The sequence below is a fragment of the Balaenoptera physalus genome (assembly GCF_965194825.1).
Source record: "Balaenoptera physalus genome assembly, chromosome: 20".
NCBI lineage: Eukaryota > Metazoa > Chordata > Mammalia > Artiodactyla > Balaenopteridae > Balaenoptera > Balaenoptera physalus.
Genome location: NC_138901.1, coordinates 51,273,551 through 51,549,667, shown reverse-complemented (window position 1 = coordinate 51,549,667; position 276,117 = coordinate 51,273,551). Strand labels below are relative to the sequence as shown.

The 276,117-nt window shown below is 50.8% G+C and overlaps 11 protein-coding genes, 2 long non-coding RNA genes and 1 pseudogene across 53 annotated transcripts; 10 read left to right on the top strand and 4 right to left on the bottom strand.

Annotated features, from left to right (window-relative positions):
- Positions 1-413: 413 nt before the first annotated feature.
- On the bottom strand, positions 414-7,569 carry SERPINF2 (serpin family F member 2). Of its 2 annotated transcripts, none has more exons than XM_082443520.1 (10): positions 7,461-7,569; positions 6,240-6,306; positions 6,058-6,096; positions 5,875-5,937; positions 5,394-5,595; positions 4,794-4,937; positions 4,444-4,647; positions 3,860-4,002; positions 2,160-2,364; positions 414-1,532 (listed from the first exon to the last, which is right to left on the bottom strand). In XM_082443520.1, exons 2-10 carry the CDS (start codon positions 6,300-6,302, stop codon positions 1,120-1,122), a joined length of 1,476 nt encoding a protein of 491 aa, XP_082299646.1. In that variant the 5' UTR covers positions 6,303-6,306; positions 7,461-7,569; the 3' UTR covers positions 414-1,119. The 2 variants fall into 2 exon arrangements, with proteins under 2 accessions (XP_082299646.1, XP_082299647.1); XM_082443521.1 differs by lacking the exon at positions 7,461-7,569 and adding an exon at positions 6,924-7,447.
- Positions 7,570-8,436: 867 nt separating this feature from the next.
- On the bottom strand, positions 8,437-19,590 carry WDR81 (WD repeat domain 81). 4 transcript variants are annotated; one of them, XM_082443391.1, is made up of 10 exons: positions 15,596-19,580; positions 14,744-14,851; positions 14,300-14,490; positions 13,987-14,177; positions 13,572-13,737; positions 13,328-13,493; positions 11,953-12,642; positions 11,182-11,327; positions 10,718-10,897; positions 8,437-9,674 (listed from the first exon to the last, which is right to left on the bottom strand). In XM_082443391.1, the coding sequence occupies exons 1-10, from the start codon at positions 19,281-19,283 to the stop codon at positions 9,354-9,356; spliced, it is 5,847 nt and encodes a 1,948-aa protein (XP_082299517.1). In that variant the 5' UTR covers positions 19,284-19,580; the 3' UTR covers positions 8,437-9,353. The 4 variants fall into 4 exon arrangements, 3 of the variants coding, with proteins under 3 accessions (XP_082299517.1, XP_082299518.1, XP_082299516.1); XM_082443392.1 differs by lacking the exon at positions 15,596-19,580 and adding an exon at positions 15,446-15,578; XM_082443390.1 differs by having other exon boundaries at positions 13,328-13,737; positions 15,596-19,583.
- Positions 19,591-25,360: 5,770 nt separating this feature from the next.
- On the top strand, positions 25,361-38,613 carry TLCD2 (TLC domain containing 2). 10 transcript variants are annotated; one of them, XM_082443619.1, is made up of 6 exons: positions 25,361-25,641; positions 27,622-27,794; positions 29,099-31,709; positions 31,936-32,018; positions 32,242-32,324; positions 32,878-36,242. In XM_082443619.1, the coding sequence occupies exons 3-6, from the start codon at positions 31,534-31,536 to the stop codon at positions 33,328-33,330; spliced, it is 795 nt and encodes a 264-aa protein (XP_082299745.1). In that variant the 5' UTR covers positions 25,361-25,641; positions 27,622-27,794; positions 29,099-31,533; the 3' UTR covers positions 33,331-36,242. The 10 variants fall into 10 exon arrangements, with proteins under 10 accessions (XP_082299745.1, XP_082299744.1, XP_082299742.1 ...); XM_082443618.1 differs by having other exon boundaries at positions 29,086-31,709; XM_082443616.1 differs by having other exon boundaries at positions 25,374-25,641; positions 27,622-27,965; positions 29,086-31,709.
- Positions 38,614-48,894: 10,281 nt separating this feature from the next.
- PRPF8 (pre-mRNA processing factor 8) lies at positions 48,895-84,347 on the top strand. The gene is made up of 43 exons (XM_082443389.1): positions 48,895-49,010; positions 49,206-49,316; positions 49,825-49,993; positions 52,716-52,880; positions 52,967-53,185; positions 53,317-53,529; positions 54,041-54,166; positions 54,262-54,367; positions 55,325-55,515; positions 55,655-55,774; positions 55,861-56,050; positions 56,184-56,303; positions 56,414-56,548; positions 56,896-57,025; positions 57,403-57,599; positions 57,728-57,934; positions 58,063-58,226; positions 58,367-58,493; positions 58,612-58,804; positions 59,079-59,266; positions 59,415-59,653; positions 59,870-60,016; positions 60,205-60,415; positions 60,612-60,728; positions 74,851-75,098; positions 75,200-75,379; positions 75,582-75,717; positions 75,833-76,002; positions 76,178-76,307; positions 76,422-76,568; positions 76,767-76,927; positions 77,232-77,423; positions 78,422-78,659; positions 78,797-78,925; positions 79,825-79,938; positions 80,023-80,196; positions 80,482-80,675; positions 81,407-81,646; positions 81,745-81,886; positions 83,121-83,261; positions 83,396-83,535; positions 83,641-83,843; positions 84,017-84,347. Exons 2-43 carry the CDS (start codon positions 49,217-49,219, stop codon positions 84,169-84,171), a joined length of 7,008 nt encoding a protein of 2,335 aa, XP_082299515.1. The 5' UTR covers positions 48,895-49,010; positions 49,206-49,216; the 3' UTR covers positions 84,172-84,347.
- Positions 60,736-64,991, top strand: LOC309651161 (small ribosomal subunit protein uS8 pseudogene; annotated as a pseudogene). Its single transcript has one exon. The product of its transcript is annotated as a small ribosomal subunit protein uS8 pseudogene (transcript).
- Positions 84,348-84,904: 557 nt separating the features above from the next.
- On the top strand, positions 84,905-88,434 carry RILP (Rab interacting lysosomal protein). Of its 5 annotated transcripts, XM_082443555.1 has the most exons (8): positions 84,913-85,321; positions 85,394-85,487; positions 85,573-85,679; positions 85,768-86,013; positions 86,266-86,411; positions 86,778-86,900; positions 87,580-87,669; positions 87,932-88,434. In XM_082443555.1, exons 1-8 carry the CDS (start codon positions 85,094-85,096, stop codon positions 88,074-88,076), a joined length of 1,179 nt encoding a protein of 392 aa, XP_082299681.1. In that variant the 5' UTR covers positions 84,913-85,093; the 3' UTR covers positions 88,077-88,434. The 5 variants fall into 5 exon arrangements, with proteins under 5 accessions (XP_082299680.1, XP_082299684.1, XP_082299682.1 ...); XM_082443554.1 differs by lacking the exon at positions 87,932-88,434 and having other exon boundaries at positions 84,905-85,321; positions 87,580-87,925; XM_082443558.1 differs by lacking the exons at positions 87,580-87,669; positions 87,932-88,434 and adding an exon at positions 87,012-87,435 and having other exon boundaries at positions 84,907-85,321.
- A 213-nt stretch (positions 88,435-88,647) lies between these two features.
- SCARF1 (scavenger receptor class F member 1) lies at positions 88,648-102,486 on the top strand. 3 transcript variants are annotated; one of them, XM_082443435.1, is made up of 11 exons: positions 88,648-88,964; positions 89,205-89,266; positions 89,514-89,615; positions 90,443-90,968; positions 92,261-92,479; positions 92,892-93,020; positions 93,815-93,918; positions 94,414-94,534; positions 95,818-95,942; positions 96,071-96,180; positions 96,850-97,110. In XM_082443435.1, exons 1-11 carry the CDS (start codon positions 88,747-88,749, stop codon positions 96,961-96,963), a joined length of 1,830 nt encoding a protein of 609 aa, XP_082299561.1. In that variant the 5' UTR covers positions 88,648-88,746; the 3' UTR covers positions 96,964-97,110. The 3 variants fall into 3 exon arrangements, with proteins under 3 accessions (XP_082299561.1, XP_082299560.1, XP_082299559.1); XM_082443434.1 differs by having other exon boundaries at positions 88,653-88,964; positions 93,791-93,918; positions 96,034-96,180; positions 96,850-102,486; XM_082443433.1 differs by having other exon boundaries at positions 88,809-88,964; positions 96,034-96,180; positions 96,850-102,486.
- A 2,299-nt stretch (positions 102,487-104,785) lies between these two features.
- Positions 104,786-146,861, top strand: SLC43A2 (solute carrier family 43 member 2). Of its 5 annotated transcripts, none has more exons than XM_082443496.1 (14): positions 104,786-104,884; positions 105,763-105,977; positions 114,387-114,594; positions 116,157-116,212; positions 117,012-117,088; positions 130,403-130,495; positions 132,071-132,204; positions 132,288-132,490; positions 132,926-133,072; positions 135,573-135,711; positions 137,087-137,216; positions 139,548-139,621; positions 140,863-140,986; positions 141,555-146,861. In XM_082443496.1, exons 2-14 carry the CDS (start codon positions 105,818-105,820, stop codon positions 141,714-141,716), a joined length of 1,707 nt encoding a protein of 568 aa, XP_082299622.1. In that variant the 5' UTR covers positions 104,786-104,884; positions 105,763-105,817; the 3' UTR covers positions 141,717-146,861. The 5 variants fall into 5 exon arrangements, with proteins under 5 accessions (XP_082299622.1, XP_082299623.1, XP_082299621.1 ...); XM_082443497.1 differs by having other exon boundaries at positions 104,817-104,873; XM_082443495.1 differs by lacking the exon at positions 104,786-104,884 and adding an exon at positions 105,229-105,375 and having other exon boundaries at positions 140,863-140,933; positions 141,571-146,861.
- Positions 146,862-152,478: 5,617 nt separating this feature from the next.
- Positions 152,479-189,730, top strand: PITPNA (phosphatidylinositol transfer protein alpha). Its single transcript, XM_082443633.1, has 12 exons — positions 152,479-152,638; positions 156,699-156,729; positions 161,429-161,574; positions 165,561-165,652; positions 169,244-169,251; positions 170,350-170,424; positions 172,768-172,851; positions 174,956-175,033; positions 175,190-175,300; positions 176,424-176,546; positions 186,034-186,102; positions 187,155-189,730. The coding sequence occupies exons 1-11, from the start codon at positions 152,619-152,621 to the stop codon at positions 186,076-186,078; spliced, it is 813 nt and encodes a 270-aa protein (XP_082299759.1). The 5' UTR covers positions 152,479-152,618; the 3' UTR covers positions 186,079-186,102; positions 187,155-189,730.
- A 498-nt stretch (positions 189,731-190,228) lies between these two features.
- Positions 190,229-190,616, bottom strand: LOC309651171. The gene is made up of 2 exons (XR_014257957.1): positions 190,525-190,616; positions 190,229-190,434 (listed from the first exon to the last, which is right to left on the bottom strand). It is a non-coding gene; the product is annotated as an uncharacterized lncRNA (long non-coding RNA).
- Positions 190,617-190,895: 279 nt separating this feature from the next.
- INPP5K (inositol polyphosphate-5-phosphatase K) lies at positions 190,896-209,964 on the top strand. Of its 9 annotated transcripts, none has more exons than XM_082443538.1 (12): positions 190,896-191,074; positions 192,887-192,994; positions 193,327-193,435; positions 196,578-196,694; positions 197,028-197,203; positions 197,775-197,886; positions 198,602-198,711; positions 206,617-206,803; positions 207,672-207,809; positions 208,082-208,165; positions 208,335-208,439; positions 208,631-209,964. In XM_082443538.1, exons 1-12 carry the CDS (start codon positions 191,028-191,030, stop codon positions 208,688-208,690), a joined length of 1,353 nt encoding a protein of 450 aa, XP_082299664.1. In that variant the 5' UTR covers positions 190,896-191,027; the 3' UTR covers positions 208,691-209,964. The 9 variants fall into 9 exon arrangements, with proteins under 9 accessions (XP_082299664.1, XP_082299662.1, XP_082299665.1 ...); XM_082443536.1 differs by having other exon boundaries at positions 198,566-198,711; XM_082443537.1 differs by having other exon boundaries at positions 190,940-191,074; positions 192,796-192,994; positions 198,566-198,711.
- A 2,037-nt stretch (positions 209,965-212,001) lies between these two features.
- On the top strand, positions 212,002-235,813 carry MYO1C (myosin IC). 4 transcript variants are annotated; one of them, XM_082443428.1, is made up of 32 exons: positions 212,002-212,273; positions 219,259-219,414; positions 219,530-219,645; positions 220,196-220,394; positions 220,476-220,556; positions 221,824-222,003; positions 222,084-222,182; positions 222,898-223,011; positions 223,097-223,168; positions 223,603-223,722; positions 223,835-223,917; positions 224,130-224,235; positions 224,353-224,433; positions 224,713-224,804; positions 226,607-226,701; positions 226,782-226,828; positions 226,943-227,023; positions 229,588-229,693; positions 229,799-229,916; positions 230,529-230,642; positions 230,718-230,794; positions 231,136-231,204; positions 231,292-231,376; positions 231,461-231,620; positions 232,215-232,298; positions 233,143-233,236; positions 233,331-233,386; positions 233,507-233,642; positions 233,721-233,791; positions 233,876-233,973; positions 234,051-234,150; positions 234,547-235,813. In XM_082443428.1, exons 1-32 carry the CDS (start codon positions 212,199-212,201, stop codon positions 234,571-234,573), a joined length of 3,192 nt encoding a protein of 1,063 aa, XP_082299554.1. In that variant the 5' UTR covers positions 212,002-212,198; the 3' UTR covers positions 234,574-235,813. The 4 variants fall into 4 exon arrangements, with proteins under 4 accessions (XP_082299554.1, XP_082299556.1, XP_082299555.1 ...); XM_082443430.1 differs by lacking the exon at positions 212,002-212,273 and adding an exon at positions 213,060-213,198; XM_082443429.1 differs by lacking the exon at positions 212,002-212,273 and adding an exon at positions 217,658-217,884.
- LOC309651170 lies at positions 235,532-242,568 on the bottom strand. The gene is made up of 2 exons (XR_014257956.1): positions 238,358-242,568; positions 235,532-236,728 (listed from the first exon to the last, which is right to left on the bottom strand). It is a non-coding gene; the product is annotated as an uncharacterized lncRNA (long non-coding RNA).
- Positions 242,569-242,668: 100 nt separating this feature from the next.
- On the top strand, positions 242,669-275,640 carry CRK (CRK proto-oncogene, adaptor protein). Of its 6 annotated transcripts, XR_014257944.1 has the most exons (5): positions 242,670-243,070; positions 253,936-254,471; positions 266,496-270,147; positions 270,739-270,800; positions 270,977-275,640. XR_014257944.1 is itself a non-coding variant. In XM_082443576.1 (3 exons), the coding sequence occupies exons 1-3, from the start codon at positions 242,830-242,832 to the stop codon at positions 266,501-266,503; spliced, it is 615 nt and encodes a 204-aa protein (XP_082299702.1). In that variant the 5' UTR covers positions 242,669-242,829; the 3' UTR covers positions 266,504-266,635. The 6 variants fall into 6 exon arrangements, 2 of the variants coding, with proteins under 2 accessions (XP_082299702.1, XP_082299701.1); XR_014257943.1 differs by lacking the exon at positions 270,739-270,800; XR_014257945.1 differs by having other exon boundaries at positions 270,739-275,640.
- Positions 275,641-276,117: the final 477 nt, after the last annotated feature.

The following is a 276,117-nucleotide window of genomic DNA, read 5'->3' as shown; positions in this document are numbered from 1 at the left end:
TGACAGCCTCCAGCTGGAGCCGGTGCTCCCGGCAGCCTGCCCGCCCCCGTCTGGCAGGCGCCAGCTACAGGCAGAAGGGCTGGCATGTAATTAGAAACTCCTCAAGCTCCCTAATTGCCAGTTCTTCTCCCAAACCGGGAGGCTGGTGCTATTCTGAGTCGCCTTTGTTGCCGGCTGCCTGAGGTCTGTAGAGAGGAACAGGCTGAGAGCAGATCCAGGCTGGCAAGGGGGTGGCCCTGGACAGGGCTGGTGAAGTCAGAGGGACGGCACGGTTCAGAAGGGCTGGCGAGTGGCCAGAGGCCAAACGTGGCACAGAGAGGGCTGCTGCTCCTCGGGGCCCAGCCTGTGGCCTCCTCCCGCCTTCCTCCAGCGCCCCTGCTCCCACCCACGCCCCAAACAGTGACATCAAAGCAGACAGGCCCATTCATTCTTTATTCAGGTGGCATAAAAATCACTACAAAAACTTTACAAAAGAGCCTTCGGGAGCTAATGCCCCCCGTCCCCTCAGCCACTGAGACACCAGGCAGAGGGGACAGAGGGAAGAGGAAAGAAGGGGAGTCCTGGCAGTGTTGGCACCTCCGAGGACCAGCGGGGAGACTGAGGCGACGGGGGGGCTGGAGGCTGGTGGGCAGCTCAGGGCAGAGGCAGTCGCACAGGGTGCTCGACCTCCACCCACGTGTTTAACCCCACGACAGTGCTCGGCACCCCCGGGCCACCCCGTCTCCCCAGCCAGGGTGTCCACTTCTCCCTGTCCCTCCCTCTCTGGTAAACAGGCGTGGAGGCGACCCAGCCAACTTCGGGAATAACCTACCTACCTTCCTGACAAAAATGAACCCACAGCTGCCCTTCCGCCCAAGCCCCAGACAAGGACACCCTCTGAGCCCCTTTGGAAGAAATGATGCGGGATCAAGGCCCATGGTTCCCTGATGCCTGCCCTCCTCCCAGCGCCACCCCACCCCAAACTCCCCAAGAGGAGAGGAGAGAATGGCTCCCCTCCTCCCCTCTCCCAGACTGCCCCCCAGGCCCCCGCCCGCAATCCCACAAAGCTGTTTGGAAAGAGTCACATGAGTTGAGAGGCTGGTCCAAGCAGGGACTCGGGATGCTGGCGGCCACAGCCCCTCACTTGGGGCTGCTAGACTGGGGGTTATCCTCCTCCGAGGGGGGCGCAAGTTTTAAGTCAGGGCCGAAGGGCTTGTCTCCGCGGGGGAAGACCTTCTGGTGCTGCAAAAAGTCCCTGTTGTCAGGGGAATCCTGCTGCTCCTTGGGCTCCGGCTTCCCGCCGGGATTGGGGTTCCTCACGCTGCCCACAAAGAGGGGCAGGCTCGTGCTGTCCTCGAGGATGAAGAAGAGGAAGGGGCGGTTCACGCTGAAGGAGGAGAGGGACATGCGGGACATGGCCGTGCTGGTTGTCGCGGCCGCCTCCACGCCGGCCTCTCTGAGCTCCAGTGTGGACTGGTGCTGCACGCTGGACACCACCAGGCTCTGGTCTGAGATCCCACGCAGGTCCGGGGCCTGGAACAGTTCCTGCAGGCCTGCCCAGGCCAGGAGATGGTTGGTCAGAGCTGCCTTCTGCCCCATACGCTGCATGGACCTGCCTGGGAGGGTGTCTGGCATCCCGGCCAGGGAACGCCTTGAACCCACAGACTGCCGGTTAACTCCTATTTAACCTTCATGTATCAGCTTAAAGGTTCCTTCCTCCGGGAAGCCTTCCCTGAGCCCCTGCCCCGAAGTCCAGACAGATGCCTTTTCGATATTTCCCTGGGTGGACTAGAGAGAAGCCCTCTGTCTTATCACTTACGCTGAATTGTAAGTACCTGATTCCTCCTCTGCCGACCCCGTGAGACTGAGCTCTTTGTACCTGGTGGGCTCCTTGTGCCTCTTGCAGGAGAGCCAGAGAGGCTCACCTGCCACCCCTGGCTCTCCACCCAGGATTCTTTGCGATGCTCAGTCTTGGGCAGAGCAGGTCCTCATTCCCTTGCCCCACCCCCTGCCCAGGACAGAGAGTCCGAGGGTGCATATCAAACCCTCTCACCTCCCTAAGCCCCAGAAAAGGCCAGGACACAAGTCTAGCTCTGACTCAGACCTGCCGGCTGGGGGCTTCCTCCTTACCCACCCCCTCAAGCCTGAGCCGGGAGCTGTCGCATGCCCGGCCTCCTTACCCAGCTGGCTGAGGATGGCCACCAGGTCCATTTGGTATTTCAGATGCAGCTTAGGCAGCTGGACCTTGGTGGGCCTCTCCCGCAGCAAGGGCTGGTGCAGGATGCCCCAGCTCAGGTTAGCCAGCACCTGAGACACGTTCCACTCAAAATGGGTTGGCATGATGACCACAAAGCTCATGTTGTTCTTAAAGGGGAAATGAGCCACCTACAGACAAGGCAAGGAGACAGCATGAGGACCAGAAAGCACCCAGGCCGAGGTGGGGACCGGGCCAGCATCGCTTATGAGACAGTCCACCCTTCACAGGTGTATGTGGGGTCTCCCTGTGCCTCCACTTCCTCACCTGTGGAGTAACCTACCTGCACACACTGCAGGCTGGCATGTGACGGAAAGAGATGAGCTTTTAAAGCTTCTGGCCGAGTGTCTGCACGTAGGTGGCGCTCACTCAGTAACTGGTAGTTTTCTCTCTCCTCCTCTGTTGCCAGCTAGCCCGTGACTCAGGGTGAGGAACCCCCTGTGTCCACCTCTCACTTCCATGGGTACAATGGACCAGGTTGCCCTAGCGGAGGAGCCGCTGCCAAGTGTGGTACCCTATCCACTCCTCTCTCCTCCAACAGTGACTTTGCCTGGCTGTGTATTTATACTGTGATTTGGGGTAAGATCTCATGTGAACAGAGTTTCCGCAGCTAAAGAAGTGTGAAAACCACTGGGCTCCATGGGCCCTGGTGGCTGTGACTCCTCGGGCTCCAGGCAGAGCACCCAGGGGGCAGGACCCCTGTGGCGGGAGGGGAGTGCCAGTGTCTGGCTACCCGGGCCAGCCCGCAGAGGGCGGGCGAGACAAGAGGAAGACCAAGGAGGGCCAAGGATGGAGACGGAAGGGTGAAGGAAGTATGGGCAGGATACAGCCTGGCGGGAAAGAGAAGCAGGAATAGGACTGGTGGGGAGGTGAACAAGATGGACCACGTGTCAGGGGGAACCGGAGAGAAGCTGGGACACTGCTCCAAGGGCCTGCCTCGCCCACAGCCCCTCTCAGAAGCGGCCTTGTGAAACTAACCAACACTGCCGTCTCAGCCACAGCCGACTGGCCCAGGGATCAGCCACTTAGGCCAAGGGGACCATGTTTAGGCTGGAAGCAAGGGAGGCTGCACCTGAGATAGCTTGACATAGCACTCTCTCTAATCAGAATGTTCCATCAGGATGCTGACAAATCCATCCCAATCAGATCCTCCCTTCCAAGGAGCACCGTGTGAGAGCTCAGGTCGCATCTCCCAGGCTTCAGGGTGCTGAGGCCCTGTGCTGCCCCACGACCCATGGGTCCTTGTAATAAACCCCCATAACCAAAGATCACCTGGGGCTCAACTCAGTGTCCCTTCCTCAAAGAAGGCTCCCGGACCACTCTAGCTAAAATAACTTTCCCCCCACTATCTGAAATTATCCTGTTGATTTATGTTTGCTCGTGCACTGTGTGTCTTCCCTCCCCAGAACAGGGATCTGGTTTCCTTGTACTCCACTAAACCCGCAGTGCCTGGAGCCTCAGTTTCCCCGGATGGGGGCACAGCGAGACCTTTCAGAGCCACCTGCCCCAGCGACGTGACTGCAAGGAAGGTGGGGCACACCCCTGACCCCTGTGCCTGTTCCACAGGTGCCCACTCCCTTCTCCACCTCCCAGCACCCAAGCCCAGGCTGGGGAGTCAAGGGTGACCTGGATCTCAGGCTGCTCCAGCAGAAACCAGCGCAGCGGGTACGTGTGGGCTTGCATCATGTCCACCGGCACCGTGAACTGCTCGTCCAGGTGGAAAGTGTCTCTCTGCGTGAGATCCGGATCGAACTTCCTCCTCCAGAAGCCTGAATCCAGCAGAGGGCAGGGGCCATATAGACTGGGACCAAGGTAGATTCTACCCCACCAGTCTCTTCCCCATCCCACCCAGAACCCATTTAAGGGATGAAAGGTGGAGGCTGAGGTGCCAGGGGGTGCTGTGCCAGGTGATACCCAGGTAATCTGAGGTCTGTTCCCTGGAGCAATTGCAGAACCTGGGCTTGCGTTCTCCCCTGCCCTGCCATGTTCCCAGGAACCTCCCCTAGGACTTTTAAGACTCGGTTTCCTCCTAGGGAACTCTCTCCACAACAGCCCCATCCAGTTCCTGGGCCTCCGCCCTGCCACACCATTACCCGTCTCCTACCCTCCCGGCCCAGGCCTGGGGAGGAAGAGGGACCCTCAGAAAAAAGCGTGCCTACGGGGCAGGGGTAGGGTCTGCGGGCAGGGACCCGAGAAGGGGAGGAGCGCACCCTGGAAGTGGATGGCATTGAGGAGAAGCAACACTGTGTCATCTGGCAGATCTGAGAGGAAATCCTCAATCTTCCCCTCTGTGGCCTCCTTCACCCATTGGTTGATGTTTGCCAGGTCATCCCTCTTCCTTCCCGTCAGGCTCATGGGCTTTGCACCAAAGAGCTGTTCTGATTGTTCCACGAAGTCCTCTTTGATGGGAAATCCTACACAGAAGGGCCCACAGGCTGTTGCCCGGACTTGGGCCCCACAACCACCTGTGCTCCGACTGGCTGCCTGAGCCCACACCCGTCTCCCTCACCCCTGTCCACCCCAGGGCACAGCCTAGGGAGTGTCTGCCACCAGCACCTACCTTTCTGCAGGTACATTCTGGCAGCCAATCGGAAAGCCCCAGGGCCCAGGTCCTGGCAGAGGCGGCTGAGCAGGTGGGGGAGGCAGGGCCCTGAGTCCACATGCAGCACCTGCTGCAGCCTCTGCAGCGTTTGGTTCTGAGCACCTGGAGGGGACACAGCAGCTGTGGTTCTTCCCGCCTCCACTGCCCTCTCCCAACCCTCTTGAATACCTACAGTGAACATGCCCACGAGACCGCACTTTCTCCTCCCATATCCTGAACTGGTCTGAGGGACAGGACTCCCAAGTTTACTTTCATCTCTGCTGCTGCCAATCTGGGCAACCTCATCCTATTGCCTTCCCTCTCTGGGGAAGGTCCCACAGTGAGACCCTCCAGTCAAATGGAGACATTGTACCTATCATATTCTTGCACAAAAATCACCAGAAGCACATCCTGGGCCCAATCCCTGGGATTCTCATTCACAGAGACTGGAGTCTGCATTTTTACCAAACATCCAAGTGACCCTGATGGAGGAAGCACCTGCTCGTAAACTCTGGGGTAGGTAATGAGTTCCTACTGGCCTCCCAGCTCCGCTGGTCTGGACAGGTGCTCCCACAGTACCTAGTGCCAGGTGAGACAGTGCCAGGGCCACACTCAGAGGCGACAGGATCAGGTTGGGCCTGGTGGAGCTTTGGGCCACCAGGGAGAAGAGGTCTGTGGTGAAGGCCATCATGGCCTGGGCCAGCCTGCGGGTCTGCTCCGGGTTTGGGGACCCCTTGCAGTCTCCTGGGGCCTTCTTTGGGGCAGTCTGGCCACCAGGCTCCTGCAGGGACAGATTAGGGGTCAGTGGGGTCAAGGGGTCAGCTCCAGGTTCTGTGTTGAAGATCTCCTTCAAAGCCCCCGTGCTGGGGACAGCAGGGCCTTGTCCCAGTCCAGACATGCGCAATGGCATTCAGGGGACTAGGTCCCTTCCTCTGGTCCCTCCCACCCTCTCCCTTCAGGCCTCAGCCTCACTGCCACCCTCCCCCCATTTCCTTGCCCCTGCTGATGGCCCTCCTCCCTCAGGCCCCACCCACTCTTCCCCAGCCCCACCTGGTTGTACCTGGTTGCCCAACTTGAGGAGGGAAAGTAGGGGTAGCTTCTGCTGGGTCTGCCCGCTCATCAGCTGAAGAAAGGAGGAAGCAGATGGAGAGCAACCCTTCCCGCAGGTCTCCCCACCCTGCACCAGCCACAGGCGAGGCCCCCTGGGGCCTTCCTCCCTGCCGTGCCTCTCTCTCCCCAGTACCTGCAGGCCCAAGGGCTCCATGGTGCTCACAGGAGAGAACTGTTGAGAAAGGGACGAGGAGAGGCGAGGGAACCCCTAAAGCCAAGACCTCCCTCGACCCTGCCCCCCTCCTCTTTCCCCGAGACCCCTGGTCTCTCCCGCAGCCGCCTCCCCGCCCCACCCAGACCGCGGCCCAGGCTCACCGCTGAGCAGGGGCTTCGCAGGCAGGACAAGCTGAGCACCAGGAGCCCCCAGAGCAGCGCCATGTTCCTGTGCGGGATGGGAAGCCTCCGTTCCTTCCTGGCGCCCACACCCGCCCCGCCGTGGAATCCCACCCTCACGCTCACGGGCAGCCAAAGTCCTGAGCCATCACCAAGAAGGGGACAGCGACAGCGACAGCACACACGCCCAAAGCACAGCACTCTGAGCAGTGAATTGCTTGAACTACTCCCTGAATTGCTTTTTCCCCTTTGTGTTTTCTGGTTGTTCACTTTTCATGCACTGAAAATGTTTTTGTTCATAGGGGGAAAATATTACCCAAACAAAAAAAAAAGTCCCCATTCTTCAAGGCCTGGTGTTGTGAGTCAGACCTGGGTTTGAATCCAGGCTGTGCCTCTTGGCAGAGGACGTAGGACATCTCCCTTAACCCCTCTGGGCTTTGCCTCATCTTGTAAAATGGTGGCAAAAGTCCCTACCTGTACCCATGTGTATTGCGGGGACCAACCTAAGTCAGTCTTCGTGAGCCCTGACTACACAGCCTGGCGCTCAGCAATGGCTGTTTTCAGTCTAGCCCAAGGGCCCTCTTCTGGGAGGCCTGCCCTGAAGCCTCCTCCGTACTGGGGCTCCCACCCCGGAGCTCCTATCCAACCGGCTGTCCATCGGCCCACCTTTTCTGGCTGGTCTGCTCTCGCCCACAAGGCTGGACAGGACTGTGGTCTCAGCAGGGGTGGTGGGCTGGGCCAGAGACTGGCCTTGTTGACCCAACAGCAGAGCCCAATGAATGACTCTGGCCAGAGCCACCTTTGGACTTACGGAAAACACAGGACCTGGCCCCCTCTCTGCCCCAGGCTGGCTCCGGGAAGCCAGGCTGGCGGGTGGGGATGGGCAGGTCTTGGTCCGGCCTCGGAGCAGGTCTCACACACACCCACCCTGCCCCCATCTCAAGCATCCTTCTATCACCCCTGGCCCCATCCCCATCCCACACAAGGACCCTTGGCCAGGGCCCTGATCTCCAACCTGGGCTTTTGAATCTTCCTGTCAAGAAAACGCTTCCAGTCTTTCACTTCCCAGAGGGACTCCCCCCAGAACCTTCACCCTGGCTCCTCATCACCCCAGGAGGCGGGGAAGGGACAGGCCTCCTGAATAAACTCAGCCCAGACCCCCTCGGCAAGGTGGGCAGCTCCAGGCCAAGCCACCCATCTTACCTCGGCAGGCTCCTCGCTGCTGCACACGATGTCCCTCTGGCCCCACTTGGATGCTCCCCACGCTCTGCCCGGGTTCCAGCCAGCCCAGCTGAGCCCTCCCCTCCCACCAGGACCTTTGCTCTCAGCCAATCCCTGTTCCAATTGCTTTCTCTTCTGGTAAATATTGACCTGCACATCCGGTTAAACATTGATATTGGGACCAAAAACCCCTTTCCCACCAAGGCATCTAATACTGGGACAGCTACCTGGAACCCCCGTAGATGTGGGTCCCACTTGAGTCTAGAGAAAGGAGGTTCAGGAGACGGTCGATGAGGCTGTCCTCAGCCGGAGGGCAGATCCAGGAAGGACAGGGGCCTTTCAGTGACTCTGTGAAGTGAGAGGTTATCCCTGTTTTAGTCAGGCTCAGAGAAGCTGTGTGACCTGCCTAAGGACACAGAGCTGGGCTCAGAGTTACATCCAGGTTCCTACTTCCAATGTCCTTTCCTCTCCCCCATAACCGCCTCCCCCTCCCAAGAGGAGGGAAGCGGAAGCTGCAAGAGACGACGCAGGGAACCCAGGATAGGATGCCCATCCTCAACCCTCACGTGCCCAGGCTCCTGGTTGGATGCCTCCAGCCTGGATCCAGAAGGCAGGGGTGGGGAGAGAAAAGATGCGGAGGGACACAGCCTCTCCCAGCACCCTACTTCATCGGGAGCAATACGTCCTTACACTCCTCGAGGGTGAGCGTTCTGGAAACTGGCCTGGGGCTGCACGAACCAGAAGCCCTGTACCCTGTACCGTCTGAAGAACAGAGATCAGGCTGCCTCCCCACCTCCTCACCCTCTCCTCACTGTCCCGGAAGCTGCAGGGTTTCAACTTTTCCCCACCCTAGCACCGTCGTCAAGAAAAGCCTCACTCAGGGACCTCCCTGGTGGTCCAGGGGTTGGGGCTCCGTGCTTCCACTGCATGGCCGAAAAAAAAGAGAAGCCTCACTCGGTTCCATGGCTCTTCCAAAGAATTTATTGATCATATTTACAACTATTGCAAATAGTGAGGAGGCAGCAGAGGCCCAGCCTCAGACCTCATCTCTGCTCCAGAATGTGAGGACCCGGGGATGCCTAGGTCTCCCTGTCCCCTGGAGGAGGGAGACCTGAGATGCAGAGATGATCCTTCTTGCCCCTTCTTTCAGGGTCTTGGACCCGCTCCCCCAGGGGCTCTGGACCCAGGGGCTGTCTCATCAGCTCAAGGCACAAACACTGTGGTGACGGGTGGGCAGGCAAGGCATGGGGTCGCTCCTGGCAGGCACCACCGGGCCCAGTCCATCTTCTCTCCTTTGGTCCTGCCCTCTTTCTTCCCCTACTGGTCCCACACTGGGCGGGGCCTGGCTGGGAGGACACTTCAACCCCCGCCCAAGGCCCCTAACTCCTGGACCATGGCCAGCCCTTAGAGGCTGAAGTCCAAGCACCATCAGTGTCCTGGACTGGGGCGGCGGCCCGGTCCTTGCAGGACAGGGGCAGAGAGAGCCCAGCAAGGGGTGCTGTGGCTGGAGGCTGGCTAGGCAGGGAGAGTCTCCCTTCCCCTTCCCAGAGCCTCCTGTCCCCATGTGGATGCAGAGGGTGGAGCTGGGGAGAAGAGAGGGCAGCGATGCTTTCCCCAGGCTCTCCCTCTTGCTTCCTGCTGGCTTGGTGGGGCAGCGTCGCCCCGAGCCATGAACGAGATCCCTTCTGGCAGCCTCAGTGGCTCTGGGGGTTCAGGAGCCCAGACCTCCACGCCACCTTAGCTGGCAGGCCATGTGGGCACCCAGGGCATGGGGCCTGAGGCTTGCCAGGAGGGATGTTGCTGGGGAAACAAAGGTGAGGGATGGACTCCCGGAGGACGTGTGCCCACCTCCGCCTGGCCAGCTCTTGCCTCGGACTATGCCAGGAGGCGGATGACCCCGTTGTCTGAGCCCAGCAGGAGGTGGCGTTTGGTGGGCAGCAAGGCCAGGCTGGTGAGCGTGCCACGGAAGTTCTCGGAGCTGAGCTTGGTCGTGGCCTGGGAAGGCGGCTCAAGCAGGGAGCAGACGCCGATCTTGTTGGCCACGGTGCCGGTTACCACCTCGCTGCCGTACAAGTCGAAGGTGTGGATAGGGTCGGATGTTGACTTGTAGTGATGTGTGGGCTTCTGCTCCAGCTCCTTCCAGACAGTCAAGGAGTGGTCAGAGGAAGAGCTGACCAGGACACTGCCCTCCACCGCCTGCCCGGGGAGAGCAGAGCCTCAGCAGGGCCCAGGGTCTTCCTGTTTCCTCCCACAGTATCTCCCAGGAAGACAGGGCATCCTGAGCCGGGGACAGGCTGCCACCCTCCCACGTTATATTAGCGTTAGTTAAAAGGAATATACTAAGTGTCATCATTATAATTTGGGCACTTACTACGTCAAGCATTGTATTAGGTATATTAAACGTCTTACCATGGTTAATCTTCGTAACAACTCTATGAGGAAGCTGTTGTCATTGTTCCCATTTTACAGAGGAAAACACTAAGGCTCAGGAAAGTTAAGTAATCATACAAGGTCACAGAACCAATAAGTGGCAGAGCCAGGATTAACACCCAGGCTGACCCCAGAGACCTCCTGATGCTTTCTTGGAAAGTCAGAATTTAGAGGCATCCAGAACCCAGGATCCCCTGGGGGGCCCTGGAGGGAACCAGGGGCTGCCTGCCCCCAGCAGTGGCAGTGCATGTCCCCTGGCTGCCACTTAGGATGGGGAGGGAGTCCCAGTTGCCTGGAAAAACCCTCCCACAAAGAGCCCTGTTCCTCCCCTCCTGCACCTCCCTGAGCAGTTCCCTGAGGTCTGTGATTGAAAATGGGCTGGGGGTGGAGGTGGGGGCAGGATTCCCATGCCCGATCCGCCCCTGCCCGCACCGGGACAGCCCAGCCGGGGGCATGGACTCTGCTCAGTGGTCTGGGGGCAGTAAACAGCCTCCCAGCTGAGCTTTATTTAACCTGACTGGGTCACGGACAGGGCCCGACCCCTGATCCTCCAAGCAAGACAAATATGGACAAGGGTTACTCATTAGAACATCACCAGGAAGCAGCAGGGTCAGCTCGGCCCCCCGGTTCCACCCAGAGGCCAGCCTCCTGCCGAGGCCCCCGTGGCGCAGCTGGCTCCTGACCCTCTCTGCCCATCAGTCCTCGGGCAGGTATAAGGGAGGTCAGCTGGAGCCTGTCCTGGGTGGGCTCTAAGCAGAGGTGAGGGCTGGAGCAGTCAGCCAGGAGGGGAGGGGGACCAGGTCCATCACCTTGATCTGCAGGATGTCCCCTTCATGGGCAGGCCAGCCACGCAGAACCAGGCCCGTACGGGTGTCCAGGAGCACCATGAAGCCCGAGGAGAAGCCGGCCACCACACTCCGGCCGCTGGGGCTGACAGCCAGGGAGCGGACGAGTCCAGGGTTCAGCCCGCTGCTCAGGCGGAACTCATGCTGCGGGCAGAGGAAGACAAGCTGAGGCGCCACCGCCTGCTCCCACCCGCATCTCCCCGAGGTCCAGCTCATCCCCCAACCCACACAGCTGGAAGGCCTGAGCCTCGTCCCCCATCCAGGGGGGGCTCCCCAAATCCCGGGCCAGAGTCCCCCCCCACCCCAGGGTTTGCTGCTGCGTGTGATCCGTCACCAAAGAGAAACTCTGCCCTGGCCTCCTCTCTTCAGGGGTCTCTCCTCCCTGCCAGGCACCAAGGCCAGGGCTCAGGGAACAGGATGCCCCTGACCTGCAGGCCAGGCTTCCGGCAGTCTACAAAGCGCAGGGTCGAGTCAGAGCTGGCCATGGTGATGCTGGTGTGGGGGGCGGGCATGACAGCCACAGCGGTCAGGGGCACCCGGCTGTCCGACGGCTCCACCATGCGAAGGGTCTTCCCTGGGAAGTAAAGGCACGGTGGATCTGGGTCCCAGCCACTGATGGAAGAGCCCCGACTCCTCCTATCCCCCCAACCCACCCCGTACCTGCCTCCCACATCCCAGGAAACCTCAGTAAATGCTGCTAAAGATGTTTCTTGACCCTCCCACCTTCCTACTTCCATGGCCAAGCCAGGCCGCTCTCTTCACACAGCACCCCCGCCGAAAGCTACCTCCCCACCACCTACCTCAATGCTACTCTACCTCCTCACCCCCTGCTTTTTAACCTTATTTCTGCGTACAATGATGACAAAAAATAAGTGAGCAACTGTTTACCAACCAGGTACTACGTGCTCCACGTTAAGCCAAACCCCTATGCGTTTCCTTCTAAAGTAGCTGTTCTGATTCCCATTTTGCAGATAGGAAAACTGATACTTCCAGCAGCAGAGTGACTTGCTCAAGGTCACTCGGCAAGTAAGTTGGCAGAGCCGATTCAAACTTGGGTATGACAGATCCCGAGTCTTAGATGCCCCTCTCTGTGGCCTCACTGGGTCACCCTCAACCACGTACCATTACACCCCAACCCACCACCCTTGGTGGAGTACCAGACAGCAGCAACAGAACAGGCCTCACCTGGGCCCGCTCACCTGTGAAGGGGTCCCAGACGTGCACAGCCCCGTCACAGCTCACCACACACTGCGGGGCCTCAAGCTGGCCCACAAAGAAGACACTCTTGCGGTGCTGGGCATAGACGAGGCGTGAGGCTGTCTCACTGGTGCCGTCCCCAGAGTTGTAGAGGGGCCAGAGGCGCACGGTGCGGTCCTTGCTGCCACTCAGGAAGAAGTCCTCGCTGCTCAGGGGCACCACACACTTGACGGCCCCTGAGTGGCCGGGGAAGCTCTGCAGGCGGATCTGGTGGAAGTGAAAGTGGGCGTCCTGCTGGTTCACGCCGATCTCGTACTGCCAGTACGCCAGCCAGTTCCCACTCAGCCCGTGCGCGCTCCGCGGCAGCTCCCGCTTCAGCGCGTTGTCCTCGCTCTGGCTGCCGAGGTCCCCGCCACCCACCCCGGAGATGGGGCCCAGCGGGCCGGGGCTCTCAGGCTGGGAGTCATCGGGGATCTGGATGCGGTTGCCGACCAGGACGCTCCCAAAGGTCCCCGAGTGGCCGTCGTCCTGGGGGCAGCCCCCACCCTGGGGGTCCCACTCAGGGCCGGTGCTGGGTGCGGTGGGCTCCACGCTGGCAGGGCTGCGATTGCTTGGGCTGATGCTCTCCAGATACAGTCCCGCCAGCTCCCCCACCAGCTCGTGGTTGGGGATGATTTTCCGGATGATGTCACCTGGATGGGAGTGGGAGAGGTCCTGAGATTAGGGGAGATGGCAAGCGACTGCCACCACCCACCCAAGGGCTTGGGAACCACAGAAGGCAGGGTAGGTACTGTCTGTGCAACTCTAAGCAAGTAACTCTTCATCTCTGAGCCTGTTTCCTCCCCAGGAAAACGTGGATTCATTCCTTCAGTATGGACACGTGAGCATCTTACACATGTGCTGCGTGCCATGCTGGACATCAGAAACAGAACGGTGAACAAGACAGGTCATGCTCTCCCTCCCACAGCCTAGATTTCAGTGGTGGGATGACAACATATCTGACCAGGGCTGTTCGTCCTATTCAGGGCAATGACACACGTAGACGCTTGGCACAGGGCCCGGCCTATACGGGAAGCTACGTGAACAGTGGGCTGCTCATTCCTCTCAGACAGCTGCTAAGACGTCAGTCCGGCAGCCTGACTCCCCTGCCTGCCCCAGGGACAGGCCAGGCTGCTCCCGTGCCTCCTTGCCGGCCAAAGCTCAATCCCTGTTTATACGTCACTGGGACTCAGGGGCCTAAAGCCAAATCCCTTTGCTCTGACCCAGAGAACTGTGCTTAACACCCACTCCTGACTCTAGGGGCTGGGGGAGCATGGGGCCCTCCCAGGGGAAGAGCTGTAGCCACAGAGGCTGGGAGGGGACGTGATGGGCCAGTACCCAACAGGCAGGAGAAGGGCACGTAGATTGTATACGCCATCTCCAAGGTGAACACCTTCTGCAGCTCATCCAGCAGGGTGGGGTCCACCGGCCGCAGCTGCCCATCGGAGAAGGCCACCTTTGGCAGCTGGCCCTCACTGCGGCCCACGGACTCCAGCTTCAGATCCTGTGGGCAGGAAGCCTGGGGAGTCAGCGGAGGCCACGGCCCCTGGCCTGCCCACCCCAGCCAGGTAGGTCTGCCCACCTGGTGCTGAAGCTCATGCAGCTGAGAGAAGATTTGAAAGAAGGTGGCCACGGGCTCGCTCAGGTGCTGCTGGACCATCTCCTGTCCGATGCGCAGGCAGATGAGGGCGATGAGGCTAATGGTTTTCATACACAGGACAGTCCGGGCCTGGGCTCCACTTGGGAACCTGGAAATAGAGCTTATAAGCTCCAGCCCCCACTGACTCTGCAGGGCTTCCCCAGATCTATCCAAAGCTGTAAACGAAAGGAGCTATAAGACCAACTGGTCCAGACCAGATGAGGAAGCGAAGGCACAGGACAGGTGTGGCTTGCTCAGGGTCACCCAGCTGGGATGAGAACCAGGACTCCTGACGCCCCGCACCCCAGCTCACCCCCTCAGCTGGGCTGCTCCCCTGTGGGGTGGTGCAGGGCCCTACCCCGTGACGAGGGAAGTGAGGAAGCTGAGCACGGGCAGCAAGACCTCGTGGCTGATACGGGGCAGGATGTCCATGAGGGTGGTGTCTGAGAGGTACACGATGATCTTCTGGGTCAGAGTCACCGCTGCCAGCAGCCCCGCCTCCTTGCGGCTGTTCAGTCGACTGGGGCCTGAGGTACTACCCGGGGCCACCTAGGGCCACAGAGCAGATGAGGGCCAGGTTGCCTCACAGACCACCGGGAACCCAAAGAGGTCCTGGGTCGGCCCTCAGGCTCCTCAGCCGCCCAGACCCCGGCTGCCAAACGGTGACTGACCAGGTAGCTGATGTAGGGCAGGTACTGGTAGGTGAGGACGGGCTCCCCGTACAGGTGGGCGACGTGGAGGAGGCAGCTGAGCACGGGTCCCGATACTATATCGCCCAGTATTGGTCTCTTCTGGTAGATGTTGCCCACACTCAGCGGGGGGCTCTCACCACTGCTCACGGTGAACTGCTGCCGGGTGGGCCCTGCCAAGGAAGGGCCAGCAGCCTTGAGCAGCTAGTGGAGGGCAGGAGGGAGGTGGGCCTTCAGGGACTGCGGTGGCCACTCCTGCTCACTCTAGCTTGGGGTCTCCCCGTGCCTCACCCAAGGAAGGAAGGAGCTTACAGACTGGGACCCAGGACCGGGCCAGGAGGTGGTCCGACGTGAAAGTGGGAAGGATCTGCTACAGGGGGCCGAAGATGGGCAAAGGGCTGGAGGAAGCCCCATCCCCGGCCTTACCAACATAACACGACGTCAGCAGGCGGAGCAGGTTCCGGGCCACGTGGCGAGAGGCCACGGTGGGGCCGAGCTTGGCGGACAGCCAGCGGACCATCTTGCAGGCCGTATCTGCAGGGCGGGAGCAGGCCCTGAGCTCATCAGATAACGGCGGCTCACTACTCCCCCACCCCACCCCACGGACCCCGCCTAGCCGACGCGGACACCAACTCTGCCCAGGAGCCCAGCCAGCGCCTGGCCACCCCACGCCACCACCCTCCCTTTAGCAGCGGCAGAGCTGGCCTGTGGGAGTCTGGCTTTGGGGTTGCTCCAGGCACCTCTACTCGGGCATACCCTGCAGGAAGGTGACCCTTTCAGTGAATCTCCCCCAGCTCTGAAATCAGGCCCTGGCTACCACCCACTCTGGCCTCTTCCCCTTCCGCTTCTCTTCACTCTCTCAGTCTAACCACACTGGCCTTTCACAGATTCTTTAATGGAACCGTGACAGCCTCAGAGCCTCGCACATGCTGTTCCCTCTGCCTGGAATGCTCTTCCCACCGCAGAGCCTGCCATTTTTGCCCAGCTACCTCCTCCTCGTTGAACCTCAGCAGGCCCTACTTCCAAGGAAACCTTCTCTGACCCCTGAAAATGAGATCTAAGCCCATGTTATATTCCCTTGTGGTAGCCAGCCACGTTGTTTGTAGCACTAACAGAACTCGTGCTTACGGAAGACTGCCTACAGCATGGACGTGAGCTCCAGGAGGGCAGGCCCATGGCTCTGCTGCGTGTGGATCTGCTCGACCCGCTGCTTGGCACAGGGCAGGGGCTCCGCACACGGTGACTCTCAGACCGACATCTCCAGGCCTGAGGACTCACCAAGAAGGATCTCCTGCTCCTTGCCCTCTGACCGCTCGGTCAGCGGCTCCTCTTCTTCCTCCCCGTCGGCCCCGCCGTCACCGGCCACAACCGTATCCATGGACAGCACCGTGTTGGACAGCGTGAGCTCAGACGCCTCGGGGACCTCATCTTGCTCCCCCTCCCCCTCCTCCAACACCACACAGCCTTCCTCCTCCTCCTCTTCCTCCTCGGAGCCCTCGCTTTGCTTCAAGTCCTGGCTGCTGTCACCTGACCTGAGGCTGCTCTTGTCCGCCGGGGCGCCCCCCTCGTCTGCCACGCGCTCCTCGCCCAGGGAGGCCTCGCTGGGGCTGCTCTTGTCACTCAGCCGGCCCAGGCTCACAGCCTCAGCCTCCTGGGGCTGAGGGGACTCGGCCACGTAGAGCCCGGCCTGGAAGTCCTCCGTCTCAGGCAGGTCGGCCTGATCATGGAAGCTGACGCCAGACGTGTAGTCCAGGAGCCCCAGGCCCGAGGAGGCAGCAGGCTGCTCATCCATCTGGACCTCCTCCCCAAAGGCACAGGAGCCAGGCCTGGCCTCCGGGAGCCCACTTGCCTCATCCTCTGCAGCCCCCGCCAGGCCCTTGCTTTCCTCCTGGGAGGCCTCCACACCCGCCAGCACCTGCAGGACGTGGGGCAGCAGGTGGACGAGAAAGGCCTGCAGGCCCAGCCGCACCATTAGCTGGGCCACAAAGCAGTCGGTGTACAGGTAGAAGCGCCCGTGGAGCCGGCAGGGGCTCTCGTAGGCACCAATGAGAGGCTTCAGTAGGTACTTGTTAGCATTTTTGGGGCCCAGTGCCTTGGCGACAGGTTCAAATAGGTACCAGGCCGTATACACGGCTGTGTGCTCCTCAGACATGAGTGACAGCACAAAAGGCAGCAAGATCTCCAGGCCCTCGGGGGTGATGTCACCCAAAACTGCACCCAGTTGCTGCCACAGAGCAAAGACCAGCTCCCGCCCCTGGGCCTCGTCCTCCACGCACCTTGCCTGGTACAAGAGGATGAACTTGTGCAGCGCGGGGAAGTACGGAGGGAAGGGAACCACGGAGCTGAAGGGGCTGAGGAGCTGGGCCGGGCCGGGCGGGGGCAATCCCCGGGAGACGGGCCTGTACTCAAACAGCGGGTCCAGCTTGCCCCTCCCTGCAACCACGGGGCCTTGACGGCCACTGAGCTGCAGGAGCGTGTCCAGCACGGGCTGCAGAGACACAGGGACCTCCTTGGGATGGCGTGTGCAGAGCCCCCGAACAGCCTCGAAGCGTACCCACAAAGGCGCATCAGGCTGCAGTGTCCGGACCCTGGTGGCAAACACCATCTCAGCCAACAGGACACCCAGCGCCTGCATGTCCCGATGGAAGAGGTCCCGCAGCTGCACGGCTCGCTGGACCTGGGGCTGCTGAGGCACCTCCAAGCGGCCCCCCAGGCCTTTGGTCAAGAAGTTGCCCAGTTTCTCCAACTCTTCCAGAGCCTGCAGAGGACTGAAGCCCTCCGGAAGAAGAATCTTGCCCTCCTCACCTTCCCCGGGGTCTACCCCAGCAGCTTTGTTCCGGCGGCCTGGTCGAGAGGCTGAGGCCCCTGAGAAAGGCAGGAGGCCTGGAGGGGCTTGACTAGAAGAGGAGGAGGAGGAGGAGGAGGAGGAGGAAGAGGGGCCCAGCTGGTCACCTGCCTTCCCAGTGAGGGAGATGGAATCCAGAGCTTCTGTGGCCTGCTCCAAGTCATCTTCCCCCACCACGGGCCTGTCCCTGGTCCAGGCAGCCTCATGGGGAGTGGCCTCCAAAACCGGCCTGCCCGTTCCGTTCGTAAGCTGTGCTGGGAAGTCCTCCCGGCCCGTGCTCTCCTGGATGGTCTGGAACAACAGCCTGGGGATGAGTGGAGGTTCAGGGGCAAGGGCAGGGGCCCCGGCCAGGCGCCGAGGGTGCGGCTGATCGAAGAGCTGCACCACGCCGTAGCTGGTCAGGTGCGTGTGGGCGTCCACCAGGTGCAGACACACATTCTTCTCCTTCACGGCCTCCTTGCCCTGGAGTTTGTAGCCGAAGGTGAGGTCAATCCAGTGGTGTAGGTCCTGGGACACCTCTCGGCTCTCCAGCAGTGCCCGGTGGGCAGCCACGAACTCCTGGCTGGAGCTGCACCAGGCCGGCACGTCCAGGTCGGGCATGTCAGGGTGGATGGAGCAGAAGATGGAGGGATCGGTGTAGAACTCGGGGATGCACTCATCAGGTGTCCAGCTCTGCATACGCTCCATGCTTGCGGGATACTCATGGGGCTCCCACTGCGCCCGCACGTGTCCACAGAGCACCGACCGGGGTGTGCGCCGAGCCTTGTACACATAGTATGTGATGTCAGAAAGCACGTCAGAGATGTGGTGAGGAACGTGCGGTGGCTCCCCGCCCCCCGCGCCACCTGCCACAAACGCCTGCCGCGTCATCTCATACGTGAAGTCCAGCTGTTTATCCCCCTTGTTGAGGCGGAACTTGGACTTGCGCAGGTCTCGGAAGCGCCCCCGGGGCGTGGTGAAGTCCACCACCCAGGGCAGCACTGGGTGGTAGTTGGGGTCCCCCTGCCGCCGACCTGCCAACCGATTCAGCTGCATGAGGTAGTGGAAGTTGCTGATGCGGCCATGGACCCAGTCTAGCACGAGGTCCCTAAGTTCCTCCTGGCAGGTGGGACACCCAGGTCCCCCTCCTCCCTCCTCTCCAGGCTCAATGCCTGCCCCATTTCTTGCTACAGAGATCTCCTCCTTCTCATCCTCTTTGAGCTTCTCGTAAGCACTCAGGTCCAGCCGTAGCTCACTGCAAAGCTTCTCATCCACAGCGATGTGGTGCAAAGATAGGGCCCCACAGGCCAGTCCCTGGCGGTGACAGGCATCCATGGCCCTCAGCACGCGGAAGAGAATGAAGAGCACCTTGGCTTGGCTGTTGGTCAGCTTGGCAGGGCTGAAGGTGACCACATCATGCAGGGAGAACTGCACATAGGGGTGCACCACATACAACATCTCTGGTGACTCCAACAGAGCCTCAGCTCTCAGAAGACTGGGAGAGGCAGGGTTGCCCCGAGGAGGACAGGGGCTATCTCTGGCATGTGATGGGCACTGGGTAGCTTCGCCCACTGGCAGGAAGGGGCAACCATAGACCCTCTGCAGAGCTTGTCGTACTGAGTCCAGGGCAGGGACACCTGCAGGGGCAGGGCTATGACTGTAGGGCTGCCCATAAGTGTGATACGCGTGGCGCCACAGGTTGCGATAATTCTGGGCAGCCACATCCTGCATGAAGCGAGTGAGGGTCTCCGGGCTGCCGGACCCCTCCTCAAAAGGCAGGGAGCCCAGCGGGTAAGAGAGCCTCTGTTTCCGCAGCCCGTGGACCTCCACACGCGTCCAACCGGGGGGCAGCCTCTGCACGGAGCGTTGCAGGAGAGTTCTGACTTCCGCTTCGCCCAGGCCTTCAGCGCGGGGACACGGTCCCGGGGGCAGCCGGCGCTCGCGGAGGCTGGCCAGCCAGCGCGCAGGCACTAGGGCCACCACGTGGGTGCCCCCCGGGGCTGGAGCCAGCTGCCGGGCATCGATGTTCAGGTCTCTCTCCACGCTCCGGAGCAGCTCCTCCATGTCGGGGCTCGGGGGCGGCGACCAGCCCTCGGCCTCGGTGGTAAGAGCGACTTCCCGCCCCCTGCTCCCCTGGGCCATCCCCTCCTGGCCGCCTGGGGGCGGCGCGGGGCTGAGCCCGGCCACGGCCCTCCTCGCCACAGCTTCCGGGGTGCCAAGCCGGGTGGGTGGGGATGGGCGAGGGACAGGGGCTGGGACGGAGGAGGCGGGGGTGGGCCGGGGACAGAGGGGGCGCTGGGGCGCACTTACCCCTCAGCAAGGTCCTGCACTCCGGGAGCGGCAGGGCGGGGGATGCGAGACGCCAGCGCCGCGCTCCACTGTGACGGGTCAGCTGACGCTGCTCACGTGATCGCCCCGGCACGGAAACAACCGCACGTGGCTCGACTGGTCCGGGGAACCCCGCCTCCCGCCCGCGCCACCGCCCGGCCGGCCTCGGCGCCCTCCCTCCCAGCGCTCTGCTGGGCCCGGTGGCGGATTCGCTTCCTCGGGGTGAAAGGGGCAGGGGAGGGGGATACTGAGCGACCCACGGGATTTCCCCTCCCCTCCCTACTCCCTCCTTCATGTGCTGGGTCGCGGACCTAGGGAGGCTTTCCCTAGAGATGGCACACTTTAAGTAGCTGATCATCCCTGCCACCACCCCACCTCCCTCTGGTTTTACAGAGAAGAAACCCGGAGCCGAGATGGGACTTTTGACGTAAGTCCCTTCACCGCCTCCATGCTGCCTACCAAAAAAAAGAGCTTTTAGTTTTCCAAAATATTTCATCAGTAACATTCCATTTGGCCCTCACAACACTCAGTGAAGTAGGAGGGACGGTTACTATTTATATTTTACAGGTGAAAACCAAGAGCCTCCAAAGAGGCTTGTCCAAGGGGCAGAATGGAGACTTAGAAGGTGGTGCACAGATCCTTTTCCCTGGAGTCCTCCCCACTGACAGACCTCTTAACACCTTTTTTTTTTTTTTTTTTTTTTTTTAATTCTGGGCAGTCTTGGGGAGAGAAGAGGCCCAGGCTCAAAGGCCTGGAGTTCGTGGGAGGAAATGTTTCCCCAAGACTTCCTGTTGAAGATCTGCCTCTGCTTTGCTACAGAGCCTGCCTGCTGTGGTCAGAGCCTTGCAGATGCCACGGTGGCTGGGGGGAGGGTGCAGCACGGACAGGGAGCGGAAACCAGTGAGCTGGCACCAAAACTACAGGACTCCTTCAAGGGGTCTCGGTTCTGACTCATTTGCAGGATAGATAGGCTGATGTCTGCGGCGAACCCACTGTCTGTTTTTTGAGTCCCACTCCTAGAAGGAGAGTTTGCCTCATGTAGGAGTCTGGCGTGGAGATGTGGGAGCTCCATAAAGGCACTTAAGAAAAAAATAAAGTCCTAATTAGAGAGGAGACAGGAATGGCTCAGCCATGATCTAGTTCCATCTATCTTTCTTGAAGGGGCAGCTGGAGCCCCTGATGTGCTTGGTCACATGACCTTGGGCAGTAATAACTTACAACCACCGGTTTTTTTTTAAATTTATTTACTTTTCATTTTTGGCTGCATTGGGTCTTCCTTGCTGCACATGCGCTTTTTTCTAGTTGCGGCGAGTGGGGGCTACTCTTCGTTGCGGTGTGTGGGCTTCTCATTGCTGTGGCTTCTCTTGTTACGGAGCACGGGGCTCTAGGCGCACGGGCTTCAGTAGTTGTGACACACAGGCTCTAGAGCACAGGCTCAGTAGTTGTGGTGCACAGGCTCAGTAGTTGTGGCGCACGGGCTTAGTTGCTCCGCAACACATGGGATCTTCCCGGACCAGGAATCAAACCCGTGTCCCCTGCATTGGCAGGCAGATTCCCAACCACTGAGCCACCAGGGAAGTCCCACAACCACCACTTATGAGCGCTGATTAGGAGCCAGGCATCGTGCTAAGCACTTTGCATACTTTGATTTGTTTAGCTCTCACCACAACCCCTTTTACGAAGATAGCTTTAGATCCCTTTTAGGATGAGGAAGCTGACTACCTTAGGTAACTTGCTTAGGTCACATAGCTAAGAAGTGGTAGACCAGGATTCAAACCCAGGCCTATCTCATTCTAAAACCAATGTTCTTCGTACTCCTTGGCCATGCAGTATTTGTTTTGTTTTTAAAATTTTATTGCAGTACAGTTGATTTACAATGTTGTTTTAGTTTCAGGTGTACAGCAAAGTGGTTCAGTTATACACATACATATATTCATTCTCTTTCAGATTCTTTTCCATATAGGTGATTACAGAATACTGAGTAGAGTTCCATGTGCTATACAGTAGGTCTTTGTTGATTATCTATTTTATATATATAATATATATATATAATCCCAAGCTCCTAATTTATCCCTCCCCTCCCTGACATTTCCCCTTTGGTAACCATCATGCACTATTGTTTTTTCACCAGGGAAATTAGGTGTTCCTTGACAATCTTGTATCCCCAACATTGGTCTGAGTACCTGAGACCAAAGGATGGTCTGGAGGTAGCGCCTGCTTCTTTTTTTTTTTTTTTTTTTTAATACTTATTTATTTATTTGGCTGTGCCGGGTCTTAGTTGCAGCATGTAGGATCTTCGTTTTGGCATGTGGAATTTTTTTTTTTTTTTTTTAGTTGTGGCATGCAGGATCTTTAGTTGTGGCATGCAGGATCTTTAGTTGCGGCATGCGGGATCTTTTAGTTGCGGCATGTGGATGTAGTTCCCTGAGCAGGGATCGAACCTGGGCCCCCTGAATTGGGAGCACGGAGTCTTAACCACTGGACCACCAGGGAAGTTCCTTTGTGCGTGCTTCTTAGTACCAATAAAATTTTGGTCTGCATGATCTTTGCTCTTCTCTCAGTTTACCTAGACTGAACAGGAGTTACTTTTTTTTTCTGCAAGTTTGTGCGTGCCCTGCCCTCTAGTGGTTTTGACTTGCAATGCAGCAATGACCTTGAGTGTAACTAACCTTATCTCTTACAGTTCTTTCCATCCCTTAAACAGGGATGTTCTTGCAATACTGGGCACTGGTGCCCTAAGATTTCTGGGGTACTGACACCTTCCCCAGTCTGAGCCCTAAAACCATGGTTTTTCAAACTTTATTTGTACTTCTGATTGAGACGCTGGAATCTGAATTTTTTTTTTTTGGAATCTGAATTTTTAACAAGCACTAGATAATTCTGATGCAGGCAATCTGCAGTCTACATCTTGAGATATAATGTTCTGTAACAGCTCTATTCCCAAGTGCTCCCTGAATTCCAACCCAAGCACACTTGGGCTTTAGGGAATCGGGTACCAAATTAGTCACTCTCCTTCGCCAAACTCAGTATTGTATTTCTGGGAAGTCATGGCTTGGAGGGTCAGGGAGGGAAGCTGCAGCAGCCCCAGTAGTCAGCGCATGCTGAGTGAGGTTAGCTCTTGCTGATCTGGCAAGGAGAAAAGTGAAGGAAGGTAGTGTTTAGTGCACCAACCGTAGGCCAGGTACTGTGCTAGGTGTTTTCAAACATATTCCTTTCTAAAACCCTACAATAAGCCATGAGTTTATTATTCATTCAATTTTGTAGATGAGGAAATTGAGGCTCAGAGATGTTAAGTATCTTCATCAAGCTCGCAGCAGGTAAGAGTTGGAATTTGAATCCAAGTTTGTCTAACTCAGTGGTTCTCAATTAGGGGCGATTTTGGCCCCCAGGGGACATTTGGTCATGTCTGGTGACAATTTTGGTTGTCGTGGGGGGGTGCTAAAGGCATCTAGTGGCCCGGGGATACCGCTAAACAAGCTACTATGTACAGGACAGCCGCCACAAGAAATTAGCCAGCCCAAAATGTCAATAGTGCTGTGATTGAGAAACCCTGGACTCAAAGCCTGTGCTTTTGCCCTATAGGGTGGGAGGGTGGGGACATGGAAAGTTAGAACAAAATGGGAAAGGGCCTACCCCAAGGGCCTTGGGTGAGAAGGGAATGGGACTTTTATGCTAAGGATAATGGAGAATGGGGGCAGCTGGTGAGATTTCTCTTTCTTCCAAGCTTGGCCAAGACCCTGCTCAGTTTCTCCCAACCTTGCCAAGTCAGTCCTGGGACTTCACACTAAGCTTGTCCTGGAGTGACCCCGACTCCCAGCTCAGGGCTGGGGCAAAATATTTACCTGGGTCTTCTGGCACAGGACTTCCCAGCCAAAGCCCCTGGTTCCTGGGGCCCTTGTGCTCCACCTGTAGCCCCTGGGAGGCTCCACATTAGCACCTTTGCAGTGGGGGGTGAAAGTGTAAAACATGGAGCCGTGAAGGGCCAGGTGGTGTCTATGAACAGTTAGAAGTGGAGTAATGGGCAAAGCCAGGAGGATTCCCTTAGCAGGACCCTCCCTGGGGAGGGACTTGAGCAGGAAGTAGGGGGCAGCTGGCCTGGGGAGCAGGGTTCTGACCCCGAGGAGGCTTGTTTCCACAGCCATTCCTCTTCTCTAGGTTTGGTCCTCAGCTTCACTGGACCTTCCCCAGTACCCATTCCTAGAGCACCCACACAGCCAGGCAGCCACCATTCTGGGCCTCCCCAGTACTGGCCTCCCAACTAGACCAGGGGAGGGCGGGTCTGAGCAGACAGTGCCGACAGGAAATACCTCTCGTTCCAGGCTCAGAGCCTCTGAAGAACTAACCAGCAGATTGGGGGAGGGAAAGGGGGGAGAGAAGAGGGAGGGAGGAGAAGGGGGGGGGGCAGGGGAGGGAGACAGTCTTGGAGTGAGAGGGAAGAGGAAAGAACACTCAAGCAGGTCCCCCATATTTGGGGTTTCATCTCCTTCCTTCCCTCACCACCCATAGGGGGGTGGGGATAAAGGGATAAAGGGAGGGCAGAACTGGAGGAGGATGTGGTAACAGCTGATTCGTCCCCTGAGGTCACACTTCCCAACAATCAGCTGTTACTGGGGTGGAAGGCAGGAAGTTTCCTTAAAGGCACAATGTTCTGAACACAGGTTCGGCATTCTGGAGCTCCTAGGAGCCATAGCAATCACTTGGTGGAGCCCCTCTTTAATACGGAAGGAACTATCTCACACTCCAGGCTGTTATCTTCACCCCGCCAATTGGGAGCTTATGGAAAAGTCATGGATCCCTCTCCACACATTCCTCTTTGGTGGTGGTGGTGGAGAGATGCGAGTGATTGAGGTGGGGTGGGTCTCAGACTTGCCCCTTTAACTAAGCGGTTCTGCAGCTTTTGCCAAGTCATTGGGTTCCTTTCCGTTTTCTGGTTTTTTTTTTTTCCCCCTTTGGCCCATCCTCCCGCCCCTCTATGCTCTGATTGGCCTCTGGGGAAGGAGCAGCCTCCTCATTGGTCTCCACCTTTGAAATCTCTTCCCGAAGTAGGCCTGAGTCGGTGAAAAGCTTCTGGGGGGCGGGACAGAATGGGGGTAGTGGGCAGAGGACGGGGTTGCTGGCCAGTTGCACTTTGGCCCGGCCCGTCCCCTAGTTGCTGACCACAAGTCTTCCTTCTACCCTCAGGTGAAGACTCTGCTATAAATCTTTCGTTAGGAAGCTGCTGCTTGAGAGGCTTTGTCTCTCTGTGACTGGGGCGAGACATCTACCAGAAGTCTCCTCTGATTAGGAAGGCTCCAGGAGAGGTGGAGTAGATCTCTCCATTGAAAGCTGGGGCCAGCCGAGGTGGGCAGTCCTCCCTCCCCCAAAAGCCCCCAGGAGTTCTCATTCCAAAGGAAGAGTCTGGCTGCCCTGGGGGCTGATTTCCACCTTCAGTTGTCCTCACTCCTGCTGCCTCTCCTCCTCCACCTTTCCTGAGAGATCTATCGCCTCCTGCAAGAGTTCAGTGAATCCGTTTGGGGGCTGTCTAAAAGAACCACTCTCGGCTCCAAAAAGGAGGGGCTGTAGCCCTTTAAGGACTTCGCCGGGATGGATTCAGAGATGAGTTTAAAAATGCCAACTCACAGAGCGCGCTGGATTCTGGGAACGAGGTGTCAGACCGAGAACTACATTGACCAGTATGCACTGCAAACACACACGCCTTTACTTCCTTCTTCTTTTTAGGACTCGGGTTTGACGTAGCGCCCCTCTAAGCATGTTAGCCTAGGCAGAGGGCTAAGCCACACCTTTTCACCTATTGGCCAGCTCGCGACTTGGTGGGCGCGGCCTAGCGCTACTCCACTAGGCAAAGGGGTGGCTTCCTTGCCAGTCAGAGCTAAGACGGTCGGGGAGGCGGGACCAGGGCTAAGCGCTGGCGCCCTCGAGTGGGTGTGGTCACGCTGCCCAGCAGTGGGCGGTGATTGGCCCTGGGCGGTGCAATCGCAGCTTGTGCGTCACGACGCCGCCAGCTGATCGCAGACTGTAGCCGGTGTGTGCTGGGCGCTGGGAAGAGACAGCGCCGCCGGCCGTGGGGATCGGACGCACTGATTTGCTCCCCTACCCTCAGCACCCCCCCACCCAGCACCAGGTGGGTGTGAGATGGGGTTCCGGCCGCACAGGAGGGAACCATGCTAACGGGGTAATGGGGGAAAGTAGGGTCCTGACGGCCACACCCTGCCCTTCCGGGGGAGGGGAGAGGGGGCGGCGGAGGCTCGGGCGCTCCGGGGGAGAGGGGCCTGGACTGGCTGGAGTAGTGTGTCAGGAGGTTTAAAGAAGGAGTCCGGGACTGTAGTCGTGCGGAGGGTTTTGCGTAGTAGCTGGGAGAAAGACGAGGGGCCGGAGGGCTGGGGGCGGCTAACCTCGGCGCCCTCTGGTCGGGATACGGGAGCCGGCCTCCCAGCTTGGGGAGGATTTGGACTGGGCGGGTAGCGGGGAGGTGCTTTGCCTCTACCGGCACTCATTGGGTCAGGGCCAGTTGAGCGCCCTGGCAGGGAAGGGGTCTCTGGGCGGGCTGGCCCCTCCTCTCGTTCCCTCCAGGGGATGTTATGTAAGGGGGGAGGGGAGAGGAGTAGGGGGCGGCGGTGCGGGGGCCTTATGCAACCCAAAGGTTAGGGTTTCACCGCGGGTTGGTGGGGGGAGAAGGCAGGAGGAGAGCCTGGAAACTCTAACCCCCCCCTCCCCAGCCTAACTGGCCGTCTTGGGCCGAGAGAAGGTCACCTCTGCACCTCCCCCCAGCCTGTCCGGTTGTGGGGCCCCTAGCCCAGGCCTGGCCCTGACCGCCTGGGAAGCCGGCTGGCTGGGTGGGGCGCCTGGGTTAGTCATCACTGGGCTCCCTCTCTCCCCACCTCTCGGCCAACTCTTGGCCCCTCCCCGTGGCCTCTGGCTAGGCTATTGCCCCCACCTCCCTTCGGCTGTAGTTCCAGCCTCCAACTCATTTGGCCTGTCATCCTGGCTGTCAGACTGGGCTAGGAGCTGTCAGGGTGCCAAAGGGCTGATGGAGCAGCTGGTCAGAGGGTCAGTGCCCTGGGCCCACCCCGCCCTGCAGCCAAGGGCACCTGCTTGGCACAGACTCTCAGCAGCAGCTGAGTCCTATGGGCTGAACAGAGCCTGCTCAGACCGGAGTGGGAAGGAGTTGGACTGGTCACCTGGGAGAAGGAAGATACCACAAAGTTCATGCCTCCCAAGAGGGTTTTGTAATTTGAAAACCTCCCACCCTAATCTTTCTTACCCTCGGAGTATAGAAATCTCAAGGCAGGACCGCCTTGGCTCCTTAAACTGGCATGGGCCATGCCCTTGGACTAAGTGTCAGCACAGACCCACCCTCCCCAGCTCACAGCCCTCAAGCCTGCCACACCCCCAGCCCCCTCCCTGGGCCATGCTGCAGGGCCCGGCTTTTCCTGCTGATTCATGCATTGGAACTGTGGGGGCGGGGCTTGGAACTTGGAACAAAGTTCAGACATGGAGGGGACGGCAGACAGCCTGGAATTCATACCAGATGTACCCGGAATGTGCAAGCGGAATGCCTGGCATTTAAGAGTCCTGGGGAAGCTGCCCAACCACCGTGCCCTACCTCCCTCCCCTCCAGCCTCTGGTCCCCTGTCCTCTCCTCACAGTCCCAGGAGCCTCTGCTGACCTTCTTCCAAACTCTAGACCTCCTCCCTTCCTCACTCTTCCCCAGATGTAAGCCCCCCAAAACTCTTCTTCCAGCTGAACTCCCTGGGACCAAGTCAGTTGGGCTGATCCCTGAACTCGCATTTCTGGATCTGAGGTACAACTTCTCACCTAATACCTGGGTGACTGGTGAGGTGTGTCCAGGCTCCCAAGTCCTGCCCTCTCAGTGCTGAGGAGGCTGGGGGCCCCTGTGGGTAGCTAGGGCAAAGGGGGGGCGGGCGGTGAGAGCAGATTTGGGTTTCTACAGCCTTCAGTTCTGGAAAGAGGAGCAAGGAAATAGGTTTAGAGCTGCCTCTTGTCTCTCACTGAGGGGCTCAGGTCAGAGCCAAGAATCCTTCATTAGAAGGTTGACCATCTTCTGGGGCTGCACTTTGATGGCCAGGGCGACAGTGTCCCTGTGACATGGCCCTACTCAGATCTTTCCCATTTTTCTTTCCTTTCCCTTTAGGAACCTGTACCTCCCACATCCTCACCTGGCTGAGCCGCAGTAGTTCTTCAGTGGCAAGCTTTATGTCCTGACCCAGCTAAAGCTGCCAGTTGAAGAACTGTTGCCCTCTGCCCCTGGCTTCGAGGAGGAGGAGGAAGAAGAGGAGAAGGAGCTGCCTTCCCCTCATCTGGAAGGTGACAGAACTGGGTCTGGGAAGGTCTGAACAGCGAGCGTGATGATACCTTTGGGAAAGGGAACCCTGTTCAGCTGGAGAAACTTCACCCAGATTGAGCCAGCAGGAGAGAAAATTTCAGATTAGAGACCTTGGCTGAATTGGGGAATAGATGGCTCTGACTACACCCAAGGTTAGTTGGTCTCTGTGTGACAATGGGAAGAAGTGGAGCAAAGAAAACCCTGCCTACCCCTTTACCTAGATGTCTTTTCCTGACCCTCCTTCCTTCCTCATCCCCCCTTCTTTCCTATTGGCCTTTCCAAGTTCAAAAGTAAGTTTCCTCTTCAGGGAAAAGGTCATACTGAGACTCCCATCTGAGTAGTCATCCCCCTGCTCTTAATTTTTCCCCGTATTTCCTTAGTCTGGCCCAGACTCTAGATTCAGGGATACTTACCTCTGTGTGAGACCCTTAGACCTCCTGTCTCATCTTCTCCACCTGTGAGGTGGGGAATCGCACAGTTGAGCATGCGTGAGGGAATCAGAAGCCCACTTGTGTGGACTCAGAGCCTGGGCTCTCCTCCGCAGTGGGTGGGAACAAAACAGCTTTTCACATAAGCTATTGCCCTTCCCCCATCCCTGACCAGAACCCCAGGAGCTGGGGGTGGAGGTTGGAGGGAGGGACTAGGGTTAGACCAATGCAAGGGGCTGCTGGGAAATCAGTCTCTGCATTGACTTCCCACCAAGCAAAGGTGGCCCAGGCTTCCCCTGCCTCCCAAAGCAGGGCTGCAGCCCCTGATGGGGTTCCAGCTGCCACTGCTCTCTTCCCCCACTCACTTTTCCAGGATAGTGTGTGAGATTTAGCTCAGGCCTGTGCAGGCTGGAAATTCTCCCCTCCAGCAACCAGAAGAGATAGGTTATGGGATGTAATCCCTTTAGGGGCATCAGGCAGAGTAAACCTACCACCCCCAGCTCCTGATCTAATGTCACTCTCGGGCTCAGGCTCTGGTGTGGTTCAGCCTTGGCCCAGTCTCCCTGTCTGAAGGTGACCAAGTTCAGGGGTTACAGGAAGCTGTTTGTTCCATTTGGAGGCAGAAGTTGTGCAGGGAGCTGGGTCCTATTCTCCATTTATGAGAAACAGATTTAGGGCAGAGTAGATCACTGAACCCACCCTTCTGCAGCCTAAGCTGGATGTGTGTGGGACTGCGGTAGAGGGGGGTGGGTAGACTGAGTCCACTCATAGGCTGCCACAAGGGTCGCTCTGTCCCTGGACATTGCCTCCGTCCTTTCTTCCCCTCCCGCTTCACTGGGCACAGTGTCTCCCTCCAGCCTTGGGTATGTGGCTCTGCCATCCTCACCCATCATGGAGCAGAAATGAGGAAGAGCAGCCTGGGAACACAGAGGCAGGCAGAAGACTAGTGAAGGACCAGGCCTGGAGAGCACAGGGCCCTGTCTGGACATCTGCAGAGGGGGGCCCATAGAGGCCAGGAGAGCCCCTGGAGGAGGGAGGACAGCCAGCCTCCATCGAGGACAAGCTTCCAGCCATCTACTTCATTCTCCGTTGCTCTCCAGTCGTTCTGCCTCCCTCAGCGATGTGGGACCATGTTAAAGCGTCCTTGGCTTCATCCTGCTGCTTCCACCTCTCCCCACCATGTCATTTAGCTGTGAAAGGACATATGCAGAAAATTCTTAAAAGAAATTCAAATGGATTTGAATGTGTGGGAAAAAATGTGTGCTTCATTAGTAATTAAAGAGAGGCAAATATAGCTGAAAGCATTTTTCCCGTAGCAAACTATAACAGAAAAAAATAAGACCCAGTTATTGGCAAAGGAGTACTAAAATAACACTCTCTACATTGCATATGGGCGTACAAATTGGTACAGCCTTACTGATGTCAGTTTGGTAATATGTATCAAACATCCTAAAAGTTTCCATGGCCTTTGACCTAGTAATTCTACATTTGGGAATTTATCCTAAGGAAATAATTAAAGATTAGTTTAAATGATGTTCATCCCAGCATTGCAGTAGAGAAAAATGAGAAGCAACTATCTGGTTGGGAATTGATTTCTTTTCTGCTATAATTGAAATTTGCAAGAGGGGGTTGCTTAAGTAAATTACTGTATATCCATCCGGATGGTGGGGTGAAGTGCTGCGCAGACATTAAAAATCACGTAGAAGAACATTTGACTGGAAAGAAAAGTGCTCCTTGAACATTAAAAAGGTTATAAAAATGGTGTATATTATGTGATCTCAATTTTGTTTTTATACATAAAACAGTTTGAAAAAGACTGAAGACATACTCCAAATTGTTAATAATAGTAGTTATCTTTGAATGATGGAATAAAGTAGTTGTAATTTTCCTGTTTGGTTTTCTGTAGTTGCCAAATTTTCTACATTAATTGTGTATGACTTTCATATAATAAAATTTAAAAGAATCAGTGTAATGTTTAAAACTTTTGGAGAGGTGGGTGTGGAAGAAATGAAGGGATGCCCCCAGCCCCATTGGTTTAATGGGGTTTTGGTGGAGGAGGAGGGTTGTGAGAACGTTTGGGGGAGCACCTATTAGTTTATGAATTTTATTCTTTGGGAGTGGCTGGAATCCACCCTCTCCTGTACAGGGAACAGCTCTCTGAATTGGTGACAGCCATCTAAAGAGGTGTGGAGTGGAGTAAGACAGAAGGAAAACAAGTAAAAACCTGTCACTCTGCAGGAGAGGGAAATCTCCCCGCCCCCAAGGCCGAAAGGTTCTAGAATCCTAACAGTCCTATCTCCAAAAGCAACATGGGTCTTTGTTTTTCTCTTTCTTTGATTCAGCCCCAATCTTGAGGTGACCCTGTGTGACCTCTCCTTGCCTCCTCAGATTGGAAGAGATACTCACTTTCCCCCTAACAGGTACCAAGCCCTGGGGGAGGGGTACTTTTCAAGGCTATAGGGCTGAGTGGTTCCCTTTTGCCTCCCCTTCCTAATAATAAGGCTCCTCTGGAGGGCCCCCAAAAGAGCTTAGGGGAGGAGCCCCGGTGGGTCGCTTCTCCAAAATGGGAGCTGTTGTTCCCTATGAGAGGTACTATGTAAGGGGGCAGGACTCCTGGAGTTACGGGGTTGCTGGGATGTGTTAAAGGTCTGGAAACCTCGGGAAATGGTGGCTCTAAGGAAGTGAGCTGCCCCCTTCCCCACAACCAAGACCGGGGTGGGGCGCGGGGCAGGTTGGTGGCGAGGTTTAAGCACGTGGGAGTGGGTTTGCTCTGGCCTCTAACTTCAGGGCTGCGTGGGTGGGGTGGGCAGGAGGAGCAGCAGGTGAGAGGTTCGAGAGGGGAAAGGAGGTGAAAGTTAATGGGGCTGGGCCTCTGGGAGTGTCAGGTGAGATTAGTCACCCATTTCTGGATTTGCGAGGACGTCGGGACACATGGGGCTTGGGAAGACCCCTATCGACATCCCGGAAAGCCTCCCTGAGCTCCATTTCAGGGTTTGGTCCCAGGAAGCCCCCTACCAGACATCCCCCGCTAGGGAGGGACACGATCGGTTGCTGTGGCTCCAGGGGCGGTGGCCCCACGGCTGCTCCAATCACCACCCAGCCGGGGGTTGGGGGCGTGGACGAGCCCTGGAAAAGTTAAGGCGGATTCCGTAGGCGGGGCGGGCGGGGGAGTCCAGGGGCGCAGCCTTGCCGGGAAGCTGGTTCGCCGTCCCCGCAGGGGGCGTTGGATGTGTCGGGGCTGAGAGCTCAGGAGCCCAAGGGACGGATCCGGAGCTAGCCGGCCCGCCAGGCCATGGCGCCCTCTGGGCTCCTCGTGACCGGCGCCTCCTTTGCCGCCTTCCGGGGGCTGCACTGGGGGCTGCAGCTTCTGCCCACGCCGGGATCTGCTGCCCAGGACCGCTGGAAGTGGCGGAACATCTGTGTCTCCCTGGTTCACAGCCTGCTTACGGGGGCCGGGGCGCTGCTCGGGTGCGGGGCTTAGAGGTTTGGGAGGCACCGTGGTGAGGGTGAGAGAGAGGGGTGGAAGGCTGAGATTAGAAGACCCGGCGGCACCTTTAGAATCAATGTGAGAGACCTCGAGAGTCTGAGACTGGGGTGGGGATGTGGATGGGTGGGCGGTGTGCATACGTCCACGGCGGGAGAATAAGATCTGGGTCTGCACAGACGCTGACCATGGCTCCCCCGTCTCCTCCAGGCTGTCGCTGTACCCTCAGATGGCCGCCGACCCGATTCATGGCCACCCGCCCTGGGCCCTGGTGCTGGTGGCTATATCTGTGGGTGAGTCTGCAGGGAAGGCTGGACCAGTTTGGGGTGAGGGACAACCTTCCAAAGGTAATTTCGGGTCTCCTTCCCCGGCCCGGCCCGCGATGGGGTTAAATGTTTCTGGCGGCTTTACTGAGAGAAACTCAAGAGCTGGGAAAAGGAGGGAGTGGAGATTCCTCTCCAGACTGTACACTGGCTTGTGGGAAGCCTAACACCACCCTCCCCTCCTTGCCCCCAGGTTATTTCCTGGCCGATGGAGCTGACATGCTGTGGAACCAGACCTTGGGCCAGGCCTGGGAACTTCTTTGTCACCACTTGGTGGTGAGACTTGGGGAGAGGCAAGACAGGAAAGGAGGGATGCCTAGCCTGGGGTCCCCAATCTCTCACCAATTTTCTGTCCTATGACTTCCCAGAGTCTGAGCCCTGCTGGTGCTTGATCCTCCCAACCTTAGGCTGAATTGGGGGGGAGGGGATTGACTGCTGGCCACTGCTGGGAGTCTGAGCACTGTCTATGGAGATTGTATTCCCACAGGTGTGGGAAACGTTGACTATGGAGCTTTTCTGAGAAGAGGGAGCCCCAGTATAGGGCGTGGGGATAAGTTGTGAAAGCACAGGAATGCAAATGAAGGGGGGTGGGGCTCCGTGCAGATGCTGCAGATTCAGGGCAGACAGCCTAGGTGCCAAAGCTGCTTCAATTCTATGGAAGGGTTGTTTCAAGCCCATTCAGGCCCCTACCATAAGGGTAAGCATAAGGTTGGGTTTGGGGGAGGGGTGCCACAAAATGCTTGGGAGCCCCTCTCAAGGACTGGGATATTGGAACATGATGGGTGGTAGGTCATGGAAGGTCCTCTGACCTCTGGTCTTGGCTCCCCAGGTAGTGAGCTGCCTCAGCACCGCCATTCTCTCTGGCCACTATGTGGGCTTCTCTGTGGTGTCTCTGCTCCTGGAGCTGAACTCCACCTGCCTGCACCTACGAAAGCTGCTGCTGCTTTCTCGCCAGGCCCCATCCCTGGCCTTCAGTGTGACCAGCTGGGCCACCCTGGCTACCCTGGCCCTCTTCCGCCTGGTTCCGCTGGGATGGATGAGTCTGTGGCTGATCCGGCAACACCACCAGGTACCTATTGCTCTGGTCATCCTTGGTGGAACTGGACTGGTCACTGTGGGTGCTACGAGCATCACACTGGGTGTCCGCATTTTGGTCAGTGATGTCCTGCGGTCTCGGCCCCGCCCACCCATCCCTGAGCACAAGGAATCCAGGGGCACCAGGACATGTTGCGATGGTGAGCCTGTCACCAGGGATGATTCTACTCTCAGCCTGAAAGACTGAAGAGAAGCCTCGGGCTCCTCCTCTGCCAGTCCTGGGGGAGGTAGGACCAGGACAAGGAGATGGTGGTCTTCAACGCACTGTCCCCCAGGGGTAAGGCCTGGACTGGGTCTTCAGTATCTCAGTTCCTCTTCCAGCTAACTTCTGCATTCCTAGGATCTGAGAAGAAATGCTAATATTCATGGGTGGGTGGGAACCTGGGCTATTGTTCACGGAATCCCATCATCAGATGACCACCCTTTCCAGCAAACTAACTCCAGAAGTATAGCCTGTGTTACCAATAAAGGGTGGCAGGAGGCATGAACCTGGATGAAACTGCCAATGGGAACAGAGCCCCTTCGCTTTAGCACAGGAACGGATGAGGAAAGATGAAGTCCTACTAGGATCAGAGAGCGATCTAGTACCAAAGGGGTGGGATTGGAGAGAAGAGAGACCTCACCTATGACCAAATTATGGCAGAGGGAGGAGGGCACAACAGGTGAACAGGTGCTATGCGTAGCCAGTAGGGATGGACATAACGGTTGCCAAGAGACAGAAGAAATTGGACCACAACAATTGCTGGTGGTATTTCTGGTTCTCAAAGTCACACTATTCTGTTTGTACTTCACCCTAGTCCTACTGTGTCCAGCATGTTCCTTTTGCTTTTTTTTAGTGTCTTCTGACCTTTTCAAAGAAAATGCAGATTCTTAGAGGAATGAGCATGGGGCTAGGTCTGTCTTCGCAGGACTGTACTGAAGTCCAGAGCCATAGCAGGAACTCAACCACCCATTCTGGGTGCCCAGTGTAGGGTCTTCCCAGGGCCAGGCTTTCATAGAAGAACGAGGGCAGAGGCAGAAGCAGATGAGGTATGGCTTCCACTCGGCTGCAGAGGAATTAAGGAATATCTGACTCTCTTCTGGGATTCATTTGCAAGCTCCCCTTTCTCCCCTGCTGCTTCTACTGCATTTTTTTCTGTTGCACAAGACCCCTCCCTTCTTCAGGCAGAACATCCAGGTTATGGGAAGTGTAAGCAGATTAAAGTTGCTATTCTACTAAACAATGGACAGAAATAGATAACCCTTAATTATCCACAGAAAAGATATATGAGCAAAAGCAAGAGACAGGAAGATGAACGCATAAAGCGGAGCTCGAGAGAGACAAAGGGAATGAAAGAAACAGACATATACAGATTGAAGGACTGATAGAAAGAAAAAGATTTGCTGCAGAGAAGACACAGAGACGAAGAGAGATGGAGGGCAAGACAGAATCCTTGGCAGAAATAGAGAAAGTCTGTTATAGATGCGGAGAAGAACGAAAATCATAGAATTGGTTAAATGGTCATAAACAAAGAGGACAAGCAAAATGGAAATAAAGGCTGACAGGAAGGGATCCCAAAGGTGGAAGATACAGATAGTCTAGACAGTGAAACAGGGAGAGTGAGTGACAAGGAGGAACCACCAGACTCCCGGGAGACAGAGGTAATAGTGGCTGGTAGATTAGCAGAGGGAGACGAGAGAGAGGTGGAAATAGAGATGAGGGGGATGATTCAGGGGAGCTGAGAAGCAGAAGAACAGAAGGTGGAGGAGGCAGTCAATGGAAAGATTCATTGACAGAAAAAGCAGGCAATATGTTGAGTTGGAGACGGGCAGAAAGACAAAGGACAAACAGCTACGGCGCACAACACAGAGACACGGGTTGACAGGAACTGAGAGGCAGAGACTGGTAGGACGATGAGAAGTAAGAATCGGGGATGTGAAATGACAGAAGAATAAGCAAAGGGACTGAAGAGAAGCACAGAAAATGGGGGTGGGGGAGGGCAGGATGATGAAATAAACATCCAGAGGAAGGAACAAGGAAAAGGAGGGAGCACAGAGATGGAGAGAGGAAAAACCATCGTAGAGACGGGATAAAAGAGAGGGATTGTGAGATATCCCCATCAGAGAGTCATTAAAACCAAAGCACAAAGGGGGAAAATGATGAACAGAGACTGAGGAGAAACTGCAACAGTTGGAAGTAAACGCAGGCAGAAAACAAGAGCAGAGGGTTTGAATGTAATCGGACTGAAACCAGAGATGCAAAGGTGTGGAAGTTGAGGTAGAGAAACAGCAGAATTCTGTCAGAGTTTGTCCTTAACAGAAGTAGTATCTTCAAACCTCAATTTGCTATTTTAACCAAATGCCTTGATTAACGAAAACATTGTTTTCAGCTTTCAAAGAAAAAGAAATGTGACAGACCCGCGGGAGGAATCTCTTCCCTATGTGTTCATGTCAATATTGATTCATTCCCAGCCCTACACCCTTTCTTTTGCCACTGCCATGAATTCATGGTCCAAGTGAGTTCCCTTCTTGGGAAAACTTGGTAGTATCTATGAAGGGTGCCCAAGAACTTGACCATTAGGGACATATGGCTATTTCTATGGGTGAACTAGTAAAACCCATACAAGAAGGGATTAGCTACCTGTGCAGGTAGGACATAAGTGGACACTTGAAGAATTTGGGATCACACACAAATTTCCATCATGGAGACCCAGTGAAACTTCAGGAAGGCAGAACTGGGATCGTGATTATAATTAAGTGGACATCTCGTCAACTGGACCAGTTATAGATGGTGGACCAGATAGAGATGAGATGATGGGAATCAAAGAGCAATAGTCAACTGGGAGCCTGGAAAAGAGAAGCTCAAAACTGCAGAGGTTGGCAGATGCTGTACTTGGTACAATGACTTGGGTCACCATGGTGGTGCTCTGTCAGACCTCACCATGGCCCAGTGAAGTGGTCCTCAAGACTGATTCCATCCATGCCTACTGAGCTCCTGGCTAATGAATTCTGTCTTCTGGTACAGGGGAGGGGCTTTCCTGGATGGGAAACATTGGTATTTTATGGTCTCAGAACACTATGCTGATCAAAAATTAATAAATTGCTATACAAATAATAGCATCAGTCGTTTGTGAGTATGGTTACTTTGAGTCACTTTTCTTGGCTCCAGTTGTACCCTAGTTTATAATGCATGCTGGATCATGGAAGATCCAGCATTTGCTGTGAGAAGATCTCTTGGCACTAACTCTTTGACCTACAAAGCCCTAAAGTGGGGACTCCCCTCGTGGCACAGTGGTTAAGAATCTGCCTGCCAATGCAGGAGACAGGGGTTCGAGCCCTGGTCTACGGGAAGATCCCACATGCCGCGGAGCAACTAAGCCCGTGCACCACAACTACTGAGCCTGCCCTCTAGAGCCCACGAACTACAACTATTGAGCCCGTGCGCCACAACTACTGAGCCTGCGCTCTAGAGCCCATGAGCCACAACTACTGAGCCCACGCACCACAGCTACTGAAGCCCGTGCGCCTAGAGTCCATGCTCTGCAACAAAGAGAAGCCACCTCAGTGAGAAGCCCGTGCACCACAACAAAGAGTGGCCCCCGCTCGCCGCAACTAGAGAGAAAGGCCGCACGCAGCAACTAAGACCCAATGCAGCAATAAATAAATAAATAAATAAATGTATTAAAAAAAAAGAAAGCCCTAAAGTGTTCTAAGATCCTCTACTATGAAAAAACAAATCAAATGTATTCAGTAGCATGGATTTAGAGCAAGAGAATGGATTCAGACAATTTAGAGTGATTCTCAAATGCCAAGAGTTGAACCCAAAAGAAGCTTTTAGCTAAATTTATCTTGAGTTAACAAGAAAATTAGGGAATTCCCTGGCGGTCCAGCGGTTAGGACTCCACGCTTTCAATGCAGAGGGCGAGGGCTGGATCCCTGGTCAGGGAACTAAGATTCCCGGAAGCCACGCGGTGTGGCCAGGAAAATAAGAAAATCTTTTTTCTTTTCTAAACAGAAATCTCCATAACTGAATTGTCAAAGCATTGTTGTATATCAAATCTGTGTTTGTTCGGCTGAAGATTAGGAGCCCTCACTCTACAGGAGATTACACAAGGAAAATTATTCTTTAAAGAACTGTTCCTTTATTGAAGTAAAGTATTTGTTTAGAATCTTCAACTTAAAGTCATAGCATCCTAGGCTGAACATGTGTTGTGCTCCTACCTCATGAGGTACCTTTGGATACCTTCTCTCATTTAATCCCACACAATAGAGACGCATCCTGTTTTTCAGATGAGGAAACCAAGGTAATTTCCTCAGGATTACCTAGCTAGTTAGTGACAGGGCCTGGACTTGAGCCCATATGTGTGTTTATTTTGTATGATAGCACCTGTGTCCAACATCTGCTATTTTTACCTGCCTAGCTCCTCTATCACTCCCCCTTCATAGGGCATGTGACTCAGGCGTAGCCAATCAGAACACCATATCCTCTTTCCCTGAGATGAGCTCATGACTTAAGCAAAGCTATGAGTTTCAGCACCTTGCCGTCAGCTACAACTTTTGGCTGAGATGCACTGTGTGCTAACATCGCTAAGCCAGTAGGTTGATGTAAGACAGCTTCCCTGAGCATGAAGCCAAGACAGAAAAAGAGGATTCAAACATGGAGAGAGATTTCTAGCATCATTTAAATATCTGGATCAAACTCTGCCTGAAGCAAGAACTTCCCCTGGACCATTCAGTTACACAATTCAAAAAACTCCCAGATTTGGACTTCCCTGGTGGTGCAGTGGTTAAGAATCCACCTGCCAATGCAGAGGACACAGGTTCCAGCCGTGGTCCGGGAAGATCCCACATGCTGCGGAGCAACTAAGCCCGTGTGCCACGACTAAGCTCTAGCCTGCGCTCTGGAGCCCAAGAGCCACAACTACTGAAGCCCGTGCGCCTAGAGCCTGTGCTCCACAACAAGAGAAGCCACTGCAATGAGAAGCCCACGCACCACAACGAAGAGTAGCTCCCACTCGCCACAACTAGAGAAAAACCCGCACGCAGCAACGAAGACCCGATGCAGGCAAAAATAAATAAATAAATAAATAAATAAATAAATAAATAAATAAATAACTCCCAGATTTGCTTGAGTATGAGTTAATTTTTTTCGCTTGTAACAGTGAGTCTTTATTAATACATCACCTTCAAGATTATCTTACCATTTCATTTTTTTAAATTTTTTTTTTGGTGGGGGTTGTGCTGCTCGGCTTGCGGTATCTTAGTTCCCTGACCAGGAATGGAACCCAGGCCCCAGCAGTGAAAGCGCCGAGTCCTAACCACTGCACCGCCACGGAATTCCCTTACAGAAAATTAAAGCCTAGAAAAGTTAAGTGACTTATCCAAGTACACCCAGCTAGTTTGTGGCACATCCAGAAGTAGAATCCAGGGATCCTTCTTATACACTATTTTGCCCCTTTCTTTATAGGAAGGCTGAGGAATGGAGAAACTTCAAGGTAGAAAGTTGACAACTGAAGATCAATCAAATCAGATAAATTGCGTCTGAGGTGGTATTTATAAGTCAGGATGCTTGTTCGGTTGGAAAGCCAGACTTCTATTCACCAAGAATCGTATCGGTTTCTGCACTTTTCAGGAATGCGGTAACTGTGCAGGGCAGAGGTTCCTTTCGGCATTCCCCTGCAGACGTGAACAAACAGTGTTAACTCAGTGTTGAGAGCACATTCATTCCCTGCCTCTAACCAGGTGGGAGACAAAACTTCCCTGGCCACACCTTCCACAGGAAGTAGACAAGGAAGTGATTCTCAGACTGAGTGAGCTCTTTCAACTGAGATAAGAATGCAGGCCACATGGGCTGCATTTAGAAGTAGAAGAAAGGGAGTTCATTCTTATAGTGGAAATGATGGGCCCTGCAGGGGTTCTTCCCCACCTACCACCACCCAACCCCCCCAAAACAGGCTCTGGGGTAGTAACTGACATTCCAGGGATGCTAAATGATTCCTTTGGGTTAAACTTTGCCCCCTCACTCTGGCCTGCCTGCCTGTGCCTTTGGAAGGATTCCTTCACCTCCTTGAACTTCACCGGTTGGCACTGCTAATCCCAGAGGCTGAGAGACTGGCACAGAGGCTCTCTCTGTCCCGGATCCCAGGTCAGGGCACTGCTAGAGGACAGAGAAGCCCAGGAACAGGGATGCCACAAATTACTGCTGCTGCACTGGCCCAGAGCAGCACTGCCAGTCAGCCCTTCTCTCCCTCTCCTCGGCAGCTTGTCCAACCATCATTTTCCTCAAGCTCCTGCCCTTCCTTCCCTAACCCCGGCTCTTCCTAGAATCCAAATATTTCCACCCTGGCAGTAAGCAAGGGTGGGGGGCTGGGGGGATGGAGGAAATGGAGGGGGGAGCCTAGCCTAGGGCAGCTGCAGCAGAATTTCCTTGACATATATTGAATTTTAAAAATTCATGTGAACTTTGCATTCTGCTTCAAAATCTTTTCCTAGCTATCTCTTTTAATATAAAATAACATTTGAAATAACTTAAAAGTATAATACTTGAATTTTATTTTTAATTTTACAAAATGTCAAGTGAAACTGTCAGTTTTACGATCCAGGAAGATGTGCCATTTTATTTTGTGGCTCTAACGGTTACTGGCACACTCCACTTTATTTCTCTTTTCAACAAGTATTTATGAACATCCTACTACGTGCTCGAACATAGGAGATATAATAGTGAGTAAACAAGTCAGAGACCAGGCTACAGGGAGACCTCAATGAGGATTTTGTTAAAGTGGAAAACTGGAAAAATTGGAGTTATCCAAAGGAGGGAAACCAGAGGTAAGGGATGTAGAAATGGGTCAGCCAATGACCCACAGATTAAGAATGAACTGACAACCTGGAGAGGAGGGGATTGTTGCATCCTGACATCCAAGGGATGTCCAGCATTATTTCCTCCCAGACCTGCACCCTTTCCTGTATGCCCCTGGTCTGTGCACAGCACTGCCCTAAACTCACTGTATAAAACAGGAACTTAAGAATCATCCTCAAGCCATGCCACTCCACCTCCCCCACCCCCCAACAAGTCCAATTAATCACCGAGTTCAGAATGGCTTTCACATTCATTCATTCCTTTCCATTTCTTTTATCCCACCCTGGTTGGAGTCACCATCATCTCTACCCTGGGTGACATGATGATAGCCTCATGACTATTTTCCACTTAGTGGTCAGTCTGTGATTTTTTTTTTTTTATAAATTTATTTATTTATTTTTGGCTGCGTTGGGTCTTCGTTGCTGCGTGCGGGCTTTCTCTAGTTGCGGCGAGCGGGGGCTACTCTTCGTTGTGGTGCGCAGCCTTCTCATTGCGGTGGCTTCTCTTGTTGCAGAGCACTGGCTCTAGACGCGCGGGCTTCAGTAGCTGTGGCACGCGGGCTCAGTAGTTGTGGCTCGTGGGTTCTAGAGCGCAGGCTCAGTTGTTGTGGCGCACGGGCTTAGTTGCTCCACGACACGTGGCATCTTCCCGGACCAGGGCTCAAACCCATGTCCCCTGCACTGGCAGGTGGATTCTTAACCACTGCGCCACCAGGGAAGCCCCTGTGATTGTTAAAATACAAATTGGATCATGTCATTCCCCTGCTTAATACCATCCAGTGGCTCCTCCTTTATTAGGTAGGGGCATAATTCACGATATGACCTGTAGGCCTCTTCATGGTCTCCCCTTGTCTACTCTCCAGATTCATTTCATGGTACTTTCTGTTTCACTCTTTTCTTTTTTTCTTTTTTTTGTGCTATGCCACGTGGCTTGCAGGATCTTAGTTCCCCGACCAGGGTTTGAACCCCTGCCATGGCAGTGAAAGCGCTGAGTCCTAACCACAGGACTGCCAGGGAATTCCCTGTTTCACTCTTTGTGTGACTTTATTCAGTTTATAAAATATGCCATGGGGGCTTCCCTGGTGGCGTAGTGGTTAAGAATCCTCCTGCCAATGCAGGGGACACGGGTTCGAGCCCTGGTCTGGGAGGATCCCACATGCCACGGAGCAACTAAGCCCATGTGCCACAACTACTGAGACTGCGCTCTAGAGCCCGTGAGCCACAACTACTGAGCCCATGTGCCACAACTACTGAAGCCCGCGCGCCTAGAGCCTGTGCTCTGCACCCAACAAGAGAAGCCACTGCAATGAGAAGCCCACACACCGCAACGAAGAATAGCCCCCGCTCGCCACAACTAGAGAAAGCCCTGCGCACAGCAACGAAGACCCAATGCAGCCAAAATAAATAAATTAATTAATTAAATAAAATATGCCATGCTCCTTCCTTTCTCAGGACCTTGCACAGACAATGCCCAATGCCTGGTAGGCTATCCATTCTCCACTGTTTCCATCTTCCTGGCTCCCCTCCTCCTATTCCACCCACTTTATCTTATACATTCTCACTTCTCAGTGCTCATTTCCAACACTTCTTTTCCTAAAGACATTTCCATGACCCTCCCCCTACAATTAGGTCAAATCTTTCTGTCTTTTCATTGGAAGTATTTATTACGAGTTTAATTGAAGGACCAATTATGAGCACTTGAGGAGAGCCTCTAACATGAAATATGTAGAATATGAAAAATGGGAAAACACAGAGAAAGCAAAGACTATTCATGGAGAATAAAACTTCAGAAAAACTCATTATTTTCCTCAGAGAGATAAGGGAATATATCGTAAGCATGAAATAATATACTAGCAAAATTAAAAAAAGAATTCAGACAGAACTAAACAGAGTATATGAAATTTAAAAGTGTGATATTGGAAATGAAAAATTCATGAAAGAGTTGGAAGATAAAGTTGAGAAAATCTCCCAGAAAGAAGATATTAGGGACAAAAATGAGACAATCATGGTACCAGTCCAAGAAACCCAACATCAAAATAATGGGAGTCCCAGAAAGAGAAAACTGGGGAAAAAAAAAAGAAAAAAGAGGACTTCCCTGGTGGTGCAGTGGTTAAGAATCTGCCTGCCAATGCAGGGGACACGGGTTCAAGTCCTGGTCTGGGAAGATCCCACATGCCTTGGAGCAACTAAGCCCGTGCACCACAACTACTGAGTCTGCGCTCTAGAGCCCGCGAGCCACAACTACTGAGCCCACGTGCCACAGCTGCTGAAGCCCACGCGCCTAGAGCCCGTGCTTCACAACAAGAGAAGCCACCACAATGAGAAGCCCGCGCACCGCAACGAAGAGTAGCCCCCGCTCACCACAACTAGAGAAAGCTGGCACGCAGCAACGAAGACCCAACACAGCCAAAAATAAATGAATAAATAAATAAATTTATAAATAAATAGATAAAGTTGTTTCCTGAAGATGGAAATTCCTTCTTAAAAATAAAATAAAATAAAGATAAAAAGGAAATCATCAGTGAAATCATGAAAGAAAAAGTTCAAAACCAAAGAACACGCGTTGCCATATTGATGGATCCATGGAATTCCCAGAATAGTGAAAGAAAGTAGATTCACATCAAGCAACAACAGAATTAAGTTTCAGAACATTGAGATTAATGCTTCAGAGGGGAGGGAAAAGTTATATATAAACACCAGGAATCAAAATGACATCGAACTTCTAAACATCACACCAGAAGCTAAAAGGCAATGGAGCAATTTCACCAAAAATTGGAAAGAAAATTATTTAAAACTAGAGTTTGGTACCCAGCCAAACCATCAATCAAGTATGAGGGCAGAATAAAGGTATTTTCAGACATGCAAAGTCCAAAAAACTTTATCTTCCATATACCCTTCTCAGAAAAGTGCTAGAAAAATACACTCCATCAAAATGAGAGAGACAATCAAGAAAAAGGAAGAGGGAACCCTCTTGTACTGTTGGTGGGAAGTAAATTGATACAGTCACTATGGAGAACAGTATGGAGGTTCCTTAAAAAACTAAAAATAGAACTACCATATGAGCCAGTAATCCCACTACTGGGCATATACCCTGAGAAAACCATAATTCAAAAAGAGACGTGTACCACAATGTTCATTGCAGCACTATTTACAATAGCCAGAACATGGAAGCAACCTAAGTGTCCATTGACAGATGAATGGATAATGAAGACGTGGCACATATATACAATGGAATATTACTCAGCCATAAAAAGAAACGAAAATGAGTTATTTGTAGTGAGGTGAATGGACCTAGAGTCTGTCATACAGAATGAAGTAAGTCAGAAAGAGGAAAACAAATACCATATGCTAACACATATACATGGAATCTAAAAAAAAATGGTTCTGAAGAACCTAGGGGCAGTACAGGAATAAAGACGCAGACGTAGAGAATGGACTTGAGGACACGGGGGGGCAGGGAAGGGTAAGCTGGGACGAAGTAAGAGAGTAGCATTGATATACATATGCTACCAAATGTAAAATAGATATCTAGTGGGAAGCAGCTGCATAGCACAGGGAGATCAGCTTGATGTTTTATGACAACCTAGAGGGGTGGGATAGGGAGGGTGAGAGGGAGATGCAAGAGGGAGGGGATATGGGGATATATGTATACATAAAGCTGAATCACTTTGTTGTACAGCAGAAACTAACACAACATTGTAAAGCAATTATACTCCAATAAAGATGTAAAAAAAGAAGAAGGAAGACCCAGATATAGAAAACAGGAGATCCAACACAGAAGAGAAGAACTTCACAGTTCAATTGGTGAAGGCGGATCCTAGGAAGAGAGCTGTACAACCAGCAGAGAGGGAAAATGATATATACTACAGCAGGTCACAAAGCTCTGGGAAAGACTTTTTTTGAGGGGGAAGGTGAAATTGATAGACTACCTTATATGTCTGAACATTTTAAAAGAGATTTAAAAACTAATGAAGAGCCAGAGGAGAAGTTGGCAGAGTCCATAGAAAACTAAGCAAATGCAGCTATTAACTATGGGCAAAACAAACAGTTGCATAGGAAAATAAATGTAATCATAGCTTACTGCTTGAATAAGCTGCAAATCTGTGGGTACCATCTGTATAGACAGGCATAATAAAGTTTTTTGCATGATTGATTTTTTTTTTACATTTTAACTTCATGTAAATTACTGAGGACAGATAGAAGGCAGTGAGGGTGAGTGCACTCGACAGAGGGGTGGGACAGATAATAATTTAAGGGGGGTGGGGACTTCCCTGGTGGGTCCAGTGGTTAAGACTCCGCGCTCCCGGTGCAGGGGGCCCGGGTTCGAACCCTGGTCAGGGAACTAAGATCCTGCAGGCCACAACCAAGACCCGGAGCAGCCAAATATATAAATAAATAAATAAAAATTAAAAAAAAAAAACTTAAGGGGAAGGGTGAGGGGAGGTGCAGGTTTCCTCCCTGTAGGCTGGATCCTTAGCAAGGGGTAGGGCTGTATCTGAAGACCTGGGAAATAAATGATCATCTCAGAGGCTGGGCATGCACTCCAATACTGTGTCTTCCACAGAAAGCTGGGGAGGGTACACTAGGTCATAGCTTTTAGAGCCAGACTACTTGGATTTAAATCGCAGATTTTCCACTTATTAGCTATGTGGTCTTAGGCAAGTTACTTGACTTCTCTGTGCCCCAGTACCCTCACCTGTATAATGGAATGATAGTAATAGGATTATCATGAGAAGTAAGTGAATTAATGTTAATGTGCTTAGAAAAGTGCCTGGGGGGGGGGTCTTCCCTGGTGGCGCAGTGGTTAAGAATCTGCCTGCCAGTGCAGGGGACACGGGTTCGAGCCCTGGTCTGGGAAGATCCTACATGCCGTGGAGCAACTAAGCCTGTGCACCACAACTACTGAGCCTGAGCTCTAGAGCCCATGAGCCACAACTACTGAGCCCGCATGCCACAACTACTGAAGCCTGCGCACCTAGAGCCTGTGCTCTGCAACAACAGAAGCCACCACAGTGAGAAGCATGTGCACCGCAATGAAGAGTAGCTCCCACTCACCACAACTAGAGAAAGCCCGCGCGCAGCAACGAAGACCCAACACAGCCAAAAAAGAAAAGAATCCGCCTGCCAGTGCAGGGGACACATGTTCAATCCCTGGTCCGGGAAGATCCCACATGCTGTGGAGCAACTAAGCCCATGCACCACAACTACTGAGCCGGCGTGCCACAACTACCAAAGCCCGCATGCCTAGAGACTGTGTTCCACAACAAGAGAAGCTACCGCAATGAGCAGCCCGCGTACCTCCGCAAGGAAGTGTAGCCCCTGCTTGCGGCAACTAGAGAAAGCCCACGTGAAGCAACGAAGACCCAAGGCAGCCAAAAATAAATATATTAATTAATTAATTAATTTTAAAACCACAACACTGTAAATCAACTATAATTCAGTAAAATAATAAAAATAAAAATAAACATAGGGGCTTCCCTGGTGGTGCAGTGGTTGAGAATCTGCCTGCTAATGCAGGGGACACGGGTTTGAGCCCTGGTCTGGGAAGATCCCACATGCCGCGGAGCGACTAGGCCCGTGAGCCACAATTGCTGAGCCTGCGCGTCTGGAGCCTGTGCTCCGCAACAAGAGAGGCCGCGATAATGAGAGGCCGGCGCGCCGCGATGAAGAGTGGCCCCCACTCGCCACAACTAGAGAAAGCCCTCGCACAGAAACGAAGACTCAACACAGCCATAAATAAATAAATAAATAAATAAATAAAATTAAAAAAACAAAATCAAAACCCATAAAAAGCGTTTAAAAAAATAGTGCCTAATACAGAGTAAATGCTATATAAGGGCTAGCTATTATTACTGCATGCACAGTTATGTAAATATTGAGTATTAGTCTCACCAAAATAATGTAATCATATTGAGAGGGTGGGGTAATGGAAGGGTGTACATGTGTACGAGAGGCCAAGGGGAGAGTTGGACTTCCACTTTTTTTTTTTTTTTTCTTGTCTCTCCACGCCGCTTGCAGGATCTTAGTTCCCCAACCAAGGATCGAACCCACTTCCCCTGCATTAGAAGGCGGATTCTTAACCACTGGACCACCAGGGAAGTCCCTACTCAAACTTTCTGAGTCTGGATTTCTCATAAGTAAAATGAAGATAGTAATACCTATTTTGTAAGGTTGTTTTGAGGGTTAAATTAGCTGATTTATTTATTAACTTTTTATTTTGAAATACCTTTTAGGCTCACATGGAAGTTGCAAAAATAGCACAGAGTGCATAAAGATAAACATATAGATCGATGGGATAGAACTGAGAGTCCAGAAACAAACAAATGGTCAGTTGATTTTTGACAGAGAGGAAAGAGTACTTTTTTTTTTTTTTTTTTGAACATTGAGGGAATAGCCTTTTCTTTTTTTTTTTAAATTGTTTATTTATTTTTTTTATTTATTTAATTTATTTATGGCTGTGTTGGGTCTTCGTTTCTGTGCGAGGGCTTTCTCTAGTTGTGGCAAGTGGGGACCACTCTTCATCGCGGTGCGCAGGCCTCTCATTATCGCGGCCTCTCTTGTTGTGGAGCACAGGCTCCAGACGCGCAGGCTCAGTAATTGTGGCTCACGGGCCTAGTTGCTCTGCGGCATGTGGGATCTTCCCAGACCAGGGCTCGAACCCGTGTCCCCTGCATTGGCAGGCAGATTCTCAACCACTGCGCCACCAGGGAAGCCCCAAGAGTACCTTTTTAACAAATAGTGCTGGGACAACTGAATATCCACATGCAAAAGGATGAATTTGGACCCCTATCTCACACCACACACAAAAATGAACTCAAAGGGAATCATAGACCTACAGGTAAGAACTAAAACTATAAAACTCTTAGAAGAAAACATAGGATTACATCTTTGTGACTTGGGTTAGGCAATGATTTCTAAGATTTGACACTGAAATCATAAGCAATAGAAGAGAAGATTTGATGAGTCAGACTTTATGCAAATTAAAAACTTTTTTGCTTCAAAGAATACCATCCAGAAAGTGAAAAGATAATTCAAAAAACAGGAGAAAATTTTTGCATATCATATATATGACAGGGAACTTGTATCTAAAATATGTAAAGACAACTCAATTTTTAAATGGGCAAAGGATCTGAAAAGACATTTCTACAAAGAAAATATATATGTGTTACAACAGGGATGAACCTCAAAAACATGCTAAGTAAAAGAAGCCAGTCACAAAGTGACAAGAGTCACTATTCTATGATACCCTTTATATGAAATATCCAGATCAAGGAAATCTGTAGAGACACAAAGTAGATTAGTAGTTGCCAAGGGCTGAGGAGTAGGAGGTGGGAGGATGTGGGGCGTGAGTGCTAAGGAGTACAAGGTTTCTTTTGGGAATGATGAGAATGTTCTGGAACTAGGTAGAGATAATTGCACAATTCTGTAAATATACTAAAAAACATTGGATTGTATACTTTAAACAGGTGAACTTTATGGAATGCAAATTATTTCTCAATAATGCTGTTTAGAAAATAGTACAGAGAGTTCCTGTGTACTCTTCACACACTTGAGAACTTCTTACATAACAATAGTAGGACAATCAAAACTAGGAAATTGACATTAGTACAATACTATTAATGAAAACAGACAATATTAGAATTTTACCAGGTTTTAGAATAATGCCTGGCACATAGTGGACCTTATACAAGTGGTAAGGACTTCACTACAATGACAATGATGATCATAAAGATGATGCTGCACTTTCTATTGCAGCCAGGTTGATTGGCTGGCTGTTTTCCTAACATGCCATGCTTGTTTCTCTTTCTAAACTCTAACCCTAGTAGTTACCACCACCTGGGATTCCTCTTTCCTTCCTCTTTCTCTACCTCCTCAAATCCTTCATATCCCCCACCTCCATCACATCTTTAATAATACTCCTCTCTCTTCTTTGAACTATATGAACCTCCACACCAGCCGATATTTGCCTGGACTCTCCTTTGCATATTTCTCATTTTCTCTTTTGAGTCCCAAATTCCCAACTAGATGAAGAACCTGTATGGGTTACAAGTCCTCTGCATCCTCCACAATAAACTTGGTGTGAGTTCAAACAAACTTATCTGTTAAGTCAGATTCAAAGTTGTTATCAGAAAATAGAGCAAGAGGCATGAAAATTAAAACAAGGAAGGCAGGAGATGGAGGGCAATTCAAGCAGCAAGACATAGACAGAGCCTGAGGGAGTCAAGAAGCATTTATAGGGTATTCATTATACACTTCATAGGGTAGTCGTTGCCAGAGAGAGAAAATAGGAATGAAGATGGAGGGGGAGAAACACCCAGCAATGTTGTTCCCCAAGGCCTCTTTTACTTTTGTAGGTTCATTGACTAACTCCTCCTTGACATGATAGGCAGGGTTGTATACCCTGGCCCCGAATTCTCATCACAGGGCATTGTGAGAGCCTGGGTTCTCGTCTACCACCCAGTTTCCTGGGAAGCTCCTTGAGGTTGGCTTCCCCCTCCCACCCCCCCCGCTCCCGGCGCCCCCCCCTTCCCCTCTTCACTCCCCCCCACCCAACGCTTGATACAATAGTAGGCATTCAGTAAATGGTTGTTGAATGAATGAATGAATGTATGAACAAAAAACTGATTGACTCGTAGTACTGCACCTCAAGTCTACACATATGAGACTAGACACAGAATAATGTGCAAACTTCGACAAATTTAGTAAAACTCTGGAGGCTTGGGCTTCCGTCGGACACACGCGAGTCGCTGCTGAGGCCCCAGGGACAGCTCCAGAAACGCGGAAGGCGGGGCTTGCGCCTATTCCGACCACACCCCCTCGCGTCCAAATAGTCCCGCCCGTGGATCCGCCCCCTCCGGCACGAATTGCAATTCTAATTGGTGAGCTCTCTAATCCGTCTGAGCATACCGGTGCCTATTGGGTCAACTGCTGAAACCAGGTTGCGCACTTCCTGGCTTTGGCAACGCGGAGCGGACGTCGGCTTGCCGCCATTGCCCTGCAGGGAAGCGGCTGTTTGTGTGAGGGGCTGTAGGGGTACGTGGCGGGCTTTAAGGGCCGGGCTGCGGGAGGCGCGCCGTTGGGGTCGGGCTGAACGGCCGGAGGGATCGGGCCGGGCTGGACGCACTCTGAGCGAGGCGGGACCGCAGGCCGTGGGTTTCGACGTGTTCCTGCTGCCCCTCTTGCGGGCCCGGGCCCTGTCGTTAATTTTTTTCTTCCGCTGCTCCCCAGATTCTCCGGGTATGGCCGGAGTATTTCCTTACCGAGGGCCGGGTAACCCGGTGCCTGGCCCTCTAGCCCCGCTGCCAGACTACATGTCGGAGGAGAAGCTTCAGGAGAAAGGTGAAGAAAGCGTGCGGGAGCGGCGCCTGGGGGCGGGTGTGCGCGTGCGCGCAGCGGGTTTGGCCCCTTTCCCCGTTTTGGCAAGTGTCAAAACATTAGGTGTTAGCGCGCTTATTGGCCCCCATTTATTTTTTACATCTAATCAAGTCTCTAAAACCACCTATTTAAAAAAAGTAAAAGCGTCTATCATTTGCAGGCACTGATCCAGACGATGAGGATACAATAGCGATACAGACAAAACCCCTTCCCTTACAGGGTTTAAGTTGCAATGAGGGAGATGGACAGTAAAAAAAAACTTTAATTATGTTATGACAGAAATGCTAGGCAATGATAAATGTGATGAAGAAAAAAAATAAAGCAGAGCGAGTAAACAAGAGAATTGTCAGGGAGGGCTTCTGCCGGGTGCCTGCCCTCTGTCGTACATCCTGACAGGAGATTACCCTAGGGCAAGAGGCGGCGGTGGTTAGGCTAAGGGTGTGCAGTTCTTTAAACTGAGGTGTCCTTGTAGCCCGAAAATGGCAGCAATTGCAGGCCAAGCGCTATGCGGAAAAGCGGAAGTTTGGATTTGTGGATGCTCAAAAGGAAGACATGCCTCCAGAACATGTCAGGAAGATCATTCGAGACCATGGAGACATGACCAACAGGAAGTTTCGCCATGACAAAAGGGTGTACTTGGGGTAAGGAACATGCTGGAAGTCTTTCATTTGGGGTTTGGCCCCTTTCCCTTCTCCCTGTCTCTTACGTTTCAGTCCTAGATAGCTGCTCTGTCATTTTGGGACTTTAATGTTCTGTGACAGCTCATCTGAGTGGTTATCAAAGAAGGGAGAACATCACTTGAATTTTGTCATAATTTCCAGATCTTCCAGTTTTGCTTTTTTTTTTTTTTTTGGTAAATTAATCTTTATTGGAGTGTAGTTGATTGACAACGTTGTGTTAGTTCCTCCTGTACAGCAAAGTGTATCAGTTATATGTATATATATATATATATATCCACTCTTTTTTAGATTCTTTTCCCTTATAGGTCATTACAGAGTATTATGTAGAGTTCCTTGTGCTGTACAGTAGGTTCTTTTTTTTTTTTTTTTTTTAATTTTTTAAAATTTATTTTGGTTGCGCCGGGTCTTAGTTGCGGCACGCGGGATCTTTAGTTGCAGCATGTGGACTTCTTCTTAGTTGTGGCATGCGAACTCTTAGTTGCGGCATGCCTGTGGGATCTGTTTCCCTGACCAGGGATCGAACCTGAGCCCCTGCGTTGGGAGCATGGTGTCTTACATACTGGACCACCAGGGAAGTCCCAACAGTAGGTTCTTATTAGTTATCTGTTTTATATATAGTAGTGTGTGTTTGTCAATCCCAGTCTCCCAATTTATCCCTCCCCCACTTCCTCTTTGGTAAGCATAAGTTTGTTTTCTACATCTGTGACTCTGTTTCTGTTTTGTAAATGAGTTCACTTGTACCACTATTTTTTAAGATTCTACATATAAGCGATATCATATGATATTTGTCTTTGTCTGACTTACTTCACTCAGTATGACAATCTCTAGGTCCATCCATGTTGCTGCAAATGGCATTATTTCATTCTTTTTTATGGCTGAGTAATATTCCATTGTATAGATGTATCACATCTTCTTTATCCATTCATCTGCCGATGGACATTTACGTTGTTTCCATGTCCTGGCTATTGTAAATAGTGCAGCAGTGAGGATCAGGGTGCATGTATCTTCGAATTATGTTTTTCTCTGGATATATGCCCAGGAGTGGGATTGCTGGATTATATGGTAGCTCTATTTTTAGTTTTTTTTTTTTTAAATGTTATTTATTTATGTATATATGTATGTATGTATGTATTGGCTGCGTCGGGTCTTCCTTGCTGCGTGCGGGCTTTCTCTAGTTGCGGCGAGCGGGGGCTACTCTTTGTTGTGGTGCGCAGGCTTCTCATTGCGGTGGCTTATTTTGTTGCGGAGCATGCGCTCTAGGCGTGCAGGCTTCAGCAGTTTTGGTGCTCGGGCTCAGTAGTTGTGGCTCGTGGGCTCTAGAGCACAGCCTCAGTAGTTGTGGCGCACGGGCTTAGTTGCTCCGCGGCATGTGGGATCTTCCCGGACCAGGGCTCGAACCCGTGTCCCCTGCATTGGCAGGCGGATTCTTAACCACTGCGCCATCAGGGAAGCCCTATTTTTAGTTTTTTAAGGAACCTCCATACTGTTTTCTATAGTGGCTGTACCAATTTACATTACCACCAACAGTGTAGGAGAGTTCTCAGTTGTGTTCTTTATTGCCCTGATTTTTTTTCCTGATCTGGGACTGGAGCTTTTAATTTGTCCTGTTGATGCTTTGATAAGATGTCTCTATCTTTGAGTGGGTTAAAGCCCAGAGCAGGACACCTGTACATTCCTGTTTCTTGTAATTCCTAAGTGACCAGAATCTTCAGGTTCGGGGGTAGTTAACTCTTGAGGTCTGTGTACTCTTGTTTTTCTGTGTCCCCAAGGTGGGTGAGTACAGCTACAAATACCTTAGCAGATCCCTTTTCCATTTTTACACAAAAATGTTAGCCACTTGGGCTTCCCTGGTGGCGCAGTGGTTAAGAATCTGCCTGCCAGTTCAGGGGACAAGGGTTCGATCCGTCATCCGGGACGATCCCACATGCCGCGGAGCAGCTAAACCTGTGCACCACAACTACTGAGCCTGTGCTCTAGAGCCCGCGAGCTGCAACTACTGAAGCCTGCGTGCCTAGAACCTGTGCTCTGCAACAAGAGAAGCCACCACAATGAGAAGCCCGCGCACCTCAACGAAGAGTAGCCCCCGCTCGCCGCAACTAGAGAAAGCCCCCATGCGGCAGCGAAGACCCAACGCAGCCAAGAATAAAATAATAAAATAAATAAATAAATAAATTTATTAAAAAAAAATGTTAGCCACTTAATGAACTGGTCTAAGACAGCTGTGGAAGTTTTGTTTATTTCAAAAATATTTTTGAGATCTGTGCTGTATGCCAGGGATATAGCGGTGAACGGGAAGTAATGGCCTTTCTGGAGCTTATAGCCTAGTGACATAATAGACAATGGTTAAAGTGTGGGGAACATTTTATTATTTTTTATGGAAAGCTATGGAGAGAATAGACTGTGAGGTAGCCTAAAAGCTGTCTGTTAAGGGAACAGTTGTTGATTTAGAGGGACTGAAACCCAGTATTGTGGGACAGTGATGTTTAAGAAGAAAAGTGGCACAGCTGGAGGTGGGGAGGCAGAGTTCCTGGTCACGGAGGGCCTGTGTACTAACTTTGGGGGTTTGGACTGTAAGACCGGTTTTCTGTGGAATGTGATACTGTGCTACCTTGTGCCTTCTCTGCATGGCACAGGTAGCAGAACACCTTGTCACTTCTAATCATCTGTCTTCCTGTTGTTGCAGTGCCCTAAAGTACATGCCCCATGCAGTCCTCAAACTCCTGGAGAACATGCCTATGCCTTGGGAGCAGATTCGGGATGTGCCTGTGCTGTACCACATCACTGGAGCCATTTCCTTTGTCAATGAGATTCCCTGGGTCATTGAACCTGTCTACATCTCCCAGTGGGGGTGAGAAGGGCTGGAACATGGTGTGTGGTGGTGGTGGGTGCGGAGGCAGTGGGTAGAAACCGTTATGTGCCATTGTCGACTTCCAGGTCAATGTGGATTATGATGCGTCGAGAAAAAAGAGACAGGAGGCATTTCAAGAGGATGCGTTTCCCCCCTTTTGATGATGAGGAGCCGCCTTTGGACTATGCTGACAACATCCTAGATGTTGAGCCACTGGAGGCCATTCAGCTAGAGCTGGACCCTGAGGAAGATGCCCCTGTGTTGGACTGGTTCTATGACCACCAGCCATTGAGGGACAGCCGGAAGTGAGTGATGGTCGGAGTTACCACTCCTGTGAGGGTTTTGGAACTCCAGAAGGGGTCCTGGGAGAGCAATGGGTAGTATGGCTTGGCTAGCTAGTATATCTACGTGACACGGGCCTCTGTTTTTTCCCTAGGTATGTGAATGGTTCCACTTACCAACGCTGGCAGTTCACACTGCCTATGATGTCCACTCTCTACCGCCTGGCCAATCAGCTCCTGACAGACTTGGTAGATGACAATTACTTCTATCTGTTTGATCTGAAGGCCTTTTTTACCTCCAAGGCACTCAATATGGCCATTCCTGGAGGCCCCAAATTTGAGCCTCTTGTCCGAGACATCAACCTACAGTAAGTTGGAGAGAGTAGAGATTTTAGGTACCTTGGGTTAAATAAAATCTAATCTTTTTAAAAAAAATTTACTTATTCATTCATTCATTCGTTCATTCATTGATTGGCTACGTTGGGTCTTTGTTGCTGCACCGGGCTTTTTCTAGTTGCGGTGAGCGGGGGCTACTCTTTGTTGCAGTGCAAGGGCTTCTCACTGCGGTGGCTTCTCTTGTTGCAGAGCGCGGGCTCTAGGCTCACAGGCTTCAGTAGTTGCAGCCCGTAGGCTCAGTAGTTGTGGCTCGTGGGCTCTAGAGCACAGGCTCAGTAGTTGTGGCGCACGGGCTTAGTTGCTCCGCGGCATGTGGGATTTTCCCGGACCAGGGCTCGAACCCGTGCCCCCTGCATTGGCAGGCGGATTCTTAACCACTGCGCCACCAGGGAAGTCCCATGAAATCTCACCTTGATCCTTAAGATCCCATTGTAGTTTCCAAACTGCCCAACTAGTCTGCTCATCTTTGATTTTGCACCCTAGGGATGAAGACTGGAATGAATTCAATGATATTAACAAGATCATCATCCGGCAGCCCATCCGCACTGAGTACAAGATTGCTTTTCCTTACTTGTACAACAACCTTCCACACCATGTCCACCTCACCTGGTGAGAGAGCTAGAACCTAGCTGGGGGAAAGGAGAGGTGGGCATTTAGGTTGGGCCAGGGCAGGAGTACCTTGGCTGACTCTTCTTTCGTTTTAGGTACCACACTCCTAATGTTGTGTTCATCAAAACTGAGGATCCTGATTTGCCAGCTTTCTACTTTGATCCTTTGATCAACCCAATTTCCCATAGGCACTCTGTCAAGGTGAGAGGAAGGGACGTTTGACCTCAGCTCTTCAAGAGAGACTTCCTGTCCGGGCAGAAGCATTACTAGATAAAAATTCAGCTAGAGGGAGACATGTTTTCCATCCTTAAGTGTTCCCCTCTAGCTGTAAGCTAACGTGAGAGTTTGGCACTTGGCTCAGACCAAGTTATTGGTATTATCTTGTTTCTGTGATTATCCATTTGGGTTTTATCATTTCTCCTCTGGGACTCTACGTGGTCTTATTCTGGTCTGTTTCCAGTGTGTTCTTTTTTTTTTAATCCTCTGTTGAGCTGTAATTCACTACCACACAATTCACCCATTTAAAGTGGATAATTCGGTGGTTTTTCGTTTATTCACAGACTTGTGCAACCATCACCACAGTTAATTTTAGAACATTTTCATTTCCTCAAAGAGAAACCCTGCACCCATTAGTAGTCACTGTATTTCCCTTGAATCTTCCTTGCCTAGGTAACTGCTAATCTGCTTTCTGTCACTGTAGATTTGCCTATTTTGGACATTTCATATAAATGAAATCATCCAGTATGTGGTCTTTTGCGGCTGTGTCTTAACACTTAGCATAATGTTTTTGATGTTGATCCACGTTCCATTATGTTCTTAACATGAACAGATCTCCTTCCCCAAGCCCAGTTTTTGGAGCTTGGACAGGAGGTGATTGCAGTGTTCACCTCTTCCTGGTATTGGAGGGTCCTCTGGGAAAGCTTTTGCTGGTGAGCCAGTTGGGATGTGAGGAGTGCTGCTTGCTTTCCTGGTTGGCCCTGCCTTGTTCTCTGCTCCCTTGGCCCCCTTTGCCCTGGCCCTTCAGGGTTTCTCTTGTCAGGCAGCTCAGTTTCCATGGCAGATGTAGCCACTGCACTTGGCCCCAGAGAGTTTCCCTGATCCCAAGTGTCTGCCCAGTTCAGTGGGAGCTAAATACACCCTCGGGGGTTCTTCTTTCAGAGTCAGGAACCATTGCCAGATGACGATGAGGAGTTTGAGCTCCCAGAGTTTGTGGAGCCCTTCTTGAAAGACACACCCCTCTACACAGACAATACAGCCAATGGCATTGCCCTGCTTTGGGCCCCACGGCCCTTCAACCTACGCTCTGGTCGCACCCGCCGGGCCCTAGACATTCCTCTTGTCAAGAACTGGTAAGGCTTCTACCTGGGGGGGAGTGGGGGATGGTAGTGGACGTACAGGAGGAAAGACTCCAGCTGGGTGGGCGTACAGCCTTTAGCAGAGCAGCTGGAAGGAGAGATGGGCCAGGCTCTGGTTGGCTTGTTTTTTCAGGTATCGGGAGCATTGTCCTGCTGGGCAGCCTGTGAAAGTGAGGGTCTCCTACCAGAAGCTGCTTAAGTACTATGTGCTGAATGCCCTGAAGCACCGGCCCCCTAAAGCGCAAAAGAAGAGGTGAGGTGCCCTAGGGCCCCTACTCAGACTTTTTCCGTTCCAGAGATAATCAGGAGTCTAACTCTCACTCCTTATTCCCACCCCAGGTATCTGTTCCGTTCCTTCAAAGCCACCAAATTCTTTCAGTCTACAAAGCTGGACTGGGTGGAGGTGGGGCTGCAGGTTTGCCGCCAGGGCTACAACATGCTCAACCTTCTCATTCACCGTAAAAACCTCAACTATCTGCACCTGGACTATAACTTCAACCTCAAGCCCGTCAAGACGCTCACCACCAAGGTACCTGCCTTGAACCTTAGGGGTCTCCTGGGCTGAGGGGTAGACTGGCTTTGCCCTGGCCGCTAAGGAGGGCATACATCCAGTCCAGACTACTGCTGACTAACGTTGTTTCTGTCCTTGGCCTCTTTTCCAGGAACGAAAGAAATCTCGTTTTGGGAATGCTTTCCATCTGTGTCGAGAGGTTCTGCGCTTAACTAAGCTGGTGGTGGACAGTCATGTGCAGTATCGGTTGGGCAATGTGGATGCCTTCCAGGTGAGGCTAGGAATTCCCAGTCCCGGCTCCAGGTGGGGAAGCTGGGTGAAGCCTGGGCTGATCGTGGATCTGGCTCTAGCTTAACGCCTGATGGGGCAATTGTGTTGCAGCTGGCAGATGGGTTGCAGTATATCTTTGCACACGTGGGGCAGCTGACGGGCATGTACCGGTACAAATATAAGCTGATGCGGCAGATTCGCATGTGCAAGGACCTGAAGCATCTCATCTATTACCGCTTCAACACGGTAGGACCCTGCCCTCGTATATTCATGTTCTCAGATCCATCTTAATTTTTACATCTAGTCAGGACTCTTTCCAGGCACCTGTTCGGAGAGAGGCTCTGAGTGTTTCATTACTGCCCTCATCTTGTGAATCTCAACACTTCTGCTCAAAGCCCACTTTTAGGTCTAAATAGAGAATCTCAGTGACTGGTTTCTTCATTTACTCCATTTTAGATATGGAGGTCTCAGAGTTTTCCCATTTTTTCCCTTAACTGCCATATATGTGCTCTTTGCCCCACCTCTGCCCAATTTTCTGTTGTTGTCTGAATGAATTGCTAACTTGTATTCTTGACTTCTGCTTGGAATCCTAGGGCCCGGTAGGGAAGGGCCCTGGCTGCGGTTTCTGGGCTGCTGGCTGGCGGGTCTGGCTGTTTTTCATGCGTGGCATCACCCCTTTGCTGGAACGATGGCTGGGTAACCTCCTGGCCCGGCAGTTTGAAGGTAAGTGGTTTTCTCCGTGTCCAGCTTCTCCCATTATCACTTCAAGGGTAGATCATGTGTGTTCCTGTTCTGTCCCTTGTCCTTGTTCGAGACTGAGAATCCCTTCCTGTTGGATTGCCTCTAAGACCCAGTCTCCAATGAGTCTGACCTCGTATTCTGGGTCTTGGGCTTCGCTTTGGGGCCTTGAGGCTATCGAGCATTTACAGGATGGAAATTCCTCAGAAGCGTAGTTCTGAATATCTGACGTATCTTGTCTTGCATGTGCTGGGCTTTGTTTATACTTACTGATTTCATTATAACCATGGTAAACAGCAGCATGAAGGTAGAGACGCTTATCAGGAGCAACAAATCTTGCTTTTACTCACTTACACTTCTAGGCCGACACTCAAAGGGGGTGGCGAAGACTGTCACAAAGCAGCGAGTGGAGTCACATTTTGACCTTGAGCTTCGGGCAGCTGTGATGCATGACATTCTGGACATGATGCCTGAGGGGATCAAACAGAACAAGGCCCGGACAATCCTGCAGCACCTCAGTGAAGCCTGGCGCTGCTGGAAGGCCAATATTCCCTGGAAGGTGCGTGTCTCCCCAACTCCGAGGAGGCATAGACATCATCTTCCTGGGCTCAGGATGACCACTTCTGGAATGTCTTAGGGGGCCATGTGGCTCCCATCACTTTCTCATTGGGCCTTTTGCACTTTTAGGTCCCTGGTTTGCCAACACCTATAGAGAATATGATTCTTCGATACGTGAAGGCCAAGGCTGACTGGTGGACCAACACTGCGCACTACAACCGAGAACGGATCCGCCGTGGGGCCACTGTAGACAAGACTGTTTGCAAAAAGAACCTGGGACGCCTCACTCGGCTCTACCTGAAGGCAGAACAAGAACGGCAGCACAACTACCTAAAGGTTGGGCAGAGTAGGCTGGGCTTGGTGTGCGGGGGTGGGCAGGAGGGTGGACTGCAAAGTTGGGACTGTACCTTGCCCTGGTGGGACTGGGCTGTGGTGGGAAGCTAATTCTCATGTCCACGTTGCAGGACGGGCCTTACATCACAGCAGAAGAAGCGGTGGCAGTGTATACCACCACTGTGCATTGGCTGGAAAGCCGTAGGTTCTCACCCATCCCATTCCCCCCACTCTCCTACAAGCACGACACCAAGTTGCTCATCTTGGCCTTGGAGCGGCTCAAGGAAGCTTACAGGTGAGAAGTAGAGTAGACAGGCTCCTGTGGGGAGGTGACGGGGGGAGAATGGCATCATCGTCAGAGTCCAAAGAAAGAAGGCCTTTCTGGGGATGGCTTCTTCTTGGTTTTCCCTTTCACCTTTACTCTTGCCTTGTCAGTGTGAAGTCTCGGTTAAACCAGTCGCAGAGGGAGGAGCTAGGTCTGATAGAGCAAGCCTATGACAACCCCCACGAGGCATTGTCCCGCATCAAGCGTCACCTCCTCACACAGAGAGCCTTTAAAGAAGTGAGTCAGATACCCGCCACGTTTTCCTTTGGCTTTGTGATTCATTCATGGCACCCAGGGTGGCAGGTTGCCTCAGATGATTGGTGGGTTGGTGTGAGCCAGCTTCCTTGTCCCACAGGTGGGCATTGAGTTCATGGATCTCTATAGCCACCTGGTGCCAGTGTATGATGTGGAGCCACTGGAGAAGATAACTGATGCCTACCTGGACCAGTACCTGTGGTATGAAGCTGACAAGCGCCGCCTTTTCCCACCCTGGATCAAGCCTGCTGACACAGAACCACCTCCTCTGCTTGTTTACAAGTGGTGCCAAGGTAAAACTTTTCTGGGATTGCCCTTGAGGAAGGGAGATGAATTAAGTTCTGTGTGAAAAATCTCATCCAGTCAGCATAATTAGTTTACTTTCTTGGTGCATGGTACCAAGGAAACGGTGTTGATGTTACATTGAGCACAGCTGACTCTCCTAGCAGTACAGATGAATGAATGGAGTGGTTGTGTGATCGGGTTATGAATGTGATCGCTCCTGTAGGCACTAGTTCTGAAAGAGAATGTCTAACCTGCTGGAGACGTGTGTTTCCTACTCCTCAGGCATCAATAACCTGCAGGACGTGTGGGAGACAAGTGAGGGCGAGTGCAACGTCATGCTGGAGTCACGATTTGAGAAGATGTATGAGAAGATAGATTTGACCCTGCTTAATCGGCTGCTGCGTCTCATCGTAGACCACAACATAGCCGACTACATGACAGCCAAGAACAACGTTGTCATCAACTACAAGGTGTGTCTTGGGGGCAGGGTGGCAAGGAATTGGGGGAGGGGTGGTTGTCTGGCCCACTGAGTTGGGATTTGCTGGGGGGAGGGCAAAAGAGGATGGGCCCCGAGAAGCCTGGGACTTGGCCATGGATAAGAGTTGTCTTTCTTTCTAGGACATGAACCATACGAATTCATATGGGATCATTAGAGGCCTGCAGTTTGCCTCATTCATCGTACAGTACTATGGCTTGGTTATGGATTTGCTTGTGTTGGGATTGCACCGGGCCAGTGAGATGGCTGGGCCCCCTCAGATGCCAAACGATTTTCTCAGTTTCCAAGACATAGCCACCGAGGCTGCCCACCCCATCCGTCTCTTCTGCAGATACATCGATCGCATCCATATTTTTTTCAGGTGACGGCTTGCCTGGATTCTTATCCTTGCAGGGTGTTGAGGTATATGCCCAGCTTCTGGAAGCAGCTCTTGTACTTGCTGCTGGGTTGGGGCTCTAAAATGGGATGAAGTCCTGTGAGTAGGGTGCAGGTTGGGGGTGGCCCCCGTCTGTGGAGCTGTAGACCTCATGAGATCCCAGTGTACTTGGCCCTCAGCAACGCACCTTGTCTGGTGTAGGTTCACAGCAGATGAGGCTCGGGACCTGATCCAGCGTTACCTGACAGAGCACCCTGACCCCAACAATGAAAACATCGTTGGCTATAATAACAAGAAATGCTGGCCCCGAGATGCCCGCATGCGCCTCATGAAGCATGATGTCAACTTGTGAGTCTAAGTTGGGGCCGTGGGAGCTGGAAGGATGTCAACCTGAGGGACCCAGAGGACAATTAGAGGGAATTTATAAGGTGCTGTCCTGGGTGGGAGGGTGTACTCTGTCAGGATATCATCAGTCTGGCCTTTGAAGGGAAGTTCCTTCTCGGAGACTGATGTGACCCTATGTTCTCTGTGGGCAGGGGTCGGGCAGTGTTCTGGGACATCAAGAACCGTCTGCCACGCTCAGTGACTACAGTTCAGTGGGAGAACAGCTTCGTGTCCGTGTACAGTAAGGACAACCCCAACCTGCTGTTCAACATGTGTGGATTTGAGTGCCGCATCCTGCCTAAATGCCGCACCAGCTATGAGGAGTTCACCCACAAGGATGGGGTCTGGAACCTACAGAATGAGGTACAGCCTGGAGCGGGACCAGGGGATAGTAGGAGTAGCATTACCATGCCTGTACATCCTGTGTAGGTGGGGGTGAGGTATACTGCACACCTTTTCATTGTCAGTCGGTTGAGCTCTGTTGGGAGGGTAGGGCTAAGTGGTGGTTCTTGTTCCTGTGGCAGTTCCAGAGATAGTTAACCTTGACCTTATGGTTTAGGTTACTAAGGAGCGAACAGCTCAGTGTTTCCTGCGTGTGGATGATGAGTCAATGCAGCGCTTCCACAACCGTGTGCGTCAAATTCTGATGGCCTCTGGCTCCACCACCTTCACCAAGGTACATACAGCAGTAGTGTCCTTTGTCCGTCTCACATCCCTTTCAGCTCTTTCCTCCTTTGCTCTCCTTTCTTCCCAACTGTGTCCAGTGTACTAGTCTCCATGCTTCATGGTACAGCAGCTTAGAGTGTCAAATCACCTCACAGTTGTTTCCTGAGAATTCCCTGTAGGAAATCTACAGCCTACTTCTGTGTAGTTGTGATGATTCTAAGTTAAGGTAAGGGTAGAAATTGGATTTTTAAATTTGAACAAAAATCACCATTTTTGCATTGTCCCCAGACTTGTTATCCAGATCATACAGTTTATCTTTTGACCAGTAACATAACGTACATGTTAAAAAGCAAGTATAATGAGCTATATCTCAGTGTTTATTTCCCCTTCAGTTGTTTCCAAAGGCCCAGCCAAAGGCAGCTGGAATTGAAAAAGAGTAATCTGAGGATTTGTTAACTGTGTGTGCTTAAGTTTCTGCAAGGTTTAAAAAGTCGCCTTGCTCTTTTCTGCTGTCTTCCCGTTCCACTAATGGTGCACGTGAATGTCCTGGCTGGTACTCTCTAGAGCATCAGTAATGCCAAAAAGAGAGGGAAGTGCTAGGTTGTTACTAGGTTGTGTTCCAAAGTCACTGTCCGGTTTCTAACTCTAATAATGAGGCAGGGTTACACTGGTGAATTTGAAATCATTGATGATCACAGAACGGGCAAAACTGTGAATTTCACAGGCAAGTTAAACAAGTGTAGTGATGTGATCAGCCCCAGATTTGCTGTGCAACTCAAAGATCTAGAAAAATGGCAGAATATTCTGCTCTTGCCCCATCAGTTTGGTTTCATTGTACTGACAGCTCAGCTGGCATTGTGGTCCACAAAGAAGCAAGACATAAAAACACACAGGGGAAGAAAACAAACAAACAAAAAACACGGGGAATTCTTTTTCTAGGAACGTAATGCATACATAGAAATAAAATGCCTCAGCGGATTAAAAACAAAATCACATCATCCTGGTTTCTCTTAGAATAACTCTTAGCTGTAGCATTTTCTTTTCTTCTGGCCTTCATATACCTTTAAATATGCAGCATATAAAGAAGGTTTCCAATTTTTTAGTAATAGTTCTGTTAAGGATACATTTTTTTTATCTTAATATTCCTTACCTCAAGTCTCTCATGATACATTTTCTTTTTTGAGTATAGTGCAGGGAAAAAGTGTTTGTCTTTTTAGGTTGGTTTGTATCGTCCAAGAGTCAGATAACAGGAATTGTGTAACTCATTCATTCCATTTGTGTTTGTTGATAGCCACTGTGTTCAAGGCATTACACACACACTATATGTGACATACAGTCTCTGCCTTCCAAGAGCTCACTACCTAGTTGGAGAGACAAATGCATAGTCGAGAACTACAGTACAGTGTGTTTATAGAGCTCTTGTGTTACTTGGGAATCTGTGAGAATCCTCAAGTTCATGACTGTAGCCCAGTCTGGGAGAGGAAGAGAGAAAGACTTCCTGAAAAAAATAGCACGTGAGAGGCAGGTGAGGGAGAGCATTCTTTCAGCCAGAGGTATGAAGAGGTAGCCAGCGTGGTACATGTGAGGCCATAAAAAGTTTGGGTTTACGGCAGTAAAACTGTGGAGGAGATGGAGGCTGGATAGGTAAGCAAGAGCTAGATCATGGAGGGCATCACGTGCCTTGTTAAGAATCCCATAAGGGGGGACTTCCCTGGCAGTCCAGTGGTTAAGACTCTGCGCTCCCAATTCAGGGGGCACAGGTTCGATCCCTGGTTGGGGAACTAAGATCCCGCGTGCTGTATGGCGTGGCCAAAAAAAAAAAAAAAATCCCATAAGGGTCTTGAGCGTGGGAGTGACTTTTTCAGGTTTCCGTTCCGTGTTAGGTGGTTCACTCGTGCAGCTGTGGGGAAGATGGATTCAGAAGAGGAGGAAAGATGAGGTCTGGGGACTACTGCTGAAGTCCCAGATAGAAATGATGAGAACCGTGAATGTACGCAGAGGGGAACAGATTTGATAAATAGTAGGTACAGTCAGCAGAGCTTCATTTTGGTGACATGCCAGAGGGAAAGGTAATCAAAATAACATTCAGTTTTTGGCATGGGTGACTAGGTGAATGTTGGTGCCATCAACTGGAAGACTACAGGAAGAAGAGCAGGTTTAAGAGAGAAGATAAATGGATTTAGTTTGGGATATAAAAAGTTTGACATTCCTGAGAACATCCAGATAGAGGTTCCAGCAGGCACTTATTTATATCGCATTTCTTCAATTCCAAAATAAATATATGTGTGTGTGTGTGTATTTAGTGGTACCTCTTAGATTTGATGAAAAGCATTATGAGTTTGAAGCTCCAGGGAGAGAAATGAGGTGAGAAAGTAAGAGTGACCAGGGGGAACTTAGAGGTTCCTATAGGATGTCCAAGTGGAGATAACTTTGGAATCTGAAGCTTGGGGAAGATGTCTGGGTTGCAAATATAGATTTAGGAGTCTGTCAATATAAAGGAGATGGTTGAAAACTCAAGAGTGAGCAAGATTATCTGGGGAAAGTGTCAGGAGCGAGAAGAGCAGAGGGATGAGTTTGGAACCGTAGGGAACACTGAGCAGCGTGGCCAGACAGGGAGAGTGCCAGGCCATGGATGCCAAGCCTGTCAGGAATTGGGATGGGCACTTAACAGTGTCAGTTGCCTAAGAGTGTTTCAGTCAGATAAGGCCTGACAAGTATCCATTGGATTTGGCAGTCAGGACGTCATGGATGACCTTAGCAAGAGCTGTTTCAGAAACATGGGGATAAATGCCAGATTGCAGTGAGTGAGGCTTTATGGGAAGTGAGGGAGTGGAGACGGCAAGGACTGTCAGTTTGCCAGAGCAGGAGGAGGAGGAGGAGGGACATTAGACGCCACCTAGAGGGAGATAGACGTCAAGGCAGGTATTTTTAAATGGGAGTGATAGGAGTATGTGTACAGTAAGGAGCCAGTAGCGGTTCAGAGTGCAGCAGAGAAGTGTGGTAGGTGACGGAACGGTGTCTGCTCAGCAGGCATAGAGTAAAGGGAAAACAGAGGGAAGCATCCTCTGAACCTAGTAGAAAGAGGTCTGCATAGTTGTGAACGTAGATAAGTTTAGTGGGAAGTTATAACAAACCTTGCATTTTTCAGCTTCACCTGGAGTGAGGGGCAGGGGGTGCTGGACTTGAGCACAGTGGTGAGGGTGTGATTTGATTGTTGAAGAAACTGCACTGAGGGTTTTAAGAGAGTGAAGACAACTGTGAGTGAGTGTGGGCTCTTCCCAGAACTACTCAGCTTCTCAAGCTCTCAGCAACGGGCTGGAGAAGGTGGATAGATTGTAGTGCTGATTTAGGATTAGGGTTTTGCCAGAGGGCTGTTGTGGAGTGGTAAGGGGTTGGATGCAGGGGAATCAAGGGTGCTGGCCCCTATTGGAATCCTGGATATTGGGAGGGAGAGAAGGAAGAGACCAGAAGAGGCCAGTGGCCTTGGGAAAAAGTACAGGGATCAAAGGAATATATGTGTGAGAGGTAAGCGCCTGAGTAAAGGAGGAATGTCAGAGGTCAGGGAGGCAGTTTAATATAGTCCTTAGAATAATGGGTTCTGGAGTCAAACTGGGTTTAGTCATAGTTCTACCACATTACTCTTGGGATCTGGGTTAAGTCACCCACCCACTCTGGGCCTTAGTTACCTCATCCATAAAATGGGGGTACTGATATGCTAGCTAGCTCAGAGGGCTTTTGCGACAAATGCTTATAATAAGCTATATTACTCAACAGATTTTGTAATAAATGTTTGCTGTCATTGATTAGAGGGATCTCAGAGATTATGATCAGATAGTACAGTATTGGAATTTGTTTCCTGAGGTGTGTTAAGGTAAAGCAGTTCTTGTAATAAAATTTCTTGGTCCTCCAAGGTTGATAATAGAAGGGAAATCTCCAGTAGGGCTAGAGGTGACTGGACCTTATGGCGCTATTCTTGTCCTTCCCCCCAGACTCACTTGTAATTATTACTGATGGGGGCACTTTAGGTGCTACCCCCATTCTTGCTTTATGTACCTGCAGTGCAGTAGCCCAGGCTTGGAGCCAAGACTCCTTCAGACCTAGTAGTAGCTATGAAATAAGACTGGAACATTTAAACAAGACTTCGATATGGGCCAGGAATAACAGAAGGAAAATAGAAATGCACCACATTAGATCATCTGACTTACAAGGTGCAGCCTACTTAGCTTTAGCTTATGAAGGACCGTAAGGCCACCTTGCTGCTGAGTTCCCTGTCTTCCCACAAACAGCATTCTCTCTGTCCTTCACCAGGGAATCCCTTTAAGCATGTGTAGATGACTTAAAAGTCTAAAGCCAAGAGGAAAAGAGCATCTTTGCCTGGCAGTAGATGTATTTCTCTGTTCTTGTTTTGTTTTGACTTTTATTTTACATTATTTATTTTTTGAAAACTTTGTGTTTTTAGAGCACCTTTAGATTTATAATAAAATTGAGAGGAAGGCACAGAGATTTCCCATTAACCCCTGCCCCAACATGTGCAGAGCCTCCTCCATTATCAACATTACTCACCAGAGTGGTACATTTTTTTTACCAAGGATGAGCCTACGTCGACACATCATAACCACCCAAAGTCCTTAGTTTACCTTAGGGTTCACTCTTGGTGGTATATATTCTGTGGGTTTGGGCAAATGTATAAGAACACATATCCATCATTAAAATATCATAGTATTTTTACTGCCCTAAAAATCCTCTGTTCTCTGCCTGTTCATCTCCCCTGCTCCAGCTATATGTTTAGTTTTAGATGGAAAAAATTTGTTGTCTAATGTACCATGGTTCAAAAGGACACAGTAAAAGTTCCCATTAATTTTTCTACCAGTTATGTTTTCATTTACAGTAAAAAGAAATTAAATACTAACAGAACCCAGAAAACACCCAGAATCCCATCATCGTAACATCAGTTTTATTTTCCACATTCCCGTCCAAGTTGGTCATGTGCCATGATGGGCAGGTTATGTGAATTGAATTTGTTTTTTTTATGAAGACTTAATATGTGTCAAGTTCTTACCATGGTACCTAGTACATGGAATCACTCAGTGTTATTCTCTTTCTTGCCTCCCCTCATCCCCAGGAACTTCTGCTATTCTTAAAGGAATGTGATACTCCTTGGGAATTCATACTTACTCCCTTCTGGGAATAAAGCACTTGTAACTGCAGCAGAACTGGAGTGTTCTGTGATACAAACCATGCAGCTTGTGATTCTAAGGACCAAATACAGTCAGAGAACTTACTAAGACTCGGAGTTGTCTTACTGAAGTCTATTTGCTTTATTCCCAGATCTAGCCCATTCTGGTCCCCAGCTCTCTGCTCTCGTTGCTATAGGTCTGTTGCCTTGGTTGTCTCATCCTGAGCACAAGCTAGATGCTCAGTTTTGCTTTTGTGATTTGATTCAGGCTGTTAACCTCATCCAGGAGTCACTTCATCCTGCCTGTCTGAATACTATTTGCTCAAGGCTAATTCCTGTGATAACTCCAGCCAATGTGATCTTTCACTTCAACAATTGCCTAGCAAACGTATTCCTTACCTTAAAGTGTTGATTATATCGTTTGGTATTTTGTGGTTGCTCTCTTTTTCAAAGATTGATCTTTTGGTTTCATTGATTTTCTTTTTTAAATTTAATTTATTTATTTTTGGCTGCGTTGGGTCTTTGTTGCTGCGCGTGGGCTTTCTCTAGTTGCGGTTATCGGGGGCTACTCTTCGTTTCGGTGCTCGGGCTTCTCATTGCTGTGGCTTCTCTTGTTGTGGACCACGGGCTCTAGGTGCATGGGCCTCAGTAGTTGTGACGCATGGGCTTAGTTGCTCCGCGGCATGTGAGATCTTCCCGGACCAGGGCTTGAACCCTTGTCCCCTCCATTGGCAGGTGGATTCTTAACCACTGCACCACCAGGGAAGCCCTGTATCCCTCAAATTTTGATAGGTTTTCATTTTCATTCACTTAAAAATGTTTTCTAATTTCCCTTGTGAGTTCCTTTTTTGTCGTTTTTTGGTTTTTTTTTTTTTTACTCGAATTATATATGTATTTTTAAATTTTATTTTATTTTATTTATTTGGCTGCATCGGGTCTTAGTTGCAGCACGCAGGGTCTTCAGTCATGGCATGCAGGATCTTTCAGTTGCGGCATGCGAACTCTTAGTTGCGGCATGCATGTGAGATCTAGTTCCCTGACCAGGGATCAAACCTGGGCCCCCTGCACTGGGACTATGGAGTCCTAACCACTGGACCACCAGGGAAGTCCCTCCCTTGTGAGTTCTTATTTTACCCATAGGTTACTTAGAAGTATGTTGTTCAATTTTCAAATATTATTTGAGGGGTTTTCCAGGTATTTTTCTTTTATTAGTATCTAGTTTAATTCCATTATGGTCAGAAAACACTCTTTTTGATCCTAGTTTTCTCAAATGTATTTAGACTTGTTTTATGGTTTAGCATATATGGTGACTGTCTTCGTGTGTACTTGAGAAAGAATCTGTATTCTGCTTTGTTGGGTTTTACAAATGTCATTTAAGTTTAGTCAAGTGATTGTGTTGTTCAAGTCCTATGTCTTTTTTTTTTCTTTTGTCTATTTCTATCAATTACTGAGAGAAGATTGTCATAAGTCGTGGATTTATTTCCCTTTTCAGGTTCCTCTTTTTATTTTTGGCTTTAGAGACACCATTCACTTTGTTAAAGACATCCAAGCTTATAACATAAAGACACATGACATTTTTCCAGAAATTTATATCTTTTTTGAGCACAGAAGAATGTCTGAAGTTCAGACTGCTCTGGTATCTTTTAAATATTTAGTCAAAGTTGGGCAAAGCATAATTGGCTTGGCTTACAGGTGGAAGACCAAGAAGGGAGTCATCAGGAGACTAGCAGGCTTAGGGGAGGAGGGAGCCATCTCATTGAGACCAAAATGCAAACTGACAAACTTTTTGTCCAAGAACCTGCATATGGGTGATGACCAAGGAGTGTGCCAGGTGGAATGCTGTATCATGTACCTGAAGATACAGCTAGAATTAGAAATGAACTTTACAACTGGTGCACACATAGACATGTCAATAGATAGAAGCAACTCTGTTGACACCCCAGCAAGGAATATGTATTGTTCATACTGTTGGGCATAAATATATAATTTTTTTTTGAATCTTATGCTTCAACAGTTCCATGATTTTTTGCTTCATATCTTTTGAAGCTCTGTTATTAGGTATGTAATATATTTATTATTTTTTTAAAGATTTAATTTTATTTATTTTTTGCTGCGTTGGTCTTCGTTGCTGTGCGCGGGCTTTCTCTGGTTGCGGTGAGCGGGGTTGCTCTTCGTTGCTGTGCACGGGCTTCTCCTCGCAGTGCCTTTTCTTGTTGTGGAGCACGGGCTCTAGGCCTGCGGGCTTTAGTTGTGGCATGCAGGCTCAGTAGTGGTGGCGCACGGGCTTAGTTGCTCCATGGCATGTGGGATCTTCCTGGACCAGAGATCGAACCCGTGTCCCCTGCATTGGCAGGCGGATTCTTATCCACTGCGCCACCAGGGAAGTCCCTAAGTATGTAGTATATTTAGAGTATTATATCTTCTTAATGAATTGACTCCTTTATCATCATGAAATATTCCTCTTTATTCCTTGTAATATTCTCTGTTCTGAAGTCTACTTTGTCTGATATCAGTAGTGCCCCTCCAGCTTTGTTTTGTGTGTGCATGGATGTCTTTTTCCATCCTTATACTTTTAATCTGTGTCATTATAATGAAAGTTAACTTTTTATAGATTGCATTTAATTGGTTCTTGCTTTTTAAATTCAGTTTAACAATCTTTGCCTTACAAATAGTCTAAACACTCCAATTAAGTTTAATATGACTGTCAGTGTCGTTGAGTTTAAATCTGCCATCTTGTTCTCTGTTCTTTATTCTGCTTTTTTCCTCTTTTCCTGCCTTCTTTTTTATTTATTTTTTAAACAGGAGAAAATCAAACGAAAGTTTCATAACATATATATGTGGGAGAGACCCAGGAAAACTAACTCATTTTTCTGCCTCCTTTTGGATTGAGTGGGGTTTTGGTATGATTTTAATTTATCTCCACACTTTGCTTTTATTAACTACACTTCTTTGTTTTTTATTGGTTGCTCTAGGGTTTACAGTATATATCTCTGAGTTACTGTGACCACTAGTCTACTATCACGTTACATATTGTACAAGAACCTTTCAATAATATACTTTCATTTTCCTCCTCATTCTTTGTAGTGTTTGTGTTTTTTTGTTTGTTTTGTTTTTGGTTTTTTTTTGGCCACGCCCCACGGCATGCAGGATCTTGGTTTCCTGACCAGGGATCAAACCCGTGCCCCCTGCAGTGGAAGTGAGAAGTCTTAACCACTGGATGGCCAGGGAAGTCCCTGTAGTGTTTTTGTCATATGTTTTAACTGTACCTGTATTATAAATGCAGTGATACTTTGTTACTGTTTTGGCTTTAAACAGCCTTTTTATTTATCTTTTACAGAAATTACAAAATGAGAAAAAAATGTCTTTTACATTTTACCCACATACTTACTATTTCTGGTGTTCTCCATTACTTTATGTAGATCCAGATTTCCATTTGGTATTGTTTTCCTTCTGCTTAGAGAATTTCCATTAACGTTTCTTGTAGTAAAGGTGTACTGGCAATGAATACACTCTGCTTTTGTTTGTCAGAAAAAGTGTTTATTTTGCCTTCATTATTTTTACTGCAGCTTTACAATGTTGTTAATCCCATCTGTACATTTTAAAATTTCAGATATTGTAATTTTTATCTCTAAAAGTTTCATTTGGGTCTTTAACATCTTCTGTTTCTTTCCTCATTATGTTCATGTTTTTCTTTATGTACTCAAGCATAATTATAAAACGTTTAATAGCTGTTTTAAGGTCTTTGTCTACTCATTCCATCATCTGTTGTTTCCAGGTCTGTTTGTACTGATTGATTTTTCTTCTGTTTATGGGTAATTTATTCCTACTTCTTTGTATGCATCCAGTTTTTGATTGGATGCTAGAAATTGTGTAATTTATATTGATTTATGGATTTTGTTATATTCCTTTAAAGAGTGTTGGGTTGTGTTCTGGTGTACAGTTCAGTAACTTGTGGTTTAGTCTGATCCTTTTGAGGCTTGCTTTTAATTTTAAGCTTCTTGGTTCTAGTGAATCCAGAGCACCCTTTCTTCTGGGGCTAATTTATCTCCACTACTAAGTTGATAACTTTCTATGGCCTATACCTAATTCACATTTATTACAAAGTCTCTGTATGGCTGGCGAGAACACAAACTGTTGTCAACCTTATGTGAGCTGTGGGACTTGTTCAGCTTACTGATCTGGTGGTGGTTCTTTCTTTGACCTCGGAGGTTTTTTGTTTTTTTGTTTTTTTAACATCTTTATTGGAGTATAATTGCTTTACATTGTTGTGTTAGTTGCTGCTGTATAACAAAAAAATATGAAATGATTCACGAATTTGCGTGTCATCCTTGCACGGGGGCCATGGTAATCTTCTCTGTCTTGTTGCAGTTTTAGTGTATGTGCTGCCGAAGCAGGCACGACCTCGGAGTTTTATAGCCTGCAGATGGATCCCTTCACGGGTCTTCAAAGATCTCTCTCTCTCTCTTTTTTTTTTTTTTTGTTGTGCTGTGCAGCTTTTGCAGTATCTCAGTTCCCTGACCAGGGATTAACTGGCGCCACAGCAGTGAAAGCCCAGAATCCTAACCACTAGGCCACCAGGGAACTTGCAGATCTCTTTCTTTTTTTTTTTAAGTATAACTGACTTACAATATTATGTTAGTTTCAGGTAAACAATATAGTGATTTGCTCTTTTTACACATTACAAAATGATCACCAGGATAAGTCTAGTTACTATCTTTCACCACATAAAGTTATTATAATATTCCCTATACTGTACATTACATCCCCATGACTTACTTATTTTATAACTGGAAGTTTGTACCTCTTAGTCTCCCTCATCTATTTCACTCATTCCCCCACCCTTCCAAGTATCCGTGTTGTTGCAAATGGCAAGATTTCATTCTTTTTTTATGGCTGAGTAATATTTCTGTGTGTGTATGTGTATATACACATACCACATCTCCTTTATCCATTTATCTATCAATAGACATTTAAGTTGCTTCCATTTATTGGCTATTGCAAATAATGCTGCAGTTAACATGGGGATGCACATATCTTTTCGAATTAGTGTTTTTGTTTTCTTCAGATAAATACCCGGGAGTAGAATTGCTAGATTGTATGGTTGTTCTATTTTTAATTTTTTGAAGAACTTACATACTGTTTTTTGTAGTGTCTGCACCACTTTACAGTACCATCAGTAGTACGCGAGGGTTCCCTTTTCTCCACATCCTTGTTAACGCTTGTTACTTGTCTTTTTGATATAATAGCCATTCTGACAAGTGTGAGGAGACATCTCATTGTGGTTTTGATTTGCATTTCCTTTATGATTAGTGATGTTGAGCATCTTTTCATGTGTCTATTGGACATCTTTATATCTTCTTTGGAAAAATGTCTCTTCAGCTCCTCTGCTGAATAGACATTTTAAATCAGGTTTTTGTTTTTGGTTTTTTTTTTTTTTTATGTTGAGTTGTATGAGTTCTTTGTATTGGGTTGGCCAAAAAGTTCATTCAGGTTTTCCCATAAGATGTGGAAAAACCTGAACGAACTTTTTGGCCAACCCAATATTTTGTGTATTAATCCCTTATCAGATATATCGTTTGTAAATATCACCTCCTGTTCAGTGGGCTTTCTTTCTATTTTGTTGATAATTTCTTTTGCTGTGCAAAAGCTTTTATTTATTTATTTATTTTTGGCTGTGTTGGGTCTTCGTTGCTGCACAAGGGCTTTCTCTAGTTGCATCCAGCGGGGGCTACTCTTCGTTGAGGTGCACAGGCTTCTCACTGCAGTGGCTTCTCTTGTTGAGGAGCACGGGCTCTAGGCATGCAGGCTTCAGTAGTTGTGGCTCGCGGGCTGTAGAGCACAGGCCCAGTGGTTGTGGCGCACGGGCTTAGTTGCTCCGCGGCATGTGGGTTCTTCCTAGACCAGGGCTCAAACCTGTGTCTTCTGCATTGGCAGGCAGATTCTTAACCACTGCACTACCAGGGAGGTCCCTCTTCTAGGAGGTTTATAGTTTCAGGTCTTACATTTAAGGCTTTAATCCATTTTGCCTTTATTTTTGTATATGTTGTGAGAAAGTCCAGTTTGATTCTTTCGCATTAGCTGTCTGGTTTTCCCAGCTCCGTGTGTTGAAGAAGCTGTCTTTTCCCCAGTGTATATTCTTGCTTTCTTTGTTGTAGGTTAATTGACCATAACAGCATGGGTTTATTTCTGGGCTCTCTGTTCTGATCCATTGACCTATGGGTTTGTTTTTGTGCCACTACCATACTGTTTGAGTACTGTAGCTTTGTAATATAATTTGAAATCAGGAGGTGTGATACTTTCTGCTTTGTTCTTTATCAGGATTGTTTTGGCTATTCAGGGTCTTTTGTGTTTCCATACAAATATTAAAATTATTGGTTCTACTTCTGTGAAAAATGTCTTTGGTATTTTGATAGGGATTCCATTGAATTTGTAGATGGACTTGGGGGTGTGGTCATTTTAACAATATTCTTTTTTTTTAATTTTTATTTATTTATTTATTTATTTATTTATTTATGGCTGTGTTGGGTCTTCACTTCTGTGCGAGGGCTTTCTCTAGTTGCAGCAAGTGGGGGCCACTCCTCATCGCGGCGCGCGGGCCTCTCACCACCGCAGGCTCTCCTGTTGCGGAGCACAGGCTGCAGACGCGCAGGCTCAGCAATTGTGGCTCACAGGCCCAGCCGCTCCGCGGCACGTGGGATCTTCCCAGACCAGGGCTCGAACCCGTGTACCCTGCATTGGCAGGCAGATTCTCAACCACTGCACCACCAGGGAAGCCCTCTTTTTTTTTAATGTATTTATTTTGGGCTGTGTTGGGTCTTCGTTGCTGCGCACAGGCTTTCTCTAGTTGCGGCAAGTGGGGGCTGCTCTTCATTGCGGTGCGTGGTCTTCTCATTGCGGTGGCTTCTCTTGTTGCAGAGCATGGGCTCTAGGCGCGTGGGCTTCTGTAGTTGTGGCATGTGGGCTCAGTAGTTGTGGCTCGTGGGCTTAGTTGCTCCGTGGCATGTGGGATCTTCCCAGACCAGGGCTCGAACCCATGTCCCCTGCAGTGGAAGTGCGGAGTCTTAACCACTGGACTGCCAGGGAAGTCCCTCACCAAGTTCTTACAGTTTTCCAAGTACAGGTCTTTTATCTCCTTGGATTGAGTTATTCCTAGTTGTTGTTTGGTTGGGTTTGGTTTGGGTTTTTTTGGTTTTTTGGTTTTTAGATTTTTTTTTTTTTCCTTGGTCATACCCTGCAGCATGTGGGATCTTAGTTCCCCAACCAGGGATTGAACCTGTGCCCCTTGCATTGGAAGCGTGGAGTCTTAACCACTGGACCACCAGGGAAGTCCCTGGTTTGGTTTGGTTTTTTGATGCAATTATAAATGGGATTGTTTTCATAATTTCTCTTTCTGATAGTGTTCAGAAATGCAATAGATTTCTCTATGTTAGATTTGTATCCTGCCATGTTACTGAATTCATTGATGAGTTCTGATAGTTTTTTGGTGCTGTCTTTAGGATTTTCTATGTATAATATCATGTCATCTGCAAACAGTGACAGTTTCACTTCTTTCCAATTTGGAATTTTTTTTTTTAATATATTTATTTATTTATTTATTTAATTTATTTATTTTTGGCTGCATTGGGTCTTTGTTGCTGTGCGTGGGCTTTCTCTGGTTGCAGCGAGCGGGGGCTACTATTTGTTGTTGTGTGAGGGCTTCTCATTGCAGTGGCTTCTCTTGTTGTGGAGCACAGGCTCTAGGCATGCGGGCTTCAGTAGTTGTGGCACGCGGGCTCTAGAGAGCGCAAGCTCAGTAGTTGTGGCACATGGGCTTAGTTGCTCCGCGGCATGTGGGATCTTCCCAGACCACGGCTCAAACCTGTGTCCCCTGCATTGGCAGGCAGATTCTTAACCACTGCGCCACGAAGGAAGTCCCTGGATTTCTTTTTCTTGTCTGGTTGCTGTGGCTAGGACTTTCAATAATATGTTGAATAAAAGTGGTGAGAGTGGGCATCCGTGTCTTGTTTCTGATCTTAAAGGAAATTCTTTCAGCTTTTTTTTTTTTTTAATTTTTTGGCTGTTCTGCATGGCATGTGGAATCTTCCCTGCACCACCAGGGAAGCCCAAATTTATGTTTTTATTGAAATGAAATTCACACTTTTAAAGTATACAATTCAGTGGTTTTCATTATATGCATAAAATTGTGCAGCCATCACCACTAATTCCAGAACATTTTCATCACCCCACAAAGAAACCCTATACCCATTAGCGGTCACTCACTCCCCATGTCCCTCCCTGCCCCAGTCCTCTGGCAACCCCTAGTCTACCTCCTGTCTGTATGGATTTGTTTCTTCTGGACATTTCATATAAATGGATCGTGTTATGTGACCTTTTTCATCTGGTTTCTTTCACTTAGTATAATGTTTTCAAGGTTTATCCATGTTGTAGCATACATCAGTATTTCAGTCCTTATCGTGGCTAAATATTCCATAATATGGCTGTACACAATTTTATTTATTTGTCAGTTGTTGGACATTTGGTTTTTTTCTACTTTTTGGCTATTATGAATAATGCTTTTGTGAACATTTGTGTATGCATTTTTGTGTGGATATATGTTTTTATTTCTCTTGGGTATATACCTAGGAGTAGAATTGTTGGGTCATATGGTAACTCTCTTTAACCTTTTGAGGAACTGCCAGGCTGTTTCAATGTGGCTGCACTATTTCATATTCCTACCAGCAGTATATGAGAGTTCCATTTTCTCCACATCCTTGTAACTATCTTATAGCCATTGCAGTGGGTGTTAAGTAGTATCTCATAGTGATTTTGATTTATACACACTTCCCTAATGACATTGAGCGCAAATCTTTCTTGAGAACTAGGGAGAATATAACTAATTGTATCTGGTGGTTCCTAGCCACATGCCCTGTCCCTGCAATGACTTATCTATAATTTACTTCTTTTTCACTATCTTCAGATTGTGAATAAGTGGAACACAGCTCTTATTGGCCTTATGACATACTTTCGGGAGGCTGTGGTGAACACCCAGGAGCTCCTGGACTTGCTGGTGAAGTGTGAGAACAAGATCCAGACACGAATCAAGATTGGCCTCAACTCCAAGATGCCGAGTCGCTTCCCCCCTGTCGTGTTCTACACCCCTAAGGAGTTGGGTGGACTTGGCATGCTCTCAATGGGCCATGTGCTCATCCCCCAATCTGACCTAAGGTAGGACTTGGCTGAAAATCTTGCTAGACCCTGAGGGAAGGGGATGTTTCTTTATTTTCAGTTTTTATTTTTTCTCTAATCTTGGTTGTGTCCCCAAACAGGTGGTCCAAGCAGACAGATGTAGGTATCACACACTTTCGTTCAGGAATGAGCCATGAAGAAGACCAGCTGATTCCCAACTTGTATCGCTACATACAGCCCTGGGAGAGTGAGTTCATTGATTCTCAGCGGGTCTGGGCTGAGTATGCACTCAAGAGACAAGAGGCCATTGCGCAGAACAGGTGGGCATCCAGGAGGGCATAGCAGTCCTGTTGAGGGGGGTGACCTTTGAGTCCTGCCTGGAGGTCAGGAGTAGAGCATGCCGTATTTTTATGGAGTCAAGGAAGTAAGTTGTATGTCTGACCCAATTTATCCTTGGCCAGGGAGGAATGCTGGACTCTTCATATGAGTATTTGTTTAACTTTGATCTTTTTTCCTTGGCAGACGACTGACCCTAGAAGATCTAGAGGATTCATGGGATCGTGGCATTCCTCGAATCAACACCCTCTTCCAGAAGGACCGGCACACACTGGCTTATGATAAGGGTTGGCGTGTCCGAACTGACTTTAAGCAGTACCAGGTACGTGGAGGGGATAGTGGAGAGATTTTCCCTGAGTTAGGAGAGTCTGTGGCCGTGCTGGGAACCTGGAGCAGTGGGCACCCAGAAGCTTCACTGTACCTGCCTTGCCATCTAGGTTTTGAAGCAGAACCCTTTTTGGTGGACACACCAGCGGCATGATGGAAAGCTGTGGAACCTGAACAACTACCGTACAGACATGATCCAGGCCCTGGGTGGTGTGGAAGGCATTCTGGAACACACTCTCTTCAAGGGCACTTACTTCCCTACCTGGGAGGGGCTTTTCTGGTGAGGACTCTGTTCTCCCCTTACAGTGACCTCTCACACGTCACAGCCCTCTGAGCTCATCCCTCATGTGCTTTTGTGTTCTACTGCGGTGTTGCCCACACAGCCACCCCAGGTGGTCAGCAGTGCTCTGGGGGATGGCAGGACGTCACTTTACCTGGTCTCTTCTGCTTCCCAGGGAGAAGGCCAGTGGTTTTGAGGAGTCTATGAAGTGGAAGAAACTAACCAATGCTCAGCGATCAGGATTGAACCAGATTCCCAATCGTAGATTCACCCTCTGGTGGTCCCCGACCATCAACCGAGCCAACGTGAGTGTGATTGATAGACATGGGAGATGGGAAGCTAAAAACAAGGGTTTCTACTTCCTTAATTATGTCCTGAGAACCTCTCGGTCTCTAGTGTCACTCTCTTTTTCCTGTCAGGTATACGTAGGCTTTCAGGTGCAGCTGGACCTGACAGGTATCTTCATGCACGGCAAGATTCCCACACTGAAGATCTCTCTCATCCAGATCTTCCGAGCTCACTTGTGGCAGAAGATCCACGAGAGCATCGTTATGGACTTGTGTCAGGTGGGCTAGAATTGAGGGGAGAGGATGCCACAAAAAGTCAAGTCAGCTGTCTCTTTTGGGTATGGGAAATCCACCCTCAGAGCTCCAAGGATGAGACTTCTGTTGTGGTCCCAGGTGCCACATTATCTTAAGTTCTATAAGCCCTCATTCTAAGTGGGCTTCCATAACCAGTCATAACCTTTCCATCTTTGCCTCCAGGTGTTTGATCAGGAACTGGATGCACTGGAAATTGAGACCGTACAAAAGGAGACAATCCACCCCCGAAAGTCCTATAAGATGAACTCTTCCTGTGCAGATATCCTGCTCTTTGCCTCCTATAAGTGGAATGTCTCCCGGCCCTCATTGCTGGCAGACTCTAAGTAAGTGCCTTACGACCCAGCCCTAGGCATCTAAGAAGCTTAGTTTTACTATTCTAGCAGCACTGCTTTAGAAATTGTCCCTGGCTGCCTTTCTTTCTAATTTGAAACAAGTTCTGCCCCTGATTCTGTCAACACCCTCAGCCAGGTCTCCTAATTCTATGGTGGGTCTTGCTGATCTGGAACAGGCAGAGGGGTTGGTTTTGAGATTTAGACATAGTGATTGAGAGTTCTTGTGGTTCTGGGGATATTGGTTGTGCCAGTGTCTTCCTGGAAGCCTAGACTCCTGACCCCTTTCCACCCTCAGGGATGTGATGGACAGCACCACCACTCAGAAGTATTGGATTGACATCCAGTTGCGCTGGGGGGACTATGATTCCCATGACATTGAGCGCTACGCCCGGGCCAAGTTCTTGGACTACACCACAGACAACATGAGTATCTACCCTTCACCCACAGGTGTGCTCATTGCCATCGACCTGGCCTATAACCTGCATAGGTAAGTTGAGGCTCAGAAGCATGTATTGATATTTTTCATCAGCCCCACACTTTATTGTATTTATTTATTTATTTTAATTTTTATTTATTTTTGGGCGTGTCGGGTCTTAGTCACGGCACGCAGGATCTTTGTTGAGGCATGCAGGATCTTTTGTTGCGGCACACGGGCTCTTCGTTGTAGCACGCGGGCTTCTCTCTAGTTGTGGTGTGCGGGTTTTCTCTAGTTGTAGCGCGCAGGTTCTAGAGTTTGTGGGCTCTGTAGTTGTGGCGTGTGGGCTCTGTAGTTTGCGGCACGCAGGCTCTCTAGTTGAGGTTCAATGATGAAGATGGCCCCATTGAGAGGCTTGGTGGTCAAGTTCCCTTCGAAGGTCTAAGGAATGAGTGAGAGCTCAGTAGTTGTGGCACACGGGCTTAGATGCCCCGTGGCATGTGGGATCTTAGTTCCCGGACCAGGGATCGAACCCGCATCCCCTGCATTGTAAGGCGGATTCTTTACCACTGGACCACCAGGAAGTCCCTTAATTTTTATTTTACATTGGAGTATAGTTGATTTACAATGTTGTGTTAGTTTCAGGTGTACAGCAAAGTGATTTAGTTATATGTATACATATATATATTGTTTTTAGGATACTTTTCCCATATAGGTTATTACAGAGTATTGAGTAGAGTTCCCTGTGCTATATATACAGTAGGTCCTTGTTGATTATCTATTTTATATGTAGTAGTATGTATACGTTAATCTCAACCTCCTAATTTATCCCTCCCCGCTGCCCCATACTTTAATATACACGTGTTTTTTTAGTTTGCCCAGGTGAGGTGAGGTTGGCCGTTTCCTCCACTGGGGTCACTGACTCTTTCTTCCCTGCCTCTACGTACGTGAGCAGGCACTCATTCTCAGCCTGGCCAACAGCCTTTTCTTCCTCTGTAGAGTCGCAGTTTGCCTTGTTCCTGGGACTGCCAGCCTGGTCTTAACCTTTCTTGCCTCTTCCACCCTCACAGTGCCTATGGAAACTGGTTCCCTGGCAGCAAGCCCCTCATACAGCAGGCCATGGCCAAGATCATGAAGGCAAACCCTGCCTTGTATGTGTTACGTGAACGGATCCGTAAAGGGCTGCAGCTTTATTCATCTGAGCCCACTGAGCCCTATCTGTCCTCTCAGAACTATGGTGAGCTCTTTTCCAACCAGATTATCTGGTTTGTGGATGACACGAATGTCTACAGAGTGACTATCCATAAGGTGAGAGTTAGATGCAGCGTGCGGGTGTGGGGCTCTGTATATGCCTGTGGGAGGGCAGCCGGGCAAGTGTGTGCATATTGGGAGGAAGGTGGGCTGGTTGTGTCTAGACTGTGCTAACTGATGTCATCATTCCTTAGACCTTTGAAGGGAACCTGACCACCAAGCCCATCAATGGGGCCATCTTCATCTTCAACCCACGCACAGGGCAGCTGTTTCTCAAGATAATTCACACATCTGTGTGGGCTGGACAGAAGCGTTTGGGGCAGGTGAGCATGTTAAAGGGTGGAGAGGCTGTAGAACCTTGCTGCCTCTTACTCTTTGGTATGTGGGGGGGGGGGGGTGTATGTGACAGAGAGAATCTCCTGTTTCTCTCTTTGTAAGATTGAGGACATCTCATTTAAACTTTTTTCCTGAATTACTTAACTTGGGAAGTGTTCTTCTATAAGAGGTCCAAGAATATTTGAGGTCCTTCATTACCTACGAGCTGGCGTCTCTGCTTCTTGAATCTCCTGTCTCTAACCTATCTTGAAGAGGGCTATGAAAAATCATCTTTCTAAAGGGAACAAGCACTCTTAAAATGTCATTTTCACCAAATCTCTTCTCCTCCTCAAAGCCTTTGGTAGCCCCTTTCTTTTTGCTGAATTAACTTTTTGGTTTCCTAGATACTTAATATCTGGTTGGCCTGTAACCTGTCCAGCCACAGTTCCTCTTCCTCTGTAGCACGGTTCCTCTGGCAGTCAGTCCAGGATCCTGGTATCCCAAACCCTGATGAGCATCTCCACCTCTGTGGCTTTGCTTTATAGGTCTTTGCTTCTAGAATGAACTCTTCTCTTCTGTTAATCACTGTCTTACTCATCCCTTAAGACTTCTTTCTTTGTGCAGCTTTTTATGACCTTTAGCCTTAATTTCTTTTGTCCCTGACATAGCGTGTATATAATCAAATACTAGCTTGTGGCACTGTGTGAGCTTTGTCTGGCCAACTAGGTTGAAATACCCTTTGGGGCAAGGCCATTGGACGTTTTTTCTGTACCTCTGAAGTACCTAACATTCAATAGCAGTGTGCGATAGAAACATAGTCTAATTGTTTTAAGACTAGGATTTTTTGTTCTAGTTGACCTGGGAGGGTGGGGACTCAGTTTCCATGTTCTTCTCTCTTGCTTTTTAGTTGGCTAAGTGGAAGACAGCTGAGGAGGTGGCTGCCCTGATCCGATCTCTGCCAGTGGAGGAGCAGCCCAAGCAGATCATTGTCACCAGGAAAGGCATGCTCGATCCATTGGAGGTGAGAGGTGGTGAATGAGGTAGAAGGAAAGAGGGCTGAGACCTGCTGGTTCTGTTTCTAAACTTGGACTTGATCTTGTCTCAGGTGCACTTGCTGGACTTCCCCAATATTGTGATCAAAGGATCAGAGCTCCAGCTCCCCTTCCAGGCTTGTCTCAAGGTGGAAAAGTTTGGGGATCTCATCCTTAAAGCCACTGAGCCGCAGATGGTTCTCTTTAACCTCTATGATGACTGGCTCAAGACTATCTCATCTTACACGGTATGAAGCCACCTCACGAGAAGGGAGGGTCACTCTAAGAGGAGTGGGTTTGGGGTCACAAGAAGGTCCTGTGCCTTAGCTTTTCCCACAGGCCTCTTATGGGGCCATTTTCACATCTTCAGCCTGTGCATGGGCCAGTGACTCTGCGTATCAGGTTGACTCATGGTGAGGGGAGCACCGTAGGGTTTGAAATGGGTTCTTGGGTCTCCTGAAAGGATAGGATGGAGGAGAGGGGAAGAACATCAAGTAGCTGACCTCCTCCCATGCTGCCACATCTCTCCCCAGGCTTTCTCCCGCCTCATCCTGATTCTGCGTGCCCTGCATGTGAACAACGACCGGGCGAAGGTGATCCTGAAGCCAGACAAGACTACGATCACAGAACCACACCACATCTGGCCCACTCTGACTGACGAGGAGTGGATCAAGGTGGAGGTGCAGCTCAAGGACCTTATCTTGGCTGACTATGGCAAGAAAAACAAGTGAGCAGTGGTGGGGATACAGATGAGAGATCCAAAAAGGGTAAAATGGGTGGCTCAGTATATGCCTTCTGGGTTTTTTGCAACATTTTAAGCTCAGAAGTTTCTCAAGAAATTGTCCTGGAGATGCCTATAGAGGAGAGGTAGGTAGGCAGTGTCTTCAGATGGTGTAGGAAGTGTCCACGTCTCAGGGCTCGGGCTGACACTTGGGCGCTATTCCTCAGCAGAGGCACTGTTGCCATTTTGAATGGGGCATTTCCTTACTGTCCATACATTACAGGAAGTTCTAACATCCCAGACCCCCAGGTACCACAGCTAATAACACAACACACACACACACCTTCCTTCTCTCTCCTTCCCTGTCATTGTGGCAACCAAAAATGTTCACTGAGTAAGGGTGCGGACACACCAACTGTGATTGAGAACTTGTTCTAGGATTTCCGTTTTTGAGAGTTTTTCCGGTTCCAGGGCACTTTTTGTTGAGGAAAAGTGGGAGGTATGAATGCTGAGCAGGTTTGAGCATGGCTGAAAGGTGTACAGGCACAGGGCCAGCCTGGGATGTGACAAATCTTATCCGTATTAGTGTATTTCCACTTCACACTTCAAGTGTCACTTGAAGATTATCTGGGGTCAGAGTATGGGCTCTCCTGTCCCACCAAGTTACACCTTGCCATTGGGGCATAAGTGACCAAGGGGAAGGGATCCTTGTGGTGTGACCCACACTGTCCCCACAGTGTGAATGTGGCATCACTGACACAATCAGAAATTCGAGACATCATCCTGGGTATGGAAATCTCGGCACCATCACAGCAGCGGCAGCAGATAGCTGAGATTGAGAAGCAGACCAAGGAACAGTCACAGCTGACTGCAACCCAGACTCGTACTGTCAACAAGCATGGTGACGAAATCATCACCTCTACCACCAGCAACTATGAGACCCAGACTTTCTCATCTAAGACTGAATGGAGGGTCAGGTAGTATAAGGGGCAAGAGGGGTAAGGACGGAAAGGCCTACTGATGCTACCTGAGGTGCTTGAGTTGAGAAATGCCAACATTCCCTACCTGCTTTTAGGGCCATTTCTGCCGCCAACCTGCACCTAAGGACCAATCACATCTATGTTTCATCTGATGACATCAAGGAGACTGGTTATACCTATATTCTTCCCAAGAATGTGCTTAAGAAGTTTATCTGCATATCTGACCTTCGGGCCCAAGTGAGTATGTTTGTTCAACTAGGCCACAGTGTGTGCCAGGCATTTTATGTGCCTAAAACTCACCTGAGATTTCCTGGAACTGGAGGTGCTGGTTTTGAAATTGATAGATGAGTAAATATACAAGGATAGCCAAAACAGGGAGGAGGGTTTCGGCCCCCACCAGATACCAGAACATTATAAAGCTGTGGCAATTGAGAAATGATGTATTATTGGCCTAGAAGTTATTGGAAGAGGATATATAGTCAGAAACAGATTCATGTGTATATAATAAATGTGTTGTATCACTTGAGGATCCCACTTCATCTGTGGGATTAAGCGTGCCTTATGATACTGAAACAGTCAGCAAAAGGAGGCTTGATCCCTGCCTCTTAGCACTTACAGAAGTCAAATCCAGGTGGAGTACAAATCTGAACGTAAAATACTAAACTGTAGTAGAGTATTAGAAGAAAATGTTTATCGTCTTAAAGTTAGGATAACCTTCTTAAACACAAAGCCATCATCAAAATTAATAACTTGTGCCTGACAAAGGGTACCACAAAAGACAAACTAAAAACAGGAAGAAAATATTTGCGTAACTCTAAGATATAGTGGGTTTGGATCTAGAATAGGGAATTCTCAGAAGTTGATTTTTATAAAAGACAACTGTAGAAGAATGGGCAAAGGAGTATGAAGGTAGTTTAGAAAAGGAACTAAAGGTGGAAAATATATGAAAAGATGGTCAACTTTACTAGTAATCAGGGAGAATCATATTTTATAAAATACCAATCTGTGGCCTCAGTTTGGTGAATTTGAAGATTGTTAGTATCCTGTGTTGGGTGAGTTTATAGGAACACAAGTTTTCTTACTTTGTTCATGACAACGTAAAATTTAAAGTACTGCCGAGTGCTGATTTTATAGATGTGTTCAGTTTGTGGAAATGCATGAGCTCTGTGCTTGTGTGCTCATTTGTTTATGGACACTGTACTTACATACCTAAATAATCAACTGGGGAATGTGTGAGCAGTGCCGATTCCTGGACCCCACCCAAGAGATTCTGATGTGATAAGTCTGAGATGAGGTCCTCGTTTAGCATTTTGAATGAGCACCCCCAGGCGTTTTTGATGCAGGAGATTCTGACCACATTTTGAGAAACTCTGTCCTTGTTCTTGGAGAAGGGAATTAAACACAGGGCTGACAGCCCCAAATCTGGGCTGGTACTAAGAATCTCTTTGGTTCTTGACACCCTTGTCTCCAGATTGCAGGGTACCTCTATGGGGTGAGCCCACCAGATAACCCCCAGGTGAAGGAGATCCGCTGCATCGTGATGGTACCACAGTGGGGCACTCACCAGACTGTGCACCTGCCTGGCCAGCTGCCTCAGCATGAGTACCTCAAGGTTAGCGGGGGTGTGGGAGAACCGGGGCTTTCTGCTCTCAAGGTGGTGGAGGGAAGGCAGGGGTGTTACTCTCACGGGTGCGATTCCTGTCTGCAGACGGGGCTCTAAATAGCTTTTCACTGCTCTACCCACAGGAGATGGAACCCTTAGGTTGGATCCACACTCAGCCCAATGAATCCCCCCAGCTGTCACCCCAGGATGTCACCACCCATGCCAAGATCATGGCTGACAACCCATCTTGGGATGGCGAGAAGACCATTATCATCACCTGCAGGTGGGGTTGGGCCGCCTTGGGAGGAAGTACGATGGGGCAGGCATTGCAGGCCAGGGCCCAGGAATGGTGGCCTGAGCGCTGACTCTGTCCTCACTCCTCTTGCAGTTTCACACCAGGCTCCTGCACCCTGACAGCCTACAAGCTGACCCCCAGTGGCTATGAATGGGGCCGCCAGAACACAGACAAGGGCAACAACCCCAAGGGCTACCTACCCTCGCACTACGAGAGGGTCCAGATGCTACTGTCAGACCGCTTCCTTGGCTTCTTTATGGTCCCTGCCCAGTCCTCATGGAACTACAACTTTATGGGTATGTGAGGCAGGGTGCGGGGTGGTGGCGGGGCACACAGGAAGGTGGGGTTGGGGTTCGGCCATCACCCTTTAGCACTTGGGGCCGGACTCTGGTTTGGAGATGGCCCAGGACCCAGCAGGGTGAGAGGCAGGTGGACCTTGTCAACACTGGCCCTTTCCTTCTACTCCAAGGTGTTCGGCATGATCCCAACATGAAGTATGAGCTGCAGCTGGCAAACCCCAAAGAGTTCTACCACGAGGTGCACAGACCTTCCCACTTCCTCAACTTTGCTCTCCTGCAGGAGGGCGAGGTCTACTCTGCGGACCGAGAGGACCTCTATGCCTAGTTGTCTCCTCACCTCCTGCTTCAGACTCCCCAGAGGCCAGAGCCTTTTACCCTCACAGACAAGCTGGTGACATTCAGCAGCTTGGCCCCTTTTTCCTCTTATTTTGTGCTTATGTTGTTGACCTCGTGGTGACTTGTAATTCTGAACAAAGTATAATAAATTTTGTATAAATAGGAGTTTTTGAGTTTTTTTTTTCCCTCAGCTCGAATTCTGGGTGTAAGGATGGCAGAGGCCAGACTTGTTCACAGCAAGCTGCTGGACTGATCCTTGAGGCTCCCCTGATACTCAAGAGCTATGGGGGTAAATATACTCTAAACTCAGAGAACTGAAGGGGACTTGGGCCTTCACACTCCTGCTGCCATGATGACATTTGCCAATTTCCCTCCAAAATACTTGGAAACACCGCTTTTCAACATCTCTTGGAGCAGTCTGCAGCTGTGGTGCCCAGCCTAGCCCTTTAAGCTTTGTGTCACTCTCAATCTGTCTTGGAAGCAGGCACATGGCTGGACAGTTGGCTGCCTCTGGTTGAGGCCAGTGACAGCTCTCCTACCTCTCACCTCTTGCCTGGAGAGTTGGCAGCCAAGTCAGGCCCCATGACTCCGGACACAGGGGTGGAGCCTGGTGTGGGCACTGGGGGGAGGGCTTGACGAAAGTGACCACTTACAGCCCTGAGCCTCAGCTCCTGGACACCTGGCTGGAAGTTGGCTGTCCTGCTTCCTGTGACCTTGGGGGCTTGAACAGGACAGGGAGCAGGGCACTGAGACTCTCCTTCCCCAGCCTTTTTCCCTTAATCCCTCCTCCCTTGTCGCTTCTACCCCGCCCTCTACCGTCCTAAACTGCTTCCTGGGCCAGGACTGGTCGGCCTTTTCCTTCCCCAGTTGTGGGGAGGAGGGTGTCGCAGCCCTAGTCGCCTTCGGGGGACATGGAGCCCAGGAGGGTGGGGCCTGGGGCGCACTGCTGGGGGCCTCGGGTGGCCGCGGGGTCGGGGACGGCTGCGGAGCTCGTGTACTACCTAGCGGGGGCCTTGGGCACTGAGCTGAAGGAGCTGGCGCGCCGCTTCGGGCCGGAGGCGGCGGCCGGGCTCGTGCCGCTGGTGGTGCAGGCGCTGGAGCTCCTGGAAAAGGCGGCTGTGGGGCCCGCCCCGGACTCGGTGAGTCACGGCGCCCTCCCTTAGCCGCCCGCGGGCTGGCGGGCCCCGGCCCTGACGGCGCGGCCTCTCCAGCTGCAGGTATCCGCGCAGCAGGCCGAACTCGAGCTGCGGCGGCTGCGGGAGGAGAACGAGCGCCTCTGCAAAGAGTTGCGCTCTGGGCCACAGGGTGAGTGCGGGCCTGCCGGGGCCCGGGGGCCGGGAGGCTCAGGGCCTCTCCCCGCGGGCCGCCGCTGAGAACGCCCCTTCCTCAGAGGAGCGCGCTCTGCTGCGGCAGCTCAAAGAGGTGACCGACCGCCAGCGGGATGAACTCCGGGCGCACAACCGCGACCTGCGGCAGCGCAGCCAGGAGACGGAAGCGGTGAGGGCAGGGCGGGGCGACGTGCGGGGGCGGGGCTCTCCCGGCCCTCCGGCGCCCCGCCCACCAGCCCCCTTTGCTCTGCCCACAGTTGCAGGAGCAGCTGCAGCGCCTCCTGCTGGTGAATGCGGAGTTGCGGCACAAGCTGGCCGCAGTACAAACCCAGTTGCGCGCCGCGCGGGACCGCGAGAGCGAATCAGAGCGGCGGCGCGAAGCGACCTTGGAGCCCGCGCCAGAGCAGGCGCAGGGCCAGGCCGCGGCGCCCGGGTGCGAGCAGAGGCAGGAGCCCGAGACGGCAGCCGCGGGCACAGGAGCCCCGGAGACCCATGAGGACCGGGTGAGTGCCGGATGAGGTCAGGGACCGGTCCGGCACTCGGGAAAGGTTTGCTGTGCTGCGTAGTTAGGGCCACCGGGAAGTTGGAAGGTGGCACGAATGTGCGACCCCCTCCGGCCTCCGCCCCCAGTCTCAGCCAGAGCACCGGTCTGGCATCTATTGTAGCGCCCTGGCCTCCCAAGTCTCCCTGCCAGTCACCCTCTAGCGTCCCTCTCCAGCCGAGGCGCCCCCCTGACCAAGCCTGTCCTTCCGCAGGTGGATGCGCTGCCGCCGCCAGGACGCCCCCCCAAGGTAGGGCAGTGCGGCTTCAGTCGAGAGGAGGTTGAACAGATCCTTCAGGAGAGGAATGAGCTCAAAGCCAACGTGTTCCTGCTGAAGGAGGAGTTGGCCTACTTCCAGCGGTGAGGGCGCAGGACAGGGGTCGGGAGGCTCGGGGGCACCACTTGCACCTGTTCCCAGGCCTCGGTTCACCCTCCTCATTCTTTGGGTCATCGATATAGCCACGCTGTCGTGTGCCGGGCACTGGAGGACGAGAATCACAAAGCCCCTGCCCTCCTGGAACTTCTTCCACATGGGGTGGGCCATTGCAAAGGGTCACAGCAGCCATCAAGGAAGTATTCCTAGGAGGGGTGACATCTAAACTAAGGTCGGGGGGTTAGCAAGGCAGAGTGTTTCCAAAAGGGGGAACAACATGCACAGGTACTTGGGACGAGACCTACTCTTGGCATCCCCACTGCTTTTTCTCTGCCCCTCCCCCTCCTCTGTAGGGAGCTGCTCACAGACCACCGGGTCCCCGGGCTTCTGCTCGAAGCCATGAAGGTGGCTATCAGGAAGCAACGAAAGAAGATCAAGGCCAAGATGTTAGGGACCCCAGAGGAAGCAGAGAGCAGGTAAGTCCCTGCCTCCATTCCCACTGAGCCTGGTCACCTTCTGAGCCTGTTGCCTCAGACTGTACCTGTCACCCCAATCTAGTCACACCTTGAGCCTGTCACCTAACTTAGTCACTTCTAGAACCTAACCTGGCCTGGTCACCCCCTGAGCCTGCCATCCTGAGCGCACCACCCTTCTCTCTGGATCGCACTGCTCCCACCTGCCATGCTCCCCGTACATCCTGCTGAAGAAACCTGCTAATTCTGCTTCTCCACAGTCAGTTTTCGGTTTCTTGTCTTGGCTGCATCTGTTTGTTCTCAGATGGGTAAGGCTGTATCTGCAGTCTTGTCAGGGGCCTGCTGTGTGTCAGGCTAGAAAATAAAAGCCTCAAGAGGGCACTTCCCTGGCGGTCCAGTGGTTAAGACTCCGTGCTTCCAGTGCAGGGGGCACGGGTTCGATCCCTGGTCGGGGAACTAAGATCCCGCATGCCGTGGGGCACGGCCAAAAAGAAAAAAAATCCTCTAGTTGTCCTCCGTCGCCCCTGCTTTTCCTTCTCTCCAGCTTTGGGGGCCCTGAAGTCACTTTGTCCTCCCCTGTCTGCTCCTGGGGGCTGCACAGAAGGCTGAACATAGCTGGAGTCCCGCTGTCCCTCAGGGCCTTGACAAATGACCCTCACAACTCCTCTCTCCTCTGCCTCAGTGACGATGAGGATGGCTCATGGCTCCTGCTCTCCAGGGATAAGGGAGACCACCTCCAGCCCCCACCCCCTGAGTCCAGAATACAGAGTTTGTATGTTGGGGGAAGAGGAAGGACAAATGTGGTGGGAGTGGAGGGACCCCACCTTTCCCGCTCCACTGCTGCTCACCCAGCCGCCCCGAGCTCTGAGCATGCCCGTCCCCTCCCGCTCCTCTGGTGGCCCCTTGACCTCCCCCTGCCTCATGCTGCCCTTTCGTCCTCTTGAGTCCCCTTTTTACAGCACCCCCTGCCTTCGGCCCCTATCTTTGACCTCCCTGGCATCCAGGCTCAGAGCACCTCTTGGCTCTCCCCGCAGCTTGGGCCTGTGGTATCGGGGTGAAACCGAGGCCCCTGAAGCGGAGGCCGGCATTGCGGCTACCAGCGAGGTACGGGGAGGAGAGGAGGCTCCACAGCCACCGCACGTGGAGCCTGTGGGCAGCCTGACAGCCCCCAACTCCTGACCGGCCCTGCTCTGCTCTCGATGAATATCTTCATCTGGGGTCCCAGCTGCCCCAGAGGCCTGACTTCGGAGTCTGTCTGGGGGTGGATGTGTGACCTCAAATGAGGACAGGGCTCCCTCCTTCCCCGCCCTCCCCGGGCTCTTTTCTAACCCTGGCCTGAGCCGGGGTGTGACGGGGAGCTCAACCTACCTTCCTTCCTGTATCTCTGTGCCAAGCCTCCAGGGCCAGATAAAAGTGCTGCTTCTGTGAGTTTCAGTTTCCCCATCCATGAAATGGAGAGTTGACTACCTCCCTCCCAGGTGTTTGTACGGATGGCCTAAGCTAATGTAATAAAGCAACTGCCCGTGATACCCAGAAACTGCTCCATGTCTGTCTGTCAGTGGTCTGCCCCGGCCCAGCTCTGCCAGGAAGTTCCCCTTGGTTGTCACTGGCTGGGGAGGCTTCTCCCAGCGCGGACCTCCAGTGGGGAGCGTGACCTAGTGGATATCCATGGCTCACCCCCTCGCCTATCCCAGTACCCGGAACTTACAGCCTCATCTTCCTGCCCCCTCCAGACTGAGACCAGCCCCTGAAGCTCCCGCTCAGCCCTCACCATTGGCCTTCCTTTTCCTTTCAGTACTCTGGTGTCTGGTCCTCTCTGCGCCTGCCCACCCTCTCAGGGAGGTGCCTCATGGCAGCCCGCCCCTCCGGCCTGGTTTCCTCAGGAAAAGCCTTGGGAGGAAGCAGGGAGGGGGTTGGGAGCTGTGGGGGCCAGACTAACCCAAGCCCTCCCACTGCACTGGCCGCCATGGGGCTGGGGCTCCTCTTCCCTCTGCTGCTGCTCTGGACTCGGGGGACCCAGGGGTCTGAGCTGGACCCCAATGGGCGGCATGTCTGCATGGCCAGCAGGTGGGTCTTCTGGGGGTCTGATGGGGGGGAGGAGGACACGAGGAAAGAGGGGCTAAAGCAAGAGGGGCGCAGGGACAGCCTGGAGGGTGGTGGGTAGTGGGGGCAGATGGTGGGATGGCCAGGGACAGAGTGGGAAGGGGTCGGGGACACGGGGGCTGTGACTCTTGGCCAGGCCTGCCCGATGGGGCTGGGGCAGCACCCCATGTCTCAGAGGGACAGTGACCCCTCTCTGCCCCACAGCCCCTCTGCTGAGCCCCAGTGCTGCCCAGGCTGGAGGCAGAAAGATCGAGAATGCACCACCCGTGAGTAGCCAGGATGCACCCCCCACCGGAGGAGAAGGGAGGACAGAGCCCAGTGACCCTTCCTTCCTAGCCTCCTGGGGTCTGTTTGCCCTCCTGAGCCCTAGAGCTAGGGTCCGTGCTGTGACCCAGCCCCCCAGCCCTGGGGAAACAGCTCTTGAGGGGGGCAGGCCACCGGGAGTCAGTGAGAGGGGCAGAGTGTCCCCTGGCCGCACCCCAGGCCTTCCAACCTGGGTGGGGTGTTTTTCAGCCATCTGCGAGGGGCTGGACGTCTGCCGGGAAGACGAGGTATGTGTGAAACCAGGCCTCTGTCGATGCAAACCTGGATTCTTCGGGGCCCGGTGCAACTCCCGTGAGTCCTGAGTCTCTCCTGAAGGATGAGGTTGCCGGGCAGGACTGGGGGAGAGGGGAGGCAAAGCATGTAGGAATGTAATCTTAGAACAGCAGGGCCAGAATCCCTCCAAGCTTCGCTGAGGAAACTGAGGTCGAGACAGGAAGTGACGCACTCTAAGGGGATGTCCTGAGTCATCTGGTTTTTATCCCATCCACAGAGCCCTCCCACAGGTTCAGTTCTGGGCCATTTATCTTCCCTTTCAACTTCTGGAAAGATGCTGTGGATCCCCGTTAACTGCAGAATGGATGCATTCTCGGTCTCCCCCGCATACACCGTGTGCACGTGTGCAGGGCGACTGGAATGTCCTCCCTCTCTGGCAGGAAGTGGCGCATGGGAGAGGGGTTGGTGGGCAGTTTAGCCAGAGGGCAGCCTGGCTAGGAGTCAGGGTTGAGAGGAGACACTGGGCGGAATGTGGCTTCTTCTTCGACCCGGACGGGCAGCATGCAGGCGGGGGAAGACACAGTGGGGGAACCCAGTGAGAGGGAGGAGGGGCATGAATGAAGGCACACCCACTTCTGTGTGACTCTGGGCAAGGCCCTTTGCCACTCGTGATCTTTAAGTGTGTTCTGGAATGTGGAAGTGGGAGGCTGGGCCAGTGGTAAGGATTTGTGTAGTTCAGAGTCTGGGGCAGGAAGTAAGCTGTGCCCCAGGAGGACAGGCTGTACCCGGCTCTTGGAGGGCGAGCCCGGCCCCCCACCTTCCTCGTGGAAGGGGGCGCAGGGCGAGGATCCGTGGTGCCTGACCCTGAGCCCGTTGACCCCCTTCCCTTCCCCCCCACCCCGCAGGCTGCCCGGGCCAGTACTGGGGCCCCGACTGCCGGGAGAACTGCGCCTGCCACCCGCACGGCCAGTGCGAGCCGGCCACGGGCGTGTGCCACTGCCAATCCGACCGCTGGGGCGACCGCTGCGAGTTCCCGTGCGCCTGCGGTCCCCACGGGCGTTGCAACCCCGAGACCGGCGCGTGCCGCTGCGAGCCCGGCTGGTGGTCGCCCACGTGCCGCCGCCCGTGCCAGTGCAACCCGGCGGCGGCGCGCTGCGATCAGGCCACCGGCTCCTGCCTGTGCGAGCCGGGCTGGTGGGGCCGCCGCTGCAGCTTCCGCTGCGCCTGCCACGGCTCGCCGTGCGCGCAGGAGTCGGGCCGCTGCGCCTGCCGGCCGGGCTGGTGGGGCTCCGAGTGCCGGCAGCCTTGCGAGTGCGTGCGCGGCCGCTGCAGCGCCGCCTCCGGCCTGTGCACATGCCCGCCCGGCTTCCGCGGCGCGCGCTGCGAGCTGCCCTGCCCCGCAGGCCGCTACGGGCTGCAGTGCCGCGACAGGTGAGCCGGGGCAACGGGGGATGCGGGAGAGAAGGGAGGGAGGAGGGCGTGAGAAGGAAGGGGAGAGAACGAACGGGAGGGAAAGGGGATGAGCCGGGGGCGCAGGGAGAATGTTGCGCAGAAACAGACAAGGATGGGGTGAAAGGGGGAAAAGAGACCCTCGACGCCCTAAAGTCCAGCCTCGCCCACCACTTTCATCCGCTTACTGTTAAACAAAATACTACTACTAGCAAGCCGTAGAAACAGATAAAGAATCAACATTGTGGCAAAAGGATTGCAAGGTCCCTCTGAAACTCAGTGGCTTTCAAACTTTGACTAGTTCCACCCACAGTAAGAGATGTTTTACCTCCCATCATATATAATATATGATGCGATATATATTAACTGAAGTAAAAACTTAACCAGACAACACACATATGTACACCGAAATGTTTTCTATTCTCTCTCTCTCTCTCTTTTTTAATACTGGTCAGGATCTGCTAAATTGATTTTATGAACTCCCTTCCTCACCCTACTAATGAGTCTGATCCAAGCATGTGATCCCAGATAATTAAGTCTCTGGAGGGAAAAACTTCAAGTAAGGATCAATGAGATATTAAGATAAGATAAACCTTATTGGAAAAGTTGCTAAAAGAGTAGATCCTAAGAGTTCTCATCACAAGGAAAAAAACTTTTTTTTTCATTTCTTGGTATCCGTATGAGATAATGGGTGTTAAGTAAACTTTTCGTGGTGATCGTGTCACAGTATATATGTGAGGAGGTCATTATGCTGCACACCTGAAACTTATACAGTGCTGTATGTCAATTATAACTCAAAAAAACTGGAAAAAATGTAAGATAAAATTCTAGTGGTGAAAACAGACACTTTATGCGTTTTCATAATGCATAAAATGGCATAGAGGATACACTACTGAGGACTGCTCACGCCAGACCTCCGAGATGGCATGGGTGGAATGGAGGAAGGGGAAAAGGGGAGGAGGGGAACACTGGGCAGAGGGAAGCAGAGGTTGAGGCCGTAACTTGGCTTCCCTGGCTGGGCTGGGAGCTCCTGGTGACCCTGGGACCCAGGGGAGGATGGGGCTCAGTACCAGGGGTTAGGAAAGGGCTGGAATCCTACTAGAGCCCACAGAGATAGTCTGCCCGGCCTCTTTGTTGTACAACATGGGGCAACTGAGGCTCAAACCCGCCTGAGTGACCCAGCTGGCACCGGGGGGCCCTCCGGCCCCTGGCGGCCTGGGTGGGTGCCTCATCCATCCGCCTCCTAGTGCTGCGTGTACCCTTTCTCTTCCCAGCTGTGGCCACTGCAAGCAGCATGGGCCATGCTCTGCAGACACAGGCAGCTGCGAGTCCTGCGAGCCGGGCTGGAATGGGACGCAGTGCCACGAGCCCTGCCCTCCTGGCACCTTTGGCGAGAGCTGCAGGCAGCAGTGCCCCCACTGCCGGCTTGGGGAGGCCTGCCAGCCAGACACCGGGCACTGTCGACATTGTGACCCTGGCTGGCTGGGGCCCAGGTGAGGGGGCCAGCCTGCTCAGGGTGAGGGTATACCTTCCTTCTAGATCCTCACCCCAGGGGCTCCCTCAGGGAGAGCTGCCCCTCCCGCAAGGCACACATTCACACAGCCCTGGGGGCCCGCCTCCTGGGGAAGACTGAGGTGGGCGAGATGGGTGCTAATGGGGCTCTGGGCACAGCTTTCCTCCAGCTCCCTCACCACTCAGGCTTCCCGCCCTCTTCTCGTCCAGGGATCTGTAATCTGTCACCTACTGGGTCTGGCCTCAAATTCAAGGCCCTGTTTGCACCTGAGCTTCACTGCTGAAAAGTAGACAACTGGGTCTCTGAATCTACAAGTGTGGGCAGATGGGTGAGGCCCCTCTGTGGGGTCCAGCCCTGCCCTGCTCCCCATTCTGAGTCTTGCCTCACCTCAGGTGTGAAGACCCCTGCCCGATTGGCACCTTTGGGGAGGGTTGTGGCTCTACCTGCCCCACCTGCGTCCAGGGGGCCTGCGATGCTGTGACTGGGGAGTGTGTCTGCAACGCCGGCTACTGGGGGCCCAGGTGAGGACTGGGGCCCTGGAAGGAGGCAGGGGCCTAGGTCAGGCCTCTGTGCAATCTGCTTCCCAAACTTCCCTTCCTGGGCTTCTCCATCTCCCAGATTCCCACCCCGCATCCTCATAACTAAGAAGTTATTCCTCTTGTTGTGGGGTCTGCTTCTTCCAAAGGAGGGTCAGAGTGATGCTTAATCTAAAAGGCCTGGCTCCTGAACTAGAAGCTACTTAGGAGGAGGGCGCCAAACCCCACTGTTGTTTCCCTAAGGTCTTCAGGTGGTAAAAACATAATCAGTGTCACTATCTCCAATGTCAGGTTTTTCCCACCTGTAGGATAGAATGTAGTATCAACTGGAAGAGACCTCATTTTATAGAGGAGAGGACCGAGGCCCAGAGAGTTAGGGGCAGGGCTGGGGATGGCTCAGACCTCCAAACCCTGAGGAAGTGTCTCTGGATTCCATTGGCATCTTGCTTATTTCACATTAGTGCCAGGTGGGCAAGGGATGAGGATCATGAGAGGTGGGCCCTGACTGTGGCTTACACCCTGGGGGGCCTGGGAGCCAGGGGGCAGTTTGTGGGTGGTCTCTCTGGAAGATGGGCTTAGGGGCTAAGGGATTCTTCCAAACACTGCCAGGCGTGCTGAGAATGTGGCTGAGAGGTCAGAGGACTGCGTGGGCATCATCCAGGGAAGTCTGTGTGGCAGGGGGTGGGAAGCAGTGCCCGGAAAGCTACCCTCCCCTGTCCTCTGCCCACCTCCATGCCTTCTCACCCAGCCTTCAGCCTGTCTCTCCTGTCACCCCAAAGCTGCAACACTTCGTGCCCATCTGGCTTCCATGGAAACAACTGCTCTGTTCCCTGCGAATGTCCAGAGGGAAACTGCCACCCTGTCTCTGGGGCCTGCCAGCTGGGTAAGGTGGAAAGAAGGATACAGGGAGAAGTAACCGGGGAAAGAGTGGCCCTTTACATGGGCTCCGGGGCCTCATCTCTTGCCGGAGAGGCTGGGCCCTCTTCAGAGATGTTCTCTTTACTTGAAATCTGTATGGGTGCTTTGGGGCCCCCTGAAGATGTGACAGAGCCTCTGTCCCCTGGGAAACCAGGCTAGTACCCAGGAAATGAGCGGACAGGGCTGGACACTGGGATGTCTCATCAGGCCCGAGAACTGAGGGCAAGAGTTTGCGGAACAGGCCGTGGACCATCGGGAGAGGACAGACAGTGGGGAGGCTGCCTGGAGGAGGGGGCCTCCAGGCTGAGCAGAGTCTACATCTCTTAGAAGAGCAGGAGGGACCCACAGGTGGAAGGTTCCCAGAATCTCCCCAGAGTAGGCAATTCAGAGCTAGAGATGAGACGTGATGTACGGGAGACAAGATGGCCCTGAATAGTTGCCCGTCCCTGGCTCTCCCTAGGATCTCATAGTCAGGATGCCGCCCTCATTGCGGGCATTCTTGTGCCTCTGCTGCTTCTCCTCCTGGCCATCGCCTGCTGTGCCTGCTGCTGCTGGGCTGCCCGGTTGGACCCCAAGGACAGGTGAACCCTGGCCCCTTCCTTCCCGATTCCACAGCTCAGGACATGGGTGGAAGCAAGGTGGCATCTGGTTTCCTTTCAGGGGTGGGGATGGGCTGGCCTTGTCACACATGTAGGTCAGAGGTAACGAGGTAGCTGGCAGTGGCTGTGGCCTGGAGACACCAGGTCAGCCCTCTGCCCTCCTCAGAAGCCTTCAGTGGGGGAGGTTCTGAGTCACGCGTGAGCAGGGGGCCCCGGGCACCAGGATGGCAGAAGGCAGAAGCAACGGGACAGCTCTGGGCAGGGAGGGGAAGAGACCAGGCCTCAGAAGGGAGAGTGCCATAAAAGCCTGAGCAGTGGTTTAGCAGAGAATGTGGCTTTTCGAGAAAAGGAGAGGCAAGGAGGGATTTGGGCTTGCGGGCTGCTGTGGGGAAGCGGGGAATATTCCTTGCACAAAGCTTTGTTCCTTTACAAAGTCTCTTCGTACTTCTCAGCTCCTTGGAGGCTCACAGCAGCATGGAGGTTTGGAGCAGGGCACGTGGGGGCAGGAGGATTAGCGTTCTCAGTTCCCAGGAGGACACAGGCCCAAGGTGACCCAGCTAGTCACTGGCACGCGCAGAGCCTGTGGCCGGTTCTCTGGACTCTTTGTTTTGTCCTGTGTGCTCTTATTAGTTCACGCACTACCCCTTGATCATGTCCCCCTCTGTGCTGTGGGGCATCCTCAGACCAGCAGACCCAGTAGCCTCCCCGCAACCCCGGGGCATAGAGCCTGGAGGTGGGGAGAAGCCCCTCACAGGAAGACCAGGACATGTGCACAGACTGTTTGAGGAATGGTAATGAGTGAAGCTGTCACTTCCAGCTTCGGGGCAGGGACAAGAGTGGGCTTCCTGGAGGTGGTGCCACTTCCAGAAAGGTAGGTGAGCTGGGCTCAGCCGGGATGAAAATAACACACTGCTGCATTTTGGGGCAGCCCCACCAGGTAGCTGGTGCTGTGCTGGGTCCTGAAAAAAGTTCTGATAGATAGCAGTTGTCCCCATTTTACGGATGAGGAAGCTGAGGCCCAGAGAGGCAGAGTCTGAGCCACAGTTGCTACCTCGTGACTCTGGAGCCACGCTGCCCTCTACGACAGGCCCAGATCTCAGGGTCAGTAGTTTGGACTTTACTCTGTAGTCATAGAGAGTCACTGAAGTAGACACTGTCACTCTGTCACACGAATCCTGGGACCAGAATGGTCCTGGCCCTTTTCTGCTGCCCCCGCCCCACCCCAACCGGGGTCTCCCTCACTGACGACTCTCCTGTGCCCTCAGGCCAGCGAGAGATGGAACCGCTATGTCCAGGATGAAGCTGCAGGTCTGGGGGGCACTGACCTCCAGCCTGGGCTCTGCACTGCCCTGCGGTTCCCTCAGCAGCCACAAGCTTCCCTGGGTGACAGGTAAGTGGGTGCTGAGGGTCAGGGGCTGCAAGGGGACAGGGCTTCCCCTGGGGCTCTGCGCCTGACCTAGAGCCTCCCCCTCCCGCCTCAGTCTCGCACCATGATCCGGAGATCCCCTTCAACCATAGCTTCATCGAGCCGCCCTCGGCTGGCTGGGCCTCGGACGACTCCTTCTCTACTGACCCCGAGTCTGGAGAAGAGGACGAGGGTCCTGCCTACTGCGTGCCGCCCCAAGAAGGTAGCCCCCAAACAGCCCACTCAGCCCCTGAGCAGCCCTGCTCATCACAGCCTCTCCTTTATTCCTTCAGCAAACGTGTATCAAGCGCCCGTTCCATGCCCTTCACAGTTCCTGGCAGTGGGATGCAGTAAAGAACAAGATAGATTCCTGTCCTCCCCAAGCCTGTAGTCTGGTGGGCAGTAATCAGACACATGTGGGACAGAGTGACACGTGCTTTCATGGGGGACATGCAAGTCGGGGCTCGGAATCCAGCCACGTGAGGGATGACTGGAGTCAGGGAAGATGTCTCGGTGTTAGTGGTATTGGAGTTGAGCCTGGCAGAATCAGTAGCAATTAGCCCAGGGAAAGTTAGGGAGAGTTGGGAATGATGTTTCAGGAAGAGCGAACAGTATACCCAAAGGCCCAGAGGTAAGAGGGACGTGGCCATGTGGCACTGAAGGGGTTTTAGCATGGTTAGAGTGTGACATTAGTGCAAAGTGGGGGGGTGGTGAGGAAAGAGGGTAGAAGCAGTAGCATCTGCCTGAATAGGCCCTGCCCCTGCCTCTCGGCATCCTCACCCTCTCCCTTGCCCCGTCTGGGGGGCCTCCCAGAAGATGCGGAGCTGGGTAAGCAGGATGGATTGGGGTAGCCAGCCCAGCTTTGGCCAAGCTCTTCTGTCTCCTTTGCCAGGGGTGGTCCCTGTTGCCCAAGCAGAGTCGCCAGAGGCCAGCCTGGCCGGAGGTCCCTTCCCTCCCCCTGAGGACGCCTCCACGCCGTTTGCCATCCCGCGCACTTCCAGCCTAGCTCGGGCCAAGCGGCCGTCGGTCTCCTTTGCTGAAGGCACCAAGTTTGCACCACAGAGTTGCCGAGGCTCGGGGGAGCTCTCCAGCCCTCTCCGTAAGCCCAAGAGGCTCTCCCGGGGGGGCCAGCCAGGTCCTGAAAGCCAGGAGGCCGAGGAGTCCACAGGCCCAGAGCAAGCAGAAATGAACGGGGCCCTTCCTGGTGCCGCCAGCCCCAGGGATTCAGCCATTGGCCGCCGCCGGCTCCCACTTAGTGGCCGGACAGTGGCTGAACGTGTGGAAGCCATCGAGGGCAGTGTCCAGGAGAGTGCAGGCTCTGTGACCACAATCTACATGCTGGCAGGGACACCCCGGGGATCTGAGGGCCCCGTCCGGTCTGTCCTCCGCCGTTTTGGTAGCTTCCAGAAAGGCCAGGCAGAGCCCAAGGTCAAGAGTGCCATCCCCAAGCCTCCACGCCGGGCCCTGAGTCGGAACAAGGGCAGCCCCGGGCTGGCCTCTGGCTCTGCCAATCAGAGCTCCAGCTCAGCCCCAAGTGAGGAGCTGACTGGGGCCTTGGAGTCTGCAGGGACTGGGCCAGAGGAAGTGGCCAGTGGGCTAGGGGATGGCATCAAGAGCTCAGGGAGAGGCCAGGAGCTGGTCCCTGAGGGTGGTCCCCTAGAACAGGATCCCCAGAAGCTGGCTGACGAGGAAGGGCAGGAGGAGCCCCAGTATGAGAATGTCGTACTCATCTCTGGGCCGCCAGAGCCCTGAGGACCTTGGATTTCATGAGTGGGAAGACTGTGGATGGTGCTTAGGCATCCGAACTGCCCCAAATTAGATTGTGTTTTGTGCTGGGAAAAGATCCCAGGGCCAGGAAAGACACGCTGGAGCCCCTGCACTTCCACCGGGACATGGCAGAGCTGGAGGCTAGTTGGCTCTGGCCCTGGCCGTGCTCTGGGAGTCAGTCTGGAAGGCCTGGGCAGAGACCCCACAGGATGGGGTCAGGAAGGGGAAAGAGATGGCTGCAGGGACTTTTTCTCTGTTGTCCTGTACTCTGTTTGCCCCCAAAGGCTATTCTTTCCTTCATTTGCAAAACATTTTTCTGAAATGGGAAACAACCTAAATGTTTGATGCTAAAAGATTAATTAAAGAGCTATTCCTTATGAAAGGTTCTTAAACAACCATAATAAATCAGGTTGTGTAAGAATATTTAATATGGGAGCATGTTCACACTATCCTGCTACGTGTAAAAAGTAAGTTTTCTTTTTACAAATTTCATTCCTTTTGGCCTCAGAATATATGTTTAGAGTTCTTCCATTTTGTGTTTATTTTGTGACTGTTTTACAGACTTTTTAAAAAAAGATGTATGTGCATAAAAAAGATTTGAGGGAAAGGCATCAAATGGCATTCTTCTCTGGGAGATGAGATTGTGGCAGATATTTATTTTCTTCTTAAATTTTTGAATAATTTGCAAATTTTCTACAGTGAACGTTCTTTTTACTTTTCTCACTAGGTTGAATATTTAAAATTATAATAGGCAATATTCTTCATTAAAAATAAAAAGTACTAACATTATAGACATGTCTAGAGTAAAAATGAGATTTCTCTTCTCCCCAGAGGATTCTGGGGGAATGAAGGAGGGGCCAGACTTAATTTTCACGGAATGCCTGTTGGTCTAGTTCTGAATACTCTCCTCACATACTTGTATTAGCCAGTCAGGAAATAAAGAGCAAGTCCCTCTGTCCCAGTGTGCAGAGAATCTCATGAACAGTTTAGATGCTTCCTTTCAAATGTTTTTCTGTGCGCGTGAAAACAAAAGAACATACTGTTCTGCAATTTGCTTTTTTACTTAACAATATAACCTGGCTATCTTTTGATGTCAGTAAATATAAAGCTACCTCTTTTTATAAAAAATGGCTGCATGGGATTCCATTATGTGGAAATAATACAGGTTATTTAAACCATCCCCTGCCTATGGGGATGTGGGTTGTTTCTAATCGTTTTGATACAATAAATGATGCAGTGGACAACATTGGTCTACATTTCCTTTTGCATCAGAGCTAGGTTTTCTGTAGCAGAGCTTCCTGGAGGTGGAATTGCTGGGTTATGGGGTAAGAAAATTAAACATTTGAGTATTTACTACAATTGGCCCTCCAAAAAAAGTTGAATGGCTTTGTGTTCTCATAAATTATGTTGGCATCTATTTCCCCACACCCAATCTGATAGGTTAAAAGAGATATCTCATTATTTTAGCACGTACAAAATATAACTAAAGTAATAACATTTTAAATTCTTAAAAAGTTAAACTCTTTGTACAGACAGATAAAAGTTTTGGTTTTTTTTTTTTTTTTTTTTTTTGGGCCGTGCCAAGCAGCTTATGGGATCTTAGTTCCCCGACCAGGGGTTGAACCTGAGCCCTCAGCAGTGAGAGCACAGAGTCCTAACCACTGGACAGCCAGGGAATTCCCCAGATAAAAGTTTTTTGTTTGTGGGGTTTCTGTTGTTGTTAAGTATCTTCTTTTTTTTTTTTATAATGTTAATTTTTTTCCTTTTTCTTTTTTTTTTTTAATTATTTTTGGCTGCGTTGGGTCTTCATTGCTGTGTGCGGGCTTTCTCTAGTTGTGGCGAGCTGGGGCTACTCTTCCTTGCAGTGTGCAGGCTTCTCATTGAGGTGGCTTCTCTTGTTGTGGAGCACGGGCTCTAGGCACGCGGGCTTCAGTAGTTGCAGCATGCAGGCTCAGTAGTTGCGACACGTGGGCTCAGTAGTTGTGGCACACGGGCTTAGTTGCTCTGCGACATGTGGCATCTTCCCAACCCAGGGATCGAACGTGCGTCCCCTGCATTGACAGGCGGATTTTCAACCACTGCGCCACCAGGGAAGTCCTGTTTGTGTTTTTTAACTATCAAAAATGGTATCATTCATGCACCCAATGTTCACAGCAGCACTATTTACAATAGCCAGGACATGGAAGCAACATCAGTATCCATCAATAGATGAATGGATAAAGAAGGTGTGGTCTAGGACTTCAGGTTCGAGCCCTGGTCCAGGAAGATCCCAAATGCCATGGAGCAACTAAGCCCATGCGCCACAACTACTGAGCCAGCGCTCTAGAGCCCATGAGCCACAACTACTGAGTCTGCGTGCCACAACTACTGAAGCCCACGCACCTAGCACCCGTGCTCTGCAACAAGAGAAGCCACCGCAATGAGAAGCCCGCGCACCGCAACAAAGAGTTGCCCCCTCTCACAGCAACTAGAGAAAGCTTGCGCACAGCAAGGAAGACCCAACACAGCCATAAATTAATTAATTAATTAATTAATTAAAAAAAAAGAAGACGTGGTCTATATACAATGGAATATTACTCAGCCATAAGAAAGAATGAATATTACCATTTGCAGCAAAATGGATGGACCTAGAGATTATCATAGTAATTGAAGTAAGTCAGACAAAGAAAAATATCAAATGAGATCACTTATATGTGGAATCTAAAAAAATGATACAAATGAACTTATCTACGAAAGAGAAATAGACTCACAGACATAAAAACAAGATTAAGGTTACCAAAGGGGAGGGAGGGAGGGATAAAGTAGGAGTATGGGATTAACATATATACACTACTATATATAAAATATAAACAACAAGGTCCTACTGAATAACACAGGGAACTATATTCAATATCTTGTAATAAACTGTAGTGAAAAAGAATCTGAAAAAGAATACATATACATATTGGGAATTTTCTGACGGTCCACTGGTTAGGGCTCCACGCTTCTACTGCCGGGGACACAGGTTCGATCCGTAGTCAGGGAACTAAGATCCCACATGCCGTGCTGCACAGCCAAAAAAAAAAAAAAAAAAAAAATATATATATATATATATATATATACACATATATATATATATATAAAATTGAATCACTAAAAAAAATGAAAAAAATAAGATCATTAAAATGTGAATTCTATGATTATTCTAAGACTGAGCTTCTTTCCATATCTTTAAAGTTATTTGTATTTTTCCTATAGATGATTTGGTTATATTCTTTCCCCAATTTTCTTTTTCTTTTTTTTTTCTAAATTAATTAATTTATTTATTTATTTTTGGCTGCATTGGGTCTTCATTGCTGTGCATGGGCTTTCTCTAGTTCCGGTGAGCGGGGGCTATTCTTCGTTGTGGTGCGCGGGCTTCTCATTGCGGTGGCTTCTCTTGTTGCAGAGCACAGCCTCTAGGCGCACAGGCTTCAGTAGTTGTGGCACGCGGGCTCAGTAGTTGTGGCTCGCAGGTTCTAGAGCGCAGACTCAGTAGTTGTGGCGCACAGGCTTAGTTGCTCCACGGCATGTGGGATCTTCCCGGACCAGGGCTTGAACCCGTGTCCCCTGCATTGCAGGTGGATTCTTAACCACTGCACCACCAGGGAAACCCTTTCCCCAATTTTCAATTGAGGTGTTCATTTTTTTCTCATTGATTTATAAGTGCCTTTATATCAAGGATATTCTTTTTTATTTTTATTTAAAAAATTTTTTTATTGGGATACAGTTGTTTTACAATGTTGTGTTAGTTTCTACTGTACAGTGGAGTTCCCTGTGCTATACAGCAGGTTCTCATTAGTTATCTGTTTTATATATATTAGTGTACATATGTCAACCCCAGTCTCCCAATTCATCCCACCCCCACTTCCCCACTTGGTGTCTATACGTTTGTTCTCTACATCTGCGTCTCTATTTCTGCTCAAGGATATTAATTCTTCGCCTGGTTTGTGATTGGTCTTCTAATGCTGTTTATAGTTTCTTCTTTTTCTCCATAGAAATTAAAAGTTTAAATTTAGACAAGTCTTTTCCTTTTTGACTTCTGGGTTTAATGTCACGTGTAATGGAAAGATGGAAAGGCTTTCTCTACCTTAAAATCAGTGAAATAATCTTCTACATTTTCTTTTAGTACTTTAGTGGTTTTATTTCTTTATGAATTTTTAATTGAAGTATAGTTGATGTACAATATTATATGTTACACATGTACAATATAGTGATTCACAATTTTTAAAGGTTATGCTCCATTTATAGTTATTATAAAATATTGGCTATATTCCCTGTGTTGAGCAACATATCCTTGTTGTTATTTTATACATAATAATTTATTTCTTTATGATTTGCCAGCAGTGCTGGTGTGGTGCCTTTAACACTGCTGACAAAAAGACTGAAAAAAACCCCAAACCCAGGGAATTCCCTGGTGGTCCAGTAGTTAGGACTTGGCACTTTCACTGTCCTGGCCCGGGTTCAATCCCTGGTTGGGGAAAGATCCCACAAGGCACAAGGCTTGGCCAGAACAAACAAACAAACAAACACCCAGAATTTCATTCAAATTAGACTTGGATTCAAATCTCAGTTCTGACATATTTGTTTTGTGACTTTGGAAATGTTACTTAAAGCTTGTTTTTTCATCTGAGAAATGCAGATGTGGCTATCTCCCAGGTTATGGTAGGGATTAAATGAAAAAGTATGTAAAGCACCTAGTGAATTTTTGACTCTCAATAAAGGTTCATTATTATTGGCATTACACCATTCTCCCAGCTTTGAATCCTTTGTCCCTAGAAGCTGACACCTTTCTCCTCTTCATTTATTCATGTTTTCATTCAACAAACTCATATTGTGCATCAGCTTTGTGCTTTCTTCTGTATTAAGGGCTGGTTATACAATACAAAGCTGAATAAGACACAGTTCGTGCCTCCAAAGAGTTCATAGTCAATGGGAAAAGGGAGAGACAAACAGATGAACAGATAATTGTAAAACAAAGCAATCAGTGGACAAAGATAATGGAGAATATCGTGAGGAGTAGTTAGGGAAGGCTTCCTGGAGGAGGTGCTGTTCCAGAAGGGACTATGTTTAAGGGTCAGAGGTGAAAGAACAGCACCTGCAGGAACTACAAGCAATTCCATGTGACTGGAACATCTAAGTCAGCCAGGGTGGGGGAGGAGCCTGTATAGGTCAGGTTGGAGAACTTGAACTTTATCCTGCAGGACAAATGGTAAAGAGTTTCTGAAGCATTTTAGCGAGGTCAGATTTATGTAGCTCACCAGATGGAGTTGGGTGGAGAGATGGATTTGAGTGGCTGAGATTGGAACCTGGATGAACAGCAGTTGCAGTCATTGACATACATAGGCAAATTAGATAAGCACTTATGAGACACTGATTGTCTGGGTGGGGTGGGGGTGGGAAGGAGAGGGAGAATAACAGCAGGTACCCAACAAATATTTGTTGAAAAGATGGTTCACGGTATCTGACTCCAGTAGGTGGTGATGCTACTATCTGAAAAAGTATGGGAGGAACAGTTTTGGGGGGTGGGGGTGGAGAAAGTGAAGTATTTCAGAGATGTGTTTGAAACAGTTTAGAAATGTGTATGGAACAACTGCCTGGAGACAGCCCTCAGGCAGGTGGCTCTAGGAGGGAGGGAGGGAAAGATTGAAGTTAGTCAAGAGACAGTTACAACCCTGTGAGCGGGTGAGATTAACGGGTTAGGTAACCAGCCAGGATCCCCCAAGCCCACAATGTCAAGCGTGGTCTGAGCAAGTTTGCCAACGGTGGGTTCATGGCGGCGGCAGGGGGCGCACTCGGACTCAGGGACGTGGAGCAGGAGGCTGCTGGGTCTCCCACAGCCCTGGGATGACAAGCCAGCTCCCAGAGCAGTGCCAGAGAGACCAAGCTGAATCTGCGGGAGACCGAGGGCCCTCCGAGGTTGTTGGACTAGTGCCTTCGATGGGGGAGATCCTCCAAATGAAGCTGAACCTCCAGAGCCTAGGTTCCATACCCCTGCCCTGGCAATTCCTCGGGGCATGTCCAGGTCGCTTATCAGAGCAGGAGCCTGGAGCCCTCCCGACCCCGCTCACTTTCCCGGAGACCTGACTTGTGCTTTGTAGTTTGGCGCTGCCCACCGCGTCAACCTGCAGAGAGAGCCCTAACCTGAAGGAGATGTCAGGGAATGGGGAGTAAGGGGGTGGAGGTGGTGCCGGGCAGTGGGAATGGGGTGGTCAACTCCAGCAGGGAGCACCAAGATGACCGGTCTGGGTGAAGGTCCCCGAGGGGACCAAGGAGAGAGGGAACGGGGTGCGGTCGGGGGGGTCAGAGTCTGGATGTGGCACCCGAGGAAACAACGTTCTAGGAGGCAGACAAGCCCCAAACTCCCACTTGGGGATCCCCGAGGGACACCTTCCAGGGACCGGGCAGATGGCACCCAGAAATGGGGTCGGTGAATCAGGAGAGCAGGGAAGAGGCACACCATGCCTGGATAGAGAGAGGTCCGGGGATCCAGAATGCGCAGACAGCGCCTGGATGAGGGTTACTAGGGGCAGGAGAGCGAGGATTCAGGGCACAAAGCCCAAGACAGACAGGATGGCAGCGTTGCGTGGGGAGGCAATGGAAGTGGCGGGAGCGGGACGACCCATGCGGCGCCAGAGCATCGGGCGTGGTGCCCAAGGCACAGGAGAAGCTGGGGACGACGAAGCGGGCCGGAGGAGAGCGGAGTGCGGGAGCTAAGCTAGGTGCGCGAGGCGGACCGGCGTGCAGCTAGGGGAAGTCAGAGGGAGCCGGAACGCCGAGCAGGGGACCCAATCCAGAGACAGGGCTTCGGGGCGAGGCTCTGAAGAGGCGATGGGGCAATGCCTCTGGGGGTTCCCGGCCCGGCTGTGACTCCAGTTTAAAGCACCAGACCAAAAACACCGCCCAACGCACCCCCGGCGCCCCCCCAGCTCCCTTGTTTGTCTCCTAGTCCGGCCGGAACCGGCTTCTGCTCGCCGCGGGGCGGGCGGGTGGCTGCTGATTGGATAAAGCCTGTTTCCAGCCCCCACTCAGCCAATCAGCGTGTGGCAGTGTTTTCATCTAGGGGTCGGAATAAAAGGGCTGGAATAAAAGGGGGGCAGAAAAGGCGCCGGCCGGGCCCGATACACACCAGTAAGAACCGGGTGAGCTGGATCCGGGGGACCTGGGCCCCGGGCTTGGGTGCTGGGGGACAGAAGGCGCACGAGTAAGGGCGTAGGTTGAAGATGTGTGCATAGGAAAGGAGAGAGATTGAATGGATGAAGAGCCGCCAGGAAAGAGTTGACGAATCGAGGAGGGAGCTGGGGGATGGAGGGACGGGGGTCCACTTCCATGGAAACGAGCTAATTGCCGAGGAAACGGCCCCGGATGGGGGTCGTGCGAGAGACTCGCGCCGCCGGTTTGAACCGGCTTCTCCTCGCCCATGCGGGGCTCGCGTGGCCGCAGCGCCTAGCGACCTAGACAGCGGCCAATGGCGCGGCAGTTCCTGTGCCGTCAGGCCAATGAGCGGGCCGTGGGCGGGCCGTTGTGGAACTCCGTGCGCTGATTTTGTGGTTCAGGGAGCCCGGTCTGGAAGAGGGTCTCCAGTGCCGGCGGGCGGGCGCCAGTGTGGGCCCCAGGGAGTGGCAGCCCTCAGGTATGCACCTGCCCAGGTATCCGGACCTCAGGCTGCCTCCCCTGCCAACCCCCAGGCTGTGTCAATCCTTCTGGGAGCCAGGACTAAGTCCACGTCCCTGAGCAGGCGTTAGTCCCTTCTTGTTTGCATGCCTCAGTTTCCCTCCGAGTGAGCCGAGGGAGAAGTCTCCCTGTCTGGCCGGGGCGGCTCTCCCGGAGCTGCGGGCAGGCGGACGAGCCAGCGGCGGAGAGGGTGGCCCAGGGCACGGGCAGGGCTGGGGCTTCCTTGCTGCGCGCACTTGCCTCCCGGGCCGCAGAGGGGTGACAAGCTCCGCGCGCTGCGGCAGCGGCCCGGGTTGGCCGACCCGGCTGCATAGTGCCGGGCGCTGACGCTGAGGTCTGTGCGCAGGTGGCTGCAGAGCCGCAGCCCGAGCCGGAGCCGGGCCGCCGCGCCTCGCCTCGCCATGGCGCCCACCCTGGCCACTGCCCATCGGCGCCGCTGGTGGATGGCCTGCACGGCCGTGTTGGAAAACCTCCTCTTCTCGGCAGTCCTCCTGGGCTGGGGCTCGCTGCTCATCATGCTCAAGTCGGAGGGTTTTTACTCCTACCTGTGTACTGAGCCAGGTGAGCCGGGTGTTTGGACTCGGGGTGGTTCCTGGAGTGGGGGCTTTGGGAGAGGGGGCATGGGGGTGTAGACCCAGCCAGCAAGACCACCTCACTGCGCAGCACCGCCTAGTTAGCAAAAGGCCCATTTGATCCTCACCCAGTTCACACACACCCACAGTGTGTGCTGGGTACACATCACTGTCCCTGTTTTGTGGCTGAAGAAACTGAGTCTCAGATCTTCTGACTTGTCTGAGGCCGCACAGCTGTAGACTGTAATAGATCCAGAACCCCTAAGTCCAGGGTGTTCTTTCCAGCACCTGGGAGCATGACTGGACTCCTCTCCTCCCAGTGCCTGGCACATCACTTGCTTTGCAGTAAACATGTTGCTCTCTGACTGTAAGAAAGAGGAACTCCTGACTCAGTGGCTGGGGTACAGCAAGAGAGAGGAAGTGGCTTGGCCTCCAGCCGGTGGAAGGTTCATCTAGAATCTAGATGTTTTTCTGTCAGGCCATCATGGAGTCTCTAAAGGGCTTTTCGGATACAATTTCTTGTCTATTTTTGCTGTTTTATGATTTTCCAAAGGACATTTCCTCCCACAGGCTGTGAGAACATCTCAGTGGCCTTCTACCCCCATGGGTCGGGGGGAGGAGAGAGGCAAGGAGGATATTTATGGAAAGGACACTAGGTCTGTCCTCTCCCTTTGCCACACACTGGTGTTGCTGAATGAAGGCCGAGGATGCTTGTCTACAAGAAATCTAACCCCCACCCCTATGTTCACACCCGATGACCTTGTGAAAGGATCCTGATTGCTGAAGGTCAGTGGGGTTCAGCCAATCAGTGGGACCCAAGTGCCTCTCACCCACTACCCTGCTACCTGCCTTTCTAGGCAACCTTGATAGGAAATGTTTTCCTCTGCTCTCTGTCCCCAGCAGTGACTACGTAATGGTTGAACTCAGTAATGTCTCTCCCCAGTACTTTTGTCAGCAGCCCCTGCCCAAGTTCCTTTGGATGGAGATAGCCCAAGTCTGACTCCCTGAATCACACCACTGGCATGCCCTTTTTTTTTTTTTAATTAATTTATTATTTATTTTTGGCTGCATTGGGTCTTCATTGCTGCGTGCAGCTTTCTCTAGTTGTGGCGAGCGGGGGCTACTCTTCCTTGCGGTGCGGGCTTCTCACTGCGGTGGCTTCTCTTGTTGTGGAGCACGGGCTCTAGGCACGTGGGCTTCAGTAGTTGTGGCACGCGGGCTCAGTAGTTGTGGCTCACAGGCTCTAGAGCGCAGGCTCAGTAGTTGTGGCGCAAGGGCTTAGTTGCTCCACGGCATGTGGGATCTTCCCGGACCAGGGCTCGAACCCGTGTCCCCTGCATTGGCAGGCGGATTCTTTACCACTGCGCTGCCAGGGAAGCCCATCATGCCTTTTTTTTTTCCTAGAGTTCTAACTTTGAGGGAAGAGAAAGCCCAGCTCATGCTGCCTGTCAGCCCGTGTAGAACCCTCCCTGGTTTCCTACTCTGATCCTCCTAGAAGATTCCTGAGCATTCCAAGTCACTAGGGAAGCTTCAGCTGGGAGAGGTTAAGGACAGGAGAAAGGGAGGGGATGCTGAGGCTGCCTGAGGGCAGAGAGTATATCATTTATAACCTTTAGCCTTTAGCCACTCAGAAATATTTCCTAATAACCTTAGGGTTCTTGGCAGACCTTTCCCCACATCAGCAAGAAATCTTGGGAGATGGGAGAGTCACTCAGACCTTGTTCCTTGAACAAGCTTTCTGCTTTGCCTGAGAGATGTTAGGAGATTAATGACTCTGGAAGGGAACAGGTTGGAGTGTTAGGCACCTCCTCTCCCTCCCTCTGTCCTCTCCTTGTAGATCATGACCCTTCCTGCTTGCCTCTGATGGCTTCTTTCAGGCTGCACAGAGGGGTTAAAAAACAGAAAGAAGCATCATCCCCAGATGAAGCTTTTCGCGTCTCATCCAGACTGGAGGACTGTTGTAGTCAATTTTTTTTTTTTTTTGACCTACTGTGGTGTCAGAAGGTCAGATTCTAGGGTTTTTTCCCTCACATTGTCCACTGATTTAATTTATCTTATGGTCTTGGCAGCGCTGGGGCTGGTCACTTCATTCCTGCCTCAGCCTTGGCTTCTTCCTTCGTTGAAGTGGGAGGAGTCCCAGAGATTGTGCCGACGCAGTGCTGAGTTGGTGTTTAAACCCTTGCGAGGCTTGCCTGGTCCCTCCTGTAAACCAAAGTGAAGGTGAAGGGTCAGGATTGTGGGTTGAACATCAACTTCTTATCCCGTGCCTTTGTTCCTGCCTCTGATTTTGGTTTTTCTGACTATCTGGCAAACCCGCTGACCCAGCATCCGTGGCAGGCAGGCCTGCTGATTCCACACAGCTTATCTCTCTGGCCTCCTTGCTCCTTGTTTCTTGGAGTCTGAGTAACCTGTTGCCTTTTGGGGCCAGGAGTCCCTGTGTCTTGCCTGGCTGGGAGTGCCCGGAGGATTTAGGATCAAGATTTCTGCTTAGGCCTAATATTTTCATGCTTGGGGGACAGCTGAATTGCAGAGAAGCAGTTAGGCCATTTATTACCTTTACTGAATTAAGCTTGTGAAAAGCTGACCAGTCTACAGCTGATTGAAATGCAAATTTGTCAGCTTTTTGTTGCTTTTAGGACTGATGCTTTGGTTTGTTCTCGAAAGAAAATTTGCCTGAACCTGTTGAAAGGTTCTCGGAACTCTTTCTCGGGACTCCAGGCAGAATCCGGCCACAGACACAGTGTCGGGTTCCAGCATGTCGAGGCGGGAGAAAGAAAGAAAGAGCCGGGTTTTCCATTTCCCCTCAGCTCTGTATCCCTGTCTCCCGGACAGTCAGGATGCATGACAGGGGCTGGGGACCTGGGGCTGGCACTTGGCTTTGCCTCCCCACTGCCCCCTGGAATGGACAGGAGACTGACTGGGTTCCCAGCCCCGGCTTTTCCAGAACTGTGTCCTTTTGGCCGCCGGATGGCCGCTGTCACCACCCACACCCAAACTCTTTCTTCATTTCCTCTGTCAACCGGTGGCCCACTTCGACAGGGTCAGCTCAGGGGGCTGGTGCTACCTGTGGATGTTTAATCTCCTCTTTCATCTGACCTATACATTCAGTAAACATTTTCTGAGGGGCTCTGCTGTGCGCAGAGCAATCCGGGCCCTCAGGGAGTCTGTAGTCTGCCAGCATCTAAGAGTCATCACACATAGGCCTACATGATTCCAAGTGGTGGTCCGACCCCAACAGAGAGCAGGGTGCCAGGGGTGAGAGCCACCGCGGGGATCTGGTTCAACTTGGGTGGTGGGGGGGCTCTGTGATATTTAAGCAGAAGCGTGGAGGGCCACAGGGGTGAGTCAGGAGAGGAGGGGGCAGTGAGCCTCTGGGGTAAGCTGTGTGTTGAAAGAGAGGAGAGGGCAGGAGATTACTGGACATCTGGGAAGGGGCTAGGGCCTGCAGGCCCCTGGGGAGACTGGATTTTATTCTCAAGGCAGGAAGAAGCTCCTGAGGCAGAAGAGATGGTCAGATTCACCTGTTAGCCTCTCATGAATTGTTGAGGGCTTGCCACACGCCGGGTGCTGGGTGGGGTGGGGGTCCTGAAGGTGGGAGACGTGGCCTCTGCCCGAGGAAGCCACGGTCCAGCCCAGCCATGGACCCCAAGGCAGACCCCAGTTCTGTGCTCTTGACCACCACAGTTATTCTGCTTGTGGTGGCCGGGGGGTGGCACCCCTCACTGAAACAAAGCAGGAAGCTGGCCCCCGGGACCCTGAGAGAGCAGGGCCAGGCCTGGTCCCCACCAGGCCGGACCGAGGCTGCAGATGTGGACAGGAGATGGTCTGTGCCACTTGACGGCCCTCCCTTTTTATGGTCTCCTCCCACCCTCAAAGGCCACTGGTGGTAGCTTTTGAAAACCCGTCGTTTCACATTGTGTGTGTGTGTGTGGCCACACCGCATGGCATATGCGGGATCTTAGTTCCCTGACCGGGGATCGAACCCATGTCCCCTGCAGTGGAAGCTCGGGGAGTCTTAACCACTGGACCACCAGGGAAGTCCTTTCACTCTTTTGCTGTGAATAGGACTGTTTTCACTCTCTCCCCCCAGTTTATTTTGGATTTTTTTTTTTTTAACTCGGTACTTGGGGATCAAGGTTGGGGCCTCCAGCCTCGGGACGTGTCACAGAGGAGCTGGTGCCCTTGGCCCTCCCCACCCACCCTGCCTGCCTCCTTCCCATGACCTAATTTCCCTCCTCCACATCTGCTGGCCCTGCCTGGCTTCTTGGTGTCCCATTAAGGTCCTGTCCAGCTTGGTTGGCTTTCAGGGACCTTGTGGGAGCATCTTGGGGGCAGTCCCATTCTCACTAAGTGACATTAAGGGCCACCTGGCATTGCCCCGACACTGATAGCCTTGTGCGTCTTTATTCTCTCAGCATTTTCTCTCTGAAATGCCTCTAACCCAGGTGGTACAGCGTCAGCACAGCCTGAAGGTTAAAAGCAGGAGCTTTGAGGTCCGACCACCTGGATTCAAGTCCAACTTCCCCATATACTGTCTATGAGACCTCAGGGAAGTGACTTATCTGCTCTGACACTGCTGGTATCTGGATGTGGAATATGGGGTAAGGGAATATGGGATGGCGCTCGGTGACACAGGAACCACTAGCACGGAGCACAGTGGCCAGCGCACGCCGGCACTCTGCGATCACAACGCGGGGGCTGGGCCCTGGCCTACCAGGCATGGTCCTCTGACTGTGTCCTGCCTCGGTTTGCTGTGTATGAGGCTGACCTCTCACCTACATACCCCCGGCCAGACTGAGATGCTGCTTCCTGTTGCCGGATAGACTAAGGATTTGAGAGAGACAGGAGATCCTGGGGCAGAGACCATAGCAGGGGGTCCAGAGGCCTGCACTCTGGGGGCTGGGGGCGCAGCTCGGGTTTGCAGAGGCCTCCAACCCGGTGCCGCTTGCTCCCTTGAGCATCATAGGGTCAGCTGTTCTGGTTTGTTTCCCTGGGGTCAGGGGAGCCCCCTCCTTGATCCAGGGAGGTTAAGGGAGCCTCAGGGGGACCACAGCACCCTCTTTTCTCCCCTGCTTTCTCTGTAAGGATTCCGTGTGTGAGTTCGGTGAGTGGGGCCGAACAGGGCAGGCATTGTTCTCTCTTCCCTGTCCCGGGTCTCCTCCTAAGCAGCCTTACGCCTGTTCTCTGCACACTCTGGACACGCCAGTTCCTTGCCTGTCTTCTTGGTTCACCTTCCCTGGCTGGGCTGGGCCGGGACGGGCCACTCTGGCCACATCTGTAATAAGCCGGTGCAGGTGAGGCACAGAGCAGCCTGGACCGGGGTGAGGGCTGAGGTCTAGGCTGGGAGCAGAGGGGCACCCCAAGGGCTTGGCACTTCCTGGGTGCTTATCTGTTTGGGTCTCTCTGGCCCACAATGGCCCAGGTGGTAGCAGAGCGATAGAAGCAGCCTGGGTGTGACCGTGTTTGGGCATCTGCTGGATCTGTGATAATTCGTGTGGGCTGTTTACTGCCAACAAAGCTTCGGGCTCACGGAAGGTTTAGTTCCCTCTGGGGCGAGGGGCACTCTCGCACTGCTCCCTGGGCCGATGAGAGGCCACCCGGGCACCCTTACCCCCAGCTCATTTGTTGCTGGACATCACTGCCTGGAGCTAGGAGGGCAGAGGGCCAGGTGGCCCCGTTGGCAGGGATTTAAGAGAAGGCTGGTGGCCAAAAGTGTAAGGTCCCTGCTACTGTTGTAGCAGCTCTAGGATGAAAGATGGGAGGGACAGATTCCCTTCCCTCCACTCTGACTTCTCTCCCCCTGAGCCCCCCTGTCTAGTTACAGGGTGACCAGATCTCTAAACAATTCAAGATGTTTTCGTCCCCATCTTCACTTAGAGCAGATCAGGGAGTCTGCCTTGCATATGTGTGTTGCCTTGGGATTTCACCTTCTCTGTCTCTCGGGGAATACAGTCATGGATTTAGGTCCAGCTGTGGTTCCTCTCTGGGGAAGCTAGGAGCAGAGTACCCTTGTGCCTTTACTCAGAGCCCGTGCTGCCTCGCTCCCTCTGCTCCCCATCCAACCATGGCTCCCTGCTTGTAGCAGCAGATCCCACAGCACCCCCAGCCCGGAGTGATTTCGTGTCCTCTAGCGCTCTCACAAGCCAGCGATCCCAGACCTGGGGGTGCCCCCTCCACCCCCATCCACTCTGTCGCACCTCTGTTGGTTTGCTTGCACCTGCACACCAACCTGGAGGTGGCCGTTGCTTTGCGGACACCCTGTCCTCCCGCTTTACATTCCAGTTCCTTTTGCTGCTGGCAGAGCTGACACCCGAAACCAGTGCCAACCTGTGAAGCGGCTCTGCTTTTCCAGAAGCGGCCTCGCTGTGGACAAGCAGCTCAGGCCTGCTGGCTAAGGCAGTGTGTGTGACAGTTCTGAGCTGGATCCTAATGGGCTCAGATGACCCTGTTTGTCATGTGTTTTGGCTGCCAGCATGGTGGGGCATCTTTTGGAAAGCTGAGAGAAAGTGGTGGTGGGGGCGCCGAGAATCTGGCTTGTTAGGTTTTGTTTCTTTGGCTTCAGGAGGTTAACGTTGGGGCTATAATCTCCTTCGATCCCCTCTGTCTTCAAGTTGGTTCCATGTGTCCTGTTTCATTTCTTCTCTCTTGATCCTTTTGGCCAATGTGATCTGATGCCACTGTTTTCATTCATTCAGTAAACAACTGCTGTGTACCAGGACCAAGGGGAGGTGCTGGGGACACAGGTGACTAGAACACAGTCCCTGTCCTTCAGGGCCCCCAGCCCAGTGGGAGACTAGACATGAATTCATGCTGTGGATGAATGGTCAGTTGCGGAACTCTGCTCCCAGTTAGTGTGTCCAGCTCTACTGCCAGCCATTACCCCCATTCCGAGCCTCCAACGAGAGGAGTAGTAATAGTAGTAATAACAACTTTTACCTATTGTTTATTGAGCACTTTCTATGCCTATGTGAGCTCTAGAATGTTATCTGGATTTCTCTTTTATCTTCCTCAAAACCCTAGAAAGGTAGATGATTTTTTTATATTATGCCCATTTTACGGATAAAGAAACTGAGGTAGAGATGAAATCACTTCTCCAAGGTTATACAAATAGGAAGTGGAGGAACCAAAATTGGAACCCAGAGGCCAGGTCCCGGCACGCCACCCTCAACGTGCCCCCTGCAGGGCCTGTTGCTGGCATCAGAAGGTCAGAGGCTGGCATATAGCATGATTCACCCAAGGTGCATCTTTTCCCGTAACCTTGGGTCACCCCCGAGAGAGACCCAGGCAGGCCTTGCACACCTCAGATTTATAATCCTGGCGCCAGAGGGCCGCATTCAGGAGGCACGCAGTTATCTGAAGAGAGGTATTTCCTTGAGTCTCCCAGCGCGACCTCACCTCTAATCAGAGGCTGCTCCTTTCTCTGCAGGATTAGTCAGCATCTCTTAACTAGCAGTCCCCGAGACGAGAGGGTTCCTCCGCCGCGTGGCGGCCTATCCTCTGCCCTCCCACCCTCCGCTGCTGCAGCACTTTTTCCTCCGTCTTTTCGTTGTCTTGGTGCCAGGTGGACTTTGGAGGGTATCATGAAGGACTGGGATTACAGCACAGGCGTGGCCACAGGGGACAGTGACATCATGACCCCAGCGAGAAAAAGAAGAAAGGTGCACTTCAACAAGTGAAAGCAAATTACTTGGGACTTCTCTTTTTTTTTTAACAAAACAAAACAAAAACCCTTCCCAAGGGGTTCCATGACACAGTGTATGTGGTGGTTGGTGCTGTGAGAACATCGGGGAGGATTTAGCACAGGGACTGTGTGTTTGAGAAATCTGCCATCCTGGGCAGTAAAGGAGGCCCACTCACCCTTCCCCTCGGTTGACCAAGGGCAGCGCAGTGAGACCAGCAGCTTGTCCTTCCCAGGTGGTCTAGGGTCGGCCTCCTGTATACTGGCTGCAGACTGTTTCCATGGACAGAGCTGCAGAGAAGGTTCTAGCCAGCCTGGGGTCCCACTCACAGCCCAGGCTGGGTCCCGAGGCCTACTCTTCTAGGTGTCGGTTACTCTAGAATGGGAATCCCAACCTGGGGCTCGTGGGTGCTGCAGGGGATGCCTGAAGGCCCTGAAACTGTGGGCAAGACTTTGTGCATTTTCTAAGGAGCAGGAGCGAAGCTTTCTTTATTGGATTCTCGAAAGCATCTGTGACACCCCCCCCCCACAGAAGTTAAGAATCTCTGCATTATCGCTCCAGGGAGCTTGGGCCAGATAGACATCCCAGCCTGCTGGGGGGGTAGCCAGATTCAGCCCTGGCATTCCCAGTGGGCTGACTCTGGGTGGGCACCTGCCCTTCTGATCTTTGGAGATCGCTGCCACGACCCTGTGGTCAGGTTTCCCTCCCTCTACACACAGAGAATGTCACCAATGGCACAGTGGGGGCCACAACAGAGCCGGAGCATGAGGAGGTGAGCCGAATGAATGGCTGGCTCAGCTGCAAGGCCCAGGATGAGATGCTAAACTTGGCCTTCACCGTGGGCTCCTTCCTGCTCAGTGCCATCACCCTGCCTCTGGGCATCGTCATGGACAAGTACGGCCCAAGGAAGCTCAGGCTGCTGGGCAGGTCAGTTCTAGGGGTGGGGGTGGGCAGGTGGGACCCCTGGGCTGAGATTCCCCACTGTGGGTAATCCTGGTACCTGCTCTCAGGTGCACTGTGGAGCCCCCTAAATGCCTGCCCAGGATGGGCTTCCTACCCCATGTGCAACCAAATCAGTAGCTACTGTGATCCTTGCATTGTGCCGATCTGCATAAAAAGTCACAGGGCTCAGGCCTGCCTGGGAGGGCCTGGAATCGCTGGTCATTAAGAACACTGGTTTCCAGTCTTCCTGATCTTACACCTCCATGAGAAGAAAGAGTTTGAATACATACCTCTAATATAAGCACATGGAGTTGTCAGTAATATACACATATATCATTCTTAATGTTCTATGTGCTTTATTTTTTTCTTCCAATTCTATTGAGGTAATAACTGATGTACAGCCCTGTATAAGACTGAGGTACAGCATAATGATCAGACTTACATGCATCATGAAACGATGACCACAGTAAGTTTAGGGAACATCCATCATCTCCTATGGTGTTTTATGTGCCTTATGATACATATACCAAAAAATAAAAATTAAAGTGGCTGAGATTTAAAATTATAAAATAGAAAATTATAAAATTTCTAAAATTATAAAATTGTAAAATGGTATTTCCCTACCTCTGGTACCTTAGTGGGTCATCTTATGTACCTCCTGGGATGTGTTCCTGGGCTATAAAGCTCCAGATTGCCAGTCTCAGGGTCAGTCCACCAAGCAGCTGGCCCTCTCTGGCCAAGGTACTCCCCAAGCCAGTCCCATTGGAAATGAGCATCGTGCAGGGCAGTGGTTTGCAATGAGCGAGGCCTGTAGCCCTGAAGGGAATGAGTGGGGGACCAGTTTCATTCATTCTTTGGAGCTTAAGTAGACTTGGTCCCCAGGTTAGAGCCAAGCAGAGGGGATTTGGAAGCTGCCATTCATCGCCCCTTGCCCGGTGGGGTTCTGTCCGTCCCCTTTTGCTGAGCGGGCGCGGGAACTTGGGGAATGGATGGTGTCCTCTCTGGCTTCAGAGCCTTGGCCCGCTCCAGTCTGGGGAACGGAGGGGGCAGTGCGGCGGGGTGTTTACCAGATCTGGCTTTGGGGCTTGAATTCCAGCTTAGCCACCTGCTAGCTAGGAGACCTTGGAGAATTTAGTTTTTGTGTTTGTTTTTTTCTAAGTATTTGAATACCTGTTTTTTAAAAAATGTATTTTATTGAAGTATAGTTCATTTACAATGTTGTGCTAATTTCTACTGTACAGCAAACTGATTCAGTTACACATATATATATACATTCTTTTTCATATTCTTTTCCATTATGGTTTATCACAGGATACTGAATATAGTTCCCTGTGCTATACAGGAGGACCTTGTTGTTTTGTTTTTGTTTTCTGAGTTTTATTTTTCTCATCAGTAAAATGGAGCCAGTTATACTCCGTAGAATTGTTAAATTAAATGAAAGAATGTATGTAAATTTTCTGAAAGCATCTGACACATAACAAATACCTCTAAATAAGCAATATTAACAAAACCAGTAATAACAATGTACTATTTCTGTTTCTTTTTAGTGCCTGCTTTGCTGTCTCCTGCTTGCTGATTGCCTATGGAGCAAGTAACCCAAACTGTGAGTAAGCTTTTCCTCTACCCTTTTGTCAGGGACTGGGGAGAGAGTGCCCAGAGGTGCTTGTAGGCCCACCTGCTCTAGAAAGCTGGGCCAGGCCTGGTGCTCACTGCTCAAATTAGAGAGACACCTGTTAGGCCTTTACCCAGTGACTTATCTCTGATGGGTGGCTGGATAACCAAATAATGGCCCCAGACAGAGGTCTGAGAGAAGCTCCCAGGGGGTGAGAAACACCCATCACATTGCCGAGCCAGGCCAGTCCCCGATGGCCTCATTGATGCCAACTGGAGAACTAGGCCAGCTGCAGGGGTGTGTGTGGAGGTCATGAGCTGAGCCCCTTGGGGCAGCCCAGGCCAGCACTTTAAAAATGACTTAGAAGCTGCCTGGTCCCTAACCCCGTTCAGGTGGAGCTGATGCTGCAGGGACTTTTAGAACAAACACCAAAATAGGATTTGAGTTTCACCAAAATCTTATCCAGGCTCATCTCCTGATTTTTGGGTACCTGTATTTTTGGTTTCAGTGAAGCAGCTTCTGTAGGCCTCTCCCTTGCTGCTAAGGTTAGTGGAGAAAGGAGGACGGGGATGCACCTTTTGCAAGAGCCCGAGCTCCATAAAATAGGCAAGAGGAGGATGAGGCAGAGGCTGGGCCAGCTCCCCAGGTGTCCGGACTAACGCCTGATGGCTTGTCAGTCACTCAGCTGCGTTTGTTCGGAGCCGGCTCCTTACCCGGCACTGGGTCAAGCCCCGGCCTTCCTGAAGCTCAGCCGTGGTTCCCCGCTTATGAGCTTTCTGCTTCATTCCAGCCCTCTCTGTGCTCATCTTCATCGCTCTGGCTCTGAATGGCTTTGGTGGGATGTGCATGACATTCACCTCATTAACAGTAAGTACCAATTTTTTTAGGAAGATCTCTAGTTCAGTCATCTTCTTGTGAATCTGAGGCAGCTTTTATTGGCTTTGATTTCCTTGCTTTCCATTTGCCTGCATCTGCCTGGGTATCCCAAGCAGTAGAGGGTCGTTGGTGGTGAAGCTGTGGCGGCAAAGCCAGCTTCGGCCTCCCAAGCTGGGGAGGTACTGCAGGCAGAACGGAAGGCGGCAGAGCGGGACTCGCAGAGTGGCCCGTCCCCTGCCTCCTGACCGTGACTGAGGTGCCGAGGGAGCCAACTCACTCGCCATGTGCCTAGAGAAGGCAGGACCAGGGAGAAAAAACCTGCCACCTGCTTTCTTTTCTCATATTTTCAGTGGCAGCTCTTGCTAACAGTGCAACCTAAAAACAAACCTCTCTTGGAATCACCCTGCCCCTAACTGTTGCTTTGTTCAGAACTGAATGAAAAACTCTGGGGAACACATAGGCTGCCTCTCTGCTGGGTTTTCTAAATGCTCGGGCACAGGGAGCCCTTCTGGGGAGGGAGATCCTTTCTCAGGATGCTGAGCTCCCTCTATGGTAGCACCAGAATGCCACAGAATGTGCTTCTTTTGGAAGCGGGAGAGGCTGCAGGAAGGTCCGGGTTAAAAGAAAGTCAAAGAAGGAGGAAGAAGGGAGCTGGCTGCAGGCTCACCTGGTCAGGCAGGTGTGCCTTTCAGAGCTGGCCATTGGGAAAGGAGTGAGAATGCTAGGCTTTCAGAGAGATTTCTCTGTCCAACAGGAAGGTCTGGACTGTCTCAGTTTCCCCTTGAGAAAGTATTTATGAAACAATACCTCCCATAACTATTTATTTGCAGTGCATTCACTTCTGCTTTCTCTTTCCACTAATGAGTCAGGAGTCATGCTGTTGAAGGGCCCTCGTTTAGCTTTGAGGGAGCCCTGGGGACTTGCTGGTCTTCTTGTAAGGAGCTTGAAGAGCTACTGACATCTCTGTGACCCCTTGCCTGCAGGCTGTGAGCCAGAGGCCAGGCCTGGCCCAGTGCCTCTTCTGTTCACCCTTCCTACGTTTTGCTTTGTTGACTTTGTCCCGGTGGGAAGGATGAAGTGCCTGGGTCTGGGTCCATGGAAATGGAACACTCGATGGGGTCTGTGTTAGGTGAGAGAGGCTCGGCCCAGGACCACATATGTGCTGTGCTTGGGGAGTGCGGGACACACACGTATCTGGGAACTCTGGTTGCCTTGCCCCTGGTGGTGTGAAGGAGACTGACTTTGTACTTTTTTGTACATTTTTATTTATTTATTTTTTTAAAGCTACTATTTTTTAAAAAAATTTTTTTAAAGGAACATTTATTTATTTATTTATTTATTTATTTATTGGCTGAGTTGGGTCTTCATTGCTGCGCGCGGGCTTTCTCTAGTTGAGGCGAGCAGGAGCTACACTTCGTTGCGGTGCACGGGCTTCTCATCGAGGTGGCTTCTCTTGTTGTGGAGCATGGGCTCTAGGCGCGCGGGCTTCAGTAGTTGTGGCATGTGGGCTCAGTAGTTGTGGTGCACGGGCTTAGTTGCTCTGCGGCATGTGGGATCTTCCTGGACCAGGGGTCAAACCCATGTCTCCTGCGTTGGCAGGCGGATTCTTAACCACTGCGCCACCAGGGAAGTCCCTATTTTTATTTTTTTAACCAGGTAGGTTTATAAAAGATGGATATATCTCCCTCCCTCTCAAATTCCCAGGGGAAAACAAATGTTGAAACTGTAAGAAATATGTTAGAACTGTCAAACGTACACAGATTCCACTAAGTTGTATAAATTGTGAAGCAGGAGCCGTGGTTCTGTTTGGTTTTTGACAGTGTGAACACGACCACCTCTTTCATCAAAATGAAAAATAAAAATCTGGCATCACCCCCATTATTTGAGCCACACTATGCCTATGTGATGGCAGTTATGAATTTCGGGATAAAAGAAAGAGATGGTCTTTGAGGAGTTTACGCTCTGAAATACAGAAAGATGCTTTACTGTAATAATGCCTAAGACAAATAGATAAGAACCACCACACCATGAATCCCCTTTAAGAAAGTCTTTAACGGGAATAAAGACTCAGACCTACTAGAGAATGGACTTGAGGTTACGGGGAGGAGGAAGGGTAAGCTGGGACAAAGTGAGAGAGTGGCATGGATATATATACACTACCAAACGTAAAATAGATAGCTAGTGGGAAGCAGCCGCATAGCACAGGGAGATCAGCTCGGTGCTTTGTGACCACCTAGAGGGGTGGGATAGGGAGGGTGGGAGGGAGGGAGATGCAAGAGGGAAGAGATATGGGGACATATGTATATGTATAACTGATTCACTTTGTTATAAAACAGAAACTAACACACCATTGTAAAGCAACTATACTCCAATAAAGATGTTCAAAAAAAAAAAAAAAGGAAGTCTTTAGAATGAGTTCATAGTTCTTGTCCAAGAAACCTTTAGGGGAGCCTAGTAGGCTCATAAGGATTCTTTTTCTTTTCTTTTCTTTTTATGATTATAAAACAAAAAGTAAAAAGTCACTATTTTGGAAATACAAAATGTGGACTGTAAAATCCTATAAGCCTAACTTCATCGGTTTAGAATGTAGCTCTTCATTATGAAAAAAATAAGAAAATCTGGATATACTGTTGCTCTTTTTAAAGAAATACTGTTACAACTTGCCTTTTTCACTTAACAATGTATCTTTTTTTTAAACATCTTTATTGGAGTATAATTGCTTTACAATGGTGTGTTAGTTTCTGCTTTAAACAATGTATCTTTTAGTCTTTTCCTGCCAGTCCTTAGAAATCTACCTTATTATTTTAAACCATGGAGATTGGCCTCATTATTAAACAGTTCCATGTTATTCTGTAATATAGATGTGCCATAATTTACATAACCAGCTTCCTGCTAATGGACTTTTGGGTTGGTTTCCAATTTTTCTGATTTATGATGCTGCCGAAGTGAACATCCCTGTACGTGTATTTCTGTAAACTAAATTCCTGGAAGTGGGATTGCTGGGCCCCAGGATCAGCATGTTTTAAATTTTAATATAGATTGTCAAATGGTCTTCCCAAAAGGTTATACACAGATGCTAGCCTTCCAGAATGTCTGAGAGGTTTTCCTCCACACCCCTTCCGATACCCTGTCATTAATCTTGCAAACATTAGCCAGTCTAATCTGGTGAAAACTGATATACTAGGATTTAAAATTTTTTTCTTTGTTAGTGAGATGGAGCATCTTTTCACCTCTTTTTTGTGATCATTTGTATTTCTTCTGTGATTGCTTCTTTGTGTCATTTGTCTTTTTCTACAGGGTTGTTTCTCTCTCTTTTTGTGTGTGTTTTTGAGCACTCTTTCACATACAAAAAAATTAGTTCTCTTTCTGAGTGAGCAAGGGGTCTTACCCTAGGTTTTTTAGGCTTCTAGGTGGTCCATTAATAAGCTTCAGGAGGGCTGGGCACTCCGTTGAGATTCTCAGCAAGCAAGCAAATTGTGTGTGTGTCTTCACGCGCGCGCACACGTGCCATGCAGGTGCGTTTTTCTAGAGGAGGGTCTGTTGCTTTCATCAGCCTCTAGTAGGTCTGTGTGAAGCCAAACGCACTGCAGCAGGAGTGTTCCTGTTAGCTCTTGGCTCTCCCAGAGGGAGGTAAAGGCTGCACAGGCCAGATAGTGACCAGGCAAGAAAACCATCTAATCATCACCTGAAGCATTTGGTTAGCAGGCATCTGTTTAAGGGAGGCTGGTGGCTTGTCCTCTAAGGTCCCCATTCTTGGATCTAGAGCAGAGGTCAGCAAACTGCTGCCCCCAGGCCATGTCCAGACCACTGCAGGTTTCTGTAAACAAAGTTTTACTGGCACAGAGCCACTCCCACTTGTTTCTTTTGTGCTGTGGCAGCAGAGTGAAGTCGTTGTACAGAGACCACATGGCCTGCAAAAGCTAAAATAGTTACTCTCTGTCCCTTTACAGAAAAGATCCAACAACCTTTGGTCTAGAGGCACCAAGAAGCTGCTCAATCACAACTCCCTGTTGGAAAGCAGGGGTTGACACCCACCCCCAGCCCCTGCTCACTCCCCTTCTAGTTTCATGGCCCAACTCCCTAAGCACTTTTTTTTTTTAAGGTGTTTTTTTTTTTTAATTTACTTGTTTTTGGCTGCGTTGGGTCTTTGTTGCTCTGCGCGGGCTTTCTCTAATTGTGGTAAGCGGGAGCTACTGTTCTTTGCGGTGCGCGGGCTTCTCATTGCGGTGGCTTCTCTTGTTGCAGAGCACGGGCTCTAGGCGCCCAGGCTTCAGGAGTTGTAGCTCGCGGGCTCTGGAGCGCAGGCTCAGTAGTTGTGGCGCACGGACTTAGTTGCTCCACGGCATGTGGGATCTTCCTGGACCAGGGCTCGAACCCGTGTCCCCTGCATTGGCAGGCAGATTCTTAACCACTGCGCCACCAGGGAAGCCTCCTAAGCACTTTTTATGTCATCTGTTTCCTCCTCCCCACGCTGCCCCTGGCCTGAGGGACCTCCTTGGGCATTCCTCTGTCCCGTGAGGCCTCAGATAAGGAGCCTCTCCAGAACAGACCCCAAAAGGGGAACAAGAAGCAGGTCAGTGAGGGCAAGGCTGGAGCTCTTGGGCAATGTTCCTGGGCTGGCCGAGGCTTCTGCTGAGCAGAGCTGAATCTCGTTCTGACACAGCCCAGGCCTTTAAGAAAGCAGAACTATAAGGATCGGCTCCCGGAGACGCCGAGCTTGCAGCACAACGGTACTTTCTGTTTGGGTCTCCCACCCATGTTCTAATTGTGGGGACAAAGGAGTCTCCAGGGTCGCCTTTAGGAGCTTCCTAAATCAAATCTCCTACAACAGCTCTGGGGCCATGGGTAATCACTCCGTTATAACCTGGGAATCTGGGGGGAATGTTGCCAGGGAAACCTTAATTGGGGGACTTTCTGAGTCCCAAGGGGTTTTGTGTTGCATGGGCTGTGGTATAAATAAAGATGACCAGAGACAGTGAGCTGCTACCCCCATTGGTGGAGAGGGGGCCCCAAGTTGGCAGAATGCCTTTTCCCCACAGGCCTGTAGACCTCCCTACAGTGCCGGAGAGGTGTGTACTCATAGGTGATCCTGCCCCCTAGAGCAGAGACTGGATCCCATGCCAGGTGGGCTGCTTAATGGCTAGAACTGGCTTTCCCAGGTCCCTGCCGCAGAGGGCCCCGGGCAATGCGACACCCTCAGAGGAGGAGGGTGCGGGTCATTGGTGGTGCAGGGCACACCCCGAGGTGCCGAGCCTCAGCCTCCCCCCGGACATCTGGACAGCACACTCTGGTCTGTTTGCTCAAGGCCTCGCATTTGCACAAGTCTTTAACTCGCTTCATTGGGTTGAGGAAAACACCAGCCGGTGGCCGAGGCGGCATCTCTGGGCCGCCATCCGACGATCCGGGGCCAGGGTTGCTTAGAGATGGGAACAGATGCCGCCAATGTTGTGAACATGTCATTTCCACTTCATTACTCTGACCCCTGTCAGTGTGGGTGAGACGGGGAGTTCTGAGCTGAAACCCTCCCAGAAAGGTGATTACAAAATGTTGCCAGGCTCCTTAGTGAAAAATTTCTCTGTGAGCTTTCCCTATTTGATTCATTGAAGTCTTACTCTGAACCTGAGGAAGAAGTGATCCCACGGGAGTTGGGATCTGGGTTTGAAGAGAAATAAATATCCCTCTTCAAACACCTGAGAGAAGGGGAGGGAAAGGATTCGGGGTACAGCAGTGAAGCAAATGCCCCCTGGGGGTGTGTGTGGGAGTTTAGCATTCCTGCTCAGGCCAGGAGAGGGTCCCCAAGGCATCCTACGTGCCCCAGGTGCCAGGCGAGCAGGACTCTCCCAGTGCCCAGAGCCAGCTCTGCCTCTGGGTTTCTGTTCTGAGCCTTGAGAACCCAGAGCAGTCAGCTGATCACCGTTGGCCTGGGAAAAATTCCCCCATCAGAGTGCTCCACATTCCGAAGTTGCCCCAGCACGTGACTCGTTCAGGGGTGGACAGAACGTGTCGTGGGGACATCGGGGATGGACCTGGCTGGGAAAGCAGATGAGGTGACTGGGGGTGTGGAGCCCCTCCTCCCCACCCCTTCAGCAGTGGAGCGGAAAGGTGACCACAAGGACCTTCTCCGGGCAGTGTGTGCTTGGAGCTGCTAGTTGTGAAGGGTTAGAAAAGAGCCTGGCTTTGCTGAGTCCGCTTGTCCCGACTGGCACCTGGATCCTGGCCTGTTCAGGTTGCACAGAGCTCTGCGTGTGTACCGCTGCCACCTGAGGACAAGGCTCACCTCTGGAAGGCGCCTGAGGGCCAGAACGCCAGCCCCTTGCCCACCCGGGGCGGCATGCGGCTGCTCCCTGACGACCAGGGGGAGCCCCCAGCTGGTGGGCTGGGGAGATCACTGATTTGGAAAGTCGGTGCCAGGTGTCTACACAGCAGCTCTTCTGTCCCGCCTGCCAGCAAGCCCCAGGCCTGAGTTGGGGGCCCCTGGGAAGAGAGACATCTTAAAGAGGGTCCTCCAAGGAGGACAGCCCACCCTCACCGTGCTGGAGCCTAGGATTCTGGTGATTCTCATCCAGTAGCAGCGCTCTGTGGCCAGCACTCCAGGGGAGGGGCCATCTGCAGCTGCTGTTTTCCCCTCTGGGAAGGTCACACAGCCTGTTTACAGTGCAGCCCAGGGGCTGAGAGAATGAGTCACCACCGGCTCACGCAGGGATGGCCTCCGCATGTGAGCCAGGCCAGCACGGAGGGCCGGTTCTGCCTGGCTGAACCCCCTCCAGCCCTAGTCCTCCCCGAGGCAGCAGGGGTGGTGGTGGGAAGCACCCAGAGCCCGGGAGGGGGCCTGCGCCCCCCACCTGCAAGTGCAGTTGTGAGCCCAGGGTCAGGAAGCCGCCCCTGCTGAGTGTTTTCCCCGCATCTGTCATTGCAGCTCAGCTACAGCTTCCTACTTGGCAGAAGACATGGTTCTTCCCCCTCCGCCCGACCCTCAAGCCGGTACTAGGGCACTCTGCTCAGTACTCAGCCACCACTCACTCTATCACCAGGGCTTCTGAGTGGCCATTGTGTACAGCGGAGGTCAGGCAGAGGCAGAAGGAGAGAGGAGGGAGGGAGGGAGGGAGGGAGGGTCATGTGGAGACCAATGGGGGAGGAGACTCAGACAAGAAGATGAAACAAGAGAGTCTACAGCCAAATGCAAGTCCACCTGACAGTGTGGCCCTGGACTGTGGGGAGGTCGGCCGAGGAAGGTCAAGGGGAGAGAAGGAGGCAGGTAGGTCTAAAAGGAGCATCGGAAAGGATAAAAGAAATCTCTAGTGGGGAGAGCAAACAGAATGCTTAATAAGGGACACAGAGAGGTGTGAGAGAGAAGGGTAATTGCCTTGGTCCCCCAAATCAAGTGTGTACCCTTCAAGGGCCATGTGAGCTGTCCAAGACACAGAGTAACCCAGTGACTATAAACATAAGCTTGACCTGCTTTGAATTCCAAATTTGACCCTTACCAGCTTGGGGGAGTCCCTTGGCTTTTCTAATCCTAAAGTTTTGTACCATTAAGTGAGGGTAATAAGTGACACCTGGGGCTTCCCTGGTGGTGCAGTGGTTAAGAATCTGCCTGCCAACGTGGGGGACACGGGTTCGAGCCCTGGTCTGGGAAGATCCCACATGCTGTGGAGCAGCTAAGCCCACGTGCCACAACTACTGAGCCTGCGCTCTAGAGCCCACGAGCCACAACTACTGAGCCCGCATGCCACAGCTACTGAAGCCCGCGCACCTAGAGCCCGTGCTCTGCAACAAGAGAAGCCATCGCAATGAGAAGCCCGCACACCGCAATGTAGAGTAGCCCCCGCTCACTGCAACCAGAGAAAGCCTGCATGCAGCAACAAAGACCCAGCACAGCCAAAAATAAATAAATAAATAAGTTTATTTTTTTTTTAAAGTGACACCTATCTGGTAAGGATGTTTTGAGGGCTTTTAGGATAATAATAGTTGCTATTATAATAATAATACTATTATATGATTTAGTATATTAACATAACTATGTTACATTATTATATAACTTAACAATAAGGAAAAATCCTCTGATCGAGCTACTCCTGGGCACAGCAAATGGGGGAAATTTCCCCTGGCAGGCATGACAGCTTTGGGAGGAAGGGAAGGAAGTAGCTTAAAGGATAAAACACAATTAGTATTAACATATGAAAAATAATTAACGCCCTCAGGGAAACCTTCTCATCTCCTGTGCTTGCTATTTTGTGACCACACATTGACTACTGCCAGGATGTTTATGCTTTGGGTTTTGCTGGTCAAGGTCATCCTTGATACTGTTTTCAGAGAGAGTTCATCTGACACAAATGTTAGGTAGTCCCTAAAAGCTGAAACAGACTTTGACTACCTATTTAAGCACTTATATTGGTTAAAAAAAAAAACAAACCCACCACGAACTAAGAAGGTAAAGGACAAACTAAGAAAACGTACCTACAGTATATGGACAAACTGTGAGGGTCTTTAATATATAAAGAGCCTATGACAAATCAATATGAACAAATTAACATCCTCATAGGAAGAAAGGACAATAGGAATATAAATGAGGAATATAAATGACTGATTTTAAAAACCGTAGAAAAAATGTTCAAAGTCATTAACAATCAATAAATGTAAGTTTTTTCAATTTCAATTGGTGTAAGTTTTCTGAAAGGCAGTTTGGCACAGAGTATCACAAAAACTTAAAAATGTGTATTCCCTTTTGCCAAATGATTCTACCTTGGGGAATTTACCTTAAGGAAATCATAGCTATATGCATGTATGTTTATTTTCAAGAATGTTCATTAAAACGTTATTTATGATAAAAATTAAAAAGGCTCTGAGAACATCAGAGAAATGGTTGTATAAATTATAGACCATCCAGAAAAGGAAATACCAGATAGTTGTTACAAATTATGTTGAAGATGAATACTAAATTACAAAATATTTGTAATATATCAAGTAAAAAAGAAAAAGTTTATAAAATAATATGTAGCATATGATCCCAGTTTGGTTACAAAGCTATAGGTATTTATGGGAAAAAGATTGAAAGGAAATATATCAAAATGGTAACATGGCTATATCAGGGGAATTTTTATTTCATTCTTTTTTTAAAATTTATTTATTTATTTATTTTTGGCTGTGTTAGGTCTTCGTTTCTGTGCTAGGGCTTTCTCTAGTTGAGGCAAGCGGGGGCCACTCTTCATCGCGGTGCACGGGCCTCTCACTATCGCGGCCTCTCCTGTTGCGGAGCACAGGCTCCAGACGCGCAGTCTCAGTAGTTGTGGCTCACGGGCCCAGTCGCTCCGCGGCATGTGGGATCTTCCCAGACCAGGACTCGAACCCGTGTCCCCTGCATTGGCAGGCAGACTCTCAACCACTGCGCCACCAGGGAAGCCCCCTATTTCATTCTTTATGTGTACTTTGTTCCAGATGTTTTACAACGGACACGCATTGCTCTTCTAATCAGGAAAAATAATCGTAATTTAAATACAAGATGTACATGTTGGTAAGAAAGCTGCATAGTGTGGTTTGCCCTGAGGCTCTGTACACCCTAGGAATGGCCCTGCTGACTAAAATAACATGTTAGGGAGGAGAATTTTCAGGGTGTTGCAAAGAATGTTCCAGGCAGGGAGAGGCAGGGAAGCAAGGAGGGCAGCTGGAAGGTTACTGCCCTTTTCCAGGCATGAGGGCAAGTGTCTCATCCAGGACCAGATGTCAAGTCAGTCTCCTCTCCCAGCTTCCTGTTCTTGCCTGTCCTGGATCCAGTTCTGGGGAGAAGACTCCAGAAGATGAGGTCAGAGTTGCCCACTAGCCCCAAGCCCCTGTTGTTCTGTTCTAGCTTGGGTTAGGGTAGAAGGAAAAGGGCTACCTAGCAAGCAGTCTGCTGTTCAGAAGTATCCCCTCGTCCTGTCAAAAAGTTGGGGACACTCTTTTTGCCCAAAGGTGACTACTGCAACAAAACTGTTTCCTGGCTTGACTGCACCAAGCAGCTCTTGTCCTCCATCTGCTCTTCTGGTGGGGTTCTAAGCCCTCTTTGACCCCTTTCTTCCTCCACATGCCCTGGCTGGAGTGGCATCCCAGGCTGGAACAGTTTCCTCTTTCCATACAAGCAGAACTAATCTTTGGATTCTCCCTGGGGCAGATGTGGCCACAGAAATGCCTGAGGCTGCCTTGCTGGAGTAGCCAGCGTGGCACAGCCCAAATATGTGAGCTCAGAAACCGAGGCATGTCCTCTGAACCACAGCATACCTGGGAGGCAGGTGTGCAAAGAGTAAGATTGTGCACCTTTAGTGCTCACTTGGATGTGCCTGGGCACCCATGAGCACATCACATTTCCTCTGTCTTTGGCTGGGGGAGTTTCCATATGCTCCTTATCTCCCTCTGACCCTGTCTGAGAAGACTGAGTTGACACAGGGGGCTGGTAAGAAGAGCTCTTTGTGTGCTGGGGATTCTTCGGGTAGGCTGGAGAGCCACCCTGGCTTCATGCCATAGCATGGATTTGTTGGCCATACACTATAGATTTATTCATGTTCCTTTTAAATCCTGGGATCCCAAAACGTCTCAAGTTTCTTATTCATGTTTTTTTTTTCTTAACAGTGATATTGAGACGTAATTCACATACCATACAATTTACCTAAAGTATACAGTTCAATGGTTTTTAGTTTATTTATAGAGCTACACAGTCATCACCAGAATCAATCATATCACCCCAAATCACATCTCTGTACCCATCAGCATTTCTTCCTATTCCTCCCAGCTTCTTCTACCCCAACCCTAGGCAACCCCTAATCTAGTCTCTGTCTCTATGGATTTGCCTATTCTGGACATTTCATATGAATGGAATCATACAATTTTGTGCTCTTTCATGACTGGTTTCTTTCACGTAGCATAATGTTTTCAGGGTTTATCCATGTTGTATTGATAGCATGTATCGGTACTTCATTTGTTTTTGTGGCTGAATAATATTCCATTGTGTGAATATACTACATTTTGCTTATCCAGTCATTGATGGGCATGGAGGTTGTTTCCACTTTTTGTATATTATAAAGAATGGGGACTTCCCTGGCGGTCCAGTGGTTAAGACTCTGCGCTTCCACTGCAGGGGGTGTGGGTTCAATTCCTGGTCGGGGAACTGAGATCCTGCATGCCACAAGGTGCAGCCAAAAAAACAAAAAAAACAAAAAACACTGCTATAAACATTCATGTACACATGGGCATATATTTTCATCCCTCTTGGGTATATATATACCTAGGAGTGAAATTTCTGGGTCATATGGTAGCTCTCTGTTTAATTGAGGAACTGCCAGAGTGTTTTCCAAAGTGGCTGTGTACCATTTTGCATTCCTACCAGTAGTGTAGGAGGGTTCTGGTTCCTCTGTATCAGCACCAACATTTGTTATTATGTGTTGTGTTTTTTTTTTTATTATTATTATAACCACCCTAGGGGGTATGAAGCGGTATCTCATTGTAGTTTTAATTTGCATTTCCCTATGATTAATGATATTGAGTATCTTTTCATACGGTTATTGGCCATTTGTATGTCTTCTTTGGAGAAATGTCTATTCAGAAATGTCTATTTGCCCATTTTTTAAAATAAATTTATTTATTTTATTATTATCATTATTATTTTTTTGGCTGCGTTGGGTCTTTGCTGTGCGCAGGCTTTCTCTAGTTGTGGCGAGCGGGGGCTACTCTTCGTTATGGTGCGCAGGCTTCTCATTGCGGTGGCTTCTCTTGTTGCGGAGCACGGGCTCTAGGCGCACGGGCTTCAGTAGCTGTAGCATGCAGGTTTCAGTAGTTGTGGCGTGTGGGCTTCAGTAGTTGTGGCTCGTGGGCTCTAGGGCGCAGGCTCAGTAGTTGTGGCGCACGGGCTTAGTTGCTCCGCGCCATGTGGGATCTTCCTGGACCAGGGCTCGAACCCGTGTCCCCTGCATTGGCAGGCGGATTCTTAACCACTGTGCCGCCAGGGAAGCCCTATTTGCCCATTTTAAAAATGGTTATATATGTTTTTTTTTACTGAGTTGTAGGAGTTCTTTATATACTGCAGATACAGGTGCCCTATCAGATAGATGATTTGTACAAATTTTCTCTCTTCTGTGCGTCTGTTCGTTTTCTTGATGGTGTCTTTGAAGCACATTTTAAATTTTGATGATGCCCCTTCTTCATTTTTAATTGTGGTCAAAAGAGGCAGAAATGATGAGGGGCAGGTAGATAAACACATTCAAACCGCCTCCGTTCAGCAACAGCAGATTAGCTTGCGGGCAGCCATCACGTGGTCCATGTTTGATAAAACCCCAAAATGATTCCAGACAGAGGGGGAGGGGAACATATATTAGGTCCATATAAACACCTGAGTTCAGTGAAACAGGTTGGCAGATCCAGGGAGCGATTCTCAATGCCAGGGACCTTGTGGGTGTGGCTGGGAAACCTTCACCACGTGGTACGAGCTCCCCACAGGTTAGCAAGAGCAGCCAAGACTGCCGTTTGGGGAGGATGCACTTTGCCCCATGTCTGTTTGGATCCATGACCGAGTTGCCATATTATACCATGTCTGGATTTGTATGGAATCACTGGGGGTTTTAGCTTCGCAGTCGTGTTGAGTGGACCCAGAACAAGCTGCTGTGAGATGGGAAGAGCGGCCTCACAGGGAAGAGAGCCTGAGCCTCTCTTGCCATTGCTCTTTCCAGATGGAAAAGGGGAAAGCCCTCCTTGGACCTAGAAATTCAGACATAGGACTTCCAGGCCAGCCCCCTCGTCCATGCTGGGGGCTGTAGAATTCTGATTGGCACCTTCCGGAGACCTACTCTTCTCAGAACCAAAAGCAGCCTTTGCTGACATCTGGTCCTTTTGGGACACTGATATTTTTATTTATAAAATGATGATCTCATCCTCACATAGATTCTTACTTCTAACAGCCTCGCTGCCTTTGAAGGTTGCCTCAGGCTCCCAGCTTGCTTGCTGGCATCTCCTTGTAACCCTGCAAAGGCGGAAGGACCTGGCTTGTGCCGGAGAAGAGAGGAGGGATGCTTGCCAGCCAGGAAGTCTACCAGCTCTGTCTTCATGTGCAGAGTCTGAGTTCTGTATTACTCTCCTCCCCTTCCTTTATCAACCGCAGTCTGGGAAGAAAAAACTTTCAGTTAGCCGAGATTACCCCTGGACTGATGCCCCCGTGAATTACGCAGGGAGGAGAGCAGATAAGAAATGGTGCCTGAGGATGCCGTGATTCTTTCTTCCCCTCCTCTTTCATCCGTCCCTTGCCTGTTCTCTCAGCAGAAGTCTCCCTTGCTTCTTATCTTTCAGCTGCCCAACATGTTTGGTGACCTTCGGTCCACGTTTATTGCCTTGATGATTGGATCCTATGCCTCCTCGGCAGTCACCTTCCCAGGAGTCAAGGTGAGGGTGTGTACTAGTGTCTGAGCAGAGGCCTCTTTTAAGACTCCTTCAGCGCTCCCAGAAGAGGGAAGTCATTGTGGGCGCTGGGGCCCCCCCTTCCCCCAAGCCCCACCTGGGGGAAGGAAGCACCTGGGCACCATGGGGGTAAGAAAAGAAACCTGCTGGGCCGGGGTTGGGGGAGGGGGGGTGGGGGGTTGGGAAATCCAAGCATATGACTGCAAGGTGTGACTGAAGGCTGCCTTTGCGTTTCAGGGCTGGGGACAGAAAGGGGCTGAGTGTTTGTCCCCAGTCTTGAGTCTTAACTCTAGCCCCCCCCACCCCCAGGTCTGTTGTTGTTGGGCTGTATTGCTCCCCACTGCCAGAGCGCTGCTCTCAGCCAAGTTGGTTCAGCTGTTTCCCTCCCAGGCAGGATTCTGAGCCCGTGGAAGTCACACAGGGTCAGGATGGAGCAAACACCTCACTGTTCATCAGTCCCAGTTCCTGCTCCAAATCCTGTTGCTCCTGAAAGGGCTTCAGAAGGGGCTTCTCCCTTCTGTGGCACCAGCACCAAATAAATCCCCTTTCCTGAGAGGTCCAAGGGGGAGAGGCCATAGGGCAGGAGGAGGAGGAGTAACAGGAGGCGTGGGCCAGGGACTTCCCTGGGGGTCCAGTGGTGAAGACTCCACGCTTCCACTGCAGGGGGCACGGGTTCGATCCCTGGTCGGGGAACTAAGATCCTGCATGCCACACAGCGCGGCCGAAAAACAAAACAAAACAAAACAAAACAAAAAGTCATGGGCCGGCCACCTGGGCATCGAGGTGCTTGGAGGGGCTGGGGCCAGACGTCTGTGGATTTTAGGGATCCTCGAGTTCCTGGAGCGCAGAGGAGCCTACAGGTTCCCCCTCCTCCTCTTCTCCATGTCTAACTGCTGGTCCCCTCCCTGGGTAGCTGGGCCGCTGTCTGCCACTACTCTGGGGACTCTTGTGCTGGAAATCAATGGCAATAATGACATTAACAGGCTTGCAGGCTTCTCACCTGTCAGGCCCTGTCCTGAGCCCTCTACCCGCTTGACCCCCACCTCGACACCATGAGGGTACATGCCAGTGTCACACCCATTTCACAGAGGAGCAAAGCGAGACTTCCAACTGTTCATTCCTTGAGTATTTTTTGGGTACCTACCGTGTGTATGCTTCAAGGTACCAGAGAAACATCAGTGGACAAAGCTGGAGGTTCCTCTCAGGGAGCTGGCCTAATAACAGATGAGGAAATGAATCAAGAAGTCAAAACTCTCAGCCAGGGCTGTTCACTGTGAGCCAGTGATGTGACAGTGATGGGTGGTCTGGGAGGGCCTCTCCAAGGAGATGACATTTGGTCCAAGCTGGAGCCATTTGGTCCAGGGCGAGCTAAGATTATTGGAATGCACGTGCCTGACGACCAATCACCCAGGCTGCTGGGGCCATGCCTCCCCTCGCAGCTGAGTGCAGGGAGAACAGGACTGCTGGGTGCCCCTACCCGCTGTCCGCTCCGGCTTCCCTCTGCTAGCTCTGCCCTCTGCCCTGCCCCGACTCCAACCGCTACCCCGTTGTGCCTCTCAGGTCATCTACGACTTCGGTGCCTCCTTCATCATCATCCTCGTGGTCTGGGCCGGCTGCTCCGGGCTGGTTTTCCTCAACTGCTTCTTTAACTGGCCCCTGGAGCCCTTCCCGGGCCCAGAGGACATGGACTACACGTAAGTGGGCTTGCGGTCTGCCCCCACCCCTACGCCGGCTAGGGGCCCTGGCAGCGCGACAGACACTCTCCTGTGGCCTCCAGGGTGAAGATCAAGTTCAGCTGGCTGGGCTTTGACCACAAGATCACTGGGAAGCAGTTCTACAAGCAGGTGACCACGGTCGGGCGCCGCCTCAGCGTGGGCAGCTCCATGCGGAGCGCCAAGGAGCAGGCGGCACTGCAGGAGGGCCACAAGCTGTGCCTGTCCACCGTCGACCTGGAGGTCAAGTGCCAGCCCGATGCCGCAGGTACCCGCGTGCGGGCCCCGCCTCCCAAGCCTGCCTGAGCCGTCAGCAGGGGCTTCTGAACCCACACCCGCACCCCAGCGACAAGGAGGGGGCGGCCGGTCCAGATGCGGAAGCTGCAGCCCCCTCGGGGGGACCAGCGCCTGCTGAGGGCTTTGTGGGTACCATCTCCCTTAATCCCCATTTCATCCCCAAAGGGCTGGTGGCACCATCCAGCCTGCCTTACAGACGAAGGGTCGGCGAGGGTGAGGGACTCACGCAGCCTGTTTCGTACGGCTGGGTGGCCTAACCCCTGCGCCCAGCCGTCCACCTCATCCAGCGTGATTGGGTGGGCAGAGCAGGGCTCTCAGCCCCACGCGCCCAGCCCCTGGGTGGCGGGCGGGCCGCGGCCACAGCGGCACGGCCCGGTTCTCCCTGAGCACCCCCTTCTCCCCGCAGCGGCCCCCTCGTTCATGCAGAGCGTGTTCAGCCCCATCCTGCTGCTCAGCCTGGTCACCATGTGCGTCACTCAGCTGCGCCTCATCTTCTACATGGGCGCCATGAACAACATCCTCCAGTTCCTGGTCAGCGGCGACCAGGACGTAGGTAGGTGGCCTCCAGGCCCCAGGGCGCAGCCCATGAGCTGCGGTCATTCCTGCCCGCCTGAGGTTAAGCCCACTGCCCGGCTGGCTGGAGGGTGTTGGGCTGGGCTGGACCAGCAGGGCCATGAGATGGCAGAATCCAAGGGCCTGATTGTGTGTCAGAGCCATTTCATCACAGCCGGGCCCAACTGTCCTTTCATGTCCCCGTCAGAGTTTCCCGGTTTAGGAGGGAGGAGAGGACTAAAATAACTACGTGTGTTTGGGGTGTGGGGATGTGTTTTTTGTTGCCTGAGTGGGACAGTTGACGTGTGTGTTTGTAAATGAAAACAGTGCACAGAATGCGGTACTCCACCTGAGAGCTTGTTGAAAGACTATCAGTCAAACCCAACGCCAAGAATTCTCCGGGAAACCGCAGGGGTGCCGCGTGGAGAGGCTGGGGGCCGAGATGGGGGCTGGGCTACTGCGGCTGGAGACTGGGGCTCCTGGGCCTGCACCGGATCTGTGCCCTGAACTGGGAAGCAGAGCCAGGTGGAGCCTTCCTCGTGGGTAATCCAGTCCAGGCTTGTTACTTCTGGTAAACAGAACTGATAACCCACCTGCCACTTTTCCAAAAGAACACACAAGCTGATTAGAGGTTTTGATTCTACAAAGAAAGTCAGTACTTCCTCAGGGCCTGAGCTGAGTCAGCTTTAGTTATCCCTAAGCGGGACAAACACATCTGGTAAATCCTTTTTATTGGCTGTCTCATTGGTGTGCAACTTTTTGGTTGGTTCCGCCCCCCCCCCCACCGCCCCGCCCCAGGAAGATCTGCTAGGCATTGTAAGTTTTTAAAGAGAATGAGAAACCCGGCCTTAAGAAAAGGGGAAGGTGACAAAGAGGCACAGATAATGCAGGTTCTACTCCAAAAATGGGTGTTCGGACGTGAAGCAATGTGGAAAAACCCTATCACGCGCCCTCGCAAAAATTCGTAGCAAACGCAAGGATAGGAAGAAAAATAACCTGTAGCTTTGTTTCATCCAATGATATATATTTCTATATTTCTACCACAGGGACCCTTTTATTATGTAACATTCATTAAAATCTGTGTGCCACGCTTTGGGGAGAGATGACCTATCGTGTCTATTTGCCCTCTATTGTAAACCCTGAGGCCCAGACAGGTGGAGACTCTGACAGGTACAGAGAAGGGCCCTCACTGGCCCTTGGAAGGCAAATCTCCCCGCTGCTGAGTCATGGCCTTTTACTCTCTGAGAACTCTTTTGCTGCCCAAGAGGCATTTTTTCCATCTGTTTCCCGCATTCAAAAAGTCAATTTCAAGAAGTAGAGGAAGTTGGGCCAGGAAGTTCGGTCTGCAGCTGACAGGGCATTGGTTTTCCCCATCCTCCTCCTGTGGGCAGTTGTGCCTGACATCACACACACACACACACACACAAACACACACATCTGGCTATCAGGGCCAGGGGGCCAGTAGATGGACGGGAGACCAGCGCTGGCTAGTGAGATACTTGGGCTGGGTGTGGGGTGGATTCTTTGCCCTTGGAAGGAACAAGGGCAGCGAGGCCCAGGTTCTGCCAGGTCTTCTGCACCCACGCCGCTTTCCCATCACGGTCCCCCGCAAACACCACAGGCCTGATTCACCAGCCCGCCTGTGACAAGGCACCAGCTGCACACAAGTGAGGCCCCAGCCGGCAGGAAAACGTCCGCAGACACCCGCGCTGGGCACTCTTGAGAGTCGGGGCTTGGTGGGAAATGGCGTGTGAGCTGGGCCCAGAGCTAGCCTGCCTCCGTGCCCCATCCCCCTGTAACAACCTTTGACATTTCTGCTGCTGACTTCACTCCTCTCTGCTTTTTCACTTTTGCTTTCTTGATGCAGTGATGGCTACCGGTAAGCCAGTGGGGGCCGGGGACGGGGGATTGTCAGGGAACACATGACATCCTCTCCTAGCCGGTCTCTGTTCAACTGAGAAACACCTCTCCTTGAACTCCAGACATCCCTCTCGGCCAGCACTGTGTTTGGGGGTGGGGCAGTCAACATTCAGCTTCTGTTTTTCTGAGAAATCCCATCGTAATTTTAAGGCCCTTTGAAGATTGAAGCCCTTACGTCAGAGGCCCTGTGAGTGGTGCCTTCCTGGTATATTTCTAGAGGCAGAAAACTGATGGCCAGTCACACACAAAGCCTCAGTCCCAGGCATTGGTAATTCTGTGGTTCCCAAAGTCATAGAGACTTCCTGGAGCTTCTGGGGGAAGTCATTGTGACATACTGGATTTCACTCAGCTGTTTCTTGGAAATAGGCGAGGACTTTGGAGAAAAGAAAAGGGTGGCCTGCCCCTCGCTCTGGCTTTGATTTCAGAGGTTAAGGTCTCCGGGCTCCCCTCGTGACCCACAGTGACAAGGGGGCAGTTCTGGAGAAGATCCCAGAAGGGCTTGTGGGGTCCCAGACTCTGCCCAGCGCCCACCCCAGGCCTCTGCCGGCAGCGCCCGTGACCCAGCCCGTCTTTGTCCTCAGTGGGCCTCTACACCTCCATCTTCGGCGTGCTCCAGCTGCTCTGCCTGCTCACGGCCCCTGTCATTGGCTACATCATGGACTGGAGGCTGAAGGAGTGTGAAGATGCCCCCGAGGAGCCCGAGGAGAAAGACGCCAACCAGTGCGTAGGCGGAGCTCGTGCCCCGGGCCCCGCCCCCAGAGGGAGGAGCCCACCGGTCAGGGTCAGGTGTTAGGCAGCGTCAGCGCAGGTGGGTTAGGCTTTAAAGTCAGCAGGAGAGGTGAGAGAGGGCTGTGCTCAAAGCTGCTCTTGCCCTCGCTCAGCTCAGCTCAGCACACGTTTTGGACTGTTGCTTCTGTAAGGAAAGTCTTTTGTATGCAAAAGTTTGGGAGGCACGGAGCTCTCGAAGAGAGAAGGAGAGAAACCAGAGGAAGGTCTGTGCAGACAGCTATCAAACGTCCTGCTTCTAGGGCTGCCCTCCGATCCTTAGCACAAGCAGTACACCGGCAGACATCCTTAGAGTGGTCCTGTTTGCCTGCAAGGTCTGCTCCACTGGGTGTGAGTAGTAAACGGCTATAACCTTAATACGTATCAATAGATCTGTTCATGATTGTGAGAATTAAGCAAGGAACCGGAGCCCTACGTTACAGAAGGGTTGGGCTCTAAGATCAGAGGATGAGTTAAATGCTGTCTTCTCTGACTCCGCCTTAGTACAATAAGCTCCTCTTTACTGTATCAGGCCCTGTGCCAAGCCCTTAATGCACAACATCTCAGGTAAGCCTCCCAACACCTCGATGAGTTAGACCCATTTTACAGATGAGGGGACTGAAGCTAGGCGTCTGAGTGGCTTGCCTGAGGTCACATAGGGAGAAAGTGGTGGGTCTGGGCCTCCCTGCACATCTCTGAGCCCTTGGGTGTCATACAGTTGTTCATGGGGTATCTTTGTGGGTGTTGAGGCTGGAATCAGTAATAGTGAATTCACAGGGAAATAATTACAGAGAATGCTCTGTTATGTAGGTCAGGTCCTACAGCCAGAAGGCTGTTGGTGCCCATTCCAGTTCCATCTGCCGCATACTCATCGCTCCTTCACCCCTTCCTGCCGCCCAAGGAGAAATCCACTCGCTCCCTTTTTTGGCTTATTATCTGGCTTAGTGTCAGCTCCCTGCAGGATTCAGGTGAAGTTGGAGCCAGTAGTGAAGGAGGCTTTGCCACACCCTGACCTGGGCGCACTCTCCTCCTCCCTCCCCGTCATCGGACCTCAGTCTTCACTGAAGCAGCGCAGGGCGTTGACACCCGTCTCCTCGTGTCTTCTTGCGTCCGACCTCTCCACTGAGGTTCACAGTCCGCGCTCAGTCCAGGGGGTGCAGTGGGGAGTGTCCCTCGTGCTGGTCTAGCCTCCACAGTCCCTAGCACATGCTTGCGGGTGGTCTCTGAGTCTTGCACTGTCCACAAGCTGTGACTCCCGGGACCTGACTTCCTGGGAGAGCCTGTCCTCCAGGGAGCCCCCAGCTCCAGTGTGTGCTCTGCGTTTCCACAGAGGTGAGAAGAAGAAGAAGCGGGACCGGCAGATCCAGAAGGTCACCAATGCCATGCGGGCCTTCGCCTTCACAAACCTGCTGCTCGTGGGCTTTGGGGTGACTTGCCTCATTCCCAACCTGCCTCTACAGGTGGGTATGGGGAGAGGGAGAAGCCTGGTGGGGTGTGGGGTGATGAGACTGAAAGGTGCGTGATGTCTCACGGGGGAGCCATCAGCAAAGAGAACAGTGACTTTTCATTTGTTTAATTCAACCAACCAACCTATCAACCAGCCCGCTGTGATTTACCAAGGGCCTCCTACCTGCCAGGCTCTGTACGTGCATGATGCTGGGAGCAAGCTGTAAATGAAACTCAGATTGCCTTTCACAGAAGACTCTTCTCTATGAAAGTACACCATTCTTCTTGGTCTTTAGGCATCTTGCATACCATGAATACCGTCATCTTACCATTTCTGGAACCATGTGGTGTGGTTGTGTGGCTGCTCGTTTTGCATGTGCTCAAACAGCTGAAGTCTGATGTCCAAAGAATTCTGGCTAGTCTGTGGCATTGGTGGGAACGTCTGCTCCTCCAGTACAGGGGAGCCGCAGGAAAAAGACCGATGATCCCTTGGCATCTGGGTTCAAAAGTTTAATTCCTTCTCACAAGATTTCCAGTACCTTTGGAACCTGACTTTTGGCAGAGGGTTTGAGAAAGGTAGATTTTGTTACCTGCCTGGCTCCACCCTTAGGTCCCCAGAAGTGTTCTAGTTCTGATCCCCAAGTTTATGAACTTGGAAGGGACACAAGTGATGGCATTGCTTCCAGATGGGTGTGACCCAAGTCCAGATGGTATCTTGAACCAGGTCCAGGAGGAAAGCAAGAGTCCCTTTCTACGAATGGCCGCACGTAGAAGTTCATTGGAAATCCAGGTGTGCACCACCCACAGGTGCTACCGTGTGTTTGTGCCGACACCGCGTGCAGCCAGAGTAAACCACCGGAGGCTCTACCAGTTCCAGATGGGAGTATTGCTGCATCCCTGGTGCCCTCCCGGCCTCCTGGTGGTGGCCCTCTCCACAAGACCGGCAGACCCTTGCCCTGACCACCCTTGTCCAGTCGCGGGGCAATGCTCAGTGAGGACAGTCATCTGCTTTGTGTTTTATCCAGTTCTTATTGAAAGACAAGTTGTGAAAAGGCAGCAAGGCATTTGGAGTGGAAAGCGGAGCCTGCAGAAGGATGGGTGCACGTTCAGGCACAGACCCCTCGCAGCGCTGCAGAGAGCAGCCCTCGCCGCCTCCACTGCCCACATTCCCGGAAACGGGTCTTGGCTGCTGAGCCCGATGGCAGGGCTGTGTGCAAAGAGCAAACAAAGGGTCCTGGGAGCAAAGTAGACAGCTCATGGCTCTCAGGAATCGTTAACAAGTGCTTGCTAAGCTTGCCAAGCTTGCCAGCAGTGACCTTTCCTCAGGAAAGCAGAGCTAGAGGGGAGAGAGACAGCCATCTACCAGTAGGGCCTGGGTGACCAGGCAGGGAGACCTGGGTACAGTCCTCAGGTCCGCAAAGGCAGGAGTTGTGATCAGTGACCTCCTGCTTAGTGCTGTGTCCATACGTACACTTAAGAGCAGACTGTAGATGGGGGCAGGATGGGCGGAGCCCTGGGTTTTAGTGTTTGCCAATTTCCGCGGTGCATGTGCTCTCGTCGTGGCTGATATCAACCAATACGGTGTCACCAACTGTGGAGTTGGAAAGAGACACAGTAACACACCATCATACGATATTTACAGTAGACTAAAAAACCTTAAGAGCGGGAATTCCCTGGTGGTCCAGTGGTTAGGACTCCGCGCTTTCACTGCTGAGGGCGCGAGTTCAATCCCTGGTTGGGGGACTAAGATCCTACAAGCTGTGCAGCCAAAAATAAAAATATAAAAAAACTTTTGGAAAAAAAAAAAAACCTTAAGAGCACGGCTAATGGTAAAACAGAATAAAATAATTAGGATGTGCTGGGTTTTGAGTATTCATTAACTTTGTTTTCAACGTACAGTTGACCCTTGAACAACACACGTTTGAACTGCGCGGGTCCACTCATACTCAGATGGTTTTCAGTGGTAAATACTAAGTACCACGTGATCCGTGGGTGGTTGAATCCGAGGATACAGAACTGTGGATACAGAGGGCCGACTATAAGTTATATGTGGATTGTTGGCTGCGTGGAGGGTCGGCACCCCTAGCCCCCCGTGTTGTTTAAGGGTCAACTGTAATTTGTTGAATTGTACGTTTATTACAATTGAACTGTTAGTAGTGACTGTGTTTAACTTAAAATCGGCTCTCAAAATTCTTGGCAGTTCAGGAGTTGGCCCTGGAAAGCTGGCACAAGCTGACTCCAGGGCGCCAGTGCTCCCAGCGCTCAGGACCCCGGGAGCTCTGGGGCAAGGGGACGAGGTGAGACCCTCCATGTCTCCTGCTCACACTCTGCTCTCCCTCCCTCAGATCCTCTCCTTCATCCTGCACACGATTGTGCGAGGCTTCATCCACTCTGCCGTCGGGGGCCTGTATGCCGCCGTGTAAGTCCTGGGAGCTGTGGGCGGCCTGGTGGCCGAGGGTCAGGGAATGACCTGAGAGAGGTTCCTGGTGGGACTGAGGGCCTGAAGGGGGCCATCTTGCCCACTTGGGGTTCATCCTCTTGCCTTAGGTACCAGGGCTTCTGTTGGGTGTGTCAGGGGAAGGCCATACCTGGCAGGAGCAGGTCAGTGGGCAGACAGTTGGGTGCCCACAAGCCTTGGCATTTAACACGAAGTCAGTTCCCCCAGCCAAGGTGCCGCTCGTTATTGCCTCGGGGACTGCTGCTCAGCCGGGTTCTGAGGCTGCCTCTGGCTGCTTGTGGGAAGGGCAGGGGAGTGGGTTCTAGCAGCCCACAGCTCAATGGTGACCTTCAAGTGGGCTTCAGCGGCGGCAGTGACATGAGTAACTGAGCCCAGGATATGCCTGACAGATCCGACCCAGGGCCTCAAAGGGCTGGTTCTGTCCACAGCCTTCTCAGGCCTTGGCTAAAATGAAACCTGCCTCCTTTTCCAAGAGGCCACACATGCCTAAGGAACCATAGTTGTTCCTTCTCCTTGGGCCGGGCCTTGGCTCAAACACTGGAACCCAAACACCATCCACTGTCTCCCTCTGACCAAAGACTAGCCCGTTCCTCCAGCCGTTCCTTGCTAGGAGTCCCTTCTCACCTCTGGGACCACGATGCCTGACGTGGCCCCAGAGTTCTGGCAAAATCTGGCTAAGATTTTGCCAGAACTCTCTCCCCCTCTCAACAGTATCCCATGGGGGTCATTCCAGGTCTGCATGTTCCACCCCCACCTACCCCCCAGGCCTGGAGGAAGTTGTGGCTGCCCTGGCAGAGTCTGAGGGAGTCGTCCGAGGGCTGTGATGCTATGTTTCCGTGATTACGCAACGCTCCTCTGGAAGAGGGTGCAGCCAGGCCAGGCCCAGCCTCCAACCTGCTCCCTGGGCCTGGTTCACAAGCTGCAGACTCCTGCTGGCACCACATTTTCCATTCGGCTTGGCCAGACACCCATGGGCCCCGGGGCCTCATGCTGGTCCAAAAGACAAACCCGCTTTGCAGAACTGCTCAGCAGAAAGCAATCCAAGGATGGACACCCCACCATTCTCTGAGGCTATTCCCACCTCTTCTCTGCCACCGGAGGTGCAGCCTGGGGGCACCAGCACCTGGGGCCAGGCTGAGGACAAGCATGTGGGAAGCCAGAGCATGGCCCCTGGGGTGACAGGTTCTCTACTGCCCTGGCAGGTACCCCTCCACGCAGTTTGGCAGCCTCACGGGCCTGCAGTCCCTGGTCAGTGCACTCTTCGCTCTCCTGCAGCAGCCCCTGTTTCTGGCTATGATGGGTCCCCTCCAAGGAGACCCTCTGTGGGTAAGAAGGATTGGGGGGCAGAGGGTTACGGGCATCCGCCCCACTCTGCTGATTGGGAGCTGGGAGGCATCACTCGGGGGCTTCTAGAACCCCAGGACAGGCAGTTTGGAACTTTGGTTAGGATCAATTCAGGGACCCCTTGTGAATGGGCAGGAGGGACAGGAGGAGAAGAGTGTCCTTTCTGGACCTGATTTTGGGGTAAATCGAACCAAGTTGCTATCCCTGCTCCTCCTGCCAAAGGCCCGGATTCTTAACCAGGTGCTGTGAGCTTGTCCCAATCCCAGCCCCGCCCCTAGAGATTCAGATCAGTACGGTGGCCTGGCCCGCCGTGGACAGCTGGGGAATTCTGTTGCTGGAATGTGGAACGACGGGCCCTCCGACCTCTTGAAACTCCTTGTTTGTTTTTCCTCTCCTCTCCTGTGACCTTCTCCCCATTCCCAAACTTGAGAGCGAGGAAGGGGCTGGAACTGGGCTCTGCAAAGACCACAGCCCCTGCTAGCTCCCTCCCCCCACCCCCCCCACCCCCGCCCTTGATGGCAACTCTCGTCCCTGGTCCCTGCCTCCGCAGGTGAATGTGGGGCTGCTTGTCGTGAGCATGCTGGGCTTCTGCCTTCCCCTCTACCTCATCTGCTACCGGCGCCAGCTGGAGAGGCAGCTGCAGCAGAAGAGGGAGAACGACAAGCTTTTCCTCAAGCTCAACGGCTCGTCCAACCGGGAGGCTTTTGTGTAGTGCCCACCACCTCGGAACTGTGGCGTCCCGCCCTTGCTTCAGTGACTCAACGGTGTCCTCCCCACCCCAGAGGACCTCCACGCACCCCTAGGATCCTGTCCTTCACCATATTGGAGTCCTCGCTCCCTCCCAGGGCCCTGGTCCTGCCTCGGAGCTCTGCGGTGGAAGGATGGGAGAGGGCCCGGTCAGGCGCTTCTCCTGCTAGAAGCAGAGGCGCTCTGGACTTCGCTCAGCCACCCTCGAGGGGCCCTGGAGCCTCGGGGCTCCGTGGTGCCTGCAGGAGCAGCCAGGAGGACCCCGGGCAGGCAGGCCCTCTCCCCCCAGTGTGTCGAGATTCCGCCTCTTGCCAAAGCAGAGGAGTCTGCCGTCTACTGCCCACCACCTGCCCCTCGGCTGCATGTCCACCAACCACGCCTGCTGAGGACAAAGGCTTGCACTGTCTGTACCCGCCTCGCCTGGCCCCTCACCTCCTCCCCCGGCCAGTCTGAGCTGCCTGAGGAAGGAAGGACCCGCTTCCTGTTGTTGGTGCTAACTCCTTTGTGATTCCAGCCCCCTGTGGCCTGTCCGTGGCCTGTCCTCCTGTTCGAGGCCTGTGGAGAAGGCCCCCTGGCTTAAAGCCTGGGGAGGGGATGGAGGGCTGGATGGTCACATGTGGCTCAGGAGCTGTGGTCAAGGCCGAGCAGCAGTCCCTTCCCTCCTCCCTGAGGGCCTGAGCCGGGGGCACGTTTCCACTGCCACCCTCTGTCCAGTCTGTGACCTGAAGGGAATTAAAGGGGCACCACACACAAACACACGCGTGCGCGCACACACACGCACACACACAGTTGTTTTCGTGGGGGTGGAAGTGAAGATGTGGCTGACAGACGTGGAGGTCCAGGCCTGGGTGGGAAGGTGGATTTGTGAGAGACCTAGGGGTGTGTGTGCATGTGGCTTGTGCGTACGTGTCCTGTGCGTGAGAGATGTGTGTGGGATGGTGGTGGGATGTGGGTGCTGGGTGTCTGCCCTTATCCTCCCAGAGCCACCCCCGAGCCAGCCAGGCCCACAGCAAGCCCAGCGCCCAGGAGCCAGCCCCGCTCAGGGTTGGGAGCTTGTCCCAGGCTGCAGGGCCACAGCGCCCCCTGCTGGCAGACTTTCCAAGGGCCCTGGAGCTGTTTATGTGGGTGAGGCCCCCTTTCCTCTGCCAGGCGGGCCTGGCTTACCAACCCACCCACCTTGACTGCCCTCAGAAATGTGTCCGAGGCTTCCTGGGAGCTCTGAGAGGGGTGGGTTGATTTTTAGGTTAATTGTTTTGGTGGTTGTTTTTTTTTTTTTTTTTTTTCCTTTTAAGTTTTATCAGACTCCTTTTTATAAAGCAATAAATCCATTTTCCTCCTGGTAAGGGATGCCCCTTCTAGCATATCAGTTAATGACTACATGTACCTGTTTTGAGCTTGAGAAGAAAAGGCAAGACAAGATTTTCTGCCCCAGTCGTACCCAGCGGCTCACCATCTCTCTGGGTGTGATTGCTGTCTCGAGAGGGGCAGTGGGCCAGGAAAAGACCTTCCTCCCCCGCCCCACCCCCAAACAAATGGGGCTTGTGCAGACACCTTACAAGTGTGGCCATCCCCTCTGCTGCTTATCCCAGCCAGACAGGCTAATCCTGACCCCCTTTCATCCCTGCTCAGACTTCCTGTCACCAGTCAACCATGCTGAGGGTTCCTCCTAAGTTCAGGACACAGGGTGACCCCAGGAGAGCCGCAGGCTCAAAGAGAGCAGAGGCAGGATATGGCGGAGGAACGGGTGGCAACAGGAAGGGGCAGGGACAGGCCCAGGCCCGAGCCCCTTGAACGCACCTAATCTCCCTAGGCTTCACCCACTCATATTCAAAAGCAAATATTTGTTTTAAACAGGCATTTTTAAAAAAAGAGAGAGCCTGAGATCAACATTTCCCAAAGCATTTCTCAGAATGCTAGTTCTGTGAGATGTTAAGGTTATTCTCTATTTTTAAAACAGCGTTATAGTCAGATTCGGGAAATGTTGAGATAAGGTCAAGTGAGTTCGGCACTGGTGGGCTGTGTGCCTCTCCAGGGGGGTGTGGTGTGTGGCTAAGGAATGGCTTTAATCATCACAGCCGTCCTCCACATGTGGCCCAATGACCACGTGCAGCAGGAGCTCTTGGGGTGCTGGTTAATAATGTAGCCTCTGGGCCTTGCCTCTGACTTAGAGGGAAACTGAAGTCTGCACTTTGCTAAGCCCCACCTGGTGGTTCTGGTGCCCCCCCCCCCAACATTTGAGACCCACTGACAAAGGAGTGCAGTTTGGGGAAGCGCTGATTAGCAAGGGCCCTTCCACCCTTCCAGCTGGGAGAATATGTTGAGCTTGTACAGATATGGCCTGTGCTGTTCCCAGCAGTGCCCAGCCCAGCCAAAGTGGGAGCTGTGGCCTCTCTTTCCCACCCACCTGCAGGGTGTGTGCACTTTGGGGGAAGAAGCAGGCATTAAGAAACCACAGTTCAGGGTGGGAGATAGTCTAGAGCCAATAGTGCGTGGGGATTAGAGGCATGAAAATGGGAGCAGGATACCAGATGGGTTGGGTACCACAGGTGCCCCCCCACTCCCTTGCCTGTCATTCTGCTCTGACTGTACAGGGTTGATGGATTACGTATTTTCCCAGTACCATCACTGGATCATGCTAACAAGCCAGGAGTTCATACTACCCTCCCTAATTTACAGCTGGAAAAATTGAGGCCCAGGGAGGTGGAGTAACTTGCTCAAGGTGAGAGCCAGGACTCATATATGGTTCTTAAGTCATTGGAGCAGCCAAGGCCCTCTAGATCAGGACATTCCGTTCAGAGCAGCAGCCCCAGGGGCCACCAGGCCTTGCGATCAGGGCGAAACAGCCTGAGGAAGGGAAGCAAACACAGGAGAGGTGTCTGCTTCTTGGAGCCAAGAGCTTCCTTGGAGAGAGTGGGGTGAGCTCTACTTAGTAGAGTCATCTTGGCCCTAGAGGCTGATGGTAACTTGGGGGAGCAAGTCTCTGGTCGCCCCAACCCCTGAGAGGAGTGCCCTGGGGTGGGGAAGGGACCACATGGCCTCGGCCCTCCATCTTCCTCCTCATTCTCCAGGCTTCTGGTGGGAAGGAGCAGGAAGTCGTGCCCAGCCCTGCGGGCTCAGAGTGAGGAGGGGGGCCAGGCCGGCCTCAGGAGTATTGCCCCGAGCCCCACTCCTCTCTAGTCTCCCTGGACTTGAGTCCAGGTGTTCCTTTGTGGTTAGCTTCCTCCAAGCCCTCCTGGCCTCTGCCTGTGGCTCTCGCTACCTGGGCCTGTACTAGGGAAGGTTCCCACCCTCGTAAAGGCCATAGGTGGGGCTGCAGGTTGTGAGTTCCTTTCTGTTTCTCTTTTTGTTCCTCTTGTACCCGGTGTCAGCCTGGTGAAAACTTCTCCTCAAGCCCTCCTTGTCCTGGCCCTGGGCAGTGCAGTGTGAGGAGGGCATCCCGCTGCCCTGGGCCCCAAGCACACTGAAAATGGGGAGCCATCCAGTATTGGGGGTACATGTGCAGGACTGTCCCAGACAGCGGCACAAAAAGCCCAGTGGAGTTTTCGATGCACTTGCACATCAGCCTGCATGAATTTAAACAGATACACACCACCGGGGGCAGGGGAGGCTGTGGACCCCCTATGGTAAGGGGCTCCTGTCGGAGAACTCTGAGAAGTCTTCTCAGCAGAGTCAGGCTTCCGGGGCCGTTTAATACGGTGCATTCGCGTGGGCTCTGGGGCAGTAAGGCGCCTTCTCTGTGGGGTTAGGATTAGGAGCCCAGGACCCCCAAAGTGAGGGGATGGGTTTTCCACAGGCTGCAGCGCTCCCCTGGGGTGGGGGTGGGGTCAGGGTGAGCAGGCAGGCTCTGGAAGCCTGTCCCACCCAGGGACTCATGCCAAGCCCTGGGGTGACGACCTGGTGTCAGGAAGGAGGTGCAGCGTCCTCCACGTGGGTGGCCCGCCGCAGAGCAGACCTCTCCCGCCGCTGGCACACAACCACCGCCTGGGTCCTTGGTCTCTGCAGGCAGCATGTCCAGCCCCGAAGTTAGTCTTTCTCAGCCTCCCAGGCAGATCCAAGACCGAACCAGGGCCTCTGGCCGCTCCCAGCCCCTCAACCCTTCCCAGAGTGAGACCATCTCCCTGTGCTGAGGAGGCTGTGAGGGAAGGGCAGAGGTTAGAGGCCCCACCACACATACTATCTCGTGACCTGAAGCAAGTCCTGAGCCTCAGTTTCCTCATCTGTAAAATGGCAGTAATACTCTCCCTGGGAGGCTGGGTGGACATGGACGTCAAGCAGTTGCACGTTATTGCACCTTGCACTTAATCGGCACTTAACAGGCGATAGCATTATTTTTATGACCCTGGAGGAGTGCAGAGAGCACCGGGGATGAGGACCACCCACACCCACCCTCCCCCGCCCATATAACATGACAGACCAGGCAGCTCTGACCGGGACAGCCTTGTGGCCAAGTAAAGGAAGTGAGGTCTGTTTCTGCTGACCCCTACCCCTCTCAGAACCCCCTCTCTAAGCAAAAGCCTTAAGCAGTTGTCCCCTTGTTCACTTTTACGTCTTGCACATTTTGTTAAGAGACTTGGCCAAAGCTTCTCAAGCTAACCTCTAACTGGTGGATATTCGGGCACTCTTGACAGTTTTATGTTGAGGTGGGTGACTCAGAGCACGGCTTGTAGGCAGTACCTCCATGCCACCTCCTTGTGAAACTGCTTGGCCGTGCGTCTGTGTGTGTGCGTGTGTGCATACGTGTGTCGAAGTCTGAGGTGTATTCCAGGCACGTCAGGTGTGAATGTGTTTGGAGGAGTGTGTGGGAGCTTGTCTGTGTGCCTGTCTACCTGGACGAAGAGGGAGAGGGTCTCATGTCGCTGAATCCCTTTTGGTGGCTGGAAAGGCCTAGGCAGGCCCCGTCCAAGGACCCAGCCCAGGCTCTCAGAGTGGTGCCTGTAGGGTTAACCTGTTCCTGTGTCAACGAGGGTCAGTGCAGTGTCACTGACAGCTCAGGAGCTGACCCTGACTCTTCCTGGCCCTTTGCTGTTTCTAGCACCTGGCTTACTTCCTGGCACACAGTAAGCACTTAATAAATGTCTGCCGAAAATGGCTAAGAACTGCTTCCTCCTCGGCCCCTGTGTCTCTAAGACACTCATCCCCTTGCCACTTGTCTCTTGCCTGTCACTTGTCTGAAACCTGCTCCCTGACCCCCACTCTACCCTAGGTTGCACTCATTGCGGCCCAGCTTTGCTGTTGGGCCAGCATTCAGCAGAGCTGGGGAAGGGACAGAGGAAGGGGCCTCTTGGGTGGGAAGCCCAAGGCTGCTGGGAATTCTGGTTCTAAGGTGGGCACTCATCCTTGCCCCTTTTCTTTTGTCCTAAGTCAGTGGTCATGGGCACATCTGCTCCTCCTACAGGTTTACCACGAAGCTGGCCACTGTCCTGCCAGGCCAGGGCCCTGGGCAGTGGCAGCAGAAAAGAAGAGCCACTGGGCTTCCCCAGAGAAGCCCCAAGGAGATCCCCACGGCCAGGGAGGGGAGAGGATGGCCTGGTTGTCTGAGGCCTGGCTCCTGAGCCTGCTGGGCAGAGGGAGCTTGAGGCCCAGGGGAGGGAGGTGGGTGGCCTCAGGGGCCAGCTGGGGGTGGGTGAGCAGCAGGCCCCCTGCACAGCAGGCAGGGCAGAGGCGCTAGATGGATGTGCATGAGGGCTTCTACTCGTCAGGATTGCGAGCTCAGAAGCCGGGGCTCTGCCACATCCCTTTGCTGTGTCCTTCATTTTCCCACTTTTGATGGAGACACCACGGGGAAATATTTCTCTTATATAAGTACAGCCACAGCACAAGCTCTGTGATGACACGGGGGCAGCTAGACCTTGAGCTCTCTGCCAGACAAGAGGACTTGGTGGGCACCATGGGGACCTGGAAGCCACAGCCCCATCTAAGGATAGCCTTGACACAGCTGCAACCAATTAAGGCCCTGCGTGAGCGAGTCCGGTGTTGCCTGATCTTCTGATTTTTATAAGAGAAGCTGGGAGTCCCGAGTTTTATATAAAATATCCCTATTTTCAGATGCTGGCTCAAAAAACTTTTTTTTTAAATATCACAGCTGCTCCAGTAGCTTTTCACCGTGTGCAGGCCAGAGACAGGGAGAGGAGGGTGGAGGTAAAGCACCGCCCCACGGCTGTTTCCTCCACCCGGGCAGACGCTATGCATGTCTGAACTGCAGCCCCACGCAGGCTGGGACCCTTCTCTTTTGTCTCCCCCAGACCAACCTTTGTCTCCCCCAGCCTGGCGCATAATGAATGCTGTTACGCGAGCAAGTGGTTACGCATTCTAGTCTAGCTTCTAGAGTGACCCCCAGTCCCTGTTTAGGGACAGGGAATCATCAAGGCCAGCATGGGGCAGAGCCAGCCAACCTCAGAGGCCCGAGTCCCTGCCCATGGGCTGCCCGATGCACTCCTCTGGCCAGGGGGACAAGCCAGGCAGCCAGGGTCACACTTTGTCTGCTCTTCTGTCTTGTCTGTCTCCCCACTAGAACGAATGCCCCCTGAGTGCTGGTACGTGCACTGCCTCGGTCACCATGATACCTCCAGTGCCTCGAAACGTGCCTGGCATGAAACAGCTGCTCAATAAATATTTGGAGGATGAAACTTAAAAAGAGAGAGAGAGAGAAATAAACCAAAAAGAGGCTGAAACTGACTGAGACAGAGGCTGGGAGAAGAGCATGCTCTCAGCAGCCAGGAAGGGACAGAACAGAAGATGGAAACAGTGAAATGCAGTCTCTCTGAGATACACAGAGATGGGTTACAGGTGTGGCTGTGATGAAGCGGTAACAAGGGCCAGCCAGCCAGGAGCAAGTGCGGGGGTGGTCCAGAACCGTGAGATGCACAGACAGCGAGACAAAGGGGGGAGAGAGAGAGAGAGAGAGAGAGAGAGAGAGAGAGGGAGAGAGAGTACAAGACAGAACAGAGAGAGCAGGTCATTACCCAGAGCAGATGGCAGTGATGGGGAGAGACAGAGAGAGGGAAACATGGAGGGAGGTGAGACAGGAAGAGAGGTAAAGAGAGACAGAGAAACACAGAGAGATGGAGAGAGGAGAGATAACGAGAGATTAAAGAGAGAGAGAGCGAGAGGACAGAGTTACAGAGGAACAGAAAGAGAGAGAGACAGAGGGGGCACAGAGAGAGAACAAAAATAAAGAGACAGGGAGAGACAGAAAGAGATACAGAAAGACTTTTTTTTTTTTTTTTGCCAAGTCAACATTTTATTAAAAAACACACAAACACGTACACAATGGTCACAACAGGAAAGGAGCCAAGATCTCCTATTTGGGGACAGGCTGACCACATGGTGCTCCCATAGGCCTCACTTTAAGAAAGAAGGTACCTTCAAGACCAGATTTCCAAGAGAGATAAATTAAGAGGTGGCTGTGTTTTCACAAGAGGTGAGATAAAGAGAGATCGACAGAAAGAGAAACAGAGATACCAAGAGATGGAGAGGAGAGACAGAAGGGGAGGTAGCTAGAGAGATGGAGAGAAGGTGGGTACAAAGAGGGAGGGAGGGAGAGAGACAAAGAAAGAGAGGCATGCGAGACAGAAAGATCGCTGTGACACTGGAGTCACGTCCTTCTTGCCTGTTCAGCCTGGAGCACGTAGAAGTAGCCTCGAGGGGCAGTAGTGTCCATCCCTCCTTCCTCACAGCATCCTTTCCTCCAGAATGATAATACAGAAATGTGCATATCCTGCATGAAGTTGCTTTATGCACATTGCCTCATCTACGATGCCCAGCAATCCCACATGGTAGCCACTACCATCGTCCCCATTTTACAAATGAAGGAGCTGAGGCTCAGAGAGGTTAAGGAACCTGCACAAGGTCACACAGTGGGAAGTGGTAGGGCTGGGACTCCAGGGCATCAGGCACCAGGGGGTCCGTTCCCACAGTGGTACTGTTGACTCACAGTGGGGCACCCTGGAGAGTGCTGTGGGCCCCGCATGTAAAGCCTAATTCACTCTCTCTTTCTTTCTTTCTTCTCTTGCTGCGGAGCACGGGCTCTAGGCGCACGGGCTTCAGTAGTTGTGACTCGTGGGCTCTAGAGCACAGGCTCAGTAGTTGTGGCGCTCAGGCTTAGTTGCTCCGTGGCATGTGGGATCTTCCCTGACCAGGGCTCGAACCTGTGTCTCCTGCATTGGCAGGCAGATTCTTAACCACTATGCCACCAGGGAAGCCCCAGGCCTAACTCTTATGCACACCTGAAGCAAAGCTTGCTAGAGTGAGAGATGTAAGAAGCAGAGCAACTGAAAATAAAATGTGAAGGAAAAAAAAAATGCAGACTTGTTCAGATACTGATTGTATCTAAAATAAACTACAGAATTACATTTTTTAGACGATTAGGGAAATCTGAACTTGGTATGAGATAATATCAAGAAATTATTAATTTTGTTCAGTATGATCATGGCATTGTGGATTCATAAGAAAATATCCATATTTCTAGAATGCACACGGAAACATGGAGGGCGGAGATGCCACGATGTCTGAGATCTGCTTTAAAATGTTTCAGAAAAGAGATGAAGCAAGTGTGGCAAAATCTCGCTAACAGTTGATTCTGGATGATGAGGAGTGGGGATTCCTTAAGGCCAGATCTTGAACTTGGCACTCAAGTTCCCACACTCCGTCCCGCCTGTGTGTGTGTCCACCACATGAACCACTCATGCTCTGACCAGGGGCTCTACCCTGGTCTCCCCACCCCACAAATTCCGCCCACATAGAACCCTGCCTCTGCACCTTTGCATATGTTCCTTTCCCTCCGAAGATGCCATTTCCCTTGTCTAGCCAAATCTGTCTCAAATCCCCCTTGTCCCCAGATACTTCCTACACCTTTTCAGCCCAGGAGGCCTCTCCTTGGACCCTTTCCAGCACTGTTCCTTGTGTCACACATGGTCACCTTTATGGCCAGCTACCTCGCTCACTAGGTACAGTTTTCTGCAAGTGCAAGGCCTCCTCTCCATGAGCTCCTCCAGATGGAGGCTGTTTCTCAGGTGTTTTAATGATTGTTTTGCTTTTTACTTCCCCCAGTGCCCTGCATGGCCCTCCAAGCTCCCTCATCTCAACTCATTCAGGTCTCTGTCTAAACATGGCCTCTTTTTTTTTTTTTTTTTTTTAATATTTATTTGGCTGCACTGGGTCTTAGTTGCGGCATGTGGGACCTAGTTCCCTGAACAGGGATCGAACCCGGGCCCCATGCATTGGGAGTGCAGAGTCTCAGCCACCGGACCACCAGGGAAGTCCCATGGCCTCTTGTTTTTGGCTGAAACTCATGGCTTGTGGGCTCTTAATTCCCCCACAAGGGACTGAACCCGGCCCCCAGGCCCCCAGCAGTGAAAGCCTTGAGTCTTAACCACTGGACCGCCAGGGAATTCCCAAAACACGGCCTCTTAGAGTCTTTCTTGACCACCCAACTAATACCACCCACACTGCCCACAGTCACCCTGTTCAGCCTCTTCATAACATTCACCTCTACTTGAAGTTATTTCTGCATTTGTTTATATTCTGCCTCGCCCCACCGAACAAGGGAAGGACCTTGTTTTTCTTGGTCATCCCTATAACCTGAGTGCCTAAAGGAAGGCCCAGGACAGGGCAAGGAGTTCAATCAATATTTTACGGAGTGAGTGAGTAGATGTAGCTTTCCCAGCTAGACTGCAAGCTCCAGACGGCAGGGTTCGATTACTTCCTGGAGAGAGCCAGCACATGGCAATTGTTAAATAATGATTTACTGTATTGGGACTTCCCTGGTGGCGCAGTGGTTAAGAATCCACCTGCCAATGCAGGGGATACAGGTTCGATCCCTGGTCCAGGAAGATCCCACATGCTGCAGAGCAACTAAGCCCGTGTGCCACAACTACTGAGCCTGTGCTCTAGAGCCCGCGAGCCACAACTACTGAGCCCTCATGCCACAGCTACTGAAGCCCATGTGCCTAGAGCCCTAGAGCTCCACAACAAGAGAAGCCACTGCAATGAGAAGCCAGCGCACCACAACGAAGAGTAACCCCTGCTCGCCGCACGCAGCAACGAAGAACCAACGCAGCCAAAAAGTAAAATAAATAAATAAATAAAATAAATTAAAAAAAAAAAAGAAAGACATTACACTAAGATAGCAAGGTGAAAATCTCTGCCCCATCACATGCTAGCTTTGGACTTCAGCAAGTCTCTCTCTTTTTTTTTTTTTTCTTGAGCAAGTCTCTTAAGCTCTGCCTCCGCCTCATCTGTCAATGCGGATATAGTAATAATACATTTCTGGTAGAGCTGTTGTAAGGAGTCAAGCCCTTAGAAGAGCACGTGCACGTAAACTTGGCCATTATTAATATTTTTTGACACAACTTCTTCCTAGATCTCAAACCACACCACCGGGGAGGCCCAACCGTACAGGGGCATCTGTTCCGCCTGCAGATGAACAGTCACCCTTAGGACCCTGCGGCACACCTGGGTGTCGGTCCCACCTACTGCCCGGGTCTTGCGCACGCCTGGGACCCACCCTGGACGCGGATGCCAGCGCCGCGGCCCACTTAAGGACGGGAGGGGGCGGGCCCGGGGAGGCTCCGCCTCCGCGCTTAGGTCAGCGCGCAGCGCTGCGCGTGACGCTCTGGTTGCCGCAGAGACGCCCCGCCCCCGCGCGGCGCTGCGGAACTGGAGCTCCGGGCGGCGTCGGCAGCGGCGCGGAAGGCGGCGAGGCAGGGGCGGCAGGAGCCGGCGCGGCGACCGCAGCGAGAGCGGCGAGGACAGAGCAGACCACAACGAAGGCGCACAGGCAGCCGGGCCGGGCCACGGGGAGAGCGGCCGCCGGGAAGCGGGCGGGAGGCTGGGCGGGCAGCGGGCAGCCGCCGAGCCGCGAAGCGACATGGTGCTGCTCAAGGAGTAGTGAGTGTCCAGCCGGCCGTGCGGAAGCGAGGAGGGAGGGAGAGTCGAGGATGACGAGCAGGGAGGGTGATGGCCTGGCGGAGGACGGACGGGGCCCGACGGGATGGAGAGCGCTGGATGGGCGGCCCAGCAGGGGCTGAGGGGACAGCGAGGGCCGGATAGGGCCCGAGGTGGGCCGAACGGGGTTAAAGCGGGAGGGACAGCACCTGAGGTGGGGCCCAAGGGGCAGTGAGGGTCGAAGAGGCCTGAGGAGAGGCTGAGGGGACAAAGAGAGCCGGGCAGGCCTGAGATGAGGTCAAGGGGACAGTAAGAGCCGGACAGGGCATGAGGAGGGGCTGAGGGGATCGAGGGTGCTGGATGAGATGTGCGGTGGTCCTAGAGTGGAGGCTCAGGGAGGAAGGGGCCAGCCAGAGCTGCAGGACTGGCTGAGAGGACCCACTGGAGAGGGAGGAGTTGTCTGAGTGGCTGAGGAACGGTCAGACAAGGGCAGAGAGGGCTGGGGAGCCGGGGAGCCAGCCAGAGTGGAGAGGGGTTTGGGGCTGAACAACATACCAAGGGGCACTGGGAGATCAGATAAGACAGCTTCAAGAATGGAGTTGGGATGATGGGGCTGAGTGTTGAGGGCAACCTGGGGTGTGAGGAGTGGCTGCCTTAGGCATCAGGGGAAGGATTGTGATAAGTAGACACAGGAAAAGGACTAGGGAGCCAGGGTCAGGCTGAGCGACAGGGGAAGGGTATAAGGAGATAGCAGAGGGGACAGATGGTGTGACATGGTGCCCACGTGGTGGGGGCAGAGGACGAGGTATTTGGGAAAAAAGGCTTAGGATGATTGCTTGGGACTTGGAGACACTTGGGTGAGAAGTCCAGAAAATATTGGGCAGGGGCTGAAGTGATATGAGGGAGTTATGGTGATGGAGAGAGCTAGGATGTTACCAGGGAGGAGAACAGTTTGGAAAAAGAGTATGTTTGTGAGTAAATATACATGTTATTGGAGTTGGGGTGCGGGACAGGGCCAGCGTGTCTCTGGGGGATTCTCAGTCTTGGTGCAAAGAGATGGGGAAATTGCTCTGAGGAATTGATATTTTCATAAAGCCATTGACTGAGGGAAAATGGTGAAGAGTGAGGGAGTTTCTGAGTAGTTAATGGGCGGTGGAGATGAGTGACTTCTGGTAGGAGTTGCAGGGAGATGGGCTTGCTCCTGAAATCCATGGGACTGGATGACAGGTGGGGATATTCGGATTGCTAATCTTTCAAATATGAGATGACCCGTTCCTGAAGCTCATGGTTTCAAGTAAACATCTTAGGACTTTTTTTTTTTTTTCTCTTCAAAGAGTAAAGATTGGGGGTGGGTGGAGAGGAGAGTTTGGATGTGTACGTGCAGAACTTTCAGTGAAACTGTGCTTCCCTGGAGGGGAGGGCAAGTGGGCAGCATTCGGCCAGAAGCCCAGAAAGTCCGGAAGTGGGAAGTGTCTGGGTAGAGAGCAACTGGTGGAATTCACTTGGTAGCCAGGCAGGTGTGCTGAGAGCTGTTTCCATTTTGTCAGTGAAGGGACTTTGCCCCATCCCATCTGGTTTGCTCCTTGGAGGTGTTTAGGACTTTTGGATATAGTGTGGAGCTTTGGACAGCAAAGGGAAGAGACCCAGGTGTCATCCCAGCTTGACACCTCATCTGAAGAGTGTTATTTCAAAGCCCTTCCACCTCTATTTCTTTCTTTTCCTTTTGTTTTTTTTTTTGGCCACACTGTGCGGCTTGGGGGTCTTAGTTCCCCGACCAGGGATCACACCAGGGATCGAACCCAGGCCCCCTGCAGTAGAAGTGCGGAGTCTTAACCACTGGACCGCCAGGGAAGTCCCCCCACCTCTATTTCTTGACATCCAATCTGATGCTGATCCAGCCAGCGTACAGAGTTCTGTGTGGTGAGGAGGAGGAATCTTGGGAATCCAACAAGAGGAGGGCATGGTGCACTTTGGATTTTAATCTTGACTGTACAGATGACAGACTTTTCCCATTCTCCTGATTCTTTTTTTCTATTCCCAGTTGAATCCTAGAATCTGTAGAAACCTGCAGGTTTTGTAAAGAAGGTCAGGCAGGGAAAGGAAGGGACCTTCAGAAGAGATCTGAGTGAGTTTTGAAGAGAGGTCCTCCCTTCCCAGTCTTTGTTCTCCTCCCGTTGAAGTCTGCCAGGGAAAGGTCCAAGGTGCCAGGTATGCAGAGCCTGCCTGGCATCCGCATTTCCTTTCTGCCCAACTTGTGCCCTATGTGTGCTCGGGCGTGTGTGTGCATCCCCTGGCGGGGGACCAAGAGGGGGGCATCAGAGACACCTGGCTGTGGCCGCAGCGCTGCAGCTCTGGAGAGTGCAAGTGAAGGTCACACTGAAGTGAGCACCGCTCCGGTCCCAGCCCCGCACTGCCTCTGTGGCCCTGTCCTTTGGAATTGCACCCTATTGCTGCTGAAGTGGTTTTGCTGCCAAGGAGCCAGGGAGAAATGTCCGGGTGTGCAGCTGTCCTATAGCAGCCTCAGAACATCCTGTCAGGAACTGGCTGATGCCCATCTCTTTTTGGGGGAGACTTACTGCCCGCCCAGGGTCTGAAGTTTGTCCCTGTTGATTTTTCTGACACTTCCTGTAACAGGATTCTCCTTGATTTGATTTCTGCAAATTCTTGGATGTGATTTTTACTGCTGTTCTTGAAGATAAAAGGCTTATTGTTTTCTAGGAAGTTTCTCCTGAGGGTGCAGAAATTGTGGCCTCCAAGTTGGAAGTATTTTTCTGCACTGTTGGCTTTCTCTAATGGGAGGACAGCATTAGTGGCAGCATCCAGTAACCTGCGGGATTTACATTATTTGAGTCATTCTGGAGGAAGGGGAGTTAGCAGGCAGTAGAGACTTGGAGCCCATTTTGTTTTTCCTGCTACTTTTCTGCTCTGTGCCTTGCCTTGAGTGTGAAATTTTTCTCAGATCCCTCTGGGTGTCTTCTTGCTATCTGGGGACCTTTGTGGGACTAGAAACTAGTGAGCACGCTCTTTACCAGCCTGGAGCAAGGATCCCAATTGGCAGGACCACTGCATAGGAAGGAGAGCATAGCAGCACGTGCTTCACCAAGCATGCAAGATGCGGGAGGCTCCAGGGGGTTCCACCTAGGGTCTGGGAACTGAGAATCTAAGCTTGGGAGCTGACTTGATTCGTAGGAATACAACCAAGCGTTTTTGTCTCAGCTCTCTGACCTCACAGTTCTGAGCTGGGGGTTGGCCGTTGCTCTGCATTACAAATGCAAGCCACCCAGAGAAGGGTCGCTGGCCCTCGCACCTCTGCGTGTGGAGTTCTGACCAGTGTGGGACTTTGCTGGCCATGGCTTCTCCATCAGGTGATTGAGTGGTGGTACCTCCAACAATTGGTAGTCATTGAAATGGAGAAGGAAAAGAAAGTGATCAGTTGGGGTGTCTTTGGACAGCTTCTGGAGGTCAGGACATAAGTTAGGTGTCCTCTCTCGATGGCTTTGTGGTAGTAGCTTGTGTTGTAATATCTGGCCCCAGAGCAGAGATGGTTGGTGCATGCTCTTAGGGTGATTAATTCTCCAAGGAGCTTGGCCCCTTCCTAGCCTTTCACCTTGAGGGCTGTTGTTGGGAGGTTGGGTCCACAGAGAGGTAAATCCCCAGGACCTGCTTCTTTGGGTCTGAATCTCATCTTGGCTTCGGAGTTTGCAGGGGTGAGTCCTCCTGTGTTAACCTCCTATGTTAACAGAGAGAGGTAGACCCATTGGCGAGTTTTGTTGGGGAAGATATTAGTGGGAGAGAGGGAGAAGAAGACAGCTCCAAATGTGAGTCAGAGGCCTGGGAAGTAGCTGGTGAGGGGACAGGTTTGCACTGAATCACAGCGTTCTAAATGAAGTGCCAGAAGGGACAGAGGGTCGTAGCCTTGAAGCACTCAGGGGGCCATTCTCTGCTGGGTTTTTGACAGTGAGTGTAGTGTCACATGCAACGAAACATTTAATACCATTCTAAGATGATGCTTTGAGAGCAGGTTTCAGAGCCTGAAGATGATACTCTTTTCCCTCTCTTGCAGTCGAGTCATCCTACCTGTGTCTGTAGAAGAGGTAAGTCCTTTTTCTTCTTTTTATTCATAGTTGGATATACTTGCTTGTGACCCTTAGCTCAGTTGGGCTCCTGGCGGCCCACAGTAGTATCTTCTTATGGTTTTCATGTTTGTTCTAGCATAGAGATAATCAGTACTTGATGTGAATTTTCCTGGTGCAATTTTCAGTTGAAGGAAGGCGCTTATGTATCTGACCAACTATGTGCAACCTGCCTCAAGCTGTTGACCAGCGAGATAACTTTGAATAGACACTAAACCAGCCCCTCTTACCTGCTAGAACTCAGCCTGTTTGGGGACCTATTACTGAGGGGATTAAGTACGTGCATTTCTGGGACCTCTGTGACTCAACAGGGAAGTGTGCCTGGCTCTCTCTGGTTGTGTGACAAACCAGCAGGACTGGAAATCTCTGAGGCCCTCCCTAGCCATACTCCACGTGACTGCTAGGAAGACCGAGGCCCAGAACCCTTCTTTTACGGAGGGCAGGGAATGACAGATGGGCTTGGCTTGCCCTCTGTCCTTTTATGGTTCTTGGGCCTGACGTTCCTGCGTATAGGGATCTGGCAGGATTTGCCACAAGAAGGTTCATAGGCCGTGCTGACTCAGAGTTGGTCTCTGGGACAGCAGAAGACTGTCACAGAGCCTCCCTTGTCCCGCCCTTTCTCTGAACTTCCTTCACTCTCCTCTCCCAGCTCAGCCTTGTTCTTTGCTCCCTTTGGAATCCACAGGCCCCTCAGCTTTCAGTTAAGCTCGACTTTGGGTGAAGCTGCTCAGCCAGTATGGTGCCCTCAGTCGCTCTCTTTCCTGCAGTGTCAGCTCTTGTGATAACTTCCACTCTGTTCCAAATATGAAATGGACCTTCGAAAAATGAGATCAGGCCAACAGAGCCCGCAGCACACTTGAGATGAGACAAATGGCCTCTTGGCGCCCAAAGAGGGTGGGCAGGCATTGGCCCCCCGGACGATTGTCTCTGGTGCTGGGCTGTACGTCTGTTAAGAGCTGTGGAGACCTGGGGGAGGGGTCAGGGTGGGCCTCGAACGTGATGTGGGAGTTCTGGGAAAGGAGCATAAGAGAAATGAGACTGGGGAAGCTGGGGGAGGGGATGGCTGGGTAGATGCTGCGATCCCTGGAGGCCCCTGAGATGTACATGGGGCCTGGGAACCACGGGCTTGGGCTGAGAGCTGTTGACTTGGGGGAGCCCTGCGAACCCATCTCCTTTGGGGTCCTTGCTCTCTTTATGAAAAAACAGCAAGTGATGATTTTCCAAACCAGGAGGCCAAGCAGGAAGGCCCCAGCACGTTACTTGCCCTGAAACTTGGGCGTCCGATGCCTCTCTCTCTGCGGTACAGGAGGATCCCACACCCCAGTGAGGAAGATGTTCCCCGGGAGTTCAGGAGTTCCTCAAGTGGTGTTTAGGGGTGAAGTGGATCTTTTTTACAGGGAGTTTCTTTTTTTAAAAAATAAATTTTATTTATTTATTTATTTATTTTTGGCTGTGTTGGGTCTTCGCTGCTGCCCACGGACTTTCTCTAGTTGCGGTGAGCAGGGGCTACTCTTCGTTGTGGCGTGCGGGCTTCTCATTGTGGTGGCTTCTCTTGTTGCGGAGCACGGGCTCTAGGCGTGCGGGCTTCAGTAGTTGTGGCATGCGGGCTCAGTAGTTGTGGCTCACGGGCTTAGTTGCTCCGTGGCATGTGGGATCTTCCCGGACCAGGGATCGAACCTGTGTCCCCTGCATTGGCAGGCGGATTCTCAACCACTGTGCCACCAGGGAAGCCCCTGCAGGGAGTTTCTTGATGGAATGACAGGTGGGAGTGTCTCTGAGAGGTGTGGCAGACCCAGGAGGGCCAGCACTGTCCGTGGGCACCTGTTGGCTGATTGCTTATGGTGGAGCCAAGAATGGAGGGAAACGGGAACTCACCTTGAGAGCGTCCACAATTGGCGGTTTTCAGTTTGTGGTGGTTTGTTTTTGGAGCATTGAGGAAATTGTGGGGTGAACTGAGCCTGAAAGCAGAAGCTTGGGAAGTAAGCACTGGTTACGATTCATCTGTAAGCCTGGTGATGGTCAACGCATTCTCAGCCATAAACCACTGATGAGAAAGCAGTGCTTGGCCTGTGCAGCATTGAAGCAGGAGCTGCTCTTTCAGTGGCTTGAACCTTAGTTCCAGAAGATCAGAAAATCTTGAATGCGGAAGCCAAAGAAGAAATAAGTAATGACCAACCTTCTCAAGAGTCTTTATCGCTAACCCATCCTGACTAACGGTTCCCATGGGAACAGCCCCGTGTCATGTGGCTGTTGGATTCACTTCCCAATTGGAGGCCCTCAGAGCTTTCTGATTTGGAAGGGGAATGAAAAGAGAATAGAGAAGCCCCTGTCTTTATGACCATCAGGACACTGTGTGTCCACCTGTGGTTCCTTGCTCAGTTCGGCCCGCCTTTACCCCCTACTGTGGGTAGGGTTGTTTTACTTCTCATTTCCAGAGATGCATGGCACCAGGCCCCTTTGGTGCCTGGGCTGGTAGGTCCATGGGGGTGGGACCAACAGCTGTGCTGTTTTTCATGACATGTTTCAGGCCCACCCACTATATCTTCCTGGGCTCCCACTCCCAGATTGCCAAAGTGGTGGAGTCTCTGTTTTCCTTAGCTGTCTTCTTTCTTGGGAACAACGGAGCAGATCTCCAGGGCAGGGAGCAGCACTGTCCTGGGCCAGAGGAGGCTGGAATCCCCATCTCCTTGGGGCTCTTTATCTGATTTAATGTTCTGATCCCCATCCCCCACCTCTACCCCATCTGAGTCTGGCTGCTTTCTGCTTTCCCAGGGTGCAGAGCCACAGTGCCAAAGGGAACCCTCTGACATGAAAAGTGTCCCTTACTTGTAGCTTGTGGAGGCTAGTCTTACTCACCTCTTAGGATTAACAAAACTGCCTTACATGTCTCATTGGGATTAAAGGATCAGAATATCAAGAGAGATTAAAAGGGGAAGATGCCAGCCCAACACACTGATCCTCTTAGAGCCTGCCCTCTGATTCCTGCGGCTGAAGAGGAACCAAATGAAGGGGATTAGTCTCTGCCGGGGCCCCTCCGCAAGCAGCACCACCAGCCGGCCCCCCAGTCCCCTCCACCGGCCTGGTAAAACCGGCCTCCCCTTCCCTTTAGGATTGCTGAGTCAGTGGTTAGATGTTCTTATGACTCTTCTCTGAAACAGAATTACTGTTGCCTCCTAGGAACCCCTGGCTCAGCCAAATCCTGACCCACTTGATAGGGGTTTTCATGTATGCCTCTGTTAGGGGGTGGACTTGGAAAGGCAGAGGGACAGCTTGGGGTTCCCTGGGGGCACTGAAGCAGCCCTGATGTTGCTCTGGATTAGCAAGGTCAAGGTGACTGGCTCTCACCCAGATGTTCCTCTTTACAGGATTAACCCAGCCTTGACGGTTTGCCTGGGCCTTTCCTTGGCATCCTGTACTGCATTTTTGCTTTGGAAGTTAGGGGTCTTTCAGCTTCGTGGTGAACAGTGAATTGTCCTGGTGTGCTGCCTTACCTCCTTCCATGTTTTGCCCAGAAATGTCCCTGTGGTACTTAGGAGGCTGCCAGGTAGAGCAGGCCTCAAAGGGAGAAAGACCTTTGTCTTTCACTCCTGAGAGTACCAGGAGCTTGGGGAGGGGGCGTGGAGGGTGAGGAAAATCGATCCCCAACCCCTCCCCAAACTATAGTCAAGTTTCTTTTTCTCATACTCCCTAAACTGTTGTGCCTGGTGGCATTGGCCGTGATAGGGAAGATGCATCCTTTGGTATAGGCGTAACTTCCTGCTTTAACGGTTGCTGTTTATTCTCTTTTCACCTCATTTTCCCCTCTAGACAGCTTCCCTCAGAGAGAAGGGAGCAGAAGGGCCAGGCCTGGGCACTGCCCAGGTCATTGGCCCTAATACTGAGTTGTCTTGAGGGATCAGAGGAGCCCAGTGATCTTGACTGGTGACTTGATAGGGTGGCATGTGACCCAAATAAAGGAAAACTAGGCTTTGGCCATCTAGTAAGTGCCAACATAGAGGGTGCACCCAGCCAGCCCTGTGGGATAGGAATCTGTGCTATCTAATACGGGAAGCAGGGCGCTTGCTTCAGCCCCACCAGGAATCAGGAAAGCATCAAGAGGTTTGGTCTCCTGCAGGACTGCTCTGTGAGCTGCTGGCAGGGTGAGGAGGGGCCCAACGCTGGAGAAGAAACAAGCAGATGAGCCAGTTTTATAGCAGGGGTTGTGGATTTCACAGTGCACTGGGTACCTTTCTTTACAAGAAGTCATGTGTTAGGATCTGTTTAAATGAATGGGATAAAGAGATTTCTAACAACCAACCCAGATCTTGTTTGGGGATCTGGGACCAAAGGCAGGTCCAGGGCAAAAACTACCTTGGACTCTATTTTCTGGATAGTGCTGTGAGATTAAGCATATTCACCTGCCTCCTTAAGCCTTGAAGTAGGATGTGAAAATGGGAAAGATGAAATTAAACACACCTGATGGCTAAAGAGAGGCCACGGAGCACCGTTGCTTAGTGGCTCTGGGCGGATTTGGGCAAGGCCACATGAGAAACTGCGGGATGAGCTCCCGGATCAGGGGGTCCCAGAGCGACCTAATTGGACAGTTCCTGGGAACTGGACTGTGTGCAGCCATCGAGAAGATTCTGCGTTGGCAGTAACTCCCATCTCTCTGTTTCTTCAGTATCAAGTAGGGCAGCTGTATTCTGTGGCTGAGGCCAGCAAAAATGAAACGGGTGGTGGTGAAGGCGTGGAGGTCCTGGTGAATGAGCCCTATGAAAAGGACGGCGAGAAAGGCCAGTACACGCACAAGATCTACCACTTACAGAGGTAGGTGGCTGCGCGGCAGAGCGAAGGCGTCCTGGTGTCAAAGTGGAGACAGCGGATCATTCGGGGTGTTTTCTGAGTTGTTAGCTGGTTGCTCAGGTTGCTCACCTGTGAGAGTAGGTAGAGGTGGTTCTTCTTTGCTTATTTAAAGGGTTGTTTGTTTTTAAATAAAGGTAGTACTCACCCCACCAGGCTCCTAGTCCTCAGAAGTGTGGGCCCTTCCATTGTCTGTGGGTACCAGAGTTGTGTGTGTGCGTGTGTGTGTGTGTGTTCGTGTGCACACACTGTGTGTGTAAATGGCTGTTCATTTCCTTTGTTATCTGACAGAGATGGGATCTCTTCTTTCTTATCATGTCATGGCTCTTTCACTGTCAGCATATTTGGCCTCATTCTTTTAAAGTACACGTCGTATCTTTGAACAAATGTGCTAGAAGTTGTTTCACCAGTCTTCTCTTGACGTATATTTACAGTCATTTCCAGATGTTTACATACAGTACTCCACTAAAACTCCTTCTGCACAAATCTTTTGATATACTCAATGTGTGTAAATCTATAGTAAATGTTCCTACAAGTAGAATTGTGGAGTCAGGTAGTATTTTAAATTCTGATATTGTGAAATCAGCTACCGGAGAAATTTTGGTACCTCTCTTTGGATCAAAGGCATAAGTATTTAAGAGTATAGCTTGAACTGATTGTTGTACCAAAATCCATTGCAAACCACAGAATTGCTGAATCCCTCACCAAGACAATAATATTTCAGTAAACTGTAAGCTGGCCCAAAGGACATTGAAAGCCATAGTAAACATATACCAGCTTGAATGGAAATTGAATCAATCTACTTTTAGAAACTACCCAGTACTGGAAAAAATAAACCTGCTATTTTTTTTTAATTGTGGTAAAATGTACATAACACAAAATTAACCATTTTTACCATTTAAAAAAAAATATTTACTTATTTATTTATTTATCTGGTTGCACTGGATCTTAGTTGCGGCAGGCAGGCTCCTTAGTTGTGGCATGCATGTGGGATTTAGTTCCCTGACCAGGGATCGAACCTGGGCCCCCTGTATTGGGAGCACGGAGTCTTATCCATTGTGCCATGAGGGAAGTCCCACCATTTTTAAGTTCAGTGGCATTAAGTAACATTCACATTGCTGTGCAACTTAAACCTGAACCTTAATCTCTAGTCAATTAAACTGAGCAAAGCAGTTTCATTTTCATTTGGTAAAATCGCTGATTTAATGTAGTCTGCTGATCTAGGGATGTAAAAGTGCCAGCCCAGAGGGGTCCAGGATTTTTGTGAGTGCCAGAGCCAGGAAGAGAACAACACTGAAGTGGGGAAAAAAATCTCATCAAAGGACTTCCTGGTGGTCCAACGGTTAAGATTCCGTTCTTCCACTGCAGGGGGCACGGGTTTGATCCCTGGTCAGGGAACTAAGATCCCACATGCCGCGTGGTGTGGTCAAAAAGTTAAAAAACAAAACAAAAAAGACCAACTCACCAGGATCCCATTTCCTTGACATTGTGCTCTTTTCCCTCCATGCCTTCTCCTCGTCCTCCTCTGAGTTGACTGCCAACCAATCCTTACTGAGCCACTAACTGTTGATTAGAATAAGGCTTAAGACACACCTTCCGGGGCTTCCCCTGTGGCTCAGTGGTTAAGAATCCGCCTGCTAATTGCAGGGAACATGGGTTCAAGCCCTGGGCTGGGAAGATCCCACATTGCCGTGGAGCGACTAAACCCTGTGCCACAACTACTAAGCCTACGCTCTAGAACCCGCAGGCCACAACTACTGAAGCCCTCGTGCCACAACTACTGAAGCCTGTGAACCTAGAGCCCGTGCTCCGCAACAGGAGAAGCCACTGCAATGAGAAGCCCGCGCACTGCAACAAAGAGTAGCCCCCGCTCACCACAGCTAGAGAAAGCCTGCACGCAGCAATGAAGACCCAGCGCAGCCAAAAATCAATTAATGAATTAAAAAAAGACACACTTTCCCCATAGCACATTTGTATTTTTTAAAGAGAACTTTGAAAAGAGATAGTGAGGCTGGTAGTAGGGGCCAGTTGGTTCCTCAAGACTCAGTTGGTCCAACCAGAGTGGCAGAGAGGAGGTCTGTACATGTGGAGGGTGGGACATGTCTCACCTTCTCCCTTATGGAGAGGGTGGAAACTTTGAACTGCTACCTGCCACTACTCTTAACCCCAAAACACCCAATTGCCAAGAAAAGAAAAGAAAACCAACAGTGATGAATGCCGTGACCACCTCCCCTCATGAGGACCAAAGCCGTTAGTTGTCCCAAATCAGAAACCATGGGTTCACAACACCCTCTTCCTTGTTCATCTTATCAAGTCCTTTTTTTTTTTTTTAAAGATTTATTTATTTTATTTTATTTTTGGCTGCATCGGGTCTTAGTTGTGGCACGTGGGATCTTTGTTGAGGCATGTGGGATCTTTCACTGTGGCGCACGAGCTTCTCTCTAGTTGTGGCGTATGGGTTCCAGAGCACGTGGGCTCTGTAGTTTGCCACACACGGGCTCTCTAGTTGAGGCTCAAGAGCTCAGTAGTTGTGGTGCGTGGGCTTAGTTGCCCCGTGGCATGTGGGATCTTAGTTCCCTGACCACAGATCGAACCTGCGTCCCCTGCATTGTAAGGCAGATTCTTTAGCACTGGACCACCAGGGAAGTCCCTCATCAAGTCCTTTTGAGTCCATCTCCTTGGTTATCTCCAGCATTTCCATTTCCTTCCATCATCTCTTGTCTGGATTACCACAGCAGCTCCTAACTGGTCTCCATGCTTTCCACTTCTCCGCACAGCTCCAAGCGTTCTGTCCAGAAGAAGATCTGTTGCTCCCTAGCTTAAAAGCTATAGATGGCCCTTTGCCCTCGGGATAAAGTCTATCCTCTTTGATGCAGCTACAAGATCTTTTATGACCCAGCCTCTGCTTGTTCTCCTGTATTCCCCACCTCATACCTTACATCAGCTACTCTGAACTTCTCTCTCTTCCCCCCAGCTTTTCCCACCCAACTGCCATCCTCTTGTCTAGCTCAGTCCTACCCACTCGCTACTCTGTGTAAACCTTCCTTTCCCTGGGGAGCCTCGCCATGCACCGTGTTCTCACAGTGCCCTGCCTGGTTAGTTCCCCTCCTCACTAGAACGGAAGCTCCCTGAGGGCAGGAGCCATGTCTGTGTGATTTCTGCATGCATCGTGGTGCCTAACTCATAGAAATACTTACCTGAATGAGTGTGGCCACGAGTGAGTGGATCTCAGTGGGCTGCTCTGCGTGTTCGGAGTTAGCTGTGTCCTGGAGGTAGCTCTTTTTCTTAGGCCTCAGGCACTAAGCTGATGAGGTTGTCGGAGCCTGCTAAGACTGCGGAGATTACCATTTAAAAGCTGAGGCAGAGGAATACACATACCTTTTTTTAAACAAAAGAAACAAAAAGAGCTCATATGGTACCTGCTGCTCTGTAACCTGAGATAAGAATTGAATGGAAGAAAATATTTTGTCCTGGGAGGCAGATGGCCCTGAGGCCCTCCTGGCTGCCCAGAACTGACCGTAGCAGATCAAATCATCTTGGATCCCATATTCCAAGTTAGTCAGCCAGTCACTCTGGTCCACTCTTGAAGACATCTCATCCTTGCGATGTGTAGTACCACGCCCTGGGCCCAGTGAGCTCTGGAAGAGTGCGTAATGATCGCGTAAGGACTGATAAGCTGTGGCAGGTAGCCCGGAGCCTCACCTGCTGTCCTGTTCCTGGCGGGTAGGGGGGCAAGTTGCAGGTGGATGTTAGTAGCCAGCCGAGCTGGGGTGTCGGGCTCTGACAGGTGGCTTTTCACACACAGAGTAACCTGCTGGTCTCAGGGGAACTTGCATGTCAACTCCCCACGAAGAAGCTGGAGCTGCAGCTGCAGCCTGGAGAATGTGCAGTAGAAGCCCATTGTCTTCTAACTCTCTCCTCTGTTTCTCTTTATAACCCTTTTCTCACTACAGCAAAGTGCCCACATTTGTTCGAATGCTGGCCCCAGAGGGAGCCCTGAATATACATGAAAAAGCGTGGAATGCCTACCCTTATTGCAGAACAGGTGAGTGCAGAGCTGGAATTTGGGCCCCACGGTGGATGGAGGGTGTGGTCAAGTAGGCCCAGGGGTGGCAGTGAATTGGGGTTTGGGGTCCCACCTTCATTTTCCAGATTAAGCCAGTGGAAGGATGAGCTTGGGGCCTCCCTTCAGGCCGGTAGTGAGTGCCAGTGTTGTCTAGTGCAATTTGGCAGCCAGCTGGCTGGGAACCACCAAGTAGCCGTGGCCCAAGATGGCATAGAACCGATCCCTCCTATCTGGGGATGGTATGATAATTTTAGTTTTTACTGATTACAAAAGTAACGTCCTCTGTCTTGGAGAATACATATAAACAAGAAAATAATCACCCATGATCCTTTCATTTCTAGTCACTTAACATTTCAGTGTCTTTCTAATCCTTTTTTAAAATGCTTTCATATACACATGTATATAAAGTCTCCAGACTCGTTTTTCAGCCAAATTTTGGGTCAAATCATACTAATTATTAAATTGTTCATTTTTACTCAGTAAATGGGAAACCTTTTCTCTGTCACTACATATAGTCTATTTTTTAAAATTTATTAATAGTTGCATAGTATTCCATTATATGAATGTACTGGGATCTTTTTAAGCTACTCCCTTATTGTTAGATACTGAAATTTCCAGTTTTAATAGGATGTATTCATGTTTGGCTTGAAAAGCAGCAGTGAGGCTCAGGGACTTTTGAGAGAGGCAGTCATAGGAAGGGGCCTTGCAGGGTGACCTTCCTGCACTGGAGAAGGGCGAGACCTAGACACCAAGAAAACATAGCAAAGAAAACCCTGATGTTGTTGGGGAAAAGTTGAAATAAGCCCAATATTTGATGACAAAGGATTTAGAAACAGCTAGCCCCCAAGTATGTTATATAACACCTGCAGTCCGCACACCAGATTTGAGTGAGGGGGACCAGCAGGAGGGAAGTCACTTCTAAGAGCCCTGAATCAGTGGCTTCCACTAGACCAGCATGGTTTGGTTTTTTGTGGATTTTTTTGGCTGCACCATGTTGCTTGTGGGATCTCAGTTCCTTGACCAGGGATTGAACCCAGGCCTTGGCAGTGAAAGCTCCGAGTCCTAATTAGCGGACCACCAGGGAACTCCCTAGACCAGCATGTTCTATAGTTGAAGGTGGGAATAGGAGTGGAATTATTCTCTTAATCTTCCCTAGTCTTCTATCTGGAGTTTCTAGAAAGGAAAGATTTGAACCTTCACAGAGAACTTTCTATTTTAGACATTCTGGAATTCTAGCAGGGGGTTCTCTAGAGGTCCCCTGGAAGTCAACTGTGAGTTAAGTGGCTTTTCCCCCAGCCAATCTACATTTGTTGGCACAGACGGTCTGCCTGTGGGGTCCTCCTGCCAGCCTCTGCTTACACTTCTCTTATTTGTTGGGACCTGGCACTCCCTAGATTGTATCTGATGAAGAAGATACATGTTGGAGACTTTGACTTTGGGAATGACTAAACTCTAGATCACAGGGTCATTGCTCTCTTCAGTCCTACGCAGGTTCGAGAACCTTGTATCAGGAGGTGCACAGTCATTGGTGGGACCCGGGATGTGTAATGCTTAGAGTTTTATTGCTGTAGCTGAAAATGCAAACATCACTATTCCCTAAGCATCAGGCAGGAAGCTGCTCAATTCTTGGAAAAGAGGCACGTACACACTTTCTTAAAAGACAGTGTGCACAGTGGCTGGGTGTGTCTGGTCTAGGGCCAGAGGTGAATTTTCTTGATGTGTAAGTGAGTTGCATTGAGCATGTGTCGTAAGAACCTTAGCCAACTTGGCATAAAGGAGGCAAACGGATAGGGTGGACTGCTGCATGCCTGGGGCGGGGTTCTGGGTACACAGCTTGTGCCAACTGAGAGATGCCACTGTCCTCTGTAATTCTGGGGAGAGTGTGCTGCAGCTGACATGGGCATTTTTCTAGACGCCACATGTTCATTCGCATCTTCTGATCCTTGGCCAAAAGAAGAAAAATGTAATTTCTAAATACTCCGTGAAGAGGAGAGGCAGGGAGTAGGGGAGAGGAGGTTGGCTTCTTCAGTGGGTGCTGACTTTACAGTCACAACCCAGCGTCATACAGAATGAATGTCTTTTTTATATAAATTTATTTATTTTATTTATTTTATTTTTGGCTGCGTTGGGTCTTCGTTGCTGCGTGCAGGCTTTCTCTAGCTGCGGTGAGCGGGAGCCACTCTTTGTTGCGGTGTGCGGGCTTCTCACTGCGGTGGCTTCTCTTGTTGTGGAGCACGAGCTCTAGGTGCACAGGCTTCAGTAGTTGTGGCTGGCGGGCTCTAGAGCGCAGGCTCAGTAGTTGTGGCGCACGGGCTTAGTTGCTCCGCGGCATGTGGGAATCTTCCTGGATGAGGGATCGAACCCATGTCCCCTGCATTGGCAGGCGGATTCTGAACCACTGCACCACCAGGGAAGTCCTGCCTTGTGTCTGTTGATTAGCACTTTCTGTCCCAACAGAGGCCAAACTAGGAGAAGGTTGCTCAGAGAGCATAGACTCAGAATCAGGTGGTTAGTGGGAGAACCTTGTGGGCTAGTGTCATCAAACCAGGCCAACCTGACACTCAGGATGGGGCTGCTAGATGTGCCATGTACACAGCCCAGGGCTCTTGCTCCCAGGACAGTGCTGGAGAATTTCTGCCAAACTGGTCTCTCTGGACTCGCCCTCGATGGATATCATACCCTTCATTTCCTTTTTTGTTAAACTAATAACAGGGCAGTTATTTCAATAGCCCTTTTAGTTATAATCTTGATCTGATGCTTTCTTGCAAGTATCTTTCGTTGGATTCAGGGAAACTACTGATAGTCTCTTGGGTCGTTTCTATACAAGGTGGATCTTATCCCTTATATTTCAAATTCTCCTCAATCTCAGAGGTAACCTTAGTTTCAGTTTTGGAGTTATGCAATTTGACTGTTAGCCCCATGTACTGTCAGATGGGGCAGTGTGGCATCCATCTGAAATTGCGATAACTGCTAAAGTCAGAGGGTACAGAATGATCTGGGCTGTGGTCAGGAGGAGGGCTAGTCTGTTCCCCAGTGACATTAGAGCTGCAGTCATTTTCTCTGATAAATAATTGAACGGTGCTTTCCGAGGGGGTCTCATTACAATGATCAGGAGTGTGGAGGGTGAGAGGTTTGGTTACAGTGAGAGGAAGGATGCAGAGGGCAGATAGACAGTGCCTGGCTTACAGTGCCCTGCTCTGTGCCCCGGGAAGTGGTGGTGGGGGGACACCAGGTGACACTCCGACGGCAGAGCAGCGGGTCTCCACGCTTCAGCTCATCAGAGCTGCTCCCTGTCTTTGCCCAACTGGGAAGGGTCCTGAGGAGCCTGTAGTGGCATCGCTTTAATTAAATTCCATATTTGGTCTTTGGGAACTTTTGTATGAGTGAAACTTGAGAGTTGCTGCATTTGAGGTACCAGATGTACTCGCTGGGGCTTGGAGAGTGACTGTGGAGTGCCCCAGGGAGTGGAGAATTCTTTGCTTCCGTGCTCCCTGGGGGTGAGGGGTGGTTATTTTATTTATCCTCATTAATCTTTTTCTTTCTTTTTTCCATGTCCTTGTCTTGGAGCAGTTATTACAGTAAGTATTTTCAGGGGGGTTGGAACTGTAGATGATTTATAAGAAAAGGAAAAATAAAAATGGAACTGCCCCGGAGACTCCTGGGTATTCCTCTCTTTCTCTTGGGTGACTTTTGGAGCTTTTGAGACTTAATCCTTTCAGTCCTAATGAGGAACTTGTTAATTGGCAAAAAGGCCTCTTGCTTGAATCTACATTGGCAGGTGGCTTTGTAGGTGCAGCAGTCAGGACTGCGGCATACTAGCCCCGGGTCTCACGTGTACAGAATGACGGAAGGCTCTCCCCTGCTTGCCCCAGGCTTGGCCTTCCCAGGGTTGTACAAGAAGCTTCAGTTCAGCTGACCCGATTGTGACTTTCCCATTGGGGCATTTGTTGACCCCAGAGATCACTGACCCTTGGCGAAATTGAGAAATCAGCGAGGTTTCTTTTCCAGACCCAGCCCCTCTGTCAGTGCCCCTTCTCTCCGCCGTTCAGCGTCCTCATCCAGGTGCCTTGTCCCTGCTGGTAAATGTAGGAAGTTTCTGGGAACCTAATTCCCACGAGGAGTTAGGGGGTTAACGTGTTCCTCCTTTGAGTAGTTCCAACTTTTTAAAAGCACTAAGGGAGGAAGCTGATAATTAGCATGAAGGGTTAAATTAGCAAAAGCCTGGCTGGGGAGAACGGGCGCAGGTGGGGAACACGTTTGGTTGGCTGGGAAGTCTCCCCGTGCTTTTCCCAGGCTGCCAGTCAGCCGTTACACCCTGTGCATGAGCCAAATAGGAGAGATACATGGATTAAATACATAGATTTTGAAGCCAGACACAACTGAGTTTGAGGCCCAGCTCTGTCGTTATCTCTGTGCCATTGGACAAGTCCCCTCACGCCTTTGAACGTAACTTTCCTTGACTGTAAGATGAGGGTGGTATTACTACAGCCCTCGCAGGCTGGGGTGAGGATTGAACGAGATAACACTCACCCGGCGTACTGTGGGCTCCTGGTACAGTTAGCTGTTACTATAAGGCAAAGGCTGGGGTCTCTCAACTGCCCGTGAGCAAGTAGGGGGGATGGTTACTCTCCAACTTTGAGCCTGGTGACTGTAAGGTATTTTTTTCCCCCTTCCAGAATGAATACATGAAAGAAGACTTTCTGATTAAAATTGAAACCTGGCACAAACCAGATCTTGGCACCCAGGAGAATGTAAGTAGCACTTCCCAGGAGCCCCGAGGACTTCCAGGCCCCAGGACGGGGTGTTGAGGCTCCATCCCTGCCAAGGGGTCTGATCCGTGGTCCTCTTTTTCCTGGCCAGGCCGGCAGTAGCCTGTGCCCAGATCTGTCCTACCAGGATGGGATTGCTCTGTCTCTAATCTGAAAAATATGATCTCCGAGACTCTTTATAGGACCTCTCCTAGTGCTGGGATTGGTCTAAAAATGTAACTCCTGGCACAGAGGAGGTGAATTTTTAAAACACCAAAATTAGGGAATTCCCTGGCAGTCCAGTGGTTAGGACTTGGTGCTTTCACTGCCAGGGCCGGGATTCAATCCCTGGTTGGGGAACTAAGATCCTGTAAGCTGGGCTTCCCTGGTGGCGCAGTGATTAAGAATCTGCCTGCCAATGCAGTGGACACGGGTTCGAGCCCTGGTCCAGGAAGATCCCATGTGCCGTGGAGCAACTAAGCCCATGCCCCACAACTACTGAGCCTGCGCTCTAGAGCCTGCGAGCCGCAACTACTGAAGCCCGCGTGCCTAGAGCCCGTGCTCCGCAACAAGAGAAGCCACTGCAATGAGAAGCCCGCGGACCGCAACAAAGAGTAGCCCCAGCTCGCCGCCACTAGAGAAAGCCCGTGCACAGCAACAAAGACCCAATGCAGCCAAAAATGATAAATAAGTAAAATAAATAAATTGATAAAAAAAAAAAAAAAAGATCCTGTAAGCCATATGGAGTGGCCAAAAAAAAAAAAAAATCAAAATTACAGCCTCTGTAGAGCACAATTTGCCAGTACTCTTTAAATTTAAAATACAGGGGCTTCCCTGGTGGCGCAGTGGTTAAGAATCCGCCTGCCAATGCAGGGGACACAGGTTTGAGCCCTGGTCTGGGAAGATCCCACATGCCACGGAGCAACTAAGCCCGTGTGCCACAACTACTGAGCCCACGTGCCACAACTACTGAACCTGCGCTTTTGAGCCCACAAGCCACAACTACTGAGCCTGCGTGCCAAAACTACTGGAGCCTGTGCTCTGCAATGAGAAGCCACCACAGTGAGAAACCCGCGCACCGCAACAAAGAGTAGCTGCTCACTGCAACTAGAGGAAGCCCGCTTGGAGCAACGAAGACCCAACGCAGCCAAAAATAAATAAATAAAATAAATTTATAATAAATAAATATAATAAAATACACCTATCCTTTACCCCAGCAATTCCACACCTAGGAATTTATACTACAGTTATGTTTTCACATGTATGAAATAACTTATATACAAGGAGATTCATCTCAGCATTCTTTGTGTACCCAAAGGTTAAAAACAACGTAAGAGCCCATCAGTAGGACCCTGTTAAATAAATTGTTGTGCAGCCATATAGTGGTATATTATGCAGCCATTAAAAAGAACCAGTAGGGAACAGTCTTCAACATACACTGTTCAGTGGAAAAAGCACGATGTGAAACAGTGTGTGTACATGCTACCATCTGTATTAAAAGAAAAATCTCTACACTTGAATGTTTAGCAGTGGTGGTACTTGGGAGTGGACTTGAAGACAAGAGAAAGAGTTACTCTTTATCATATCCTTTTGTGCATTTTGTAAATTTATTTATTTATTTTTGGCTGCGTTAGGTCTTCGTTGCTGTGCGTGGGCTTTTCTCTAGTTGCGGAGAGCAGGGGCTACTCTTTGTTGTGGTGCACAGACTTCTCATTGCAGTGGCTTCTCCTGTTGCAGAGCACGGGCTCTAGGCGTGCGGGCTTCAGTAGTTGTGGCTCACAGGCTCTAGGGCGCAGGCTCAGTAGTTGTGGCACACGGGCTTAGTTGCTCCGCGGCATGTGGGATCTTCCCGGACCAGGGCTCAAACCCGTGTTCCCTGCATTGGCAGGCGGATTCTCAACCACTCTGCCACCAGGGAAGCCCCTTTTGTGCATTTTGAATTTGTATCAGAATTTCGTAGCATGATTTTGTATCTGGTGCCACCTATTTGAGTTAATTTTTAAGAGCATCAAAATAAGCAGTATATGGCTAACCAGGCAACATCCCCATGAGACAAATGTATAATCTTTACAAAGGGGGAACATATGGAAACAAAGTAGGTGATAGGGGAGTCCTGAGAGTGTCTTGGGCTGCTGCAGTTGTACTTAGCCTGAAAAATCAAAGCATTAGTTCTCAAATGTATGTCCACTTAAAATCCATCCTCCCACTCCTTTGGATAGTTTTGTATGTACCAGTAGGAATCTCGCATCTATGGCTATGGGAACAGCTGCTACTAGGTGTCCATTTTGGGTAAAGGGTGCTTCGTAGATGATAAAAACTACACAGTGGTCCTCCTTGTTCCTGCAGGTGCATAAACTGGAGCCTGAGGCTTGGAAACATGTGGAAGCCGTGTATATAGACATTGCAGATCGAAGCCAAGTACTTAGCAAGGTAGGAACTGTTCAGTGATATGGGTGGCCTTTGAGATGCAGAAATGACTTCTAAGTGTCAGAGAAACCAAGAAACCATACCCAACTTGGCTCAAAGGGAAGTTCTCTCGAGTATTTTATTTTTTAAATGAGTGTTAAGAATTGCCTTGCCTTGACTCAGGGATACCACTAGGAAAATAGTGGCCCAGATGTATGTGTCCTGTTTGGCCTCTGCAAATTGTCACTGGATGACGCAGGTACTGTCCGTAGCCCTGGGGGTGATTTGCCCTGCTGAAGTGACACTTAGCCTGAAACTAGTTCTCTTTCTAACCTTGTGATTAAAAATATATAGTGCCTGCCTATTTTGTGTTTAGAATACTCTGTTCTGTGGGTTCCATGTTGGGGGGTTGCCAGTTACATGAAAAGACAAGTCCCCTGCCCTCAAGACGTTGGTGGTCACTTCTCAGAGTAACAGACATGGCAGCAGCCACCTGGAAAGGACAGTCCACTGCTAGACCATAAAGTTGGAGAGATGGGGGACTAGGTCTGTCCTGCTCACTGCCCAGGAGGTATTGGTTTAGGGAAGTAAAGGACTAGGTTTCCCCCATTCAGTACTCTTCCTATTTGACAGAGGCCTGTTGGAATCTGAGCACAGGAACTTGACTCTGCCCATTGGTAGGGAATAAGTGTTTGCTCTCTGTACCCCAGGGGTATGATACCTCTTTCCTGGAGTCACTCTGTGTGCCTAAGATATTTTGTTTTGTGCATTCCCAAATAGATATGAAAGCCATCTTGTGCTTCTTTGCCTAATATCCCCACACTTACCCTCAAAAGATTAGTGGATTTTTCAAAAAATTTTTTTTATTGAAGTATAACATATATAGCAAAGTGAATAGATCATAAGTGTGCAGCCTGATGAATTTCCTCAAACTGAACATCGCCAGATATTTCTCAAACAGAAATACTAGCCAAAAGTATGGTGCTTTGAGTATTTTGTTGACTGTTTCATGTGAGTGGAGAGAAGCAGAGGCGGGGAAGATTTAATAAATAATCTCCTTAGCTTTGGGAAATGCTTTATGATTGTGTGTGTGTATGTGTGTGTGTGTGTGTGATTTGATAGCTTCGTTATTTTTGTTAAGTAGATGCCATAAGGAGTTTGCTTTTCGTTGTCCACATTAGTCAATGCAGAGGAACAGCCCAAGAGTAAACTTCTGTTACTGTTAATTAACACACAGCACTGACTGCATTTTAAATCAGTGAGGGGAGACTGACGACAGTACACAAGAGGATTAAGTCTGTACATTGAACATTTCCAATAATGATTTTATTAAAGCAAGGCAGTTTAAAAACAAAAACAAAACAAGCCAGAGGGAGATGGGACTAGAAGATTTCAGGAATTACTGCGGCCAGTTGTTCTCAGCTCAGGCTGCCGTTTTAGAATCACCTGGGGAGTTAAAAAAAAAAAAATGCATGCAACCCTCCCCTGCAGATGTTCTTATTCACTGGGTTTTAGGTGGAATGACCCAGAAATCTGTACAGTTGACCCTTGAACAACATGGGTTTGAACTGCGGGGGTCTACTTAAAAGCAGTTTTTTTTTCAGTATTAAATACAGTTGCACACGATCTGTGCTTGGTTGAATCCAAGGATGCAGAGGAACTGCGGGTACGGAGGGCAGACTGTCAGTTGGACTTTTGACTGCGTGGAGGGTCAGCACCCCTAACCCCTGCCTTGCTCAAGGGTCAACTGTATTTTGAAAACATCTTCCTTGGTCATATGAATGTTCACTCCAGGTTGCAAATCCCCATCTTAAACAGTGGAAATACGTGCCTGCTCACATAGTCTGGTAAAAGTGAAAACAGGCCCTGGCAGACAAAATCACAGAGAGCTCTCCTCTGAGGGAAAAGTAAACAGTTCTATATCTTGTTTATAACACTTTCCCAGATTTTCTGTGAGCCAGCAGCGTCAAGAATGGTATGAACTGTACTCTGGTGGAAAATCTGATCTCTTTCTCTCTCTCTCTCTCTCTCTCTCTCTCTCTCTCTCTCTCTCTCTCTCTCTCTCTCCTCCTCCTCCCTCCCCTTCCCCCTCTTTGTCCCTCCCCCCTCCAACTCCAACTTCTCTCAGGATTACAAGGCAGAGGAAGACCCAGCAAAATTTAAATCTATCAAAACAGGCCGAGGACCCTTGGGTCCCAATTGGAAGGTGCAGTTCACACCCTCACCACCAGGGGGGGTGGGCTGGGGCCAGTGTGTGTGGGCTTCCCCCATGGAGGAGGGGAATGGCCCACCCGGGCTAAGGGGGATCCAGAGGTCTGCCCTCTTAGTTAACTGCTTGCCTGTGGGTGTGTTTCTAATACAGCAAGAACTTGTAAATCAGAAAGACTGCCCATACATGTGTGCATACAAACTGGTTACTGTCAAGTTCAAGTGGTGGGGCCTGCAGAACAAAGTGGAAAACTTTATACATAAGGTAAGTGACCAGGGTGGGAGGCCTTCCCAGTGTGTGTTAGTGGGGGGTGTTTTGCCCGACGAGAGAAGATCATACAACCCACGTGGCATATATCAACCCACGTGGCTTGATATTTTGGTTTCATTTCCCAGACCCCCACTCCCCCTTGCACTGAGCTGTCTTACAGTTTAATGCTGTCCATCCAAGGGTACCACATGTGAAAGGTAAGGAAACTGAGGCAAAAGAAGGAAACAGGAAGGGGCTTTGCTGTGATTAAATGACAAATTAAATTCAGCATCTTTTCTATTTATTTATTTAGTTGTGCTGGGTCTTAGTTGCGGCAGGTGGGCTCCTTAGTTGTGGCTTGCGGGCTCCTTAGTTGCGGTCCGTGGGCTCCTTAGTTGTGGCATGTGAAGTCTTATTTGCGGCATGCATGTGGGATCTACTTCCCTGACCAGGGATCGAACCTGGGGCCCCTGTGTAGGGGGTGCGGCGTCTTAACCACTGCACCACCAGGGAAGTCCCTCAGCATCTTTTCTTGATGCCAAAAGGCAAGAAGCACTATGAACCAAATTCTCCAGTGCCCTGAATTACTGAACTAGACAGACCTAAGGAGTTTTTTCCTTTTTTCTTTTTTTAACAAGAGAATCTCAAACAAAAGTATAATAACATGTAAAAATGGGAGACCCAGGAAAACTGAGCAACTCGCCCAAATGACACCTATGGAGTTTCTATAGCCTTATTTCTGATGTGTGAGTCTGGTGAAATTGGGCAACATTCATAGCTGCTGGCCAGTTTTAACCTGGCTTTAGGCTCAAGAGACAAGGAGGAAACTTTGCACAGTTGTTTTGGGACCTTGACTTGTGGACTGCCTGTCTTGGTAGCATTTTGGGCACAGAGCCTCGCGGTGAGGTAGGCACCAACCCTCTCCTGGGGGCTTCCCCTACTTGAGGCCATTCCTTTCAGACACATGGAGGCACAGGTCACTGACCTGAGGGACTGGAGGGCTGATCCAGATCAGCCAGCCAGGTATCACTCCCCCCGCCCCCGTAAAGTGTGGGTACTGGCACAGAGGTCGTGGGGCGGAGGGCTGCAGCAGTGGCCTGCACCTTCCGGTTCTAACTTGGGTCCCTCCTTTTTATAGCAAGAGAGGCGTCTGTTTACAAACTTCCACAGGCAGCTCTTCTGTTGGCTTGATAAGTGGGTTGACCTGACTATGGACGACATTCGAAGGATGGAAGAAGAGACGAAGAGACAGCTGGATGAGGTATGTGGGAGGCCAGACGAGACTCTGGGACTGTCACCTAGATAACCGTGAACATTACGGAGACTGTCGTGCCAGGGCAGTTCACTGAGGGCACCATCCTGTGGTTCTAGGAACATGTCAGCGTCCACTGTGGGTAAGGTCTAATGCCAGGCGATATGGGAACTACAAGGAAGAAAGCAGCCTGTGCTCTTGAACTTGCAGTCTAGTCGAGGTCTTGGCATATCCAGAGAGACAAATATGGCGGGCTGTGCTGAATGCCAAGTGAGTAATACAGTCGCTGCAGTGGTTCTTCAGAGCCGGTGGGGTGGGATGGTGCTGGGCTGCAGAGATGGAGGCGGCCCCGGGAGGAGGCAGGCTGGGCTGGTCCATGAATGCCATGCACGTCACCCGCAGAGGACAGCAGCAGCACACAGAGCTAACCCCTCTATAAGGGTGCTGGGAGCTATTTTTAGAGTTTGGAGCCTTTGCCTTTTTTTTTTCTTGGCCGTGGCATGGATCCCAGAAGGAGAGCTATCTGCTGCTCCGTGGAAGCCTGAAGACCTAACACTCCTCTTGCCTCATTTGGGGAATTTGGGGCTGCTTCCCTGCAAGGCTCACTCTGAGGAGATGGTCAGTAAATAACATTCAGGCAGCCACTGTGTGTGAGACACTATTCGGAGGGCTTTTCCACGTCTTGTCCCATCTCCTGTGATCCTCACAACCCCTGTGAGGACGCGCCACTGTTACCCCCACTCTCAGATGAGGAGGTAGAGGTTCTCAGAGTTCAAGGCCGTACCCAGGGTCACACAGCCTGCAGGTGATACAGTCAGGGGAAGAGCTGTAGCACTCAATCACTCTGTCTCTTCTCCCTCTAAATGCCATTTGGGGCTCCCTCCTGCCTCTCGGGGCTAAAAATAAGGCAGGAAGCTCTGTTTCATAGGAACTGCCATCATTGCTCCCTCCTTTCCCTGGGAGGGTTGGCATGGAACCTGGGTGTCTGGCAGGCATAGCTTTGCACAGCCTTGTCTGGCTCTCCAGCGGGGCCTCAGGTGAGACGCAGGCCCGGGTCCACGGTGCCCCACACTACACAGGTGCTCCCGCTGCACTGTGCTGGTCTCGGTGGAGAATGGGCCCGCGAGCTCTTCCTTGCTTGATTTTACCCTCCAGGATGACACTTCCTGGGCTGACTCACTGGTTACAGTGGTTTGCTGAGTTAGTTCCTGTTGTAGGCAGATGTTTTAGTTATTCATTCAGGTACATTTGGCAGGGAAGTGGCAGGATTTTGGACACAACTCCTGATTCTTCTGCTAAGGATCTTCAGGAAGTGGTAGATTTTAATGTCCAGGGCTCAGACGATTCTAACAATGTAAGAGGGAGGCCTGAGTCTTGTGGTCACCCGATTCTTGAGAAAAAGAAAAGAAACAGGTTACCAAATGGAAGAACACGGAGCTTTCGGGGTTTAGCCTGTAGCTTCAGCTGCCCACTGCCTGGCAGGCCAGCCAGAAGTACGCTGGGGTCATGGAAGTGTTTGCTGACAGCCTTTCACCCTTTGGGTCGAATTCGAATTCTTGGTGCTGGGAGAACTCTCCTGAGCATTTACTGGATCTGCCTCCCTCAGATCCAAAGTTTGAGAGCACTTGTCCTCGGGGAGTTCTTTTTTTAACCCCCACCCCTTGTCTTTGCCTGTTTCTCCATTCTGTGGATAATTGTGCCAAAAGCTTAGATGATCTCTGTCCTCCAAGATAATTGCAAAATGCAGAAAACCCTCTTTGGAATTGGAATTTTTTAAATAGTTGGCAGTGGAAGAGAAAGCAAAGCCACTGGGGGACATGTTCTGACCCCTTTAGCAACTGTATGGGACCTTTGTGTGCTGACTGTACTTCTGGCTCACTTCTCTTTTTTCTTTATTTTTCCTCTTTCTAAAAATATTTTTATCAAAGTTTTATTTTCAGAATTATACTTTTTTCATTTTTAATTAAAAAAACACTTTATTGAAGTCTGATTGACGTACAAAGAGCTGCACCCATTTAATGTGTACATCTTGATGAGCTTGCAGATAAATAGACATCCGTGAAACCATCACCACAGTCAGTGCCAAAAGCATATCCACCACCTCCACAAGTATTTTTATAGTTTTAAAACTCAGGCAGTATCCCAGGCTTATGAGGAAGATGCTGCCCTCCTCTGCCTTGTCCCTGTGCTCCTGCCCCCAGAAGTAGCCCCTTGAAGTTCTCACAGTTGTTTCTTTTGTTAGTTACCTCCGAGTTTCTAAATAATAGGTTTATCCTCTTAATTCACAGTTTTTCAACTTTAGCTGTTAATTGCTCGCTTCTTCCTGTGGAAGGTTTAGCTCTTTTACTCCACCCACCACTCACATGCTCCTCCTCTCCATCCTTCAGTGTCACAATTTGGGGTTAACTGGTCATTCAGCATTTATCATTATTATACCTTTGTCATTGTTTTTCCCAGCTGAACCCTTTCATCTACTCTGATCTTCATTCCTTCCTTGGATAATTTTCTTGTTTCGTTAGGAAGTTAGTAACCGCATTCCTTCTCTTTGTTAGCTTAGTTCTCTGTATCATTAAGTTTTTGAGTCTCAACAGGGTGGTTGGTTGGGTTGGTTGCACAATAATGTAGTTGACGTTGGTTCATTCTCCTTCATTTTGCTCCCACTTGGTGGGCACTTTGAGCTAAAGATCTCTTTAGTTCTGGGAAATGTTTTTGTGTTACCCGTTTCATCATTTTCTCCCCTCTGTTCTCTTTGTTCTCTTTCTGGATTTTTTTTAGTTAGAAGTTGGACCTCATGAATTGACCTTCTAATTTTCTTGTTTTGTCTCCTTTTTCGTCTCCTTCCTAGGGGAGGTTTTCTGAAGTTAACTTTTCTCTCCTCTGTTGAACTTAAGACATTTTAAAGCATTTCTTGTGCTGTGTTCTTTTTTTAAGTATTTTTTCTTTTTTTCTGCTGGCATCATTTTCCTTTTCTGAAGCTCCGGGTTTTGGTTCTTGCTTGGCTTTGAGATATCTCTGCCACCTGAACATTCTTTGTGTTCTCTGAGCTCCTTTTTCCTATGGGACTCTGTGTTTTCTGTTAGGGGCTTCCCTCAAATGACTGGGGGTGGGGGGTCCTTGGCTGTCCGTTCAAAGTGAAGAGTGAAGCTCCAAAAAGTGGTTGGAAGCTCTCTGAGTCAGTGGCTGGGCTTATTGAAGGGTAATCAGGTGGTTCCATTGGGGTCCCCCACTTTAGGATCCTGAGTCTATTTTTCTTGGGCTGCTCATTTTGCTTTGAGAGGACTCTCCAGTCTTTTGCTCATGGGGATGGTCAGGGCCAGCATTCTGGGAGCTGAGCTGGAGAAGGGTCCTGGTGGGCTCACTATGCCATGGGGTGGCTCTGACTTAATCCCATTGTATTCTGCGTCATGCCCACTTCACCCCTAGCTGAGCCTGGGGTCCTGAGTTCAAGACCTCAGTGCCTCCAGAGAGTGAATCCCTGGGCTTTGCAGGAAGAGGGGGCGTTACTTGACTGTGAAAACTGGGGGATGGAACACCAGGGCACGCCAGGCCCAAATGGTTCTTTATTCCCACTTTGAATGAAGTCACCTGTTTTCACCCCTAGCTGCACTCCCACTTTTAGAGGCACCTGGTGCCGCCAGTGCCCAAGCCTCTGGGTGACCTGCAGCACCACTGGGTCCCCTCCTCACCAGCAGCTCCTGCTGCTCTGCAGATTAGTCATTGCTCGTCCATCCTTTTTCATCTTCCAGAATGCCATTTGCATCTCGTATCTGTAGTTGTCTCCTCTGTTCTTGTTGTCTTTATAGTTCTCTATCTTTTTTTATTCCTTTACTGTCATTGTGGTAGGGTTTTGGGGAGGAATAGCAACAAATGCATGTATTCAATCTGCCATGATTAACTGCAAGTTTGTGATAGAAATTATGACAGTTAGGGAGTTCCCTGGTGGCCTAGTGGTTAGGATTCCAGGCTTTCACTGCCGTGGCCTGGGTTCAGTCCCTGGTTGGGGAACTGAGATCCTGCAAGCTGCGCGGCACGGCCAAAAAAAAAAAAAATCAGAGAAATTATGACTGTTATTCTTTAAACCAATGCATAGTAGTCTGGCGTGGGTGGGTTGTTTTGTGAGTTATGAGAGGTCACTATAAGGCCACAGTCAACACTGCCATAACTCTTGTCCCTCTGTGGGGGTGGACCCACCATTCTTGGATTGAGGCTCAAGGATTTGAGAAATGAGATCAGGAGACTGGTCCTGGGACTTCCCTGGTGGTGCAGTGGTTAAGAATCTGCCTGCCAATGCAGGGGACACGGGTTCGAGCCCCGGTCTGGGAAGATCCCACATGCCGCGGAGCAACTAAGCCCGTGCGCCACAACTACTGAGCCCACGTGCCACAGCTTCCGAAGCCCATGCACCTAGAGCCTGTGCTCCACAACAAGAGAAGCCACTGCAATGAGAAGCCCGCGCACCACAACAAAGAGTAGCCCCAGCTCACCGCAACTAGAGAAAGCCTGCGTGCAGCAACGAAGATCCAACACAGCCAAAAATTAATTAATTAATTAATTAATTTAAAAAAAAAGAGATTAGTCCTTTTCCCTAAAAACAAAAATGTCAGGAAATGTGTGCCTGTAGGGGAGCAGTGGCTCTCCCTCCTTCCCTCGCTCCTGATCTTAAGAAACTCAATCTCAAAAGTGGAAGAGGGTACCTTAAAGGTCATTTAGTCCAATTATATGTCCAGTGCTTGAGTCCTCTCTGCAGCTTTCTCACCAGCTTGTGCTTGATCACCTCCTGTAATGGGGAACTCACTGTCTTATGAACATGGTGGTAATAAACATATCTGTATTATTTTTTTAAATTGAAGTACAGTTGATTTACAATAACATCTGTATTATTAAGAGAAGCTAACATTGAGGTCTTACCATGTGCCTGTCATGTGTGGTAAACATTTGACATATATGGTCATGAAATGCTCATGGCTACCTGTGCCATAGGTATTATTTTCAGAGAAGTTAAGGATACCTTCTAGTTCAGAGAATAGGTACCTCCTGGGCCTTGGTCATTAACTCTAGATAATGAGACTGGGAGAAGAGGACTCATTTTAAAAATTTTAAGAAAACTTGTTTCCCTACTTACTGGACTCTCTAGAACATTTGCTGAAAAACAGCAAAGAACACACGATTAAGATCCTGCCGCATTTTCTTCCCCAGCCTTCCCTTGTGGGTCTTCCTCTCTAAATCTGTTGGCTCTTCTGATCCCTCCATAGCCCATTCCTTCTGGACTTTGTACTTTGGGACGGAGCTCAGAGGCTACATGGCGCTCTTGCTCTGCTGGCCCACCCTGGGAGCTGTCTCTGAGCCTCCGAGTAGCCGGCCTTCCTGTCTGTTTGCTTCTGTGTGAATGTGCCTGTCCCTTTCTCATCACCTGAACTGTGATGAAGAGGGCCTTTGCTCCATCCTGTGGCTTTTTGACTGATGGATCACCATCAGTTTTAGATTTTAAGTCTTAAACTCTGGACCGGTTACGCAGCAATTGTATAAGTGTCCCTGTGCAGTGAAGTGCCTGGCAGGACACTACATCCTAGTTTTCCGTTTGGGTTTGTGGTAGACAGAAGGTCTGAGGATAAAGAGAAACCACTCAGTGCCTAGCTCACCTGCTGGGCTGTGGGAGATTGGAATCTGAGATTCCCATAGCGCCTGCAGAGGGCAAAGCTAGGTCTTTTGAGGCCGAGGAATCCCTGTCTGTGGAGTCTTAATTCCTTCCGCCCTGCCCAGAAGTGATTGACCCCAGCCGGGGCAGACCACCTGCAACATTGACCAGTATCTTGAAATATAGGAGCAGCTTTCTTTTCTTTTTAAATAGTTTCATTTTTCAATATTAAGGTAATATATAAGCATTAAACATTTTTTGGAAAAGAGTAAAAAGTAGAAAGAAAAAAAACACTTGTACTCTATTTAAAGATAAGTACTCTATTTAAAGATAACCATTTTAAGAATTCGTACACACTTTTACTTAGCTATGATGGTATTCCATGTGCCTGGGTGGTTCTCTCACTTTTTTCTCTGAGCATTGTAACAAAGCATTTCCTGCTAAAAAAAAGTTTCTTCACATACATGTTTCTAACAACAGTGTACATATTGCTCTGTACTCTGTCATCACCCTGTGTTGGATTTTCCTTCATGTTGTTGTAGGTTCTCACTGTTTTTAAATAATGCTGTGATGAAAATTTTTTATGCACTCAGTTTTTTTGGTAATTAGGATTATTTACTTAGGATAAATTCCTACAAGTGGAATTAGAGAATTTAAGACTCTTGTTACCTATTGCCAAATTTCTTCCCCCAAAGGCTGAATCTGTTTATAGAGTGGCTTTCTAGAGAGGTTCTTTTTTTTTTTCTTTAAGATTTTTTTTCTTTTTTTTTTTTGATGTGGACCATTTTTAAAGTCTTTATTGAATTTGTTACAATATTGTGTCTGTTTTATGTTTTGGTTTTTTGGCCATGAAGCATGTGGTGGGATCTTAGCTCCCAGACCAGGGATCAAACCCGCACCCCCTGCATTGGAAGGTGACGTCTTAACCATTGGACTGCCAGGGAAGTCCCTAGAGAGGTTCTAAAAACAATTCCACATTTGCCTCATATCTGTGCACTTTCAGAACTAACTGGTTTGTGGTTACTTTTCAGTGTCTTAAACTGATTGGGTTTTTTTGTTTTTTTTTTTACTAGCTTTATTTTTTTATTGAACTTTTTATTTTGAGATGATTATAAGATTCACATGCAGGTATAAGAAATAATACAGAGAGGAGATCCGTTTCTCCCAGTGACATCTTGCAAAACAATAGTACAATATCACACCCAGGAAATTGGCATTGATACTTTTACAAGTTTCTTTAAGTAAAGGAGTATTTCATACTTATAGTAAAAGCAGTTTTCAAAAGATAGAGAAAAATGTTAAAAAATATAAGTCCAAATAAATAAAGAAAATAAGTAGATGAATAAAAGTCCCTTTCTTCCAACCTTCGGCCTCATTCCCTAGAGGAAACCACTGCTAAAAACAAACAAACCAGGACTGGAGCTTCTATTTTCATGTTCCTCGACTATATGTATATATATAGCCTGCAGTGGTTTGATCCAAGGAACACTACAAACATCAGATAAAATCTCTTGTGTCATTTAGGCCCCAGGAAACAGGAAATAAGCATTCTTAGAGCATTTCATCATAAGAATGAAATAATGCATTTTTATTTCAGTGGCACCCTCTGTGGGGGGAACCTTGTCTCTGAGAGTAAAGGAAGCTATCCTGTTTCCTGATAGGAAGTTGCATCTTATTTCAAGCAGTAGGAAAACAGGACCTGGCTTCGCGTTAGTAAATTAAAGCCAGGTGGTGGACTCTCAGGGTATACAAGGATCTGCTTGAGGCCCAGGGAGCTTTGGTCCCATGATACTAAATCTTAGCCTCCCTGATTATTGAAAATTTACATGAATGTTCATTAGTGAGCAGACATTTAAAGCGTGCTTTTCTGTCTTTAAAAAATTTTTATTTTGAAAGAGTTTCAAACTTACTAAAAATGACAAGAAGAATACAGAGAACTCCTGTATATTCTTGAACCCAGAGAACCCATTCCTTTAAAGGAAAGGGTACGACCCGGGATCACACACTGCACCCTTCTAGTCTCAGTCTGGTGCAGCTCCTCAGTTTTCTGGGACTTCTATGACCTTGACATTTGTGGAAGTTACAGGCTAGTCATTTTGTAGAATGTCTTTCAATTTGGGTTTGTCCAGTGATTCTGCGTGATTAGATCCAGTTTCTGTATTTTAGGCCAAAACATCAGACTTCGGTGTTCTTTTCATTGTATTCTGTCTTTCTGTCCAGTTCTGGTGAAGTTACCTTTGTTCACCTGAAGCACAGCAAGGTGTTCCAGGCTCGTCTTGCTCTTTCCATGACCAGCCCTAGAATCAGCTGTATCACCAAGGAGCCCTGGTTCCTTTAGTGGAGGATGGTGTTTGGGTGCTGAACGTGCTCATTACTGGTGGGGTGTTGCTGCTCCCAGACTTTCTCATAGGATGGAGCTGGGGGACTGTAACATCTGTAGTTATTTCTGTATCTAGCTGACATATTATGATCGCACAGATACTTCCCATTCCAACCTAACACCACAAGGTTAACTTCTTGTCTTTTAAAAAATGTGACAGTGCCCTTATCCTTAACAAAACAAAAGCTGAGGAGGCTGTAGCTTAAAAGTGCAGGTTCTTGAGAGCTGTGTACACACACATCCCCTTCTCGACACTGTTTGGAACAAAGACATAACACAGATAACATGTACAGAGTGCCAAGCACTCTGCTGTGCAGAGTACTCCACGTGAATATCTTAATCTTCACCACAACCCCATGACATGTGTACTATTATCTCTATTTTATTATTACAGTAATTGAGGCTTAGCAGTGAAGTCATTTGTTCAAGGTCACACAATTTAGTGATGGAGCCAGAATGTGATCCAGGCAGTTTGATTCCAGCGCTTATGCTCTGTGTGCTCAAAAGCTGTTGAATGAGTAAAGAATGAAAGTTGAGCAGAAAACTCACGGATAATGAAGACACATCTAATGGGAAGTTAAAATATACACGTTATAGACATCCTGCAATTAGAATTTTCAAGTTGGAAAGGATTTGAGAGAGATGGCCACCACAGTATCCCCAACAAGAAGTTGTGTCCTCTGCTGCTTGGAAGGTGCCGGGGCAGGGACCACTCAGTGCTTCCAGAGAAGATCCCACCCTGTTTTCCAGCAGCCTTGCACTTCTGCCAAGCTGAGATCCACTCCCTGCACTCTCGATCCCTGTGTTCTGATGCCAAACTCTGCCCACCTGGCTGACTAGGCAAAGCCTCTAAGCAGAGCTCAGGAGAGGGAATTGCTGTTCCCTCCACCTGGAATGCTCCCTGCCCCCCACCCCCCAGAGGGCCCACGGGATTTCCCCCCTCACTTCCTTCAGGTCTCTACTCAAATGTCACTTATCAGAGAGGCCCTCCACAGCCGGCTCATAAAATAGCACTTTCCCACAGTCTCTCCGTCGCAGCAGCCTGCAGCCCCACCCGGCATAGTTTGTTCGTTCTCCCCCCACCTTGTCCCAGAGCGTAAGCTCCTTGAGGAGAGACTTGGTCTGTTTTGGTTCACGGCTGAATTCAGGCTGGTTCAGGCCTGGAGCAGTTCCTTGCACAAAAAAAGATGCTTCATAAATATTTGCTGAATGAATGAAAGAGAGGAGCTTAAGAACTAAACCCCAACGATGGGACGCAAGGGAGAGAAATGGAAATCATGGATGGTGGGACCAATGACAGAGCTATAAATAGTATGGCTTTGGCCGTGTGTACACAGAATTCTATTCTTCTGATTTGCTTTGTGCACAAAAAAATGCTCTACCCTATCCACTGGCAGGATTGAGAAGAAGGAGGAATGTATTTGTTGTAGAGTTCCATCAACAGCAAAAGCCTTCAATTTTTCCTGTTTTTTCTGTTCCAGATGAGACAAAAGGACCCAGTGAAAGGAATGACAGCGGATGACTAAAGCCACTCCTCCCCCTTCTGCACTGTATGTACCGCATTTCTCACTGAGCATGACATAGACGCCAGAATCGGTTTGGGTCCTCAAGGCTTAGCAGCTCACTCTGGAGGCAGAAAGCCTGCTTCTTTCCTCATCCTGCCCTCTAGTATTAATGATGATCGTGATGCTTAATAGCTCTCAGGCTTCGGAAAGAGGAAGAGGTTATGACTGTTAAGACATTTCAGGGATCTATGTGATTGTACAAAGAACCACTGAGAGACAAGGAAAGGGTGGTGGGAAGTGCGGCTGGGGTGGGGGCAGTGGATGAGAATCAAAGCTTATCTGCACCTAATTACTCTTCCTCGTAACTTGAGCCATTTCAAGTTGAAGCTGGCATTCTGGGTGCTCCCTGTACGCCCCTGTGCCAGAGCTGTTCCCTGCCTCTCCCTTGGAATTTGCCGTCCAGACAGCTTTTCCTAGTGGTCCTTGTTGGGTCTGGTGCTTCATTTCCTTTCTCTCCATACCCTCTGATCCCAGACAAAGTCGTTCAGAGGCAGCATCTTTCAGATACTTGGAGAGTGTTTCTGCCCAGGTCATAGGACCAGGATGGGATGTCTCTTGTTTCACGTGGTCACTCTTTCCCAAGACCCTACATTCTGTTAGCACCCAGTGTCCTGCACACCTCCAGACTTGCTGTTATTCCAGCAGCTCAGAGGGGATTAGGCATGGAATGAGAAGCCTGGTCCTGCTCCCCGTCAGGCTCTGAGAGAAAATTATGTTATCAAATAAAGCCTGGTTGTCCTCTAGCACTACGGTGCCAAGGAGGCCTGGGCTTTCACCAGCAGTGAAGCAAACCGCTGCTCGCTCTCCCTGCCCCGTGTGCTTGAGGAGAACTTCTGGGAGATAAAACGGTAGGATGAAGTGGATTGAGGAGATGCCAGCTTCTCATCACTGCTTGGACCTTAGTTTCCTCTCCCCCCGACAGCCCCCCACCACACTGCCTGGCATCCTTCCTTCCTTTTGCAATTCCCCCATCAATGATTTACAGTGTGTTTCTGTTTTCCTCTGTTGCTTCCTTAATAATTGTATTTCTCTTCTAGTTTTGCAAGACAGTGGTCAACAGGAAGGCCCAGCAGCTCCACCCTCCTGAGTGACAGGCCATCTTCGGACGCAGCCTTTCTGTGCCCATTCTTCAGGCAACTTTGATCCCTTACTGTAGTTAATTCTAGATGCCCTTTAATATTGTGAACAAATAGACTGTCTGGTATTACGAGGCCCACGTGTGCGGGAGCCTGCCCCTCTGAGATATGTGGCGTGTAGGTGGCTGTATTTACAGCTCCTCCCTCTCCAACCATTGTGTTCTTGACCCATTTCTGTGTGCCCCCGCCCCCTTTATTTCCAAGTGACATTTTTAGTCATTCAAAATAGCTGCCTTTTGTGATGTGGTGATTTTAAATGATTTACTTTGTTAGTTTTCAACCTTGGGATAAACTTGAGGTATTTTGCTTCCTGGGCAGATCTTTGCAATTCTGAGTGCTCACCTGGGGAGAAGGGATGAGTTAGAAATACATATTTTTTTCCCCTCCAGTTCCACAGAACAGCAATGCGGCTTCATAACTCTGACCTCTGCTCCCAGTAACCCACTGTTAGAGCGCTCTAGGCACCATGGAAGTACCCAAGGCCCAGCCAACCTGTTTTGAAAATTAAACAAATACAAATAACCCCTGCCCCAGGCATTGCATTTCTGGTCACTAGTCTTAGAATTACCTATGGTTTCTTGGCCCTCCTGTTGCCCACTCTGTATCTCCGCAGAGCCCGTAATGTGCCCGGGGCAACTGTACCTCGAGGGAACTGTCCCGTGTGGCCCTTAGAATTGAGTCTGCCCCATACCTACCTACTAGTCTGCCCCCCGAGGAGCTCTGTATGTCCACGCTCCTCTTCCCTTTTGGGCTGGTGCTGCCACTCAGCAATAATCCCCTTTTCTCTGTGCTTTCTTAGATTCCTGTCCTCTGTCTGAGGCTGGTCAGGACACAATGGGTCTTGATCTTTTCATGCTGCACAAAACAAGCATGCAAAAAGCTTTTTCCCAGAACATGTTCCCCCATGTCTCCAGTTGCTGGAAAGGAATTTGGGGATCAAGAACTCAGCTCATCCTGCCCCCATGCTGAGTTCTGCCCTGGACAATCAAAAGCAAGTAGCGATCGTAGTACGGAGCTCTACCGAAGCTGGCTGGTGAGAAAGTCCAGGCTCCAGGGGAGCAGAAGCTGCCGAGTGCTTCACGGTTCCCTGGGACTTGGCAGAGCCTGAGTATGCCTTCCCAGTGGGAGAATCTGAGATAGCTGTGGTGTCACCTGACATTTCCCAAACCTTGTGAAGTTTGTTGGCCGAGTGTGCAGTGACTCAAGCCCATGCTAGCCTGGGTGCCACTGCTAATGCGAGACCAAATCTCTGTTGGGGGAGTGAGAAGTAGAATGGGATGATCTGTCCTTAGGTTTTTGTCAGTTTGTTTTGCCTTACTCATTTCTAAGTGCAATAAGGGAGTGTCACACAGGATGAAACCTGTGACTTCCTGATGGCTGCTTCCCTGTGGCCCTCCTGGGGGTGGACAGACTCAGCGTGGTTAGCTCCCACCTTCATTGAGGCCCCTCTGGGGCCGGGAGATATCCTGTCACAGTCTCCTCACCTTCTGGGGTCTATAGTAGTGGATCTGGGGCAATTCAGTTGGTTATTAGCATCCCAACTGCTGGTAGCATTAATTTGACTGGGAAAGTTGAAGAGACATTCCTACTGGAGAAAAATATAAATGTTTTCCTACAAGCTCTGTATTAGCTATAATTATATTTGTGCTTAAAGCTTTCCCTTCTTACATTCATCAACTAAGTGAAGTCCAGATGTGGGTTAGCCTGGGAGAAACAAACGGTGATATTCTAGGCGGACTATTGTTTATGTGGTTTGAGGGTCAGCAGTTGTCAGTCTCCTTCCTTCAGCTCTTCTCTGAGATCCACACATATCACTCCAACTGTAGGGGCGGGGCTCGCTCCTTGTCGGCCTTTTCTCTGGCTCCTCCACCTCCACCTGTTGCCCCAGTTCAGCATCCACAAGAGCTGAACTGGCGTTTCCTGAGGTCAGCTGGATTTGGGGCTCCAGCCCACATCAACATAAGAAGGGACGTGCCTGGTCTGTTCCGTCCCCATGGATAGTGTCGCTGCTGGGCAGCAGTGCTGGCTTCTTTTAAGTACTCCCCTTCCCTCCTTACCCACCCCCCAAACTGACTAGCACTCAGAGGGGCTTATGATGCAAGGCTCAGCTCCAGGGGTAGTACCTGAGGATGTGCAACGCCCCTTCAGACCAGCTGCTTTCAGGGCCGCAGTCCCAGTTGGAAGCAGCAGTGCCTCTGTAGGAGGGGTGCTGGGCTCTGGCCTTCTCATGGAGAGCGGCTGGGGACAGGGTCAGTATTGTGGACGTGTGTATATCTTCCCAAATTCTCTTACAGTCCCTGCTGGGACTCCCTGACATATTTTGGTTGGTTCCTAGTGCTACTTCTTTTACAAAATACACTTTGTAGAACTGATTAGATTACCTTGTTTATTTAATGTGAGTTTGTGCCTTTTTGTCTCAATCTTCCAATATAGGTTATATTGGGGGAAAAAGCAGTCTAATAAAATCCTAGACAGAGCTTTCTGGAGTCCAGCTTATTGGCGATGTCCTTATGTCCATTTTACAACTTAGGTATCCTCAAACTCTTGCTCATCTCCCCGATTTTACCAGGGAAGGATTAGAAAGATACAGGATATCTCTGAAAATTGTTGGCATGTTGATTTCTGTAAACTAAAACAATCCCCTTATCATTTTACTTATGCAGATATCATATTTCTGAAAGTAATTTGGCCACTTTCTACTGGCAGTATTTCCTTTTTGCTTTTGTCTCCCCTCCTCTCCACATTCCTCTCTTTTACCCATCCTACCAAGGAAAACATTTATTTAAGGGAGTTCTTAACCCTGGCTTCCGAGTCTGTAAACCTCATGAAGCTTGTTTGTAAAGTTGTGGGGCATTTTTCTGGGGAAGAGTCATGGCTCTCATCAGTTCTTCAAAGGAATCCCATGCACCGTCCTGCCCCCGCCCCCCCCCCCCCAAAAAAAATTAAGAACCAGTGATTTGAAAGAAATCATAGTCTTTGGCACAGTAAATAATCTTCATTCCATGTTTGGTCGTAAATAGAGGCAGTGACTTATTTTTCGTTCACTGATGTATAGTTTTCTGAGTCCAGGAGCCCCCAAACGTCCAGTGTGTAACAGTTTGCATGAGTTTGAAAAGCGGAAAACACTTGAACGTGAGAGTGGAGAATGGAGGCGCTCACTGACCAAGAGGAGAGAGATTACCTGTAGTTGGGAAAGAAACTGGATTACAGGCCGGACAGTGGGTGGCTGCGCCGCCTCCCCTCGCCCTCTGCCCCTCGGGACGTTGGGAACCTGGAGGGAGACAGCGCCGAGGGCCAAGACCTCACATTCTGCGCTAGTGAAACGCGACGCGCCGGGGAGGAACAAGACGGCGGCTTCCGCCGGAAGACGACCCCTCCAGGCCGACGTCGCGCGGGGCACGCTGGGAGCCTCCTGGGCAGTGTCTGGCTCACGGCGCGCCCCGGCCGCCGGGCGGGGCAGTGTTGTATCGGGTTCTGGTGACACGAGGACACGCCTCTCTTACGTCCCCGTCCCCTAGGCCCCTTTCCCCTCAGCCTTTCACCGTTTCGCGCTCCTTGGAGAGTTCCGCCTCTTCCCCCGAGCCCGCCACCCAGAGCCCTCCGTGCGCTCAGACCCCGCCTCTTACGGAAGCCGAGGCGGAGGGTTGAAATCCGGAAGAAAAACAATCGGGAGAGGGAGCTGGCCGGCTGCACCTGCTGTCCGAGGGGGGCCGATCGGGCCAGGACAGGCTGCCGCGGGGAGACGCGAGCCGGCCGGGCCACCGCGTGGGGACGATGGCGGCCATGAACCCACAGACCGAGCTGAGAGTCAGGACGCTCAGGTGAGGAAGGCGACTGCGGGCAGGCCGGCCTGCTCGGGGCGGGATCACTGCCTCCGACCCAATCGGGGCTGCGGGGCTGGGGCAGAACCAGACTGGGAGAGAAGGGGCCAGACCTACAGGGCTGCTTCTAGTTCAGAGGCCTCCCACATTCTCCCAGGCCCGTATCGAGAGGGCTATGTTGGGCTCGAACCCCGCACCCCCTCCAAACTCAGGCCACCAAGTTCTTTCCCACTTGGACGCCCCAAGCAGGTGGCCCAGTTGGGTTCTGGAGGAGGCAGCAGTGTTGGGCTGTTTGAAGTTAAAAACATAACGAAGCATTCTCCCCTTAGCTCTAGAGTAGAAACCTTGTTCTTACTTTGGATCAGCACATACATCATGGGGTCTGCCTGATCCCGTTGTGACCTCCTGAAACCCAAAATCAGATTTAGATAAGATCCTTTAGTGAAGTGATAATAGCCTGGTCTCATGCTTGTTCTTTAACGAGGAACAACGCTAATCACCAACTTAGTGCCGGTCACGATGCAAGGATTTGCTGCTAATCGTGGGACCTAAAAGTGGGAACAAGAAATGCCGGCTTTGGCTCTCCATCCACTTAGAGCAGGTCCCTGGGAAAACAAGGAGCGTTAGAGTAAAAGAGCTGCCTCTTAATCCTCCGTTGGACAGCAGGGGGAGACCGTAAACAAACGAAGCACGGAACCTCTGGCTGAGTGCCTGGGAAGGTGGTTATTGTATTGTTTTATTGATGTTCATATGGAGGGGCAGGAAGTTGCTTTAAGCTGGCCAAGAATTTCTTCAATTTGTGCTCTTTAGAACATGGACCTCTAAGAACAGGGTCTGGTGGAGAAAAGATGTTTGAGGACATCCTGCCCTTTTCTTCCCCCCCCCCCCGCCGCCCCCATTCTACACCTTCCACTGTTACAGGTCCTCCTCCTTACGGTGTGCCTAGGACTCACCTGAGGCTTGGTGGTTCTTCTTGGTCTCTGCAGGGTTTGTAGCCCCTGCCTGTTCTGTACTCAGCACAATCTGGGGGCTTCCTGGGAGCATTACTGTAACTATTCAAATTAAGAGATTTGCAAGTCTCTCCATCCCCTGAGCTGCTGATTAGATCCGTTGTTTCGCTAGGGTTTATGTGATGCTGAGGTGGATGTTATCCAACTGATGACTTTTCCCAAAAGAGGGTAGAATCTTGAGAGAGATGTTGAGAAACATGTTATTTAGAATCTTCTTAGGCTCTTCTGAAATGCTTGGCAGAATTGGTTGTGCTCCAGAGATGAGTGAGGAAGGAAATGTGGTGCTGTTATCTCTGTTATTTTTGAAATTCCCCTGTCTTGCAGTACTAAGGCCTCTCACAAGGTGAAAACTGAATCTCCAGAATCTTTCTGGTGGTTGTAGCATCCCGTGGATTGAAGAGTGGGGGTGGAAAGTTGCTGACTGAGCCATAGATGAAGGGCTGGTGGAATTAATAAATTCCTGACGGTCCACGCCATCCACACCCCTTCCCTTGCCTGACTCCGAAACCTTTAGCCCTGCTTTGGCAGCTCTCCTAGTGTCAGCAGCACCAGTGCTGCCAGGTGTAGGGAGCTGTACGCCTGCACGGAGGAGCCAGTCCAGGGTGGGAATTTCCTGCTTCGGGGACAGAGGTGAAGATGAAGGGCTTGTAGTTCAGTGGCCCTATTCCCTCCCCCGGATGCAGAAACACACATTTCCCATTCTGACTACAGCGGATTGTGGTGCAGCCGTTAGCAGGCGCAGTCCCCTGTCTGTTACCTGGACGAGGGCTCATCCTCCTTCCTCCATGGCTTCCCTTCTCAGCATACATGTCGTGACATGGAACGTGGCCTCTGCAGCACCCCCTCCAGACCTCAGTGATCTGCTTCAGCTGAACAACCTGAACCTGAATCTGGACGTGTATGTCATTGGGTAGGTGTCTGCAGGGCCCGTCACGCATCCCTATATCTGAGATCAGGTTAAGCCTGACCAGTCCCAAGTTGTCCCTGTGGGGAACCGCTGTAACCTGTACGCCCTCACTCTGGAGTCTGAAGGCCAGGAGCTTTCAGCCTGCATCAGGGCCAGGCAGCGTCAGTTGTCCTGGATCAGCAATGGCAAGGGGTTGGCAGTCAACAGCCAGGGGAGGGAGAGACCATGGTCATGAGAGCCCAAGGCTGGAAAGTCGGCTGAGGGCAGTGCTAAATGTCTGCGGCAGAGGCAGTGCCCTCCAGGCCAGGGGGAAGCCTCTGACCTGGGATGGGCAGTTTGCAGGAAATGAACGGTGGGATCATGAGCCTCCTTTCTGACACTGCCTTTGAAGACCCATGGAGCAGTTTCTTCATGGATGTGCTTTCCCCTCTGAGCTTCGTCAAGGTAACTTATAAGTTCATGGGCAATTGGGAAATGTGTCTCATCTCTTATCACTAATCCCTAGTCCTTTGGTCTCCCACTCCAGCTTTCATGCTGTTTCCCTTTTATTTAAAGGCCCAAACCTCAGTTGCACATGGCTCCCTGGAGCTCCTGCCTGCCTTGTGTCGTTCAGAGGTAGCTGGAGCTGAGCTGGAACCCCAGGGGCTAGTTTAACACCTTGATATTTTTCAGGTTAGGAGAATTCCTTGGGGAGGTGCAGCAGGGCTTAGTAACACCTCAGTGCCTACCCCACCCCTTGCCTCCAATCTCTACTCTCAGGCCCAGCCTGAAATCTCGGAGCATAATAACTGCCACCATCTAGCGAGTGCTTACTTGGTGTTAAGCATTATAAGCAAACTCTTTATATACATTATTTTAAAATCTTAACTCTTTTGAAATATGGGTATTATACAGGTAAAACCAAGACTCAGAGGTCTCACAGGATATCTGGGGTTCAGATCCAGATCTTTCAAACTTCATAACCCATGTTCTTGGCTACTGTACTTTATTGCTGTACTGATGATCTCTAAGGCTGACAGGTATCCCACGACTCGCCTGCTGGCATCAGAGGGTGTCCTCTGATCATGAGGGATATGCACCTCAAATTCTTAGGGGTGAAGAGGTTAGGAGAGGGGACACAGGTGTGGAGGAAAAAGGTTCTCAGTCTATAGGGCCAGTATTCTTTGGGGAATCTTTAGACCATAGGAGCATCTACAGGAAGGCTCTAGATTGCTGGATCTCACCTTTCTGCCCTACGCAGCCAAGGGATGAAGCACACTCCCACTCAAAATACCTCCAAGAAGCAATGCTTCTTGGAAATACCAGAATTCCTTTCTTCCCTTCCCTGGGTGACTGGATTTCTTCAGAATTAATTCTATTACCCTAATTTGCCTAAGGGTGCTGAAGCAAGAGCTGTGAGTCCTCCCGAGGAGGACAGAGCCAGGAGGATGGCAGACAAGGTTTGGTCCTGCTGCTGAGGCTAAAAAATGCCAGCCCCCAAGCCCTTGGCTCCCTCCACATCACACTCGGGCCTCTTGCTGCAGACTTGGAGCTGGACCTTCTCGGAGGGCAGAACCGCTTCTCTCTCACCAACCACTCCCTTTCCAAGACTGGAGGCCTCCTTGTACCTCGGCTAACTGGCAAGGGATTGGCAGGATGGAATTGAGCCAAGGAAATGAGCTCATCTTGCGGCACGGACACAGCTCATTCTACCCATGCGGCCTCCCGAGGTTGGGAGAGCAGCCTGAGGGCCTGGCACCCAAAGAGATGACCTTTCTTCCCCGGGCCAGGAGTGGAGGTGAAGGGCGAGCCCTGCCTGCAGCCTATTCCTTAGCCAGAAGTTGCCAGCCACGGGTTGAGAAGCCTGGGGCTGACCCCCTTGGCAGGCTCCTAGGCTCCCAGCCACCTCCCTCTAGTCCCTTCCTTAGCTCCTCCTACTTCATTTCCTCCACTGGAACTTCCCCCGCGAGCCTCCTGCCTTTCCCCACAGCCCCACCCCCACCTCCATCCTCCCTGCGCCATGCCCCCTTCCCTGCGGCTTCACGAAGTGGGCTGGTGCCTTTGTGGTAGAGCCCATCGCCCCAACCCACTCTATGGGTTCAGATTCAGCTTGAAACTCTTCCTGAATCTTTATCAGCTCCCTGGGAGTCAGTCCCTCATAGTCCAGCCCTTCGCCCACTTCCATTGTCATATTTGCACGCGAAGGGGAGAGACCGAGACCGGGGGTGGAGAGGGAGGCGGGGGACACATCTGAAGCAACCTCTGCTGAACCCTAGTTTCTCACACCTCCCTCCCTCGGTCTTGGATTTGGGGTTCCCCCTGCTTTGCCTCCTCCACCCAGAGCTCCTGGCCTGTGGGATCAAGTTTCATAATTCCTGGAAGGCCCCAGTACACACTCCCCACCCGGGGATTTCCTCCTTGGCCTCTGCACCTCATGCTCCGGAAATAGCTACTCGGGTGGTGGGTGTAGACAGCCTGCAGCTGAAAGGGAGGGTCACTGGCCCATTCCCACCCCACCTCCGCGGCCAGATTTTGGCAGTCCTGATCCTTTGAATATCCAGGTAGTCCTACTGGTTCCTTAGTCTCTTTGAGCCTCAGTCCTTCATGTGCAGAACAGGGACAGTGCTGCCTTGAAGGGTTGGCTAGAAGATTAAATGCGCAAGGCAGTGTGTCAGTGGACGGTAGCTACTCTCCCCAGTCTGTGAACACACGTCCTCTGCGCTCGCTCTCATCCCCTCTGCGTGGCCTTCGTACACACCAACTGCCCACAGTCTATATTATTTTTCAGTAGCATTTTCTTAATTTTTTTCCACTGAGCTATAATGTATACAGAAATTAAGTGTACAGTTTGATGGATTTTTTTTTTTTTGGCCATGCCACGCAGCATGTGGAATCTTAGTTCCTTGACCAGGGTTGGAACCCGTGCCCCCTGCAGTGGAAGCGCAGAGTCTTAACCACAGGACCACCAGGGAAGTCCCCAGGTGGATTTTTATATGTATATGCAGAACATGTTACCACTGGTCAAATCAAGATACAGAACATTTTCAGCACCCTAGAAGGCTCTCTCATGCTTCTTCCCTGCATTTACTTTCAAGAATCCCTAAACCAAAAAAATAATAGCTGCCAGTTAATCCAGCATCTTTGAGATAGATTCCTGCTTTATTAATGAGAAAATAGGCTGAGACTTGCCCAATATCAAATACTAAGAGCCCAAGCTGGGATTTGAACCCAGATCTGGCCCTTAGCCACTGTCCCATAGAGCATCTTTGAAGTTCTTTGAGCCCCGGCACACAGTACCCATGGAAACTCAGGAGCGCACTGAGGAGAAGAGCACCTGACCGTGCCTGGGCCAGGGCCGAAGAGTCCGTGCCTTCCTGATGGCAGGGTCCCTGGCAGCCTTGTCTTCTCTGCCCTCCACCCTCAAGCCCAGGAGCAGAAACTGGAACTTGCTTAGCTTCCAGAATACATCATTTGGCAACTGAGACTCCATCTGCACTGAGATGCCATCGGCCCCTGGGGCAGGACATCCGTGTGGATCAGGGCTCTCTAGAGCGCCCAGCACAGGGCCTGGAGGGACACGAATGACCGGTGCCCCTCTGTCCTGCAGGTCTCCAGTGTCCGCATGCAGGGGCTCCTCTTACTGATCTTTGCCAAGTATCAGCATTTGCCCTTTATCCAGATCCTCTCTACTAAATCCACCCCCACTGGCCTCTTCGGGTACTGGGTAAGGACTGAGCTGTTGTCTGAGTCAAGAGCTGGGGGGCCGCCTCTCACTGGGATGGGCAGGGCTGGGGGCTTTAGAGCTGGGCAAATGAAAAAGGGGGTGAAATGAATCTTGGCACTCTGTCCAGGCCAGTGCCCTGCATAGCCGCCTTCCCGCCTCAGCGGGGCTTAGCATCCCTAGGATGGCAGGTGGATGAGCTGGGCTCTGAGGATGGAGAGGCTACTCTGGGAGCTGAGTGTCTGACTCCTGGGAGATCCCACAGGAGGTCTAGGATGGGAAAAGAGAGGTGTGTCCCCCCTAGAATGGCTTCCCACCCTTCTGCCCACCTACCAGGGGAACAAAGGGGGCGTCAACATCTTCCTGAAGTTTTACGGCTACTATGTCAGCATCATCAACTGCCACCTGCCCCCCCACATGGCCAACAATGACCAGCGGCTGGAACACTTTGACCGGATCCTGGAGATGCAGAATTTTGAGGCACAGGATATCCCCAACATCCTGGACCACGAGTGAGCATGCCGTTGTGAACTGCCACCCCTGCCCTCTCCCCCAGGCCAGCCCAGGCAAGCGTGCTCTGCCCGGTCACTGCTCCCCAGCCAGAGGCAGTCCGCCCCATCTCCCACCCTCTCCCAGCCTCTTCCCTGACACCCCATCTGCTCTCCTCTGCAGCTTTGCCTACCTGAGGTCTGCAACACCTTCCCTTTCCCTGGCCGCTCTGCCCTGCCTAGAAACTCTGGGCACTTCCGAACACCCCAGGTCAAGAACCTCGTGGTTCCTGAGGTCCCCGGAAGGGCTGGTTCTCAGCCTTTCCTGGTGCCCGTTGAGGAGGGAGGGCTAGAGCCTGCTCCACATTTGCCACGTGCCCCTTGGGGCTCGTCTCCGGCTTAAATGGCGGCAGGGTGGGGGCCGTGAGAACAGTCCCGTTGGGCCCTGCCCTTGTCTTCACCTGATCTTCTCACCCACCCCTCGAGCTTTCTGCTCTCTGGCAGCCCTGCAGTGAGTGGCCAGAACCCCTGTGGTCCTGCCTTTTCTGACCTCGTCACAAACCTTCAGGCCGCCTGCTTTCCTTTCTTTCTGAAGCCTCATTCTCTGGTTTGGAGACATGAACTTTCGGATTGAGGACTTTGGGTTGCACTTTGTTCGGGAATCCATAAAAAATCAGTGCTACAGTGACCTGTGGGAGAAGGATCAGGTATCTGATGAGGGGAGGGCCCCGAAGGGTGGTCTGAGCCCATGGTGGGTGGAGGTCAACATGAGATGTGGGGAGGTTCTCTAGTGCCTGTTCTCCTTTCCCAGGCCGCCCAGGTCCCTGTTACCAGGCAGGGTGGGGTCTTACAGGGCTTCGCCTCGCCTCTGCGGGTGGGGCAGCCAGTCCTGTCCGGCCGCCCCAGTCCCCAGCTGGAGGAGCGAGGACGCAGCCACTGGGTGTGCGTGAGATTAGGGAGCAAGAAGGGCTTCGGCCTGCTGTGGCCCTGCGCCATCGCCAGCCCTCTCGTGTCCCTGTTGTCTTTCCCACCCCCAGCCTGGCTTGCCTCCTAGAGGATGAGATACCACCCCTTTGGGGGATCCTGGCTACCCCAGCCTCCCCTCTGTCACACGTCTGCTGGTGGCTGCCAGGGAGATGGAATTCAGAGCCTGGTCCCTATAGTCCAAGAACTGGGAAATGGCAGGCAGCTGCCTCCCCTGGGACCATGGGGTAATGTTTGCAAAAGGATCCAGCTGATCTCCCGGGGGTGAGGGCGCCGGGGGCTGGGGTGCTGAGGCTGCCGCTGGGGCAGTGAGGAGGTGGAGTGGCCGGGTTTGACTCTTGCCCCACTGCGATGGCATGTGCCAGCCCTTGACTGTAGCGTGGTGCCGGGCCGTTGGGGCAGGACTGCTGGGAGATGGGACTGTGCCTTTCCCTCCAGCTCAGCATTGCCAAGAGACACGACCCGCTGCTCCGGGAGTTCCAGGAGGGCCCCCTGCTCTTCCCGCCCACGTACAAGTTTGATAAGAACTCCAACAACTATGACACCAGGTGAGGGGACTCCACCAGGAGAGGATCAGCCTGTCGCAGGTCTGGGCCTGGGAAGTCAGATCGTGCTGGCCCTAGTGGCAGTGGGAGCTGCCTCTGAATAGAAGTGTCGGGGAAGCAGGAATCGATCCAGCCATCACCTCTCGGGAGTGGCACCACCCGCCCCCCTCATGAGATGCTGACCGTGGGAGCTGTCCCAGATTGTCCGCAGAGAGAGCAGGAAGGGGAGACACAGTGCTGGCAGGAATAGGGGTTGGGGGCAGGGCAGGTAGAGCCAAAAGGGAGGGAAGACAGTTGATTGCTGACTTGAGGGGACTGTACTTCAGCATTCTGGGAACCCCTGCCCCAGAATGTTGTCCCTGTTGTCCCCGCTCCCCAGGGCTTTCTGATCCTACCCAGACAGGGGGGCAGAAAGCTTGGCTCAGCCAATTACTGGTATTACATAGCCCTGCCCCAGCTGTGAGTGGGTCGGGTACTATTTAGGAAGGTGAAGTAGTAACTGTCGGGGGAAGTTAATGGGGAATAATGTAGAGATAGTGCATCTGGTAGTTAGAAGCACAGCTCTGCCCTTCATCAACTGTATGACCTTGGACGCGGTATTTAAGTCTCAATTTTGTCGTCTATAAAACGGGGATGATAACAATACCTATTTCACGGGGCTGAAGAGTAAATGAGACCTTGCATGTGCTCAGACCAGTGCCTGGCACCCGGTAAGCACTGTGGTAACTGCTGTTGTTATTTTTATTTTATTTTATTATTTATTATTTATTTTTTTATAAATTTCTTTATTATTTATTTTTGGCTGTGTTGGGTCTTCGTTGCTGCACGTGGGCTTTCTCTAGTTGCGGCGAGCGGGGGGCTACTCTTCGTAGCAGTGTGCAGGCTTCTCATTGCGGTGGCTTCTCTTGTTGCAGAGCACGGGCTCTAGGCGCTTGGGCTTCAGTAGTTGTGGCACATGGGCTCAGTAGTTGTGGCACGTGGGCTCAGTAGCTGTGGCTCGTGGGCTCTAGAGCACAGGCTCCATAGTTGTGGCGCACGGGCTTAGTTGCTCCACGGTATGTGGGATCTTCCCGGACCAGGGCTCGAACCCGTGTCCCCTGCATTGGCAGGCGGATTCTTAACCACTGCACCACCAGGGAAGTCCCTGTTGTTATTTTTAGATTCATGTCTTCAGGTGGCAGTTTTACTGACAACCTTTCTCAGAAGCTGAGAAAGGGCCAAGTGACCACCAAAACCTTAGGCTTAGGCAGAGGGGCAAAAGTAGCTCTGGCAAGAGGTCCCTGGCCCAATTTAGGGCAAGGATCCTCATCTCTTTGAAGAAGAAGAACCCCCTACCTGCTATGAGGCTCTCTGTTTCAGCTGGAGCAGCTCCTTCATGTATTCCCCTAGCAGGACTGTCTTATGAGGGAGGTAGGAGGCGCCTCCAGGGCGGCCCAGGCCTCTGGGATTTAGCAGGTGAGTAGGTATGTCCACAGCCAGCCTGGGGTGAGAGGAAGAGCTGCTGGCCCAGTGCTGGAAGCCGTGTGGCAGAGCCACGATGTCCCCACCAAGCAAGGGGGAGAGCATGAGCCATTTCAGGTGTGTGGAGCAAGACAGAGTGGGGTCACAGCCAGGGCAGTGCACACAGGAAGAGGCCACGAACACTGAAAACAGGGTCCAGCCTGAGCTACAGTATAAGCCAGAAAGAAGGGAGGAGGTCAGGCTCCAGCTGGCCTGCTGGCCGGTCCACAGCTGACAGTCTCCCCAGCCATCCATTGGAAATGAGGGTCCAATGGACTCACTGTGGAAATTGTCAGGCCTCAGTGGGACAGGCTGGAGCCTTGGGGGCTGGGACCCTCTACCAACTGACTTCAAAACCTCACTTGCCAGCAGGAAGAGAGCTGCTGACAGACCGTATGGCCAGGTGTCCTTCTGCCCACACCCCTGGTTATGGGAGGGACACCAACAGGAGACTGGAAGTTACTGAGATGACCTAGAGAGGCTCCGAGATGTTCAAGGTCTTACCCAGGTGGCTCAGCTAGTGATGGCGGAGCTGGGGCTCAGACCCAATTCTCTGGACTGTGTTGCCCATGATGCCTTCCTCTAGCCCACAGTGCCTCTGGGTTCACAGCCAGTCTTGCCAGCAGCAGCAGAAAGGAGGGCAGGATCGGGAGAGCAAAGGCTTGCTAAGGAGAAGGCAGATATTATTTCCACATAATAGGTATAATCCACATTGTGACTGACATTATTGAGTGCTGACCATGGGCCAGGCATTGTGCAGAGTGCTTTGCCCGCATCAGTTCACTTCATTCATACTGTATCTTCATTAGGTAGACGCTGTTCATACTGACTTTTTACAAATAAGGAAACTGTGTCTCAGAAGATCTAAGTAAGGTAGTAACAGAGTAAGTGACAGAGCAAGAATTTGAACTGGAGTCTGTGTGAATCCAGTTCCCCTTGCCTGGAGCCCAGGAAATGAAGGAATGTCTGGACAGGAACAGGGGCCTTATGGGGGGACATCCTAACTGAAATATTCCCAGCTGGGAGCTTCTGTGGTGGGCAGGGCCTGAGCCCCACATAGTGAACAGAAGCATTCCTGTCTGATCAGTCTGTTATTCATCCTTGAAAGCCCAGTTCAGACATCATCTGAACCATCTGAAAAGCCTTTCCTGACCCTTGCCCATTTCACTGAGAGTTCTCTCCTTCCCTTATGCTGCCTGCAAGCCTTGCACACACCATGCTTTCAGTGTTGCTTTTAAGACACAGCGTGCCTTTCTTGCTGTGCTATGAATGCCCAGCGCACAGAGACTGGATCTGATTTATGACCGTCCCTGGTGTGTAGCGTAGTGCCTGGCATATGTTTGAACTGGGAGCCTGAGAGGACAAAAGGAAAAGATAAGGTATTTAAGGAGCAACCAGTCTAGTAGAGGGACCCACCCAGAGTGAGAGAGCCAAATAAACACTCTCAAGTCCAGGAGTTGGCCCATAGAAGGTTCCAGAACTCTGTGTGGAAGTGCTGAAGGAGGGTGAAGCAAATGGTAAGGAGGCGGGCAGCTGAAACCAGGAGGAGTCAATGAGAGTTATTGTCAGGGAGGCAGAAAGGAGCGCAGGCATTCTGATCAGTCAGCAGCGCTGGTGAGAGGCATCTTGAGTGGAGCTGACCCGCTGTACAGAGGGACCGAGCTGCATGCAGGGCATGGTACGGAGCTTTGCCCGGCCTCGGCAGCATCCCGGAGCCAAGATGTAATGAGAAACGAGGTCAGCTCCATTACACGGGAGTGCGAAAGGGCTGAGGGCAGGAAATCCTATTAAAGTCAGGGATTGCAATGGTTTTGTTACAGTCGACAGGAACCCAGTCCACCTCTCCGCTAGGCAGTGAGCAGAGGATGTTATGATCAATCTATTCAAGACTCGACTCCAGAGTTCAACGAGACACTTAGAAGCCATCATAGGGAGCCGAAAGGAAAAGTGCTCTCAGACCCAAAAATGGAACACATCACTACTTTTGGGTCAGTACACTGGCTCAAGTTTTCTAGGCTCTTAAGCCAGGAGAATCTTGCAGAGCTCCTTGGTTTTAATTTTTAGAAAGTAAAGACATACTACAGGCACACCTGGGAGATATTGCGGGTTTGGTTCCAGACTACCGCAGTAAGGCTAATATCACAATAAAGAGTCACACAAATGTTTTGGTTTCCTGATACATAAAAAAGTTATGTTTACACTATACTGTAGTCTGTTGAGTGTGCGATAGCATTATGTCTAAAAAAAATGTACATACCTTAATTTAAAAATACTTTATTGGTAAAAAAAATGCTAACCATCATCTGAGCCTTCAGCAAGTCATAATATTTTTCTCAATAGTAACATCAAAGATCACAGATCACCGTAACAATTACAATAATGAAAAAGCTTGAAATATTGTAAGAACTACCAAAATGTGACTCAGAGACATGAAGGGAGCAAATGCTGTTTAAAAAGTGGTGCTGGGGCTTCCCTGGTGGCGCAGTGGTTAAGAATCCGCCTGCCAATGCAGGGGACACGGGTTCAAGCCCTGGTCCGGGAAGATCCCACATGCCACGGAGCAACTAAGCCCGTGTGCCACGACTAGTGAGCCTGCACTCTAGAGCCCACGAGCCACAACTACTGAGCCCACCTGCCACAACTACTGAAGCTCGCGTGCCTAGAGCCCGTGCTCCGCAACAAGAGAAGCCACTGCAATGAGAAGCCCACACACCACAACGAAGAGTAGCCCCCACTCGCCGCAACTAGAGAAAGACCGTGTGCAACAACGAAGACCCAACGCAGCCAAAAATAAAATAAAAAATAAAATAAATAAATTTATAAAAAAATAAAATAAATAAATAAAATAAAAAATGGTGCTAATGGTCTTGCTCGATACAGGGTTGCCACAAACGTTCAATTTGTAAAAATCACAATATCGGCGCAGTACAAGAAAAGCGAAGCACAAGGAAACGAGGTGTGCCTGTAATCTCCAGAAAGAATTCTTGTACTCAGTCACGACCATTGAGCCAAAAAAAGCATTAGTGATGGGACTTCCCTGGTGGCGCAGTGGTTGAGAATCCGCCTGCCAATGCAGGGCACACGGGTTCGAGCCCTGGTCCGGGAAGATCCCACATGCTGCGGAGCAGCTAAGCCCGTGCACCACAACTACTGAGCCTGTGCTCTAGAGCCCGCGAGCCACAACTACTGAGCTCGCGTGCCACAACTACTGAAGCCTGCGCGCCTAGAGCCCAAGCTCTGCAACAAGAGAAGCCACTGCAATGAGAAGCCCGCGCACCGCAACAAAGAGTAGCCCCCGCTCGCCGCAACTAGAGAAAGCTTGTGCGCAGCCATGAAGACCCAACATCGAAGACCCAATGCAGCCAAAAATAAATAAACAAATAAGTAAATAAATAAATTTATTTAAAAAAAAAAAGAATGAACAATACAGGTGCCCAGTGATGAATGTGGACCAGTCCATGGCAAAGGAGGAAAGGGAGACAGGCTGAGGTCCCAAGGAGGAAGGAGAGCCAAGCTGAGGTACTGAGGGGGAAGGAGAGTCAGGCTGTGGTCAGGACTTGGGGAGGATCCTGACGGGACAGCAAGTATGGGCTCTTGACCATAATAGGGAAGTGGAGGGGGGAGGATGCTTTGAAAGGGAGAGTGGTACTTTCATGTGGTTCATTCCCAAGTTTTAAGAATTGCTAGGCACTGAATGTCCAAGATTGGTTTGGAGATTGAGTGTCTGTTGTCTCTGGGATGGGAATACCACATTCCGATATCCCCTGAACACTCCTCAGAAGAGTGAAGGATTGAAACAACCCAGGAGCCCCGAGCAGAGGTGGTTTAGCCAGTTCCCACTTCTTGACCACTCCCTCGACAATGTCTCTTTAAAGTAAGCACTGTTATCACCCCATCTTAAGAGTGGAAGAAACTGAGGTTTGGAGTGATGAAGTCACTTGCCCAAGGGCAGAGCTTTGTTTTAGACTAAGTTACTGGTTTGTTGTAAAAGGATCTAACTCAGAAGCAGGCAGATGGAAGAGATGTATAGGACAAGGTATGGGGAAGGGGAAGGAGCTTCCATGCCCTCTCCAAGGGCACCACTCCCCAGATTCACTAACCTGGAACCACATAGCTCTTAATTAACAGGGGCAGAACCTTCCCCGAGCTGGTCTCTGATACTAGAGTCCGAGTTCACCACCGAGGCACCATTCTGCCTCTATTGCTGGAAAACCATATTGCTATTGAAGTGATGGAAGTATATGAGAAATGTTTGTTTAAAATAGTAAGTGAATAAAGCAGAAGACAAAATAGAATTTCAAACTGATTATAAGCATATGAAGCTGTATATGTTAAGATTAGGTGGGCAGGGCTTCCCTGGTGGCGCAGTGGTTAAGAATTCGCCTGCCAGTGCAGGGGACATGGGTTCAAGCCCTGGTCCGCGAAGATCCCACATGCCGCGGAGCAGCTAAGCCCGCGTGCCACAACTACTGAGCCTGTGCTCTAGAGCCCGTGAGCCAGAACTGCTGAAGCCTGCACACCTAGAGCCTGTGCTCCGCAACAAGAGAAGCCACCGCAATGAGAAGCTTGCACACCGCAACGAAGAGTAGCCCCCGCTCGCCGCAACTAGAGAAAGCCCGTGCACAGCAACGAAGACCCAACGCAGACAAAAATAAATAAAAATAAAATAAATTATTAAAAAAAGATTAAGTGGGCATTTTTCTAAAATATATTTTTCACTTTTTTTTAACCATTTATTTTTTTTAAGATTTAATTTTATTTATTTTTGGCTGCGTTGGGTCTTCGTTGCTGCATGCAGGCTTTCTCTAGTTGCGGCAAGTGGGGGCTACTCTTCTTTGCGGTGCGCGGGCTTCTCATTGCGGTGGCTTCTCTTGTTGCAGAGCACGGGCTGTAGGTCCAAGGGCTTCAGTAGTTGTGGCACACGGGCTCAGTAGTTGTGGCGCATGGACTTAGCTGCTCTGCGGCATGTGGGATCTTCCCGGACCAGGGATCGAACCCGTGTCGCCTGCGTTGGCAGGCGGATTCTTATCCACTACGCCACCAGGGAAGTCCCTAGGTGGGCATTTTTGAGGAAAGAGAATGAGCTTGGGTTTTTGTTTTTTTTTTAGTTCTTTGGGTTTCACGAGCACTTGTTGAGTACCTACTTCATGCCAGGCTCTGTGCTAATGCTGAGGATACACAGGAGATGCCAAGCGTCCGTCCTTACCTTCCAAGCTCACATGCTAACTGATAGGCTGACTGGGAAACAGTAAACTACAATATAATGTAATAGGAGATGTACTTGTGTAGAATGCTTTGGAAGCAGAGAGGTCAGTGACGGCTTTATGACTAAAACAGCACTGGAACTGGGCCTCTCCCTGTGACAAAGGGAGTTATAGATAGCAAAAGCTGTAAGAGTAGAGGCCCAGAGGCTTGAGAGGTTCACCATGGTGAGGTGGGTCTGGGGCAGAGGAGGGAGATAAGGTAGCACAAGGGCTGTCAGACTCCTGCGCACCTTGAAAGCCACATTTGGAGACTTGAGCTTTATTCTGGAAGCAGTGAAGACTCCTTAAAGGTTTTAAAGCAGCGAATCATCTGACCAGGCTATATGGTCTCTCTTATGCCCGTCAGGGAAGCTGGTGAGTAAAGAACAGGTGGGAGGTCTTTCACTTGGCTCTTGAGAACAAAGCATCACAATAGCCAGTGTATGCAGAGAGTTTATGTTGTACGAAGCATGGTGCTAAACATTGTTTGTGTTTCATCTCATTTAATCATCTCAGCAACCCTATGACATAACTACTATTATCTCCATTCTACAGAGGAGGAAGCTGAGGCCTAAGAGGGGTTGGCCTGGTGATTAAGGGCACATGCTCTGTGGTCATGCTGCCTGGCCTTGAGTCCTGGCTCTACCACTCAGTGGCTGTGTGACTTTGGGAAAGTTACTTCCCCTCCAAGACTCATTTTCTCTGCTTGTGAAGAGTGAAATAAATAGTTCTGGTTGCAGGCATGTAGTGAGCATTCCCTAAATGCTTCCCTTTCCTTCCCTAAGGTCGGGTCTTTAGTATGGGGGAAGCCAAATTCCAGCTCAGGTCTGTCTCACTCCAAATTCCAAACCTCAGCTTCTTTGATGTTCTGCTGCTTTTGTTCAAGAAATAAGAAAGGCTTTAAACGGGATGTTTCTGAGTCACAATTCGATTGTGACCCTCTAGTCTACTGAGGGTCCTTGGCCGAGTCTGACAAAGGCCAGCATACTCTTGGTTCCATTGGACACCCTCCTGCCTGCTGCCATGCTGGTCTCCAGCTCTGGCCCGGGGGGGTCTCGTGACTGCTGACAGGCCCTGGTGTTAGGGAATCCAGCAAGCTCGTGGGTCCCTTCCTGCTCACCTGCCAACCCTTCTCTCCCCATTCTTCCTCTCCTCCCACCCCCAGTGAGAAAAAGCGCAAGCCAGCATGGACCGACCGCATCCTGTGGAGGCTGAAGCGGCAGCCCCAGGCCGCCGTCCACACCCCGACGCTGTCAGACCCCCACTTCACCCTGTTTCCGAGGAGCTACGTCAGCCACATGCTGTACAGCATCAGTGACCATAAGCCTGTCACTAGCACCTTTGACTTGGAGGTAAATTTCTGGGCTGCCCGGCACTTGGCAGAGGAGCAGCCGTGCTGGGCCACATCCCCAGACCCTCCCGCCCTGGGTTCTCATGTCAGCAGATGCCCCAGGGGAGACCTTTGGGAGGACATGATTGCCTTTCCTCCCGGGTCAGGTATCCCAGCTCTTCTTAGGAGCTGTTGATGGCTCTGTCTGTCAAAAATGTGTTCAAACCCTTTGTCAATAGGTTTCCATTTCCTCTTGGTACTGTCCCTTGGGGCTCCTGAGTTCCATTATGCTTATTACCTACCATGTGAAGTAGGACTTGCTTTCATTTGTCTTACACCTATCAGGCTCAGGTTGCAAAGGGAGCCCCCTCCATCCTTGTATCTTGCCATCTCATGACCAAGGCGGTGTTCACCTCCTTTGAGCTGCTGGCTGCCCTCTTACTGTTTGTCTGTCTTTATACCACTGTGTCCCTTCACATGCCTATAGCTGTTCTCACCAGAGGCCCCCAAATTGGATTTGGGCCTTTGGGTCAGGGACCGTGAAGGGCCTGCGAGCAACTCCCTGGCTTCTTTCTTCAACCTGTCGGCAGCGCCCCTGACCTCCCCCACCCTGACGTTCCTCAGCACTTGGCTCTCTGCTTCGTTACCCAGCCGGCCCCCAGTCTCGTCCTCCTGGCAGGGCCAGCCATCCCCGATCAGCCTTTGGCCCTTCTTTCTAGCTGGCCAGCCAAGGTCTGATACTCTAAGGGCAGCCTGGTAGAGTTCACCAGTGGGTGCCCCTCCATCCCTCTCCACTGACCCTGACCGTTGCAAGGGCACAGTAAGGACATTCATCTCAGGGAAGGGAATGATGCTGTGGGACTTCAACCCCTTCCCTCCCCTGTGTGTAGCTGAAGCCATTGGTATCTGCCCCACTGATCACCCTGCTGCCCGAGAGCCTGTGCACCGAGGAGAGCGACCTACTGATCAGCTACTCCCTGACCGCAGACTTCCTCAGCAGCCCCTGGGACTGGATTGGCCTGTACAAGGTGACGTGGCAGGCGGGCAGGGAGCCCACCAGTCGCACCCCCCCCCACCAGTTTATCTATTCTGAGTGCTAATGGGAGTTGGGCACAGAGACTGCAGAGCTACCCTCATCCACCCCAGGGGTCCTTGCCCACCGAGGGGCTAGCAGTGAAGGGGAAGAGGCAGGTGGTATGATGGCCAGCCTTAGAAATGAGACCATCCTCTCTGTAGGACTTGACATGGGTCCCGTGTCCTCCCAGACCACTGACCACCCGCCCGATCCCCCCTCCCACAGGTGGGGCTGCGCCACATTAATGACTACGTGTCGTATGTCTGGGTCGGGGACAACCAGGTCTCCTTCAGCGACGGGCTGAATCAGGTACCTGCCCCCTTTCCTGAGACAGGTATTCCACATCTCCAGCAGGCGGGCTTGTCTGACCTCTCCCCTGTCTTCTGGAAGGAGCAGAGAGCTGGATACCTAGTCGCTGAGAGCTGAATGGGGCCTGGGGCCGTGGAGCTGATCCACTTCCGTCTGTCCTTCCCTCCAGGTGTACATCGACATTAGTGACATCCCTGAGACTGAGGATCAGTTTCTCCTTTTTTACTATAGCAACAACCTACATTCTGTGGTGGGGATAAGCAAACCCTTCAAGGTAATGGATGCTGGTGGGTAAGAGGAAGGGTAGCCCAGAAGACTTGAGCCCATCACCAGTTCCCTGAGGCCACGGGCCGAGGAGCCGACCCCTACCATGGAGCCGAATCCTTTGGGGGATGGGGGAGACAGAAGGCACGGAGTGAAGCCTGCCCTCGTCCCTTCCGCTCACTGCCTGTTTTACCCCTGCAGATCCAGCCTCGCTCCTTCTTGGCGGAGGGCCCCCTGGATGAAGCCCAACCACAGATCTGAGCCGGGATAGAGTGAATCCAGGGCGGAGGCTGGAGCTGGCAGCCAGCTCTGCCTACCACTGCCAGGAGTGCTGGGGGCCCAGCCCGGCCCCCTGAGGAGGCAGCGGTATCCTCCACCTCCCAGGGGGACCTCTAGCCACACTCCTTTGCTCTCTCCAGTCCAGATCTCTGGAATCGGCCCCTTAAATACAGGTTTTTTTTGCTGAGGTGTGAGTGAAACCAGCTAGTTTGTCAACAGTGAAGATCTAGACAGTCCACTGGATGTGGGAAGGACCCTCTGGCCTGCATCTCATTTCTTGATTTCCCCCACACACACTTCCAGCCCCGCCCAAGCAGGCCTGCCAGGCACATGCCCCATCTGGCACAGGCCTGCATTCTTGTCACGCCACCCTGGGCCTTAGGCTGCCTGGGAGGGGGAGATGCTCCCATTTGTACAGGCTGCGGAGACTGGTTGGCCCACATAGCACTGGGTTCCAGGAGTCTTGGCATCTCGTTGCCTGTCCCCCTGAGGGGTGGGCAGAGGATCTGGGATCCCTGCTTTCAGCAGAAGCAGATGACTAAGTAGGCAGGATGGAGGAGCCCTCCACCCAGGCTCTTCTGAAGGGGTTGTGGGCAGGCTGATGTGTGTCCTTCTGCCAGCAGCACACACACCCCACCCCCACCCCTGGCTCAAGGAGTCCAACTCAGGAAGTTCCAGGGTCTGAGCAGAGGACTGGACCCAGGTTCGCTTCTGCTAGTGGGTCAGGCTCCATGCCCCCAACCTGCCCTCTTGTGAAGGGCTGGCAGGTGGTAGAGGACCTATGGCCACAGACTTTTCCAGGGTGGTCCTTGCCCCGTCCAGGTCATCTGCCCCTACCCTCGCCTGCCATCACAGGCCAGAAACCTGCCCTTTGTCTAGACCACTCTGGGACCTAGAAGTGGGGGCAGGCGGAGAGGAGAGTCAGAATCAAGATGTTCTGGAGAATCTGGCCCGGGGGTCTTCAGAGAGCATTCTCCAGCTGCTGTGTGGACACGGCCCAGCCCCACTCCCACCATTTGCCTCCAGCCGCCGTTGACTCTACAGCCTGTTTCCAAGGAGAAGACACCTCAGGGAGCCTGCTCTGTGACTATTAACACCCAGCCTATGACCTGAGACTGAGGGACACTCCAGTTGCTCTGCATTCCTACTTCACCCTGGGAGCCATCAGGAACTGTCCCTCTGGCTTCTAGCAGGCCATGGCCGTCTGTGTTCTGTGGCTGTTGCATTGGGGGATAATTAGAAACATGGCTTTTACACTTGTGACTCCTTCATGATAGTGGTGGGAACGGGCACACGCTCCTGGGCCCTTGCTAGACTCCAGGACGAGGGCCCTGTTATCCAGACTAGACTATGTCTGTGGATGACAGATGTTGCCCAGGTGGGAATGGGATGAGGTTCTGGGATGGTGGCCCTCTGAGTCCCTGGTCCAGGTGGGGCATGCCTCTTATGGTGTTGGACACTTCGTTTACTCTGCTGCTGAGTAGGTAGAATGGGTTTCTTGGGACTGAACTCTCAGAAAATGTGCATACTCTGCTCTCACCGATTCATCCCTCCTCACCCGGCACTCCCTCACACCTTAGTCTTGAGCCTTGGTCCTGGGTTAAGCTCTCCAAAAATGTCACCATCTCTTCTCTCTGCCCCACCTCTCCCCTAGATCCCTGTACCCTGAGGTCCCCACGATAACTTCTATCCCTGCCCCCAACACACATACCTGAGGGACCCTGAACCCTTGAACTCACCACCTGTTTCCTTCTCACGCACAAGCGTCGTGGGCGCTGCTACAGAGCACCCTTCGTGGGTAGACGGGGAATCCAAAGCCCAGAGGAGGGGCGTGATCCCTCCGAACTTAGCCAGGGAGCTGCGGTGTCATGCAGGACCAGAAACACAGGAATGGGGTCAAGACCTGGGTTCGAATGACAGTGCCACCTCTGCCCTACTCTAGGAGTCTCAGTCTCTGTAAAATACAAACAATGTTCCGGTTCACAAGATTATCGTGAGAGAACAATTACTAAACAAAAACAAAACACTATCCAGCTCTTCATTCTGATTGATGTAGCCCTGGGGCTGGACCTCAGGGCTCCTGACTCCGGGGGTCCCCCTGCTTCTCCTGTTTCTGGATCATGCTTATGCTCTAGGTGCCCACCTCTCCCCTTTGCCCTTAAGTCTTCACACACCCCTACCCCTGCCTCCCGTTAGCAGGGAGGGGTGAGTCCAGCAGTGACTGAGAGGCGGGAAGGGGAAGGGGGTGTGCTCTCCCTCCTCTTGGCCCCAGTCAGGATATGGCCGCTCTGGGCCCAGCCCTGACCCGCTGGGTGGAAACAGGAAATATGTGAGACTTGGTGTGCGCTGGGTCTCTGTGCCTGGCTCCACGGCTGATAAGGGCCATTGTGTGGCCGCCGGGGATGAGCCTGCCCTGGATAGATGTGCTTCCCGGAGGAAGGAAGGAAGGAAGCTTTGCTGGCCTTTCCTGGGCGGGGGAAGCTGAAGGGAGGGAAGGAAGGGTGCCCGGGGAAAGGTGCCTGCCCAAGGGGGCCAGGGGCCGGCGGCGCAGGCCCGCTGGACTCCACCCCTCCCCTGCCAGCATCTTCCTCTGGAAAGATCGCTTTCCCCATCCACTTCCCCCTTCACACTTCCTATAAGGAATGGCCGGAGACCTGAGGGCTCAGTCCCAGGCCAGGAAAGTGTCAGCTGTGATTTAGCAACAATAAAGATAGAAAAACAGGAACATTTGGGGGTGGGGAACACCTGAAGGTGCTGCAGAAAAGTAAGGGGCAAACAAGATAAAGGCTCCCCAACGCCAAGCCACCCAGGAACCAACCTCAAGCATTTGAGGCTCCAGAGGAGGGTGGGACAGGGGCCTCCTCACAGTGCCCTCCTGCCTCTCCAGCTAACCCCTCTGCCCAACATGGCCAGTCCCCAGCAGCCTGGCGCCTCAAACTCCAGGGGCTCACCTGCCGCTGTGGGAGGCGGACAAGCTTGGGGGGGGGGGACTGCTGCAGGAGGGGCAGTGCCTATTGATGGATCCTCTTGGCTTAGGGCAGGATGTATATTCTGACTTGGGGAGTGGTCACTGTGCTCTCCAGCTGATACCAGCGAGAGGGCAGCGGGAGAGGCCTGGCCATGGAGCTGCTGGGGGGAAAGGCCTCCTACCCTTTGACCTGGAGCCCAGGGTCCCCCATGGGTGGCTGCATCAGCTCCTCTGGTTACCTGGGACAACAAGCATTTCCTCCATCCCTCAGCCCCTCCTCTTCCTGCCCCAACCCTGCTGGGCCAAGAGGCCTCCCAATCAGACCTGGGCTGTTCCAGCTGTGTCCTGAGGCACTGGACCAGACACATCCCCCGGGGCTGGAGTTGAAGCTGAACCAAGCGGCCATCCCAGCGTGAGACTAGATTCCTGGTTCCGGGAGCAGCCAGAACCAGCGGGCGGGCAGGCAGACGGGCTTTTGCTCAGAGGCCCCAGTGCTCAGCACGCTGGCTATCCACAGACGGAATGGCCCTGCAAGTGGAGCTGATACCCACCGGGGAGATCATCCGTGTGGTTCATCCCCACAGGCCCTGCAAGCTTGTAAGCTGGGATGCTCTGGGCTGGGAGGAAGGGTGGCAGTGTCTCGCCAGGGCCCGGCAGCTTCCTCTCAAGCAAACCCCTTGGGAAAGAGGTGAGCAGTGGGGAAGCATTCTGATCCTTGGTGGGACAGGAACAGACCAGACAAGAAGGGGTAAATGGAAGGAAGAGGGTAGGGTTTAAGCCCACCAGGAGCAGAGTGTTTCCAAGAGGGGTCTGGGTTTGAATCCCTTCTCCTCCAGCTCCCTGATCCTCAGTGGGCTGGCCTATGAACTGGGCTAACAACACCGAGGTGACAGGGCCGCTCTGAGATCTAAGGACCAGCGCATGCAAAGCTCCAGGTGCATATAGTACAGGCTCAGTTAATGCCGCTGCTTTCCCGTCTGGCCTGAAGAACAGACACTGGCCGGCTCAGAGCAGTAGCGTGGGTGGAGAAGGAGGGTGAATGGAGCGAGGCAGTCAGAAAAGGGGAAGAATTGACTTGGCCTGGCACGCAGGGCAGGGTCAGGTTTGCCCTAGTGATGCAAAGGCGCCCTAGGATGAGACGGGAGAACCCCATAAGACACCCGCCGCCCAGCACTACAGAGAGTGGGCCCGGTCGTCAGCCGGAGGAGGGTGCGTGTGTGCGTGTGTGTGAATGACTGTGATGCGCCTCGTCCCCGGGAGCTGGCTGCGGAGTGTGCTGCACCAAGCCGCCGCGGACACGGACGCGGGCCGGGGCCGGGGCCGGGGCCGGCACCGGGGCGGCCGGGGCGGGGCCGGAGGGTGCGCGCGCGCGCCGGGGCCTGGGCCCTGCCCGGGATGACGACAGGGAGCGGCCCGGCCCCGGGCGGGCCCTGGGCGGGGAGAGCGTGCCTGGGCCGCCGACTCCGGAGCCGACCACGCCGCCTAGCCTGGCCCCCGCCCGCGCACCCGAGAAGCCAAGCCGGTGGGTACGCGTAACTCCGGGAGGGCCGCAGCCGCGTGGCCCCGGGGGTGGGGGGGCCTCCGCTGGCGGGCGGGATGGAGGAGAGGGTAAGCGGCCGGGCGGCGAGCCAGGCCCGGAGCTACGGTTGGGGAGGCGGGGGTCGCTGGTCCAGGGATCGCTGGGGCCGAGGGTGGGCTCTGCCCGGCCCGTGCGGGGTCCCAGGACCCGGTGGCGCCGGGACTCGGCCTGTTGGAGACTTAGATTTCTTGCGCGTAACGTGAGGGCGGCGAGGAGCGGCTGGGGTCGCGTGACCCAGGCGCCCCGCGCGCCCTCTGGGGCCCTCCGACTGCCGGCTCTGCCTCCGGGTTCCGGAGCAGCCGCCCGGGCCCCGCCCCTTCCCGTTCCCCGCCCCCCGGCCCAGCCGCGCCAGTGGCCTCTGCGTGTGAGTGCGGCGGCTGGGGGGCTCCGAGATGAATGAGAGAATGAATGGCTGGCCCACGGCCTATTCAACGCCCGGCACGCTCCGGCCTTCTGCTCACACTCCCGGGCTCTGTGATTCATTCATTCACACAGGCGTCCACGAGGGGTTATTGAGCTCCCACTGTGTGCCGGCCTGGAGCGGGAGCAGTCTCCTGGGAGAGACTGACAAGGAAACCTTCGATCAGAGCGGAATGCGATAAGGAGGGGACTGTGTGTTGCGGGGAGTCTGGAAGGGGTTCTGGAGGAAGTGATACCCGAGCCGAATCTTCAAGGATGACTAAGAGTCAGTCAGGTGGGGAGGGGTTTGGGTGCGAGGGCCAAGGAAGCTGCAGGTGCAAAGGCTTGAAGCTTAGAGCCACGCGGCTGGTGGCAAAGGCGGAAGCAGCTCCTCCTGGCTGTGTGTGGTGGTGAGGAAGACATGGGGAGAGAAGGGACTGGAGACGGCTGCCCCTGTACCCACACAGGAGCGCAGGAGCAGTGGAGTAAACTGAGGACACAGGGGGCTACTGGAGTCCACATACAGGGGCCTGGCAAGAAGCAGTGGGTGTGCTTGGCATATGGACAGGTGCCCTATAAACCTTCACTCTATTAACATGAGATGTTAACTGATCGGATTTGCATTTGTAAATACCACAGGCGGCTGTGGGAAAATGGATTGGAGGGAGGAAGGCAGGGAGGCCAGTTTGGAGGCTGCTTGCTTGGTCCAGGGGCAGAGCAGTGATGGAGGAACCAAGGGGAGGTTTTAGCAGGTAGTGACCCCTTGGTGTGAGGAGTGGAGCGAGGAGGGCAGGCCTTTTGATGCCAGGCAGTGATGACTAGCTGGAGGTGCCTGCCTCCTCTCATCTTACAGGATACTGAACAAGGAGGATAGGTTAGGGGGCAAGGTGCTTTGTTTACTTCTGCTGGACCCCCAGGCAGAGGTGTCTGGCAGGCAAAAGGCCCATGGTTCTGGAGCCAGAGTGTACAGCCCTTGACTGGGGCCCAGTGAGATATCAGGTAGAACCCCTAAGTCCCCACCTTTTCTTTCCATTCCCCCTCGCAACAGTTCCCTTGAGTCTGGAACAGTCCTTGGTGGGGCAGCCTGGGCCCAGACTTAAGATGTGTTTGATAAAAAAAAAGCTGAACACCTGTTCTGTGCCCAGCATGCGCTGTGGGTGAGATAGGCTATGGTTCTTTCCGCTGCCCTAACAGGCCACGAGGCTGCCTCAGTGGAAATCAGTTTCTAGCAGCAATCTGGGGGTCCTCAGAACACCCTCTCCAGACCCGCATAGCCCTGAGCTGGGGGAACACCTGAGGCTGCCCACTGCCCTCCCCACTCCAGAGGGCAGGCTTGGGGGCACCTGGCCCATACTAGGTAACGGGCACTGGATGACCCAGGTCTGCTGGGCCTGCGCCAACTTTATGGGAAACACCTCCCCAGGTGGGAGGAGACTCAGGCATCCTTGGGAAATAAGTCCTGGGTCACTCAGGGGTCACAGCTGCACCCCAGCCTGCAGCCAGCCCCTAGGTCCAGGGCCATGCAGGGGGCACAGGTCATGGGCCACTCCCTAGCTGCTATTCCTAAGGCCTACATGTCAATAGTCACACGACACCGCCAAGGGTGGGTACTGGGCACTGCGGTCACGGGTTCGCTAAGGAAGGTCACGGCCTGGCAGGTAGCATGTTAACCCTGACAGAGAAGCTGCGAAATCCTCCAGCCGCTAGGCAGGTGTCTTTCCCTCAGGGCAGCCCTGCAGGAGTAGACTGTGGTAGACTTCCCGGTTCCGATCCCACCTCTCCTTTTACTAATCCTGGGATCTTGAACACGTCATTCGCCTGCCCAGCCTCAGTTTCCCCGTCTGTAGAATGGGGGTAATAATACAGACCTCATGGCTCGGCTGAGGGCATTGAAAGGAGTACAGTACCAGGAGACAGCGCTCCGAACGCAGGAAGCGCCCGGCGCTGCAGCCTTGGCCGCGGTGTCTCTCACACCCTCTGTCCCCCGCCTCCCTACCCCCTCTCCCGGGCGGGCGCTTCCGTCCAGTGAGGCGAGGCGGCCTGGGGCGGTGGCCAGGGACTGTGGTCGGGGAGCAGCCCCTCTGGCCCGCCTGGCAGCGGAGACGCCCCCTCCTTCCGCCACCGGGCGGCGGCTGTAAGGAAGTCAGCGGGCATCCGGGGAATGCGGCGGCGGGGCTCGGGCGGGGGTGGCCGGCCGGACCCCTCCGCACGCGGATTCCCCTCATTCCTGCCGCTTGACGCGGCGGCGGCCGGAGCGGGCACTGCGGCCGCGAGGCCCCGCCCCTCTGCCAGCTCCTCGCCTCGGGCCCGCGGGCGGCCGCCAGCCGAGCCAGCCTAGTCCTTGTACCGCCCCAGAGCCGTGCTCCTGGTGGGGACCGGCTGGACCCCCTTCCTCCAGTCTTCCAAGGCCCTCCCCTCCGGGTGAGCGGGAGGCTGAGTCCCCTCGCGGAGGGGGCCTCCTCCCGCCCTCAGCCCGAAGCTGGTGGCATTTAAGACCCCAGCCCCCTCCGCTCCCACCCATCTCCCAGCTGCGCGCGGTGGCACCCAGTCCCCTCGCTCCCTCCAGAGGGCCCCATCTCCCAGCTGGCGCCCCCGCCGCGGGGTCCCCAGGGCCGCGGCTCCGGCCGGGCTGTTGTTCTCGAGGTAATGAGCCTTCCCCACGACGCTACAGCCCGCACCTGCCGCAACCTCACTCCCTCCCCGGGGAGCCCAGGTCCGAGAGAGGGGCACGCTGAGGCTTTGGGTCCCAGCCCTAACCTTTGGCCCCCTAGGTCAAGTCAGCATCCGGCGATTGCGCCTCGGGTTCCTTATGTGTCAGGTGGGGCACAGGTAAAGTTCGAGAGCTCTTTGTTAACTGGCAGGCAGACACGCCTGAGGGGCTTTCCCCGCTATATAAGAAGTGTGACCTGTCTGGCCCAGGACCTGGCTCTTAGTAGGTCTGCTCCAAGCGTGTGTGCAAAGAGTGTCTGGCCGAGAGAGGGAAGTGGTGTTTACTGAAGGCCTGGGAGGTGCCTTGGCGCTCTATCTTAGCCTTCTCAACCGCCGTTTGAGACAGATATTAGCCTCGTTTTAAGGCTGAAGGAGAGGCTCCCAGAAATTAACTGACCTGCTGGCAGTCATACAGCTTGTGAGAAGCAGCCCAGCCTTTTGGAAGACGCACTAGCCATCACACCCCCACCAGCGCTGGGATCTGAGCTAGAGTTTGCCCCCCAGGCTGCTGCCCACCGAGAGCCCAGCGAGGACGGGGCTGCTGGGGGCTGGTTTGGGTAGAGGGAGGATGTCCTGGGCAGAAAGTATGGAGAGATCCAGAGGGAAAAGAGAGGGAGACCCTCTCCAGAGGAAGGAGAGAGGTGAAGAGCCCCTGGGCACAGGGGCCCTAGTCGGGATGTCCTCGATAGGGGAGAAAGGTATTGCCCCAAATGCTGGAAGTCGGACGTGGATTCCCCAGATGGAAAGCTGAGCCCTCCATGGAGGCCGGGCACGCACCGCGCTCGGCAAAGGTGCTCTGGCTGTCTTCGTCCCTGGGGTACGCGCTCTGTGCTGACGCGGGAAACTAAAGAGATTTTCTAGAGACTTAAAGACACGGGATCCACCCTCCAGAGAGTGTACGGGGGTGGACAGTGTCCCGCACGGAGACTCCGCCCGCCTGGGCGCGCCGGCCGTATTTGGACATTTCGTTCTATTTTTAACTTTCCCGGGACTCGAGGTTGGAGTGAGGGGGGGGGAGGGAAATCCTGCTTCCTCCGGGACCCACGGGCCTCTGCCTAGTGAGTCCCGCGCCTGGCCTAGTGCGTAGTGTAGACACAAGCCCGGAAGTGAGTTCCGGGTCAGTGTAGACGCGGCGGCCGCGCGGGTTCCGGGCCCCACCCTGGAACCAACGAAGTCCCTCCTGGAAAACCTGACTCAGGCGGAGCCCCTGCCCGGCGGGGAGCTCCGCCCCCGCCCCCACCCCCACCCTTGTACCCACCCACGCCGCGAGATCCCCCTTAGTTCCTGCCCCACCCCTACCAGCTGGGGAGGGACCCCCGAGTCCAAGCACCGAAGGAGGCGGGGGTGCCCGGGGAGTCCCGCGCCTCCGAGGCTCACGGAGGGGGCGGAACGGGGGGCGGGTCGGCCCCTCCCTCGTGACGCCGCCGCCGCCGCCGCCGCCGCCGCCGAGCCCCGAGGCGAGAGCACGGGCAGCGGAGCAGGGCGCCAGGCCGACCGGGCAGGATGCGCTACCGAGCGTCGGTGAGCGGGGCTGGTGAGCAGGGCGGGGGTCCCGGGCGTCCCTCCCGGCCTCGCGGCGCCGCCTCGGCCCCGCCAGGAAGCGGGCGCGGCCCAGGAATTTCGGGTGGAAAAACGTCCCGGAAAGTTGCAGGGGGAGGAGGCCGAGGCAGGGAGGGCCGTGAGGCTCTCGGACCCGGGCCGCGCGAATAGCTCCCGGGGAGGGCTGAGAGCGCCGAGACCCGTCACCCAGAGGGCAAGGGGGCTGGAGCTCGGGCCAGATTTGGCAGCAGCTTCGGGATGGTATTGGAGGGGGGAGGGGGCAGTGAGGGACAGGCCTAAGAGAGGCAGGCCCCTGGCCAGACCCTGAGGGGTTCCCGGGCCAGAGATCTGGGTGGTCTGCGGTTGGAGGAGGCCTAGTGGCCTCTTGGGGATCTACACCCCCCTCCCACCACGGCGGCCACCTTGCTCTTCTCTGACCCTTGACACTCTTGGTGTCAGTTTCCTAGAGCCCTCAGACCCTTTTGAAGAGTGTGCTGTGGGGTGAGGGCCTTGTTGAGCCTGTACTTCTCCCCACCCTCTGACGGGGTCCGGAGGGAGCTGGGTTTTCCGCGGTAAAATCCCCACTCCCTTGAGGCTTTCCGGGGCTCTCAGGGGAGGAGTGTGTCTGGGGAACCTGGCAGCTGGTGGGGAGGGCGTGGTTCAGCTGTGGGAGGGAGGGCGCCCCTTCTGGGGTGGGTGATGAGCCCAGCTGGGATGGGAGGTCCCCTGGGGGAATCTCTCTCCTGTGGCCTGGGGTGGCCTCTTGCTAGGTCCCTAGACACTCTCCCCCTGGAGACTTTGGGAGTGGGCATGGGAGAGATGGCCCCACCCTGCCTGTAGAGCTCACTTTGAGCTATTTGTCCTACAAAGCACCTGTCACACGTGGCCCAGAGCTAAGGGACTTGAGGTCACTTGGTCTATCTCGACTCCTCCTTCTTGAGAAGGACACAGCCCAGAGAGAGGAGGGGTTTTGTCCAAGGTCAACAGAGCATTCTTTCTCTTATTCTCATGACCCCCCCTTTCTCTGCACAAAACCAGCGTCTCCCTGGATTCAGTGGCCTTGCCCCCGTGTCCTCTGGGTGCTCTGTGCTCCAGTGTCCTGTGTTCAGGTCCCATGTGGTCTTTGTTCCGGGACCCGCGTCCTCAGTGTTCCGTGTGCCAGCTTCCTGCCATCCAAGCCCACTGTACCCAGCCTGGTACACCCATCTCCTGGGTGTTCCCTGCGTCGTGTGTCCAGGCCCCCTGTGTCCCTGTGCCCCTGGTTGTCCTCTCAGTCCCGCAGTCTATGCTAGAGGGGAGAAGTGGCCTTCCCTTACCCTGCTGCCGCTGACCCTCTCCCGTGGCCCCTCCTTGCAGGCCCTGGGCAGTGACGGGGTGCGGGTGACCATGGAGAGTGCACTGACCGCCCGTGACCGGGTCGGGGTACAGGATTTCGTGCTGCTGGAGAACTTCACCAGCGAGGCAGCCTTCATCGAGAACCTGCGGCGACGCTTCCGGGAGAACCTCATCTACGTGAGGCCCGAGTGGGAAGATGCAGGGGGTGCTGGGGGCACAGATGCGGGCTGTGAGGGAAAGAGGCTCAGGGGCCTCTGGGAGAAACTTCTGACCCTCCTCCCCTGACCCCCAGACCTACATTGGCCCTGTGCTGGTCTCTGTCAACCCCTACCGGGACCTGCAGATCTACAGCCGGCAACACATGGAGCGTTACCGGGGCGTCAGCTTCTATGAGGTGCCACCCCACCTGTGAGTGACCCCCCCTCCTATGAGTGACCCCCTCATCTCCACCTGAGATGACTCCACCCGACCTCCCACATGGAATGAATCACAATTCACATCTGTGAGGAATGCCCAGTGCCCACCCAAGGTGAATCTCTCTACTCCATCTGGGCAGGACCCCCCCCCCCCCAGCCTCCACCCCAACTCACACCCATGACTTATTCCCCTAGCTCTACCTGAACATGGCCCTCCAACCTCAGTGACCCTCTGACCCCCACCTCTGAGGGACCTCCCAGCCCTACCTATGAGTGACCTCAACCTTCACCTGAATGACCTCCAATCCCCCCACCCATGAGTGATCCCCTCAATCCTCCATCTGAATATGACTCCCATCCTCAGCTGGGAAGGATCTCCCTTGACCCACACCTTGGAGGGTTCCCCCATCCTCAAGGGTACAGCCCCTTGTGAACCCCACTAGACATGGGAGTGCCCACCCCCGGTCCTACCTGTGGGACTCCCACTCCCTGCAGCCACTTGACCCCTGGCCCCCTAAGCTCCTGACGGGCCTCTGCCCTAGGTTCGCGGTGGCTGACACTGCGTACCGGGCACTGCGCACGGAGCGCCGGGACCAGGCAGTGATGATCTCTGGGGAAAGCGGGGCAGGCAAGACAGAGGCCACCAAGCGGCTGCTGCAGTTCTATGCTGAGACCTGCCCAGCCCCCGAGCGGGGCGGTGCCGTGCGTGACCGGCTGCTGCAGAGCAACCCCGTGCTGGAGGTGAGGGGACAGCAGCATCTGGGGGACGGGAGGGGCAGAGAGAGACTGCCAGGCACCCCTCACACCCCCGTTCACTCCTAGGCCTTTGGAAATGCCAAGACCCTCCGGAACGATAACTCCAGCAGGTTCGGGAAGTACATGGATGTGCAGTTTGACTTCAAGGTACCTGTGGGTGGGGCAGGGCAGGGGGAGTGGGATTCCCACTCAGCAGGCGCCCACTGGCCAGGTCTTTGGCACCAGCAAATATTTATTGAGCACCTACTGTGTGCCAGGCGCTGTTCCAGGTGCTGGTGGTGCAGCAGTGAAACAAAACAGACAGAAATCCTGCCTCCAGGGATATAGACAGTAAACAGAAAAATGTAATTTAGCTGACAAGTGTCACGGCAAAAAATAAAATGAGGCAAGGGGCGGGAGCAGTTGCTGTTTTAAATGAGGCAGATACAGTAGGCACTGAGAAGGTGGCATTTGGTAAAAGCTTGACGGAGACAGAGGAATGAGCTGTGCAGATACCTAGGAGAGTCCGGGCAGAGGGCACCACCAGTGCAGAGGCTCTGATGGGGAAAGTGCTTGATGTGTTCATGAACAGCAAAGAGGCCAGAGTGGCTGGAGAAGAGAGCAAGGGGCCAAGAAATAGAAGAGGAGGCTAGATGCTGTGGGTCCTTTTGGGTCTTTGTAAGAACTTTTTTTAAGCTCTGAGTGGAAGGGAGGCTAGAGAGTTGGGGTTTTTTTTTGGGTTTTTTTTTTTTCTGGCCGTGCCCATGTGGCTTGTGGGATCTTAGTTCCCCGACCAGGGATCGAACCTGTGTCTCCTGCAGTGGAAGCACGGAGTCCTAACCACTGGACCATCAGGGAAGTCCCGAAAGTTTGAAACAGAAGTGTGTTATGACCTCACTTTCCTCTTAAAATGATCACTCTGGCGCTTTGTTGAGAATAGATGGTAGAGAACCAGGCCGAGCAAGGAAACCAGTTAGGAAGCTGATGATTATTAAATCTAGATGACAGATGATGGTGGCTGGGCCCAGTGTGGTGGCAGTGGTTGGATTCTGGAGGTTCTGAAGGTTAAGGCAGCAGGATTGGCTGTCCGATTGGATGTGAGGTGTGGGAGACAAAGAGGTTTCCAGGACTGCAGACTGCTTGGCCTGAACACCTAGAACGTTGACCGAGATGGGAAGAGGGAGCTAGTTTGAGGAGGGGAGATGAACTCAGTTTCAGGCCTGTTGAGACTGAGAAGCCTGTCAGACATCCAAGTGGAGCCGCCAGGTAGATAGGGCTGAGCGTCCTCATTTCTCAGAGAAGGAAACTGAGGCCAGAGGGGGCAACTTGCCTGAGCCATTGGCAGAGCTCGAATTCGGAGGGCAGGAGAGGAAGGGGAAGATGGGCTCTGTCCCCAGTCCCCCTGAGCAGTCGCTACATCCTGCCCTGCCCACAGGGCGCCCCTGTGGGTGGCCACATCCTCAGTTACCTCCTGGAGAAGTCCCGGGTGGTGCACCAGAATCACGGGGAGAGGAACTTCCACGTCTTCTACCAGCTGCTGGAGGGGGGCGAGGAGGAGACACTGCGCAGGCTGGGCCTGGAACGGAACCCCCAGAGCTACCTGTACCTGGTGAAGGTGAGTAGGGGCCAGGCAGTGCGGGTGCCACCCAGGGAGCCCAGTGCCACGGCTAGAACCCAGCTCTGCCCTTCCTCCAGGGCCAGTGCGCCAAAGTCTCCTCCATCAATGACAAGAATGATTGGAAGGTTGTCAGGAAGGCTCTGACGGTCATCGACTTCACCGAGGATGAGGTGGAGGTGAGGCCTCTGCTGGGACCCTCCCTTTCCTCCTGTCATACCCTGAAAAATCTCCGTCTACCTTTACACCCCGTTTCTACTCTAGCCGCCTTTTCCTCTCAAATTTCCTTTACTACCTCTCCCGCCTCCTTTTTAAAATTTATTTTATCTTTGGCTGCGTTGGGTCTTCGTTGCTGCATGCAGGTACCATAGTCTCTGTTTATGTGAATATAAGAAGAGGCAGAAGGAGTTCCATTTCTGCCAGAGACAGTCTGTCTTTTGCTAATTTTTTGAAAGCAATGGGTTCTTTTTTTTTAATTATTTTTTTTTATTTTTGGCTTCATTGGGTGTTCGTTGCTGCCCACGGGCTTTCTCTAGTTGCGGTGAACGGGGGCCACTCTTCATTGCAGTGCACAGGCTTCTCATTGCAGTGGCTTCTCTTGTTGTGGAGCACAGGCTCTAGGCGCGCGGGCTTCAGTAGTTGTGGCATGTGGGCTCAGTAGTTGTGGCTCATGGGCTCTAGAGCGCATGCTCAGTAGTTGTGGTGCACGGGCTTAGTTGCTCCGTGGCATGTGGGATCTTCCTGAACCCGTGTCCCCTGCATTGGCAGGCGGATTCTTAACCACTGCGCCACCAGGGAAACCCCTTTCCCGGGTCCTTCTGACCATCCACTCTGTGCCCCTGTGGGGCTCTCAGCCCCTCCTGTAACCCCCACCTGCCCCCCCCGTCCCCCCAGGACCTGCTGAGCATCGTGGCCAGTGTCCTGCATCTGGGCAACATCCACTTTGCTGCCGATGAGGAGAGCAACGCCCAGGTCACCACCGAGAACCAGCTCAAGTATCTGACCAGGGTGAGTGGGGCAAGCAGAGGGCGAGGGCAGGGCAGCTGGGGCGGGGGGAGTGCACCCTCACCAGGCCGACCCCTTCCCTTGGCAGCTCCTTGGTGTGGAAGGCTCAACGTTGCGGGAAGCCCTGACACACAGGAAGATCATCGCCAAGGGCGAAGAGGTGAGGCCCAGCGTTTGCTTCAGGAGCTAGTGGGGGCGGGAGCAGGTATTGTACGGCAGCCCCCCTCCCATCATCCCCTTCCTCTGGTCTGCTCAGCTGGTCTTAGCAATGCTGGAAGGACGTAAGGCGGGTGGCTCTGGGAGGCTCAGGGAGCTGGCCAAGGTCGCACAGCAAGAGGGTGAGGCTGGAAGGAAGACTCACCTCCAGGAATGAGGCCTCTTTTTTTTTTTTTTTTTTTTTTTTTTTTTTCAGGGATGAGGTCTCTTGTCTTACACCACCTTCCCTCTGGTGGGGCCACTGTGTCCTCCCCTGGTGCCCCCCAACCCCAGACTCATTGGGGGCGGGGAGGGCAGAGTGGTCAGTTTCCTGAGTGCGAAGGGGCCAGGGGTGGGAAGGGGCTGCATTCATCTCCCCATCTCACTCTCCACCCCCAGCTCCTGAGCCCGCTAAACCTAGAACAGGCTGCGTATGCGCGAGACGCGCTCGCCAAGGCTGTGTACAGTCGCACCTTTACCTGGCTGGTCACGAAGATCAACAGGTCGCTGGCCTCCAAGGTGAGGGCTTGGCCCCTGCTGCTCCCAAGGTGGCAGGGAGGGCAGACCAGGGAGGCCCGGGGCTGGGAGCTGGCGAACGTTGGGACCCATGCTCTCGGTCAACTGGCCCTAGGATGCTGAGAGCCCCAGCTGGCGGAGCACCACGGTCCTCGGGCTCCTGGACATTTATGGCTTCGAAGTGTTTCAGAACAACAGGTCAGCGCCCCGCTGTCCCCTTCCTGTCTCTCCTCCCGTCTCCCTGCCTCTCCTCTTCCCCGGCCTCTCACATCCCTGCCAGTGTCTTCCCAGCCACCTGGGTCCTGCTCTGTGTTTCTTCCCTTAGAGCTGTGGGGCCTCATCCCACCCCTCCCCTGCTCCTGGTCCCATGTCCCCTGGAATTACTGAGGGCTCCTCCGCTTCCCTCACAGCTTTGAGCAGTTCTGCATCAATTACTGCAATGAGAAGCTGCAGCAGCTCTTCATTGAGCTCACCCTCAAGTCGGAACAGGAGGAGTATGAGGCAGAGGGCATCGCGGTGAGTGCAAGCCTGCGGGCATCCCCACGTGCCATGGAATTGACGCCCAGGCGTTGGTCTCCCCAGGAGAGGTGCCAGGGCCCCATGATGATGCCTTCCTCCCCTCTTGCCCCTCAGTGGGAGCCTGTCCAGTATTTCAACAACAAGATCATCTGTGACCTGGTGGAGGAGAAGTTCAAGGGCATCATCTCCATTTTGGTGAGCCGTCTGCTCCTCCAAGGCCCCGTGTTGGGGGCTGGGTGGGATGACATCACCCCTTTCCCCTTGGTCTCCGGGCCTGTCCGCAGAGAGCCAGAGTTTGAGCAGAGACAGGACAGGGCTGTCTGTGGAGGGTGAGGTGAGGTGCTGGCCAGGTCTGGGAGGCTCCCTGTGACCTGCCCCTTTCCTCTGTGTCTGCGCCTCCCATGGGGACCCCTGAGTCCCTGTGCTCTGCAGTCCCTCCCCGACACACCCTTAACCCTCTGCCACACCCCCCAGGATGAGGAGTGTCTGCGCCCCGGGGAGGCCACGGACCTGACCTTCCTGGAGAAGCTGGAGGACACAGTCAAGCACCATCCACACTTCCTGACGTGAGTGGGCTTGTGGGGCCGTCCTGGGGCAGAGCCTGTGGTCCTGACGCGAGTGGGCTTGTGGGGCCGTCCTGGGGCAGAGCCTGTGGTCCTGACGCGAGTGGGCTTGTGGGGCCGTCCTGGGGCAGAGCCTGTGGTCCTGACGCGAGTGGGCTTGTGGGGCCGTCCTGGGGCAGAGCCTGTGGTCCTGACGCGAGTGGGCTTGTGGGGCCGTCCTGGGGCAGAGCCTGTGGTCCTGACGCGAGTGGGCTTGTGGGGCCGTCCTGGGGCAGAGCCTGTGGTCCTGACGCGAGTGGGCTTGTGGGGCCGTCCTGGGGCAGAGCCTGTGGTCCTGACGCGAGTGGGCTTGTGGGGCCGTCCTGGGGCAGAGCCTGTGGAAGCCTGCAGTGCCCCCTCATCACTGAACACCAGTCACAAGGGGATGACCAGAGGAGGCGCTAAGTGAAGGACAGGCGCACAGAGCCGCGGCTCCTGGTGCGTCCGCAGAGTCACAAGCGAGGAGCACAGCTTCCTCCTTATCCTTTTGAGAATGAAACTTCCTAAGATTTTCCTAGCTTCCTTATTTGGAAATTCCTTTATATTTAAGGAATCCCCTAAAGCGGGGTGAGGGGAGAAAAGAAACAAGCCTCTCTGTTCCAGCTCTGCCCTGTGTATTTTGAGTACATCACCTCCTCTAATCTGAAGCAACCCCTAGAGGAGGTTTTACTGAGGTTCAAAGAGATGAAGCCACTTGCCCGAGGTTATCTCACATCTAGTTAAGTCCAGAGCTGGGACTCAGGCCCAGGGCTGCAGATTAGTTCCCCGACTAGGGATCAAACCCGGGCCCTGGCAGTGAAAGTGCCAAGTCCTAACCACTGGACTACCAGGGAGTTCCTGAGCAATTTTTGCTTAAGAGAATATTAAAAACCTTTCTCTGGAGCGAGCAAGCAAGGGAACCTGTTGTTCGTTCTCACTCCCCCCACCTGCTGTAGCAGGGGCCCCAGTAAAGCCTTGCCTGAGAAAAAAAGAAAAAAAAACACTTTTTCTGGCTGTAAAAATAATGTCCCTCATCAGAGAAAAGTTGGAACGTGTGCAAAAGCCACTTGTAATCCTGTCACCTAGAGGTCACCACTGTTAATAATTCGAGACATTTTCTTCCTGCCTTTTTCTATACATTTTTTTTTTCGTAGTTGAGAACTTATTGTGTGTAAGGCTCAGGATGATGTTATATCCTGAGTATCTTCCTGTATCATCAAACAGAAAAATTTCCTCAAAACAATTCCTCCAGCGGCTCTAAAGCAGATACTCCACTGCTCTCACCCAGCCTCTGGGGGCCCCGTCCAGCCTCCAGGTTTCTGCTGGGAAAACAGGGCTGCCACGAATATCTACCTCTGTGCCTTAAATCTCTGCCTGGTCTCTCTGGTTAGTTGCTTGGAATTGTTCTTAAAAGTAGAAAACGGGCTAAAGGGTATAAACATGCTTAAGACATAAGTAGTCTCTTGGGGCAGATTCCAGTCTTAAAATGTAGTGGACAGCACTTAGCCCTCTGAGCAGAGCCACGTAACAGCCAAAAGCAACGCCAAGTAGCCCTCCACCCAGCATGCCCTGGCAGTGCGGAGGCCAAGGTCCCCGTCCTGGTGCTGTGTGACCCAGGACAAAGCCATCTACCTCTCTGAGCCTCTGTGGCGGCCTCTGTGCAGGGAGGTGGCCCCGCCTTGCCAGCTTTTTACGGGATGCCTGGTTCCTCTCTTGAAGTCTCTTCAGCAGGCAGGGTGCATGGCTCAGGCCTGCAATCTGCAGCTTCTTCTCCCTGTCACCCCCAGACACAAGCTGGCTGACCAGCGGACCAGGAAATCTCTGGGCCGCGGGGAGTTCCGCCTGCTGCACTATGCTGGGGAGGTGACCTACAACGTGACCGGTGAGGATCCTGGGGCTGGGTCCCCACGGTGGGCAGGGAGAGGGGCTCTCCCTCCCCTCACCTCTGCTCTCTCCTTCCAGGGTTTCTGGATAAAAACAATGACCTTCTCTTCCGGAACCTGAAGGAGGTGAGGAGGACCAGGGGGAGGGCTCGCGGTCTCGGCTCTGAATGACCTCTGCCCCAGGAATCTGACAGGCCTTACTCTTTGCTCCCACAATGACGCCCTGCTCTGCCCTCACAGACCATGTGCAGCTCGGAAAATCCCATCATGAGCCAGTGCTTCGACCGGAGCGAGCTCAGTGACAAGAAGCGGCCAGAGACGGTGTGAAGGCTGTGGGACCCGAGGGGGTGTGTGTGTGCACGGGAGCGGGACCAGTGCCTGCATGAGCTGCGAGTTAGCAGTGTGTGTGTGAGTTCGTGTGTTCACTGGTGCCTGGCTGTGCATTGGTGTGTGTCTGGGAGGCTGCCCGTGGGTGCATCTGTGCTTACTTCCATGTGTACCTGTGTGTGCACTGTCTCTAAGTGTGGACACCTGTGTCTGTGCGGGCACTTGCGTGCATTCACCCCCACAGCAGACATTTGTAGTGGACATTGCTGGGCACTTTGGATACAAAAATGAATAGGTGCTCTCTTAGAAATGTGCACAGGGTGCTGTGAAAACTTAAGGAGCAGCAAATTGCCTGAGGGAGTAGAAGAGGGGGGGTGGTCATGGAGGGCTTCCTGGAGGAGGAAGCATCTGAGATAACTTGGGAATGAGTAGGTGCTTATCAGATAGACAGAGGGCCCCACACAGGTACACAGTCCAGAAAAAACCAGGAGGTGGACAGGAAAGTGACATTTTCAAGGAGAGAGATGGGGAAAAGCAGATATGGCCAGTGGTGCCAGATGCAGGGAGAGCTCCAGTGAGGTGTGGTCAGAGGTGTGGCTGCTGGGCTTGGCAGGAGGAGTGCCAGGGCAGTCCCAGGAAGAACAAGGTCATGGAGAGGTAGAAGCCACAGTGCTGCAGGCCGAGACATGCAGGCAGGGAGGCCATGGAGGCAGCATGTTGTCCAGAGTCTGACTCCCTGGGACCCTGCCCTCTGCTCCCCACCCCCGCCCCTTCCCTGAGCATTCTCATCCTTGGCCTCATATCCCCCTCCTTGACCCTCGTGAGGACACACCCACTCGATCCCGGCCTCTCCAGCAAGCCATAGATTCCACTGATCTCCAAGTGGCCTGCAGGCACTCCAGACCCCAGTAGTCTATAAAGGGTCCTTGACTATCCAGTGTCCCAGGCCTGCTCCTTCTGTTTCCCTAACTCAGGGCAGGGACCACCCTCCACCCAGTCCTGAAGGATAGAAACCTGGGCATCATCCCTGATTCTTCAGCCTCCCCCATTGCCCTCATCCTAACAACCGTTGGATCTTGCCGGTTTCTGCTGCCTGAATACCCTTGCCTCTCGGCCTCTCTGTAACCCTTACTTCAGTTCGGTCCTCTGAGCCAGCCACAGCCTCCTCTGTGGTCTCCTGGCTTCCCATCTGTCCTTACCAACCATCCTCCACCTGTCTGCTGTAGAGCTATTCCAAAAGGCAGATCTTTTCCTGTCATTCCCTCCCTCCGAATTCCTCTTTGGCTCCCTATTTCCCTCAAGATAGAATTTAATCTCCCTAATGTGGCTCTCGAGTCCTACCGTGATGCTGCCTCTCTAACACTATCTTTTTTTCTCCCTCTCTGGGTCCTTGCACTGCTTGTGGTTCCCTGTGTACACCAAGCCTTTGCTCACTCGGTTGCTCTGCCTGAATGCCATCCCCTCCTGCCTTCCTTCTGGCTGTCTCCTACTTATCCTTTAATTCTCAGCTGAAGGGTTATTTTCAGAAGACCCTTCCTGATGCCCCCTACCCCACAGACTGAAATAGTTGCCCCTTCCTGATGCTTCCAGAACCCCCAGGCATACGCCCCTGGCATTAATGGGACCACAATGGATTGCAAATCTTTGCTGAGGCATCCGCTTCTCCCACAGGCCTGAAATCCTTGAAGCTCCTGCAGTGCAGTGTACAGGGATAACGGTTGAACGCATAGGAGTAGGACACATTGTTTAGGAATGCAGCCCTGAAATTCTAAAAAGAGAAAGAGTGGCTGCCAAAGGAAGACATAGGATTGAGGTTGCCAGGAGACCTGAGCAGGATTTTTAAGACGGGAATGAGGTTCTTAAACTGAGGTCTCTAGCTCGGCCAGAGGGATGCAGGTGATGTAGTTTGGCCCCTTCCTCTATTGTGAGGGAGGGGTGATGGGAGAAGGGGATCTGGAGATTTTGTTGACCTTCATAGGTTTATAGCCTCTGTCTCTAAACAAAGTATGGAAATAGTAGAGCTTTCATTTTGCTTTCGTTTTTGTTTTGTTTTGTTTTCTCCCCACTAAATAGAAATGAGGGTTCTTAGCCTGTTTCTGGCAATCTGTTAATTTATTAGGATAGTTGTCTTTCATTTGGTTTCCAATAGGCACAGTAAATTTAGTTGAAGAGCACATCTATACCCTACAACTTGATTACATCTTTTTTTCTGGCTTTTTTGCATTTTTTCTTTTACCAAGTTTCAGTTCCTGCATGTAGAATTAAATAAGAAACAAAACTTGTAAAGTTGTAACATTTCACGTGGAAATGCTGCCCAGTCTTCAGGAGCTTCAGAATTCTGACCTTTGCTGAAGCTGGAATAAAGTGTTGTAATTAAAAAAAAAAAAAAAAAAGTAAGGGCCCACGCAGGACAGGGGTAGTTGTGGGAACTGGTTCTGTTTTGCCCCAGGGAGGGGTCTCTGGGGGGGTTCGGAGCTCTGCCACAGGGAGTGGCATCTGCAGGGGTTAGCAGCCTCAGCCCAGCTCCAACCAACCTTCCGTTCATCTTGGCTGAGCAGGTGGCCACCCAGTTCAAGATGAGCCTCCTGCAGCTGGTGGAGATCCTGAAGTCTAAGGAGCCTGCCTACGTCCGCTGCATCAAGCCCAATGACGCCAAGCAGCCCGGTACGCCCTCTGTCCCCTGGACCGGTGCAGGCTGTGCCTCCCCTGCAGAGGCAACGGCCGTATGGCGGCAAAAGCCCTCTGACCACCCGGTTATCCCTCCCCCAGGCCGCTTTGATGAGGTGCTGATCCGGCACCAGGTGAAGTACCTGGGGCTGATGGAGAACCTGCGCGTGCGCAGAGCCGGCTTTGCCTATCGCCGCAAATACGAGGCTTTCCTGCAGAGGTGGGGGCGGGGCCTGGCTCAGCGCCAGGGGAAAGGGGTGGGAGGGTCGTCGGAGGCTCCTAGATCCCGAGAGGGAGGACAGCGATTCTCAGCCCCATTCAGGGACGGGGCTCTGAGCTGCTGTGGGATCCACACCAGGGGCCCCTCCATGCTGCAGGCCTAATGTCAAGCTTGGTAGAGCAAAGACCAGTCCTCCCCACCCCCCCAGGCCCTGCCCTCACAGAGCAGCTGCTCAGGGGTCCATGAAGCGTGCATATCCACATGCCTATCTATCACCAGCGGAGATAGTAAAAGCCTATGAAGAGGACAGTTTCCAATCAGCTCAGAAAGGATAGAACAGCTTTGGGGTCATCCTGAGTTTGGGGTCTGGGGAGTCAATCAGGTGTGAATTCTATCTCTACCACTTTCTAGCCCCATGACCTTCGGCAGATGAGAAACCTCAGTTTCCTCATCTTTAAAGTGGGGATAGTAACAGAGCGACCTCTCAGGCTTTCTGTGAGCTGTGAGTCAGTGGGAGCACCAGCAGATGCCCGGGAAAGCTGGTTTGGGACCCCAGAGAAGGATGCTGGCAGGGGTGGGGGCTGAGTGCATTTCTGCCCCTCCTGTCCCCAGGTACAAGTCACTGTGCCCAGAGACATGGCCCATATGGGCAGGACGGCCCCAGGATGGGGTGGCTGTGCTGGTCAGGTACCTCGGCTACAAGCCGGAAGAGTACAAGATGGGCAGGTGAGTGGCTCCCACGCCTGGTGTTTGGGGGGCATGGGGGTGGCAACCAGGGGCTGATCAGTGCTGCCTTCACAGGACCAAGATCTTCATCCGCTTCCCCAAGACCCTGTTTGCCACAGAGGACGCCTTGGAGGTCCGGCGGCAGAGCCTGGGTGAGAGAGGGGCCCCACCCTTCCTATCCCAGTGGAGTCCATTCTGGGGAGCAGGAAAGAAATCACTGCATTTGGGCTCCTTCTCCAGGAAGTCCGCCACGCCCACATTCAGCTGCCCTCCTCGTCACCAGCCCCAGCACCCCCTCTCCTGCCCTTGGATACACACTCAGCATGTTCTCATGTTGCTTTGCTCGCTTCCTTGCTCTTTCATTTACTCTCCCTTCACTTAGTGCTCATTCAGCCACTCCCCTCACTCATGCCACTCAATGAGGTCTGACAGTGCCCGGCCCCCAGCCGGGTCCCTTGCGCTCTGGCCAAGTGACTTTCTTTCCCAACTACAGCCACGAAGATCCAGGCCACCTGGAGGGGCTTTCACTGGCGGCAGAAATTCCTCCGAGTGAAGCGATCAGGTTTGGGGGCCCAGGGGTCTTCAGGAGGGCAGGGGCTAGGGTAAGGGTGGGGAGGAGATAGAGGTCAGCCGTCTGTGGTCTCGGCAGCCATCTGCATCCAGTCGTGGTGGCGAGGAACGCTGGGCCGGAGGAAGGCAGCCAAGAGGAAGTGGGCAGCACAGACCATCCGGCGGTGAGCACTAGACGCCATGGGGCGCGGGGTGCAGAGTGTGTGTGTGCGGGGGTCCGTTACCAGGCTTCTCACCCCCACCCACAGGCTCATCCGCGGCTTCATTCTGCGCCACGCACCCCGTTGCCCCGAGAATGCCTTCTTCCTGGATCACGTGCGCACCTCTTTTTTGCTCAACCTGCGGCGGCAGCTGCCCCGGAATATCCTGGACACTTCCTGGCCCACACCGCCACCTGCCCTGCGTGAGGTCCGTGGGCCCTCCCTGCTGACCTGGGAACCACCAGCATGCTCAGCGGAGGGACCTAATAACCATGTGACCAAAGGAGCCATCAGGGAAGGGAAGGGAACTGGAGCTGGGCTGCAGAGAACGAGTTCTTTTTTTTTTATAAATTTATTCATTTTATTTATTTATTTTTTGCTGCGTTGGGTCTTTGTTGCTGCGCGCGGGCTTTCTCTGGTTGCAGCGAGTGGGGGCTACTCTTCGTTGTGGTGCGCGGGCGTCTCATTGCGGTGGTTTCTCTTGCTGCAGAGCATGGGCTGTAGGCACTAGGGCTTCAGTAGTTGTGGCACGCGGGCTTAGTTGCTCCACGGCATGTGGGATCTTCCCGGACCAGGGCTCGAACCTGTGTCCCCTGCATTGGCAGGCATATTCTTAACCACTGTGCCACCTGGGAAGTCCCAAGAATGAGTTCTTTGCAAAGAAACAACTCAGGAATGGAAGAGTGATCCAGGTTGAGGGGGTGTCACTTAGGCCAAGGCCTGATGGTAGGCACATGCCTGTTGTCTTCAGAGGGAAGGGAGCCAGGCTGCCTGGGTGCCCTGACCTCGCTCGTGCCCACAGGCCTCGGAGCTGCTGCGGGAGCTGTGCAGGAAGAACATGGTGTGGAAGTACTGCCGGAGCATCAGCCCTGAGTGGAAGCAGCAGGTATGGGGCTGGGAGGCAGACATTGGGGGACTAGCCAGGGGGCCACTCGAAGAGTGCTGGCCTGGAGGACCTTCACCCCAATTTACCACGTGCCCTCAAATGGATCCCAGCCCGTTTGGCTTCATGTATGAAGCCGAGGCTGGAGTAGATTTTGCACAGCAAATAGGGTTTATCTTCTAGACCAGCTCCCCTGGCCTGGTAGAGGCTGCCCAGAGCCCTGTGTTGAAAAGGCTGCAGCTTGCGTCTGATAGAGTAGTTCCAGAGGGAGACATTGGTGGCTGACGTGCCTTGTATTTGCCAACTTAGTATAGGATGATGCTAAAGGACCCACGCAGCAGAGTTAACCTGCAGTAGTGTTTTTTTAAAAAAATTTTTAAATTTTTTTGGCCGCACCACGTGGCACGCAGGATCTTAGTTCCCCAACCAGGGATCGAACCTTTGCCCCCTGCAGTGGAAGCACAGAGTCTTAACCACTGCACTGCCAGGGAAATCCCAACCTGTAGTAGTTTTTTGAGTATTAGCAACCAGCCAGGTCCCAGGCCGGAACTTTATCTCAGGGGCTCCAAGGCCTGCTATGATGGGGAATTATCCCCAAAGTGGGGCCTGAACCCTGACACTACTGTCTGTCATGACCTTTCTGAGGAGCCCTGTGCCTTGGTCAGTGGGGATGGGGGTAAGGGAGAGAAGGGGCTAAAGAGGAGTGTTGGTGGCAGGGCTTAGCCTCTGGTGCTGGGGCCAGAGAGAGGGTGAGGGAGGCTGTCTCAGTTCCTGAGGCTGGGCCTGTCCCTGCTGTGATGGTCGCCACCCCTCTGACAGCCCCCCTTCCCTGCCCTTGTCTCCTCAGCTGCAGCAGAAAGCCGTGGCTAGTGAGATCTTCAAGGGCAAGAAGGACAATTACCCCCAGAGTGTCCCCAGGCTCTTCATCAGCACACGGCTTGGTGAGCCCCTGACTTTCCAGTGCGTAAGCCCTCCGTCACCATCCTAGTCCCCTCTCTTCTCCTCTCACCTCCCCCTCCCCCATCTGGGTTGCAGGTGCAGATGAGATCAGCCCCAAAGTGCTACAGGCCCTGGGCTCCGAGCCCATCCAGGTGAGACCCTGCCTGCCGGCCACCCTCCATCCCAAACAGTTCTGCTGCCCGAGGACTGGGTGGGGGAGTCAGGGCCCGGGCAGAAGGTGAGGAGGCCCCTCAGCCACCCTCTGTCCCCAGTACGCCGTGCCCGTCGTGAAATATGACCGCAAGGGCTACAAGCCCCGCTCCCGGCAGCTGCTGCTGACGCCCAACGCTGTGGTCATTGTGGAGGATGCCAAAGTCAAGCAGAGGATTGAGTACGCCAACCTGACCGGTGAGCCGGAGTCCAGGGCTGGCTGGGGGGGGCCCCTGCTCTGACCCTTGATCCCTGACCCCTGCCCTCCCCCCTCAGGAATCTCCGTCAGCAGCCTGAGCGACAGCCTCTTCGTGCTGCACGTGCAGCGGGAGGACAATAAGCAGAAGGTGCCCCTCGTCTGGGAGGCAGGGAGGGGGCGGCTCCTCCGGCTCTGGGCAGGGCCTGACCCTTGACCCCATCTGGGCCCCCAGGGGGACGTGGTGCTGCAGAGCGACCATGTGATTGAGACACTGACCAAGACGGCCCTCAGCGCCGACCGTGTGAACAGCATCAACATCAACCAGGGCAGGTGAGGCGGGGAGGGGCGGGGAGGGGGCTGTGCGCGCGTTGGTGGGGGACAGGCCTCACGCACCACCTTCCCTCCAGCATCACATTCGCAGGGGGTCCCGGCAGGGATGGCATCATCGACTTCACTACCGGCTCGGAGCTGCTCATCACCAAGGCCAAGAACGGGCACCTGGCTGTGGTGAGTGGGGCCTGGCAGCAGCACGCTGCCTCCGGCTGAGGGCCCTGGGGCCAGGGCAGAGCCTCTGGCAGCCAAGCCTTCCAACCTCAGCAGTGCTGGGCAGAGCCTGGGCACCTCGCCGTGGGTCCTTTGAGCTCCCACAGTGCCGAGGGTCATAAAGATGGCAGCATGGGGGGTGGGGACCAAGGGGATGAGGGTGTGCTGGGGGGCAGGGAGGCCCGCTCTGGCCTGGGCAGTGGTTCCCGTGGGAATAGGGTTGGAGTCTCCAGCGCCGAGGCCTCTAGACCGCTCCCCCAGCTTGCCCCCGCGCGCTGTGACGTATCTAAGCCGTGAAGACGAGTGCTCGAAGCACCTCTGCTTCCTGCTCACCACCTGGGCTTCTCCCCCATCCCCCAGGTGGCCCCACGGCTGAACTCTCGGTGATGAAGGCGCCCACTGGACCCCCCCCCCTCCCGCCTCCCAGTGCTTTGCTCATCCCCTTCTCCCCTTCCCAGTTACCAAAGACTCGAGCTTCCAGACAGGGACCCAGGGACACCTTGAAGCCCACCAACAAACTCCTGCCTGCCGCTTGCCCCTCTCTTGAGGGAGCAGCAGGGACCAGGGAGCTGCCCCAGGAGTGGGCCAGGCCGGGCCACAGCAATAGGAAAGCCGGGGCCAGAGGCAGCCACGCCAGCCCCACTGCCAATGCCAAATATTTGAGAGAAGGGAACTTTTGCTGAGGTTTTCTCTGAGATTTTTTGATGCTTTATAGGAAACTATTTTTTAAAGAAGCCATCTTCCCACCCCCAAGACACACTGGATGTGTTTTCCCTGACTCCAGCAGGGCAAGGAATGGAGCTGAGAGGGTGGGCGGTCTGGGCCTTGGTGCCCTCTTCCCTGCCCAGGCCACCCTCTCCTCCTCGTTTCCTTGGCACCTTGTCTGTCTGTCTGCCTGCCCACCTGTAGCCCACTCCAACATCCCCCTGGGGGTTGAGACCACCCTTGCCTGCCCCCTCCTTCCTGCCTTAAAAATGCCCTTCTAATACCATCCCAGCCTGAGGGCATCCTGGAGTAGGGACAGGACCCCTAGGGCATAGAATTTGGACGAATCTAGGGCATAGAGTTTGGACGACTCTGAGAGATCACCTAGTCTAGTCTCCTGGTGTGACGAGCAAGAGACAGAGGCCCAGAGAGGGGAAGGGACTTGCCCAAGGTCATCCAGCAGGTTGGGGCAAAACCAGACTACAGCCCTGTCCTCAGCACACCTCACTGCCTCTCCCAGGGACGGGGGCCCCGTGAAACAGGCTCATGCCTTAAGGGTGCCTGTGGCTTCCTGACCAGCAATCACCCTTGGGGGCCACCAGGTGGGAGGAGCACTTCTGCCTGAGTCCGTGCCTTAGGATGACAAACACCCTGCCCATGTACTTTGGCCCCAATTCAAGGAAATAGGGCCTTTACTGGCCCCTGACCCCCCTCCCTATCCTGGGAGCCTGGGGAAGGGGCCAGCCTTGGGAGGAGCTGCAGGGGCATCACCTCTTTCTGCTGCTTCTCCCCCTCCTCCCCCACCTCCCCAGAGGGGCTGGGGGACTGCCCAGCTGCCTCTGCCCTCCTGGGGGATCTCAGCCCACTGCTGACACTTCTGCAATCCAGAGAAACACTAAATAAAGCAATACGTGTTTGCCAACTTTGGTCTCCTTGTGAATGGTAGAAAAGGGAGGACTTCCCTGGTGGCGCAGTGGTTAAGAATCCACCTGCCAGTGCAGGGGACACGGGTTCGATCCCTGGTCTGGGAAGATCCCACATGCCGCGGAGCAACTAAGCCCTGAGCCCACGTGCCTAGAGCCTGTGCTCTGCAACAAGAGAAGCCACTGCAATGAGAAGCCCACGCACCACAGCGAAGAGCGGCCCCCACTCGCTGCAACTAGAGAAAGCCCGCGCGCCGCAACAAAGACCCAACGTGGCCAAAAATTTAAAAATTAATTAAAAAAAAAGAGAGAGAGGACCCCTAGAAGGCAAGCAGGGGTCTTGTATTATGATTTTTGCCTTATGCCCAGAAGGAAGGAGGCTGGGCTCCCTCCCTGGGGGAAAGAGTAGGAGCGACCAGTAGCTGCAACATGGCCTCCCTCTTTCATTGACTGTCCATGGAAAGGCCACTCAGCCTGGCCCAGTGCTGTGGCGGAGGGCGGATCGTCACACAGTCCCTGCCGTGTGGTCCTCAGCCTGGCAGGCAGGCCTAGTGAATGGAAACAGCCCAGTGTGGGAAGTACAGGCATCAAGGGCACACTGACGATTGACTCAGGTGGGGATGAGGGTTGCTGACACTTGAGAGAAGATAACATTTGAAGTGGGTCTCAAAGGGTAGTCTCCAAGCTCCACTGCAAGCGACAAACCCAATTCAAACTGGCTTAAACAGAAAAGGACATTTATTAGCATTAGCAGCTTAACAGTTCCAGGGTAGGGCTCCTTCCAGGCACTCACTATCAGGAATGTGTCTGGGACCATCTCTTGGCTCAGCTTTCCTGGGTGGTGGCTTCATTCTCAGGCGGTTCTCCCCTCATGTGGTGGCAGCAGCAGCCACGGGCAGCTCCAGGCTTGCATTCTGTAATTCAGCATCGGAAGCAGAAAAAGAAAGTGCCTCTTGGGCTTCCCTGGTGGCGCAGTGGTTGAGAGTCTGCCTGCCAATGCAGGGGACACGGGTTCGAGCCCTGGTCTGGGAAGATCCCACATGCCGCGGAGCAACTAGGCCTGTGAGCCACAATTACTGAGCCTGCGCGTCTGGAGCCTGTGCTCCGCAACAAGAGAGGCCGCGATAGTGAGAGGCCTGCGCACCGCGATGAAGAGTGGCCCCCACTTGCCACAACTAGAGAAAGCCCTCGCGCAGAAATGAAGACCCAACACAGCCATAAATAAATAAGTAAAAGACTTTCAAAAAAAAAAAGTGCCTCTTTCCCAGTGATTCTAAAGTCTCAGCTGATTCTCAGTGGAGCAGCTTGAATGAGGTGCTCTTCCCTGACCCGGTCCATGTAGTGAGGGAGAAGAGCTCATTCTGATATGTGTCTGCCGGACCTGGGTCATGTGCCTGCTCCCCCCAGGCAGAAGCATGAACCACACCTGATCGCAAGGACCAAGACTAGGAACAGATGATTTCCCCCCAAATCAGAGTGCTGCCTGCAGAAGAAAGGGAGTAAGTGTTGCAATCTGCAACCCCAGAGCTCCCCGGCAGGCTAAGAGTTTTCCCAAAAGAGAGGGGCCTTGTAGGTAGAAGGAATGGCAGGTGCAAGGCTTAAAGGCAAGGAAAGGTTTAGTTTGGAGTCAGGCTACCTGCCGAGGGGTTTAGATTCATCACCTAGGACAGAAGTTCCCAAAGAACGAGATACCACGTAATGTATGACTTATCTTGGGTTTGGCACAATCCTGTGAACACACCTAGATTTGGACACCTCCCTGCAAATTAAGTTACAGAAAAATGAAAGCACCACAATAAGTTGTTCACTCTCAGTAGTAACTGCGGTTCCAAGAAGCTGACACCAAGAAGCCGACAGATAAGATAAGCATTGTGATAGGTGCAATTACCAGCTTTACAACTGTAACAACACGCCTTCCTCTAGCAAGTTGGAGCACATGTGAGAGTGACGCCCCAGACATAGCCCAGGTGCAGCCGAGGACATGTCCTTTTGAGAGGTAACCAAGAATGCTTTGCATCCCTTGCTTACCTCCTGTGGGAAGTGCAGTGCCCTCCAGGAGATGCCTGACAATTACAGGAAGCTAACTTTGAACAAGTGCCTCCACTGGACTCTCCTTTCATTCATTTCATCATTCGACCAATATTCACTTAATGCCTATATGCCAGGCTCTATGCCAGGTACTTGAGATATAGCAGGAGCAAAAAGACCAAAATCCTTGCTCTTACGGAGCTTGCACTCTAGAGGGGAAGAAAGGACAACGCATAAAACAGATCTGTAAAATTAGAAGGGGATAAGTGCAAGGAAAATCGAGCAGAGAAGGGGGAGTGGGACAGTTGGGTATGCAGTTTGCAGTGTCAAATGGGCGGGTGAGGGAAGGTCTCCCTGAAGAGGCAACATTGGAGCAGAGACCAGAAGGAGGTCTCTGAGGGAGTGACTGTGGAGATCCGGGCAGAGGGAACAGCAAGTCAAAGCATGGAGGAAGAGGATGGTTAGTGGGACCAGAGAGGAGTGGGCAGGAGGAGAAGAGAAGAAGGTAGGCATACTTGCATCTCACCACCTTCAGATGTTCTCGATTTTTCTCAGCTCCACGAGGACAGAGACAAGGAAGTTGGCACCCTCTCCTTTTTTTTCTTTTTTTTTTTGGCTGCACCGTGTGGCATGCAAGATCTTAGTTCCCCTGCAGTGGAAGTACAGAGCTCTAACCGCTGGACCACCAGGGAATTCCCAGGCACCTTCTCCTTGTTTCCTCCCTGCAAAAGGCATCTGTGTGAGCAGCTCTCCTAAAGGATGGGGCAATCAGGGGGATTTACATCGTAGCAAAGCAGACAAATGATTCTCAAAAGCCCTGCAGCACGTCACCCCTGGGAACATCTCACTGACCTTTCTAGGAAGGTCCCACCTCCTGCCTTGGTTCCCAGCATGCTCTCCTCCCCTCCACCTGCCTTGCAATCCCCTCACTTTTCTCCCCAGAGCTTTCCCCTAGTGTCTGCCTCCAGACCCTACCTTTGTACATCTTTAGACAGGTCCTTGTCTCTGCAAAACTATGGGCTACCCACTGGGGGTGGGACATCTCTCTTCTTCATTATCCAGAAACTCCAGCAGATACTTGGAGATTTTTCTGTCTCCTTTCTCTCTCCTCGTCTCCATCCATGGATGAAAACTGGGCAGAAGTGTACTTTCCCACCAATACCAATGGTGCCTATACACCCACCAACTTTTGTCTCTCCCTTTCTCTCTCACACACACTTTGCAAGATGTGTCTGTTTTCTCTCTAAATAGCAATTTTTGTCATCTTCATACAAATAATCTTTTTTTTTTTGAAGGAAAAGCGAGTGTGAGTAGCCCAACTCCAGAGGGTTTCATTTACATAGTACCCTGGAGTTGTGCAGCGCATGACTTGCACAGATGTACGAGGCAGTTTTCATCATTTTAGGAGACACAGGCAGGAAAATAGGTCCTTGAACCTCTGCTCCTGGTCCTTTGCTAAAATAAGGAATGTGGAACTTCCCTGGTGGTGCAGTGGTTCAGAATCCACCTGCCAATGCAGGGGACATGGGTTCGATCCCTGGTCTGGGAAGATCCCACATGCCGCAGAGCAACTAAGCCCGTGCACCACAACTACTGAGTCTGCGCTCTAGGGTCCGCAAACCACAATTACTGAGCCCGTGTGCCGCAACTACTGAGGCTGTGCTCTAGAGCCCGTGTAACACAGCTACTGAAGCCTGCGCGCCTAGAGCCCGTGCTCCACAACAAGAGAAGCCACCGCAATGAGAAGCCCGCGCACCGCAACGAAGAGTAGCACCCACTCACCGCAATTAGAGAAAGCCCGCCTGAGCGCAGCAGCAGACCCAACTCAGCCTAAATAAATAAATTTATTTTAAAAATAAATAAAATAAGGAATGCCTTTCTTTTTCTTTTCTTTTTTTTTTTTTTTGCCACACCGCTTGTGAATCTTAGTTCCCCAACCGGGGATTGAACTGCCTTCGGTAGTGAAAGCACGGAGTCCTAACCTCTGGACTGACAGGGAATTCCCAGGAATGCCTTTCTTTGGTTAGAGGGGAGGGAGTAGAGGACTTTGATGTGTTTTTCTCTTGAACAGGGAAGCCTTCCCTTTCTTTTCTCCTTTCATTTCTGCTTCTCCTTCAGGCAACTCCAGGAGCATCTTCCTAAACAAGAAGGTCACATTCTTTACATTCTTTGTAGGGCAGATCTCAGGCTTATCAGGGGCCAAAAGCCACCATTATAGCTGTAAATCCTTATGTATGAAGGGGAGAGGAGGAGGAGGAGAAGAGAAAGGAGGAAGGGGCAGGGAGGCTTGCCTTCTTCTTGTCCCAAGGCCATTCCTGTTCCCACCTTGTTGGCCTCTGAATTTATAGGTTCTCTGCGCTCCAAGGAAGAACACACTTGAATAGCTGCTTGGTGCTGGGTATCCCCTCCTTACCAATCTCCTTGCTTATTTTCCAGCTTAGTTATGATTTGTTCTCTCCTCCCTCTCTTCTGTCTTCTCTTTCTTTGTTTCTTTTCTTCCTTTCTTCCTTCCTTTCTTTCTCCCTCACCCCCTCTTTCTTTTCTTTTCTTTTAAGGTATTTTCTTCTGTCATGTCCATGTGGGGGCTTAGAGGCACGGCTTCAGATCCCCATAGGCAGTCCCTGGTAAGGTCCTGCCTTAAAGTCCAGTCATCCTGGGGAAATGAAGAGCAGGCATGTCTCTTTCCCAAAGGACCAGAATTCACCCTGGGCTGGCTTCTTCTGCTGGCTTGTGGTGACATGCTGTGACTAAGCCAGGGTCATGATGAATCACCCACAGCAGGGAAGTTGTCCTTGCTCCCCAGCCCTTTCCAGAGTAGGCCCAGGGGTGTGTGAAGTGGGTCTGGAATAGGTGTGTTATTCATATAAGACCATAAAACCCAGGGCTGACTGATTTAAAAAAAAAAATCTATTTCTGCCATCCTTTCCCCACCCCCATCTCTTGCCATTCCTATCCCAGAAGCCTGAGGATAGAGCAGAGTGACCATAGCTCTCTTCTCCTCCCAGGATTTGAATCCCGGCTCCCAACTCAGTGGCTATGTGTAGCTGGACAAGTCACCTAACTCTCTGGCTTCATCTGTAAAATGGGACCAACCCATAAGGTTGTTGAGAGGATTAAAAGAAATGATCTATCTAAGGGCAGTTAGCTCTATGCCTGGCAAGTAGTATTCCCTGAATAAATGTTAGTTGTTTATTTTTAAAATTTATTTATTTGCTTTTTTTTTTTTTTTGGCTGCGTCGAGTCTTCGTTGCTGTGTGCGGACTTTCTCTAGTTGCGGCAAGCGGGGGCTACTCTTTGTTGCAGTGCGCGGGCTTCTCATTGTGTTGGCTTCTCTTGTTGCGGAGCACGGGCTCTAGGCGCACGGGCTTCAGTAGTTGTGGCACTCAGGCTCAGTAGTTCTGGCTCGCAGTCTCTAGAGCGCAGGTCAGTAGTTGTGGCGCACGGGCTTAGTTGCTCCACGGCATGTGGGATCTTCCTGTACCAGGGCTTGAACCCATGTCCCCTGCACTGGCAGGCGGATTCTTAACCACTGCGCCACCAGGGAAGCCCTGTTAGCTGTTATTATGAAATGATTATGGAGTGTGTCCTACACTAGATGCCTGGCCTTTGAGGAGATCTAGCATGAAATGCAGACCTGTAAATGAAAGATTACAGTATAACAGGTAAGAACTCTAATAGAGATAATATGGACATTGTGCTGTGGATGCAGAGAGGGAGTGATGTGATGGTCAGGAAAGGGGAGGCATTTGAGTTTGAGATCCCAAAAGGAGTGAAGGATATTCCAGAAAGAAGAAACACAAGATTCATGTAGGAGCGGTGAAGATGAGACTGTGGTCTGGTTTTATGCTGTGAGATAAACTGGGAGTTCTAACACCTGGAGACTGTTAAAAGTTTTACACAGGGTAGCAGCAGATTCAGAGCTATAATTTAGAAAGTGCAAACTGGCAGATGTGTGCTATGCGATTAGGGGCAGCAAGAGTATAGAACACCAGTGAGCAGCCTGTCACATGAATACAGATATAGATATGGGATGCAGAGATAGAAATGATCTTGACGACAGGGAGAGCAGAGAATACCCATGACCACAATTAGAGTTTAGAGAATCTGGGCAGATGACTGCAAGCCTCAACGGAGAGAACTCCATACTTCCACCTGGCTTGGCACACTCTGTTCCCTTTGTCTTGAATGCTCTTCCCCGATTGCCATTCAATATTCAGCTCAAGCCACCTCCTCTGGGAAGCCCTCTTGGATTCCTCTACAGAGTGGATTAGGGGGCCCTGCTCGGTATTCCTAGAGCCCCTTGTCCCTTCCCCATCGTGTCACTTGTTATTCCTTCGTCATTGACTGTTTCCTGGTTCCTCCTACTGGTCTGAGAATTTGGTGAAGAAAGGGCCCAGCCTTGATGACCTTTGCACCAGCAGGACAAATGTGGTCAGCTGTTTGCTGAATGAATCAATGAAAACAAGAACTTTAGCAGGCCTGGGGAGAAGCTGGAGGAACCATCAGAAAAAGACTGTCTCAGGGATCTCAGGCCCTGGGGCCACATCACCTTTTCTACTCTTATTTTGTCTCCTAGTCTCTGCCTAGAAGCCTGGGCCTTCCAGGAACTTGAAACCCGGAGGAGCGAAGAACCGCGTGGCCAACAGTGGACTGGTAGCTGAGGTCCCGCCCCTCGGCCCTAGACTCCGCCTCTCCACCCTCTGCAGTCCCGGTCCCCGCCACGCGGCGACGCCCAAGAGGCCGCATGCGCAGTGGGCGCAAGAGCGGTGCCTTGCCCTTCTCCCAATGGCGGGCCGCGGTCCCCTTCCCGGCATCCTCCCAGGGGCAGGGAGCGCGTCATTTCCGGTGGGGAAGGCCTGCGGCCTCCGCCGCCATTTCGGGCGCTGCTGTGAGGCTGAGACCCGAGCCGGTCCGCTGGGCGGCGGGCGCCGGGGCTGGAGGGGCGCGCGCGGCTGCGGCGGCCCAGCGTGTAGGCGCGGAGGCGGCCATGGCGGGCAACTTCGACTCGGAGGAGCGGAGTAGCTGGTACTGGGGGCGGCTGAGTCGGCAGGAGGCGGTGGCGCTGTTGCAGGGCCAGCGGCACGGGGTGTTCCTGGTGCGGGACTCGAGCACCAGCCCCGGGGACTATGTGCTCAGCGTCTCCGAGAACTCGCGCGTCTCCCACTACATCATCAACAGCAGCGGCCCGCGCCCGCCGGTGCCACCGTCGCCCGCCCAGCCTCCGCCCGGTGAGGGACGGACGGGACGGGAGGCCCCGGGCGGGGGTGAGGGCCGCGTAACTCCCCAGCCTGGCCGGCTGCTCCTCGAGAGCTGACCCCCACGAGGGACGTAGGCAGAGGGCCGGAGTGACCGTGGCCGGGGGACAGCCAGCTGCCGGGGCTTGCTCCCACGGACGAGCGGGAGTGTGTGGGGGAGGAGGAGCCGCTGACCCAGGCCTCTGGGTGTGACTTGGGAGGACAGCCCAGGGGAAGGGGAACTGCTTCGGCCCCAGGGTGGGGCTAGCGCCCGAGCAGGGCCGAGCAACGTGGGGACAAAAGAGCTGAGGGGGATGTTGGCACTGCGGGGGCATCACTTGGCAGCGGTGCCCGGAATGAATCCGATAATCCTACAAGTGGCTTTTTAGGCTTGAAACATTTCCTGCAGTGTTGGAGAGCCGGGTTTGGCCATACTCCCCTGGTGGCCTTTGGTAGGAAGTCACCACATACTGGCCGGGAGGGATGGAGACACCCTCAGGAAACCGGTCAGCTTTTTCCTTTCTTGGGCATTTTTCCAAAATACTTTTACCGTCCTCTTCCCCCGCGGAGGACGAAGGTGGTGAGCTAAGTGCCTTGGTTATAAAAGAAAGGCCTCTGTGACCAGCCCAGAATAAGCTGATGACCGGCTGACTGTGTCCAAGAGATCTTAGCGTCCAGAGACTGTCCTCCACAATGAGAGGGTTCTAGTTTTCAAAGCGATTAGTGGAGGAAAGATTTTTTTTTCAGGAAATAATTCAGAAATAAGACAGTGAAGACAATCCCTTCCCTGAAAGTGAATGGAACTTCATTTTTTTCTTGGATCTCAACATTGTCAGTCTTGTACTCCAGGGCCTCTCCTTGTTCAGTAACTTTGAGGGCTGTGACCTGAGTCTTCCTAGATGTTGGGAACAGACCCTGCTGAGCTGATTCTCTGAGAATTTAAATTATCTGCACCGGATCTTCCTTGCCAAAGATTGAGATGTGACTCTCTTACCCATGCCATTGGAGTTGTTTGGGGAGTATTAAGGAGATTTAGGCACTTAGTACTTGAGATTTGTGAGGTACAGAGGAATTCTGAGGTTGCTATTATCTGTGTAACAGCACCAAGAGTCAGCACCTTCTCACTGTTTCCAAGTTGAAGCAGTTTCGTCCTGACCAGCTGAGACGAGATCCAGGCCAATCTCTTGTGAATTAGGAGGCTCCTGAACCAGCCTTTGCAGACTTGCCCTTTTAGGAGAGTCCTAATTGAGATTTATTCACTCTGGCCAGAAATGGGGAAATGGGGTAGTCTCTTTGTTGTTAACACATACCAATTTTAAAAAGCGAGGGGGGATATTTTTTTTTAACTTTTTTTTCTTTTTTCTTTTTAATAAATTTATTTATTTATTTGTTTGTTTGTTTATTTTTGGCTGTGTTGGGTCTTCGTAGCTGTGTGCGGGCTTTCTCTAGTTGCAGTGAGCAGGGGCTACTCTTCATTGCGGTGCATGGGCTTCTCATTGTGGTGGCTTCTCCTGTTGCGGAGCACCAGCTCTATGCGTGCGGGCTTCAGTAGTTGTGGCACGCGGGCTCAGTAGTTGTGTCTCATGGGTTCTAGAGTGCAGGCTCAGTAGTTGTGGCGCATGGGCTTAGCTGCTCTGCACCATGTGGGATCTTCCCAGACCAGGGCTCAAACCCATGTCCCCTGCATTGGCAGGCGGATACTTAACCACTGCGCCACCAGGGAAGTCCCAAGCGTGGGGATATTTAAGCCCACAAGTTATCTGAGGTCTTTCTCAGTCTGGTTGGTTTAATAGCATTATAACATGAGACGTGAATATTTTTGTATTTACCCTAAATCAAATATGTTCTACTTTTTACCACCTTCATGGTGCCTAGGGTTTTGCATTACTGTGCAGTGACATGATGGCAAACGGTCCCTGAAACTCAATTCTCAACATTTTGTTTGTGTATGTGTTTTGTTGGTTGCAAAATGTGGAAATAGCAGCAGGCAGTTTTATTTGAGCTTTCCCCATGTCTTGGTGTTAACGACTTTAATCTCAGCTCTTACCTTAATATTGAGCTCCACCTTTTCATAACAGATATGAGGTCAGATCCTTGGCCCAAGAGAGAAGGTGAGGATTGCTAAAGTTTGTGCATGGGGTGTGGGAAGTTCATGGGCATTGTGGTCATTTTTCTTTCTGCCATGTACCCTATTTTCCACATAGGGCAATTGATTCAGTTGCTGTCTTTATAAAAACTACTTAATCTTTGTTCTCCCCCTCCCCCATCCAGCTCTTATTCTTTTGAAACCGCACAGAAGAATTTCTTGAATTTTAGAAAGGCATATACAATATTAATAGCTAACATTTATTGACTAGTTAGTCTATGCCAGGCACTTTGCTGAATACTTTATGTGCCTTGTCTCATTTACTGTCTATAACAATCTAGTGAGGAAAGTATTATGATCTCCACTTATTAAAATATTTCCATTTTATAGATGAGGAAACTGAGAGAGATAAAGTAAATTGCCCAAAGTCACGCAGCTAGTAAATGACTGAGCCAGAATTTGAACCTAGGAATTGTGACCTGAGAGCTGACACTGTTACACTGTACTCCTTTCTGTCAAAGCCAATTGTCTTTTGAGATCCCACAGTGCACTTTGAGGACTCAACACTTTTGTCTCTGCCCTGGGTCCCAGGTTCTGTTTAAAGACCAAAAGGAAAGAATGACAAGAAGAAACTGGCTTTAGTGTTCAGAGAATACACATCTGCTATCTATAGTTAGTGACAGAGAGGCTTTTAATAACCTTATTTGGCAGATTGAATATGGAAAATGAGCTTTTTGTTTAGGATTATATAGTGTATTTTGTAGAGATAATGTAGAGGACGAATTTGTATGGAATGGCTTAGATACAGATTTTAGGGGCATAGGGACAAAATAGACCAGGTATTCTCAACCTTTTCCAGTGAACCTGTTTGGTGTTTTTTTGTTTTGTTTTTTTAAATATTTAATTAATTTATTTCTTTGGCTGCGCTGGGTCTTAGTTGCGGCATGCAGGATCTTTAGTTGTGGCATGTGGGATCTAAACTGACCAGGGATCGAACCCGGGCCCCCTGCATTGGGAGCGTGGAGTCTTAACCACTGGACCACCAGGGAAGTCCCCACCAGTGAACCTGTTTTTAACTTAAGCGTTTAGCTCCCACAGGCTACCAGTGCTGCCATTGCCTGGAAGTGAGCTGACTGTGCCCCAGGGCCATAGGACAGGGCTTGGTCAAGTCTACTGGTCATACTCTGTCAGCTGTACCTCTTGGGAAGACTTTGCAATCATTGATGGATCCACTAGTTTTTTTCCTCTTGGAACATGAGGTTTTACTAGACCTTGTCCAGTAGACAATCAATAAAACTGAGTAAATACGAGTTGGGAAAGTAGTTATAAGCTTGTGCTCTGAAGCTTGGGTTTGAACCTTCCTTACCTGCTGCTTGCTACTCATATAGCTTTGGGCAGGTTCTTTAACTTCTCTCTGCCTCAGCTTCCTTATCTGTGAAAGAGGGGAAATAGTAATACTGACCTCATAGGGTTGTTTCGAGGATTCAATGAGTTTTAGTGTATTAGGAATGGAACTGGCATATAGTAAGTACTCAGTAAGCATTAGGTATATTAATCTATGTGGTTGAGAGGGAAGAGTTGAAGCAAGGTGGAAAACTGTTCTCAGCTTTGAAAGGCTTACAGCATGTCTGAAGGAGTAAGTGCTGGGTGGAGGGGGGTGGGGTGCATCAAGAAGCGTGAAAGAACCTTGGATCCAGTACATGGAACTAGGATGGCACCTGCCGTCACCTGCTCAACCCAGAGCCTCCCACCTGGTGCTCTAGTGGGTGAGTGGACCATAAAAACTTGCCTAGTTTTGGGGGTGGGGGTAGAAGCTAGGGTGATAACTGTTTGTACTGCCTCTTCAAGGTGGTGCTGGGCCAAGCCACTTCTGGAGATCCTAGCGGACTGCCCGTTATTTACTGCTGCCTTTTTGTACCTTCAGCATCTGTTTCATTTGTTTACCTCATCTTTTTTTTTTTTTTTTTTTTTTTAAATTTAATAGCTACTCTTTTTATTTATTTATTTATTTATTTTTAGCTGTGTTAGGTCTTCATTTCGTGCGAAGGCTTTCTCTAGTTGCGGCAAGCGGGGGCCACTCTTCATCGCGGTGCGCGGGCCTCTCACTAACGCGGCCCCTCCCGTTGCGGGGCACAGGCTCCAGACGCGCAGGCTCAGCAGTTGTGGCTCACGGGCCCAGTTGCTCCGCGGCATGTGGGATCTTCCCAGACCAGGGCTCGAACCCGTGTCTTCTGCATTGGCAGGCAGATTCTCAACCACTGTGCCGCCAGGGAAGCCCCTACCTCATCTTTGTAGTTCTCAAATCTGGTCCTCATGATTTGCTCTTTAATATCAGAGTACCCCTCCATTCATTGGTTCTGGAGAAGTTCTCCAGTGAGTTACTTAAAGGTTTTAGACCAAAAAAAAAAAAAAATTCCTTGGTAAAAGGAGGTGGGTTTATTTATTGCAGAACTTCTCCAAGCCTTTACTATGCTCATGTGAAATTATGACTCTAAGAGAGGCAGGTATTGGATACTGGGTCTTTCAAACCAATTTGACCACGGAACTTTTTGAGAAGCATCTTGAGATTCTGTGGAAGCTTCTCTGGGAAACAGTGCAGCAGACTCTGGATTTGGGGATGAATTGAAAATTTCTAAAGGAATTCAGAGGTTTGGGGATGTGTGTTAAACTGATTTGCTTTTTATTGGGCACCTATAATATACCAGCTACTTTCAGGAACTTTATTAGTTAGGAATTAGGCCCCGTGAGAAGTTAAATAACAGCTAATATAGCTAGGAAATAGCAGAGACAGAATTCATCAAACCTAGTCAGTCTGAATCTGCAGAGTATACCATGCTGACATCCACCATTTTTAGGAAGTTCTATTTGCTTAGGAAACCGTACATCTTGATACGTCTTCAGTATACTTTCTTTTTTTTTTTAACATTTTTATTGGCGTATGATTGCTTTACATTGTTGTGTTAGTTGCTGCTGTATAACAGTGAATCAGCTATATGTATACATATATCCCCATATCCCCTCCCTCTTGCGTCTCCCTCCCTCCCACCCTCCCTATCCCACCCCTCTAGGTGGTCACAAGGCACCGAGCTGATCTCCCTGTGCTATGCGGCTGCTTCCCACTAACTATCTACTTTACGTTTGATAGTGTATATATGTCCATGCCACTCTCTCACTTTATCCCAGCTTACCCTTCCCCCTCCCCATATCCTCAAGTCCGTTCTCTAGTAGGTCTGTGTCTTCATTCCCGTCTTGCCCCTAGGTTCTTCATGACCTTTTTTTTTTTTTTTTCCAGTATACTTTCTCAAATGGAAGTCAGTGGCCTTGTTAGCCCTTTGTATTGGACAGGTAGTGAGAGTGCTTAAGCAGCCTCTATAAATAGCATAGGCAGAGGAGAAAGAGGGAATGAGAATTAAAGAGGAAGTGCTGTGAGACTGAGAGGCTGATGATGGAGCCACTGTGGTGGTGCCCATGCCAGAAGTGGCCTGGCCTGTTTAGCCCACAGAGCTCTTGGGTGTTCTTCATAAAACCTCCGGAGAGTGGTCTTGTAAAAACTGATGTAACTTGAGGGCTGAAATGCTTAGAAGTAATGAGTTGAGCATGTACAGCTCTTTTGGTTAAAAGATACTTCTGACTGCATTGATTTTGATTTCTGATTGTGTTCATAACTGCACATTCAGAATCCAGCACAGGTTTAATGTAGAACAAGTCAGTGAGGTTTTCCAAGTCCCAGCTATGAGAACTCTGTTGTTCTGTTCCCTAGACTGACTGACTGTATCTCCTTCCTTTCCCGCCCTTCTGTTTCCTGCCTTTGGCTGTTTGTGGTTGGAAGGAGATGAACTAGGGAAAAGGAACCAGAACGCATAGCTGTGGTGAGGTTTGCGCTTATCTGGGACGTATGTATGTTCTGTTCCCCCTCCTTCTCTTCTTCTGGATCAGCAAAGCTTGATTGCCCCATATATCTAATCTAACTGCTGCAGCAGTACACCAAAACAGGTATTCCTCTATGGAATAAGTATAGTGTCGTTAGAATAGGAAAAGAGGGAATTCCCTGGCAGTCCAGTGGTTAGGACTCCATGCTTTCATTGTCCTGGGCCTGGGTTTGATCCCTGGTTGGGGAACCAAGATCCCATAAGCCGCTTGGCGTGGCCAAAAAAAAAAAAAAAGAAATATATATATATATATATATATATATATATATATACTTTTTTTAAAAAAAGGAAAGGTAAAGAATTTATAGCTAAGTTTTCACTTGGTGTTTGTTTTCCTTGTATTTTTGTGTCTGTCGGAATTGTCAAGCAAAAATCAAACAAAAAAAAATAGTGGGCCCAGTTCACATCATGAAGCATTTGAGCAAGAAATGAATTGAACCAACTTGCTACCTTTCTGGCAGATGAACTGACAGTTTTTGTTTTCAGAATTCTCACACTGATCTTTTTAAGGGACTTGGCTTAGCGGTCTTATTTGTTCTTCTAAACCCTATCCCACCCCCCCCACCCCCCCAAAAAAAAAACAAAACACATTTCACTTGGGATAGTACAGTAATTGGAGAAACTATAACAATGGATGAAAGGGAGTAGTTGCCATCTTAGAATGAAAAGTACCTTAGAAGCGTTCAGGGGACTTCCCTGACGGTCCAGTGGTTAGGACTCGGTGCTTTCACAGCTGGGGGCCTGGGTTCGATCCCTGGTGTGATCCCTGGTCGGGGAACTAAGACCCCCAAGCCACACAGTGTGGCCAAAAAAAAAAAAAACTGTTCAGGAACAGAAAGAGCTGCTCTTTTATTGTGATTTTGTTGTATCTTAGAACATAATTTGTTGTTGCCACTGTTTTTCGTAAGAGCACGTCTCCAGTTGGAAGTGAAAGCCAGGGGGAAAAAATAATGTCTTCCTAAGACATGCTGCTACACTCCTTGCTTACCAACCACACTGTGTATGCTTGAATCCCCAGCTACGCTGTGAGTTTCTCAAAGCTGGGAACAGATTTTGATTTAACTTTTCCTCACTTCAGAGCTATGTTCATTAAGAATAATATCTAACATGGGACTTCCCTGGTGGTCCAGTGGGTAAGACTCCATGCCCCCAATGCAGGGGGCCTGGGTTTGATCCCCGGTTGGGGAACTAGATCCCACATGCTGCAACTAAGATCCCACGTGCCGCAACTAAGACTCAGTGCAGCCAAAATAAGTAAGTAATTAAATAAATAAGTAAATAAAAATATTTAAAAAAAGAATAATATCTAACACTTAATAAGCACGTACAGTCTGCCAACCACTGTCCCAAAAGGGTGACTAGTGAAAACCATTATTAGCTGTTGTACCTTGGAATGTAGTTGGGTAAACTCTAGCAAGGGAGCTTTTCTTCCCAGGTGTCATCAGGACCATTTTCTAAGCCGGGGTGTTGTGCTGGTGTGAAGGTTCTCCCTACCACTTTGCCCTGGAGGCTTTCTTGACCAGGCAGTGCTAAGTAGGTCTTCTTGGAGCTCACACTGACCCTGTCCTTAACATAGTTCCGCAGACCTGAAAGTTCACTATAGCCTAGCGGTGATAGGTGAGATAGCCATGCATCTCGTTTACCAGACTTGAATAGGAATAATTGCCCATCAGTGATCCGCTTTAGTGAAGAGAAACTCCAGAATATAGCACCACCATGCTCTGGTATGGTCATAACCAAAATCATCTCTCCAGTCCTGTACTTGGAACTATTGGGGTTGCATTATGCTGGTGTCTGATGAGTGTTTGCCATAGATGGACAATCCTGGGTTTGGGCGTGTTATTTCAACATCTTGAGTTGGAGAGACAGCCAACATTATTGAATGTGGGCTATTAACTTGTTTTAGTTTACAGCCATGAATTCCACAGATGGACTTTTGCAATATAAGAAATGTACATCTGTCCTCTCAATTGTGTCTTGATCTTTCTTTCATTTGGGTGAAAAGAGAAGGCACTCATCAGTACTCATTCTGTATTGAGGACTTCTGATTAACTTCCAAAGTTTATCTCTTCACCTGTCTCCAGTAGAGAATTTTAAATGTACTTTTTCTGGTCTTTCTGGAAGAAGTGTTTTCTTATAACATTGAACGAAATAATTTGGTCTCATTTTTTTAGAGTGGCGAAGTGATTTAGACAGCTGGGCTACCACAATGTTCCTGTTTCACAGCATTAATAGCAAAGGGTTTTAGATGGGTGGGCTAGTCTTAATAGGAGTGGGGAGGGTAGATTGGCTGTTTCCCTTAACAAAGGAATCGAACAAGTAACTTTCACAAAAGAAGTACAAATAGTCAATAAACAAGAAAAACATCAAACAAAGATATTTAAGAAGAGATATCCCTGCTGTTTGGCAAGGATATGGGGGAAATGGGAACTCAAAAACTACTGGTGGGAGTGTAAAACTATACAAACATTTTGGAGGACAGTTTGGCAACATAAACCTTAATGTTATTTTTTTTTTTAAACCTGTTTATTTATTTATTTATTTATTTATTTTGGCTGCGTTGGGTCTTTGCTGCTGTGCTGAGGCAGGCTTTCTCTAGTTGCGGCGAGCAGGGGCTACTCTTCGTTGTGGTGTGCGGGCCTCTCATTGCGGTGGCTTCTCTTGGTGCAGAGCATGGGCTCTAGGCGCACGGGCTTCAGTAGGTGCGGGCTGTGGGCTCAGTAGTTGTGGCGCGTGGGCTTAGTTGCTCCGTGGCATGTGGGATCTTCCCGGACCAGGGCTCGAACCCGTGTCCCCTGCGTTGGCAGGCGGATTCTTAACCACTGTGCCACCAGGGAAGTCCAACCTTAATGTTCTTAATTTTTTTTTTTTTTCTTTTTGATGTGGACCAGTTTTAAAGTCTTTATTGAATTTGTTACAGTATTGCTTCTGTTTTATGTTTTGGTTTTTTGGCCGCGAGGCATGTGGGATCTTAGCTCCCCGACCTGGGATCGAACCCGAACCCCCTGCATTGGAAGGTGAAGTCTCAACCACTGGATCGCCAGGGAAGTCCCTAAACCTTAACGTTCTTACCCTTTGATCCAGCAATTGCATTTCAAGGAGTTTATCATAAGGAAGTAATAAAAATGTTCATTAGTAGACCAGAACAAAAACACTCAAAACAGCATTGTTTGCAATAGTGAAAAGTTGGGAATATTTTATAGCCATTAAAAGTCATATTCTTGAAGAATATGGGGAAATTTTTATTATATAAATATTATATAATAGAATATAAAGTAAAACATTTTTATTTTACAGTAGGAAAAGGGGTAAGGTATAAAATGATAGTAATCTAGTTATAAAAATGTATTTATGACGTGTATGTGTGTATATATACCTATATAAAAAACCTGGGAGGTTGTAACTCAGTGGATTATAAGAGTGTCCTGTGGCAGGGTTAAGGCTGATTAAAAAATAAACTCCAGGGGCTTCCCTGGTGGCGCAGTGGTTGAGAGTCTGCCTGCCAATGCAGGGGACACGGGTTCGAGCCCTGGTCTGGGAAGATCCCACATGCCGCGGAGCAACTAGGCCCGTGAGCCACAACTACTGAGCCTGCGCGTCTGGAGCCTGTGCTCCGCAACGAGAGAGGCCACGACAGTGAGACGCCCGCACACCGCGATGAAGAGTGGCCCCCACTTGCCGCAACTAGAGAAAGCCCTCGCACAGAAACGAAGACCCAACACAGCCATAAATAAATAAATAATAGGAAAAAAAAAACAAGAAAAAAACCTCCATGAAAAACAGTGTTCTATAGAGCTGTGCATTCCTTTATCAGGAAACCAAATAGTAAAGAATCCAATTAAGATATTGATATTTTGGGTGCTTAGCAGAGTGCAAGTTAAAGGTTTGTATTCCTCATTAGAAACTTTGTTTCTTATTTGAAGCAAAATACATCCATTTATTATCCTTCAATTCTAGAATCTCAGGATAGGGAGGGAATGCAGTTTAAAGTATGCCCTGTGTCAAAGGCCTCACACATCTTTGTGTCATGTGAATTTTAAGCATTCCTAATATGTCCTTCCTCTTGGACCCTTAGTGTGTCATTAGTTTGAGGATTTTAACACTTCTTTATTTTCCTGAGCATCCTTGTTTACCTTTTTTCAAGACCTGTTTGTTTCTAAGGGAACAGTCGAGTTTCCATGTTTTATTTAAGTGAAGATCTTATGAGTTGATTTTCAAGCAGTTAGCGTCTTAGTTTTTCTTTTTAGTTGTCAGAAGTGAGATTGAGGTCATTAATTGTAGATTAAAAAGATAGTCTAAAACTTTTTCTTATTAGGAATTGTACATTCTAGGTGTGAAGATACCAATGTATGATCCTGGTGTAGATACCAAGCTCTCCCCACCTCTTCCTGGGATAGCTGCTGGGACTTATGAAAAAGGAGAGCTTGCTACATTTCCTGAGGTTGAAAAGAAGATTGTAACACAGCCTTGAACCGTTTGTACCCTGTAAATGGAATAGCAACAGAACACTTGGGGAGAATGAACAAGAAGTCTCCATGTTGCTCTGTCTTTGATCCAGTATGAGAGCATGTCATGACTGGCGTGATTGGTCTATCATAGCCTTCTGACTCTGCTGCAGGTGGTGAATAGGCATCTTTCTTCCCAGGGAATGTTTGAGCTACAAAGTATGATTTTTAGTTTACTATTAGGAGAAGCAGTTATTTATTCTAGACAGGTTTTTTGTTTGTTTCTTTCTTTCTTTCTGATTAAATATTGACTAAATGTGTTTGGGAAATGCTTAAAATCTACATTGCGTCTCCAGTATAATGTATCTTTAAATAATACCCTGCTCTGTTTTTTTCCAGGGGTGAGCCCATCCAGACTCCGAATAGGAGATCAAGAATTTGATTCATTGCCTGCTTTACTGGAATTCTACAAAATACACTATTTGGACACTACAACATTGATAGAACCAGTTTCCAGATCCAGGCAGGGTAGTGGAGTGATTCTCAGGCAGGAGGAGGCAGAGTATGTACGAGCCCTCTTTGACTTTAATGGGAATGATGAAGAAGATCTTCCCTTTAAGAAAGGAGACATCCTGAGAATCCGGGATAAGCCTGAAGAGCAGTGGTGGAATGCGGAGGACAGCGAAGGCAAGAGGGGGATGATTCCAGTCCCTTACGTCGAGAAGTATAGACCTGCCTCCGCCTCAGTATCGGCTCTGATTGGAGGTAACCAGGAGGGTTCCCACCCACAGCCACTGGGTGGGCCGGAGCCCGGGCCCTATGCCCAACCCAGCGTCAACACTCCGCTCCCTAACCTCCAGAATGGGCCCATTTATGCCAGGGTAATCCAGAAGCGAGTCCCTAATGCCTACGACAAGACAGCCTTGGCTTTGGAGGTACATAATGTGCAAAATGTAGAAAGAAGAGATCTGCTACAGGGTCTCCCTTTCAGACCTCTTAGAGCTTTGTAGGAATGCTGAATACAAGCAACAGCATTGTGATGTTGTTAAAGATGTCGAATGGTACTTTACCATTAAGTACTGATTTTGGCATTTAATGTTGGGTTTTCTCTTTTTTATAGAAAACCTATTTTGGAATGAGTAAGCTTAAAACTGTATAACTGAATGTTCTGATTGATCTACTAAACCATACTTTGGCTACTTTAATAACACTACCTGAATTCACAGGAATTAACCTAAAATATTTTTTCTCATCTTCTCTGTTCTAATCTGTTTCTTTCTTTCTGTTTATCATTATCTAAAACAAGGTGGGCTCACACAGATTTGAGTACAATAAGTGGTCTCTATCAAAATACTTAAACTAATGTTCTTATAAAAATATGATGTTTTTACTTTACGGGGTATGGGGTTTCTTACCATTGATTGATTGTATTCATCAAGTAATTCAGGAGGAACAGTAAAGTGTATAGGTATGAAGAGATACATACCCAAAAGTATTAATTCCCAGGAGCAGCAGGTTTACTTGGTCTTTGTTGTTTAACGCATTTTATAGACATGAAGCCAGTTCCTCCTGAGGAATGAAGTTTTGCCTTTTACGGGTGAATAGTTATCCTTGGTAGCCCATCTCCTCTCGCCAACCATTGCATTGTGTTTATTCCTGTCTTTAGCACTCACAGCTTTGTCCCTTATCTCCTCTCTTTCTCCTTCCCTCCCTCCCTTCTTTTCTTCTTCCTTTCTGAGTTATGCAGAGCTAGTGGTTCAGCATAAAAGCTAGTGTAGAAGTAGCATGCTTTCCCATCTTTCAGAGCCTTTCAGATATGGTAACTTGAATGTAAGTAGCTAAATTTCATAAGCACAGGCTGAAGTTATGTGAGCACAAGTTAGCCGAGAAGGTGCAAAAGTATATTCTTGTAAACTGAAATCTCTAAATTTTGTTTCCTTTGGGTCATGTTTATACACTGAGGCGTGGGAGCATTAGCCTGTACAGTGAGCTGGAATTTATTTGAAGTAGTCTCTGATGTTACTGGATTTGAAATTTTTCTTTTATATTCTGAATAATGGGTGCAAAAGAGGGTTAGTTAGGTCTTACAGGTTTGACTGAAAAATGTGTGTTTTTAAGAGATCATGTTGTGACTTAAAAGAATTGTGTCCTGGTTTTGATGAGGAATGAAATGTATGTTGTCTAGGTCACACCACTTTTTCCCACTTAGAGTTTGGAGGATAAGGAAAACAAGTTTCTAGCCTCATGTTTTCATTCAAGTTCAGATGATGGCAACAACCAACATGGTGCTGTGCACATGACAGTTGTGACTCCTGACATTTATTGCAGACTCTGTTAGCACTGGGCTGGAGTGTGAAAATAGCATTCTTGGAACAAGCCAGCTGACACCCAGGAGAGAATAGTTATCACATTAATTTTGCTTCCATTTGCAATTCCTTTCTCAAAGAGAATTGTTTTGTTTTGTTTTGTCTTTTGGCTGCACTGTGTGGCTTGCGGGATCTTAGTTCCTCGACCAGGGATTGAACCCGGGCCCACTGCAGTGAAAGCGCCAAGTCCTAACCACTGGACCATGAGGGAATTACCAGAATTGTTTTTTGTTTTTTTAATAAATTTATTTATTTATTTTTTGGCTGCATTGGGTTTTCGTTGCTGCACGCGGGCTTTCTCTAGTTGCAGCGGGCGGGGGCGACTCTGTTGCGGTGCGTGGGCTTCTCATTGTGTTGGCTTCTCTTGTTGCGGAGCACAGGCTCTAGGCGTGTGGGCTTCAGTAGTTGTGGCACGTGGGCTCAGTAGTTGTGGCATGCGGGCTGTAGAGCTCAGGCTCAGTAGTTGTGGCGCATGGGCTTAGTCGCTCTGCGACATGTGGGATCTTCCCGGACCAGGGATCGAACCTGTGTCCCCTGCATTGGCAGGTGGATTCTTAACCACTACTCCACCAGAGAAGTCCCACCAGAATTGTTTTTAATGATGCCTGCCTTGATTAGAGGCTTTAGTACTCAAAGATGGTTGAGCTGTTCTGCTACTGTGAAACCTAAATCTTGCGAAATAAAAACTAAAGTGGAAGACTAGTTTATGATTTCAGTAAGTTTTTTTTTTGGATTGGATATTAGTTTTGAGCCACATGTGTTGATTGAGGAAGATAGCTTCTTTCAAGTTAGAACAAATACCCCCAAATAATAGCTTTAAAACACTGTATGTACTTAAAAAACATGATGTTAGTTTAGCATCATAGAAATCTGGAGCTGGAAAAGACCTTAGATATCCTTATTCGTTGTATGAAAAAAACTTATGTTGAGACAAATCGAATGGGTTGTTTAAACTAGTTGGAGGTGGAGATATGAGGAACCCAGATCTACGTTGGTGCCTTTTCAACCGTACCCAGATTCAATCTGCGATTCTTTTTGTTTTAGAACAGTGATGCTGCCCTCCTCAGTGTACGTTTCGTGTGGTTTCACTGACAGCATATCCTGAGTTGTATTCTCTATGCAGGGAGGCAGTTTTCCTTTCCCATCTCTGGTTTTTCATAGGAGCTGATGCCTCATCCCTATTGAGATGAGGCTAGGAGGTAAGATTAGGAGACTCTGGCTTTCTGACTGTAGCATTCTGATAAGAAAAACATTCATTGCTATATTTGACCCACTATAAATTTAGATCTGTAGGGGCTTCCCTGGTGGCGCAGTGGTTGAGAATCTGCCTGCCAATGCAGGGGACACGGGTTCGAGCCCTGGTCTGGGAGGATCCCACATGCCGTGGAGCAACTAAGCCTGTGAGCCACAGCTACTGAGCCTGCGCGTCTGGAGCGCGTGCTCCGCAACAAGAGAGGCCACGACAGTGAGAGGCCCGCGCGCCGCGATGAAGAGTGGCCCCCGCTCGCCGCAACTGGAGAAAGCCCTCGCACAGAAACGAAGACCCAACGCAGCCAAAAATAAATAAATTAATTAATTAAAAAAAAATTTAGATCTGTAGATGAGCTAGGCACGTTTTAGTGGAGTATTACAGTTAACTTGAAATTGATAAATTAGAATCATTGCATTTTAGAATTGGGCAGAACCCTAGACATAATAGGGTTCAGACTGCTTCACAGTGCCCTAACATTTCCCAGGAGGTAGCTGAGGTTGCAAGGTTCTGGGTTCCCTCTCTTGCTTTAATCAAAGCAACTCTGTTTTTCACTGTGTTATATATCAGGGTCTCTCTAAGATTTTTTAAGTACAGAGGGTTTCTGTACTTAAAAAAATAAATTAAAAAAATTGTTCAAGATCCACCTGTCCTCATCTTACAGATGGATGTTTCCTGCATGGTATATTTGCTGTGAACGGAGCCCTCCAGTAGAATATAAGTTAATGCCTATTTCCTCTTTTCCTACCCATCAGATTTCTCTAGTAGGAATGAAGCCTGTTGGAAAGAAGGGATTAATTCTAGCTAACAACCAAAGTAGGGGTATTCCTCTGCCCACTGTAATTCTGGGGGAATATAACTGAACCAGGAAGACACCATCTGTTCCATCCATAGTTTCTAATGAAGACAGATTTTAAACAAATGTAGATATGCTGAGTGTTTTGAAGGAGAAACACTGGAAGTAACACTAGAACAGTGCAGAGGCACCTTTTATTTTTTTGATCTTAGATTTGATCTAAGATTTTTTTTTTTTTAAGAAATGGAAGTTTATTTTTTTTTTATTTTTTTCTGGCTGCGTTGGGTCTTTGTTGCTGCTTATGGGCTTTCTCTAGTTGTGGCGAGCAGGGGCTACTCTTCATTATGGTGCACGGGCTTCTCATTGTGGTGGCTTCTCTTGTTGCAGAGCCGGGGCTCTAGGTGCGTGGGCTTCAGTAGTTGAGGCCCACGGGCTCAGTAGTTGAAGCAGTGGGCTCTAGAGCGCAGGCTCAGTAGTTGTGGCTCACGGGCTTAGTTGCTTCGCTGCTGATCTAAGATTTTGATTTGATTGGTTTTTGTTTGATGCTTATGGCTCCATGGGAACTTGAATAGTGAATTTATCTTGTAAATTGCAGGTGTTAAAATTTATTTTATGCCTCTGTAGACTGTCCAGAATAATCACATTATCTTTTTTCTTTTTTTTAATATTTATTTTTTGGCTGCATTGGGTCTTAGTTGTGGCACGCAAGATCTTCGTTGAGGTGTGCGGGCTTTTCTCTAGTTGTGGCGTGTGGGCTCCAGAGTGCGTGGGCTCTGTAGTTACGGCACTTAGGCTGTCTAGTTGTGGTGCTCGGGCTTAATTGCCCTGTGGCATGTGGGATCTTAGTTCTCCGACCAGGGATCTAACTGGCGTCTCCTGCATTGCAAGACGGATTCTTAACCACTGGACCAACAAGGAAGTCCCTCACATTATCTTTTTAAATAAATTTATTTATTTATTTATTTTTGGCTGCATTGGGTCTTCCTTGCTGCATGCGGGCTTTCTCTGGTTGCAGTGAGCGGGGGCTACTCTTCATTGTGGTGTGCAGGCTTCTCCTTGCGGTGGCTTCTGGCACGCGGGCTCAGTAGTTGTGGCTCGTGGGCTCTAGAGCGCAGGCTCAGTAGTTGTGGCGCACGGGCTTAGTTGCTCCACGGCATGTGGGATCTTCCCAGACCAGGGATCGAACCCTGTCCCCTGCATTGGCAGGCAGATTCTCAACCACTGCGCCACCAGGGAAACCCCCCGACATTATCTTTATTTTTTTTATTTATTTTAAAAATTTATTTATTTGTTTATTTATGGCTGCATTGGGTCCTCATTGCGGTGCGCGGGCTTCTCATTGTGGTGGCTTCTCTTGTTGTGGAGCACGGGCTCCAGGCACGGAGGCTTCAGTAGCTGTGGCATGTGGGCTCAGTAGTTGTGGCTCACGGGCTCTAGAGCGCAGGCTCAGTAGTTGTGGCGCACAGGCTTAGTTGCTCCACGGCATGTGGGATCTTCCCGGACCAGGGCTTGAACCCGTGTCCCCTGCATTGGCAGGCGGATTCTTAACCACTGCACCTCCAGGGAAGCCCCCTCATTATCTTTAAATGTACTAATCATGTAACTTCCATTTTCTGGCATCTTGCCTTTGGTAGATAAGACTTCTGAGTAACCAAGGAGCTTCTCAGGTGGACTTAGGCATGGACCTGTCCTTCAGGGCACAGATAAGGGAAGGTGTAAAGTGCTTTGGGTCCCTGATTATATGCAGCAGTGACTACATCAACTCTACATCTCCCCCTGTGGAACTCTGTGAAGCCTAAGTTATTTAGGCCTTTTGACCTATGTATGGAAAAGTGGAGTGAAGACCTTAATTTTCCCTGTGATCCAAAGAGAAAAAATGAGATTAGAAAGTATAAGAACCTGAGTGACAAGTCTTGGCTGTGTTCAGTTTGTCTTTTTCTGGAATTGTAGCTGTAGATTTCTATATTGTTCATTGAGACAGGTGTCTACTTTCCCTCTCCTTCCATCCTTTTTGGACTTCTTCTTTTCAAATTACAGTATCTCAGTGGGAAGAGAGTTTGGAAGTAACTAATCCAGCTTCTTGGACATTGAAGGCAGGCCCTCTGGTATCCTTAGAGATAAATTAAAATAATTTTTTAAATTAAAGTATAGTTGATGTACCATATCATGTAAGTTATAGGTGTACAACATAGTGAGTCACAATTTTTAAAGGTTATACTCCATTTATAGTTATTAGAAAATATTGGCTATGTTCCCTGTGTTGTAAATATATCCTTGTAGCTTATTTTAGTTTTTGATAGTTTATTTTTGTTTTTTGTTTGTTTGTTGTTTTTTTGGGGTTTTTTGGCCACGCCGCACGGCATGTGGGATCTTAGCTCCCCGACCAGGGATTGAACCCGCACCCACTGCAGTGGAAATGCAGAGTACCAACCCCTGGACCGCCGGGGAGGTCCCCCTTGTAGCTTGTTTTGTACATAATGGTTTGTACCTTCTTAATCCCGTATCCCTATCTCTCTGCCCCTCCGCCCCCAGATGATTTTTAAACATGTATTTGAATTATCTCTACTTTTGGGGAGCTCTCTATCATCCACAACAGTGTAGTCTAGAGGTTCCAGACTTTCTTGGATCATAGAACCCATAGTGTTTCAGTAATATTTTACAATGTTCCAGGCCAAATGAAATACTTAACAGTTCCATTTATTAAGTCAGTAGGTTCAAACAGCTTAAATATTTATATCTTAATAACTTAGTACCCACTTGAAAAAAATAATAAAAATAATTGGAAGAAAATAATATTTTTGTTTTTATAAAATAACTTCAGTTATTTAACTAATGAGATGTGTACACCTCAGTTTCTCAAACCTTGGGATCATATGGAACATTGCCACCTTCATTTCCTGTTCTACACTTATTTTCATGAGGTACTTGATTTTTATCATAGCAACTGCCAAAACCCAGCTTTACAAAGATATGACATCTTTGAAAGGGATGTAGTATAATCTGATGTCAAAATTTTTAACTGCCTCGAGCTGGTAGTTCACATGGCATAACAGATGTCAAGTATTGCTGTGTTTCCCTCAAAAATTTAAAATACTTGGTGGCACCCCTCTGAATTTGCTGCAGTGCCTCTGACACTGTACAGTTTGGGAACCTCAGGTCTAGTTCACTGGACTAGTTCTTAGAAAATTCTTTATGTTGAGCTAAAATGTACCTGCTCTATGTGGTCATCTCCCCACCTCTCACCAAGGGGATGGGGAGCTTAGTTGCAGTCATTATCAGTTGTTGAACTATAGAAAATCTTTTCTGACTTGGACTAGAATCAGGGTAAGACCTATCTTCACCACACCTATCACCAAAAGTGTGGTGCTTTTGCTCTACACCAGGAAGCCTACCTACCAGTTAAATCTCAAAGACCTGCAACTTTCCACCAATATGAGCCATGCCCGTTTCAGTCCATCTCTGAGGCAAGTGAATCATTAAGGCTGAATTGTCGTCACTTGGTCTTCACTGATTTGAAAGATTTTAGATGGGCTGTAAATATCACCTATTCCTTAGATCAGGGGTTTGCAGACTTTTTCTGTAAAGGACTTTATAGGCCATCTGGCCTCTGTCACTTTGCCATTGTAGCTAGAAAGCAGTCGTAGAAAAACAACAAATGAGCTTGCTGTGTTCCAATAAAACTATTTACAGAGGGGGCAGCAAGCTGGTTGTGGCTTATGGGCCATAGTTTGCTGACCCCTGTCTTAGATTGCTGTAGTTTTCTTACCTTTTTTTCCTCCTTCAGTCAAATCTTGGAATATTTACTAAATGTGTTCTTGGTGTGTTTGGATATATTTGAAAACAAGGTCCCTGTACTCCATCTCTGTACTTGGTTTCCCTGGTTTTATTTATATGAAGTTATGTGTGTTTCCTGCCCTGAGCTCACTGGAATTGTGCAGCAAATCTGGATCAAAGGAACGTTGGCAACCGTTGATGCCTTTCATGTTAGAAGGCAAACTAGAAAAGCAGTCACCTGGGGTTACACCAGCTGACTAGGTCACACAGCTCCCTGATGTCTCCTGTTTAATGCCATTTGGGCTCCAGTTTCTTTCTCATTATCACTGGAACTTACTGGTGAAGGTGAACTGGGTAATCTTTTGCTCCTAGATCAATTCTTTTTTTTTTTGGCTCGTAGATCAATTCTAGGTTTGACTAATCTGTACCAAGATCATGATTGACCTTGGGAACTACACAGAGCTAGGGAAGAAACCAGTGTGTTCCTCAAGTTCGCTGGGAGTGAAGAAACTGAAGTAACCACATTCAGTCCTCTTTACAGATGGTGCCATCATTTACTTGCACTCTCGCTCATGAGGATGTGGTATATGGTTGAGAGGCTAGGAACTGACTGGACACTAAAATAGTACCTTGGTGGTGAAAGAATCATCACTCTCTCTCCTTTACAAGGTGTTAGTGAGGTCTGCCTCATAAAAGGAAAGGTTAACTGCTTCATAGTGCTTTAGGTCCTTTATAAGTTCTTTCTTTTTCATTAGTATGCAGATGAGGATTTTTTTTCCATCTATAACTTGAATTTTGAAATCATTAGTGTTAGAACTACAGTTATTACTGCACTCACTGATTAGTACATTCTTTTGTGTCTTAAAATTGTAACATTTCTGGGGCAAGTATTCAGTTTTGCTTTCTTTGTCTTTGAAGTAGTACACCAAGCTTCAAACCTATATGCATCCCCTGGTCTGGCCTTGGGGAATTCTGCTTCAGAGTGTTGTTGCTTAACGGGAAGAGGAGCACAATTTATGGTGTCATTTCTGACTTGGAGAAAGAACTGGACTTAGTGGAGCACCATGTTCCTAGACTGCCCCATCCCCTCCTGCACTCAGCCCCAGGCTCGACAGCTACCCTTCCTTCCACCCTGTTGGAGCTCGAGGGCCTCATGTGTTCTAAAGGATAGTCATGTTGCCTTTGGGACTTGTCTGTTCTTGACCCCAAGAGTCCCCATGTGCTTTGAATATTTTGGAAGAAAGAACCCATAGGGTATTATACATAGGGTATTTAATCTTAGTAAGGTCTTCCTCAAAGTATTTGTATTTCAAGGCCGCTTTGGGCAGGTCAATTAGCCTATTAACCACTTACAACTTTCTTCTTTTATCCATTTAAAAATCAGAATCGTTTCAGAGTCATGACACAGCTTTTTTTTCCCCACCCTGTGGTGGTTGGACTTCTCTGCCAAGAACCTAAGCAACTGTAAAAAAAGATTTTGGATTCTAGAAGATGGAGTGCTTTTCCTGAGCCCTTCTCTGTAGGGTAGAACCAAGAGAGTGTATACATCAGAGATGTTGTATGATGTCAGACTCTGATGTTGTCCAGGGGACTAATTTGCACTTCATTCATCCCCCCAGTAACATCTTGCCGTATGGGAGCCCCGACTCATTTCTCCCTTCGAACTCTGAAGGAAGAAAGGCCTGAGGGCAGATCAGCAGGTTTTGCCCTGTTTGTGGAGAAGCTAGTGTGGTTTTGTGGTACTGATTAACAGCAAGGGGGTGGGTGGTCCACATTTCTACCTACCTGTCACTTAGAGCTCTTTGGGATGTGATTTGAGACAACACTTTGAATGCTTAAGAATAATGGCAATCTTACAGTATAAGAGCGGTGTTTAAACCTAGATTTTGGTATCAAGTAGAATGGTGGGCTTAAGGATGTATCCTGAAGAACCATCTTTTACAAAACACCTAGAAAAGCTGGATAAAACATAACATTCTTTTCTTTTCACTTTTTTATTTAGATATGAAATCATTTGGTAAAACGTACCAATCCTAAGTATATAAGTATATAGCTCAGTGAGTTTACATGTATATATACCTATGTGACAACCACCCAGATGGAAGTATAGAACATTTCCAGCACTCCAGAATGTTCCCTCATGTCCCTCGGGTGTGTTTTTAATATCACTAAAATGATGGATTCAGATATGACAGCTGGGGTGTCATTAAACCAGCTTCTTGAAAGAAACTGGCCCCTTCGTCCCCATCTGGAGGGGAATCTGACATGAGTGGCAATTTAGGTTTCTGACATGAGCAGACACGCCCCCTCAAATGTTTTTTTCTTTCTTAAGGCCAGGGACTTGTGTTATTCTGGGTCCAGCTACCTGAATAGCACTTTAGTATGACATGAGTGTTTTAACAGATAGTACAAATAAATAACAAAAACGGTGGTGGGAGTGCTGCACTTGATATAATTTACTGTATCATAGCAAGGGGCTAGCAGCACACGGGTATTTATTCCGGTAACATGTGTTGTGTGTGTGTATGTGTGAAGAGTGGGGAGTCACAGATAGTTGACAGTTCAGAAACAAGGAAAATTCACTAAGGAATAGTCACATTATGGAGTTTATGTAGAGGCTAACTTCTTGCAACACTGCAAGAATTTTATTTTATTATTATTTTTTTCATATTCTTCCTCTCGCACTTTTTTTTTAAATTGATTTGGCTGCATTGGGTCTCAGTTGCGGCACTCAGGTTCTTTCGTTGCGGCACGCGGGGTTTTAATTGCGGCGTGGGGGCTTCTCTCTAGTTGTGGCCTGTGGGCTCAGTAGTTGTGGCGCGCGGGCTTAGTTGCCCTGTGGCATATGGAATCTTAGTTCCCCAGTCAGCGATCGAACCCGCATCCCTTGCACTGGAAGGCAGATTCTTAACCACTGGACCACCAGGGAAGTCCCAAGGATTTTAAAAAGAAGAGAACAAGTGAGATAGTCTGAGAACTAGAATTGGGGATATAGGAAGAAATCTTTTAGATTGTTTTTACTACCAAGGAAATTTTCACTTGATGTTCTGGGCTTCCTCTCTTCAAAGACTGTTTGAAAATTTTTGCTTGTCATAGTTGGCCTGCTCAGATGTCAGAAACTGAATTGGAAGATTGCTGGGAATAAACAGAACCCTGGTGCTAGCAGCCTATAGGAACTGGATCTGTTTGGAAAGATGTACATGCAATATCATTTTTCCCTCTCCTCCCCTTACACCATTAGACTTCACTATCAACAAATCAAGCTGCTGCTTTTTCTCACACTTGTGTCTTATCCCTTGCCTCTCTAATATCCGATGGTTTCTGTCTTCCTTTTCTCAGCATCCTATGACCCCCACAACCACTTTAGACCTCTACGGTTTTCAGATAATTCTTTAGGAAATTGTAGACTGGCCAGTAGGCAGCCTGTTTCCTCTGTGAGTGAGATCAAGCTGGTTTTAGAGAAGGCCCCGGCCTAGACTTGGGTTGGCTTTGGCCAGTAGTTGGCCTGCATTCTTAGGGAAGGAACCCCCAGGGCTGTGGGAGCATAATTTGAACGTTCTTGGTATAGCAGAAAGAACATAAATGGGCTTGGGAGCCAGGTACTTCTGGCCTCAAATCTCAGCCCTGTCATTGGCTTTGTGACCTCAGGTATAATATGTAATTGCTCTGAACCTCAGTTTCTCGTATGTAAAATGAAAACAATTCCTGTCTTATAGGGGTATAATGATTATTAGAAAATAATTTATGTAAAATGCTCTCTATAGTACTTTATGAAAGTTAAATATATAGTAGTTATTAATTTAATAAAACCAAATGAACAGTAATGTTTAGAAAGAACTTGCCTGCTCAAAACTCCGATGTTCATAATTAAAGGATAGTCATAAAGTTCTTTAGTCCAGTGACATTTGGGGACTTATCTCACCATTGTTAAATACTTTGCTACAGGATGAATCCATTCATCAGACTCACCTTGTCTTAAGATTCATAATAAGATAGAGGTATATCCTAGATTGTCAAAAATATCTGATGTTGCAACAGGAAGCTTTTTGTAACAGCAAAAACGTGATGTCCCCTTATTGTTAATGAACAAGTACCAAGTGGCATTGAGGGAGCGACAAGGTCTGTCAGTACATGGTGGGGTGGGAGTGAGGGGACTGGCAGGCAGTGGCCTGCCAAGTAAAACTTGCTGAAGAAGGTGGGGTCTTTCAGGGAGCTGATGGAATTTGGAGTCTTGGCCTGTACCTGCTCAAGTGGGAAAAGCCTTGCCTTGGTAGGAAGGTGATGGGAACACTTCATTTTCTGGGACCAAATGAAGTATGCTTCCCATGATTGCCTTCTGCTCTACAAGCAGCAGCAGGCCAGGATATGTGTACGAGAGTGGGCTGGGGGATTGTGCTGCTATATGCCAGCGATGGGAGGGCAGTGTGGGTCAGGCAGGAAGCTAAGAGTAGTGGGTACAAAGATAAGGAATACTAGATCATTCTAGGTAGGGTTGCTCCTCCAGAGACACTTGAGATTTCTAATCATGTTTTAAGATCCCTTCTATCTTCTGTACTCTGTGTTTTTCTGCACTGCTAAAATCACTTCTTCCTCGTGCCTGCATTAACCACAAGTAATTGGTCTGGTGGCTGGGGCTTGGGAGGCAGCGAATAGCCATTTCTGTGGTATCAGCCCTAGAGCAATCACGTGGGCAGGGTATGGCTGACCAGGAATGGGGTTTTCAGCTTGCATTCATAACTGGAAATAAAGTGTTGTCCTTATTCTCCTCCTGCAGGTCGGTGAGCTGGTAAAGGTTACGAAGATTAATGTGAGTGGTCAGTGGGAAGGGGAGTGTAATGGCAAACGAGGTCACTTCCCATTCACACATGTCCGTCTGCTGGATCAACAGAATCCTGATGAGGACTTCAGCTGAGTATAGCTCTACAAACAGTTTTGCTCACAGATGGGAACAATCTGTTTTTTTTTTTCCAATTGCCATCTATACAATTTTCTTACAGACGTCAAAACAGTCTAGTTTATATAAGCATTCTGTTACCTGTGATCTCTTTTAGACTGAACTACTCCATCCCTAGTCTTATTTACCATATTCAGGGTACGAAACTGGAGGGCTAGTGTGTTAACTTTTGAATTGGCAATTCTAGATGGTAGCAGCGTTGCCTGAGTGTATCTGAAGGGATAGGTATCTTGCCTTTTTTCTTTCAGGCAATATAAATCAACCTGTGGAAAACTGATGGACAGGAGAGAAGTGTTGCACACTGCTTACCCTGATTTATTCAATGGTTTTATTTTCATTCTGAAATCATGCTATCAAATGGCAATAGACTGTTCCCTTCCACCCCCATGAAGTAATCATGCACCGTGTGATAGTACCCAGTGGGATTGCGTTTTCATTTATACAACATGACCATTGTATGACTCATTCTGACAGTTCAAATCCTGAGAATTCTGAGGACACTACAAGAGGCATTTGTCTTCCTTCCCAGTCAGTGCTTCATACTTTTTCTTGGGATTCTTTCAAGCCTTGTAATTCTTTTTCCCCAAACCTACAAATAGGTTGATTCTCAAGATAAGTGTTATTTTCATTCCAGATGATAAGCAGGATGTGCAGAGCACTTTATTCAGTGCATAGCTTTAAGCCAGTATTGGATTCACTGCATGGACAGCCAAACTCCCAGCTCTCTGCCATCCCTCAAGGGGTCATAGTAGGTTCACATTGCTACCACAGCTAAATAGACTCCTGGCTAATGGGATCCAGCAGGGCCATTCTCCTGAGTGCCAGTATCCTATCAGGGGACTCTGGAATTCGTCGCTTGTGTGTAGAGTGGAAGGACCAATCACTTAGAATATTCCATAGATGGTTGGGGGGCCAAATTCTGCCCTTTGCTTTATGTACAACTTGTATAAAAAGTCAAGTTAAAATTACATGAGTTTGGGGATAGGGTTAGTGGTTTGAAAAACATTTGAACCAATCATGAATTACTTATGTATTATTAATTTCATATGACCAGAATAGTGCTTGAAGTACATTACGTTATAAACTGCCTTCATTTGGGGCTCTTTTTCTTTGTGTTCAAGTTTAGTTTACAAACCCTTTTAAGTATGGAATGGTTTATATGGGGTCAGGTGCTCCAAAGAATTGACTTTTAAGACCAGAAATGATCTAGGCTATATAGACTACAGTATGAAACTTTCAAAGTTAGTTCCCAGTCTAGAGGCACTTACTGGTCTGTGGTGTGATATGACCAATAGAAACACCTTGTTTTTTGCTTTGGGCCTCATTTTAGAAAAGTAATGTAGCTTTCCAATTGTTTTGCATAGGTTAAGATTCATTTGCGTTCATTGAACATATGCCAAATCATGGTATCCCAGTGACTAGCGCAATGCCTGGACAGTTGGTGTACAGATACTTGTGTGAGTGAATGAGGGTTGTGCAGAAGCTCATTATGTGGCACAGGGAAGCCAGCTGGCACAGGATTACATACATTACCACAAGCAAACTAATGAGTTGACGCTAACTTAATATATTTTTACCTCACACTAAGGTAATGCTTGATAAGGACCTTAATACTCGACTTTTAAAATGTTCGCACAGTGCTGTGCACATAGTGGGTGCTCAGTAATGTTGAATGGACAGATTTGCAATACTAGACTTAATTCCATCTGGCCACTCTGTTAAATTTTCAGTTAGAGCATAGAGACTGTAAACTCCAAATACACATTAAATCTTGGCTTCCTAGAAGTATGACATTTAAAATATTTGGAGAAAAGCTTTGTCACAACTGATTTGAATGTTTGTATTTTCTTTTGCTTCAATTTTGATATTGGCTTGTAATGTCTCTCTTCATCGTATGTAATATTGGTGGAACATGCAACTCTACCCAAATCATAAGAATTTCTCAATGATCGGTTGTCCAAAGCCATTACATGAACTGTTGGATTAGATTTGGCTGGGTGTGGCGGTTGTTGGACCTTAAGAAATCAAAGGACTTCTTAAAAGTATCTTCCAAAAGCAAATGCTAGAATCCTATTTAAGTGCATATGTACATTATCATAGAGCAAAATAAACTGAAATTGGCTGCTATATTTTATATAATAATTTCTGCAAAAGCCCGTTTTTTGGATACTAATATTTGACATGATTAATTCTTATTAATTTGTTGGAATTGTTTATTGTTAATAATGCAAATAGATAATTTTTAATTATCTTTAAGTAACATTTCACTGTTAATGGTTTGAAATGGATGATAAGCAAACCAATTTGAAATAAAATATGAACATGTGCCATTGTATTATAACACTATACACTTTCTTGACAGTTAAATTTTTTAAAAAATGTTTTTTTTTTGTAGCATGTATTGTATATGTTTATAGTATATGTAGTAAATAAAAATATGGCCAAATGTTTGGCTTGGTGATCTTTTGAAGAAAGTAATCTTTGAATATTTTTCACAAAAGAGCTAAATCTTTTATGCTTAGGGAATAAGAGATAAAGAAACAATTATACACGCTCTGTGGGTACTCATAAAAGATGGGATCAATCATTGGTGTTATTTTGAAGAGTCTCCAGAAGTCATGAAATAATGATTTGAGGGGACTATAAGAAGAATGATTATGTAATGATTGGAAAGCTGGAATGATGTGAACAGATAACATCAAACTTGTCCAGAAATGGTTATATGTGGGTATAAAGAAATGGATGTGGTAGGGGCTTTGTAAAGCAAATGAGAAGTGTGGATGTTATACAATAGGTTTTTACAATGTTAGGGTAGATATTCAGTGTAATTCCTTCTTTTTTATGTAAGTAACACTTTTTTCAGGTTAGATAATTTAGGAAATTTAAAAGAGTTAAACGTTATGTTCTTCCCATCCTTTCTCAAAGCACATGTATATTTAGATGCATGATAGTGTGTGAATATATATACCTAAAAGGTTGATTTTATACTCCATAGTCTTATGTCCTGTGGGTAGTGAAGTTTTAAAATGAAAAGGACAAGCTTTGCCAGTCATTTATAGAGTATTCTGCCTTGGACCCAAAACAAACATCTAGTTACTGCTGTATACATAGCAGAGTATCAACCCAGAGTTAAAGGAAACTCTTGCAAGGGGGCCATCTTTGCTGTACACACACTTAACAGCAAGGTGATTTAAGCATGTTTCCACTTTTTATCAATAAGAAGCTGCCAAATCTTGTGATAGGTTGAGTGCTGGGTTCCTTTACATAGCCTGGAGTGCTCATAACAGCTCTTAAATTTTGTGACCCTTATCTTCAGATTAAAGTCTATTCCTCTTACAGATGTGGAGAGAGAAGTGGCCCTGTCCACAGATGAAAATATGAAAATGGTCTTCCAAAGTTTGGCAGGAGGAAGCTAAGAATTTGGAACTCTGCTGCCACACATATCATGAAGAAAAAGAAATGGGGAGATAAGGTAGGGGGCCGAGAAGAGCTAGCTCTTAAGAAGAAGTGACGTTCAAAAAGAGCAGGGCTTAAGGATCCTCTAGGGATACAGGTCGAAGCGAGCTTAACTTGCCTCCCCCTCTGGCTTAAATGTCGCTTTCTCAGAGATGTCTTCCCTGAACCCCTAAATCCCGTTTATAATCATCACATCATTCACCTTCACAGAGCTCCTCTCAGACTGTAATTATTTCTGTGATTTCATTCCACCTCCTCCGTTAGACTAAATCAGTTCCATGAGGGCAGGAGCCACATCTAATTTGTTCATTATTCTATTGCCAGAGCCCAGCGCAGAGCTTGGCTCACAGCCGGCAATACATATTTGTTGATCAAATAATGTTTTCCTTAGCAGGGTTTGAGTCTGGGGAATAGGGACCCGACCGGTTACCTCTCAGCTGCTGTCCCCAGTATCCCTGGTCTTGTGTATGCTTGAAGGCTGTAGGTTCATTTTAATATTGGTCAGAATTAACACCCATTTCCGAAGGTCTTTCTGTTGTAGAAACATGAAATGCTTGACAAAGCATAGTCTCAAGGGTTCTCGTGCTTTCCTGTTCTTTTTCCATAGAAAAGGAGGTGACTGGATTATTTAGAGGGGAGCTATATTCATACAATGAAGATTATTCACTGGTTGGTATTTTAATTTCTAGTTTTGACAATATTTTCAAAAAGGCTGAATTTCATTAACAAAAATGTCAAGATTATGTCTAAATTATCTTGTTCTAAAATACCAATTGTAATGGAAGTAGCTTAATATAGCCTAAACAATATTCAAAGTAGTTATTCCTTATCCTGTTGTCATTTAGGTCTTCAATTACAGACCTCAGAGGCAGCAACTCAAGAAAGCACCTAAGAGGGGCAGGTAAATTCTCTCTGTGCATTATGGTAAAGGGCATGACCCCATTCTAATGTGAAAGTAGGTAGGAAGTAAAGACAAAATTGGCCTGAGTCTGAGGCCCAAGTCCTTTTATGAGCCTTGTGATATAATGAGAAAAGGAGAGAGCCAGATCCCATCCCCAAAAAAGAAGGTAACAAGAGGAAGTGGTTTATGTAAATTCTTTGGCCACATCTTTTCTCCCACTAGAATCAAGTTCTTCCTCTACTTTCACTTTTTCTTTTGAATAAGAAATTGCCCCAGTTTCTTACTTCCCTTGTTAAACATGCCTGAGGGGTTAGGTTTATGGCTGAACCAGCTAGTTGTTTCTTGTTCCTTAGCAAGCTCTGCCATTTGATCAAGGGCAGTCTTTTTTGTTGTCATGGCAACCAACATTTACATAAGCAAGAACTAGGGGAAAACATTGGTTGTTTGGAATGATTTGTGGTAAATGTCATCGTAATGGAAAGATAAAACACCAACTTGGTGGGCTAGCAGCTAGAATTGGGAACAACAGGATGAACTTTTCCTGTTCTTTTTAGTGACATCTATTTGATAGGTACCACTTTTGGCTATCAAAAAAACCCTGATGTCTAGGAAAAAAGGAATGCATGTAATGATCTTTAGTTCTGTCCTTGATCACATTTTCAGTAGCAATTAGGATATGGTGTATGTGTGAGTGCCTGTTCTTCTAAAGCAGAGGTTATTGATCCAGAATCTTGATCCTTGGGGAATCCACAGATAGACTCATAAAGGGTGTGGCAGAGATTGCTCACTCAAAGCCATGTTCTTTTCTTCCTGTGCATCCTACATTTTCCAGGCTTCCTTGTATTACATATGACCATGTGATTGAGTTCAGCCAATGGACTGTGTACAGACGTGCCTGCACCACTTTCAGGCCTGGCCTATAGAAACCTCCCACAGGTGCTCCTCCATGCTCTTCCTTTCCATCAGGTGGGAATGGAGATGACACCCAGGGCAAATCCTTCATCCACCTGAGCCCAAAGTGACGACACAGAGAAGGGCCTCTTTGGCTTGGTAACTGGCTTAATTAGCAAGAAATAAACTTTTGTTCAACCATATGTTTTAAAGTCAAATAGTTACATTAGTTAGCCTACTCTGACTAATACAAGGGAGTTGAATTGGATAGGTGAGAGGTTGACCAACTGTCCGTTTGTTAGGACCACATGATGCCAAAGCTTTGTTGAAATCAATAAGATGCTTCAGGCACCTCAGATAAATAATTTTTTAGTGTGTGCCCTATGTAATACCTGAAATTTAAATTTAACTGGGCATCCTGTAGTTTTATTTGCTAAATCTGGCAGTTCTATTCCTGGTCTCCCCTTTAGAGAAATGCTGCTGCAGGGCTGCTGCTCTTTCCTCCACGGGAATTGAATTCTTCTGAAGGAAAAACAATCCAAACCAGGACAGCTAGGGCCAACCAGCTCATTCCGTAGCTCACGTTCTTGTCATCTTTGCTAATTGCCCCAAGTGTAAATCCCCCTAGTCACCTCTCATTTTGTCACTGGCATCCTCAAGCTGTACTGGGTCTTCTCTTCTGTCCCCCATTTTTGTACTTTACTCCATCTTTGAAGCTTTTGCCAACCTGTTAGGCTCCCTACCACTTTACTGTCACCAATCAAATTTCTCCTCATTTATTAAAGATTTTTGACGTCTGGCCCACAGTGTTTCTTCTTGCCAAGGTCTGCTGTCTTCTGGGGTTACCCATCCATCAACTAGCTTTTCACTTTTTTGACCACCTCAAATCCATTATCTTGTACTGTTATATCCCCGGAATCTTAAACATCTTACTCCCTGACCACTACTTTCTAGCCTTCCAGTTCTCTCACTGTCTTCCCAAAGCCTTTGCTCTTCCATTTCAAGGCACCTTCTAGTTCCTAAACTCTTCAACTATCAGCCATCTACTATCCTTTTTCTTTTTAGTTAGATAATGAAGAAATATATATAAAATATTGTTAGGTCTCAGATATATCCAACTGCCCACTGGACACCTTTTGGATATCTTGAAGGCACCTCAAACTCAGTATATTCCAAACTGGATTCATCATCCCTTCCTTATCTGTCCCTCATACACATTCCCTGTCTCAATGTCTATCACCAATTGGCTAAGCCAAAAACCTGGGGACTATCTTTTATTCCTTCCTCTCGAGAGTTCATCACCCCATTTCTAGTCATTTACCAAGTGCTAACTCCTGAGCATCTAAAATCAGTTTACTTACCTCCATCCCCACTGCTGCTACCTTCGTTCAAACTGCCAATGTTTCTCATCTGGATCACCTCAAAAGCCACCTGGGTGCCTTTAGTTTTGGTCCCCCCAATCCCTTTGTTATATTGCAGCCTTGGTGAGCTTTCTATAATTTATATTACATTAGATTATATTCTCCTTCAGCAGATATCTAAGCTCCCTGCAAAGGGATACAGAGCTCTTTATGTTCTAGTTCCTGCTCCTCTCTACAGCCTCCCCTCTCGTCACTTTCTCTGCTGTACTCTGGGCTCTAGCCATACTGAGCTTGTGTACTTTTTTACCTGACCCACCTGCTCACCCCTCCAGGCTTTTGTACAGTCTGTACCTCTATATGGCTCACCTTCGATTACTAGTCTTATCAGACACTCTGATTTGGGTTATGTATCTGTTCCATGTCCTCTCTTGGCAATATGTGCTTACCGTTGTCACACTGAACTGAAATTGCCTGTGCATGTGTCTGTCACAAGACCAAGACTTCTCATTGTATTTCCAACACCCAGCCCAGCTTGACACACAGCAGATACCCAGGGTATGTATTTTGAACAAAAGAATGAAAAACAGGATAGGTGGGCTAGAGGGCATCAAAAGCCAGGTGGGAGCAGTGGGGAGTATTACTCCTAGGGACTTAAATTTAGTGTCAGTTAGCTTTTGCGGCAAAATAAACCACATCAATACTTAATGGCTTAAAACAACAATCATTTATCTTAACAATTCTACAGCTCAGCAGTTTGTGTTGGGTTGGGTTCTGCTGGACGGTTCTTCTGGTCTGGTCTAGTCTCACTGACATATCTGAGGTCAGCTTGCGGTTGGCTGGGGGCTGGCTGGTCTTGGATGGCCCTTAGCTGACCGAGTTTAGTCTCTGCTTCCTGTGATCTTCCATCCTCCAACAGAGCAGCCCAGACTGGTTCTCATGGCTATTGACAGGGTTCCAAGAGAACAGATGGAATCACACAAGGCCTCATAAGGCCTAGCCTTAGAACCGACACAGTGTCAATTCCACTGCATTCTATTGCTTAAAGCAAGTCATAAGGCCAGCTCAGATTCAAGGAGTGAAAAAATAGATTTCACCTCTTGATGGGAGAAGCTATATAGTCATACTGCAAAGGGGTGTGGATATAGGAAGAGTGAAGGATTGTGGCCACTTTTGGAATCTACACAGCTACCCCAAAGAAACTATTTGACTAAAATGTGTGAAGAAGCACAGATTCCTAGGAAGCGTCATCACTGGGTGAGTCAATACCCAAATGTTCATAGTTTTTCTTCATTTTATTTTGTAACTTGAACATTTTGCATGTGTAATCATGATTTTTAGTACCTGCTAAAATAGGTGTTTGGAACTGGACCATGGGGACTGTATGAGAAGAAAGGCGCTTGCAGAAATGTCACTGAGAATGAAGACTCTGACAGGAAGCTTCACAAGGGAAGGGGCTGTGTCCACTTCATTAACTTTTATCTGTAGCATCTCACATGATTAGCACATGGAAAGCACTCAGCAAATATTTGTTGAATGGTTAATAGTAAACCTCTATTTACTGTTGTAAAGGAGAGCTGAATGTCTAGTCTTATTAGCAGTATGGCTGCGTGTGGACGTGCAGGTGATGCCCTTTCCAAGGACATGCCGAGCAAGGAGGAGTGAAGCCGAAATCCAACCTGCACTGGGCTAACCAAGAAGCAGGCCTGGTCCCTGGCTTCATCTACCTGCAGGAGGCATCATCTTAAATTCAAAAGCACATTTTGCTTGCTAAGCAGTGAGCCCCTAGGGCTGCATATATGTGGAAAGGGCACCTATTTTATAAGTCTCATAAAAGTGCCCTGTGGGCTAGCAGGGCCCTGATACTCAACCTAAGGTAGCAGAGAAATGGTTTCTGAGGAACATGAGATGGCACAAAATGCACAAAGCAAGAAAATTAAGTAAGCACAAAACACTGTTCTTACAAGTGGATCAAGATAAATGAATGAGGGATTGAGAGAAACAGGAGCAAGAAAAAAACAAAGACTTAGGTTAATATGTCTGAATCGAATTCAGAAACCAACTGAGAGTTAACAGACCAGAACATTGAAGCACCCAAAATATGATTTGTTTCTATAAAAGGCAAATCTGTAGAGACAGAAAATAGATTAATGGTTGCCTGGGGCTGAGAGTAGGAATGGAGATTGACTGTAAATGCACTCACAGTTTCATTTTAAGGTGATGGAAGTGTTCTAAAATTAGATTGTGGCCGTAGTTGTACAATTCTGTAAATGTACTAATGGTATATTGAATGGTATGCTTAAAATGGGTGGATTGTATGGTATGTAAATTATATCTCAATAAAGCCATTTTAAAAACATTGCCCCTTCAGTGTTAACGTCACTAAAAGCAAACAAGACATTGTTTCTGTTGTGATACAACAGGAAGCTCACAGCAAGCATCACCTCTGAGGCATTCAAACCCCCCAAAATTGACCCTGACTCTAATCCAGCTATTAGTTTACAGGAAATGTGAGGAATAGGGGAACAAGTTAAGTAACACCATAAGAAGTTGAAGAAACAAATCCAGGATGGGAGATATTCTATAAAACAAATGGCCCAGTTTCTTCTGAAATCAGTGACATGAAAAAGGACAGGAAGAGATATCTGTTATGGATAAAGAGACTTCACAGACCTATCAACTGACGCTCTCTGTGAATTTAGTTTGTATCCTGACTCAGGTAAACCAACCGGAAAAAAACACCAGACAAACATGGGGAAGTGAACATGGGTTGGATATTAGATGATGTTAAGAAATGTTAATCTTCTGGGGTGTAATAATGTTATTGTGATTATAT

Bases quoted from the DNA above. Each gene is read 5' to 3' on its own strand.
- SERPINF2 (XM_082443520.1), bottom strand. From the start codon at position 6,302: ATGGCGCTGCTCTGGGGGCTCCTGGTGCTCAGCTTGTCCTGCCTGCGA. The intron at 5,596-5,874 runs GTACAACCAGGT...CTGTCCCTGCAG, and splicing joins TCCTCAAGTTGGGCAACCAG to GAGCCTGGTGGCCAGACTGC. The intron at 2,365-3,859 runs GTCACCCTTGAC...CCTTGTCTGTAG, and splicing joins TGGAGCAGCCTGAGATCCAG to GTGGCTCATTTCCCCTTTAA.
- WDR81 (XM_082443390.1), bottom strand. From the start codon at position 19,283: ATGGCCCAGGGGAGCAGGGGGCGGGAAGTCGCTCTTACCACCGAGGCC. The intron at 14,491-14,743 runs GTAAGGCCGGGG...CTTCCTTGGCAG, and splicing joins GCTGACGTCGTGTTATGTTG to GGCCCACCCGGCAGCAGTTC. The intron at 9,675-10,717 runs GTGATGGACCTG...CTCCCCGGGCAG, and splicing joins GGGACATCCTGCAGATCAAG to GCGGTGGAGGGCAGTGTCCT.
- TLCD2 (XM_082443619.1), top strand. From the start codon at position 31,534: ATGGCGCCCTCTGGGCTCCTCGTGACCGGCGCCTCCTTTGCCGCCTTC. The intron at 32,019-32,241 runs GTGAGTCTGCAG...CCTTGCCCCCAG, and splicing joins GCTGGTGGCTATATCTGTGG to GTTATTTCCTGGCCGATGGA. The intron at 32,325-32,877 runs GTGAGACTTGGG...TTGGCTCCCCAG, and splicing joins TTCTTTGTCACCACTTGGTG to GTAGTGAGCTGCCTCAGCAC.
- PRPF8 (XM_082443389.1), top strand. From the start codon at position 49,217: ATGGCCGGAGTATTTCCTTACCGAGGGCCGGGTAACCCGGTGCCTGGC. The intron at 55,516-55,654 runs GTAAGGCTTCTA...TTGTTTTTTCAG, and splicing joins ATTCCTCTTGTCAAGAACTG to GTATCGGGAGCATTGTCCTG. The intron at 81,887-83,120 runs GTGAGTATGTTT...CCTTGTCTCCAG, and splicing joins TATCTGACCTTCGGGCCCAA to ATTGCAGGGTACCTCTATGG.
- RILP (XM_082443554.1), top strand. From the start codon at position 85,094: ATGGAGCCCAGGAGGGTGGGGCCTGGGGCGCACTGCTGGGGGCCTCGG. The intron at 86,014-86,265 runs GTGAGTGCCGGA...GTCCTTCCGCAG, and splicing joins CGGAGACCCATGAGGACCGG to GTGGATGCGCTGCCGCCGCC. The intron at 86,412-86,777 runs GTGAGGGCGCAG...CCTCCTCTGTAG, and splicing joins GAGTTGGCCTACTTCCAGCG to GGAGCTGCTCACAGACCACC.
- SCARF1 (XM_082443434.1), top strand. From the start codon at position 88,747: ATGGCAGCCCGCCCCTCCGGCCTGGTTTCCTCAGGAAAAGCCTTGGGA. The intron at 89,267-89,513 runs GTGAGTAGCCAG...GGTGTTTTTCAG, and splicing joins AGATCGAGAATGCACCACCC to CCATCTGCGAGGGGCTGGAC. The intron at 94,535-95,817 runs GTGAACCCTGGC...CTGTGCCCTCAG, and splicing joins CGGTTGGACCCCAAGGACAG to GCCAGCGAGAGATGGAACCG.
- SLC43A2 (XM_082443494.1), top strand. From the start codon at position 105,242: ATGAGCGGGCCGTGGGCGGGCCGTTGTGGAACTCCGTGCGCTGATTTT. The intron at 105,376-105,762 runs GTATGCACCTGC...GTCTGTGCGCAG, and splicing joins CAGGGAGTGGCAGCCCTCAG to GTGGCTGCAGAGCCGCAGCC. The intron at 135,712-137,086 runs GTGCGTAGGCGG...GCGTTTCCACAG, and splicing joins GAGGAGAAAGACGCCAACCA to AGGTGAGAAGAAGAAGAAGC.
- PITPNA (XM_082443633.1), top strand. From the start codon at position 152,619: ATGGTGCTGCTCAAGGAGTA. The intron at 156,730-161,428 runs GTAAGTCCTTTT...CTGTTTCTTCAG, and splicing joins TACCTGTGTCTGTAGAAGAG to TATCAAGTAGGGCAGCTGTA. The intron at 172,852-174,955 runs GTAGGAACTGTT...AACTTCTCTCAG, and splicing joins GAAGCCAAGTACTTAGCAAG to GATTACAAGGCAGAGGAAGA.
- INPP5K (XM_082443536.1), top strand. From the start codon at position 191,028: ATGGCGGCCATGAACCCACAGACCGAGCTGAGAGTCAGGACGCTCAG. The intron at 197,204-197,774 runs GTGAGCATGCCG...TTCTTTCTGAAG, and splicing joins CCCAACATCCTGGACCACGA to CCTCATTCTCTGGTTTGGAG. The intron at 198,712-206,616 runs GTGAGGGGACTC...TCCCACCCCCAG, and splicing joins TCCAACAACTATGACACCAG to TGAGAAAAAGCGCAAGCCAG.
- MYO1C (XM_082443428.1), top strand. From the start codon at position 212,199: ATGGCCCTGCAAGTGGAGCTGATACCCACCGGGGAGATCATCCGTGTG. The intron at 223,723-223,834 runs GTGAGGGCTTGG...AACTGGCCCTAG, and splicing joins ACAGGTCGCTGGCCTCCAAG to GATGCTGAGAGCCCCAGCTG. The intron at 230,795-231,135 runs GTGAGAGAGGGG...TCCCAACTACAG, and splicing joins GGTCCGGCGGCAGAGCCTGG to CCACGAAGATCCAGGCCACC.
- CRK (XM_082443575.1), top strand. From the start codon at position 242,830: ATGGCGGGCAACTTCGACTCGGAGGAGCGGAGTAGCTGGTACTGGGGG. The intron at 243,071-253,935 runs GTGAGGGACGGA...GTTTTTTTCCAG, and splicing joins GCCCGCCCAGCCTCCGCCCG to GGGTGAGCCCATCCAGACTC. The intron at 254,472-266,495 runs GTACATAATGTG...CTCCTCCTGCAG, and splicing joins AGACAGCCTTGGCTTTGGAG to GTCGGTGAGCTGGTAAAGGT.